General features: G+C 37.4%; 2 long non-coding RNA genes and 1 pseudogene across 2 annotated transcripts; 1 reads left to right on the top strand and 2 right to left on the bottom strand.

The window, feature by feature from the left end:
- The first annotated feature begins 48167 nt into the window (after positions 1 to 48167).
- LOC122235089 lies at positions 48168 to 269793 on the top strand. Its single transcript, XR_006213209.1, has 4 exons — positions 48168 to 48450; positions 82435 to 82560; positions 247652 to 247714; positions 269699 to 269793. It is a non-coding gene; the product is annotated as an uncharacterized LOC122235089 (long non-coding RNA).
- On the bottom strand, positions 101466 to 102045 carry LOC102963014 (annotated as a pseudogene).
- On the bottom strand, positions 261487 to 264330 carry LOC122235091. The gene is made up of 3 exons (XR_006213211.1): positions 264299 to 264330; positions 264113 to 264214; positions 261487 to 261858 (listed from the first exon to the last, which is right to left on the bottom strand). It is a non-coding gene; the product is annotated as an uncharacterized LOC122235091 (long non-coding RNA).
- Positions 269794 to 288358: the final 18565 nt, after the last annotated feature.

Genomic DNA, 288358 nt, shown 5'->3' with positions numbered 1-288358 from the left:
TGGATGCTGTGTATGTCAGAGAATGAATTGGGGCACAGGTCTGGGGTATAACTAAATAGGCCAGAATTAATGAAGAGACACTGTTAGGATGAGCTAAGTAATTAGCCGGTGTTAGAACATGCTTTTGAGCCTGTTTGAATGTGTCGAGTTTAATAAACTCCTGAAATTCTTTTCAAGGTTGCAAATAATTTATGGCACACTAGGACTCTAATTCAGCAGTCCCCAAAGCATGGTTTAGGCATCTCTGGGGGTCCCTGAGACTCTGGGTTTCCCTGAGGCAAAAACAACTGTCATAATAATGCCAAGATATTATGGGACCTTTTCTACTGGGTTGACATTGCACTAATTGTGCAAAAGCAATAGTGGGCAAAACTGTGTGAATCAAGATAGTGGTATCTTACTATTTTTTATTTGTATTCTTCAACACCATACACTGACAGTAAAAAAAAAGAAAAAGAAAAAGAAAATGTTTCACTTAACAATGCCATTAAAGACTCAGAAAAAAGTATTAGTTTTATTAAATCTAGACTTTTGAGTACATGAAACACCAGTTTTACTTAAAAGAATGACTGACAAACTATGGTTACTCAGACTTTGACATTTGGCAGACAATTTCTTAAAAAAAAAAATGAAAGAAAATGAATCTATCACTTGAAGGAAAACGACTCACAGTATTTGTTGCCAGTGGTAAAATTTGAATTTTCAGATGGAAATTAGAAATTTTGAAAACTTGAACCTACCACAGTGGGCGTTAAGGCTTTCTAATACTTAAAGACATTTCTGATGAGGTAGGTGGTGATATCAACAAATAAGATTTTTTGGTATTGTATAATAAAATCTGTGAACATTTGGAAAATTTTCATGACCCAGTGAAGCAATACTTTCTAAATGACCAAAGCATAATGTTAAAATGGGTTCTGACTCCACATTGTAGCTTTTCAATGAGTTTCAGTAAAGCTTCAAAGAGTATTTAAAGTACCTAAAAAGGCTATTAAAATACACCTCCCTTTTCCAGCTACACATCTAGGTAGTATATACACATTTCTGACTCAGGGCCCTTTCTGATCCCTTAAGAAATCTGGCCCGTTCTTAAATTAGCTGCCATGGGGCATAGGAGCAGGTGTGCCCCAGCATACTCTGGGAGGCATTCCGTATGCTTCTCACAGGTGTTGGTGGAGGGAAAGCTTCACTGTCTACAGAGGCAACCTTGGTAATGCATCCTTCTCTTGGCTTTCCCTGCTAGCTGGCCTCTCCCTCACTCTTGCTTCTGGGGATCTCCTCTTAAATAAACTGCCTGCACCCAAGTCATGGCTCCAGGCTCTGAGACAACCTAAATCAACAGGCCTGGTGTGTTTAGATACTGTGCAAATAACTGAGGATGTAATGCGAGACAAAGCCATGTTGTACAAGCAAACGAATCTCTACTATGTTGGTGATATTGTATTGATGAGTGATTTTAGGTAGGATAATACAATGATATTTCTTCATTTTACAATGTATCATCCATTCCAATGGATGTATATGATTTTTATATACAGAGAAATAAACTCACGTACCCTCTACCCACAGAAAGAATTAGAGCATCAGCAGTGCCTCAAAGACCCTTGTGTACCCCTCTCTAGCATGATCAGATTTTAATTTGTAAAAGATCACTGTGATGGCTGCATAACTAACATAAGGGAGGAGGACCGTTGGAACAACAAACACCCACTCATATTTCAAGTCTTGGCCATATCGTCACTTTTCTATAAAGCCTTTCTTGATCTTCAGGGTGAAGTTCCTCCTTAATAATCTCTAGGGACTCCAGAGTTGGCAATTAAAATCCTCTGTGGCACTTATGTGACTCTGCTTTTTTAAAAAACAAAACAAAACCAAGCCATTTTATTGAGATATAATTTACATACTACGCAATTCACCCACTGGAAGTATGCAATTTCAGTGTCTTTCAGTATATTCACAGAGTTGTGCAACCCTCACCACAATCAGTTTTAGAATACGTTCATCACCTTAAAAAGAAGCAGCATGGCCCTTAGCTATTGCCCCCTTCCTATCTCCCTGACCCCATCCTTACTCTCAACCCCGAGCAAGCATTAGTCTACTAGTGCGTATGTCTCTATTGATTTCCCTTTTCTGGACTTTTGTGAAGGAGATCGTATAATGTATGGACTTCTGTGAATGGCTTCTTTCACATGGTATGTATTCAAAGTTCATCCCTGTTATAGCATGTATCACTACTTCCTTTCTTTTAATGGCTGAAAAATATTCCATTGAATGGACATAACACATTCTGTTTGTCCATTAGTTCATCCATGGGCATTTGGGTTGTTTCCACCTTTTGGCTATTATGAATTCTTCTTCCATTTACAGAAGAATTCATGTACAAGTTTTGTGTGGACATGTATTTATTTATTTTGAGAGAGAGAGAGAGAGCACACGCATGCATGAGAGACAGAGAATGAGGGAGGGGCAGGGAGAGAGAGAGAGAGAGAGAGAGAGAGAGAGAGAGAATATCCCAGACAGGCTCCGTGTTGTCAGCACAGAGCCCGACGTGGGCTCGATCTAATGAACAGTGAGATCATGACCTGAGCCAAAATCAAGAATCAGATGCTTAAGCAACTGAGCCATACAAGTGCTCATGAACATGTATTTTTAATTCTCTTGAGCATTCACTTAAGAGTGGAATTGCTGGGTCATATGGTAACTCTATGTTTCATCATTTGAGAAACTTCCAGGCCGTTTTCCAAAGTGGCTGCAGCATTTGAATTCCCACCAGTAGTGTAGAAATCTTCCAATCTCTCTACATCTTTGCTAACACTTGTATAATCTGGCTTTTTGATTCCACTTATCCTGATGGATGTAAGACATACTTAAAAAACAAACAAACAAACTGTGACCTTTTGGAAAACTGGAATAAAATTTTATTCATCTTTACATTTTCAATGGCTAGTATTACGCCTGGGGCATGGTAAGAAGTCCATTTATTTAATGGTTGAGTGAACCGGCAGATGGAATTTGAAGAAGTGAATGAAGGCAATTATAATAGGGGATTAGAGAGCTATTTTTGGGGGGGGGGGAGGAGTAGAAGCAATAGGTTTTAGTGACTGGCAGTGGTAGGGAAAAGGTGAGCATGGCCCAGTTACACTCTCATTTTCTTTAGTGGAGTGACTGGAGGATACTCCCTCCGCCCCACTCCAGTAGACACTCTCTGGTTCTAACAGTGCAGAGACATCTCTCTAATCTGGGGGAATCTGTGTCTCAGTTCCCTCATCTCCAATATTGGCTCGTACAGTTGTGTAACACGCAGTTTACTTCATTGTTCTGTTTTGATTTTGATACGTATATGGTCATGAGACCAGGGTATAATTATCTTCATTTTAGAAAAGAAGAAACTGAAACTCAAAGTCCTCACTCCTAAATGGTGGTAGAGCTACGATTCTATGTGAAGTTTCTTGGCTTCGAGTAATAGGGATTTTCCCCCTCACGCCAGGATGCCTGTGGATGACCTCTCAAGATGGCCTTTTCTAACTCTGTGTAAACTCAGGGCTCTGCAATACCCCCAATAGAAGGCTAAGGAGTAGAAATATAAACAAGGATTCTAGAATTCAGAGGCAAAAATCTCAGCGAGCTGAGAAGTCAGGAAAGGAGTGGGGACATTTTAAATCACGGCCACTAACCTACATGTTGAAGAAGGGGTAAAAGATTACGATAGAGAACAATGAGACGTAAAGGCATTCCATGGTGAAATTGTCGATATGGTGCACTACAAAATGACCAGTTTACCTGTCTCATGAAAAATTGTTGGGTACCAGGGGGATATCAGACTCTAAAAGAAAGACTTCATTTGCTAGTCAATGGAGTCGATGAAAATTGGGAATAAGAGAGTTTGCAAGAGCAGTGTTTTAGGAGAGCTAACAGAGTGGCCACATGTACCCGTCTGGTGAGCAGGATGGGTAACAAAAGAGACAGCCTAGAACTGGGGTGACCAGAACCCTGGGTGTCCCTTTTGGACCAAATTATTCTTGCTTTCTCTCACAGGGAGTTCCTTGAGAACAAGGACAATGATTTATTTAATCATCCTGAATATAATGGCCTATGTACATTAATTGATAAATGTTTAGGAAACTAATCACTAAGTAAGCAAACAAATATGCACATAATTTTAACTATGAATAACCTTTGTAAAAATATCATGAGAAAGCAGTATAGTGTGGTGGGGGCTCCTTCCTTTCCATGGATGACTCCAACCATTAATTAGATATTGGGGAAAGCCATTGCTCATAAGATGAATGGGACAGGAAGGTGGCAGTGACTCAGGACAAGCTCACCCACAGAAACAGAGGAACCAAACATTTTTTTTTTACTGAAAACTTTTCAGGAGCACAATCCTCTCACGTTAGAGAAGCTCATCAAAACCTCACCAGGTTCTCTGTTAGACTATGTTATTCCCTCACTTCCTTTCTTAATAACAGCAGCAGCAGCAACAACCATAAAAGCAATTGAGTGACTTAAAACCTACTTGGTCAAGATCCTTGTGTTCCCTTATAGGAGGCTAGAGGTTAGACGGCATCTTCAGCTGTGGGCCTTTTGTGGAAGGTGGGCCCTCTCACAAAGCCTCGGGGTCTCTCAGGGCCATTGCGGATTATTGCATCTGTCTTCCCACAGAAACCCAAGGTATGCTTAAACAGCAACACTTTGCACTTTATCCTTGTTCTTTGTAGCACTTAATGCCAACCAGACAGACTGTGCTGATGTGGGATTAATGCTAATACAAAGTAGCAAGATATGGTGAGAAAAACTTCTTCAGAGAAATCTCTATGTAAATACAGGCATGTGTTCACTCAAAGGCCTAGGAGGGAGATGTCTGCAAAGAAGAAAGTCATGGGGTGTCAAATTTGGGACTGGAACCATTCTCATACCAGATGATGACAATGATGATGAAGAAGAATTATTTTGTGTGTCAGATAAGGCTTGGGTTTCCCATCCTGCCATGCCTCTTGATGTAAAAATATACTAGTACTTCATTTTACATAATATTCCCAGAAAAGTGAGGACTTTTAACAATTTGTCATTATTTCTAGGTTTAGTCTTTAGTACAAGAAGGGTTGGTCCGAAATCTTTGCTTGCTTGTTTTAGAAATCACTATTCAATCTCAATGTGAAGTTTTTCCTTTAAATGTATTTGGCATTGGGGTCCCTGTGTGGCTCAGTCGGTTGAGCATCTGACCGGCTCGGTCATGATCTCACAGTTCGTGAGTTCGAGCCCCACCTCAGGCTCTGTGCTGACAGCTCAGAGCCTGGAGCCTACTTCAGATTCTGTGACTCTCTCTCTTTGCCCCTTCCCCACTCATGCTCTGTCTCTATCTCTCAAAAATGAATAAATGTTAAAAAAATTTTTTTTAAATGTATTTGGCATGACATACATTAGGCATTTTTTCCTCTCTTTGATAACTTTAGAATGACAGCATAAATATTATGAATATCCCATTTTCTTTCTTTGTAATATTATTAACTAGAGATATTAAAGAAGAGATTGTATCATCTGAGTACATTTTCTCAACCCCTCTTTGTTTATCAATTGGATTGGTCACTAGATGGCGCCAGCAGCTAAGCTGGTGAATTGGGGGAAAAAAAAAAATCTCTTTGTTAAAATCTGCAGTGCCAACCCCTGGCAAGGATTGTCATGATCATTACTTTGATGTTTTTATTTTTCAAGAAAAGCCAATAGGTAGAAAGACAATTTTGCTATCTGAATTTGTCGCAATTATAGGCATATATTTTAAAACAAGATATTGCCCGGTTTTAACATTCATTTCATTTAGGTAGTCTCTATCGCTTTGAGGCAATTTGAAAATGATCAGCTGACTCTCCAGCTATAAAAGACTCTATAATGCCTAAAAAAGTAGTATTTGCAAGTTGCCAAGAGAATTCAAGCCAAAAAGTATTCTTATGTGTTGAATTTGTCAGGTAGCTCAGTCTTTCCCTTCCTCCTGAATGGATTCCTCAATCCTGGAGATTATTTGAATTTTACTTTCTCTGCAATCATCTGGTTGATTGTGGAAGAGGCACTGAAATTGGCAGGCTGTGTTGACATGCACATTTAGATGATAGTACTGTGTGCATATACTGTGACCCTTCTGTTTCCATATAGTCTTTGCTCGCTGTGGACAAAAGGAATCTGATTCATCGAAGAGCCTTAGGCTAGAATTAATTACTTCTAGAAATCTATATAAGGCCAAGTTTTTACATATTCATAAATGAGTTACCATTTCCCCAAGAGTTCCTGTAATTGTCATCTAAGATTTCTCTCTTAGGGAACTGTGTCCATAGGTTAATCACCCATGCACTATTCATACCCAGAGAATATAGTTTACCATTATTTCCCACTAGTGTCCTTTGTGAGCATTTTAATTCAGTTACTCTGATATCCTTGTAATACCATACTCCATCTTTCCTCTTCTCCTTTTGCCTTTGCTTGAGCTCCTCCCTCTACCTGAATACCTCATCTCTTCTCTTCACCAATGCGGCATTGTTTCAGCAGCTATTTCTTCCAGATCTACTTCTTCCATGAGACTTGCTGATATTTTTCCCTTTGTCTTGATTCCCATAGGATGTATATTCTGTAGTAGAATATAAAATCTAGTACTTTGCCCCAAAATTCAACACATTTTACCATACCTACTATTTCTAGGTACCATGCTTAGTTATGAGGACAGAGCAGTTTACAAGAGAAATACCTCCATCCTCGCAAGGCTGAGGGTCTATCTACTGAGAAAACAGATCATAAAACATGTAATTTACATGGAACAGAACAGAAAGGCTAGAAATATCCTACTATAGTCAACTTGTCTTTCACAAGGTGAAAAGGCAATGCAATGGAGCAAAGATCGTCTCTAAAAAATGGGACTGGAAGAACTGAACATCCACATGAAGAACAATGAATCTAGACACAGACCTTAAACACTTCCCAAAAGTCAACACAAATGGATCATAGATTTAATGTAAAACGCAAAACTATAAAACTTTTAGAAGGTAACGCAAGAAAAAACTGTGATGATCTTGTATGGTGATGTCTTTTTAAGAAACAACTTCATGAGTGAAATACAATAGCTGGACTTGATTAAGATAGAAGTTTCCTGCTCTGAGAAAGACAATATCTAGAGAATGAGAAGACAAGCCACAGACTGAAAGAACATATTTGCAAAATACACATTTGAAAAAAGCACTGTTATCTAAAATACATAAAGAACTCTTAAAATTCAACAATAAGAGAGCAAACAACCTGATTAAAAAATGAGCCAAATGAAGGGGCGCCTGGGTGGCGCAGTCGGTTAAGCGTCCGACTTCAGCCAGGTCACGATCTCGCGGTCCGTGAGTTCGAGCCCTGCGTCAGGCTCTGGGCTGATGGCTCGGAGCCTGGAGCCTGTTTCCGATTCTGTGTCTCCCTCTCTCTCTGCCCCTCCCCCGTTCATGCTCTGTCTCTCTGTCTCTCTCTGTCCCAAAAATAAATAAAAACGTTGAAAAAAAAAAATGAGCCAAATGGGGCGCCTGGGTGGCGCAGTCGGTTAAGCGTCCGACTTCAGCCAGGTCACGATCTCGCGGTCCGTGAGTTCGAGCCCGACGCTGGGCTGATGGCTCGGAGCCTGGAGCCTGTTTCTGATTCTGTGTGTCTCTCTCTCTCTGCCCCTCCCCCGCTCATGCTCTGTCTCTCTCTGTCCCAAAAATAAATAAAAAATGTTGAAAAAAAATTAAAAAAAAAAAGAGCCGAAGACCTTAACAGACATCTCACCGAAGAAGATATACAGATAACAAGTAAACAGATGAAAAGATGTTCCATATCATATATCATCTGGGAAATACTGGTTAAAATAACCACTACCCATGTATTAGTGTTGCCAGACTTTATAACACTGGCAACACCGAATGCTGGTGAGGATGTGGAGAAACAGGAACTCTCATTTATTGCTAGTGGCAATGCAAAATGGTGCAGCCACTTTGGAAGACAGCTTGACAGTTTCTTACAAACAAAACTACAATAGTTTTGCCATAGGATCCAGTAATCACACTCCTCAGTATTTACCCAAAGAAGTTGCAAACTTCTGTCTACACAACAGCCTTCACAAAGATGTTTATAGAAGCTGTATTCATAAATGCTAAAATTTGGAAACAACCAAGATGTTCTTCAGAAGGTGAATGGATAAATAGAGTCTGGTACTTTTAGACATTGTAATAGTATTTGGCACAGAAAAGAAATGAGCTATGAAGCCATGAAAAGACATGGAGGAAACTTAAATGCATATTACTAAGTGAAAGAAGTCAATCTGAAAAGGCTACATACTGTATGATTCCAATTATATGACGTTCTGGATAAGGCAAACTGGAGACAATAAAAAGATGAGTGATTGCCAGGGGTGGGGGATGCATGGGCAGATCACAGAGGATTTGTAGGGCAGTGAAAGTACTCTTTATATAATAATAATAATAATAATAATAATGGATACATGTCACTATACTTTTGCCCAAACCCAAACAATGTACAACACCAAGACAGAACCCTAATTTAAACTATGGACTTTGGATGATTATGATGTATCAATGTAGGTTTATTCTTGGTAAGAAATGTACCATGCTGATCAATGATATTGGTAATGGGGGAAGCTGTACAAATGTGGAGGTATGGAATATATGGGAAATCCTTATATCTTCCTCTCAATTTTGTTGTAAACCTATAACTGCTCTAAAAATAAAGTTTTTAAAGTAATCTGCACAAAAGATGTTAGGAGAAATCAAGGCTGCCATAGCTAATCTAGCCTAGAGAATTTAAAAGGCCTCTCTGGGGAAGGCATACTACGGAGGCACTTGAAAGAAGAGGAGAAGGTAGTCAGATGACTGGGAAAAGTAAAGGGAGTTCAAGGGAGAGGAAACTAGGGAGCCGGGATTTGAACCCAGATAATCCCCAGATTCTGCATTGTAACCACCACACTATATAGTATTGTTCAGAGTGGTGCTTGTCAACCCAGTGATACTTGTTACCTAGGCCTGGCATGCTAACCACCATTGTTTCTAGAGTGTACAGGTTCTTCTACTTGGCTTCCTTTGAGATTTATGTTAAAATTTTACCCCAGTTCTCAGACAAGCTTTTGTTCTAGTTCCCTGAGGATACTGGCTTATAATTCATTCATTCATTCATTCATTCATTCATTCAATCAGGCATTCATCCAACAAATATTTATAGAAAGCCTGCTATGTTCCCACCTCTAGGGATCAGATGGCCATTCCAAACAGATAAAATGTTTCCCTCTTAGTATTTTATAGTGTAGGGAGAGAAGCAGACATCAATCACAATAATCTTGTAAATAAATATAAAGTCACAATGTGATGACTGCTATGAAAGAAAAGCACTGTGTTCTCAAAGCCTCTGGCAGGAGGATTGGATTCAGTCTGAGGAAGGGCTACCTGAAAAAAGAGACTTTGAGTTGACTAGTCGCAGATTGGGGAATTGGTATTAACTGGTGAAAGGGAAGAGGGGCCAGAGCCTCCCTGTCAGAGAAAGCAACATTGCAAAGAGTTTATAGCTACCAGAGTGAAAGACAGCCATGGTAGCTCCTTCACTCAGGCAGAGCATGTGGTCCAAGATGGGACTGAACAGCGAGGAGGCAGCCAGCACATTAGTAACGTAGGGCTGAATTAAAGGACAGAAGAGTGAAAAGCAGGGAGACGATAAGATCTGGAGGTCCAGCACCAGACATCCATTTTAAAAGTTCACCGTGCCTGTGTAGGGATGCCTGGTGGCTCAGTCAGTTAAGTATCCAACTCTTGATCTTGGCTCAGGTCATGATCTCATGGTTCATGAGATTGAGCCCCGCGTCGGGCTCTGCACGGACAATGCTTGGGATTCTCTCAGTCCCTCTCTCTCTGGCACTCCCTTGCTCGCACATACTCTCTCTCTCTCTCAAAATAAATAAACTTAAAAAAAAAAACAAACACAACACTTTACCCTGTGTGGAGAATGGATTGAAAGCGGTGCAGAGCCCAGTGAGGAGGCTGTAGCAGTCCACGGTAGATGATGCTAGTGTGAGACAGAGAACTAGGGAGGGAAAGAAAGAAGAAAACAATTTGAGAGATGTCTTAGCATTAGGAGGAGATGGGAAACAATGTAAGGAAATGTGGAGAGTTTTGTGGTAACATTCAGCTTAGTACATATGAATTATCCATTCAAAACCAGGAAGATTTATACAAACTATTCCACCCCGATGATGGATGGCATTCATAGTGGGCATTTTGCCTACGAGTTTGCAGACACATTATGGAATGTTCTTCCATTGGAATGCAGCCATACCCCAGCATTTCCTATGTGGTATAGATGTGTATGATACTAAACAGAATGGAAATCACTACAGCAATAAATTTCCATTTGAGGGATTCTTAAAGGGAAACCCAGTAATTCTTAAATCAGGTTTTGAGAATATTGTTGAATGACTCAGAACTCTGCAATTTGTGGAGTAGTCTAGCTACCAGGGGTCAATTAGCCTTGTGTGAACTAGAATGGGAAAATGACGAATGTGTTACATAAAAATGAATGATTCAGAACTTAAAGACACCTGAACGTAAGGATTCTAGACTCAGTGCTATCTAATAGAACTTTCTCTGAATATGGAAATATTTTATATTGGCATTGTCCAATACAATTGTCACTAGCCTCATATAGCTAAAGAGTAATTTGAAAGTGGCTAGTGTGACCAAGAAACTAGAGTTTAAAATGTTGACTGAATTAATTTAAATTTAAATAACCACAAAGGGCCAGTAATAGTGTTTTGGAGGATACACATCTTAACGAATACCAAAACAAGAAAACTACACAAGGTTCTCTTGGCTAAAACTTTCACCAATGATCCAGTTAACCATCCGGGACTGCACTTTATATTATTTTTTATTTGACGCGTATAATTGTGTTTAAGTTGACTGCTGATAATTTCACATGACTGAAAACTTCTAGCATCTATCATTATACTTACCACATTGTAGTCTTCTGGTAAATGTTAAATTGAATGAATTCTAGCAAATGAAATAGTGCTACAAAGCAATTGTCATGGTTCTTATCACATACTAAGAGTTCAGTAAATATTAGCTATTATTATTGTCATTATTTATAGTGTCCAAGTAAATTTTTAGTCTCTTTTGTGAAGTTGTGAGTTAAGAGCATCTTTTGAAAAAGAGAACTTTGAACTGGCCGTGTAACCTCAACAGCCTCTCTGTGGTAGACTCTGCCTCCTTTCCCTTGAAAAACTCCAAAAAACCTCTGTCTTTTCTCGACATTCCAGTCCTGGGTTCCCACTTAGCTGAGAACAGTTTCACTGATCAGGTGCCTCAATGCCTGCTCTTTTTGCGTTCGCTAATTTAAATAGTATGTTACATGTATAAGAAATACCCCTATGATTTTACTCACCGGAGGAATATAAGAACGATAGCAAGATAAAACTAACCATTAACCCCTGTATTCCATCCATTCAGCATCACATTACCCCAGTAATATAGTATTTGGTGTATGAGAGAGCATTCTGAACAGTGGTCAGGAAGTACTGTTTCATACAGCTTTCTTCTCTGTGCTTCTCGTCTTATTATCTTTCAAGTCATGAAACAAATTCCCCAACTCTGCCCAGTGCCCTCCTGCTATGGCAATGTAGAGGGTTCCAGGCAAGAATGGTGAAGGAGCAGATGTTGTCACCTTTGCTGGGCTGTGTACATTAGACTGGACTTCCCTTAAGCGAGGTCAGTTAGTAAAGGACAGAGAAGAGACCACCACTTCCTAAGCACTGGTCTCCGTGCTCAGAGGGCTACTAGGGGCTAGCAGTTTGCTATATGGCTGGAGAAACTGAGGACTTACCATTCTGAGTTTGAGGAATGAACATGGAAATAGAAGAGGTTCCCTTGAGAAAAATGAGGAAGAGAAGCCAGATTATCCCCCTTCCTTGGTTTAATTCAGGACTTCTCAAGAGTGGCTCTATTACCATTTGGGTTGGATACTCCTTTGTCGTGGGAGGAAAGTGGGAGTGCCACTGTCCCACCCATTGTGGGATGTTTAGCAGCATCCTGTCTCCTTTGCATTAAATTCTTTCTCCAACCAGGACACTCAAATGTTTCCAAACATTACCAAATGTCCCCTGGTGGGGGGGTAGGGGAGGGAGGTAAAATTGCCCCCATTTGGGAATAACTGGCTTCGCTGAAGTGTCACTGGGTACTTGTCATCTTGTGACTTGTCTGGTCCCTTACTGAGCGACCCAGAATAAAAAATAAATAAATAAAATAAAGGCAGTGGTCAAGAGGACTGGTTCTCCTTAGTCCCTACTTGTGATAAAAGAAAAATAAAGACTCAGAGGCATCGTGAATCCTAAACTGTAAAGGACATCTTGGAGACAATTGAAATCATTGGGTATTTCTTCTTTTATATAAATGATGGAGAGAGAACAACCCCAGAGAAGTTTTGCTCTTACACCAAGAGCAGGGCTGGGACTTAAAAGGCAAAAGCCCAGCCCATCGCTAAGACCCACATGTGTTTTATGCTCCCACTTATAAGGTTTATTCTTGAAAGAAAAATAAATCCCTAGAGAATTTATACATAGATACAGTATCGGTTATTGCACAACATTATATCTTATAATATAATGGGCAACCATCCCAAAGCTGTGGCTATTTAGCTCAAAATAAAGCATGAAAAAGCTGTAGGCTTTTTTTTTTTAATCAAAATGTCCAATGACAGGATTTCAAAAGTATTGGGAAGGGATCTACTATATTTTAAAAATGCATATATGTATTTAATTTTACATGCAGTGTTTTTTTTTAATTTTTTTTAACATTTTTATTTATTTTTGAGACAGAGAGAGACAGAGCATGAACGGGGGAGGGTCAGAGAGAGAGGGAGACACAGAATCTGAAACAGGCTCCAGGCTCTGAGCTGTCAGCACAGAGCCCGACGCGGGGCTCGAACTCACGGACCACGAGATCATGACCTGAGCCGAAGTCGGATGCTTAACCGACTGAGCCACCCAGGAGCCCCCCCCCTTTTTTTTTTTTTTAATTTTTTTAACGTTTTTATTTATTTTTGAGACAGAGAGAGACAGACATGCAGTAATGTTTTAACTTAACAAATTACTACTGAAAACACTGGCTACTAACAGATAAAATTATTGTGCCTTTATTTTCCTTTTCTCTATTACTGATCGTGATAATCCTCTCAACATGTCCAGTAAGGAAAAGGCAGTTATAGAGAGCCAGGCATGGAAAGATGAGGAAAACTCTGGCCATTAGACACCTCCACCTGATGGGCAAGTGCTACCAGGCAGGGCTTGGATAGCTGGGTGGCCATACTACTCAGGCATGGAAGAAGAAGCCATATTTTCATTTAGTAATTGCTTCATTTTGAAAAGAATCATGGTTTTTGAATAAATTGAAATCAGAGTTTCAATCGTGTGTCAAAAGTTGTCTGAAAATAACAAATAAGGAAGTGAAAAAAAATATTAATCCCACAGAGAGACATTCTATGATTTCTGTCCCTAAAGGTCTTTAAACGCAGGGCAGATGAGCAGCTTTCAAAGATGATATGAGTGGGGGCCTGCCTGGTGAAAGGGACATTGTCAGGCAGAGCTCTCTGGTTTTAGAAATCCCTGTCTTCCTGGGATGGGAATGAAGAAGGGCAGGGGGAAGAATGCTCAAGGGCAGTAAGCTCCCATCATGTGTGTTCCGAAAAAGAAACAGTAAAGACCTTTAAAATATAAACACATAAAACTGTTCTGAAAATCTATATTTGAATCTTATTTATAGACATAATAGATGCAGGGTATGGGGTTGGGGAAAAAATAAAGATACTTAACAATGGTCTGACCCTATCAAAAAAGATGCTATTTAAAATGCAATAATTTAACTCTAGTCTAATGCCCTTTTAGTAAACCCCTTCTTCTGCCTTCTCTAAATTTAGAATGCCCGAGTATAAACATTTTTCTGTGCTCGTTACACTCAACTTTCACCTCAGGCCTCCAGGTCTCACTGGTTTAGAGCACAGTGAGGCCATTGTTAATGGCAAAGATTTGTCACCTCTTGCTCTTCCAAGAACCTTCTCTCCTTTCACCCCCTCCAGTCTGGTTAAAGGGACTTAACGGGTTTCTTCTACTCTGTCCTCCCACCCCGCTGCAACATTAACAGCATGAAGCTTTCTGCATCTGCCTTATGCAATGTATTATTCTCTCTTTCCCTCCTGATACAATGTTCCCTGCCTTGAGCTTTAACTTGCCTGTTATAAAGCGTTTTAATTTTTTATTTCTTTGACCTAGAGTTTATTAGAGACTCTGATTCTAGATTGAGTGCTATGATCTCAGTTGCCAGATTTAACAAATAAAAATACAGGATGCCCAGTTAAAGGATACATTTCAGATAAACAATGAATAATGTTTATAGTGCAAGTATCCCCCCAAATATTGCATGGGACATAATTTACTAAGAGGTTATTTCTTGTTTATCTGAAATTGAAATGGAGCCGAGCAATCCTGGCCCCAACGCACCAGCTGTTCCCCCAAGGAACATTCTCAACCTGCATTTCTGGGGGAGTATATTCTTATCAGGTGCAGTATTTGTGGGTTAAGGCATGGTCTTCACTCTCATACTGCTTCTGAGGCCTTTGTCATTGGCAAACAGCCTTCCCTGTAAGTATATCAGTCATCTGGCATGGAAGCAGAACCCCAAACGTCCTATTCCTCCTGCCTTTCCAGATAACTTCACCTGTGTTTTAATCCAATGAAACTAATGTTCTTAGTCTGGAATCATCTCTATAGACATAAATTCAAATTCTAAATAGCGTCATGATCTTTAACCTAAAAGTAATAACATCAGAGGACTTAATTCATTATTTCAAAATCCTAACTGCAGGTTCTTACCTAATTCATATCTTAATATGTTGCTTTAAAATTCTCCTTTCAGTTTTAATAGTGGATTAATGGCATAATGAATATAGGATTCTGCAAAGTTATGCCTAGTGAATGACTCTATATTAGGAAAATAGCATAGAGGTAACATACAATTTTATGAAAATTTTCTATTGGCCTAATTACTTTTAACAACTGAAAGAAGGTAAATCCTTTATTCTGTCAGAGTTTGTATATTTGATTAGTCTGCACACTGGTTCTTTTTTCTGTATAATAAAGTATGAAATATCTTATAGGGGGAAGTTTTTGGATGACGATAAACAGACTGAGCTACTTTGGCTCTTTCTAAACATCTGTAGCAGTAGAGTGAAGGGATTTTTAAAAACAAACCCATGAGAATGAGAAAAACAGGAGACAATGCAGTAACAACAAACTATTGGGAGCTAGAAAATAGAAAAGTGGCAACTGACTCAACAGAGACCAGAAAGCTGACTCTGAACCTGACAGTAGAGAAAACTGGGGACCAATGTAATCTGTATCGTAGAATTCTCAAAAGTTGTGAACTTGTCAATTCCAGGTATTTAGAGACAATGAAAGGAGAGGCTTACACAGAAGATGGAGTAAAAGATCAGTAGGTTCCTGAAAGCCCATCCACACTCCAAACCACTGAGAAACTGCTTGTCCTGCATCCCAGCATGTGTTTACAAATTGATTCTGTGGAGCAGTGAAGGGTGGTTGGAGAGGTCACTGCACTTGAGACTTTAGGGCTGCATGCCCTATCAAAAATGAATAAATGGTCATGTATGTATGTCAAACACAAATGTAACCCAACACAAACACAATCCTTTTGCTCCGCTCAGGCACCAGGACACTAGCAGCCTTTTATCTATGCAAGAGATTGAATAACTCTTCTCTGGTCACCAGCCTAAGAAAAAGACCTAAAGCTCTAAAATCAAGAGGTTTTCCAAAAGCAGCCCGCATTGATCATACTGTACCTAACCTCAAAGGAGGCACACTCCTTGTGCTCAGATATTCCAGTCACCTTTTTAATCCCTCACTCATAATAGTGAGCAGACTACCATGGATGACCAGACATTTCAGAAAATCCCTTACACGAAAGAGACCAAGTAACACTGCCTGAAGAAAAACAAAGTGAGATTAATCCAGAAGAAAAAAATTATTTTAGAATAAAAAAGTAAAACTGTTATTATAGAAATATTCATCTACTCTATAGTAAGAGAAAACAGATCAGTGGTTGTCTGAGAGTGGGGGTTGGGTAAGAAATTGACCGAAGTGAAATAAAGCACAAGGGAACTTTTGGAGGATGATAGAATTCTATATTTTGATTATGGTGGTGGTGACACTGGTGTTTACATTCATTTAATGTATACGTAAAATGGGCACATTTACTGTATGTAAATTATACTTCAAAAAAGTTGATTTTCAAAATCTCTGATTAATAACCAACATCCTAAAGAATATGTTATTGCATCCATGAAACAAGAACAAGATACTATATAAAAGTGGAAGAGAGGCACTTAGAGAAAAAAAAAAACCTTTGAAATTAAAAAGTCAAAATGGAAAAATAAAGTTGAAATTTCCCAGAAAATTTGGCAAGAAATAATGGAACAGAAAACAGGAGAGAAAAAAAATTAGATAATTAAAAGGATTTCTAGGAATTCTAATACCCCAATGGTAGGAATCCCAGAAAAATAATATAGAAAACAGAGGGGATAATATCATTAATGATTCAAGAAGACAAGAGACATGAGCTGACATTTTGGAAGGGTCTACCAAGTTCCCACATGAAATGTGAATAAAAATAAACCTACACCAAGGATCGTTATTATGAAATTTCAGAATGCTAAAGGAAAGAAGCAAGTTTATAAGTTTTTAGAGAGAAAAGAAAAACCGTATCTAAAACAAAGGATCTGGGATAAAAATGACCTTGGACTTCTCGACAACATTGGAAGCAAGACAACAATGGAACAATACCTACAGAATTCTGTAGCAGCCTTAATTCCAACCTAGAATCTACACCCAGCTAGACAGTCAGCCTGAAAATAAATTAGAGACATTTTCAACCATGCAAGATCTGATTAAAAACTCCCATCAACCATCTCCCAAAAAACAATTGGAGGATATGTCCCACTAGGTAAGAGAGACATGAAGAAAGGAGGAAGAGGGATACAGAAAACAGGATATTGAAGATATGACTTAGTGGAAAGGCAAACACAAGGAGAATGGAGAAAGGAAGACCCAGGACTTCAGGTGTGCACCAGATAGGGAGAGCCAGACAAGGTGCATGTGAGAACAAGGTCACAAAGTACTCTCTTCTTTAAAAATTTTTTTTTAACATTTATTTATTTTTGAGACAGAGAGAGACAGAGCAGGAACAGGGGAGGGTCAGAGAGAGAGGGAGAACACAGAATCTGAAACAGGCTCTAGGCTCTGAGCTGTCAGCACAGAGCCCGATGCGGGGCTTAGACCCACAAACTACCAGATCATGACCTGCACTGCAATTGGATGCTCAACCGACTGGGCCACCCAGGCGCCCCCAAAGTACTCTCTTCTTATCAAGAGGACGGAATACCTAATGAGCTTGGCCAAGATTGAAACAACAACAAAAAAGTCCTTTGAGCATCTCCTGAGAGATAGGCTCTGGTGAGCGTAGAAACATAAAATACAGAGCTGCTTGTCTTCTCTGACTAGAGGCTTGCCTGATACCTAAATTTGGTCTGCATTTCAGCCCTGCCAGGTATCCCCACTGGGGTGAGCCCTATGTTTCCCAGGATTCAGTTATGACTTGCTCACTGACTTTCTCAGAAGAGGTTCTTACAAACTGTGAAAAACTGAAACCAGATTCACAGACTCAGGACAGTTTCTCATTTTCTGGAAACTTCTTTCTGACACTGGCAATATTTACCTTTTCCTTACACAGCTAGATTTGAGTTTGCTACTCACTTTTTCAAAACCTAACAGTTTATGGCTGTTACATGTGTAACTGGTAGAATTATTAAAATCAATCAGAAAAATGGGTACTGCAAAAGTCAGGATCATGGCTACCTTTGAGAGAAAGGGAAAAGAATGGTAACAGAGGGATATGCAGAATGCTTAAGGTAGGGTGATGTTTTATTACTTAATCTAGATAGGAGATACATAGTAGCACATTTTATATATTGTATAAATTGTACACGTGTGCTCCCTTTACGTATACATTTTACGATTAACAACACACCCTGTGGCAAGTGTATTCTGCTTTGGGAACTAAGATTACAAATGTTCTGGTTCTCATCTTTCCAGATACCCTAGAGGCTTGCATAGATGTTGATGCCGTGATGAGCAGGATCTCTAAAAATCAGGTTTCAGACACTTTGTTCTCAAATACATTGACTTGCAACATTCCAAAGCCCCTGAAGATTTATAATTTGATTTCAAATGATAAATATTCAAGAATACCTTTACTTCTTTCAGAGGCTGTCGGTTATTTTCTGACTATAAACACACAACATGGTAATTTAATCTTAACTGATCAAGCTACTTGATGTTTCAGATGGTAAAACCTCCATTCGTAACTCCCCAGAACGTCTATATTGGTTGGTCAGACTCCGAGGTGTCTCCAGCACTCTTCCCTATATAGTCGGAACTGAAAGAGTCTATCGGGACTGTGGGAGAACCGCGATTAAACTGATGACCTGTGAAGTAGGAAAGACACAAGAGACATGATTAAATGATTAGGTTGAATATTGAAGGGCTAATGTAGCCTGGAGAATTGTGAGAAGATGGGGTTCCACATCTCTGTTGAGAAATCAGGATCTATTGGTCTGCTTGCTGGACTCATTCAAGTCCCGTACTTGTTAAATTAGGAAAATATCTCTCATAGGACTTCAAGAATATTCCAAGGCTAGGGAGTATACATATTTCACAAACTCCCATTTTGATTAAAATGTTTTGCCACATTGCCATAAAGTAACCCCTTACTGAGAGAAAGTGTGTAATAGCATGCTAACTCTGTTTCCTAATCTGGAGGACAGAGAGCCGAAGACAATGTAATATGAGAATAATCTATTCTAACAAAGGTGTTCGTTGTGGACTTCTTGCTGAAAAAGACATTGTTAAGATATTAAGTAATAAAGTTATTTGAAAGCTCATCTCAAGTCCTCCATAGAATTTCTATAATTACAACTCATCAGAAAGGTGACAAGTGTTTCACTCTAAATGAATGCTATAATCTAATATGCCTTAGATTTCTAACAGAGTGTAAGCTGTTACTCATTGCTATTGGTATTTAGATAGACCAAGAGCGAAGCATTCTCCTTGCACTCAAATTAGAAAAATACTCCTCCAGTTAGCTTGGGACCAAAGACTTGTTTTGAAAAGAGAATATAAACAAAAAGCAAAATAAAACTCTGAGCTAATTTTCTTGCCACAATGCATACTGGCATTGAGAAGACTAAAATTAGCTACAGCTAATTTTCATGCAAGAGGAGTGCTTTTCTGTTTCTCTAGACAATTTGGTTTCATGCTTCTTTTTGTGAGCTCCTCCCAAATTTTAAGTTGCCATTGTATGAGAATGTCTAGAGTCAAAGGAAAGGCCATCTCAACAACTGCATGTCTGTGGCCCCCAATCTTCACACTATCTTGTCAAGGGCATTTTCTGGACCCAAATATAAAAGTCAGCTTCTGATTGAATATATTGTTTATTGCAATATGTATTCCATGCTCCTTTACCGAGGTTTCTTTTCTTCTATGGTATGCGACACCCATTGCTGTTTATTTAAAACCTTAGTATCTTTGGTAGATAACTTTTAATGTTGAGAACTCTACCCTTTTAGTGCCTTTTACGTTTAGAATGTTTGTTCAAGGTGCCCAAAGATATACAAAAAGTGAATCCAATGAATGCCAGTGTACCTAACACGTGGCTTAAACAAAAAACATAGTGTTTGTACCCTTTTCTAAATTACATCTCCTTTCCTTCCTTCACTAAAGATGTCCACTCTCCTGAATTGCTTTCTGTAATCCTCATGGATTTATTTATACGTTTACTATGTATTCATAAACAATATAATATAGTGTCACAACGTTTTCACTTTCAAATAAATATTGTATGTGCTCTTCTGCAACTTGCTTTTCACACAGTATTATGTTTTTGAGATGCATGAGTGTTGATATGTGTAGCTATAGTTTATTTGTTTTCAGTATTGTATAAATACTTCACAGTTTATCTGTGCTCCTGCTGATGGACATTTAGGCAATTTCCAACTTTTCTCACACAAACAATGCCATATGAACATTCTTATATATGTTTCTTCATGCACATATGAGAGAATAAGACTTAAGCCTAAAACCATTCACAGGTATGTACATCTTCACCATTATTAGAAATTGGCAGCACGTTCTCTTCAGTGGTTCCAGCAATTTCTATTTCTTAGATTGTGGATTAGCAGTTCTCTTTTCTTAACATTCTTGAAAACATTTTTACTGTAAGACTTAGTAAATTTCACAAATCTGATGGTGAAGGAATCTTACTGTACACATTAGATATTCAAAACATGTGGACTATGTTGTGTGAGAGTCTCCAAGTAATGATAATTTTGGCATATTTGTGATTGTCACACATATTCTCTAACCACGAGTTATCAATATTTCTTTGACACACTAAAGGCTGATCCTAGAGAAACCAAAAAACCTTAAGATAATATATCTGTCATTTTTACAACTCTGTCTCCACCCCCAAGTCCCAGTCCTCAAACCTTGGGAGCAGGGATAGGAGGAGGGGTTGCACGGTCATCCTAGAGCATTCTAGATGATGTTAGACTTACCACACAGTGGTACCAAGGATGTTTGGATGCTGTTACTGCTTCTTTTCCACCTACATTGGGCAAGTCATGTGCCCATTTCTAGTAAGGGTTAGAAGGATGTAAATATATGTTTGCACATTAAATCAGATCCTTTCTTTGAAAGAATAGATGTAAATAGGATTTTTTTTTTGTAATTCGCTGCAACTAAGGCATCTTTAAATATAAGTGTAGCTTTTATTTTAAGTGGGATTAGAGATGTAAAATATGACCTAGTCTGATCAGACATGTATTCAATAAGTTTTTTGAATTAAACCCATACAAGTTACTTGTGGTATTTCCAACCTAGTGGGACAGAGAGATATGCAAACAAATAATTTTGATGCCATAAATCTTTACAAAGGAGATGATGTATAAAAAGAAAGAAAGAAAGAAAGAAAGAAAGAAAGAAAGAAAGAAAAGAAAGAAAGAGAAAGAAAGAAAGAAACTCCAAGATAGACAAAGAAATGGAGAAACAAAATACTGACTGATGCACAAAACGATTTTACACCATGCTCAAATGAAAGATGAAGCGAAGTCAGGAACAAAATAAAAGCCAAGACTGTCCATCAAGTGTAATATCTTGTAGCTAACTAGACGCCTGAGTTTAAATCCCAGCCCCACCATTTACTAGACATGTGACCTTCAACAAGTTAAGTATATTCCCTAAGCCTCAGTTTCCTAGCTAACAAAATAGAGGAAAAAAATACTGTATGTACTTCTTGGGGTTGTTGTAAATAAATATAATATTGATATATATAAAATGCTGGAAGAGTTCATGGGCATTCATGTAGCATTTAATAAATATTAGTTACTAAATAATATTTTATGCAGCAAAGTTTCCCTTCATTTCCAATGTGAGGACTTACCTCTATATTTCCTAATTTGATCTGAATAATCTGGAAACAAATATCACCTACAAAATCGTGGATTCAGTAACTTTCACACTCCATGGGTTTTTTGGGTATCTATTTAAGACTGGCTTCCACTGCATACTTAAATCAGATCTCAAGCCACATTAAACTTCTAATTTTGTTCCTTTTATAGGATGTCAGAACATTTGTCCACTGTGCATCATAGATGCTTTAATCTCTGCTCTACTTTCTGAGGCTTTTATATCTCACTCTGCCTCTGGGAACAGCATTTTCTCTCTTTCCTTTTCAATATCCCTGTTGAAGCTGTGTGTCTAACTGTTCTAAAAACTTAATATCTTCACACTGGCTTCTTTGGTTTGAATGCCATGATTGGGAGGATGAAGGAGATAAATATAGAATCTCCACTTCCCTTTCATGTGGAAGTCTTGAGAACCTCAACCTTGTGGCAGTTGCCAGCAGTAGGCTTTTTGTAAAGCCTTCTCTGTGCTTTTATCAATCCCAGACCATGCTGGCACGTGAGTGAAACGGCCACTGGCAGAGCTTCTGTGCAATCTTTCTGTAATCCTCCCTACTCTTTCCCCTTCCTAGGCATGCCATTTCCCTATGTGAGAGGCTGTTGGGTAAGGGAAGACAACACAAGAATAAACTGTGAAATAAGAAGGGAAAGACTTAGGACGAAGAATGATGGGGAAAGGAAGGACTGAGAGGGGGAAAAAAAACCCAACATTTATTTAGGATTTGTTACATGCCAGGCACTATGATAAATGACTCAGACATCTGATATCATTCATTCCATGAGGGTATGCATGTATGTGTTGGGGAGGAACTGAGCTGCAGCGTGAGTACTCTAGTGACTCTTTTTGGAAAGTAAATAGATATTTTGGAGGTGGGGAAGATTCACTTACACATAGATATTTTGTGACATTGTTTCCAGTTGATGGTAGGAACATTTAATAAAACTCCTGGATCCTGAAATATTTGTTTTCTAATAACAATAACAACAACAATAATAGATATTTGTTTTCAGTTCAGACTGAACCACAAGTAAAAAAGGGACGGAGAGTTGTCCACATTCATCAACTCAGTGTTAGTCTCTGAAAGAATTCAGTGAGTGCTACGGTGTGGGAAGAAGTGTGGTAGACATTGCTGTAGGTACACCCAGTTATGATCTGCGTAAGCGCCAGAATCCGTTTTACTCATCCTAAATTCTGCAGTTCTGAAAGTAAAGTATGTAGTGTGGGAAGTGCAGCATTGAGGAAATGAAATTTGATCTGGGCATTGACGGTAGAATATAGGAAGGCTGAGAAGAGAGAAGAAAGGCATTCCAGGTGGACATAGAAAAAACTCAATATTGAAGTCAGTGGAGCATGCCTTGGAGAGGCTAGTTAGGAATCGCTTGGGAAGGATGGCTCTGTATAATTTAAAAATATATCAGAGCCACCTGGGTGGCTCAGTTGGTTGAGGCTCAGACTGTTGATTTTGGCTCAGGTCATGTTCCCAGGGCTGTAGGATCGAGACCCATGTCGGGCTCTTAACTGAGTGTGGAGCCTGCTTAAGATTCTCTCTCTCTCGGTAATCTCAAAAGATAGGGGAGCAGCATGGAGACCCTGAGCTTGTCTCGTCCCTCAAATGCAGCTAGATCAGCATCAAACCACTTTGAACACCTAAGAAATCGATCTGAAGATTAACACAATAATCTGCATAATTTGAGCCACAGAACTTGGCAGGTACATGGTGCGGGGAGGTGAACTGGGGGAGCAAAAAGCTGTGGAGGGTCAGGAGCTGTTTTTGCAGACAGCAGACAAAAGAAAGAGAAAGGGGGAGGGTGCAGTGCATCAGGATCATGCAAGAAAAGCACTCACCCTAAGGTAGCTGGAGAGAAAGAGAAAGAGTGAAAGCATTCACAGTGAAATATCACCTCATCCTCGTCAGAATGGCTAAAATCAGCAGCACAAAAAACGGCAGCTGTTGGCAAGGATGTGGGAAAAGGGGAACCCTCCTGCACTGTTGGTGAGAATGCAAACTGGTGCAGCCACTGCGTAAAACAGTATGGAGATTCCTCAAAAAGGTAAAAATAGAACTACCCTAGGTCCAGCAATTGCACTACTAGGTATTTACCTAAAGAATACAAAAATATGAATTGAAAGGGATACATGCATTTCCATGTTTATAGCAGCCTTACATGCACTAGCCAAATTATGGATAGCCCAAGTATTCATCAACTGATGAATCGATAAAGAAGATATGGTTTATATATACATACAATGGAATATTACTCAGCAACAAAAAAGACTGAACTCTTGCCATTTGCGATGACATGGATAGAGCTAGAGCTATTATGCTAAGTGAAATAAGTCTGTCAGAGAAAGACAAATACCATATGATTTCATTCATATGTGGAATTTAAGAAACAAAGCAAGTGAGCAAAGGGAGAAAAGACCAAGAGAGAGGCAAACCAAGAAACAGACTCTTAACTATAGGGAACAAACTTACGGTTACCAGAGGAGAGGAGGTTTGGGGATGGGTGAAATAGGTTGATGGGGCTAAGACGTGCAGTGATGCGCACCGGGTGTTGCATGCAAGTGTTGAATCACTATATTGTACACCTGAAACTAATATTACACTAGGTTACAGTATGTTAACTTACTGGAGTTTTTTTTTTAAATGTGTATCTATTTGTGACAGAGAGAGTGTGAGCAGGGGAGGGGCAAAGAGACAGGGGGACAGAGGATCTGAAGCAGGCTCCATGCTGCCAGCAGCAAGCCCAAATGCGGGGCTCGAACTCATGAACCACGAGATCATGACCAGAGCCAAAGTCAGAAGCTCAACCGACTAAGCCAGGGAGGCATCCCAACTAACTGGAATTTAAATAAAAACTTAAAAAAAAATATCAAGTCTCAGACACAGACAGCAACACTTATTATTATTCTCTTAATGTGACTCCATGATAGTGAACCCAGTATATGTAATTTTTTATTTGCTCTTTATAGAAAAAGTACCACTCTAAAGCAGAGGGTAGTAAGCCATGGGTCAAGCTGTGAGCTTCCTGTGAGTAAAGTTGAGTATCACCTTATCCATTAAAACCAAGGGGCATGACTATCGAAAGACAGTGGTTGGGTGTTTATTTTGCTACTGTCTGATGGCTCCACAATGAAATCAAATGAAGACTCTAAGTACTTACTATCTGTTGTTTCTGAGTCTCTCTTTTGCTTCATCTCAGTTTCCTATGACCCAACACTGGTCCTTAAAAAAGCAAAGGAAATCTATGCTCTGGCTGAAAGCTATTCTTATGCTACGTGTTAATATTCCTTCAGGAGAAATATTGAGAGGTTTCTAAAATATAATTGTGTTCCCTGGGTATTGTATGTAAGCGATGAATCATGGGAATGTACCCCCAACACCAAGAGCACGCTGTATACACTGTAGGTTAGCCAACTTGACGATAAATTATATTAAAAAAACAAAAATCAAAAAAGGTAAAAAAATAAAATATAATTGTGCTCCAAAGGAACTCAGTTATATTTTTGAGAACTTCTTATGGAGGTTAGTTTCCGTATCAAACTAGTATCCAGCCTTTGATCAGACCTAAGGGTGATATCTTGCCCCTCAAACACAAAAGCCGTGATGCGAGGACCGATAATAATAGGCCACTTGCTGTTCATTGGCAAGTCGAAGTTCGTGTGCAGCCTGGATACCAGCCAGTGAGAAACTCCAAATTGCATGGTCCCAGGAGAGGAAAGAGCCTTGGGTTTTGCATCAGAAGACCATGGGCCCCAGTTCCAACTCTGCCACTGTCCTGTCCTTAGGCTTCTTACCACTTCTCTGAGACACTGTTTCCTACTTTGTACAATACTTTCCTCACAGCCCTGTTGTGAGGCTTCTAAATCACATGTGTGAAAATGCTGTGGAAACTATTAAGTGCTAGACAATTGAAGTTTAATGTCATTGTGATTAAAAGGGACTCAAGTGACCTGTACTCAACTTAGCACTTACAGCAATCCTGGCAACTATAAAATTTCTAGCCTCTTTAGCCTCTGTTTGATGGACAGACTGCTGAGGGCTGAGTATCTGAAACAGCAGGGTTGAAAACTGTTAATGGATTTTGCTGTTTTGTAGAGTTTTTAAAATGATACTTGTTAGAGGTCACAGCTTATCAATAACTATATCATATCATTATTAATTGATTTGGGAAACATACAGTAGTTATTGATATGAATGATTTTCAGTCTGAGAGATAATATGCTCATACCCACATTGCTTAGACCTTGGGACTACTCAGAGAAAGTGTCACAAAAGCATATGTGAGTTGTCACCAGCTCTTTATGCTTTTGAGCTTTGTGAAAAAGCGATGATTCCAAAAGGCAGAAACATGTAAGAATATACAGTTATCAGTCACTTGGAAGCTGGTTTCCTAGCTGTCGAATTAATTACCATGTATCATTGAATTAAATATGTTAATGGATTTGGATCACTTTCTCCCTTAGTCTCACATCTTAGTGGAAGTAGGAAAATGAAGAGCAGGAAAGATTATTTTATAAAACAATAAAGTATCATTGGGCAGTGGGTTTTTGTTGTTGTTGCTGTTGTATGTGGGAGAATAATGAGAAACGCATACACAACAGAGATTGAACAGCCTTCGGAAGAATCCACAGCTTACTTGGGGCCCATACTCTATGTTGTGTTAATTAACTCGGAGCGATTGCTGAAAATTTTAAATAAAATGCATCTCTTTCGGTAAGAAATTACTGTGTACTAACCCTTTACAACAAAGGCTAATAAACCTTTTCCTGAAACTAGAAGCACATTGTGAGAGTTTGCTATATATAGACATTTTATTATGCATTGCGTGATATAACATTTATACCATGCTTCATAATTAAATGTAAATCAAATGCTAAAGAAGGATATATACCATTCCAACAAGATCCAATTAATCTTAAATATGCTGATCATAGCCTCATTTATTAAGAACATATTCCCACTGCATTAATAAACGCATTGTTAAAGAATGTCTCCCCAGATAGATCAAAAATCATTTATTAAGTTTCATGCACATCTATCTAAATGGAAGCTAATGTACTTGGAGTCAGTGTCAGATTTCCTACCCTTTCTCAGCCTTTTGCGGGTGATAGGTTTCTTTGTGTGCCATCTGAATGTGTTTGAGTTTTTCTTAGTCCTCAGTATAGCTTGCATGTGCTCAGTGTAGCCCAGATACTCTCTCCTGAGGTATTGGTACAGAAGCAGTTTGTAACCAGTTTCCGTATCAGGGTGATTGGTCAGAGAAAACAGGGGAGAAGAAGACCATCACCTCCGTTTTTGACAGCACCCCCGCTTGCTCAGGAAGCACCATAAACTGTATATATGCTATACGTTAGGACTATTAGTTATTTCTCTTTTTACTAACATTGGAGTTTAGAGGTGCTCATATTTTTTTAATATTTATTTATTTTTGAGAGAGAGAGAGAGAGAAAGAGAGAGAGAGAAAGAGGGACAGAGCATGAGTGGGGAGGGGCAGAGAGAGAGAGGGAAACACAGAATCCAAAGCAGGCTCCAGGCTCTGAGCTGTCATCACAGAGCCTGACATGGGGCCCCAACCCACAAACCATGAGATCATCACCTGAGCAGAAGTTGGACAGTTTCACTGACTGAGCCACCCAGACACCCCTAGAGGTGCCTATATTTTTTAGGAGCTGTTTTATTCTTTTCCTCACTGATGCACATTACCAGTTCTCAAATTAACACATGAAAAGTGCAGAATTGCAGGAACCTGGATGCCTTTCAGTGCTTGCCCCCTGGGCCCCCGTGCCCCCCCCTCCCCCGCCACACTGTCCTCTACCAACTGGATCAGAGCTTTGTAGTTTCTCAGAGTACTTAATTGGAGTCTTCCTCACTACTTGAATCTCCACATTGTCATGAAACTACCTTCTTGTGTCACCTATGCTGTAGCTAGAGAAAGTCCAGATATTTCGATGAAGAGTCCTTTCTAATTTGAAGAAGCAGAGACGGTCTCAACAGAGAAGTCACTGACTGGATAAAGTTGGCCCTAAAAGCATTTAAGTCCCTTGCCATCTTTGATCCCATACGTACTTATCTGGTTAGGATTATTGTGTAACATTAGACTAGATTCTTCTCAGCAAGCACACGCTAAGGCAAGGGCTTTTGTAGGCAGTTAACTTATTTTGAGAATAAAAACAGGAAATGAAGTGGAGGTGGGGACAAAAAAGGGAAAGAGAAAATGTCCACCCAACAGTGTGTGTGTGAGATATGATCGTGCCAGAACCCTGTGAAAGAGCTGTGCAAAATGTGGTTGAGTATTATCCATAAAACAGAGAGGCTGCAATGCATGAGTGGTTGGCATATTCCCCTAGGCAAACACAGAGGAATACCTGGAGAGAAATTGATGACCCTCAGTAGCCAGTCTTAGAGCAATGCTGTTTTCCCACATGTAAAGTCAAAATGAAGGGCTTTTCTCAGCAGTTTGTTATACGTATATTAGATTATATCACATTTCTATTGCTATTTATGTTGCTGTTCTTATCGGAACTAATTGAATTCTGGAATAGAGCTTAGATAACTAATTCCATCCTTTCACTTTTCAAACGAGGAAACAAGGAGCCAGAAAGGTAAGATGAATATCTGAAATCACACAGCAATTCAGACAAAGAGCCTACTTTTATGTTAAGAGATTACTTGACTACCCATTTAAGCCTTATCCACCACACCTCACTGCCTTTGAAAATGCAAAAAGCAACTGAACACAGGTTCTATTTCAGCCAAATTAGATTGCTGAATTGTAGGACCCTTAGGGATGTGGTAGTCAGCCACTATATATGAGTGATAGTACGATTTGCAAGAAGTCTTACTTTGGTAGGCATTACTATTCACTAATAATCTGTTATCTTCAAGTTCCAGATACAGAATCCTCTGCATGGCCCTATGACCGGTTCTACCAATAATATGTTAATGGAAGGTATATCTGTGACTTCTGGGTCAAAATATTTGTCTGTACTTGAATCTTTAGACTTCTCTGCCCTCAAAATATTGTTGAGGAAGGTCATGTGTTTGAGATGATGGCATCTTTAGATAGTGAAGTTTCCATCGACTGAACTTCTTGAGACACCAATATGAACAATCTCTTTTACAATCTATGTGGGCATGTAGTATAAGCAATATACCAGTCTTTGTTATTTTGAACTAGTGAGATTTGGGGGTTGTTCATTATAATAGCATAACCTAGGCCATACTAACTAATACATTTGGGGAACAAGGTAATTATTCTATATTTCTTAAATCACCCTCATCTTTTACTGATTGTTGATCCTGTTCATATCCCATCTGGGTTTTCTTTAATGTGATGATAGAAAAATGTTAAATTTCCTAGGAACTGATTCTTTTTTATTAATATTGATTTTTATTAACAATGATTTGCCTCTTCGTGACAGCCAGAAGGATGTACCTCACAGATCTCCAACTACAGGGAATGTAATTAGCAAAAAGCCCCAGACACTGTGCTCTGAAATCCATCATTATGCAGGGGGAGACTGTGTTTCCTATAGACTGCTCTCACTATGGTAAGGATACTAGGGTAGCATGTTCTTGGAAAACCTGGGCTTCCTCTGAGAGCTAACTTTGGCTCAAGGACTTCCTGATGATTCTGCCAAATGTTCCTCAGACTGCATGTTGTTTTAAGACACCGGTACCCCACTTACCCTTCCTCACTCAGGAAGATCAGACCTGTACTGCAGTCTGATAGGTCAACCAGCTTACCTGTTCCCCTCCTGTTTTCTCTCACACAGGCATTTCCCCTAATAAAGACATTGCACACTTAATTCCATCTGGGAATTTGCTTCTTGAAGAACTCAGACTTGCATACTCTCCATGTTATAACTAAGATTTCTCCAAAACACGAATTCTTTCTGGATCTGCTTATCCAGTGATCAGATTCACTATCTTAGAATTATTAGTTTTCTTTCATTTATATATAGCTAGAAAGTTTTGAGCTAGAGAGACACTTGGAGAACTGGTCTAGAGTTTCTCAAAATGTAGCCCAGTTGCATCAGAACCAGCTGCAGTGCTTGTTTAAATGTATCCCAGACTTGGGGTGCCTGGGTGGCTCCATTGGTTAAGCATCTGTCTTCTTCGTTTCAGGTCATGATCTCACAGTTTGTAGGTTTGGCCCTGTGTTGGGCTCTGTGCTGACAGCTCAGAACCTGGAGCCTGCTTCAGATTCTGTGTTTCCCTCTTTCTCTGCCCCTCCCCCAGTGTCACACTTTGTCTCTCTCTCTCTCTCTCTCTCTCTCTCTCTCAAAAATAAAATAAAACATTAAAAAAAGTTTTTAATGTATCCCAGACCTGCTGAAGCTGAATCTCTGAGGATGGGACCTAGAAAACTAAATTTATACTAGCTCCCAAGGTAGTTCTTATTTGCATATTATGGAAAGTCACTGATCAAGTTCACATAAAACCAAGATCCAGTGAAAGAAAGAAATTCAAATTTCTCAACCAATTACAGAAAGCATTCAGTCTAAAATATAGGTCTCCACATTCTAATGTCAGCACATTAATTACTTACATGGTACACCATATTATAGCAACTACATTTCAAAGCTGGAGAATTCGTAACCTCAGATCTTTTGATGAGTTCAGTGATCACAACTTAGAGGAAAATATCTTTGACCCTTTTGGCACACATGATACCTGTCATTATCAAAAAATCTGACAAACATCTGATTTTCAAAGACTTAGACAAGGTGATAGCCAACAGTTTTGAACAACAAATTGGAGAGTTAATCATGACCATTTTTCCTGGAGCCATAAATCTAAAAACTTCACAGCTAATGAGATGGAATAAAGAAGAGTTTAAAAATTACATTCGTGGGAATATTTTGAATGACGAGTTGATTTGATGTTTACTTTAAACATTTGAAATAATGAGTTCATGAAGAAATTGGTCTAGTTATTATGACCAGTTAATAACTAAATTAGATTTGGTGTGCCCTTTTAATCAATGCAATAAAACTGATCAACAATTTGGTTGATTTGAGTTAGATACATTTACAAGCCCTGTAGAAAAACAGCATATAAATTGAAAAGAACCCTGATAATTGAAGAAATAGCTCATTAAAATAAAAGAAAGAAAACAAACAGAAAAAGGAAAAAAATGAACAGGAACAAAGCTACACCTTATCAGAAACATGCATTAGTGACAGATAAGGACCACAGCACAGAGTTCAGACAGACATATATGACAAAAAAATACATGAGAAATCAAAATCTGTGACAAACTGGAAATAAATATAATCAATAAACACACAGGTCAAGTGTGGCTAATAAACCACAAGTATGATAGAAGTTAATAGTTTATCCTCAACATTAGGTCAGCTTATATTAATATTCTGCTCAATTTATCAGCAAATTTGAAAGGGGATAGTAAAAGCATCCATTGTTACCAGTGGAGAGTAAATGTATTTACCAGTGTAAAAATATTGTTTTCATTTATCATGGAAAAGTAAAATACAAATCTGTTTTTATCACGAAGAATAATTGTTGGAATACAAAAGCTTAAAGGGATTTAAATTATAGAGACTACATTGGTTTATGGGAATATAAATTTTAACACTGGACAAAGTTTCTGGATAAGACCATAAGCTCTGTCAGGGTAGACCATATCTGTTTCCCTCCCAATTGGATAGAACACAGACAGCAGGGCCTGGCACGTAGTAAGCATTGAAACAGTGACGAAATGAATGAACACATATGTTTTTATAGTTGGCCATCTAAGAGAGTTTAGGTATTTACCATGACAAGGAGAAGTTAAAGGAAAAATCAGCTAGTCTTTTCATGTGTATGATTCTTTGATATAAATTTGGGTTTTATGTCTATGATTGATGTGTGTGTTCAATGTTATTGGCTTAAAGACTTACTTTGCTGGGTTCTATCAGTCAATTTAGATAAGAGGAAGCAGAGAGAGGAGGGAAGATAATGTAGAAAAATTTTATTTATTGAAAGGGCATTGTAGATTGAGAAAATGATAATTACTGCAGAAAGTTACTGCAATAACAACAGCAGGAGTATGGAGAATAGTTTGAAGAACCAGCCATTTTTTTTTAATGTTTCTTTATTAATAATTATCTTGTATCATGGGGTGGTACCATGTTGATTACCTGATAGTAAGAAGATTACTGCAGGAGAGATGTGTCCAGGCCACAACTAAAATTGATTTTTTTTCCTCAACCATATTTTAAATGTTAGTTGTAATCTCTAACACAGATATTCATAATTACTAGCTTTTCTCTCCATACATATATATGTATATATACACTCAGCCCAACCCTCCTTCTCCAATTCAACTGGCACAACTGCCTGATGTTTACTGGGCATTTATAAATAATTGTGTTTTTTGAATTTAAACATAGGATCAGAATCTCTTTCTTTTAAGTATATTCAGGAATCATATCATAGAATCAGAATCTCTTTCTTTTAGGTATATCATAGAATCAGAATCTATCATAGAATCAGAATCTCTTTTAAGGATATTCACGTTGTAAAAATCATTTATTAAAGAATGGAGGGGTGCCTGGGTGGCTCAGTCAGTTAAGCATCCAGCTTCTGCTCAGGTCATGATCTCATGATTCGTGAGTTCAAACTCCATGTTGGGCTCTGCACTGACAGGTCAGAGCCTGGACCTGCTTGATTCTGTGTCTCCCTCTCTCTCTGCCCCCCCTTCCCCCCTTTCTCTCTCTCTGTCTCAAAAAAAAAAAAAAACTTAAAAAAAAAAAAAGAATGTATCCATGGAGTGCACACAGCCAATCTCTATTTGATTATCTGATATTGTCAGGACAATTAAAATGGACAACCACTGTAGCCTAGTTCTGGGAATTGAGAAAGTAAAGTCAAGACATTCAGGGAAGGGAGAAATTCTTTTGAACTAGAAAATTGACACTGTACTTCCCTGGGCAAGACAACTCCTTTCTCCACTTAATGTTTTTAGAATAGTTCAAACTTTGTAAACTTTGAGTTGACCTTGACCAATGTTCTCAGTATTTAGCAGTCAGCCTGGCACTCACTCCTCATACTAACATCGCCTACTGGGAACTCCTGAGAAGGTTCCAATTCAGTAAGATGTCTGTCTCAATATATGACGACTACTGCTTAGAACATTGATATCAGTAAGGAGCAATTTGCTAAACCAAGTTTCTTTTTCATGTATGTGTGTTTTGTACTTAAATTGACAGAGGAAGATATTTTTGCCCAACATATGCTATAATAATACTATTATTTATACCATGCATACAATTACATTTAAATTAATGTCTTCTTTATAATTAAAAGAGTTTGACCAACAACTAGAAGAGGAGAAACACAATTCTGCTTTTCAATCCATGGGATAAGAGTTAAATAATACAGTAATATTGCTAATTTGATTTCTAATATTTTTAACACAATAAGATCAAAATTACAACACATTCCAATGAAGAAATCTGAGATAATATCCAATAATTCTTCCTAAATAAATATATATCTAAAATAATTTTTTTCCACTAAAATATTAAAAACAAAATTGAAGTCAAATTATTTTTAGTGCTTTCAACATATATCTCAAAGACTTCATTTCTTCCCATTTCACCCTATTTGGCCTTCTGTATCTTCTGTTTCCAATATGGGGCTTTTTTACTTTCCTGGCTATTTGGTCTTCAGTGTAAATATTTGTCCTGCACTTTGCAACTACTGATATTCTGAAAGATAATCAATTCCAATTTCTGGACGTTCCAATTCTATTCCATCTTAAATAAGGCATCATATTTTCAATTCCTACTCAGCCACATTTCTATATTGTACCAGTCTCTTAATAGCAGCTGTTGGAAACTGCAGTGACACCTGAGTCTGAACAGTGGGTAAAAAAATACCAAATTTGCTAATACCTGTTCTTTTTAATCTGAAATCTGTGATTAAGGCTTTGATTTTTGTGGTCAGCAAGTATTAAATTGTATACTAATTTCAGCTAAGAGTGGGTGCAAAAAGGGCACAAGTACTGTTGTGCTTAATTCTTGAATAAAAGTATCAGTAATTTGTTGCTTTTACTATATTAATGCTTTTCATAAATATATCGTTTAGATGAATAGTACGCCTATGGAAGTGAACATTTCCATGGATTCTAAACATCCAGAAGAGGAGTGTTTTAGTTATAATGTTACCCCTTGTAGGCATAAAATATAATGTTACCCTTTGTAGGCATAAAAAACAAGAAGAGGTTAAAAATCCTTACATGCAGATTTGAACAGCAACCATTGGGCAGTGTCTTCTGCACATCTGAAAAGCTCTTTTAGTTGGTTTTCTTGTATTTTTTTTTAATAGAACAAATGGTTTTTAAGGTAGAGAGAAAATGTTTTGATACGTATTATGCATTTTATTTACTTAAAATTTGGTTTTAAACTTATTATAATAACTGTTAGGAATACAGAAAAATTACATCACTGTGTAAGTTCTCTCCTAAGTTAAATATGAATTTATTTAGAAAGAAATGGAAACTAAACAAAAATAAATTTAATATTTAATTTTTTAAAGAATGCTTAGAATGAAAGTATAAAAACTCTAAAAATTTTCTTTATTTTTATTATTATGCCATAAACTTATAAATACATTCTTTGGAGAAATAGCTTCAGAAAACAAATGTACCTGTAGTTTTATGGAATTTTACATAACTGGCCAAATATTTAACTTAGTTTAATATTTAATCAACAGTTTTTCTCTTATAGCAAATTATAAAATTATGTAATTTTTTTAAATTTTGGTTTAATATTGTCAGCAATTTTATAGCTTACAAATTCTTGTAAGAATTTTCACTTAAAGTAGGATTAAATAAGTGATATTGGATATCTATTTCATTCTGACACCATAAAATAAATAGAACTTTATTTTCCAAGATTTATTTAACAACCACATAATTAATAGAAGCATTTTATTACATTAGCACTGATATATTCAACATAGTCTTCATGGCAAAGGTGTGTGTGTGTTTAGAAATAGGCTGTAATTTTGAGATTCACAACATTTAATTAATACAGCTGTACATTTTAAAACTCAATACAAACCCTGTAATACATAAAAATCAAAAAGAATTTTTAACCTTTTAGAAAATGCTCTCCAATTTCATTTGAAAAGAGATTGCTCCATACTGAAAAACTCAATTTTAATTCAGGTATTGCTTCTTTATGAGTTTGCCTGTGCTGCAGCCACATCAGATCGTTTATAGTCAGAGTGCATTCTTTTCTAATGAAATCTTTCTAAGCTAAGCATGGATATACGTTCATTTCAAAAATTTCAAGGGTAAAAAGAATATATATATTAGGGCGAAGCAAAATTTTCAACTTCTTCCTCAAACATAACTCACTTTCTTTTCCTAGACTTAAAGCTCGAGAAAAATCTGGGTTAATTATCGAAATAAAAAAATGATTCTTTACCTCAGTCCTTAGTTTTTAAAAATGTAACAATCTATGATTGATATCTTTAGCTAATTTTTTTATTAGATCTTAGTTATCTAGAGAAACTAGGAAAAGAATTATTTGCCAATATATTCAGCATAAAGATTTTTTAACTCCGAACTGCAATTTCATATTTTCATATAAAATTAGACAAAGTGCAGAAATGTAACTACAGAAATAATTCAACGGACTGAAACTTCATAACATTTGACCTTTCACTACCTTGAAGAAATATAAGAAAATTATTCAAGGAGTTCTCAAAATCAAAATCAGGTGGCCCCTTCAAAAATACAATATGATCAGAGATTTTAAATTTCACAGATTAAATGTTTCTAAGAGCTTAATGTTTTCACTGCTTACCCAGCAACTCAGTGCCATCTGGATTATTTTAGCTAGTGTCTTGCCTCTTTCTGGCAGCAGAGGGCGCTCTGGCATTGTTGACAGCGTATTACTCCCTGGTGCACTGCGCTAGCATCTCCTTCCCAGGAAGAAAACATGCTATTTCCCTGGAGGGTTGTCATTGAGTATTTCAAAGGGTCAAGCTGCTCCCAACTTATTCTAAAAAGCTTTAATTTCAGACCACTAAATGAAAGTTGTGATTGTCAAAGGACCCCCGTGGCACTCCAGGCCGAAATTCTCCAATTGCGAAGCTTAAGTTGTTTTATTGCAAAAAATGCTGAGCACTGAATTTCATAGCAGTCAAATTGGCGATGGACATTAAACCAGATGATTACTTTTAAAAGAAGTAGAAAATAAAATAGACTTAAAAATCTAGAAATATTACGGATCAGTAACCATTCTGGGTTTAATCGCTGTAACCAGAATACTAAATGTTCCCTTATTTAAACAGTATTTTACCTTCTCTCTTTCACACCGTGTTTCTCATCTCTGTTTAGAAAGTAATTTAAAAACTTAGTTTTCTGGAGGATGAATTTAGATTTCCTAAACAGGAAGGATTAGAGTGAGGGGAATTAGGTGGGTTTCTATTATGTAATATGAATTATAACACACCTCAGGCAGAAATATTTTGCAACCTTGGACCCTTGTTGCTTCATGAAATATCCAAGGGAATGTGGGTGCAGATCGGCACAATTGCATGAATCCTGGAATGAAATCAAGCTTCCACGATAACATGTGATGCTTTAAATTCATTTCAATTTCCAATGACTACTCTTAACGGGCATAAGAGGAATGTTTCCAAACATTTTCCTTTTATTATTCAAGTAATCCCCCCCTTTTTTAGTGTGTTTTACCTATTCCCTCTCAAATTATATAAAATGAAATAGAAATTTAAGTCATCAATGGACATGAAAGGCCTAATTCACAGAATTCTAAAATCAGAGGACAAATAAAATCCACCCTGAGAGAAGGCAGTATGACTATCTCCTGAGAATAAGTGCTTTACCACTTTATTTTTGGAATCATTTGATATATCTCCATCATTCAGGTGTAAAAGAATGAATCCGATGAAATGTATGACCCATTTGTGGCCCATTTCTATATCTGGATCAAAATTGGTGTTGCCACCTCTGTTGCCCAGTCTGGATTGTTATCTATTTCTATTTTTATAGATCTATTATTCTATAATCTATTGTTACTATTATCTATTTCTAGTTTTAACATCTTTTATGTTTGTGGATTTATAAACACAAACAAGCATGTAGCAATTTCTTTTGCGACCTCAGGCTGGTTACACATTGGCTGATTTCCTGTTTCTCTATCTCTCTTTGATTATTTAGTTAAGATATTTAAATTCTTATTATTTATATTTAATGTTCTCAATATAAAAGATTTATTGAATGTATGAATACTGACCCATACGCCCCTCGACTCCTAAAGGAAATCTTCATTGCCTGCTATTTGGTAAGCCACCCTGCCCTTTTCCAATCGCAACTGACAGAGCTTTGAGGAGGAAAAGGATGCTGTAAGTTGGTTTTTCCGCAGTGCGGGTTTCACGTTTTCTGGCCTGCAGTGCCTCCCGCCGGCCAGGAAGCGCGGAGCTTGCTCCGCGCATCAGAGAGGTCTGCAGAGCTTGGGGCTCTGGACCCACCTAGGAAGTCTGCCCTTTCTGCCTGAGGGGATGGGGCTGGGTGGACTCCTGCTTGGTCTCATCTAGTGAGTCCCCATCCTGTCCTTTTCTGGTAAGTCTCAAGGCCCACACTCGAGTCCGTTTTGAGTCCCTTTACTGACCACACTAGCACTATTTAGGTATGCAGCTGAAGACCATTAAGTTTGTATGTTTTAAGGAAGATGACTTGAAAGAAAGAAAGAAAGAAAGAAAGAAAGAAAGAAAAAATAGAGCCTTCATTCTCCTCATTCTCCTTGCAAGTCCCGCCCATTGCTAGATTCAGGTTTCAGTCTAAATAAAGTGGAATTGTTTCCCAATGTACATACACTAACTACGTAACTACGCCAAGACTGTAAAGGGCAAGTCAAGTGTGGCAACAGCTAGAGTGGACTATTTTGGTAAAATATTAGGTTTTGCCATGTGCGGCATTTCTCTGCCTTTATTTTTTTTTCTTTCTCAAATTACCTAATATTCTGTTATTCTTCGGGATGGGGGCGGGAGGGTCCTATTGCTTTTTGGTTAAATTACGGAGAGAGAAGAGGGCCGAGGTCAGCACCGTGGACAGCGCCAGGCGCTAAGGGCGCGGCCACTTTGGTGAATCCTCTCAGTTCCTCTCCTTTGTTCCCAGCCCCTGCAGGCCAAGGCAGAACAAAGACATCTATCAAGGCTCGCTTTCTTAATCTGGGTTTGTTTTTGGCTCCAAGGCCGTGGTGCGGAACTACTACCTTAACAAAGTCCACTTCATTGGCTTCCAAATAAATTAATTTGCAGAGTCCTTCTAAAGTTTCAGGCTTGGCCTTTTCCCCTTGTCCTACTCCTTTGACTGATTTGACCATTGAGACTATGTCGATACAAGGAAATTATCTTGGCTTTTCAAAGTCAGGCAAGGCTGACTGGATACTAGGAAGAGAAAGGGAGAAGGGGTGGGGCGGGTAGAGGGCAGTGGTGGTGGTTGTAGAGGGCTTCCCGAAGGAGTTGAGCCATTCGAGGTTTCTTGCGCAATGTGATGAGGGCGCCATTTAGCATTATCATCCTCTCTGTTCTGTTTGTTTCGGCAGCTTGGCCCAGAATCGCAAACAATCACACTACTTGCTCCTTAAAGATCCACTGCTTTCTAAACAGTTCAACTCTAGAATATCTGCACAAACCGGAACTCCTGCTTTCCTGACAGCTGAAGCTCCTGTCACCGGAACTCTCCTAAAATCCGCCAGCAGATTTCCGAGGCTTTTCCCGAAAACTATGACCGGTTTGCTTTGGAAACGCTAGGTTGGTTCTGGAATCAGTTTGAGGGTCCGTATGCGGCAAATGATGGGTTTGTTCTACTACCCCTCAAACCCCCTTGTGATTGCTTTTTCCCTTTTCTCGTCCTGAGACGCTCTGGTGTCCTTCAAGTGCAGCCATAGGCTCCGCTCTTGGCATTCACCGCGTGCCTTAATTGTATGACATTAAATCAAGGTCCGCTGTGAACACGGAGGGCAGAGTCTGATCTTGATCCGGAAAGTAACTGACCCACTGCGAACACATCACTTCTCCTGCCCTTCCCCCTACGCCGAGCTCTGAGTCCCTACAACTCCCCCAGAGTCGTAACTCATAAGCCGGGCTCCTGTCTCAGCTCGCCTCCTGCCACAGCTGCCAGAGCCGCTGCTAATTAGTCTGTTCGGTGGAAGTGTAGACGATGCATGTGTCTGCGTATACATATGCATATATCTGCATGCCATTTACAGCACACCTAAAAACATACATACCCTATAAATCTAGTTTTCAAATGACAGCGTGGATCGAAGTTAATTACCCCCCTGGTACAGATCTAATTTTGTAATCGTGTTATTTTCCTGAAGGCAATTAACCGAGTTGGTTTGCCCTGCATCCCTTCTAAGTCACTTGTAAGGCATGGCAGGTTTTAAGGACCGCACCATTGCATGTTCTGGTGCAGAAAGCTTTGTCAATCACTTCTTGCTGTCGCAAATGAGATCTAGCATATAGAAGGGAAAGTAATCATGCGTGTGTGTGTGTGTGTGTGTGTGTGTGTGTGTGTAAGATAAACACGCAGATATGCCTAGGCTCTGTGTCCTCTGATAACGTCACCGTGGTTTCGGTTGGGAGGTTTGGGGAAGAGATGAGAGGCCAAGGGCGGGCTGGGTCGTCTTTCTTTGTAATGCGGAAAAATTAACTCAACCGCACCTGCCTAGTCCCGAGAGAGCTGGGCGGCCCATCTGGTCTGGCTACAGCTTTGGTGCAGAGAGAAAAGGCAGCTCGCTAAGGCTTCCCCACTGCCTGGGAGCGCGGACCTCGGGTCTGGGCCCGGCTGGGGGTTATGGCTCAGAACAGCGCAGCCGACGCGCTCTCCTCAGACTGCGGCAAGAGTCTGGAGGCTGGAGGAACCTGGGCCGGGCGGAGGGAGGGCGAGCAGGAGAGAGGAAGGGGTGAGGGGAGTTGACCTCTACGGGCGGAGCCCTCTGCGCAGCGGGCAGGAGCTGGCGGGCGCAGCGGCTCTTTTCGCGGCGTCCCCTACAGCGCGGTCGGCCCAAGGGAAAGGCCCGCTCCGACTCCTGCGTCCGAGAAAGCGAGGATCCTCAGCCACCGCAGTCCCTGGGCGGTGTAGATACCGGCTGCGGCTGGAGGGAGCGCTGAGAGCCAGTCCAGCGCAGATTCCCCAGCACGCGCTTCTGAAAAACAGAATCACAGTGCAGCATTAGAGAGGGAGAGAGGTGGGGGGAGGGGGAGTTTGGGGACAGAGGAACAGGAGGCGGGAGGGAGCAGACGAGGGAGGTAAGGTGACGGGGAGACGGGACCCCAGACGGCGGGCTGCGACCTCTGTCCTCAGGCTTCAGCCCGGCGCAGAGGGGCCCGCGGCGCGCGGAGCCCGCGGGGCGCAGCCCGGGGGGCGGCGCGGTGGCGGAGCACGCAGGTCCTGGCTGCGGAAGCCGCGAGGTGGGGGCCAGACGCTGCGGCACCGCAGCTGCGGGAGAAGAGACGTCGGGAGCTGGAACTGTCAATACGCGTCCGCAGAGGATCATCCGGCGCAGTCCAGCAGTTCCCGCATTCTGTGCTCCCTTGCCCCAGCCTCACCCCTTCCCTCAGACCACACTCTACATCCGCACTCTCCAATCCCCACCCCTTCTTGGCTTAGGACCCCGCAAACTGCAAGACCCGCGCGTCCCAGCAAGAAAATCGAAACGATCGATGAAAGAATTACATATACACATAGCCCTAGAAATCCGAAGGAGAAAGACCTACTGGCTCTGATCAAACCTGGAGAGGACCAAAGCGTTTTCAATTGCTGTTGAGCGCCTTCGCGGAGGAAAGAGGAGGCTGAGAGGCTTCCGTGGTATAAGGTGCTTTAGGGTGGGAGGTGGGGGTGGGTGGGGGTGGGTCGGAGCGGTCCGGTCTTTCCCCCTCGCTTGCTGATCCAGAATTAGGGATTAATGGCTCGCTCCAGCCAAACAAATAAGGCATCTGCCTTCAGCACAAGAGGATTACACGGGCTGCTGACGTCACCAGTCAGACAGATGTTGGCTCCCAAAGTCCTGAGCAGCTCGCTGTGTCCTTGAAACCAAAGAGCCGCAGAAGGCGCTCAGCCCCCAAGAACTGCGCCTGGGTACAGCAAAGGGCGAGTGCCCTGCCCTTGCCTATACCCCCCTGTCACCAACACAGAGGTCCAAAGACAGCCCCCTAAGACGTCGCGCCCCCAGTCTCTCCGGCCCTTCCTCACAGCCCTACCGTCAATGCTCAGGCTTGCTCAAGGCAAGCCAAAGTCACCATTTTCGGTTGCCTCTCCCTAAAATGGAGACAAGAGTCGACACCCCCTGGACATCTCATCTAGATCCTTAATTCTAAGCTCTTGGGCTCTTGTTCACTCACACATGGTTGGCCAAGTAACTATAGAATAAGCACCTTAGGCCGGACAGAGCCCACGCTCCAGATGAGGGGCGGCCTTTTAATTATGTGCGCAAGCAACAGAGCAGGGTTTATCCGCATCTCTCCTTCTCGCGCCTAACGCCATCCTTTCCCCAGGCCAAGGTTTAGGTTTATGCTTAATCTTATCACGAGTGCCACCCGGGACGAATGTACCTTTCTAAACAATGACCTGTTCTCAACCGAACTCTGTGTACCAACCGGAGCCCCGAGTCACCTCTCGGTGAGCCACGGGGACCTCACCATGGTCCTGATCATTGCACGTTCTTTGCAAATACTTTGAAAAAGGTTTCCAAAAACAACTAAACAAAAAGGTGTGTGTGTGTGTGTGTGTGTGTGTGTGTGTGTGTGTGTGTAAAACGTTTATATCATCTGATTTTGTACATTCAGGTGACTGCACTTTTATTTTACAGCCAAATCAAAGATCAATAATTAATTCATAGATCCTAAACTCTGTTTAATTTGATATCATTTTAAAATTTAAATTTAAATAGAAACTATTTCCATTTCTCAAACCTGCCTATTATTTCTGCTTATATGATTTCCCAGTCCTTTACAGGTCACACTGAAGTCAGATTATGAAATAAGCCAAAAGATCACATAAAATTGGGAGTTTAAATGAGCAATTTTGAATGTGTTATGTAATTCACGAATGAAATGGTTTCAAGTCAAGTTCAATTTTGTAAAGGAATAAAGGGAATTCAAATACCATATGAAGCAAAGTAAATTGATCTCTGACACAGAGCCTCAGTGAATCAATCCTGTGCCCCCAAATCAAATCAGTATATATATATATATATCTGTATATATATAGATATATATACACAGATACACACACACACACACACACACACACACACACACACACACATGAAATCTGTGACTCTTGGAAAAAAAATGTTTGCCCACAACATTGCCCTGTTGGTTATAGACTACAATGCCTAAACAGGACTAGAAGGTGTAGCTCGATTATATCTCCATTCATATTATTCCTGTCTATCAAAGTGGCATTTAATTTTTCCAATTCTATGCATTTAGAAATTCAGTCACTGATAAAAATCAACTTAATTTGCTTTAGTGTCATTCAGGTAATACCAGCCTAAAATAGTAAAATTTTTCTATACTCACTTTGCTTCAGGGCCTTATAAGAAACAGCCCACATGTTAGAGGGATGGATTTAAATTTGTTATTTACCAGTAACAAAAGGTAGACCTCATCTCATTTTCATTGGGTAAAGAACATACACTATTTGAGACAGCATATATAAATCATTCTTTTCTTGAGACTTGGTAGAAAAAGTTTGAAATTCCAAACTTTAAAAGTCTTAATTCTTTCTAAAAAGAAAAAAAAATTGCTTTTGCCTCCCAACACATTTTGAATATAAACTTCCACTCTGCTCTCACAAAATTTTACTAGAGTCCTTTTTGCTCAGTGATTTAATATTAGTTCGCTGTCCATGGTCTTGATCCACAGGAAGAGAGACGCTAGTGATGCATTTTGAAAAATGTAAATCACAATGCTCCTGCACCAATTTAATGCCATAACATCTTAAGATAATGTCAAAGGGGGAAACATCTCTAGGCTTTGAGTTCTCTTCCCCATTCCAGTTGTTTTAATTTTTCCATATTTGTCACCAAATTGTGAGTACAGGAAACAGATGGGAAGAGTTTGCATTTCATTATTTTTGAGCTGACAAAATCACCACCCCATTTAGGGGTCCAAAGAATTGTAGTGAGTAGAAAACAGTATTTTTTTCAACCTTTTTTTTTTTTTTCTTAAAAGAAAAGTGACATAGACATCCTTGTCTGGGCATCCTCATCTACTTTTACAAATGGCTTAACAAGTGCAGAAATTTTTACAAAATGACAAATTGAGAAGAAAAAAAAAAGAGCCAAAACAAAACCTCAACTCTCTCTTTGTAAATAGCTATAGATATCACACACACACACACACACACACACACACACAGCACTAAGAGCATTAAATTAAATCCCTTATCTAACATGCTATATATATATTTTTTTTTCTAGTGAAGCAAAGAAAGCATACGCTCTAGTAGTTAAATCTATCTAGTAATTCCCTCTGTCCAAAATAACGTTTCACGTTCGTTTGAAAAAACAAAAGATTGACCTGCCAAAGTAACATTTAACCTCCCCTGGGGTTTCTTCCAGGGGGGGTGAAAGGATAATGAAAAAAAAAAACTTTTCCCCCTCTCTCCAAACATTTCATTGTCTTTCGTCTTTTATTTTCCTCTTCAGATTATCAGGAAAAGTATGTTATTTATATACATGTACCTAAACACATAAACACAGACGCTTATCTTCCGAATCCCCAAAATCTGCTGCAATGTTTGAAGGACACCGACCTTCACAAACTGGTCATATTTTTGTTTTGATGCCAGTGACCCAACGGCAAGAAAACAGGCTCTCGCCTAAACTGAGGCCGGTACCCACGCCAGGCCACGGGGCCGAACTTCAGCGATTCACACTTTCACGGGCACGATAAGACCATATACTTTCCGAAGAAGTGTTTAGAACTTGGGAAAATCCTTGTGCCGGAAGAAAATGGCCTAAACACAATAGGACTCGCCATTTTCTCCTTGTGAAGCACAAAGCGCTTGGCGCTGCCCGGCACACAAAGAAAGCGTGGGCCCGCGGAATTCTTGCACATTTTCAAGAGGCCAAAAAAAATACCTCCCCCAGAACCACAATTCCCCCCGCTTGGGCGCCCTGAGACACACTCTGCCACCCTCACTCAGCCCTTGTCACAAGAAGAGCCTTTGTATGAGATGTAGCTACAAGACCCGCCAAAGGCGCGATGCTAGATAGCAGCCAAACCCGGCCAGACTAAGTTCCGCAAGCCGAGGGGCCCAGCCCGCGGCGGCCCAGGACTCCATTCTAGGCCGAGGGTGCTCGCATCCCCTCCCTCCTCCTCAGATTTCTCCTTCCAGTTCCATCCTGTCTCCCATGCACGTCTGGTAATGCTGGAACTTAGGGGTCTCCATGACCTGATTTCCATCCAGTGCCAGGAACCAACCTTGCAGCCCGGAGCCCGGCGGGAGGTTCCCAAGGATGCTCGCAACGCGGGCACCCCTGCGCTCCGCGCCTCCCGACGCCCCCCGCCCGCTGCTCCAAGTCGCCGCATCCAAGACTGCCAGTGCCTTGTTCTGCACGCCCACCACGGGCGAAACGCTTCACCCGCTCACGTGCAGAAAGTGCAAGCTTCGAGGAAGCCCCTGTGAATAAAAACACCAAAACACAACCCGCGCGCTCGGACTCACAAAGCGAACACTCCCGACCCAGCCAGCGACGCAGAGCACGGGCTAACGTAGGAAAAGATAGTACTTACAGCCGGTGCGCGTTTGGGTAATCCGCGTCTCAGCCCGTTTGGTTTGTTTGTTAAAAAATATATACACATCTCTATAGGTTTGATTTTGCACATCTTCCACCGTTGAGAAGGAACGACAACAGAAATCTTGTAGCCTAGCGGGGATGGGGGAGGGGGATGGAGATTTTCATTGTCTAAGCTCTGCACACGCAGCCCAAGGAAAGACGCTCATTGCCGTGTGGGGCTCCTTCTACTTTCTGCTTGAAATTCAGAAGCGTTCAACGCAGTAAAGCGGGGGTTTGGTCGCCCTCCCTGCCTCCCACCCTCTGCGTTCTCTCTTCTCTCTCTCTCTCCCTCCCTCTCCATCCTCTCTCTCTCTCTCTCTCTCTCTCTCTCTCTCTCTCTCTCTCTCCTTCTTTTCTCTCCTGTCCCCTCCCTCTCTCTTCTGCAGCTCGAAGTCTCTCTCTCTCCCTCTCTCTCTCTCTCTCCCTCGCTTTTTTTCAAAAGAGGGCAGGTCGCTTCCTGCATCCCAATGAGTTAAATCAGTCACTTACTTCTCATGCATCAGCAGCCTCTATAACAACCCGAGGGCTGCAGGCACAAAAGAGCATTTAGCTGCCTCCAATTTGTGTAGAAGGCCTGTCCTTAATTTGTTTTTGGAGTATAATTAAATCATGTATTTCACGTAATATGAAAATACCAAGTTCCCAACTTTAGCGAATGAACCGTTAATGGAAACCTTTGAAAATATACTTGCCTTCTTGTGGGTGTCCCGAGAAAGGGCCTAGGACGCCCCAGAAACGGTGAGGCCAAAGGTTTGGGCCCAAATCTACCCGCCCCTCCCCCCTTTACACATCAAGGTCACAGTCATATGATTCCCCCACCCCTTTAAAACGGAGCCCTTTTCTCAACTCTTTGCCTTGGAAAGGAATTAAGCTTTTTTGTGGTATGGGAAGATCTGAAAGATTAAATAAATAAATAAATAAATAAATAAATAAATAACATCCTTAATCTGAAATACACACGTAAGCAGAATCAACCATGATCAGAGGATATGGTGGTAGGGGGTGTGGGAAGGCTGACATACCATGTGAGGGTGTGTGGTTTTCACCTCCTCCCCCCACCCCTTCTTGCCAGGCGAAATCTGAGGTCTCTGGTTTTGCTAGGGTTTCTTCCCGCGGCTGAGTGGGCCTTACTGGGCGACAGAGCTTGCGACTATCTTTTTTTTAAAGCTCTCAGTCTCTGAGGGGTCCAGATCTCCAAGACACCGCCCAATGGTGTGTGTGTGTGTGTGGGGGGGGGGATCCGTGTGTATGGTTCCCCCTCCTCTAAAAGGCCTGGGGCACAAAGAGCAATTCTGCCTTCCTGCAGTTTCTCTTTCAGAAAAAAATCCAGGCCTGGCCATTGTTCTTCCTCAATGAAGGGGGCTAGGGTGATAACAGAAAGACCTCCTCCTCATCACCCACCTCCTCCCTCACCCCACCCAAGACCACTGCTGGGGGGGGGGGTGGATTTGGGAATATTTTCTTGCTTCTGAAACTCCTGCCTGGGAAATCAGGGGACCCAATACCCCATTAATATCTTCAGTATCTTCCTTGTATTTTCATCAGCAATATTCCGTTAAGTCGTCAGCACCCCCACTCCCCATTTTCTGGTTCTAACAGGGCTTGTTCAGAAACACTGCATTCAGATATCAGAGAGGTTAGGACTATAGACAACCACATTTAGCTCTATCGAAAGGGAATGAAACAATATCACTGGCCACCTCCCGTCGCTGAATATTCGCTCTTACACCGTAAAGCACCCTGGGGTTCTGAGTAAGGCCATGTTTCACCTTGAACATTTATCAAACCGGACTCTGCCGCCTCTGCTGCCGCAGGAGGACGAACAGGCCGCCAGCACCCAGCTGACATCTGCTTGAAAAATCCAACAATACCTTCAGTGGGGTCGTTTGCAAAAAGTGAAAACCAAAAATTAAAGAGGGGTTTTTTAAAAAATAAAAGGTATACATACATATGCATACGTGTGCGTGTTCGCCAAAATGCTGGGTTTGGGGTCTCGAATGACTTAAAATAAAACAACAGCTCTGCAGTTACGCCCAGACCGAAGGCCTCACTGAACCGGTGTTTTATTAGCGGCGAGAGAAAACGTTCTGTTAGGAAGCACTAGAAGGAATGCGCATTGTCCCCCTGCCCTTTATCTTTCACCAGATGATGCTCATTCTATCTGTTTCCAGTGTATTGACCTGGGATGTGGGACTGTTAAAGATCGGCAACGTCTTGCCAAAGCCTGAGGGAGGCAGGGTCACGCGGTGCGCACTGGTCGCGCAGCCGGGAAGCTGCGGCTCTGTGCTCTGATTAGCCAGAAGGGTCTGCTCTGTTGGGTGACGACTTCAGACGACCCCAGGTGGGCCCTTAACACAGAAAATTCCCCACCCCCACCCTGGCTCTGGTGATGCCAGCTTTGCCTCTTCTTCCTGGTCCTGGAATTTCAGCCTTAATAATGGGGAGGCCTTAGGAAGAAACCTAGGCGGCGGGTGCCTGTTCTACGTATGGGCCGCTTACTCGCCCGAGGTTTATTCTAGGTCCAAGCTGCAAAGAAAAACGCTAGAGAGGTCAGAGGCGAAAGCTGGAACGTTCTCCTGGGCCTTTTTACCCCTCCCCCCAACCCCCCAACAGATGGCCGGGCCAGGACACCTGCAAGGCAGCCGGCAGCCGCCGCCTCCGCGCAGTTCTCCGGACAGGGGCCACAGTGTCGGATCAAATAAGGTCACCTAACACCCTGGGCCCAGTTCGCTCATTCCCCCGCCCAAAAAAACCTTCCTCTGGACACCTTTCAGTCCTTTCAGAGAACAGAGCTTCCGATCTCCGCCTCCCACCCTTGGCCCAGGCACCCGAGCGGGCGACCGCTTTCCAGCCTCGGGTTTTTTCGGGTTTGCCAAGCGCGCAAATCTCCTGTCCTGCGCACCTCAGCACCCGGGCTTGGAGCTTATGAAAATGTAACCCAACTCATTGCCAGAAGTTGTTGCTAATTAGTGGATAATAAACTTCTGTAGCCAGGGCACAAAAGTCTTTTAAAAGTGCAAAGGTGTTCTTTGTTATGGCATCAGAAAAGGGATTAGCATATCAATTGGACTGGGGGGGACCGGACAATGAGCCCTCCTCCCCCTTCTCTGCCCTTAGTGTGCCGCCCGCCGCCGCCACCTCCTCCTACTCTCTCTGCCCTTCCTCCTCCTCTTCTTCCTCTCCCGGCTCCGAGAGCTGTCAAGGAGCGGTTGGAGACTGCAGGGCGGCGGGCCGGGGCCGCGCGGGCAGGCGCAGTGCAAGCTTCCCGCCGCCCACCAGGCCGCGCGGCCTGCGCGGCGCCCTCGCCCTCGCCCTCGCCCTCGTCCTCGTCCTCGCCCCGCGTCCAGGCGCGCGCTGGGGGAAGGTGGAGGCGCGCGGCAGGGCGTGCGGGGATGCGGAACCCGAGCATCGCGTGACGGGCGGCCTCGAGGGCGGGGACCTGGCCTGTCCGGGGAGGGTGGCCTCGGGCGGCCCCACGCGGCGCCCCGTTCCAGCGCCCGCGGCTCGGGCCCCGCAAAACCGCGCCCTTGGCCCCTCCTGGGCCGTGCGAACCCCCAGCGGATTCTGCACTCTGGCAGTGGGGAGCCGCCGGCTCCCCACCCTGCTCCGGCCTCTCTCGGCCGACCCGCTGACCTCCGACCCTCACGTGCACGCGTCGGGCGGCCAGCAAGCGTTTGGGGGCCAAGCGAGCCCTTGGGTCTCGAGGCAGCCGTGTCCCCGGGGGCGGCGGGTCCGCCGGGCTGGTCCCGGGGCGAGATGCCCACCAACTGCCCGCTCGGTGGTGGCTTCGGCGAGGCGGTCGAGCGGCCCAGGCCTCAGGAGGCCTGGCCACGTCTCCGGCGAGACCTCGCCTGGCCCCGCCGCCCTCGCCCGCCTTCCGCCCGCCCCAAGCTGGCCCCGAGGGAGCCGGCTCCCCGGGCCGACGGAAAAATTGGAAAGCCTTCCCCGCCCGGGTGCAGTAAAGCACAGCAGAAGTAAGTCTCTCGGAGAGGGAGACGCGGCCCAGGCCTGCGGGGCCCTGGCTCCCGCTCCGTCCGCCCCTTCTCCCCCCGCACCCCCCACCCCCCCTCCGCCACCCCGCGCCCGGCTGGGTCGGGCCCGGAGCGCGCCGGGGCCGGGGCGCCGGGGCCTGACGGCCCGCCTCGGGCTTGGGGGAGGAGGCGCAGAGACAGGCGCGGGAAGGAAGGCGAAGGGGGGAAGGCTAGCAGCGACGGCGCGCTTCGCTCGCCCGCGGCCGAGCCGGACCCGCCACTCTCTGGCCGGCCTGGAGGAGCCGCGGGCCGGGCAGCTCGCCCCTCCGCCCCGAAGCCCCCGCGGACCCTGCCACCCCCACGAGGACACGTTTTCTTTTCTTTTTCTTCTCCCCTCCCCCCCTTTCCCCTCTCTCCCTGGAGGCCGCTTCCGTCCTCTAAATGCGTTTCAAAAAAAGGAAATCTCCGGGGCTCTCCTTTTCCCAACGTCTCGCCTCCTTCTATAGCACTGATGTTTGGCGACCAAGCACCAAACTCACACAAGTTTCCCCGAAAACGAACTGCTTTTACTGCCGCGAGGAAAAATGTCGGGGAAAAAAGTGGAGGTCGGTGTTTCCCTAAATGCAAAACATCAGAGAGGAATCTGAAAAGAGCTTTACTTTCCCTGCGAAATCTCCATTGTTGCTTGGCAAACAATGGGAGCCTGGGCGACTGTGGGGCTGAGAGAATGAATAGGCGATCCGCGGGATGTGTGCGGGTCAGTGCTTGGGGTCCCGGGCCTAAAGCCCCTTTCTCAGCTTGCCACAATAAACCAGAGCAAGGTTTAGTCTTTACTGGGTCACCGGCCATCCTCTATTATTCAACACTTCACAACAAAAAACACTTATTAATCAGCGCTGACCAGAGGCCCCTTTTGAAACAAGAGAAGAGGGGAGAGAGGGGGAGAGAGAGAGAGAGAGAGGTGAAAAGAAGATTGAGAAGCCCTGGACAGAGCTTTCTAAAGCCAGAGCAACCATAGGGTACCTTCCTCCAGTGGCCAAAGTTTATTTGACACAACAAAGTTTCTAATCAGGCCACCGGGACCTGGATTTCTCCTCATTTGCCTCACTCCCCTTCTCTTCCTCTGAAGATGTTGGAGACTTTGTTGCGAGGAAGGATGGCTTTAGGTCAAATTGCTAAGGCCTGATCTTAAAGATCTAATTGCTATTGGAAGAGAAGCCTGTTTCCCAGCTGGGCCTCCACTCTGGAAATGGAGCAAGGAAGACTGTGTCCAGTTCTGCTCTGGGCACCCTGCTGATGGATGAGGTGTCAGGCCAGTAGTCATGTGAGGACTGGTTTCCAAATGGTATGAGCAGTAGTCAAATGGGGTACTTCTTGGTGATGCTGAATGCAATCTGTAGATTTTCTACTTCATGATGTTTCAGTCTGGATATATGAAAGGACTAAACTTGTTTGCTAGGACGAAGAGGACGCTGCTGGTTCTTAATGCTTTGACAAGGATTTCAGGAAAAGAATGTGATGAATAGTTTTAGAGAAGAAAGCGGTTCAAAATGTTCCATGCCACTAAAGTCAGTGGGTTCTTTGCTCAACTTTGATAATGTTTAAAGGGCTTATTGGATGCATGGAACCTAATTGTGTTTCTTTCATTTATCTGGTTACATGATAATTATGAACACATGCTCAGACATATATGGACACTCCTATACATCAAAGTGAAATGCTACATATATCAGCTTTATGGATGAGTTTAATCCATTTGGAACTCAGCTAGATATTTTTGATGGCAAAATCTTGTTGCTTTTTGATTTGGGGTTGGGAGCCAATATTTCTTGGTTATTCTGTCTGTTTTACATTACTCAGGTTGTAATTTAGCCAAGTGAGCAAAACTCTTTTGTAATGGCTGATGTGTACAAGTGAACAGAGGCAGCACATATTGAATCTTGGTTGTCAAAAGCTATAAAACAATTATTTTCCTAAAGAAATAGAAGTGAGTGTCAAAGCAGTAGTCTTTTAAGTTTAGAATTTCGTTTGTGTGCACTTTTGGATTCCTGTGTAACGTAACTAACCATTTCCCTTGTTATGATTCAAAGAAGCCTTTTAAGCCCAGAAAACGTATGGATGGTGTATGGATGGGGATTGTGACTTCAGCAAATTGAGCTGTAGAACTAGCTGGCTTGGTAATGAAAGCAAGAAGGCAGAATTACTTGGTAGTAAACTACATTGGTATTTACCAGAGTTTATGTAGGAAATGCAAAAATGGGTTGCATGGTTTGGTCTCAGGAAGTGTTTTACTTAGACGCCTACTATTGCAGAATGGCTTTTTTATGTCGAAAATATTGTGTTACTCAGATTTTGCAGAGCTCAACGCTTCTTGCAATGGAGTAATCAACTGTTATCTGAATTATTTAAAGCCTGGGATTAAAGGCCTTGGAGTTGATGCTGACAAGCTCTCACATGTAGGCAGGGGAAAGTTTAGTATTCTTTTCTTTCTGTATATACTTTGAAAATAATTTGGTCAAGTGTGGTGAATTATTGTTAAAATTTATGCATGGGAACAATGAATAATTCTTTTACAAATCGTTTTCCAAATGAGCAAATAAGATATTCAGGAAAAGAGTAGGAATCTGTTTCATACATTATAGTGTGTCACCTAAACTTCATTGTTTTTAAAGGACTATTCTTTAAAAAAGAAAATGTTTGCTCTAGAAATCCCTACTGTTTCAGAAAAGTGTTTGGGGTGTGGATACACAGAATATTTTCATTCAACAAATCCATTTGTAGGACATGACAATTTTATGTCATGTTTTTCCTTTTAGTATTTTGGTTAGCTTCCTAATTTGCTTAAAGGAAACGATAATCTCTTTGTGTATTTTTACTTGTAAAATGTAGGTATGTACTAAATGGGACTAATCATTCACAGATTATCTTCTGAATTCTACTGAATAAGCAAAGAGTCAAGAAAAGCTTTTATCATAATATATAATACATTGAATGTGTGTATGTATCATCACATAGCACATCATCTTAACACATGTTTATAGACTTCAAATACTTTCTCTTTCTTTCTTTCTTTCTTTCTTTCTTTCTTTCTTTCTTTCTTTCTTTCTCTTTCTTTTTTCCTGAGAAATTAAGTAAATAGCATGGTAATGACATTCCCTTAAACATACCAGTGAATTTGTATGGAAATTGGAATAGCTTTCACATTTGTCAAAGGAGAAAAGAATAATACATAAACATATATTCAGCAAATGTTTAAAATAGAGAAATGCTATTTGTTTATATTATTTACCATGGATGCAATAGTTATTAAATTTGGCATATCTTTATGAAATCATTGTTATTCCAAAGTACATTTATTCCATACTATATACATTGTGTTGCATTTTTAAAAAAGAAAGTACTTACATCTGTAACAAAAACCTAAAAATCACATGATAAATTTAGCATAACATAAAAATTACTTTATAGGTAGCTAGTCCTCTATATCCTGGAGAATTGTTTTTTTCGCCTTAAAAAAATCCATCTGGACAATTTTTTTTAAAATGACACATTTAAATAAATCTCAGTTACAAAAGGAAACAAATATCTTGGTAGACCTTGTGCATCTTTATCCAAATGAAAGTTAGATGGCAAAGCCTCTGGCTATCAAATGAAAAGTATTTGTAGTCTGGTGAGTTTATTTTAAAACATATTTCAATTTTTGCATTTGTTTTTCTTCCTAGCCGATGCATATAATTCAGACATTGTTCCACCTTGACAGAATTTGTCAAATTCAGTTCAAATTTACATCAACGTGATCTGACGAAGTGTAGTATCAATAGGTTATCATGAAGTACAAATGTAAACTCTAGCAAATGTTGCTTTAATACTTGCTACTTTTTCTTTTATCTAAAAATAAATCAATGTAGTTTTTCATAATAGAGAGAAGGTACAAAGGAACTGATAGAAATTTGACTTTGCCCCCTATGATTTACCCTGTTGCCAGAGAATTCTGGTTAGTTGTATAGATCTGAGACTTCTGTGAAGAGACTCAACCTGGTACTTACTTATTTATAAACTTCCGCCTCACTAGAGATTCAAAGTTATATTTAGGAAACTAGAACCTCACACGATATGTGTTTATTTGATTCTTTGATTTAAATACTTCATGAGTACACCAAAAGTAATTTTTAGTGGAAAATTTTCATTAGGATTACATGCATTACATCTAAAGAACCCTGATGTATTTCTATATATACCATGACACAACATCTCAGTTTTTGGAAACAAAAGAAAATGAAGCTTCTGAATGAAACTACTCCCTCCCCAAATTTCCAGAGTTCTTCTTAGTTTACTATTTCCTTCAACTCATTGCATTTTGATAAATATACTGTAAACTCCATTTTGGCTTACACAACAATTTTTCACCCAGAAATCTATCTGCTTATGTAACCATTTGTGAGAGAGCAGAGTGTTCTAGAGAATTTCACAAAAGTCTGGAAAGACATGTCTGTATGTGTATTTAAACGCTTTAAATTTCAGTGGTTTGTGGATATTTATTATAAGTTTAAAAGGAATTATTCAGTAGTCCCTTGCTTTATGGTATTTTTTAAAAATGAAATCTAAGTTTTAGAAATGCTTAAAAAATAAAATATATAAAGTGGAACACTTCTGTATTTGGATTTTTTACTTTGGTAATCAGAGACTGAGTCGATAAAGATGCAGCTTTTTTTTTTTTTCAATTAAAGAGATATTTGGAGGTACTGTAGGAAGTTAGCCATGTCGAAGTTATGGCAAAGAACTAAGGTGTTTTGGTTTGGGTTGGCTTGGTTTTGTGTTTTTATGGAATAGAATGTAGCTAAAAGTTCTTGAACTCCTATAGTGTCCCTTACTCATTTTGTTACTTTTTTGTGGGAATACTACCGGGGCCAGGCGTGTTAGAGAGGAGAAGGGATGGACAGTAGAATCTATGGATCCAATAGAGTTTGTGTGGTAATGCTAATGATGCTGAACCAGTCTCCCTCTGCCAGGAAAGGGTCCATTTTTCAAGCTTTTCATTCTTTGTCATTCTCCTGCCTCTCCACTCAAAGTGAGTAGGCGATCCCATGAAAATTAAACTCTGGTAAAAATCATTTGTTCTGCACCTGATGACAAAGGTATCAAGAGGCAGGAGAATGACTCAGGTTTCACATCAGGATTGGCCCGTTGGAGTTTGAGCTAATCTGCAGCAATATAATGTTACGTTTTATGTATGTGTACAGTGTTTTATTTCCCAGTAGTTACACATACATTGTAGATGCATGGATACCATATTTAAAATTAAAACCCTAAAAATGAGAACATTTACTTGAACATATTTTGTAGGGAAAAGAGCATAGGGGGGAAATGTCTTAGTTATGGGAAAGGAAAAAACACATAGCCATGAAAATATATAATTACATTGTATTGGAGCTAACTTTAATCAGATTCCAGTTTTCTGAAGACCACAGTTAACTGAAGATTATGAATATCCCAAGAGTTTTTCTAGGTACTCTAGTTCTTCCTTCTTTAGGAAAGGGAGCTTTTATAAAACCAGCCGGCTGAGACTCCACTCTATCTCAACTGCTTTTTATCTCAAGGTCATTCAATGACCCCCAGAGACCTAGAAATAAACACGGTTTGTTTGTACATATACATGTCCACAGAGCCTAGTCAGGACAAGTCATTCTGGGGTCACCAGGGAGGAACTGAGGTTGGGGCTATGAGCCTGGTTCGGGAAGACTGTTAACTTTGACATGACAGTTTTCCTGGGATTTTGCGAAGGGCCTTGCACTCAGGAGCAGGGGCACGGTTTCTCCAAGGTGGAAGAGTAATACCATTTCATGCTTTGGTGAGGACCTGGCTTTGTTAGCATCAATCCTAATGATTCCCACAGCTTTGAAGAAAATGAGCTTCATGAGGAAGCTTTCCTTTTCTCTTCCTTTCCCTTGTCTACTTTCTCTACTCTTCCTTCCCCCTTCCCTTCCCTTCCCTTCCCTTCCCTTCCCTTCCCTTCCCTTCCCTTCCCTTCCCTTCCCTTCCCTTCCTTCTCTCCCTCTCTTCTCAGACTACAGTGGCACTGAATCAGTCCCATGGACAGATGTATATTCTACCATGGGTTTGCTTGCTTTGTTAGTTATGCTTTAAAACTGGTCTGGTGAGAGCGTAAATGAAATGTCTGTACTTAATTTTTTTCTCTTTCTTTCTTCTGAGTGTTCCACTCTTCAAAGAAGCTAAATATCTTAGATTAGTGTACTTGCTGAGCATGAGCCTCACTGCAGAGTCTGGAGGTCAGGCCAGAGGTATGGAGAAGAGCAAACTACGGGTGTGGTTTTCTTCTATGGTGGGCTTCAGGTGGCCTGAGGTTTGCAGATCTAAGGCCTATCTCTGAGACTACCCAAGCAGTCTCAAACTTTTAGGAACTCTCCTGGTTTTTGAAGCTCTTCTCGATCTGAAAAAAAAAGGAATGGGTTACCCTTTCTGGATAATTCTATGTTCACATTCCCTCTGGAGTGTGTGTGTGTGTGTGTGTGTGTGTGTGTGTGTGTGTGTGCGTGTGCATGTAAGGAGAAAGAGAGGGGTGACAGCTGATGCTAGGTGTAGTAGTTGAGACATGGGAATGGCCTTAGTTTAAAGTTGGAAAGCAAACGTATATAAACGTGGTTATCAAGGACCTTTTAGAACATCAAAGTAAGTCAAACAAACTAGGACAAATAATTGTACAGTTTTACAGTGTCTCTAGTGTGGAAGAGTACTTCTATAGATCAAAAGATTAAGGGGACTCAAAACTCTGAGCAGCCTGGGAACCAGTAGAATTGCTGGGCTGTAAGAGAAGCTGGCCCTTGTATCCCTGATCTTTAAGTAAGACGGAGGGAATGTGGGAAGAAAAGAGAACTGACATGTGGTTGGGTTTACCAGATGTCAAATGTTCTACCAGCCTCTTTCACAGCATGTTATTTTATGTATTCTCACCAAAACCCTTCAAAGTAAGAATTAATTTTTATTCATTTTAGAGAGGAGAAAACAGAAGCTCTGGAGGGTTATATAACTTGACCAGGGTCACACAGCTAACATGTTTTGGAATCCAGATTAGAATTCAGAGAAGCTTGTCTCTAGAATCCGGATTCTTTTTCTTAAACCAGAAATATCTCACATGATTTATTTTCCTCATAATCATTCATGACAGAAGTAAGTATTTAATCACCACGTATCTTTCCAGACTGATCTTTCTCGATACTCTCCTCCATGTGGTTATATTATACTTCTGTCATAGGGGCAGACGCCTTATGCTTTTCCATACAGCCCTAACCCAAAGTTGTATTCTTGACTCAACCCTGTTCAGTTTGCCTAGAGTGCCTTCACCGGGACATTGATTTGGGCTGTCTTTTGTCCACATAGATGTGTGAACTGATAAATTTGGACTGAACTGATACATATACATAGGTATACATGAATTGGTGTTTTATGTTGCATTATATTGTGAAACAGAAATTCGGCAAAGGCAGTAGCAATGTTGCTTTTCAGAAATTTAATTTTAGGACGTGAGGATTCTTTTTCTTTCTTTTTCCAGTTCTATAATATTTATTTTAAGAAAGGATTTTTCCCGCATTCTATTTCACATCCTAGTGCACAATCTAGCCAATTAAATCATGAGTCAAACTTCGAGGGCTTGAGTTAGTTCTTTATTGAGCTTAGGCATTATTTAGTAGCAAAATTAACTGTTTCAAGCCCTTGGTTGCAGTTCTTTTTGCACTTACTAAATGTTTCATATTGTATTCTTTTTAAGTTTATTTATTTATTTTAAGAGAGAGAGCTTGGGCGTGAGTAGGAGAGGGACAGAAAGAGTGAGAGGGAGAGGGAGAATCCCAAGCAGGCTCCCTACTGGCAGCACAGAGCCCAATATGGGGGACTCAACTGTGAGATCTTAACCTGAGCTGAAACCAAGAGTTGGACACTTAACCGACTAAGCCACCCAGGCACCCCTGATATTTTATTTTCGATTCCCAAAGGAAGGGAATATGAAAATATTGTGTTAGTAATATGCCCATATTGGAAGGAAATATAAAATGTGTTATTAATAATGGGGCGCTTGGGTGGCTCAGTCAGTTAAGTGTCTGACTTCTGCTCAGGTCATGATTTCATGGTTTGTGAGTTTGAACCCCGCTGGGGGCTCTCCACTCTCCATGCAGAGTCCACTTTGATCCTCTGTCTCCCTCTTTCTCTGCCCTTACCCTGCTGTGTCTCTCAATAATAAACATTTTAAAAATGTGTGAGTAATATGCCTATATTGCATGAATTTTTCTAGATATGAGGATACTTTCAGCATATTGAATATCATTCTCTGCCTCAGTTTTCTTATCATGAGAGTAATAATCCCTATTTTAGTGGGAACTTAAAAAATTTATCAATTTTGGCAGAACACCTTAAAAATGATAAATAATATCAAGTTTAAAAGTGACAATATAAGTGCTGCTAGAAAAATTTTAACTTCAAGTTAAATTAATGCTTTTATTTTCTTAGGTTTTTTTTGTTGAAACATTAATTTTCTCTCAAGACTCAAGTGAAAAATCTTTAAAGGACTATTACTTGTCCGTAAAGACTATTTCTGAAAACACAAAAACCCTAACGTAAATAAGAATTCTTTTCATTTGGCTAACAATGCCGGAAAAATTAGGTCAAGAAAGATAGAGTAGTACTTTTTAAATTACAATATTTTGTTGATTAAAATGACAGTAAATAATGATGGAAATATGAAAGATAGCATATTAACATTTAATACAGTGGTTTTTGGATAAGAACTAGACGTTGGAGATCACACCAAGTGTTTGGTTCAAAGATGCGAATCACCTTGAAGTTACGCCTTTGGATATGAAATACTATTTGTCGTAGTACTGCTCAAAATCAAATTTTGACAGTTACTACAGGGAAAGAAGCAGTAAGAGCCCATACTCATTTGGATTCTTTCAGAATAGTACTGCAATGTCAGTGACCAAAATACTGGCCCCCAAATCATTCAATCCTGAGTTTTATTTGGAGTCAAATCTCAGGTGAGCCAGTAGAGCTCTTTGACTTTGATTTAATTTCTTCATCCCCAAAATGGAGATAAAATTGCTTACTTGCCAAAGACAGAGTGAATACTAATTAATTAATGAGTTTGAACATTGCTAATAAATTCCCCTTTCTTAATGCGGTTTCCAAGGCTACAAACTCAGACATGCTGAAGATGCAGAAGTTCTGTGTTCAAATATAATGTAGCTCAATGTTTGGGTTGTTCAAATGTGTACCTGGCAGACTCAAAACACGGATGAGTTTCTTGGAGAACTTAAAGTTGGCTTTAAACGAACCAAATCACAGTGAAACTTTTGGTAGAAAACACCAAATTCTACCGGTTTCACCTATGAAACTTAAGATTTACATGTGTGTCTGTGTGCGTGTGTGTGCGCACGTGCTTTATATATTTAAATATATGCAGTTTCTTTTGCCTTTCAGATGGAAATGTAGAAAAAATGTATTTAGGAAAATAAGCCACCAAATCACAAAGACTCCAAACTAGTGCTTATTTCTAGTTACTAATATGTATGCTGTGTCCAAGGCCTGGCAACATGGGTGTAGGTTGAGCTGTTTGTATCCGACATGCTTAACTTAATTTTAAGGAATTGTTTTATGTTTTCAGGAATTAACCTATCATAATAGTATCATCCATGCAGGGAAGTAAGTTAGACCACATGATGGCCTTCCAGGGTGAATGGGTCTCATGTGTGTGAGATGTCATGGAAAAGTCACTGGACAAGGAGTCAGGATCCCCCATTTCTGATTGGGGGATCCCCCATTTCTAAGCCTGGCTCTACCTCTATCCAACTAATGTGGCAATGAGCCGGTTGCCTCAAATGTGAATGAGTGCACTAGGTTAACCTCATACTCCTCTAGTGCTACAACCCTAATCTCTTGATTCCTACACTGATAGCCTTCCTCTTGTTTTACACTATCTTTCCGAAGAGTGTTTCTGTAGGCTGGGAATCAACTCCAAGCAAACTACATGGCAGGGAGTATTGCCTGCAGAGAGCTGTGCACATATTCAATAAATACATATTGCTTGAAATACTTGATGATTAATTAACCATCTAGGGAAAGCCTGTGATCAATGTTGATGACTAAGCCTTAGTGGCAAAATAGTTAAAATTTATTGAGTACCTCTAATGTGTCAGGCACTCTATTTGCAGTATGCATATGATATCTCATTTAAGCAATCATCCAGGAAACACATCTAAATCTTCCTGGAGAGTTTTGACATTACGGTATTATTGGCCATTCTTTTCGGGAAAAGTCTTTTCTGCTGGACTTGCTTGGAGCCTCCCTCTTGATGTCCTTTGAAGAAATTCAATAAAGGCAAATGGGTTTGCATTGGAAGCAAGCAGGACAAAATATTCATAGAAAACTCAAACTAAGGCGCATCTTGAAAGCTATAGCCAAGATCACGTTCAAGCCAGAATCTTCCTCATCATCCATGGTTCCTCCCATATCCTGAATGTGTAAATAGGCAGGATTTTTAAAATTTTTTTTAACTTTTATTTTACTATGTAAATATCTTAAGAATCCATCTTCTGCTCTTCATCCCTGGGATAGTTGTTTTAGTTCAGACATCGTCATTTCTCCTGTGGAATGTTATGGTAGCCTCCTCACTGGTCTGCCTTCTCACTGTTTTCTAATCTGTTCTCTTGTTGCCCCAGTGTCTCCTAACACTCAGACTTTTCATAGTTTAAGTTCTTCAACAGTTCTTGACATCCTTGCCTCTTTGTTGTCTCTCCAGGAGGAGGGAGCTGCCCCATTCCCTGGGTTTCTGTGCACTTAGATATATACCTCTTTGTGCAAGTATATTTTATGAATGTCTTTCTTGTTGGTTTCTGAGCTTTCTCTAATACAACCTCTTTGACTCACGTCAGAGATTGGCACATTGTTCATAATTGTTGAGGAAATAAAGAATTTGGGGACCTGAGCTATTCCGGGTTCAGTAAAGGAGATATAACGTAACACAGTTCATTAAAATTGTTTTTCTAATTCATTATCTTGTGTGATTCTCACAAAAAACCCAACTCTGTAATCTCTGAAATTTTGATCCATGAAAAGGGCTTGGGTTTGTCGCCTTAGAATTTCTGATGGGCAATCTATTTGGTCATGTAACAAGTGGGCAGGGCCTAGAGATAACTATTTTAGGATTATTTCTCAGAGATCTGATCCTCCTTTCTGATAGTAGGCCCTAAAGTTTTAGGGCCAAGGTTACCTTGATAGCCAAAGCTGAATCCGGTTTCCAAAAAGGAAATGTTTCCAGTTCTTAGCCCAGGAGAGTGTAGGAGGGCTACAGGAAGAGGCAGTAAGGTAGCTAACACATTTTAGAATGACTGGAATGAAGATGAGTGGAGAAGGTTGCAGAGAAGGAACCTTACTTGGGACCCTGCAGAAGTTTAGATCTGTAAAACCCAGCACTCTGCCCTGTTCTGGCAAATGCAGCTCATGGATAGGGTATTCAAGAGCCTTTTATACTTAGGAGAAGAGAGAGTCAAAGAGGATCCCAAGCAGACTCCTCCCTGTCAGCATGGAGCCCGATGTGGGGCTTGATCCCATGAACCATGACATCATGACCTGAGCTGAAAGTAGGAGTCTGTTGCTTAACAGACAGCCACCCGGTCGCCTCAGCCAGAGGCCTTTTAGCATCAAGATATTCAGCTTTCTTGCTAAATTCCTTCACCTTGCCATGCTTCCTGACATCCCATGAAAAAGGGACTTGTCTTTGTTAATAAGCCTCTTTAATAGACAAATGTGCAAAAGGCATCTCATTTTAGAGATGTGACTTACCTGAAAGAAAAAAAAAAAAAAAGACATCTCAAATTTAACATGTCCAAACCAGAGCTCTTTGTTTTCTACCCTCTCCCAAATGTGCTCCCTGTCGGATCTTCCCAGTTTCCCCATTTCAATAAATGACACACCCAAGCAAGGGAAAAACTTCCAGGAAGCATTCTGGATTCCTCTTTCTCGCTCACCACCTACCCATCCGTCAGCAAACCTTACCAGCTCTATCTTCAAATATTTCCGGAGTCTGATCACATTTCTCTGTCTTTACCCCTACCTACTTAACACTGAGCCACCATCACTTCCCTCCTGAGCTACTGCAATAGCTTTCAAACTGGTCTCCCTCCTTTGCTCTTGACCCTCCTGCTCCCCAACCTTAGCCCATCCTCCACAGAACTGCCAGCGTGAGCTATTAAAATGTAAATCAAATCACTTTGCCCCACTGCTCAAAACCACACAAAGCTTTCTGTCACACTCAGAATAAAATCCAGAGTCCTTGCAATGACCCACAAGGCCCAACATTGATCTACCTACCACCTGCCCACTCTAGTTCTTTTCCTTCTATTTTCTCCCCACTCATTACTTTCCAGTCATTCTGGCCTTTTTTTCTCATGGACCTATGTATTATGAAACTAATGGAGTTTCCTTCTTTTAATTGATTTCTAATAGGTTTAGAGCTAAATTTCTGGTCTATCTCTAGTAAGACTATAACAATACACATTAAAAAATATACTACCCTCACTTCTGGCTCAGCTTTACTTTCTTGCTATTATTTTTCTTTCTCTTACCTTTATTAATTAGAAATTAAATATACTACTTACGTATTTCTTATTATAAAATCAACATAGATGTTTACAACAGGAAAATCAGAAAATACAATAAAAAAGTAGAATATTTTTACCATATTGTCTCCAATCCCAATTCTCCAGTGACTTCCCATCACTTTTTTTGTAAAGTTTAAACACCTTAGCATAAGTTAAAAATTCCGGTTTCTCAGCTCTCCCTCTTCACTTGGCTACCTGGTGTTCATTCTTCAGATTTCAGTAGAAATGTCAGAAGGTTTTTCTCAGGTATCTCATTGGTGACCCCTCTGTCCTCACTGAATCCCAGCACTCTATTGTAGGCAATAGCATTGCCCCTATTGGAAGCCAGGGACAGTGTTTTCTTATTCTTTATTGTTTCCACAGCTTTAGCTTACTATCTGGCCCACAGAGAACTCTTTCTTTTAAATTTTAAATTCAAATACAGTTAACTAGAAAATTCCTAACGAATACTGAGGAGTGAGTGAATAAATGAATGATGAGAGGCTCTTGCTGGGAGAAGGTTTTTGAAAGTATCTGTCTGGAGTTTACTTAGTACAACCAATAAATTATGAGAGGTGGGCAGGGAGTATGTGTAAATTATAAAACACTTTGAACAGGTGCACCTTAGGGAATAATATTGTCAGAATACTTTCTCTTGGAGTACACCCAATAAGACTCAAGACTGCCAAAGTTCTTCCTCTTGTAAGGGATCTCCTCAGTCATCTGCCCCTTAGTGCTACTTGCAGAAATGACTGAGTTTGAATGCTGAAACATGATAGAATTAAACAAAAAGTTGGAGAATCAGAATGTGACCTTTGTCTTCATTCTAATTTTATTGACTTGCAGTATTCATTTTATTGATTTATAAGATCGATGGTGTGTGTGTGTGTGTGTGTGTGTGTGTGTGTGTGTTTCTATAGCTGGTAGAAAGCACTGTGAGCTTGCAGCAGATTTGTGGCTATATTTTCAAGCTCAGTCTCTCATCAGGATGGCAGAGATTTGGCTCAAAAGTAATCTATTTTCTGAATTAATGAAATAGCTTTCATTTGGCCCTGCCATCTTTATGGAGCAGTTAAATCTTTGCTCTAGGCAGAAGTGATGGCAGCACCACTATTTACAGAGACACAGCAATGCTCAGGGATGGGAAACGTGGAATGTTCCAGTAAATAGTTTGTCCTAGACTTCCTGGTCTTTAATAACATTGTCCACATTGTCTCTTCATATGCAGATGTTTTTTTATAAAAATGAAAAAGAAAGTAGATAACATTTAGACAAATAACACCCAGGGTATTGGATTTGGAAGTCACTCTGATGAAACTGATGTTAAACGTCATATTTTTCCTCAGTTGGACTTCCTATGGACACAAGTTGAGTATCCCATCCAATAAGTAGTGAATTGCTTTCTTTTTCCTTACTCTGAATAGTTACCATTTATTGAATGCCTACCAGATGTCATATAATCTTGAACCTTCAGCACAACATGATAGTTGGGTGTTTTTACTCACAATTTACTGAGGAGTAAATGAAGGTGCAAGAGTAAATAACTCAACCAAGATTGCAAAGCTGGGGTCCACTTGGATTTCCATGACACAAAAGTCCCTGCACCTACCATGACAAGGATCTTGGAAGAGTGGTAGATTTGTCAGTGTAGGATCTAAAGTATTTTAAAATGCTTAAAGGAAGCAGAGATTTATTTTTTTTCTCTGACATGCAAATTTACATTATAAATCCGTGAATGAGCCTATTGTGAAGGGAGGAGAAAGTTCTCTTGGAAGTGAGGGCAGGTGCTCTAGAAAGAATAAAGTGGGATAAAGTTGTGAAATGGTCATTGACTCTTTGAGCAGAAGTTTGTAACAATAATAAAAAAGGAGTTGGAAGGAAAGAAGTGAGAGTGAACCATAGATCCCTTAAGTCCTATGGTTAATTTAGGAGACAGAGAAGGACAGGAAGCAAAAACTTGTGTATCCTGGAGGACAGAGCCCCCAGACAGGCTTGGAAATAGACCCTAGTGGAACAGTCAAAGGACACAAGATGGAGAAGCAACAAAGAGCACTGAAAGCTTTGATCGGGAGAGTGTGACCCTAAGTCAGAAAACATATGCCAATCATGATGTTTAAGAAGGAGATATGAAGGATGATGCTTACAGAGTGTTTATAGATTCTGCTCCATACCAGAAACAAGAGGCATTTTCCTCCCAAAACCATGGGGCAATAGATAACTGAAGTTTGATCTAGGACTGGTTAGCAGAAGTCAGGTGGGAGACAGAGGCTGGGGCCCCATCTACTGGCCTTGCAATGATGACATTTAGTCTCTTGGAAGGTTTGCTGACCAAATGGCAGACTCCAAGATAAATTGGCTGCAATCTCTGTCCTGGTTTCAAGAAGATTACCCTGTGAGGCGAGATGGAGAAGGGAGAGAAAGAGACAGATGTGTAAGCGGATAAATCAGACAGTAGAGTGGGTTATATAATATCTACATATAAATAGAAGGCACTTTGGAAGTGCAGGAAGAGTCATGACTAACTGAATAAAAACACACAGAAACTATTATGTAAACTCCTAAGTGTTTTAGTGTCATGAGCAAGGTACTGTTTACAAGCACAGTTACAGAAAAATTAATTCTTCCTCAGTGGCTTTAAGGAAAACTTCATTGAACAGGGTATATTTGAGAGATCTGGAAGGATGAGATTTTCTCCAGGCAGAGAATGAAATTAACTGCCAAGAACAAGAAGGAGGTTTCTGTACTCTTGTTCTTTCACAGAAAGATTCTAGGGATAGAACTATAATCTGTTCAATCAACCAGGAAGAGGCACTCAAACTGTAGACTCAACCATATCCTTCTCTTTCAATTATCATTAAAATGATCCAATGTAAGCAGTTGCCTAGCTTCTGTGATGGTTAAGCTGATAAAATGATGAGTTTCTTTGTTGTGGAAGTGTGTTTTGTTGTAGGTGTCTATGTCTGCAGATAAAGCATAGAGGGAGACCACTGGAGTTCTAGCTTCTGCAGTGGCTGTTGGAGAGAATTCTGTATGTCTGTGCAGACGAGAGAGTCAAACATGGTGTGTGTGAACATGTGACTCTGCATAAGGGGTGGCGTGTGTGTAGGAGGCAGACCCTGCACAACTCTCCCTGCATTTGGGCTTCGTTAGCCATCTTCTGTTTGGGTCCCTGTAGGAATGCTGTGCTGTCCTGGCATTTAGCTGATGGCATTTGCAGTGATCTGGCCTCAGCCAGGTCCGCCTCTCATCATTAAAAGACCGTGTTTTGTATGTGCTTCTATTCTGTCTCCCATTGCAAGGAACTAAATGAGACAGTCTCTTCTTCCAGAGATCAGTTTCTAGCCTTCAAATTATTTTCCCTGGTCTTGAGATACAGTGTATAACATGTATAGGTGGTTTACCATTGCTTCTTAACAGCTGCCCTGTGGTGGGAAAAGTCAGGCACAGTGTGTACCCAAAACTGTGGAAATGTCAGCATGTGCTATGCTGATATATTAATTCCAATAGTGGTGATTCAGAAACACATACTGCATATGCACCATATGGGCCTTAAATATTTATGAAACCTAAAAGTCACAAAAACAATTCTTTAATGTAAAAGTTAAAAATTGATTACTATAATTTTTCATGAACTAAATTTTTAGCATTTAATATTTTAATTTACAGATGAACATATTACTGAAAGGATACTAGTGACTTTAAAATATCATTAATTCTTATTGATTTACTGCTCTTCAAAGGACACTATGTTAGGCACTATGGAGGAATAAAAAGAATGCCCAGAATTTGTCCGATTCTTAACTTGTTTTACCTACTTTCTATTTTTACCATCTACTGAGTGATCATTTTGCACTGTAGGAAAACAATTGAAGAAGAGAATATGGAAATCTCCAATCAGTCCACTCTTCGCCTTTTCCAAATGAAGTGGCATATAGGGAAAAGCAGAGCTTGGAAGAGATTGTAAAGCAATAAATGTAAAGAAGGTGTCTTAGAATTATGAAAACAACACCTTTGTTGTTGTTGTTGTTGTTGTTGTTGTTGTTGTTGTTAGCATGTCTTCTAAGGTTGGTGCAGTACTAGAGTGATTTGACATAATTTAATCTAAAAGCTCTAGACTAGTAACCCAGAAACCTGGCTTCTAGCTGTGGCTCTGGTGCTAATTATTTGTACTTTAGTTTCCTAATTTATAAATGAGACACTGATTAGTTTATCCTTAAATTTGATGCTATAAAATATCATCCAGACCTTTACATTTTACAGTGAAGACTTTAGGCTGCTGGGAAATAGAACTATATCTGTTTTGATTACCATGGCATACCATGCACCTAGTACAGTGTTTTTAAGAAATATTTAATATGAAGGAAGGAAGAAGATGATGCGAAAGTGTAATGGAAGCTGCATCTACTGTGCTCTTAGAGCCTGGTCCAATTATGTTGTAGAACTGAAGTCGTGAAATAGACTGTAATTCCTCTGAGTGCACCCCATCCCTCTCACCAGGCTGTAATCAAAATCTAATCTTAATCAAAATTTGCCTGATACCATCATATTCCCTTTTTACTTACTTATTGAAATAGGAAGAGATGTTGCTTTGTCACATAATTTGTATATAAATAACCTTTTACTATATTTTGAACACCTTTTATGCATTTTATTCTCTTCTTTCTATCCTCAGTGTTACTCACTGACCAATTTCTATGACTCTCATTCATCTCAAATAAATTTCAGTTTATTGTTTGCCTTTCTACTTTACCTCCTATGAACGTCCTTCAAAAACTTTACTTAATTATTGAATACTTGATTTTTTTCTTAACTTCGTCATTTCTTCACCTTCACTTTATCAGTATGATTATTCCCATGGGATCTTATCCCACCTAGAGGGGTTTACTTCTAATATGTTAAGGTCAGTTATAAGAATAATTACAGCAGTAACATTTTCAATATTTCCTTTTCTCATCAATCTTTATAAATTGTAACTTGAACATTTCCTCACACCAAACAAATAACCCAATATTTACTTGTTTGTTATTTAAAGCTCCTTTCCCCCAGGGCTATCATTTCACTTTGGAATTATTTTGAATCCCTACCTCCTCTGAGTCCCACGATCAGTGACTAAACCTTGACATTTTGAGAGTGCAATGATCTTGCCTTGTCTTCATCTTACTGTGGATCTGGTGTGTCAATTCTGGGATTGAATGCAACCCAGCTACCTGCATTCCCTGCTTTCAACCTGCCAGTTGTAGAAGGTCATAAAAGCATAACAGCAACTTGTGCTTGACCTTATTGCTGCCTGATCCCTCTAGGAATCTGTTTACATTTAGCAAGTTCAAGTTCCCAGATCTACCACTTTTTGTGTTTTTTGGTCATTTGACTTTGTGGCTCAGTTTTCTCATCTGTAAAATAGAAAATTATAATTTCCAACGGGAGTGCATATGTGTCTTGCCAACCACTTCTTTGTGGTGACATAGCCTTAGCTATTTGCAGTGGAATTGTTATATTTTGCCTCCTAAATCATTAACCTTTGCTCTAAGTAGGACCGGAATAACAGCAGGCAGCATGCTCTAACTGTAGAATGTATAAACATATTTTTGATTAAAAAAATCAGGCTAAAACTAGAGATATGTGGGTATCCCAAGGGGATTTTTCCCCTTAGAATTGTGGAGACTCACTTGTTAAGAAAAATGAGAACATCTGATTTTGAAAATAAAATTAACAGGCAACTTGGGTATTAACATGGCTTTAAGAGCTTAGCTGTTTTACCTACAAAATCGTGAGGTTTGACTGGGTGATCTCTAAGGTTCCTTGCAGCTTCAGGGATCTGTGATATTATGGTCCTGAGCTCTGCTTATGGGTCTGAAATTCATAGACCAAACTCCCGTGTCTCTTGAAATATAAGGCAGCAGCTCGGGGATGGTACTATTTCATCAGACAAAGAAGAATTTCTTGTTGCAAATGATTGTACTATTAGTTTTTGAGAGAAAACTCAATGATCTGCTGAGTGTACAAGGAGCAGTATTGAGTGTTTCCTAGCAGATAGATAGCTGGCAGGCTTAAAATGAGTATTGATGTGTTTATGTGGAGATAAGGATACACGTTAGCTTTTCTCAGAATTCCATTTTCAATTACTCTTGAACTAGTTTGAAAATTCATCGTCTTCACGCCAAATATCTTTTAGTGTGCCATGTATGCTGAGTAGCAGACCTTGACATCTCAACAGGGCTCACATAAGTATATACTCAGGCACAAATTAAGCAGGATCAGGGGAGTGCAGACTTCTCGTGCTGCTCTGATATTCAGGAATCAAAAATCTTTGTCCATTTGATCATATACTTATATCTCTTCTCTCTCTCTTCTTATTTTGCCTCTCACTCTCTTCTTCCTTTTTCTTTTTCTCTCTTCTTTTTGTCTTTTCTTTCCTTTCACATAAAGTCCATTGCCTTTTTAGAAAAGAATGAGCAAATGCATGAATACAGGTCTCTCTACCATAAGCTTCTCCTGCCAGTTAAAAGCAGAGACAGCATCACAGGGACATAGGACTGGAGGGGGTCTTGGAAAGTCACTCAGGCCACTTCTCTCACTTTAGGCCACCCTATACTATACATAGATGACCTTTCTAAATTAGAAGATTCCATCACCTTTCCTAGTCTCTCTTCCAGTATTGACCAACTTTTACTGTCAGAAATGCTGCAGTATTGAACCTGCTGCTAAATTGTCTCTAATGCTGGCAAGAGTGAATATGTTGACAACACACACACACACACACACACACACACAAATAAATAAATAAATAAATAAATAAATAAATAAATAAAAAGAGGGTTTGGGGCAATATTCCAGAAAAGTTCCATGTTTCCTAAATATGATGCTTTACAGGATGGCTGTACATATATGCAACCTAGGATCGAATTGATCCTCTTGAGATATAATAAGCCTATAATTCTCAGCTACTTTAAATCCTGTCTTGGTCCCATATGCAGCCACAGCTGTGAGGTCCTCAGTATGGTTATTTTAAATCAAACAAACTGTTTGTCTAAAGATAGACAATTAATAATGTTAGTAAAATTATAGGATGCAAATCTTTACAAATTGAAATTTTACTTATTTCACAGTATTTCATGGATTGTTGGATTTGGAAAGAGATTTTTCTTCTCCTTCAGATGCTTAAACACCCTTTAGAATATCCAAGTGACCATCTATCCTGTATCTGAATGTATTTTGAAGATTGAATGTACTTATTAAGGCTCTTCCAGTTTTAGAGTACTCAAATTATTAAAAACTTCTTCCTGTTTGAAAAGGTTTGGGCATAATATCAGTATTTTTTTTTATCCATTCCTTCTTAATTCAGAATTTGTAGCTTGCTTGCGATAAACCACTTCCACCTAATCCCAATAAAACAAAGCAAAGCAAAAATCAACCTGAACATAATTTACAAAGCTACATAGATCAGTAAGAAACTACTACACTTATTTAATTATGTAGGCTTTTGGTAGTAATCCGAAGAAGTAATTTGTTACAGCAGGAACACATACAAAAGAGAATACCTAATTATATATATTTTTTCCTTTGGGGAATCCAACCCTTTATTGTCTGAACTATTGATACCTTCAGCTGTTACATTTTTCTAGTAAGAGTTAGGATCTCTCCTTTGGTTTGTAATTGTCAAAAACATGGTCTTAAAAACATATTAGCTTATTTTCATTTCATAAAAGTAAAATCTTTGCTTTTATAAAATTAGCTGAAAGTACAGTTCAAAAGTAAAACATTTTATTAATGAAAAGCTAAAGAGCCAGCTGAACTAAAAATGGAATCTATGAAGAATACTGTATTTTAAAATGACAAATTTATTCCTTTTAGTTTGCTGTTGATATGACAAATGGGCAAGTGCAAAGGAAGAAAGAGCCATTCAAATAAATTATGGGGGATGAGAGGTCAGCATGTTGAAACTCAGAGGTGTGGTGTAGTGAAACATACCGCATTCTGCCTCTGGCCCTTGGTTTCTTCACAACAAAAAATGGAATGGGTAGGTTATAACACCTGATACCGAAGGTTGTTGAAGGGATTAGAAATAAAATACACAAAGTAGCTGATAATCAATTGCCATTTTTATGACTCATATGCCTGATCTCTGGGTTTATAATGAATCTATAGAGAAGGGCCTCAAGGGAGTTTCCAGAGTTAGTGATCAAATTGTTACTCCATGAGTTTGGGAGACAGCTATAGTAGAAAAATCATGGACTTGAGAGTCTGAAAGGCTTCGCTTTGAATTCTGGGTGTGCCACTTGCCAGAAGAATGCACTTAGGCAAGATATTCATCTCCCTGAACCTACATTTCCTTATCATGAGTTCCACATGAATAAAACACATGGCAGGTGTTTAATAAGGGGACGATGCCTTTTTTTTTTTTTTACCCTTTCCCAATATAGCCAATCTATTGTAGACACTCCTATAGAGCCCAGAGTGCTCATAACCATGGGAGGGGTAGGCACTATCCAATTACTTTCAGAGATTTCAGAGCTTCAGATTGGCAGGCAAGTTGTGAAGTCTTGGCATTGTAACATGTTAACAAGGTCCCCACTGCTTGTCAAATGCATATCGTTATTGTTCTGTGTAGATGGATGAGACACTTCCTCCTAGTGCTGGTTGAACATCTCCTATACTGAGATACAGGGTTCCTCCACGCCACTGAAACAATGCTGTTGTCATAAACTCAATGTCATCACTCCAGCCGATGGTCCTGCCAAGTGGTATTTCTCCAAAACTCATATGGCTTCTTCTTCTTCTTTTTTTTTTTAATCTTTCCCTTTTCTCAGGAAAGAGAGTGGTGAAAGTTTCTGAAATACGGGCATTACAGTAGAAGTAAAGACCTGGAATCTGAATACTTGGGTCTGGCTCTTAGCTCTATTACTTATAGGATGTGTGAATTTGGGCAAGTCACATACCTAATTTTAGTCTGAGTTTCCTTCTCTATAACATGAGAATAATAACAATAATAGTAGGTTGATATCCTCACAGAATTGTTTTGAGAAGCAAACGAGATGATACAGTTGTTGAAAGCTGATATGTGCTATATAAATGTGAACCTTATTATCTTATCAGACCTGACTGAGCCAAAGACAACAACACCTTTGAAATCTCCCATAAGACTGAGAGAGGCTGAGATACTGTGCTTCTCTTCACCAGATGATCCTTTTGTAGTCAAAGCCTGGGGAACATGGTGCTGAGGCTATAACTGCAGCAGAGCTCTAAAAAACAAAACAAGATTGGCAATTTAGGCTATACAGAATATATGTTTTAGTATATAAGTTTCAAGGTATAAAGGTCATATAGTTGTATGATTTTGTGTAGTAAGTTTGTAGCAGTATAAGTCAATGGATTAGTGATTGGTGAAATATCTTTGTGAACTCCAGTAAACTAACAAATGGTAGTTATCTTTTGTTGTGACAACTGTTAGATATATAGTCAACTTCATAACTGCCCCCCCCCAAACACCTTATCTCCAAACTAATGGTCAGACTTGCTCCCCTAGATAATTCTAAAGAGGTTTAATTTAAACAAACAATCACACCAAAAAACATGCAAACAAATAGGTTTAATCATAACCTTGGCTCTAATCATTGATCCTATAGCTGGTGTTATATTTTAAACTAATATGTAATTTTTAAAAATGTAAATTAATACAGTAAACACAGTATTTACTCTATCATCGAACACACTGGCATGAGTTACATGTGTGATCCTCCCTCCTCCTGCTTCTCTTCTTGGACACAATTACTATTTGAAATCCTGTGTTTATCATTTGCGCTCTTGCCTATTTTAAAATATAATTTTATTTTACATCTGTATCCCTAAAAACACGCAATTTTAGCTGTTTTTACTTTATAATGAAGTATTATGCTTATCCTTCATGTAACTTTGTACTTTCATTTTTCAGTCAATTATGTATTGCTAAGATTCATTTTTGTTGCTTTAACTAGAGCTTATTTGTTCTGACTTTTGTATCATATTACATTTTGTGAATCTACTATGGTCTTTTTTCATACATTTTCTTGTGGATAAACATTTGTGTAGTTTCTACTTATCGCTCTTATAGTGAACATTCTATACGTGTCTCTCATGTACATGTGCAAAAGTAGAATTACTAGGTTTGGGGCCATGTCTTGCTTAATATTACAAGGCAATGTTTAACTGTTCTGGAAGTAATTATGTCAATTTGTAATTCCACAAGCAATGTCAATGTCAATGTGCTATACCCTGTCAACAGCTGGTAATGTTAGATTTCTTAGTTTTTGGAATTGCTTGGATGTGAAATGATATGTCGTTATGGTTTTGATGTGTCTTTCCCTAATAACCAGTAAGATTGAACATTTCTTTATTGGCTATATGTGTTTTCTCTTTTGTGAAATGTCTGCTTATGTCTTTTGCCCATTTTCTATGAAGTGTTCCCTTCTTACTGATGTGCAAAATTTCTTTATATATTTTTGATGCTAATTATTTGGTGATTATACAGGTTGCACATCTCTCAGTTGTCACTGTCTTGTCTCTTTCCTTAAGGTACCTTTGGTTGAACAGACGTTCTTTAACATCTTATGTACAACTCATTTATATGTACTTGGTATTATTTGATGTTGTTGTAATGGTGTACTCTTCTTTTTTCTTATTTTTAGACTTTGATGCTTTTGGTAGATGCCAGATAAGCATTTGATAAAGTTCAAAATCCATTACTCTTAAAAACATAGAGACTAAAGGATAGCCACAGATCTCCTTGTGATAAAGATCTTCAGTCAGTAGTGACTTCATCCCTAATAGTGAAGCAGCATTTCCCAGAGTATGTTTGAGGAACACAGGAACCTATTTGATATTGTGCAAAAAAGAATTTTGGGGCCAAATAATGTCTAGAAAACACTGCTTTAAGAGACAGTTCCTTTAAAAAAATTTTTTTTTTTTACATTTATTTATTTTTTTGAGAGACGGAGAGAGACAGCATGAGCAGGGGAGGGGCAGAGAGAGAGGGAGACACAGAATCCGAAGCAGGCTCCAGGCTCCACGCTGTCAGCACAGAGCCCAATGTGGGCTCAAACCCACGACCCGTGAGATCATGACCTGAGCCGAAGTCGGATGCTTAACCGACCGAGCCACCCAGGTGCCCCGACAGTTCCTTTAAGTCAGTTGTAAGACCAGCACGTCCTCTCATCATTATTACTTTTGAAATTCAGGCCAATGATTAGGCTAGGAATAAAAGTCCAACAGGAGGTCGCAAAATTCATGTTTAGAAATGGATACAATGGTTATCTTAGGTTTTTAAGGTAGACAAACTGAAAAATTATTAGAGATAGTTAAGACAGTATGGTGGCTAATTGCAAAATAATTATACAAATATCATCATTTTCCTATGTATAAGGGTAACCAGTTGCTGTATTTTATGTTAAGAAATGTAGCCAGGGGCGCCTGGGTGGCTCGGTTTAAGTGTCCGACTCTTGATTTCAGCTCAAGTCATGATCTCAGAGGCATGAGATGGAGCCCTGGGTTGAGACTCTGCGCTGGGTGTGGAGCCTGTTTAGGATTCTTTCTCTTGCTCTTCCTCTGCCCCTCCCCCATTCTCTCTCAAAATTAATCAGTCAATCAATCAGTCACAGAGTTGGTTTAAAAAAAAATGTAGCCAGAAGAGGAACACCTCTACCAGCTGTTTGCTTGCATGAAAATGAACCGGTGGCCTTATTTTCTGTGTTAGGAAAAAGAGTGACATCCAGGCAGTCTGGCTGCTTCCTTTGTCTTCCTGGAGTCCAGAATCCCAGGAAATTTAAGAACAGTGGTATAGGTGGTGTACTGCAGAACATTTTGGATCTCTCCTGGGGTCATGTAGAAGCTATTTCTTGGGGCTAAGTCTCCCATTTAGTTTTTCAGTTATGAATGTGTGATTTGGATTCAGGAGATCTGGATTCTGATTCTGATTGTATTGCTTATAGGCTATGGGGTTTAAGATGAATTACTTAACCTCTTTGAGGCAGAATTTCCTCTTTTGTGAAGGGGAGATAATGCCATCCTCATAGGATTATTCTGAGGTGTTTCTGAGGATGTTTGGAACATATTTGCACACTGTTGTTATTACAAAGCCTAGAAGTCCATTATTTTAAGCTTAGCATGAATCACAGGTGATGAATGCGACTTCTTGAAAAGAGATGGAACTTTCTGCATTCTCTGAGATAGGGACTCCCAGAATTTTCCTTCAGCTTTGCAGCCCCTGCTCTGGAATCCCCAAGACTGTCATGTTGGGTGGGAATGAGGGTGGGTTTCCACAGCCCTGGGTGACAAGAGCCTGGTTGTTGCAAGTAAATCATTTGACTCCTGAGTTCTGGAGGCTAGAAGTCTGAGATCAGGGAGCCAGTAGGGTCAAATTCTGGTGAGAACTCTCTTCCTGGCTTGAGAACTGCTGCCTTCTCATAGTGTCCTAGGTGGACGAGAAAGAACAATGTCTTTTAATTTATGTTTTCTGACTGTATATTGCTGGTATATGGAAATGCAGTTGACTTCTATATTTTGATTTTATATCCAGCCATCTTTTTAAACTATCCCATATTTTAAATAATCAATTTGTACATAAGATTTTTGGGGATTTTCATATAGATAATGCTGTCATATAAATAATAAAAATATGTGTTATCTCCTTTAAGATTTTTATGCCTTTACTTTCTTGTTGTTTTCTTATTGTGCTGGCTGAGACCTTCAGTACAGTATTGTGTAGAAGTGGAGATGGAGGGCATTTTTGTCTCGTTTCTGACATTAACACACATTCTTTTAACTTTTCCTTTTTTGTTGTTGAGAGAGAGAGAGAGAAAGAGAGAGAGCATGAGTGAGAACATGAGAGGGGCAGAGGGAGAGAGAGAGAGAATTTAAAGGAGACTCCACGCCCAGCACAGGCCCTGAAGTGGGAATCGATCTCACTACTGTGAGATCATGACCTGAGCCAAAATCAAGAGTCAGATACTTAACCAATTGAGCCACCCAGGCACCCCTTTAACTTTCCTTCTTGAGGATGATTACCCATTATTGTAGGTTTTGTAGGTTTTTTATTGATACCCTTATCAGGCTAAAGCTATCCTTTCTGTTTCTACTTTACTCAGATTTTTTGTATTCCTATGTTATCTTGATTTTATCAAATGATAACTTTGCATTAATTGTGAAAATCAAATGTTTTTTTTCCCTTTAATCTGTTAATGTGGTGAATTATAGTTCTAGATTTTTAGAGATCTAATCATCTTTGGATGCCTGGGATTTACTGAACTTGGTCCTGTTATATTATCATTTTATATACTCTGTTTTAATTTGCTAATATTTTAGTTAGAGTTTCTACATGTGTTAATGAATGAATGGGCCTATAATTAAAAAAATTCTTTTCCTAGTTTGGAATCAATATTTATTGGTTTTATAAAATTAGTTGGGAAGAATTTTCTCTTTTTCCATTTTCCTGAAAATTTGTATACAGTTGGTATGACATTTTTTTCTTTCAAATGTTGCCAAAATTTGCCCAGCAAACCATTTGGACCTCGCATAGAATTTCTAATTTTATAGTCAACCCTATAGATTTTTTTTTTTACATTTTTTTTCCCAATTGTAAATATAGTATATCTTTTTTGTGGAAAATAAAGAAAAGCATTAAAAAAAAAACAATCACTTATAAATTACCCATTAAAAAAGAAAGAAAGAATGAACCACCGTCAACATTTTACTGATAATTGAAATAGAGCAGTTAGATCCACCAGCCTCCTGAATGGTCAGTTTCTCAGTAAGGCCTACCTTAAGCACCCCTTTTCTGTTGTACCTCCCAAACTCTGTTTCCTGTTACTCTGTTTTTTTCCCCGTAGTATTTATCATAATCTAACATAGTAAATAATTTAATTATTTATTATGTTTCTTGTTTGTCTTCTTCTAATAGAATGTGTGCTCTCAGAGGTTATAAATCCTTATGCTTTCTGTTTTGTTCGCTGTTAGATTGCTAGCACTCGAGCAGTGCCTTACGCAAGGCAGACGCTCGTAACATTTGCTTAATATATGTAATTTTTGTACAGAATTATTTCTGTATTTTTACATAATGGAGTATCTGCCTTTTGTTTGTTTGTTTTGGTTTAACACTGCTTTAGAAAGATTTTCCTGTATCACTAATACTTCTCCCTCCGATCATGTTCAATGTACTGTACTGCAAATATATATGTTGAATTTCTTTACACATAGTATATCTATATATCAGTATACATATATGATACCTATATATCAGTATATAGAGCTATCTCACATCAGAATCTCTTTGTCTATTTATTTATGTATACTTCTTAGTCCAGGCAAATCACACTTTGATATATTACAACCATAGATTAAAATGTTATGCACATATTTAAAAGTGGGATGGATATATATATATATATATATACACACATATATGACTTGGCTGGACCAAGAGGTGTCTTATGCTATCTAATCTTCTGACTTGCTGAAAAACTAAAAGATACTGAAGAACCTATTTTTAGTGATTGCCTTGTCTCAGTCACATCCGTCTTTTACTAATGGCGGGTTAACTTCCCAAGGTATAATGTGGCACCTCCTTGGTCCCCTCTTATTGCCATTTGCTTCCTGATAGCTGTATGGAATGTGTGGGTATAAATGGAGAGGTACTGATGACGGTCAGGGAAGGGGGAAAACAACACTCCGGCTGCTACAAAAGATGGCGGGCATGCAGTTGAAGTCCATCTGCACCATCATTCACCTTTGCAACCAGGGATGGGCAGTGGGATGAGATAGACACCTTCCTAAGCTCTCTCACAGTGGCCCAGCATGGTTTGGCCTATGTTTGTGCTTCTTAGTCAAGTTTCATTGGCCTCCGCATTAATGGTCAGGCCATTGCTCCTAGTTTTCAGAGTTGTTGTAAATTGTATCTGTTCATCGCATCCAAAGTATCTTTCTAAAATGGAAATCAGATTATGTTATTCACTTGATTTAAAAAATTTAAAGACACCCCATTGCTCTCAGGCTAAAAAATATTGGTATTCCTTTATAAGGCCCAAAACGCACTGTACTGTTTTTTTCCTTCATGGCTAGTCAGCCTTATTTCCCTCCATACCCCACCACACATGAATACCCCAACCACAATGAATTTCTTTGTTTAAAAAAAAAAGTCTCCTTCATCTCTTGGAACACGCTAACTCCTCTTCCCCTTTCCTTACCATCTTTGCTCTTTCTTGCTCCTTGTTTACCCAAATAGTTTTTACCCAATTTTTGGATTTCCTCTTATATTGGAATTTCTCCAGGAAGCCTCATACTAGTTTTAGTCTGGGTGACATGTCCTTCCCATTCTACCCCTTTCACAAAATTTGTCTATATTTGTCTCAAGTGGCTTTATTTCCCACTAGAAGATAAGATCCTTAAAGTTAAAGACTTTATGTATCTTGCTCTCCATGATATCGTCAATGTCTAGTATAGTGCCTGTCACTTTATAATTGTAGAATAGACACTTGGTGACTGAAAAAATGATATTTTTTTCTTTTTTTGTGTCCTCAGAGACTTCAAGCATTTGTCATTTTATACCAGCAGAAGCATGAATAATGAAGGGAGTGCATAGTGCAGTGGGAGAAGGTTCAGATTCTGAGCCTACGAGCCAGTGTCTGAAAGCTTGCTCTAACATTTACTAGCTCTATGACTTTGAGCGAGTTATTGAACTTCTCTGCCTCAGTTTTCTGCATCTGTTAAGTGGAGATAATATTATTACATATCTTAAAAGGTTGTTATGAGGATTAAATAAGTTAACCTTTGTAAAGCTTTTAGAATTTACATGGCACATAGTAAACATATATATTGAGTATGGTATTTAAATAAACAAATATTCCCCCCAGTAGCCTTTTGAATTCAGAGTTATAAAATATTTAAAGCATATTTTTGACCGACTTTCAGGTCTATTAGTATACCTCAAAGTGTGGCTGCCTAAGCTAACTTCAACACACACACACACACATATATTATATATATATATATATATATATATATATATATATATATATATATATTGGTGTTTTATTGCATTGGCAATAAGGAACGAGTGGCTCATAGCACTATTTTTATTCATTATAATCAGCTGTAATATTTTTGGAACATCCTTATGTTCTCCAAAAACTTACTTCATGAACTAAACCTCTTTAATATCTGCCAGGCACCATAATGTGAAGATAGTGGTTGTGGTCCTTCGATTTTCTTAGTACTTTTCTCACTGCAAAATTATGGCTGTTGCCTTAGATTATATTCCGACATCATGATCTTGGGTGATTCTTAATAGTAACCTAGACAGGTGTAGTATGGGATGGTACTGCAGAGTAGTTACGTACAGAGAACTTTGGCAGCAACTTTGCCTGTAATATGAGTTGCCAAAGTGGCTCCCTCTATTAGATGTGCTCATACCCCACCAGTTTCCACTGAGGCATGGGCAGAAGCAGAGAGATCAAGGGCTATTGGCACCATCAGAATGATGGGAAGTTTTTATATTCCGTGCATCCCTCAGTACTGAAGTTCTCTAGAGTCTATGAGACCCTAGCGCTACTCTGAAACCGTAAGTTTAAACTGGGACATGTTAGGAGACTCAGGAAGAACAGAGGAAATATTCCATAGAAATATGGAAGTTTGGGATAGTAAACAAAGAATAGGTAAGTTTTAGAATCATGTTGAATGGTAATTGGGAATACTTCAATACATCTTATTTCATTTAATTATCAACCCTGGGGAAGGATGTAAACGGAATATCTAAGCAGTTAAAGAAGTCCTTACATTTGTTCACCAATATGTATTGAATAATTACTACCAGGTTCAGTGGTGAAGTATTCTAGGCTTCATAACAAAGTGTCACTGGTGTGGAGGAGGAGCTTAGTTTCGATTTGTGTTGACCCACTCATGAAGGTGTGGTTTAAGTTGGGTTTGGGGAGAAATCAAATCTAATATAGAATTTAGCTCTAGTGAGGGGAAATGGGAAGTCCAAGGCCTAAAGGGGAAGAGGGTTAGTAGGTTCAGGTGTGATTTGACAGCTCTCTTTACCAAATGAGCTTCTTCATGAAGCAGGAGATAGTGCCTGAGGTGGAGCCTGTTCAGGAGTAAGGCAAGACAGAGTCCATATTATGAAACCTTTTTTAGGCCATCCTGAGTCTTCTAGGGGAATACTTGGGTTTGGGGGGAAAAAACTTGCTGTGCTGGGTTTTACATTTTCCAGTGTTTGTACTGAATACTCAAGAAACCATGTCAGACAGATGACCTTTCCCAAGATGTTCCCAAGATGTATATTCTGTAGATCATCAAAGTATTTAACAGTGGCTAGATGCATGGGTTCTGGTGTCAGACAGCTTTGCTTCTAACACAGACTTCAAGCACATTATGCAACTATAAATGGAAATAAAAATAGTACCTGCTATTTTTTAAAGTTATTTTGAATAAAAATTTGGTTGTTATGAAGATTAAGTTTCAGTGTTTGGTATGGAGTAAGCAGTCAATATTCATTAGTCATTCTCATTTTTATATAGTATGGTAACAGTGATGTGTTGCTGAAAACGTTTGGGCTTTAGCATGCCCAAGTATGAGGTGACTGCATTTGAACCTTCGTTATGCAACTTTATTGCTGAACTTCCCTTTCTCATCCATAAAGTAGGGGTAAAAATTATGTTGTAGGGCTGTAAGCTAAAAATGAGATAATGCATGTGGCTTATAGCAAACTGTTATTGCTGCTTTTGGTTCAATTTCCAAGACGATAAAGCTAGCTGTGAGCATCCAGTATAGATGGTAGGGACAAATTTCCTCCTTTCTGGGATGAGACCTTACTTTGTGGCACTGATGAGAATAACTCTGATTTATGGCTTTCTGCATTGCAAGGCTCATAATCAGTGGGTTACTCTAAGTAATATAAAGTGGCAGAGAAATTCAACGTATGAAAAGAGCATTTATATAATTTGTTACCTTCTATATCAGCCTCTGGGCTGTGATCTCAGCTCTGAGTCTCTACTGTAGGATGTGGTAGGCCAATATACTTGCCTCGGAAAGATGCTTAGGTATATCTGGAATGGGAGAACTTACTTTTACTATAGTTGATTTCTATATTGATTTTACTAGTGGGTAGGTACGAGACATAATCTCTCCTGAGTCTCAAACACTAATTCTGGAGACCTGGAACAGGCTTTCAAGAAACTGTCACTATAAGGTGTGAGGTCAGAACTGGATCTGGGATTTCCATTTCAAGGTCATGGAGATAGCCTGGGGGAATTATCTATATGCTCGGAGATAACTCAGAAAATCATTGGCATACCCATTTCAATTTAGTTGAACTTAGTGAAAATGGGAGGTTTTATATCAGTTTAACATCCTTAGAGTTCTCTCTCTTCATCTCCTCTTCTGTTTGGCAAAGGGATTTCCAGCCTATTTTCAGGAAACTTCTACAATAAGTTTATATATTATATATAATACGTAATTTGTTATATGTAGTATATAGTTAGCCTGAACTAGTACTTATGGGCTTCTTTAAGGATCTGGTATATATAACCTACAGTGAAAGCTGAAAGATGAAAAAACAGAATCTTTTTGAGGGGCTAAAGAAACTCAATTACATGTCTAGGCATAGGATGAAAAAAGTACATGGGGACGGAGAGAATGAAAACACAGTAAAGGGGTGATGGCAGATGGAACAAATCTCAGAGATGGAGAGATGGGCAAAGATAGAGGGCACTGGGGTGGAAGAGTAAACATGTTTCTTTGGGATGGGGACTAGGTAAAATGGATGATGAGGTTATGGGGAACCTTCAATTGGATAATGTCCACCTTTTCAGTAAAGTGACAATGTCACCATCCCAGGAATGGAGTCTTGAAATGATTGGAAAGAGCTTAATACAGCTGTAATGTACTATAAGATAGGGAGACAAAAAGTAAAATGATTTCTGAGCAGAGTGGAGGATGTATGGTTGATGCTAGCTATCATAATTTGTAGTGAGTCCAAGCGGCATGATTTTGTGGCTTTCTCTGGTGATGTTAAGTAGCCTCGGGGTATAAACAAAAAAACGATGGAATTGAATCATAGTACCAGTCTCTCAAGTTAGGAGGACTGTTTTTCCCCAGGGAAAGAAGTTTTCCTTCTTTTGCTTAATCTGATGTGATTCTGTTTCCTTCCAACTCCTTAGCATTCTTTTGTTGGGTACTAACCGCAACGAAGTGCAACAATTGGTCCCATATTCTTTTGCAAAGAATTTTTAACGTAAAATCTTTCGTAAAAATAAATTTACTAATCATACTTTTTAATGGCCACCTACTATATGGAACATGCCTATTCACTTTTTATTTTACTCTAGTCTTTTCAGATAGCTTTTCCTGTATATGTTGCTATAATATTGAAATAGGTCATTTAAAATTTTTCTTCATCTCTTAGGAGACTGATTCTGAACAATAGCTATCCCTTGGCAACATTATATTATACATTGAGTGGTGCTAACCATGTTTTAGAACTTTGGAGTCTATCAAATGATATATTCAATTCTTGGTATCATGCTTAGCTTTAGCAGGAAAAATCTCTCATTTCTAACAGTGAGATATCCGAAGATCTTAGGTTCATTCATCATCTTTTCCAACTTGTTCCAGCAAGACGTGGAATAGTTATTGACCTTTCCAATATTTTGAATTCTATTGGCTTTTCTTCACTACTTTATAAAGGTTCAACATGCTATCTGCTTGGGTGCAATGTCATCATTCATGCTGAACCACTAGCCAGCTGTGAGAGGCAAATTCTTCCATTAAAACATGTGGGCTTAGGGGTAGTTAGGGCTTTGAAACTATTTTGCATGATACTGTAATGGTGGATACATGTCATTATATATTTGTCAAAATTTATGGTATGCACAATAAAAAACATGAACCCTAATTTAAACTATGGATCTTAGTTAAAGATAATGTAACAATATTGGCTTATCAGTTGTAACAAATATGCCACACTCATGCAAGATGTTAATAATAGGAGAAAAGTGTGTGTGGAGGTGGGAAGGGTGAGAAGATATACCGGAACTCTGTACTTCCTGCTCAAATTTCATAAAACTACCCTAAAAAAATAATGCCTATTAATTAAAACATTATGTGGGCTTCCAAAGAGGAGATGAAGATTCACAGCTAAAAGAAACAATCGACATTTACAAAGAATGCTATATCAAGCAATAGAAAGGAACAGAATGTGTTAGAAGTTTATAGGTTACAAGTAAAGCATTCTGGTTACCTGGTTGCACACACATTTCAAACAACATATTTATGCTGACTTAAATATACACATAAAAGTAAATTCCTACATATATATGAACTGCTAGTATCTGCATACTCATAGGCATAAACGGGCATGAGAATTGCAGCACTGGGCCCACGCTATGCTCACCAGTCATGTTTCTAGCAGTAGCATCAGACTATGTTTTGTGGAAAGATGTGGCTGCCTTAATTTTTGAGATCCAAAATTCCTCCAAAGTTTTCTTATTTTACCCTTAACCTGATGTATAATTATCTACTATCTTATCATAGATCTTCTTGAGCCTGTTTATATTTGATTCTTTTCCAAATAGGTAACAAGTTCTAAACATTTACACTTATTAACAGTTTTATGACTTAAAGCTATCCCTTAAAATTTTCCCAGGGATAATCCATTATTCTAGTGGTCTGGCACATTAATGTGTTCTCATTTTTCTCTAATCCTCCCTGATTTTAAAAATTTAAAAAGAGATATCTCAGGTAATATTTTTCCCATGATCACACAATTGTAAGATATTTTCTTATCTTTTGAAAAGAGAACTTTGACATCACATGTTCCTCCAAGGAAGAGTATGAGGCTACCTAAATTATGTGAGTTCAGGAATTTTAATAGTTTACTTCCTTTAGTACCTTGCCAATTAATTGGTTGCTGCCTGAGATTTCACTGTGTTAAAAAAGAGACCACAGACCCAAAATAGACTCACTTGTGCTAAGCCGACATCACCAAACTGAGACTTAATACTTAACCTAATTGTAGTTTCCACCTCTCAATAATATAATCTTAACCAGTCAGATTGGAATTGCCTGGTCAACAGATAGCAAGTTAATCTGCCTGATATCCTCCACTTCACCATTCCCCAAAGGAAGGTGACCTTGCCTGAAACAATCTACTCTTTGCTTCTAACTTCCTTGTCCTACCTTCTGTCTATAAACATCTTCCATTTTGTATAGCTCTTCAGAGCTTCTTTCTGTTTACTGGATTGGATGCTGCCAATTCATGAATTGTTGCATAAAGTTCCCGAGATTTTTAAATTTACTCAGTTAAGGCTTGTTTTTTTAACAGATTTGATGGCTGTGTCCTGATCTGAAGGAAAACTTCTGATGGCTTTGGGGACAACAAGAAGCAGAGACACGATACCTGTGAACTCTTTGAGTGTTCTGTCTTCCTTGCCATTTCTGAAGGCCATGGGTAAGTTCCTCTTAGCTCTGAGCTCTGCTCTTTTCGAGTTGAGCTCCTGATCTAATGTCCATGTTGGAAACTGTGATAGTTCAGACTGCAATTCCCTATGTGATAGGAAAAGCCCTTGGTTCAGTTCCCAGATTCCATGTTGGGAACTGCTGGTGGTTTAGTCCACTGTTTGTCATTAGTTTGGAATCTCAGTCTGTGGTCCCCATTTTTTGGGTCTGTTGTCAGCCCTTTCCATAGTCCCAGAGACAACGTTGGGACTGTTGGTGGTACACACAGGGCCTTCTCTTGGCCAGGCTGCAGTAGCTTTTCTTGGTTACTGCTGGGTGTCAAGGTGCACATGTTTGTTTGCCTTGTTTTGTGTAGATAAAGTTATTGTTAATGGGAATCTTTGAGGCCAAAAGCTGCAAAATTGGTGGATATGGGTCAAGAAGTTAAAAGCTGTTAGAGTGCTCTCCACTTAACTCTGAGATTCCTGTGTCAAGATAAGTTGGTCCTGAAACAGGTTAGATTGATACTGGGTCACCTTCCAACCTCAAGAAAATTTCTGTGCAGTGAGGTACACTGTGAACACCACACAGCCTCTAACTCAGCAGTACATCCTCCTTAGATATTAGTTTAGCTCTGAGATACCCAAAGGCTTAGCTAAAAAAAAGGATGACATCCTTAAATTCCAAAGAGTTGAGTGTGTCACCTTCCAGCACACCCACTTATTTTATGTCTAAGAACTATGGTCCCAGAAGCTATAAATCGCTACAAAAATGACAAAATCTAAATAAAATAAGCTTAGAATTATAATGGCCATTATGGGGAACATTCTAATTAGAAAAGATTGTTCATTTAAGAAATGTATTTGAAAGGAAGTTTCCTGAATTAAACAGGATAGGATACCTATTTTAATTTCATGAAAACACAGTTATTTATTTGCATAAGTTCAATAAGAATCTGTTCTCCTTGTAACAGGATACAAGTGGAAACTTTGGCTATACAGTACCAAGGCTTTGGTCAGAATATCACGTTTGATAGAGATGTATGTAGACTCACATATGACCAGACAGCTTTAAGGAACTGCTTGGAAAAATTGGCCTTGCTTGTATCTTGTTTATAAGGTTCCCAGTAGCCTTACCAGATGAGTAATGAAGGTCACTTCCTGGCATGCCCAGGAAACTCAGGATATTTGGGGGGACTACCAGAAGAGAGAATTCACCCAAACTAGAGGTATTACAGTTAAAATCCAATGATGAGTCCTGGTTTGTCCTCTTGGCCTCTGGGACTTTTAAGAATTCAATCTGAGATTCCTTATGAAGAGTTCTAGCAAAATAGTCTATAAAAAGAGCTCATATGGTCAATCACAATTTTGGCTGCACTTATGTAAATAATTAGGCCAAGTTTAATTCAAAGAATTTAGTTTTAGTGTAATTATCTTGGTTAAAAAAATGGGGGTGATTATAGAGAGAAAAACTATATTGGCACTTTTGTAGACATTAGGTTCTAGTCCTGTTGATTGTTTTTGAGGGGTTTTTACAGACCTATAAAGTAGGATGGATCCTGAATTCTTCTTGTTTTCTCAAGTGTCTGGCTACGTCTCTCCAAACTTTTAGAATTTTCTCCCACCTTTCTGTTTTGGAATCATTAAGAACACGGACTGTCCCCAAATCTCCTTGAAAGGGACTATACTGGGTCCTCCTCACTACCCATATAGCCCACAGACTTCAGAGCCTTGAATGTTGGGACCACATCTACCAATTAAAAAGGGAGTGCCGTCATAGCCTTCAAAATCAAACTGACAAAGAAGAGATGTAGCTGACATCGACGTAGACTGCTTCCTCCCTAGATGTCATATCAAGAACATTTTTCTTTTCATTCTTCCTTCTCTTTATGACCAATCATTTTCCTAATTCTTACACCATGGAAGTCTTTATGCCTCTTTTGTCCATTTTTGCCTCTCTCTGGCCTAGAAAAATAATGATATCTCAAGCCATTGCCAAGGGGATAACCTTTCGGACTGCTGGATTTGTCATCAAAAACTGACCTGTCTGCAATGCTAGAATCCGTTAACAATGCCGCCTTTAGCAGGAGTGGTTTGTGCCATAATAGAATATATGTTTGTCGTGGTGGTTATCATTCTCCTTGGGGCTATGAATGCCTAGTTGGCTGGTGTAAAACTAGACAATGCCTCTTAGGTTATCTAACTTTGTGCCTGTTTGAAAACAAACTGAGATGCCTCAGTGGTCAACTCCCTTGGATTTCTATCACTGAGTTAGAAAGGTCATACCAGGAGATATTTATAATTCAGAATTTACTTCCTTTGGCAAGTCCCTACTTCCCTGTTTGGGGATGAGTACAAATGAGGCTATGATCAGGAATTTCTCCTTAACTCTAGAAAATATGGAAGAATCCTCTACAAAAGAGATAGCTGCCCCAAAAGATTCGTAGGCTTTCTGGCCAAGGTCTGTCTTGATAATAGGTCATCTTTTAGTTGAACAAGGAGGTGTCTATGCTGTGACCAACACCATTTATTGCACCTGAATTAATATTTCTGGAGAAGTGTAAACTCAGCTACATGAGATCGTTGAACAAGCCAAGTGGCTTAAGGAAGTGACTCCTTCAATGCAGTCTTTCTTTGACTGATTTGATTTTGATTGGTTTGGATCTTGGGGACCATGGCTCTGAAGTACACTCCAGACATTGGGAATTACCCTGCTTATAATAATCATGGTAATCTCTCCAATGCACTGTATTTTCTCAAAAGCTTTAAATGCATGTTTGTGGCCACTGACCACCACGCAAATGATCCTGTTAGAACTGGAACATCAAAAAAGGAATGTAGAGAATGACTGACTAAAAAAAAAAAAAAATGTGAACTTGAACTTTTGACCTGTGAATAACACAGAGATTCAACAACCAAAAAATGTTATCTGTGAATACCACACAGAGGATCAAACAAAAAGTTTGAGAACTTCAGAGCAGTATCTGGGAATGATGCTCATGTCTTAAATTTTGATCACATCTCTTGGTTAACTGAGTCTGATCAACAAGGGGATATTGTTAAAAAAGAGACAACAGCCACAAAATGGAGTTACTTGCGCTAAGCCTGCATCACCAAACGGAGACTTAATACCTAACCTAATTGCAATTTCAGTCTCTCTGGGAATGTAATTTTAACCAGTCAGACTGAAATTTCCTGGTCAGCACTAGTGAGGTAATCTGTCTGATAGGCTCCTGCTGTCCCCCAAAGGAAGGTGACCTTGCCCCAAACAATCCACTTTTGTTACTAATTGTCTTGTTGCCTCCTTCTGCTGATAAAAGTCTTCCATTTTGTATAGTTCTTCAAAGCTTCTAATTACTAGACAGATTCATGTATTGTTGAATAAAGCCAATAAAGTGTTTAAATTTACTCAATTGAACTATATTTTCTTAAACACTGTTAAATACTTCCTCCTTTGACATCATTGTTTGACTACTGTTAACATTTTACTACACAGGGAGGTACATACAGAACGAAGAGAGTGAGAATAGAGAAAATAAATGTCCTCAAACTTTGCATCTGTGCTTAGAAGAGCGAGAAATTTGTCAACAGTTTCCATCAGTGGATAATCAAGGGCATGAGATAGTGGTCTATTCCATGGGACACCAGAAACGTTGGCTTTAACAGCATGTTAGGCCAGTACTCAGCAGTTAGGCTACAGTGACTCCAGATACCCTTGTTGGTTTGTAAGTGGTTGCTTGGTGTAGGAACTGACTCTGAAATGGCTGAAGTTGGAATATTTCCTCTTCAGTGATATGATTCTGGAAAGTAGTCTATTATAATGCAAAGAGCATGAGCAGGAGCTAGGTCTAAATCAAATTCCAAACCTGCCAATAAGATATGTGTGACTTTAAGCACATTTCTTATCTTCTCTTTTGCTTCCACCTATTCCTCTGGAAAATGGAGAAATAAACTCATAGGATTGCTTCCATTAATGAGGCAATAAAACTAAAATACAGTTCAGTGTCTGGAACATTGTTGGCACCTAATACTGGGTAACTGTTACTGTGGCCTGAAATGAAGTTTATCTTCCACTGCCTGGTACTTTCAGGATCTGATACTTTAGCCTCACTGTTAGGAAAAGCTGAGTGTCCTCAATTAACAGAGGCTTCCCTATATACTTCTTCTGTCATATCATTTGTAGTCTTGGAATAATAAAATTAGAAAGAGCTTGGAGAGAACCTATTTCCAAAGCTTTATAATGCACACTAAAAAATCTGACACCAAGGGGTTTGGTATGACCAGCTGAGGAACCTACTTGGTACCGATCCCTTCCACATAGTAAGACTAAGCATGACCTTACTTTACTTTAACGGGGAAATAACATGACAATGTAGCAAACATAAAAGGTACAGTTTTTTTGTTTTGTTTTTCTTTTTTTAATATCACCCTTACAAGAATAAAATTTTCTCTATTGGGATGCCTGGGTGGCTCAGTCAGTTAAGCATCTGACTCTTGGTTTTGGATCAGGTCATGATCTCAAGCTTTGTGAGTTCAAGTCCTGCATCTGGCTGTACATTGAGAATGTGGAGTCTGCTTGGGATTCTCTCTCTGTCCCTCCCCTGCTTGCACTCTCCTCTCTCTCAAAATAAATAAATAAACCTTAAAAAAATAAAAATAAATGTGAAGTTCAGGTAAACAATTTTTTAAAAAAATTGTCTAATTCTTGTCCCTATAGAATAAATTACACAGAATTGTAATCATTTAGGTATTATTTTGAATGTTGCTTTTTATAGTTAATCACATGCCTATCATTTTTTTCAGTATTGTTATATAATTTTTAAAATTATACTTTTTAATGGCTGTATAATATTTAACTCGATGGAAGTATTATCTGAAAACATTTGCTGACAATTGAAAATTTTCTGTTGCTACCTATACAGCAATGGATATCAAGGCAAACAGTCTTTTCTTTATCGTTCCATTAGATACATACTGAAATTTCAGATTCTTAGGTCAAAGAGTAAGGAAATTGAATGGATCTTAATATGTATTGCCAAATAACTACCAAAAATATTATGCTAATTTATAATAGCACCAACAATGTACATTAGATTCGCTGTAGCCACACCAATAATGAGTACTGTTTTTAAAATATTTGCTAATTTAATAGGTGTGAAAGGGTACCTCGTCATTTTAATGTAAATTTATTCAATAATTAGTGTGGCTGAACATTTTTTCTATGTGTTTACTTACATGTTAGGTTTTTTCTTGTGTCCATTGACTCTTCCTAGAAATTGTTTATCTATTAAGATTAAAACAGTTACTTTCTAAGAAGTGTTTCCTTCAATGGTTTAATTTATTTTTAACTTTCTATTTTAAAAGGAAATTCACATTTCTGATAAAGAATTCACTGTAAAGTTCCAAGACTATCATAATCATCTGTCACTGTTGTCAAATCAACTTACATAAAAAGAAATACTAGAAAATCCCTTTATGTGTCAAAAGTATGCATATGCACTATATTTATTTCAGGTCCTAAGTATGTGATATGCAAAGAGTCAAGTGAGGTAAAACTACTTTACAGTTGATATTTGTAGTCCTTAGCGTTCTGTCGTCATATTATGAAAGACAATAATACGAGAAACTTTCATAGATTTTATAGAAGAAAGAGCCTTTCATAGATTTTATAAAGCACTTAAGAAGTGATTTTTAAAGTGGCTATTCAAGGAATAGAAAGGCTATTATGTGTATGCTTATTTATATTCAAGGGGCAAGATATTACTTATAAAACAGTATTGTTAAAATTTTTTAAAGTGTGAAGATTGATCTCTCCTCTCTTAGTTGCACTCCCAACTTTCTAAGTTTATTGTCTAGATGAATTCTTTTTACTCTGATGTTGGAGAGTTGAGAAATAGTAGATTTTTAAAAAGCAGTAGTAGACCATACCAACATATGACAAGATTCTATCTACCTTGGGCTTCTGAAGTGCCTTTAGAAACATAAGATTAAAAACAAAATCACCAGCTTGTAAGGCACTATTACTGACCATCTGGTCCAATTTATGTGTCTTTTCTACTACATCTGCTAAAAGTAGTATTTGAAACTATGCTTGAACATTACAGTGAAAGGGAATGTCCTCTTTCAGAGGCATCCAGATCCTAGGACAACTCTGAATGTTAGAAAATTCTTTTCTGCATAGAGTTAAAAGCTGTTTTGGTTTGTTTGTTAGTTTTTTGTTGTTGCTGTTGTTGTTGGTATCACTTAGTCATTAGTCTTGGTTTTACTCTAGAGATTTGTGGAACAAGTTCAGTCTCTCTTCCACATGACAGGCCTTCAAATATTTGAAACCAGCTCATGAACAAAAAACTGCAATGCAAAGCACAGAAGAAATGCCATAATTGTGGTATAGAGATTTATTTCTTGAGGTGCTTCAAAGTATGTAGAGATCAGGGGCGCCTGGGTGGCTCAGTCGGTTAAGCGTCCGACTTCAGCCAGGTCACGATCTCGCGGTCCGTGAGTTCGAGCCCCGCGTCGGGCTCTGGGCTGATGGCTCGGAGCCTGGAGCCTGCTTCTGATTCTGTGTCTCCCTCTCTCTCTGCCCCTCCCCCATTCATGCTCTGCCTGTCTCTGTCTCAAAAATAAATAAAAACGTTAAAAAAAAAATTTAAAGAAAAAGTGTGTAGAGATCAAATCAGTTTAGGGAATTCAAGAGTATGTGACAATTAAGGTAGACTGAAGTGAGTGGTGGATTTTCCAAGGAGAGTGGACTGCAAAAGTGGAAACATGGAGTAAAGCAAGAATATGTCCCAGAAACAGTTCAGTTTGGCTGATGCATAGAAGTGTGAACTCTGAGAAGGAAACTGGGAAAAAGCATTATGAAAAGGCTTGCGCACAAGCAATTATTAAAGGTTTTAGAAGTAGGGGCTGAGCTCTGGGAAAGTCAATTGACCGTAGAACTAACAGGATTGATGGAAATGCAGAAAAATAGGATCAAGGACTATTCTCTTACAAAAGTGTAGTGAGCAGGCTATGAAGGCCTGAATGTGTGACAGAATTTGGAATGGGGAGGAGATGGATATGGAGTACAACGTATAGAACTTTGAAGCAAATTTGAAACTAATTTAGTAGGTTGAGGAGAGGAGGAAAGAAAACAAGGGAAAGCAAGAAAGAAAAGATGACCCTAGTGTTTCACGTTACAGCTCTAGAAGAATGGCCATGCTAGAAACAAAGGTTGCAAAAAAGAGTAGTTTGCTGAGATTGGAGAAAGACAATGAGTTGCTTCGCAACAAGTAACCAAGAGTATGTGTGGGATATATGATCAGCGGGCTTTTGAAAATGCAACTATGAGCCTCTATTTGACTCTGTAAAAGGGCCCCAGTCAGACCCCTGGCTGTCCCCAGGTCCAGCAGACACTGCCAATCAAGCAGGCAAGAGTGGGAGCAGAGAAGGAACCATGTGATATGGAAGAGTGGGGAAAAGGCCCACAAGTGTTGTGCGGAGTCCGCTGGTGTGGAAAGGGCTGAGAAGTGAGCAGTGAACAATCAAACAAAATATCACGTTGGTGAGGATTTAAGTCTATGCGGGTCTACAAAGTCAGAGAGAATTGAGCACATTTAGTCAGGCAGGAACACAGACTGTGCTTGCTTATCTGTGAGAGAAGGATAACACTGTGCCTGCCTTCGTGGATTGTTGTGTCAATGAAAGGAAAATGTACGTAAGAAGCATCACACTGCCTAGAAGAGGTGAGCAAGTCATAAATACTGATTAATACTGTATGATATTATCAGATGACAGATAAACTCATTGTTCCTTATACTATGTAAACATTCAAAACTATCTTCCAAAATAGCTCATCACTTTCCTTGTTAAAATTGTAACCTTCCCAAATCATAATATTGTATAAGACAAAGAACATTTGACCAGGGATAAAGCCTCAGATTCCTAGTGTCAGCTGCTTGTAACCAACTTTGTGATCTTACCAAAGTTCTCTCTCTCTTTTTTAAGTTTATTTATTTATCTTGAGTGAGAGAGCATGAGTGAGGGAAGGGCAGAGAGCGAGGGAGAGAGAGGGGGAGACAGAGAGGGAGAGAGAGAGAATCCCAAGCAGTCTTCATACTGTCAGTGCAGAGCCCCACGCAGGGCTCGAAACCATGAACTGTGAGATCATGCCCTGAGCCAAAGTCAAGAGTCAGATGCTTAACCAACTAGCCACCCAGGCACAGTTCTTTTTTTTTTTTTTTAAGTTTATTTATTTATTGAGAGAGAGAGAGAGAGAGAGAGAGAGAGAGAGAGAGAGAGAGAATTCCAAGCAGGCTCCTGTACTGCCAGAACCCACTTGGGGCTCAAACTCAGGAGCCCTGAGATCCTGACCTGAGCCAAAACCAAGAGCCAGCTGCTTAACTGACTGAGGCAACCAGGCATCCCCTTACTAAAGTTCTTTATCCCCTCTTGATATCTTCATCTTTCTATGAAAGGGGTAGGGCTTCTTGATCTCTAGAATATCTTTCATCTGTGAATGCAGATTCTGAGGTGTGGGTTTGCAAGACTGAATTTCTTACAGCACCACTTTGTGTTCCAGAAGCAAGAGGAAGCTGGAGTTTGGGTTTTCTGTGTTGAGATACCTGCTACCTTGGAGGGAAAAAAGGGGGTTGGATACATGTTTGGCCCTATTAAGGATCTTCCTTTCTTGCTCAGCACTCCCCTCCCCTCCCCTGTCACCACTGGCCACCACCTTGAGAGGATCACAACCAGTTTCACTGTGGACTTCAATCCTGTTTACATAGGTCACTCTAGGAAAATCCAGACTCTGAGGTCATCTGACCCCACAGATCTCATCCCTCATGGGATCACGTCTCTCACTTCTCTATTTCTCTGTGTATCCTCTTTTCTGACTATATCTGTCACCCACCCCCAGTTCCTGAACGCTTTTCAGTGGAACTCACAGTCCATTTTGAGCAACCTCTTTCCTTCACCCCCTTGCTTTGTTTGGCCCTGGCTTCTCCCTCAGACACTGCTTCTTCATGAGCCCTCTCAAGTTTTGGTTATTTTTCTCCTATAACCTCTTACCATGAGGCATGGAGGTAAGGAGAGCATTCTCCTTACTGCTCAATGCCACTTCCAGCCCATTCTCCCTCCCTCCTCCTCCTACTAGCTTCACATCCCATGTCACCAAACCATCCACCAGTCCTTGCCACTGTCATCTGCAAACTCTAAAGTCATCTTTCCTCATTCATTGAAGTGCTTAACTCCAGGTTCACTGACACTATTCCCAACACTATTTCATAATTCTTGGTGATCTTAATAACCCTGTAATGATCCCTCTAATATCCTGGGTTTTGTTTGGTTTTGTTCTTTAGCTCCTTAAGCTTCTTCTCTCCAAGGATTTTGTCCTCCAGCCCATCTCAGTCACTCGCTTACATGGTTATATTCTATACCTTGTATTTGCCAACACCTGGCACCTGTCTATAATCTCAGTTTCAGGAATTCTAATCTGTAAGTCTCAGCTCTAATTTTTAGCTTTCTCCCTCACATACCCAACTCCAACAATTTATTGGTTTTATGGGAACCTATATCATATGATCCTTCTACCCTTTTTTCACAGCTCCCTCCCCTCAGGATCTCACTTTCTTACCCATGATAATTTCTCATAATAATCATTATCATCAGTCCCTTGGGCATTCCCTAAACTCCTTTGCTACCGTCTCACTTTGTGTACTTGCCTGACAAAAGCTCAAATCTAGTTACATCCAAATATCCACCTATCCCATGCTTGTATCCACAAAACTGAATGGGCCAAAGAAAAATGCACAATTAGTGCACTCTAACATCAAATGTGATCCTAGTCCTAATTTTATTTCCTTCCCTTTATCCTCATGTTTCCAAGACATCCTTTTGTATTCTCACTCTTTTTTTAAATTTTTTTTTAACGTTTATTTATTTTTCAGACAGAGAGAGACACAGCATGAACAGGGGAGGGGCAGAGAGAGAGGGAAACACAGAATCGGAAGCAGGCTCCAGGCTCCGAGCCATCAGCCCAGAGCCCGACGCGGGGCTCGAACCCGCGGACCGCGAGATCGTGACCTGAGCCGAAGTCGGCCGCTCAACCGACTGAGCCGCCCAGGCGCCCCATTCTCACTCTTAGCAGTGACTACTCCAATACACTGAGGACATAGTGGCAAATGGAAGAGAATATCCATATTCCTACTACCCATCTTCCCACCTACCCACACCTGTACTCCATATACTCAGCCTTCTAGCTTATTGCTGAAAATGAGCTATTTGTGCTCCAGTTTATAGCCAGTTTATAGCCAAGCCCTCCACCTGTGTACCAGATTTCATCCACTCTTCCTGACTCAGGTTTTTGCTCAAAAGTTACTATCAGTGAGTCCTTCATTGACAGCCTTCTTTAAAATTTCACTCCACTTTATATTATTTAGTCTCCTCCCAAGATTCATTAATTTCTTCATTTTGCTTGCCAGCATTTCACATAGTGTACATTGTGATTATGTATTATGGGTATCACCTTACCACCCCTTGGTAATGGAAGCCCCATGGGCTCAGGGGATCTTGTCTGTTTTATTCACTGATGTATCTCCGGTGTCTAGAAGAGTTCCTAGAACACAGTAAAAATTGTTGTATGGAAGAATGAGGAATGAGTTCTGTTTTGGAGAGTAAGTCAGATGTGGCCATGGGTAAACATGTGGACATTTTCAATGGAAATTATAACGACACTTTAGGGTAACTATGTAGTTTATTTAACACAAAGTTGAAGTCACAAGAACGAATAAGGATGCGAAGAAAACAGATTAGAGAGAGGACACCCATTTGGTGAGATGTTTACATTGAATTATGAAAACACCTGTGTCTAAAATAATAGCCCTGCTCCCATTATGATACTGTATTCAACAGGCTGTGGATATTTTTTTTATTAAACCCTATTAGTATATAAATATAATTCTCTAAGCCCAGAAGTATGCTGATCACTTTTGACACTGAAAAACAGAAAGGTATAGCCAATTTAGGTAGCAAAGGTAAAAACAAGTTAATAGCAAGCTCCACAGAGCCAGTCAGTCTCAAATCCTGCAAGGTCATTTTTGGTGAGACTTTTTACCGTGAAATGGCCTTTTGAACCTTGACCTCCTTAAGGTTAGCATGTTATTGCATTAAGTTATATAAAATGAAACATATTTAATTACCAACGTATTTTAATGTGTACGTAATGCATTATATTGCAATGCACATATGTGTTTGTCCATATTTTAAATAAATTTCAATTAGATTTTATCTCAGAGCCACTGAACCTTTGTATTTGAGCACAAGGCACCATATATTCAACTGGTGGTTTTTGTTTCAGTTGGTGGTACTGACCTGATCGTTTTAATGGCTTTTTAATGAAAGGTTTTCATCAAATCAGTGTATTTTGTTTTTTAATGCTGTGCTTCCTTGAAAATTCCTCTTTAAAAGTATTCTTGCAGGTAGCGTAATTCTGACTTGGCCCCCTTGCATATTGTCTAGGGATTGGTGTGGTGATGGTAACATTATATATCAATGTAAACGAATCCAATCCTGAGTCAATCTGCCATGATGGGCCCCAAATCAGCCAGTCTTTACTGCTCTACCTCCACAATCTCAGAGGAGGCAAAGATTTTGGGTGAGAAGCATAATTTTCTAGTTTTTTGGTTCTAGTTACTCTCAAAAGTAACTAAATTTATTTGGAAAAGTTTCATGAGAGAACAATGTCTGGCTAACTGCTCTTATCTTGACTCTTTTATTGTTTTGATTCAGTTTAAGCCATCACCTTCTCTTAGGGCGAGGGAGAAAGTCCTCAGTGTTCTTGAAGCCCTGTGATGGCTCCTGTGAACATTTTAGGACATAACCATATTGTAGGTTCTAGATATTAACGTCTCGTGCTCTAAAAAATAAAGTAAAACAATATTTTCGTTTTCTAAAATCCAATATAGATATTTGCTTGTGTTTTGGAGATAAATATCAATTTTTAGATTTTGAAGAGGAAAACGAATTACTAATGATAAAATATAAAGTCTTTTGGAGAACCTGGGTGGCTCAGTCGGTTAGGCGCCCGACTTCACCTCAGGTCATAATCTTGGTTTCGTGGTTCGTGGGTTTGAGCCCTGCGTCGGGCTCTGTGCTGACAGCTCAGAGCCTGGAGCCTGCTTCAGATTCTGTGTCTCCCTCTCTCTCTGCCTCTCCCCCGTTCACTCTCTCTCTCTCTCTCTCAAAAATAAACATTAACAAAATTAAAAAAATAAACTTTCTAATCTAGTTCACGATTTTTATCTTTTTCTTAACAAAACAGCAGAAATTCACATTGTACAGCAGAAGATACTGGAATATAAAGAGATGTAAGTTTTACAAACCATAGAAGCCATAGATTCTCGGAAACTTATCCTAATAAGTAAAGCAGAACTTTATTCAGTATTAATCAAAACTTGTTTGCTTTTTGATGTTTAAGAATTAAAATACCAGTTAGCTGATGCCTTTGAATACTTTTTGAAACTCAGTGGTATTGGTACTCTGATATTTTGAGTTGGTACCACAATTTCAACTAAGTTAAATGGATTTTCATTTCATGTAATGTTTTTCAAACTTTAATATGCACATAAACCACTTGGGGATCTTGTCAAATTAAAGATTCTGATTCTGTAGTTCTGTGGTGTGGCCTGAGATTCTAATAGACTACCCAGTGAGAAAAATGCATGGATCATACTTTGAGTAGTAAGGATTTAGGGGACAATTAGGGTAATCTTATTTAGGTTATTCATTTTTACTATTGTTTTATTAAATTAAATTGTTTCATTATTTAATAGCTAATGCTATTTGTGAGTGCTATATGCTTTGTGAAACATAATTTAAATAGTTTATGGCCACAAAATTATTGTCGTCTACAATGCCTCATTATTAAATGTAATTTTTCAGCTACATAACTTGCATCTTTTTTTTTACATTAGTTACAACACAAGGTAATAAGTAATCTAAAGTAAGATTGTCATCTTTATGAGTTTATTTCATCAATGTTTCAGAGAAAAACAAGTTTAATTTCTTCGGTTAAAAAAAAAGTAGCATCGTTATTTTGGTCGAGACTGTCAAAACCTGGTATAACACTTGAGTGGGTAGGTCTATTAAGTTTTTGCATGTTAAATCTCTTCGATGGGATATCAGTGGGAAATGATTAATTAGGGAAAATTAAAAGGAATCAAAATTGAAGATAAAGATACACAGAGTTGAATTTGGAAGTGCTATAGTTGAGCAGAAATATTACTTCTTGACATTATTTTTCTGATACAAAGTTAAAGACTATTTTTAGTCAGGCAAATGTCACAGTATTGTTTGTATCATGCTTAAGAGCCCTGTTTAATCTTGGTGGCACACTTACTACATAAGGTTTTGTTTTCCTATGCACAATACACTAACAACCCAAAGTAGAGGTTTCTTAGGGGATTCCACAGTAAATTGCAAACCAGTGATACAGGTTGACTTGGAGAAAAGCCTGATGTTGTAAATACTTGGATTTGAGAAGGAAAAACTTGAGCTTATTTTATAGAAACTCATATCTATAGATGGACTGTAAAGCACTATAGGTCCTCAAATTTATCAAATCCACATAACCTTTCTTCTCTTGGGATTGATTTTGGCCTGATGGAAGATATATTGTGCTACAAGGCATTGGTGATTAGAGCAAGATGGCAGAGAATGTTATTGAAGAAGAATACACCTGCTGGGAGCAGGAATGAAAAGCACTGAAAGGAATAAGGATACATGTGGTCAACAAGGAAAGCAGTGTGATGTGGACAATGTCAGTGTCAACAGGGTATACACCACCCAAATCAGCTGTTTTGTAAAGTTAATTATAATTGCATAATAGCTTTACAATGTGATCATCAACCAGTTGCAGTATCTTACAGGATGTGAGGAAAAACATGATGGTTACAGTGGGAACAGAGTCAACTCAAAAACCGAATGTATGGTGATTATATTCATAAACTCAGATGTAACATCTGTATGAATCTAAAGTAGATGTATTTTCATTTTCAAGGATGATATTTTTGATTTTTGGCTAAACAAACGCACAAACATCTATAAAAATAGCAACTGAATTATGTGACGGGTATGGTACTGATCCTGGCAATAAGTATATATATAAGTGTTACTATAACTTGGTTAAGATTATAGTCCATAAGTAGGCAGTAGAGCAAAATTGAATATCCCTTACTCCAAAAATTCATTTTTAAACTATAGAATAAAAAAGTGTATAAATTCTTACCATGCACAAAATAGAGGTAAAGGATTCTATCCACTCCATTTGTACATGTTCATAAGAATTTGTTTAAGTTGAAATGAACCTTACTCCTAATAGCTGGTTCAATTATAGCTTGATTCTAGGCTCTAAGTGAGAATATGCATGTTTGAGGTAGAGGAAAAGGAAAAAGAACATTGGGTTGAAATGAACTGAGACATTAGCTTTTATTTAATTCTAGGCTGTCAAGAATTTCTATAAGGCCTTTTTTTTTTTCCCTGAGGGCATTATGTAGGTTCATAGCCAGTAGCCTGCCTTCAGATGAATTTCATATTTATGTTAGGAAAGGGACAGACTTTTTTGGCTGTTTAGTGCTATAGATTGGGAAATAATAGCTGGCTATTTTAGTCTTTACTTATCTCTCAACTCATCCTAAAGATACTAAAATAAATAGCATAGGTATTTCTTTGGTAAGATTTCTTACTGGACAGAAGCCAAAAAGTTCAAGTGGTGGTAAAATTATGAAAATGTACACAATTTATGATGGCTTAATGCTGCTTAAAAGATAGTCAAATGCTAAAGCATTAAGGTTAATCACATCTTCAATGGGAACTATAACCTCAGAAGAACAAATCAAGTGATAATTCCCCTAGAACTAGCACTATTGCTAATGTTTTAGTAGTTTACTATTATATTTTAGAAATTAACTCCAGGGGTGCCTCGGTGGCTCTGTCGGTTGAGCATCCAACTCTTGTTCTCTGCTCAGGTCAGGGTCTCACAGTTTGTGAGTTCTAGCCCCACTTAGGTTTCTGCACTGACACTGCAGAGCTTTCTTGGGGTTCCCTCTCCCCGACTCTTTGCCCCTCTTCTGCTTGCACACTCACTCTCTCTCTCTCATGCTCTCTCAAAATAAATAAATAAACTTAAAAAAATAAGTCCAGTATTTAAAAATATATGACCCAAAATGTTGTCCAGTCTTTAAAAAATAATAGCATTTTGAAAATCATAAGCATCATGTGAGAAGGCAAAATTGACATTAAGACCATAATCTAGAGATAGTCACTATTAATATTTTCTTGTATTTCCATTTTTTTCCTATCAGAGAAATTGAATATTTTAATTGCTTCACTCTTCATTGCAATTTTATTACATATATGGGAATAATTTTTCTCAGAGAACAAACATCCCTGGAAATCAATGGGAAAATACTATTTGCTTTAATGAAAAATTTTCTGGAAGACATTTCTTATGTTGAGTAATGTTTATATATATATATATATTTGGTTCTATCATATGTGACACATGCTGGGGATATATCTTGTATCTGTTCACTTCTTTCCCTCTCCACTAATGTTGTTCTAGTTCAACATTATCTCTTGCCTGAAGTACTGAAATAATTTCCTAACTTTCTTTTTTCTTCAGTCGTTTTTCTTTCAATCTTGTACTTCTGTAATCATTATGCTCACAGCAGTGGTGATATTTAAAAACTGAAATAAGATTGTACCACTGCTCTTTAAAATCTGTCAGTGGCCTTTTAACTGAGAATTAAATCCAAACTCTGACCTTGTCAAACAAAACTACATTACCCGATCCCTATCCTCTTCTCTGACTACATTTGATGCTACTCTCTCCTTTATTCACTGCCCTCAATCCATTCAGATCTCCAACTTCTGTGTCCATTTTTATAATTTGTATATTTCAAGGAATTTTCCCTTTTTATTTTAGTTGTTGAACTTATTGGCATAAAATTCATATTTCCCTACTCTTCCTCAAATGTTTGTAGGATCTGTAGTGATGTGTCCATTTTCATTCCTGGTATCAGTGATTTCTGGTTTTTTTAATCAATGTAATTAGAAATTTATTTTTTTTGTTCCCCCCCCCCAAAACCAGATTTTATTTTATGGATTTTCTCTATTGTGTTTCCATTCCATGTTCCATAGGTTCTTCTCCCACCCCCCCCATTTTTTTTTTAAAGATTCCCTGTTTTATTTTTATTATTTACTTCTTTCTACATATTTTAAGTTTAATTTGCTTTTTCTAATGTTCTTAAAGGGAAATTTATTTTTATTTTATATTTTTTATTTTGAGAGAGAGAGAGACGCAGGCATGTGTGTGAGCAGGAGAAGGGCTGAAAGGATAAAGAGAGAGAGAGAGAGAGAGAGAGAGAGAGAGAGAGAGAGAGAATCCTAAGCCCTAAGCAGACCCCATGATCAGCACAGAGCCCAGTGTGGGGCATGAAAAAGTGGGGGCATGCCCAGTGTGGGGCATGGTGTCTCACCACCATGAGATCACAACCTGAGCCAAAATCAAGAGTCAGATGCTTAACTGACTGAGCCACCCAGGCACCCCTTAAATGGAAATTTAAAGATTTTTTTCTTTTCTAACCTAATTATTGAAAGCTATAACTATCCCTCTAAGCACTACCTTAGCTATATCCCACAAATTTTCACATATTTTGTTTTTGTCATGGTTTATTTTAGTTCAAAATACTTTAAAATATTCTTTTTGATTTCTTCTTTGACTCATGGGTTATTTACAAGTATTTTATTTAATTTCCAAATATTTGTAGGGTTATCCAGATATATTTCCAATATTAATTCTATTTGCAGAGGATACACTATGTATGATTTTAATTTTTTAAAAGAAAAATTTTTTAACATTTATTTATTGTTGAGAAACACAGAGAGACAGAGCACGAGCAGGGGAGGGGCAGAGAGAGAGGGAGACACAGAATCTGAAGCAGGCTCCAGGCTCTGAGCTGTCAGCACAGAATCTGATGCGGGGCTTGAACCCTCAAACCACAAGATCATGACCTGAGCCAAAGTCAGACGCTTAATTGACTGAGCCACCCAGGTGCCCCTGATTTTAACACTTTTAAATTTATTGAGACTTATTTTATGACTCAGCATGTGACTTATCTTGGTAAATGTCCTGTGTGCATCTGAGGAGAATGTGTATTCTGTAGTTTTTGAGTGTGTTGTGCTATAAATGCCAATTAGGTAGTTGGTTGATAATGCTGTTTAAATTTTCCTTATCCTTACTGATTTTCTGTATGCATATTCTATAAGTCATTAAGAGGGGGATTGAAATCTTCACCTATAGGTATGGATTTGTCTTTCTCCTTTAAGTTTTGTCAATTTTACCTTCATGTATTTTAAGGTGTTATTAGTCACATATAAGATTATTATGTATTCTTGGTTAATGGATCCTTTTATCATTATGAAATGTTCTTTATCTCTAATAATATCACTGTCTTAAAGCATGATAATAGTCTTTGTCTGATATTAATATAGCTACTCCAGCTTTTTTATGTTTAGTGTTTACATGGTATATTCTTTCTAGCCTTTTACTTTTAGCCCATCTCTGTCTTTATAATTTAAAATGGCTTTCTTATAGTCAGCATATAGTTGGGTCTTGCTTTTTCACCCAGTCTCAAAATCTGCTTTTCATTATATGTTTAGACTATTTGATAATGTAAGTATTGATATGGTTAGGTTTAAGTCTGCTATCTTATTACTTATTTTCTATTTATTTCACTTGTTCTTTCTTCTTACGTAATTTTGAATTAATGGAGCAATTTTTAGTATTCAATTTTATCCATTGTATTTGTTTATTAGCTATATCCTTTATTCTTTTAGTGGTTGTTCTGTGGTTTACAATACGTGTGTAACCTATTACAGCTTATATTCATCTAATATTATACTACTTCATGTATAATGTTATGATAACATTCATTTTCTACATGTTGACTTTATGTATTTTTTACATATATTTTACTTTGACACATGCTATATACCTAACAGTATATTGTTGCTTTAAATAGTCAATTGTCTTTTAAAGAAATTTTTACAAATAAGAAAAACTTTTTATATCCCAATATATTACCCTTGCTTACGCATTCATTTGTGTCAATTTCCATCTAGTATTATTTTCCTTCATTCCAAACAATTTTTTTTATCATTTATTTTAGAGTGGGTCTGCTAGCTCCAAACTCTCTTAGCTTTTGTTTGTCTGAAAATGTCTTTATTTCCTTTCCATTTTGCAAGATATTTTGGCTAGTTATAGAATTCTAAATTGCCATATTTTCTTGCACATTAAAGATGTCACTGTGTAGTCTTCTTCCTTGAAATGTTTCTTGGTAAAAATTGGCAACTATTCATATCTTTGTTCTCTTCTATGCAGTGTTTACACTTTCTCCACTTGCTTTTAAAATTTTGTTTAATAACGACAAATGTCTTTATGATGTTTTTTTCTTGTGGGTTTCTTTGTGTTATTTTGGAGTTTGATGAGCTTATTGCGTCTGTATTTTTAGTTTTCATCAAATTTAGAAAGTTTTCAACAGATTTTTTATTTTTCTGTTTCCCTCTTTATGTGTCCCTAATCACATAGATTTTTTTTAACTTGGAATTTTAATTGTGCACATAAAAAACAGCATGAGAACAAGGAGTCCTATGGCTGGACATTATCTCTAGATGCAAGGATTTCCAATTAGTCCACTTTTAGTTTGGCATCAGCCAAGATAATTAAGAAGTCTAGTATTGTTTTTCCTGAAGAAGAAAACCAATTTACTACATTCAGTAATGACTTCTATAGCATGTTTTTTTCTGTAGAAATACTGGTTTACTGCATAGAGTTTTCAATGTTTTCCTATAGCAGATTAAAATAAGCAGAGCCTGGAGAATTTTACTTGTTTCCAGGTGAAGTCTTAACATTTACTACCTTTTGAAATTTCTCTTTCCACAAATCTTCTCCAACTATGTATCCTCGTAAACCTCAGTCATATAATTTCTCCCCACTGACTGTACAAATATGATGGCTTATTGTGGATAATAAAGAGAGGCAGTTAATCCCATGAACCCAGGTGGATACACCAGCTTCTTTATTTTTGAATCACTAGCCAAAAGAAGTCCAGCAATGTCAGCAAAACCAATGACAGCAAGTCTTGGAAAAAATCCAGGAGGCAATTTTGGAGATATTCATAACCGTCTAACCCCCATTGGACCAAGTTCTGTATGATGGGCTTAGTTTGTGAATATGTTTTCTGACACCAACTTATATATGGCTTACAATAATGTCAGAGTTATGAGATGCTTTCTTCAAGTTGGGCCCTTGGCTCCTCCACATATTTAGATTGACCCTCAGGAATGGAGTAGAGTGAAAGCTCATTAACCTTCATGGAAGTTTTGTGAGGTGATGCATAGACTTTGAAAGTGAGCAGACTCAGGCTGGCCAGCCCCACAGACCTCTGAATTACCTTGAACATGTTGCTGGCAGAGGTGGCTCCAGTGTAATTACATGAATTTTAGACCATTTGATATTTTCATAGAGATCAATGAGACTTTTACTTTTATTCTCTGGGAATTGTTCTTAGAATTTTATTGCTGTGTGCTTTGGATTTGATAATTTTTAATGTTATGGTTTCAAATGTACTGATCTTTTCTTCTTCAGAGTCTAATGTACCCATCTATTTATTTCAGATAGTGTTTTTCAGTTTTGAAGTTCAAGAATAGTTTATATCCCTCTCCTCACTATGCTTTTCTATTTCTTTAAGATTATAAGCATATTTATAATAGCTGTTTAGAAATTCTTGGTTAGTAAGTCCTTCGTCTATGATATTTGTGGGCCTGCTTCTATTGACTGATTTTTCTTCTGGCTGTGGCTTACAATTTGCTGCTTCTTCATTTATCTTGAGTGCCTGGATATTGTTATTTTTCTTTAACAATTTTCTTTCTTTGCCAGGTAGTTAATTTATTTGCAGTGCAACTTAATCCTTTTGGATCTAAAGAAACCTTTATTCTCGGACTATTTCTAAGGCATCCCTAATTATTAGCCCTATTTCAAATGCATGGCACTTCTCTACTGAACCATTCTGCTGAATGCCCCAGGTATTCAACAAACTCTCTCTGCTTGGCTTGTGGGAATTCAAATGTCTCCCTGCTCTGCATGAACTCTGGAAATCATTGAGCCCCCCCACGCCCACCCCAAGTACTATTGTTTAGCATTTGGGAAGTTTTAATTTGAACATAATGCAATTTTTTATTCAAACAAGGACACAAGGAGGCCCCTCTTCAGGTTTTTGGAGTTCTTTTTACATATAGCTCCATCCTCTCTAGTACTCTTTTATGCCAAGTCCAGCTGCTTCAACCTTGCTTAGCTTTTGTTCTTTCTTTCTCTGAAAAATGGTCTGTAAACTTTAAACAGAAAGCTGTGACAATGGTAGAAATCACTTTATGTGTTTCTCTTCTCTTAGGGGTAACAATCTTGCAGTGCTTGTTTTTAAATGACTGAAAACAAGTTTTTCTCATATATTTTGTCCAATATTCAAATTGTTTACCATGGGAGATCAAGTAGCTTGCTGAAAGCACAAATCAGGAGCAGAATTTTCCATCAGCCATGTTGGCCTTTCTTTTCAGTTCTTTAAAAGAAAACGTAATCAAGTTAGTATTTGCCTTAAAACTATTGCACTTATTCTTTCTGCTTAGAAAAGTCTTCCCAGGCATGTCTACAAGCTACCTTCTTCTCATTCCTTATTTTCCAAAAGAAGCTTTTCTTGACCATACTATTTAAAGGCATTATTTATAATTTTAATTCTTTCCTCTTTTCTTTCATAAAATTTATTGCAGTCTAATTATCTCTTAATTTTTTTTACATGTGTAATGTCACCTCTCCCCTTGCTATGTAAGCTCCACAAGGATTGAAACTTGTACTCCTATATTCCTTAGCTTCTTGAATGGTACTTGGCCCATAGGCAGGAGCCAGGAAACATTTCCTGAATTTAAGTACGAATAAAGGTAGTAGCTAGCCATATACTCTGAAATTGTAAGGTAAGGAGGTGCTAAGCAACATAGTACTGGAGGCCTACACAGTAGAGTAAGTTATGCTTATTTTTCCTGTAAAATCTGCTTTCTCATGAACAGTAAAGAGAATTGAATCCATTATTTTCACAAGAAAAAATGTGACTTTAGATTCTAGATATTTAGCTATGTTTGATACTGGTCTCTCCTCCTTATGAATCTAAATTTGCTATACTCTTATTAGTTACATTATAAGTATGGTCTGTGGCAGTTCTTTGAAATAGAGATGCTTAACTATTTTCTCAAATTAACCTTCTTTATTGAAATATATTGGTATGGTGGCATCTCAGTTTGGGTTGCTATATCCAAAATACCATAGAATGAGTGGCCTTAACAATAAACATTATTTCATATAGTTTCAGAGGATGGGAAATCCAAGATCAAGGTGTCAGCAAATCCAGTGACTGATGAGGATACTTTTGTGGTTCGCAGACAGCCATCTTCTCATCTTCTTGCAGGAGCCTCACAAGGAGGGAGATCCTCTGTCTCATGTCTCTTCATATAAAGATACTAATCCCATTCATGAGGTCTCTATCCTTATAACCTGATTACCTTCCAAAGACTCCAAGTTGAATACCATCACTTTGGGGATTAGTCTTCAATTTATGACTTTTGTGGGGTATACAAACATTCAGTCTACAGCTAGTGGAGAAAATATTGTCTTGTATAATGGTATATATAAATACTATGTGCCAGTTTTAAATTTGCTTGATGATGAAGGGGCTGGCCTGCTTTAATATGAAATAACTGTGGTCATGTTACTGATTTTAATTCTGAAATAGTTAGAAAAATAGCTGACCTAAATAGTCATGTTGTACTTAGTTTTACATTCTCTTAGGTACATGGTTTTTATTAATCATCCAGTTTACTAAAATGTAGGTCTGCATTTTCTTACATTTTAAGAAAGAGAATATTCCCATCCAAGATCTTGGGAGTTGATGTTCTCTTAGTATTATTGGCCTACATGATGGAGGTCTAATCCTCTCCCCAGTTGCAGATTGGTATTTAGGAGCATACGAAACTTGGTGACAGATTTTGGGGCCATACTTATTTATGGGAACTATCTTGGAATCTGCAGGATAGTTTTTTAAAATTTTTATTTGTTTAGTTTTTAATTGTTCCTAGAGCTTTGTTATTGTGATAATGTTTATGGACTGTTCTTCTTCATCAAGTATTTGTAGCTTTCAATATTTCATGTAGAATCATGAATACATTTTGATATAAACTAAGACATTTAACTTTTAAAAGCTATGCCTCCTGTTAATATCTCTTTAAGCATCAAACTTCTTAAATATATCTGTACTATATTGTCATAATTCAGTATAAAATTTCAAACTTAAACAGTAATTTACTCAGTCAAGTAAATCAAAGATACAATTTAGAGTATATACAATTTTTAAGATATTTTTCAAAATATCTAGAGAGCATGACTTCTCTGCCTAAGTGATAATAGTCCAGCATAAACATTTAAAGGCATAAAAAAAATTCTTGGGATGTGGTCAGACACAGGTATTTGTTTATTTAATGTACTTTGCATATAATTTTTTAGATGTGAAAAAGAAGGATCAGCTTTAATCTCCTCAACATTTCCTGAACATTATGACTTTTAGGCTCTTATGTGAATACTGCCAAGGTGATAATGGACACCACTAGTAGCTTTTATGTGGAAATGGAAGTGGCTTTCAAGGTCTCAGGTAACCATGGTCCAAGAGTAACTTATGTTTCAGTCTCTAATTTACTTGGTCCCACTTAGCTTTTTTCATCACTGAGAACATTTTCTCTCAGGCCCACTTTTACCAGAGTCCTAAAGATGTCCAATGATAGATTGGAAGCCTTAGCCTCACAAGTAAGTGAGATCTGGAAATAATTTTGTTGTGCTAAATATGGTGTCTAATGTTTCAGCTTTTTTGCTTGCTAAAGATACCATGCATACCCATCAGTCTTCTTTCCCAGCTTGACTTTCCTAGCGGATTAAGATTTAGTTCTGTTGTTGATAATTCTTTCCTTTTAAATGGTTTGGGCTAAGTTCTCTCTTTTCTCACCAAAACAAAAGAAAACAAGACAAAACAAAAACCAAAAACGACAACAACAAAACAAAAAGAGAGAGAGAGAGATGACAACAACAACAACAAAACAAAAACAGAGAGAGAGAGAGAGAGAGAGAGAGAGAGAGAGAGAGAGATGTTAGTTAACCTCATTTTGGGAGAGAAAATAAATTTTTTTTGAACAGAAAGGAATAATATAATGAATATAATACCCGATCATCTTTTATGGCTATCTCTGTCCTTTTGCATAGTTTCAGTCCATAAATATTTGTTAAATAAATGAGTGCATTAGTGAATAAACCAGCCATATTGAGATATTTTATTTTATTTTAAATGTTTATTTATTTTGAGAGAGAGAGCGAGTGAGTGGGGAGGGGCAGAGAGAGAAGGAGAGAGAGGATCCCAAGCAGGCTCTGTGCTGACAGTACAAAGCCCGATACAGGGTTCAGGCTTATGAATTGCGAGGTTATGACCTGAGCTGAAATTAAGAGTTGGACGCTTAACTGACTGATCCACTGAGGTGCTCCTATATTGAGATATTTTAAAAATTCTTGTAAAAAGAGGAATATTTTTTCTAGGTAGTCCAAATCCCAGTGCCCACAGGAATTAGATGTTTAAATCTATTCTTTCGGTATTATATGTAATAAATATTTAACAAATAATGAAAACTGCTTTTTGTGACTCATGCAGTTCACCCCAACCAATCACTGATGGCTCCACTTTCTTTTCAATAGTCATTGTAAAGGGAGTAGGAAGGTCTCTAGTGAGAGATCCCTGTGTGTCTATATACCTAAAGCTGTAACATTTGTCATTTTATTCTGTGATTTGTAAACTAAAGAAGGTCAGCTTGTTCTTGCCACATTGAAAATAGTTTATTTTTATTTAACAGTTTTTATGTTCAAAAGTTTGGATAGAAATTTGCTGGTAACAAGGCAATTCATAAACATCACCATATCATCTGACCTTTTTACTAGTTGCCTACTTCAGACACCCACTTTCTTGCAAAGTTTCAAATTCACCATTTGCTTTTTTGTACTCAATTTCTTTTTTTTTCCCATGAGTTTAAGATGTTTTTCTAAGAGGGAGAAGTGTATCAATAAGTTCCTCAGCACTGCTAAAATTATCAGTGAACATCTTGTCAGACAGTGATGTGTGAATCTGTTTTGTATGCCTCTATCCAAGGCCAGGTTTGTTGATGGAGGGAAACACTTTCTCATTTTTAATCCTGAATCCCACCCTGTGTAGAACACAGTAGTATCATGCAGAGACTTCCATGGGAGAAGATGCCATTTTAATTTGTTTTCTAGCTTTCTTATTTGTCTGTGTTTTCCTAAACATTAAGTTTAAAACAATGGACTCTTACTATTTCCTCTTCATATTCATTGGTTGCTTTCAGAGATACTTTATTCCCTTTAGTTCAGGCATAATTCCACCCTGGTTCTAAGAATCTGTGAGTTAGGAGTGGAGCATTTTTGTCATATTCTTTAATGTCCTTTGATGCAGGTCCGGCATGCATCAGCTGCTGCAGTGATCTTAGAATAATTTACTTATCCCCTAATGCCATCTATGAAAGAGGAAGTCAACCAGGTTTGTATAAATGCAGGATTCTAATGTGACCACTAACATTAAGTCACTAATGCGACCCTCTCATTAGCCATTACTTTCAATTAGGTGTTCTCAAACAATTAGCTTTCGAGCTACATGATCTTATTTATAGCATATACATTCCCCGGTGAGAGAAGAAATTACTTCTGGGAAAGCTGAGTCTCCAACTTTTAATTTAGGTACTAAATTCAGATACATTACCTCAGTTGGACTTTCTTCTTGTGGAATTACTAAGCTCAGTTCTCTTGATCATGTGATTCTTTAGGCATCATGAGCCTCTTAAGAAGAGAACTACTAAACTCCATGGGTGCTTAGAGCACACAGGAAGATTAATGCAGCAGAGACCTGCTCTTTGCAAATAGCATTAAAACTTTTCAGATTTTCGAAGCATTCTCAGGAAAAAATCCTCACATCTTATTAATAACATTTGGAACCATATATTTTGTAAGTTCCTAGTCTTATGCACAGATTTGTCTGAAGTTTTTGTTGTTGCTTCTTTGACTCTATCTTCTACCATGAAAACTGAAACTCTGGAGTCACTTTAAAGATGCTCTGAAAGAGGCGCCTGGGTGGCTCAGTTGGTTAAGTGTCTGACTCTTGGTTTTGGTTCAGGTCATGATCTCACAGTTTGCGAGATCAAGCCTGTGTTGAGCTCTGTGTTGACGGTGCAGAGCCTGCTTAGGATTGTCTCTCACTCTCTCTCTGCCCCTGCCCATTTGTGCTTTCTAAATAAATAAGTAAATAAGTAAGTAAGTAAATAAATAAATATGATGGTCCTGATGGAGTTTTCAAAATACATAATAACATTTAGTGCAGCAATAGTCACATGGTACTTTCCAGATACCATATCAAATTTTTCCCAAATAAGACATGGTCTTTGCCCAGAAGGAGTTTGCTATGAATGTAAAATCATACAACAAATATTGAATATATATGTGTATATATATATACATGCATATATATATATATGTATATATATATATACACATACATACATACATACATATATATATATATTCATCCATTTTTTTTCAAATCCGTACAGGGTACCTAATATTTTCTAGACTCTGGAGAGATAGTCAGTATATAAGAATATACAAAATCCTCCTCTCAGACCTTCGTTGTATTGTTTGTGGAGGACTGGGATGGAAAAGGACAGATAGTGCCAAGAAAACCAACCAACAAATAAGATAATTACAGATTATAGCAAGTGCAGTGGAGAAAACAAAGTGATAGCTCAGCAGAGGATACTTCTGAGCTCTCAGTAAAGACACAATTTCATCTGAGTTCTGAAGGATGGAAAGGAGCTGGTGATGGAGGAGCACAGAGGCAGAATGAGAGCAGGTGCAAAGGCCCAACAAGCTTGACCCTTTGGGGAAGAGCAAGGTTAGAGTGATTGGAACACAGTGAATGAATGAGAGAGATGTGGAAGGTGAGGTTGGTTTTGAAAACAAGAGTCAGTTTGTGGAGGCCAGGTTGGATTTTATTTTAAAGGCAGTGGAAAGTCATTGAAGCATTTTAGGAAAGATGGTGTCTTATTAGACTTTAAACAAGATGTTTCTACCTGCTGTATGGAGACTAAGTTATAAAGGCAAGAGTTAAAACAAGGAAACACATTAGGAATCTGTTTCAGTGTCCTTAGTATCCACCTAGGAGATGATGGTGGACAGGACTAGATGGGATCAGTAGTGATGGAGATGAATTGTAGATATCTGAGATATATTTGATATATTTTGATGATGGATTGGCTGTACGGGATAAGGGAAATAGAGAAACAAAGGATGATTTATTGATTTTTGGCATGAACAACTGAGTATAATTTGCTGAAAAATAAGGAATAATGGAAATATATAAAGGGAAAGTAAGTGTAGAGGAAGAAAACTTGTGACAAGTCATGGGGTCATGGTGGTTACTTTTTCTTTATGTGTTTTGTGTATGTTGTATTAAACAAATATAATGGATTTGCCCAGTTCTATTAAGTTCTATTGCAAAGTTCTGTTAAGTGCTATATGCTAAAATAGAACAGATAATTTTTGAATCAATCATATTTTATTGAGGCACTGTTCTGTTCTAAACACTATGTTAAGTCCATCGTATTCTTAATTCTTGATCTCCAGGCATGCCAAAAGCAATTAAAACCTGATGTGATGAATGCTGTAATGGAGGCATATATAAAGTATTATGGAAACAGAGAGCGGGAGACATAGTCACCCCTGAAGATGGGGCAAGGGCATCTGGAAACAGTGATTATTCCAGCATTCCTAAATGCGAGGGGCTGAGGCTTGTAGGGGGTCTGGGGATAGGGCAGAGGGCCCTGTGCCCTTGTCTTACTACTGTGTTCAAGAGGGAGGCTGAGGGCGATTTTGGGGACCCCACGTTCTCATGGCATTGTCACTACCTCAAAGACAACATCTATGCTGGCCCTTTAAAGTGAGAGAGAACTTTGTCAAGTACAAATGAGGGAGGGGGGTGTTTTCTAGGGAGAGAAAAAAGCCAAATGTTCAGGAATAGTATGGAGGAATGGTAAGAATTGTGGTTGGAGATGTAGACTGGAAACAGCTGTGAAAACCTTGGAAGCTGAGCTCAGGACACTTATTCTTACCCTCAAGGAGCTTTCCATCCAGAAAAAGAGTTTTACCAGTCATGTGCCTGCCAGTTGACATACTAGCCTTATATTTGATGTGACAGATTGTGAGCATAATTAATTATTAATGAAGCCTTGATGAAGCTGATGTCTTTGCTGAGTTATCATATTAAGGGTGTTGGGATTTGTGTTTACATCGTTCAGAAAGAAATTGTGGTAGGAGCCAGCAGGAGACAGTGTTTGGCCTGACTACTGAGAAGCTTGGAAGTTCATTTTTAGGACTAGCTCCTTTTCTCAAGTTCTATTTTTCTTTTCCATTATAGGCTTTAAGGAGTGAGCCTATGTTCCTTTCCTCTTTCTACTTTATGTCTTGGATTTCTTCTACTACAGAAATGGCTTCTGAATACATGACAATTCTTCCAGTTCCCAGTTTCTGGAACCCACCTGGCAAAAAGGTGCTTATGAGTTTGGCCAGAATGACCAGATTTGAATTTTGATTCTGTGATTTATTATTAGTTCTGTAAACTTGGAGAAGTTTCTTAAGCTCTCTAAACCTGTTTTTCCTTTTTAATTTATAAGCCAAAGATAGTACTACTGCTTACCTCATAGGGCTGTTGTAAAGGACAAATGAAATAATGCATATGAACTTAGTATAACACCCAAAGTACAATGATAAGTTCTTGATATACCTCAATGACTGAAAACAGCTCTTCGGTAGGTACTCTGTAAATGTTGGCTGTTATAATTATCAATCCTCAGCAGGATTAATCAAAACAACAAACCTTAACTAAATCATGTAACCTATGTTTCCAACGGTCATAGCACAGAATCAAAAATAGTCATGTTCAAACAAACTGATTTCTCTGGATCTACCTCCTTTTAATCTGTGAAAACAACATCATTCACCCATTCGCCTCACCTGGCTCGAGAACACCCATTGTGCCCTGGAAGACCAGCCCTCTTGGGCACTGCTTAGTGGCCTACACCCTCTCTGGCTCAGTGTGGGCATAGCTCTTCCCGTGGCTTCTCCTGTACCTGCTGCCATCGTTGCTCCTGATGTCTTGCTCTTACTGGAGCCTGCTGCCTTCCCCAGTAGAGAGAGGGAGGGTTCTGGGATGGTTTGGCTCCTGGTTTCACCACTGTTTCCATTCTGGGCTTAACCTTGGCTACAAATGGAGAAACAGTCCTGTCCCCATTTGTGAGATCCTCTCTGACATAGGCTACTTTGTAATGCTGCCTCATGCTCTTACTGTGTGATTGAGAGCTCATGTAACAAGTATTTGAACTTTTACCAGCTACTTTTCTACATCTGATTCTTCCTCAAGTGCAAACATAATTTCTTGGGGATTAGTTTAGAAAATGTTGAGTGTGTCTTAGCATGCTTGCTGATTTTGACTGTGCTACTGAGATAGTTACTAGAAGCTACTCTAGACTTTTACTTTTTTCTTTCATTCTAAAAAAAAAAAAAAAGAATCTCATATGTCCTTTCACCTTTCCTTAGGAAAAGCCTGTGCTGACTGTGTTTCCCTGGGAAGGCCCTTTCTTTTATCTGCAGAGACTGGGCTTAGCATTGACTTGTCCAATATCAATATTATTGGAGAAGAGGACTTGTTTCCAATCTCCAACAATGATGTAAGGAGGAAACAAATCTGTAAGAAAGCTCTATGATGACAGATATATGTGAAATGAAACAAAATGTTTTGTACATATCCCCAAATTTTAATTTTCTTGTTATATCAATTAATCTTATTTTGAAGGTTAGGGGGAAAATAGGAGGAAAAGGAGGATATTAAGAATGATTAGGGAAGATCACTCAGAGGAATGAAGAAAGATAAGAAAGGAAAGACAAAAGTGCAAATGCACTGAAAGAAAAAGTGATGATATTTTTTTCCTTTCGAGTATTTTGCGCCAGACAAAAAGAAGCCACGACCTCTGGCTTGTCCTCTGCTTTTCTTTAATAGTATTTCTTGCTCTTAATTTAAATATTGTTATTTTTCACATCAAACTCTAACCCGTTACAGAATCTAATAATTCAGAAGTTGGGTAATCCCATTTTTAATGGTTTAAAAAGTAACTACATGATAAAGTAAAAGTAACTTTTTTTGCCTGCTGCTAAAAGCACCATAAGTAATATACTGAATTAAAACTTTCAAATAACTGTGTCACCTTTCTATTGGCAAGTAACTTGGTACCAGATGGGATTCCTTAAATAAATATTCTGGTTTATCGTCTCAAACAAAAATTTTTATTTCAAATAATCAATAAAACATGTAGAAATAAAACAAAAATATAGGCAAAAGGAATTCTTTATTTCATAATGACGAGTTTTAAAACATACCAATTTATTGCCAAGGATTGAATTTTGGAAAGGAATCTCAAGAAAATCCTGTTTAGTGTTCATAGTATCTCAGGGGCAGGTGGCAAAAATTTGGTCACTGGTGAGAAAGTATGATAGATTTATTTGCATTCTATAACTCTTTAAGATAGGAGTTAGAAATAATAGATAGAAGCAGAGTCAGAGATCAGGGCCATGGGTGGTCCACTCAGCTCTGCTGTTCCTTCATTGGAGTACCTATGACCTTGGTCTAGGAACTGACCTCACAAAAGCCCATTCAGTTCTCAGCAAATGGAAACCAGTGCCCCCCATTAGGAATCCAGAGATGGATGGAGGTGGTTGGGGGAAAAACAGTCTCTTTATTTATGTACTAAGAGATATTAAGCTTTACTATCCAATATTGCTATAATACTAAAGTGGAAGCTGTTCCTTCTTTTATCCTTAAACCACATAGACAGAAGTGAGTGTTAGTATTCACTACTTTTTCTTCTGCTGTTTTCACTTGTTAAAACCCATTCAGTTTTGAGATTTTGCCATTTATTTATAGAAAATATTACTTTCTTTTGACTGTTGTCATCTCTAATTTTCTTGACTTGCTACATTTTTGGGGGAGCCCTCCCTGACCTTCATGATTGGAATAGTTCTTCTTATATGTACTATTAGAGTACATACCCAATTTCAACAGATTATAACATTTTTACAGTATTTTTTGGAGTCAATACTCATGCTTAAAAAGGCCAGATAGGTAACATGAGTGTCTGAAGATTTTGGGCTAAGAAAATAAAGATTAAATTGCTTGTATTGCAAAAAAGCTAAATTTATCCCCTGGTTTTAGTGCATTAAGTTCCACAATGATAGGAAGCATTTCTATTTTATTTACTACTGTGTCTCCATGAACAAGGACAGGTGCCAGTACTAAGTAGACTCTCAGTGAGATGGGTCAAATGTTTGAACACATGAGTTTACACATTGTGAGAGTTCCTCTTATCCCTTTGTGAAAGTGTGTGTCTCCTTTTTAGGTGGTCAGTGACCCTTAGAATTGCAAACAGTATAATATCATAAATCCAACACTGTATATTTGGACATTATTACTTAACTTTTTTAAAGGTAATAAAAGTATTTCATTGAAGCACCTGGGTGGCTCAGTCAGTTAAGCATCTGACTCTTGGTTTTGGCTCAGGTCATGATCTCACAGTTTCGTGAGTTCAAGCTCCAAGTTGGGCTCTTCACTGACAGCACGGAGCCTGCTTGGGGTTCTCTCTCTTTCCTCTCTCTCTGCCCCTCCCCCACTCAGTACCAGATGTCTCTCTCTCTCTCAAAATAAATAAATAAATTAAAAAAGTAATTCGTATCCCAATATTTTATTAGAAATTTTTCTTACTTTGACTACCTATTGCCGTTTTTTCCAGTTTTCTTCCCACCTCTGTGGCTGCTCTAGTTAGGTCTCATTTTTCTATATTTTCTCTTCCCACTTATTCCTCTCTTTGGCTTACTTTATTGATTCCCATATGCTCTAAGTACTATCTATTTACCAATTACTCTTAGAATTGTGTTCTCTCAGAACTCACACCTGAATACTAAAACAAAAATTTTAAAAAGAAAATTACCTTATGAGCATTTCCACATGGGTGTTTCACAGATATCTTACACTTGTTTGGTCAAAAACTCTTCCTTCCTACCATGAAACGCCTTTCATATTATTTTTAGAATTCACCACTCCATATTTTGTAGTGTCCTCATAAATGAGTGCTATTGGGTTAAGCAATATGGATAAAGAGTGACCAAAATAGACACATTATTTTGACAGAGACAGGTATTGAGTATGTACTAATCAGAGTAACTATGTAATTTTAGTTGTAGTAAGAACTCTGAAACTAAAGTTGAAGATGTCATGAGAAGATGTTCTCTGGTAACATAATCCAATCTGGAGCCCAGAGACAGTTTTTCTGAGTAAGTAACATTTAGGCTGAGGGGGTGGGTGTGAAGAGGTAGGGAGAGATTGTTCCAAGAAAGACTAATAGGTGTTAGATCCTGGCCTGAGCAGAAATGGGGCGCGTAGTAATGACAGGAACATGATGAAGGAGGAGACTGGTGATGTTGGCAGACATTTTATAGGTCAACATTTAGGACTTAGGCTTTATTCTAATGGCAGCACAACGTCATTAAAGAGTTTTCAGTGGAGGTATCATAAAATCAATTTTCCATTCTAAAAAGATGGTACCATAATCTAGCCAGTCAGCCAAACCAACAAAGTGGGAGTCCTCCTGTACTTCTACATTTCCGTTAGCTTTCACATCTGCCATATCCACCAACTTGCATTTGTCCAAATGGTCAGACTCCTCTCCTCAGTGCCTTTGTGGATGTTGTGCCTGCATTCTGAACACCCTTCCATTCTTTCTCCACTTGGGTAATTTCTACAGGTCCTTTGTGAATCTGAACACCACCTCTAGGAAGTCTTCTAAGATTTTATGTCGTTCCTTGTCTCCATCCTCATTTCCAAGTCATCTGACTGACATTCCCATAGTGTTCTATATGCACCTCCACCTTAATACTTATCAAACTGCATTGAAATTATGTGTTTGTTAGCCTTCTACCCATGTAGACTATGAGCTTTTTGAGTTCTATGACCACTTTCAGTTCTTTATTTCCAGAGACTAGCACAGTGTAATGGTAGCTGCCAAACATACAGGTATTGAATAAAGGACTGTATCAGTAAGGAAGACTCATCTACTATTTTGACAATCCTAGATAATTTATTTTCTAATAAAGATTGTTTATCTATAGTTATTGGATATCCATATGACTATACATAAGTATATTGGATATACACTGGAATCATATGTGTATGTACATAAAACACAGTTTTATGGAAACAGCATGGACAGTACAATCAGAGAGAGCTGGGGTTGCACTTTGGCTTCTGTGACTGTCTAGCCATGTCATTTGTGGGAAGTTCGTTTATTTCTCTAGGCTTCAGTTTCCTTATCTGTAAAATGGAGATAATAAATGCTGATAGCTTTGTGTGTTAATAAAATAACTGAATCAACATACAGCCTGACTTCTGGCAGGCTTTTAATAAATGGCAATTCTTTCCCGTTTCTTTTCTTTTCCCTTTCCTCTCCTTCACTAACATTCTCACGCTGCCTTTTTTCACTTATTCCTACAATTAAGTACTCGAGAAACTTGGCATCAGTGTTTCTGGCAGTTGGTGAGTTCTTTTGAGAAAGGTTGTACAAAGTGATAGAGGACTGTTTATCTCTGATACTAGAATTCAGGAAAGAGTTTCAAATATTTGAAGGTAAGAAGTACAGTCAGGGATTTGTCATTGTCCTTGCATATCATAATTTACTGTATATATCATAGAAAATAATTTACACTAAAATATTTAATGAAGTTTACTTTTTCTATTATTTATGCTATTCTGTGATTTTTTGAAATCAGGTCAGAACTTTTGTGTTTAATGAAGTCCAACATATCATTTGATGGAAAATTCATTGTTAATTAAGTGATATATAGATATATATTTTTATTCATAAATAAAATGCTATATTATTGAAATAGAGAATAACATGTCAGAAATGTTAGATTAGTTATGTATACACGTGTAACCACTTCATTTATATGTATTCATACAGTTAAGTAAAAATTTTTTTTTTAACTTTTTAAAATTTATTTTTGAGATAGAGACAGACAAAGCATGAACGGGGGAGGGTCAGAGAGAGAGGGAGACAGAATCCGAAGCAGGCTCCAGGCTCTGAGCTGTCAGCACAGAGCCTGACGCGGGGCTCGAACTCACGGACCGTGGAATCATGACCTGAGCCAAGGTCGGATGCTTAACCGACTGAGCCACCCAGGTGCCCCAAGTAAAATTGTTTTAAATAGCACTCTTTACCGTGGATGAACAACTATCCCTATTTTAGGACTTGTTATTTTATATTCCTTAAAAATACACAAAATAAAGCACTAAATAATAATTAGGAAGAATTAAATAGGTTTATAAATAGAAAAAGTCAAATATTTGATTTACTTTTTGAACTGTGGACTATACTCAGCAAACTATCATACCTTGTACTTTATTCTCAAGAACTAAATTATACTGACATCTCTTAAAGTTCCTGAAGATATGCTCATTTAAAAGGTTTGGTCTTACATTTTGTGTTAAAATAGGTTACTTAACTCTTGAGGACTGGATAGATACAGGCTCCCAAATTATGTTTTACGTTCATTACAGACTAGAAGGGGCAGACAATGAGTTAGACTTTGGCAGAGTTGCAGGTCTGGGAGAGTATCCATTTTGATGGAAACACCATCTAGAAACACCCTCACAGACATATTTGGAAATAACGTTTAACCAACTATCTGGGCACCCCATGGCCTAGTTGACACATACATTTAACTATCACAGCAAGCTATGAGTCAGACAGACCACAGATTCAAATATCAAAACTGAGACCCAGGGAACAGGTCAGAGAAGCAACAAAGGTAACTTCCCGTTGAAGGTGAAGGCCTGGTTTGGTCTTAGAGACTAGGGACAAGTAGGGGCAAATTGAGTAATAAGACTTATCCTAGAAGCCGGGGGCAAAAGAAAGGCTGCAAGGCCAGATATGCCACAGTTAATGTAAGTCTCTATGTGATTCTGACTTATCAGAGTGAGGCTGATTGCAGAGGACCAGGGCATAATTGATGTCAACTGACTTTTACTGTGACTCACGCATTCAAATTGAAATGTGTATTGAAAATGTCCTTCTGCAAAATTTGAATAGAGATTGAGAGTTTCTCTCATCAGGAATATTCATGGTTTTCTTTTGGTTTCAGAATGTCAGTGTCCTGTCCCAGTTTGGGACTCCTGTGCCAGACAGCCTATGTGATAGTGATGGTTTTACCTGGAGTGCCGTAACTTTACCTTTGGAGTTGGCAGGTGATATGAGGAATTGGAGTAGCTGGAGGAAGGAATTCAAAATGAGTGAGGAGGCTCCAAACAAAAACAGCTTGGATGGGTAAAGAAAAGCCCATGTTGGCTGTGACTATCTGGAAAACTATGGAAGAGGAGAGAATATTGAGTCTGGAAGCATCTGGGCAGAATTTTGGGAAGAAGAAATAGTTACTTGAGTAGAAAATGAGTGGTAGGGAAAGTATCACTAAGTGGGATTGAGTGACAGTGAAAGTCTAATCTGGAGCTAAGATTCTAGGGGAGCTTAAGGGCTTGCAAAGAACACTAACTTTACGAGTAGGGATCAAGTAGTGAGCCAGCTGAATGAAAAATGAAACCTGGATGAATAGCCTTTTTAATGCTTGAATATTATGTCAACCTGCATCAGGTTAACATGAATGTCTTTATAACTATCTGCTCCTGTAAATAACTCTCCAGCCTATGGTTTCAGATAAAAAAAAAAAAAATTCCTGCATGAGAGTACAGTTGTGTGTATTATCTGTATCTGACTAAAGCTTGTGTGGTGTTTTTCAGCAATAATTTTCTGATGTAGCCATTTTTCTAATATGAAAATGTAAAATATATATTTGTTTATAATATATCAAAATATATTCTAGATATCTTATAGTTTTATAGAACAAGTCTGTGGTCAATGAGATCAATTATATACCTCTGTTTCTTAAGGCTTTCTTTCCTCAAACTTTTATATGTCAGTGCTATCATTCTAGTGTGCTGCTTCTGGAGAAATAAATGATGGAATCTATACTTTCTAGGAGACTATGACTAATAGGGTACCAGGCAAGTAAATGCTAAATATCATAAAAGATATAATAGAGGAATGCCATGGAAGCTTGTAAGGGAACACCTAATCTAGACTAAGAAGAATGGATTTCAGTTTAGTAACTATTGAGAGACAATAACCTCTGTTTTGAGTTTTAAAGAAGAAAACTATTAGCCAAGAGAAGAACGCTCCAGAAAGTAACACAAAATCATAAAGCTCTAATACAGAAAGCTGCATTTGACAAATTACAAATAATTCACTACAGAGTACAGGGTTTAGGGGCAAAATGTTGGGGAAAAGAGGAGGTGTAGAGAAAAGTTAGAGAGGCATGTAGTAAATAAGTCACAGAAGAGTTATAGATCACATTAAGGACTTTTGGTTTATCCTGATGTCAGTGATAATCTGAAATCTTTGAAGAATGTTAACATGCAAGTAATATTTCCAGGCTTGTCTTTTAAAAGTATTATCATGACAATAGAGTGGAACATGGTTAGAAGGAGGTGTGCCTGGGAAAGATACATTGCAACCCAACTGGAGCTTTTAAAATAAGGCAATGGCTGTAGAGATAAAGAGATGGAAGCATATTCTAAGGATGTTAAGGAGACAAACTTGGTAAGACTTGGCAAACAACTGGATGTAGTTGGCAACTGAGAGGCATGAGGGTAAAGAATGACTCCTACAGTTTCTGGTAGATAGATTAGATAAATTGTGATGTTATTTACTGGGAATGTGAACTCAGGAAACCTGATATGGAGGCGATAGATAGTGAAGTTTAATTTTGAACATAATGACTAAAGTGTAGGTAATAAAATCCAAGTAGGAATGTTCAGTGGAGATTTAGATAAATGGGTTGGGGGTCAGTAGAGACATTGGGGTGGAGATTTGGATTTGGTAGCAGTCAACAGTTGACATAATGGGAAACAATAAATTAAGTTTGTGTTATGGTTTGAAATGTATTTCTGCCAAATTCACATTTGGAAACCATAACCTCTAATGTATGTGACTGTTTGGAGATAGGGTCTTTAAGGAGTTAAATTGAGGTTAAATGATGTTCTAAAGGAGGAGACTTAATCCAGTAGTACTAGTGTTCTTATAAGAAGAGGAAGAGACACAGAAATGTGTGCAAAGAGGAAAGGTGCATGTTAGGACACAGTGGTAAGGTGTCCATCTAAAAGCCAGGAAGAAAGGCCTTACCAGAAGTTACTGCAAGTACCTTGATCTTAGACTTCCAGCCTCCAGAACTGTGAGAAAATAAATTCGTGTTATGAATCCATCCAGTCTGTGGTATTGTTATAGCAACCTAAGTAGAATAACATAGTCAGGAAGAGTCTATAGGGATAGAAGAAAAGATGAATAAAGACAAAACTCTGGGAAACTAATATCAATTAAAGAAGATAGACTACATTTGAAAAAGGGCAGCCAAGGAAAAGGAGTGAGGACAGAGGGAGATGCTGACAATACAGAGTGAAGAGAAGACAAGTGGAAACATGTTCCTGATGGAGCTGAGAAGTTAGGTTTAAAGGGATGGAAGGAAGAAATTAAAAAGTGGTTATAGATTTAGATAAATTGTAGAGTATAGAGACAGGAAATTAACAAGTTATACTCAAGGCTTTGAGTAAGGTTGTTTTTTGAAACAGGCACTGGAAGGAAGAAGGTGGATAGGAAACTTCAAAATGCTAAAGAGTTAATACATTTATTGTGTACTTCTTCTGATTAAGAAGAGATAATGGGGGGGGGGGTGCCTGGATGGCTCAGTTGGTTAAGCATCTGACTTCGGCTTGGGTCACGATCTTGTGGTTCATGAGCTCGAGCCCCACATAGGGCTCTGTGCTGATTGCTCAGAGCCTGGTGCCTGCTTCAGATTCTGTGTCTCCATCTCTCTCCAGCCCTCCCCTGTCGCACTGTTTCTCTCTCTCTCAAAAATAAATAAACAATAAAAAAAATAAAATAAAAAAAAGAGATAATAGGGACTTGATTGAACTTCTTCTTTTAAAAATTAGAAATTTGGACTAAATATAAGAAATATGGTGTACAGATACTGGATATCAGTTAAGGAAGGATAGTAATCTCTTTCCTGAGAGAGGGGGAAGAATGAGGTGACCCTATGGTTGCCCCAGCTGGCTACCTGGAGATGTTCCAGCCATAGTACAGGAAAGAGGAATCCATATGGATCTTAAAGTCTTTGATTTGAAGAAACAAAAGTGAGACTTCAGGGAGGCCAAAGTAATTTAAGTTTGCAGAGTAGAGAGAGAGAGAGAGAGACAGAGAGACAGAGAGACAAGGATAGAGACAGAGAGAGACAGAGAGACAGAGAGGGAGAGAAAGAGAAAGAGAAAGAAGAAGCTGTGGAGATCCTCAGAGTGCTTTTAGTTCTTCAGCTGGGTACTGATCATCACAATGCATGTGAAGGAACTATCCACTTAAAAGTAACAGAGGGAACAATCACTGCAATTCATCAAGGATCGGGAAAAGTATCTCTTTCTGCAAGCCTTAGTGGAAAAACTTGTAACTGATGGAGCATCAGATACAGTACTCAAAAGGGTGTTGCTATAGTAGTAAGGCAAAATTTACTCTAGACTAAAGGCTGTTCTAGTCTTGCTTAAAATATCAAGCTTCAAAAGGATCATTGTTTTTAACTAACTTGACTAAGGCTCAGAAAAATGTTTAAGACTATTTATAGGGATACAAAAATATTCGGCACTCAGGAACATTTATAGGATTACAAAATATCCTGTACCCAAGAGGGTAAAATTTACAATGTCTGGCATCCAATCAGAAATTGCCAGGCATGCAGAGAGGCAGGAAAATATGACACATAAAGAGGAAAGTCAATCAACAGAAACATACACAGAAATTATACAAATGATAGATTTTCTAGACAAATACATTACAACCCTCATTTTAACTGTTTTCTATATGTTCAAGAAGGTAGAGGAAGGATTGAACATGTTAAGTAGAGACATGGAATATATATATATATATGAAAAAGACTCCATAAAACTTCTAGAGATAAAAGAAAAAAACTGCCTGACATGAAAAACACACTGGATGGTATTAATAACAAGTTAGAAATTACAAAAGAAAAGAACAATGAACTTGAAGACAAAGCAAAATTGACTGTCCAAGATGATACACAAAAAGAAAAATGACTGAAAGATAAATAAATCATTAATTAGAAGTGGAACAATGTAAAAATGCTTAATATATGTGAAATTGGAATTTCTGAAGGAGGGGTTATAAAAATATTTGAAGAATCCATGGCTAAAATTTTTCAAAATTTGAGAAAAATTATATCAATCCAGGTACAAGGCACCTGAAGAAAGCTTCGGCAAAGCACATCATAATAAAGTGTTCAGAAAGTGTTAAAGAAATCAGTGTTAAAGAAAAATCTTGGGGCACCTGGATGGCTCAGGCCATCATGACCTTGATTTAGGCTCAGGTCATGGGATTGAGCCCCATGTCAGGCTTTGTGCTTAGCATGGAGCTTGTTTAAGATTCTCTTTCTCTCCCTTTGCCCCTCTCCCTCACTTATGGTCTCTCTTTCTCTAAAATAAAAAAAAAGAAAAAGAAAAGGAAAAATCTTTAAGGACTTCAGAGAAAAATGACATATTAAGTACAGAAGAACAAAGATAAGAATGACAGACATCTCGCTGAAAACAATGCTGTGGAACATTCCACCGCAAATCAGTGGAACAGCATCTTTAAAGTACTGAAGAAAGAAAGAAAAACCATCACCAAAATATCTTTCAGAATTAAGGTTAAATAAAGCCTTTTTCAGAGAAATAAAAGCTGGAAGAGTTAAGAACCAGTAGACCTGCCTGACAAGAATTGTTAAAAGTCATTCAGTTTGAAGGCAGATGATAGCAGATGGAAATCTAGATTTACACAGAGGAATGTAGAGCAGCAGAAATGGTAAAAACGTGAGTCAATATAAATCTCATTTTAAAAATCTCACTAAAAGACAATTGACTATTGAAAGCAAAAGCAGTGACAAAATAGTGTGAGCTTTTTAACCCACTTAGGAGTGTCTGAAATAATAGCACAGTGGTTGTGAAGGCAGAAATGAAAGTGTATTATTTTAAGGTTCTTCTACCATATGTAAAGTTTTATATTAGTTGAAGGTAGACTGTGATTAGCTAAGGATGTAAACTAAAAACCAAAGCACTTGCTACACACACACACACACACACACACACACAAACTGAATTATAGCCAACAAAGGGAATAAAGTGTAATCAGAAAAATATTGCATTCATCTAAAAGATGCAGAAAAAAAAGAGGAAAAATAAACAAAGAACAGATGAGATAGATTAGAAAACCTGTAACAAGATGGTGTATTTTAACAGCACCATGTCAATAATCACGTTAAATGTAAATTGTTTAAGCACCCCCAACTAAAAGGCAGAGGTTCTCAGACTCGATAAAAAAGAAAGCGTCAACTATAAGCTATCTACAATAAACCCACTTTAAGTGTACAGACATAATAGTTTAAAAATAAAAAAAGATCGAAAAAGATATCCTATGCTAACACTAATCAAAAGGAAGCTGGTGGGAATTTAAAATGATACAACTACTTTGGAAAACAGTTTGACAGTTTCTTAAAAATCTAAATATACACTTACCATATGATCCAGACATTCCACTCCTAGGTATTTATGCAAGAGAATGAAAGCATATGCCTATACAAAGACTTGTACATGAATATTCATAGCAGCTATATTTGCAATAGCCAAAACCTCGAAAAAATCCAAATGTCCATTGGTAGGTTAAGAGATAAATAAGTTGCGGTTTATTCACACAATTAAATACTGCTCAGCAATAAAAGGGAATAAGCCGCTGATACAAAGAACAGCATAATTGAATTTCATAATAATTATGCTGAGTGAAAGAAGCCAGACATAAAAGTATACATACTATATGAATCTCTTTATATAAAATTTGAAAATGTAAAGATATCTGTAATGAAGCAAAGCAGGTCAGTGTTTGCCTGGGGATGACTGGTTAGGAGAGAAGGATGCCAAAGGGTCACAAGGAGACCTTTGGGAGTGCAGGATATGTCCTATATCTTGCTTGTGTTGATGGTTTCATATGTGTTTACATATGTCAAAAGTTATGAGATTCCAAACTTTAAATATGCATCCCTTATTATATGTCTAATAAAAATAGTTATTGTGACGAATGATCAGGAAAGCTGATTAAGCAGGTAGAACTATTATTAGGAAGGGTGGAAACCTGACTGAGGTTGTATACTCTGAATTTTTTTTGTGCACAAATGTATACGACTGCATGATATTTTCCCATCAATGTTAGAAGTTGAGTTATAGGAATGAGAATGTGAAATCTTCAAGGAACTGGGTTAGTTATTTTCCAGAAATCATAACCCACTGCCAAAACAGTAGCATCTACTACAAGGTGAGAGGATTTTAGTCTCTCAGGATGAAGCCAGTTTTATGATGTGTGTTCACTAATGCACGAGGGCTGAGGAAATAACTCACTAAATATTACCATGAAAGGGTTAATGTATTACATCAAGTGTCAAATATTCTCCTGGTGCTTAAGCACTCAAGAGAATCTGACAATGTATTTTCAACTATCTTGATAACATGCTGTATTTAATAAATGTTTCCCAGTATAATATTTGCTCTACCAGCTCATTTCATATCTCCCTTGTACTTTTTAATAATCTGGTTATAGATGAGCTTAAAAGCACTGAATAACAATGGGCAGAAAATTATATATTTAGTACCTTCCTTGACCTACAGCGTTAGAACATAAGCTTTCAAATAAAGATTGCAAAAAAAAATCCTATTTAATTGTTCTTAGTTCTGCTGTTTGCATTGTTCATGTGTATTGCACCTTGCAATCCTAGCATATAGTGTTCTGCAAGGGTAGATTTGCTATGGATTCTGCCGCTCCTGGCAACACTCCTATCGACTATAACTCAAAATACCAGATGGCTGACTGTAATCAAACAATAATGTAACAGAGAAAGATTAATCCTTATTTTTGAATATAATGCTAAGCTTTTGCAAACCTATTTCAGGTTAGGCTCAGGTGATTGATTTATAGTATCATAGATGTATAAAAATGTAGAATATGGGGATACTGGAATTACAGGTCTAGATTTGCCAAGTATTTACTGTTGTAAGGATCTCAGAATAGGATGTCAACTCATCCTTGTGATGTGTCCATATCTATGTGTATAACTAAAAATAAGTAAGTTTAAGCATACATTGCATTTACAACCACAGTGAAAGCCTTCTTGGATTCTATCAATGAGGCAGAGTCAGGCTCTCTTCCTTTGTCCTACTTGTACTTCATTCATAGTGTTATTGCACTTGTTGGAACTCTTGGGTTAGCTTTGTCCCTTCTGTGAGCTTTTTGAGACCAGGAGCTGCTGTGCTTTTCACCTTTGTGTCCCTAGCAACAAGACACACACTTTTCTTTAGTTAATGAATAAATAAAATTGGGATCATGGAATCCAGCAATTATAATGTTCCTCAAGGTCTTCAATATTAACTGGCATCACTAGTGATAGGTCTAATAAATGCTTTTAAAATATAATTTTGTTTCCATAACACTGCCCAGTTTTTTGTTTATTTTACCTTTAACAGTGATAAGCAAGTGCACGAAGGGCCTATGGAAGTGCATTTGATTAACTGGTTCCATGCACCAGTTAAGAGAAAATTGATCCCGGGTTTTTTTTTTTTTTTATTGTCCATTTCCTAAAAAATTGAACTAAATTCTACAGTCATAGAGATGTCATTTATTTAGGTAATGTGTCCCAGAGGCAGTTTTTTACCCTTAAAAATAAATGCCCTTGCACATTTAAAGCTGTTTCCAAGTGAGTAGAGTGTGTGGCATCAGGGATATCTTGGCATCAGCCCTTCCCTCTCTCCTTGAAGCCTCTTGAAGGCCAGGTGCTTGGATGTCTTGTTCCATCGAGACATCGCCGCTCATCACCGTATTTTCTTGCCAAGATCCTAAAAATAAATTGGATAGAGTCACACACAAATTTATGTTCTTAGCCTCACCTGTGCTTTTGACGTTGCTCTAGCTCTCCTGTCTTCCTCCAGTCAGTTCTTACTCATTCTCTGCAAACGTTATTTCAAGCCTCAGCATTTAAAAAAATTTTTCATGCCGCCAAAACCCATGTTCTCGCTCCCTTGCCGTCCCTTGTGTAAGCAGAGGACCCCTGGCTCCCGGTCCATAGAAAGGTTAGAAGTCATTGGGCAGGAAAGCCCCATCTCTCCTGCCCTCATCCTGCTACGGTATAAAAGATTTCTTCTTTGCCTAGAAGAGTTCTTGCATCTTTTCCTGCCTAATAAGAGGATATTTGTAGTACCGACCATCTCTCTCTTCCATCTTCCTTCTGGCCCCTTCCTATCAACAATGAGGCAGACTTAAATTTCATATATATTAAAAAATCATCATATTTCCCTTAACTTAGGCAGTCCTTATCAGAGCTATACATCTTTTAAAATTTACGTACTCCTGTTATTTTTTACATCTTCATCTTCCTTTCACTCCTTCATATGCTGGGTTGGTTTCCAGCCTAACAAACTTTGCCACTGAAACTCCTTCAGGAAAGTCAGAAGTGCTTTTTTTATAGAAAAATTCTGTGAATACCTTTCAGGGTGTATCTTACTGATAAGAGGTGGTTTTCCTTGAAGGTCAGGCTAGAGGCCCATCTTCTATACTGACTGGCACATATACCCTGGGTGGTCTCATTCACTCTTTGGCCCTAAAGTACTGTCTGTTTGGTAATAACTTTCACCTCTGTATCCCAGACCTCTCTCCTGAGCTTCCCTTGGTGCCCACCCAATGATTTTCTAGAGACCTCCACTTAGAGTCTCATATAAACATCCAACTCTACATGTCTCCACAAAAGCTATTATTTTCTCTCCGAATGTGTTTCTTTTCCTATGATTTGTATATAACAGTGATGGGGCAGCGCCCAGTTGCCCAAGCTTGCATGTCTTCCTGGACATCTCTCTCTCTTCCCATGTACGTATTCAGTTAACCACCCCATGTAGTGAATATTATCTCTAAATATCCCTAAGTAGTTTAAATCCTCTCTATGCACACGATCCCTTTCCTACTTCAGTCATCACTCTCTCACTGGGAATACTAATTCATCCAACTGGTTTCTCCACCTCCAGGCTGCCTTGCTGTAATCCCATCTCTACGCTGCAGCCAGAATGATCATTCTTGAGGATCTAACCATATAATACTCGCACTAAAAACTGTTTAGTGACTCCACGTTGCTTCAGCGTAAAGCACAAGCTCCTTAACGTGGCTTACAAGTCCTTCACGATTTGTCCCCTGTTTATCACTCCATTCTCATCCTTCGCCAATTTAAGCTCTCTCTCGAGGCTCCAGCCTTTCAGCAGTACTTCCAAGTGCTCAACATGCCAGGCTCCCTCTCATTTCTGGGACTTCACATATGCTGTTTCCTGTGCCTGGAATAATCTTACCAATTTCTCAACTGGAGCTTTTAGTTTTCAGCTTAGACATTAGTTACTGAAAGTCTTTTCTAATAACTTGAGTCAGGTTTAGGCACCACTTCTACATACTTCCATAATATTCCACACCTTCATCTATCATAGCATCTGTCAGAGCTCATCTTTATTTCCCCCATACTGTAAGTTTTATAAGGAGTGGGCCATACCTGTTTTATAGGTTTAGTTCTAGCAACTGAAATATATTTGTGCTTACTGAAAGTTAAATGAATAAATGAATTCAATTTTTCCTTTTAAATTTATATTGCTTGATTTCATTCATTCTTTTATTAGGGAATTTTCATCAGCTCAGGTGTCTCATCTCCTTAAGATCTATCTATGTAAGATTGGCTTGAGCCCACATTTCTGTGTTTCTAGAAATTCAAAGCTCACCTCCCAACGTTGTCACGTTTCTGATTGGCTTTTGCTGTCGTGAATACTGAATCCTCAAACTCTTGTGACTATGATTTGTTTTCCTCATTGTCAGTCCAGATACGAAGCTCAGGTATTTTCACAATTTTCAAAGAGCCTTACCTATAATAATTTTGAGTGTGGGAAATGTTACTCAAACAAGGGGAGGGATGATAAGAGAGTGCAGGCAGGCAAGTTCAGCACTGCAGGCAACTTCGGATGGATCCTACCACCACCAGGGGTCTCCAACTGGTCCACTTCAGGGATGCCTTTCACTGTCTTTATGTGCTCTTTTTTTTCTTTATTTGTTCTTTCTCAACTCTCTAGCGAAGACCAAATTCTTCATCTTGTGCAAAACAATTTAGCTATTCTATTCCTTTGCACCCTGCATGCTTGCTTTCTAATCCATGCCTTCAGTTCTCATTGTCTACCCCAGATAGCTTATTGAGATACTTTTCTAATCAAAGACAGTTCCTTTTATGAAATAATGCCTTTTTAAATCTTATTATGATTCTTTTATTCACTTTCACTCAGCAAATATTTATTGAGGTGTGTGCTGTGCTAACCTCTAGGCTAGGTATGGTGAACACAGAGGTTAAGAGGATGGGGTCCTTCATCTTAAAGAACTCAGTCTTGTGGGGAAAAAAGAATGTGCCATGTATGGAGATGTGCACAGTACTGAGGGAGCACAGAGATGACATGGCTACTCCAGTCTAGAATTGCAGACTGGCGTCAGACTGAGGGAGCTTGACGAGCGATCGGACCAGAGAATGGGGGTAGTATGCTTGAACTTTGTTTTCCAAATTTTAGTTATAAAAGGCAGGAAGTAGTTGTTGCAGCTCTTGAGTGGGAAGAGGGCTCTGGATGCTATCCACTCACTCATTTTGTAGCCAGTTTAGAGATGTTTCAGAAGAAGCAGGTGCATAACTGAAGACACTGGAATTAAAGAAGCTCTTTTCTGGGGTTGGCCTTTTAGATTTAATGTTCATTTATTTTTGAGAGACCGAGAGAGACAGAGTGTGAGTGGGGGAGGGGCAGAGAGAGAGAGAGAGAAAGACACAGAATCTGAAGAGGCTCCAGGCTCTGAGTTGTCAGCATAGAGCCCGACGCGGGGCTCGAACTCACAAGCTGTGAGATTATGACCTGAGCTGAAGTCGGACGCTCAACCGACTGAGCCACCCAGGTGCCCCTGGGGTTGGCCTTTCAAAAGAAGTAAGGACTGAAATCCCAGCAGTCCAGGTTTGTCAGTCGTAAGTCTACCTCCCCCACTAATTAGAAGGCAAACTTGAGCAGGCTGTATAACTTCTGTGCCTGTCTTTCTTTGCTTTTTAAATAAGGGGGAAAGCACTTATATTCTTTTGCAAGTTATTGTAAGGATCAAGTGAGATAATGTATGTGTGTGTTAGTTAAAAGAAATATTAAAAATACATGAATGTAAGCTATTCATCAAGAGCTAGGATAAAAACTTAATGTTCAGAAATTAAAAGCTGTAGGATTTACAAACAAAAAGTTCTAAGCCTTAAAAAGACTCCATAAATATGGGTACAGTGATTCACAAAGTAGACGAATAAATACAAAAATCTTTTATAGCCAAATTCATTTTATTTTATCTTTACATGCACTTGGCAACATTTCTCAATCAATGATGCAACAGAGAGATGAGCCACAGTAAACCTGACTTGGATTTTTTTTCAAGTTGAGCAGATTGAAGATGATGAGTCCAGGAATTCTTAATACTGATGGTGGTTCCAAGTTTTTGTCCATTCAATCTGATGGTGCATTCTGCCTGGAGAGAGTCCCTCTTTTCATGTGTGTTTAATGACAAAAGAATGCTTTCAAACTGTGAGTCAATTTACTAAACAGCAAACTGTAACATCCCTGAAGGCCACACACACACAAAAAGGCAAACCAAGATCTATAGAAATGATCCTAAACCATTAGCTGGCCCTGGGCTGAAATTGTTTCAGGAAACATTGCCAGAGGTACAGTGTAACTTTAAAACAGAAAAGGCTGCAGGATAAATAATGGGAAAAATTACTATGATTGATATAGATCAGTATATAATTCTCAAAAGAGACATTTTGTAACAATACTTTGGGCTCAGAAATTATTTGCTGATAAGCTTCTTTTCTCAAATATGGAATGAAGTATTATTTGCAATTTAACCTTTCAAGTAATGAAAAAAGAGCAATGTAAAAAAAGAAATCTAAGTTATTATCTCCCGTCCATTTAAAATTAAAAACTTCTAACAAAGTATCTTTTTAATGAGCAAAATCATAGTGAATGGAATTTAATTATTACCATTTCTTTAATTAAATATTTTATATGTCTTATAATCATAACTTAGGAAACAAGGTTGCTTAAAACTGGTTTATTTAGTATGTTTTGATGTGTCTTAACATTCATTTACTTTTTTTAAAGAGTCAAAGCTTAAAATGTAGTGCTTCAGCTCTAGGACAAAAACGAATGGATAAAATCAACAGTAAACCTGATTCAGTCCTCTTTTTGATATTAATCTTAAAAATAGAAAATGAAACTATTTGTCTATTTTAATTCAAAATGAGCCAACGAGTGTAAGTATAAACTATAGTTTCCTCCTGAAAAACAAATACTTGATAGAATTTCAAATCTATTACAGAATAATGCAATAACATCTAGCCTTATCTCTTCAGGACTTGATAACATGTTTGGCTAATTTTGTATAATAATGTTATGTAAAACTTTCATTTGATCAAATGAAATTTTAGTTTTTGATTTCATGCAAATAGAAATTGAAATGTGAACCAATGTTGTATTATTTTGCCCATGTTGAACATAACTAATCATATGTTAGGCCAACTTCATTCAAGATTAGTGCAATTATGAAATTATTAAGTTCTATGAAAGTGGCTTTGGTCACTTGATCTACTATTGATTGACTCGACGCAAAGTAAACTGACCTATTTATAGAAGTTTCTCTCTTCCAGAAGAATATTTTTTGAAAAATTAAAAGTTTCATAATTAAATGTTTCATCTTCAACCTTTAGAAAAGGGAATGCATTCAGATGAGAATTATACCACAACCCTATAGCAATAGGTATTCTCATATAAACACAGTATTCTCCAGAGAGTATGAAAGGAAAGATGTCTTAAAAATTATGGTGATTTAATTTTATTTTGCCCTAGAATGACATTCTCTTGAGTATTTGTGAAAATGAAGATGAATATGCAGGGATACATTCGGTTGATTTTGTGCCAGATGGCCAGTTGCAGAGGCTGAACTAAGCTGAACTGATTGATTCGTTTTTGCCATATTGCATGCTGGCGTTTACCACCGCTCACATCATTCAAGTAGTAACATATTTGGTAGGTTGGGCTTTTTAACCATTTCTAAAAACTTTCTTATGATGACCTCTGGTTTTAAACACATCTTTTTCTTTGCCATGTCAAATGGCCAGCTATGCTAAATTGTTTCTTAAATTTAACTTTCAACATATTCTTTTGTGCTCACTGGATAAATTAGTTATATTGAGTGATAAGCAGTTAGAGTAAATACAAATACTGACCTGTTTAATGTTGAGAATACATCTATAGTGACTAATAATTATGATTCAAATTAGTAAGCCCACAATAACTTTAAAGGAATATGAAGACACAGTTCCTACCTTCAAGGTGCTTGCATACTAACAGGGAGGAGAAGACAAACGTCATATCTATTTTAATATCGATGTTATAAATACTTATGCACCCGTATTATACATAATTATCTAGCTACCTGTAGAAAAGCTAAGGATTAAAAATGAAAATATACATGGCCAGGGTCCATATACACATGACCATGACCATAGGCTATTCCATTGTAACAACACCTTAATAGTCTTTTGGGGTATTTTGACAATTCCTCATTTATTGCGATTATTCTCTGTTTTGTTCATTAATACTCTGCATATCTGAAGGGAAAGGGAGATCTTCAAACACTGGAGTGCAGGAGTGATGCAATCACATATGTGCCAGTCCTCTTTCATTTACTGTTCTCTTCTCTGTAGGCTACTTCCAGGGTCTAGCATGAACACAAGCTGTTGTTTAGTGACTGATAATTTAACAAGCAAATAGTAGCGAAAGCAATCACCAAAACCCTGAAGGAAGAAAAGAATCACTAAAGGACTACTGACCTGGGATGAGTAATTAATGCCATGTATATTTCACTCAAATGCATTAAATTTAAAGGAGAAATTTCATTTTGAAAATTATAGTGTCTCCCATTTTTAAATTATATTACATGGATTACTGTAGAGTGACATAAGTGTTTAAAGACTTGTACATTTAGCATAGTCTTTAAATTTTTTCCAGGGGTACATGTTCTTGGTGCTAACTTCAAAGAAACTAAAAAAGAAAAAAGAAAAAAGAGTCCATCATCATAACCTTAACAAATCACAAAAAGGACTTTGTATCTTTTATTGGCAGAAAATTTCACACTATTAGTGGAGAACTAGAACCTGGAAAACACTTTTCAAAGAAAAAAACAAATTATCTCTGGGCATATAAAGTTTTGAATTTTTAGTTATTCATCCTCCACAGAAATTTTAAAGAAAATTGTAGGAAATCGAAAGGGATTATCTCAAGGTGCATAGGCCAAATTCTAATCTATTTTAGTTCTCATTTATATGTTTATCAAGATTGTGTAATATCTTCTGTGAATGATGGGTGGGTGAAAAATTTAATAAGGAAAGAGATTTTATTGAGAAAAGAGGACTAAAAATGGCATTACCTAGAAATGAAATTTGGCCTTTATTATTTGAGTTGAGAGAGAGAAAAACTTGTCAAATTATTCTGAGACATTAGTGGTTTTTTTCCATCTTCTGAAACTTGAGACTGACTGCATATATATATTTCCACTCTGCCAAAAATTCCCATGACATCCATGTTACCTATAGTGATTTGTTGAGTCAAGCAGAGCAGTCAGCACCACAGACTATAGGATTGAAAGAGATTAAAGCTGTGAACCTACAGTACTTTATTGACCTAGGTCCGCACATTAACCTGATCTGATCCTGTAATTACTATGAATAGAATAGGGCTTACAGTTCTGCTTAATAACACCCCATGCTTTTTTATTCTATAAAGAGATTTTCTATTCATGTTCTTTACTCCTTTTCAGATTTACAGATTTGTAGCAAGAAAGAATGTGTGTGGCTTTGCTAACACACCAGGAGAGAAAGATACCTAATGTTCATGGGCAGTAAGTGACATAGTTCATTATGTCCAAGTTTTTTTTTTTTTTTGTAACTTACTGGAACGTTTTGTGCCATATTTCCAATTAGCCAAATTTTCTCCTACTCCTTAATAAAAATTGAGTTACAAACATTGGCTAATTATGAAGGAATATTTGGCTTTAAACTTAGAGAATGATTAAAATACCATAGTTTCATAGCATTCTTCTCATTTTAACTTTTTAGAGTGCATACATTTAAAATTATTGAATTTTGAAATTCAATATTGATTGAAAACCATCACCTATTTTAACTGGTTCAGAATGATGTATAGTCAGAAAGATCATGTATGTAAGTGATACACAATGGCATAATTAATAATCAGTATTGTCTTCCAATTTAGAAAAACAGCTGCAGCTAGCTGATAAGGTCTATTATGTGAATAAAGTAATACCTGACTATTAATAATTATGATTTAGGGTAATCAAAAATAGTGACGTAATCGTTGCACTCTTAAAGTCTATAGTTGTTGGTTGAGTTAATCGTTAAAATGTAAGCAACAGTCAATATTAGGAGTTGGCAGTTTAGATTATCATGAAGTCTTTTAAAATATAAAGAATTTTACTTCTGCATTGTAGCTTTTAATTTTCATTGCAATTATGCAAAATTTCAAAAGCACATCATCATTCAGAAATGCTAAATGTGCTTGTGAGATCATAAAAACAAAATGGCTGTATGAGTCTAGGTGAGAGAAGTCAACATATTACAGGACTATCTTTGCAAGTGTTACATTCAACACCTCCAGTAAAAATATATTTTGTAAGATTTCTATGAATATTATATTTGTCAAAATAATTACCTTTTAAAAGTGTCAGCATGAGTCACTCTTTCCCACAAGAATAAATAAAATAAGCCCATTAAGGGAATAAATTGTGTTAGTTAAATTTTTTGAACAAATATTTAAAAATCAAGTATGTTCAAGAAAAAATGGGAGCTATAAAATAGAGTAATACTTTGACAGTTATGGGCTATTGGGTGGATGATATAATTTCATTTCTTTTAAAAGTTCCTGTTTAGAGCAATTAATACCACTAGAATATAGCATTTAATATCAGAACTTTGTTTTAAAATCTTTTATCATAATTTTCTCATCCTCCCAAATAGAGGGATTATTATAAGTCAATTTGATTAGTCTGTCAAAAGCCTCTTTCTCTGTTGCACTTTATCAAGTGTATGAATAATCTATATCTTGCTTTCAAGAAGTAAGAATTTGAAATTAGGCAGGTTAAGAGTTTACCAAACAAATGCAGTTTGCTGGTATTTGTTGTGGGAACTATATTGCTTTAAGAGTATCATGTGCATAGAATCTATTTAACAGTGCAATTCTTTGATGACATTTTGGTTTTTTGAAGTTTTACTATTGTGAGAATATTGATAATCTAATGACATTATTAAAATATTTTACGTTTAAAAAATACAAGTTAGCAATTAGTGACTTTAACAAAATATGTGTATATATTTTATACTTTGCAATAGTGTGTACTGGGGAAGAGATTCACAGTGAAATCCCATCTTCTGGGTAGCTATTTTTACCATTAAAATGAAAAAGCATTTGGAAACAGTAGGGTATTTTTTATCTGTAGGATTAAAAAGAATCTGAACAGAAAAATGGATTCATATCATGTTCTTTTTGCGTACTAAACCTAGAGAAATATATAGCAGTTGATTTATTGTAAGTGGGTTGAATTTTCTCTCCTGGTGGGCTTTTCAAACCTTTAGTTGCTGTTCTTATCCTTGCTGTGTGAATATCATTTTTATATCACTTTTTGTTAAAAGGAATTTCCCATGAAAGCCCACAAAAGTAGCCTGGAATGTGATTATCCTCTTTCCATGAAAATTTTGATGGGTTTGGGTCAGTATTACATTTCTGTTCACTGATTTACTTTGCACCAGTCTAATAAGGGAATTGTTCATGAATGAGAGTTGGCATTATAGCCTTTAAGACCAGAGAGGATTTCCTCTGTAAAACACAAAAGCACCAAAATGACAGTAACAGGAAACCATGCAATTAGAAAAGCATATGAGACTTTGGTAAATTTTTGTGGTTATAGTAGATGATAATGTAAACATTTTCCCTCTCCATCTTGGAAAAAATTTGGTTGCTGGAGAGGGTGGAGGAGAAAAAGTGTCTTTTGGGAAAAAAAAACAAAAACCTTTCCAAGTGCTTATTTTAAGCTGTTTGATTTTAAAATTTGTTACATCATTTGAATTATCTCTGGCCCAAACCTATTTGTCCTATTAAGAAAGAAGCTATGATGTGATTGGGGCCTTTAAGTTGAAGACCAGAATAAATAAATAATAATTTTAAAAATGCAATTACTATTGTGTTTCACTGCCATAAGTGTAGATTTGTAAGTAACAAATCATATTGTATATAATTATTCACACTTAATTACAATAATGTTGGGTTGGAATATAGACTGTGAGTCCTGATAAGCTTGCTTAGACCTCAGAGATGACATTGACCGTAGTCAGAGATTTTGCGATTTTGTCTTAGAAAAAAATTGCAGCTTTTGAATGCTTGCTGCTTTACAGCTATAAATAAACATTTATTTTGAGTTAGTAATATAATTTATAACACTATATTTTGTCTCAGAATATAAAACCTTTGTGCTATTATAATTTCATGCTATTGTATATTGGCTTATATTTTCCTATTGCTAAGAATCATACTAACATTATTTAATTTATAACATTGCACTTTTAGCAGTAACTTTAGCAGATCTGACATTGAAGACTGTAAAAGGGGGTATCAGTTGAGTAATTTTCTTTCCAAATATAAACTAAAGCCGTGAGATTCATAAGTTTATATTCAGAGAGCTAAATCTTATAAGTGATTTAGCTTTTTATTAAAGATTATTATATAAGATGAATTTTTGAGTCTTTTCTGTGCAAGAATACTGTACATTTAAATTTTATTATACATTAGTATGGGAATCATGAGAAGACTCACAAATGCCTACAGAGTGTTTTCTTTTGTTTTTGTTTTAAACTAGCTAGCTATGATTTTCTTTCCTTTCTGTTATTTTTAGGACACGTATATTTATTATGCAGGTTGCACTAGGTATAGTTTACATACTCTACTTAGTGCCACTATTTTTATTTATTCCAATGTAGATCTGTTAGGAAGGGAAGCATTTAAACACACTTTTTTCCTCTTTAGTAGAAAATCTTATGGTTTCCACTTAAAAGAGAAATATCAAAACAGATTAGATGGCAAAACAGAATACTGCCTGACTGTTCTGAATGATGCAAATAAAAGTAAAAATTGAATTAAAAGCGAGGATACAGAGCAACAAAGCAAAAACTTCACTGAATTCAACAAAGCCCTTCTGAAACATTAGTATTGGTTGTAGCTTTGCATCACTTATGCAGAATTCATGGTGGGCATTGCTACGTTCTAGATAACTCATCTCTTTTGGTTTGATAAGCATGTTAAAAGCATACATAATACATGTGTTTTTGGGCAAAATTCTTGGCTGTAGGGACATAAGCAGAGCTTCAGTTTTCCAGCTTTCCGGCTTATATTTCTTTTATGGATCATCAAACTCAGGTATGCTGGGATTCTGGAAAACAAGGTATATGGCTATTTTCTCCCCCTGAGGTAGATTACATTCCTTATATCACTGCAGTACTTTAGTTACACCAAATGTTACAGTTGATATAGTGCAATGATGTGAGTGTGAATGTGTGTGTATGTATATGTGCATTTGTGTGTCTAAATTAGCCAGAGATTTCCAGAGAGGAGGACCTTTACCTAAAGAAAGGTGACAGTAAATGTATGTTACATACCTGTTTAAACAAGTCTAACTGTTACTAGTAGTATAGTATATGAAATTAGGGCTATGATCATGATTTTACAAGACTACAAGTAGTTACAATTTACTAAGCACCAACTCCATGTCATGTATTTTTCATAAGTTTACTCCTAAATGGTAGCTATTATCATTCTAATTTTATAAGGAAAATTAAAGATCGGAGAGGTTAAGTGACTTGCCAAATGTGATGCCACCAATACATGTGAGTTTTTATCCTTGTCCATTTGAATCCACTTGGCCTTTTTATCCCAGCATCTGTAAAAGATTTAAAGTTTACAAAGCATCCTGACATAAAGGATTCCAGTCTCACAAGTTCTACTAAAACAAAACAAAACAACTCTAAAATGCTTAAAAGGCAAATGAATTTGGTGGCATTTGGGGAAGCTCCGTAGTTGATAAGTTGACAGGGATAAATATATATGATTTTACATTTCATAGAAAGGCTTGAAAGAGGCTGTAGGATCTACGTACTTTATCCAATATGAGTGGCCTATTGGGCATAAGTGTTTCAAACATAGTCTTCTATTTGCAAGTCAGAACCAAGCACTAGATAATGTGCAAATGGGTTGAATTAGAAAAGAGATATGAAAGATCCCTTCTTGATTTTTTGCTCTAAAAAAATGACAAAACTTTATTTATACATGTTAATTGCCAGGTGGATTGAAAGCAGGCAGATACTGGATGTTGTTGACATTTTTTCAGAGTTCTTTTATATTCTATCTATTTGATAGAAAAGCCCAATTTTTTTTTGGCTTTTTGATACTATTATTAAATTATAGAGTTATTTAAAATTTTTAAATGTGAACAATTATGTTTAGTCTTTTCATATGCTCTCTGGGATAGAGTGGGGAAACAATATTGTTTTTGCAGATAACTTTCATTTTTTGCTGTTTTCCTATGTATCCCAAAGATGTAATGCTGATATAATAAATATATATTTAACAATATTGGGAGAAAAACTCATTGTGCTAGCCTTAGAACACAAAATTGATATGAAACTCCTTTACTTCCAATCTGGTCATTCTATCAGCTGTCAGGAGGTGGGTGGGTTGGGAGAAGGGAATTTAATCACAAAGTGTTCAGGCATCCCAAATTTTCATGATAAGTCACATGAGTAAAGTGGCTGAGGGATTCAGGTCCAAGGCATAATAAACTAAATGATTTTAAATGAATTGTAGGATTTCATATTTTTAGTGACCGTAGCAAATGACTGTGCTTTTTTAGTAATCCATTCAAATTAGTAGTAGAAAAATGAATACACCCAGCATAGGGGTTAGGGATAGTACTTTAACAGCAGGTAATCTTTTTATCCAGACATCACATTACCTTGGTAGCATTTTTGGCCAACACATTTAACCTAAACCTAATTGTTAAAACAAAAAGAATTATGGGACATTTAAATGACTAAAATGGGTTCTTTAAAAATTTTAATGCATGCAAGACAGATGCGGGGGAAATATTCTAAATTAAAGGTGGCTACAGAGACCTAAAACTAAATGCTATCTATCGTCTATAATTCTTGATTGAATTCCAGATTCCTCTCCCCACCACCAAATAAGTTATAAAGGACATTATCCAGAGAACTGGAGAAATTTTACGTATGGATTTTATAATAGATACTACTAGTAACATGTTAAATTGATTAGGTGTGATCATGGTATTGTGGTTTATGTAGCAGAATGCCGTTGCTCTTTGGAGGCATACACTAAAGTGTTTAGAGGAGAAATGTCATGATGTTGGTAGCTAAGTTCAAGTGGTTCAGCATAAGAAGATATGTTTCAGGTTGAAACATGACATTGCCAATATTCAACAACTTTTGACTAAGAGAAAGCAAATATGGCAAAAATGTTAACAATTGTTGAATTAACTAAAGGATATATGGGTATTTGTTATACTATTCAAATCTTCTGTAGCTATAAAACTTTTCATATAAGTTAGAAAAAAAATTACATTTTTGTCTTATTTTAGTGAGCCATAAAAACACAATTTAGTTGAAACTGGCATCCTTTAGTCAATGTACACAGCTAATTCCTATTATTCAAGCCAAATAAAACCTTCCCATCTCAGTCACGAGGAGTAGTATTCAAATTGTCCAAATAATTGCTTCATGGATTCATGTCACTTTTACAGAAAATAGCACTGTATAGCTTGTCCATCAGAAAACCACTCTGAAATGTATTTTGTATCTCCAACTATAGGTGTATCCTTTACTATACTAATTGGGGTGTATTCTATTATTATAAAACTTAAAGACTCCAATATTCTGATTAGTTTAGGGATGGCAAACTTAAATCCTAATCTTAGTTTGGAATTGTGCAAACTAAAATTTTTGTTGCTAAATTGTCTTTGTTATACAGATTGAAATGTAATATCTCACAGATTAATGTAAAATGTGTTGAGAAATGATCAACATTTTTCAAAATTCAATATGATTTTATCTTTCTTACCATCTGATAGACCTGGTTTGATATCCTGGTTGGTAAGTTGGCATTTACTTGAGTGTGAGTTCTCTGCCCTGTATTCTAGCAAAACGCAACCTGTAATGACTAGGCCATAAGTACCGGTCTACAAAACTGCAAAAGATACCCCTTTTGTATGTATCAGGTTGGGGATTTGTTTTGTGGTGATCACCCTCTCTGATTTGAAGATTGCATGACAAGGAACTATGAAAGTAAAGGGCAGAGAATTCAATTTCTTGATGTCGCTTTTCTTGGACAGGCTTTAAAAATAGGTCACTTAATGTTATCTGGATTTGTGTATTACAGCAGCACCTGCTAACACTGCTGTGCTTAAGGGTCTCTCAGTGTTTTCATTTTCAGGGTTTGTAGACTGCATTTTGATTCTCTAAACCTAAATAAACTTCCATCCAAGTGGTAGTGAATAAGGTCTGTGGGAGGATGCATATTTTTATAGTATAGTGCAATTAAAAAACGAATCTTTGCTTTAATATACACTAAGAGATGAAAAATGAAAACATCAGATTAACAAAATCGTCCTAACGCTGGATAACTCAACATTTGGTTCTTTTTTGAAAAGGTCTATGAATTGTGCAATTAGATATCTACTTAAAGATCCATTAAAATGGTAATTATAAGTTTCTGAAATTTGTGTGTGTTATATTTTAATCACGAACATATTAATGTGCTGCCTTTTAGCTATTGTTAAATTTCACCTTTTAAATGTGTCTAAGAAAGCTTTCTAGAATGGGCAATTATGCTTTATTATCATGCACTATTCTACTAATATAAAGATAATGCCACTAATACTTTATATGTACGTATGTATATGTAGGTATATACCTCTATACATACATACATACGGAAGGATTTTTATATACTTCTATTTCGTTCAAGAAATATCTTCTCTGACATGTCTGGGATGTAGGTTTCTAAGTGATATACAATAAAAAATAGTAACGGTTGTTTTCTGCATAAATATTACAACTGGAAAGCTGCCTTTAGTACTTGGTACCACCTATATCTGAAAGTTTTACGAAGGGCTTCATTTTAACACAGCTGCATTTCAGCAATTTATATATAAGGACAGAAATATCTTTGATAAATCTTTTATTTTGTGGATTCATGACTATTTAAAAAAATCCAAAAGCTGAAAATAAAAAGGTGTCCATAATACGTTGTAGAGCAAAAATTCTGTGCTGCCACTAAAATCTAATTAAATACAATAAAAACTACTTACTTTCTTGTCTACTAGTGAGTATTACCTCATGTAAATTAGAAAGCAAATAGTTAAATTGCCCTTAAGTAAAGTATTGATTTTAGTGATAATTCTTAGCTTTCTATGAAGAGACATCGTATCTCCAAATAAGACATTGAAATATTAGAATAAGAGTAGCAAATGATTATTTTTTGGTGTTGCTAAACCTATGGCTGTAAAAATATGGTCAACTAATGCTATGTTGTAAATGATCTCTAAGTTAATAATGTCGTGCTTGTGTCTTGTATGCATAAATTTCTCAGATCCTGTGGTATCAAAGATTCTTGTAATACCCAGGTTTACCAGGGTTAGGTTAAAAATTAGTTTGAAAGAAGTATCAGTGATGGTTTTCCTGCCATCTCTGCCATTGAGTTTTCTTTTTAAGGACTGACACTGGGATCACACGCTGCAATTTTTAAGCCTGATGGGATGGGTTAAGGATGGAGACTTAAGATGGCTTAACTGGCATTTCTGCTTACATTTTAAAGACTCGGATCAGTGTCATCGGAGGCATCTTTGTGGTCTCTCCCTACACAACTGAAAGTATTAGAAATACAAATGGAACTTTGGGACAGAGGCCGTATTTTACATGTTAGGTTAATTTATATTTTGGCCAAGTTGCTTGTTTCATACGAGGGTTCCTATGGGCATTGATTTTTTTTTTTTCCTGTTGACATTAAATGAGAAAGCAAAAAAAATTTTTTTCCAGAAAGCCAACAGTTTTCTACGTAAATGGGTTCAGACTTAATTTTAATGGAAGTGAAACATAGTCAATAGAGGCGAATTAAAACCATATAATTTTGTAATCTTAGTTTAGCTATAATTGCAGCAATAAAACAGTGGAAAGAATAATTGTGGAACATATGTTTGTGAGTGACATTATCTAGGTGACTTCCCCTTTACGGCAATGTGCTGTCCTATTTGTTTCCCCCTCCCTATGTATTGGAATGACAAACCTGCAAGCCTGGAGTTAATGCTGATTGCAGCAGCTGCTTACACATGGAGTCTCCATAGCAACTGTGAAGGTTGCCATGCAACCATATTCTTTTAGGGACAGTGAAAATGCCCAAAGGCTTACTAAAAATACATGGGGAAAAAAATCTGAAATTTTCTTACTACTTTTAGTGGTTATAAAGAACTATGATACAAGTTGAAAGCACAGGTCAAGCAAATAAAAACCCAGCCCTGACCTTTCAAAAATTGCTTGCTGTTGCCTGAAATCTCAAGCTTTATTCACAGAGATGACTTTTGATCGATTGTAAAATTGGTAGCTTATGCTAGGCAGCCCTTGAAGATGGGAAGATTCAGTATGGTGCTATTGGTATTCCTCATGGGGTTAAAGGTCAGTAGAAAGTCATCAATGCAATATTGATTGGTGGGGCTGAAAAATGCCCATGTTTACACCTTCTCACTGCTGAGGGTTGCGCACCAAACCTGAAGTAGACTCATGCAGCCTCTGAGCGTGCTCTGGAACAAACCATTCCGCCAGCAAATGTGACATCATTTCAGTCAGCTCAGCTGTTTCTGCAGCTTTCTATAAATAGCTAGATAAAAAATTGGAGACTAGTTGTGGAGCATTTAGTCAACCAATCTGCTTATCCGAATCATTTAAGATACGTTATGATTCTGGTTTTTAAAATCTTGTTATTGGCCATATTTTTCATTGTAAATTGTTATTTTAATAGCAGAATCTTTTTGGCATACATATAAAATATGCTTGTGCATATATATCTTTATTATAACTTGACTCTTCAAAAAGATGACTTTTAAAAAAAAACGTGGGTAGATATTGGCCAGCATCTAATGGGGTAGGCTATATCCTAACATTTGATCATATACGGTCATGTACATATAGATTTTTTAATTTAACTTATTATTTTATTTACGGAAATTTAGTGAACAAATAATATATCACACAAGATGACTATCATCAAATTATAATATGGTAAGGTTTTTAAAAATCAGCTGAGGGAATAACAAAGAGGTGAATATTTGCAAATGAGAAGGAACTTATATGCATTTTCATTTATCATATTTCATATTAATCAGTCATATTCTAACATTTTTCTGTGCAATTTTCTCAAGATAGTTACATGGCTATATTTTTAAATGAATTAGTTTCTCTGCAAATACTCTGAAATTGCAAACTGTTTGTTATCGGGTTAACATTGCAATGTTTTGTGAAGAGGCAATTCTCAATTTTTCATAGATTTTGCACCAGGAAATGTGATAGCAAGTTACCTGGGTCACAGTAATAGGGAATTTCACTATTTCAAATCGGCAAGACAGACTTCCTTGAAACCTTGTGGAAAGTCTTTGTCCATAGTTTACCAAAATATGTGGTTATCTCCTCAATCTAGTTAAAGGATCAAATGAACACTTTGTTTCCAAGACTTCAAATATCCAGAATGGTCTGAGATATGAATACATAGGTATACCTGAACACCAGAATAAACTTCTGTGAGTTTGGAGCATCCTCGAGAACAATAAAGAACATTCATCTAGAAAGAAAGCTCGATCTGTGCACCAGCTCGTTTCCTACTGTTTTTAGGTTTTTTTCTTTTGCTCTTCTGCCAGCAGTTTGTTTTTATAATACCTTCATCCTCTCCTGTAGAAAAGATTATGGTGGGCAATATAAGTTTTATCCAAATCTACTCTTTTCTTAAAATAATGAACACAGACATCTTAGACTATTAACATGCTTTTTGTGTTCGTATTCCTTTTTAACTGACAATTTGTAAAGGCTATATAACACATGATGTTAAATTAATGACTGAATTGAGATGAGATCTAGATTTTTTACAATAAATATTTACTTTATTATGGAAGCTGATAACACCTAGGACCAGGCATAAAATTAACCTGTAGTACAGTGATCTGAAATGAAAATTGTTTTTTTGGAAATCATTACAAAATTAAACATGTAAAAAATTTAATAACTAGTAGTTGGATACCAAGTTATCTGAACATAGCTGGTACTTGTAAAAATTTGGAAGTAGTTGAATTGACATTACTTAAGCAAACCATAAACGTACACATAAACTATGCAATAAGCTGTATAAATGATCTCAAGAACAGGCTTTCAGGTTTATACCCCACACTGCTGCTATTTCTTAAACTGGATATCTTACGGTATAAAAGGAAATATGACATAGCATGCAAGCTGGAAAAAAAATAAATTAGTTTTATTACATCACTATCTCTCCCATCCTAGTATTTAAAAGCATGAGAGAAAAGTGTGCTCATTTTAAGACCATTTTCTTTCTTACAGGTTTTGTTGTGTATGCCAACTATACATTTATGCTTCATTTTACTCTGGTTTGGCTTTAAATTTGAATCTTTTTCAGGGAGCAGTTTTAATTTTAATTTGCATTTTGCATTCCAATGCCTCGTTTTTTTTTTTCTCAAACAAATTTAAGAATATAGGTGGACTGTTGTCACTTGATTTGATAGACAAACCTCCTTCCAAATATATGCAAATTCCCAAAATGTTCTGGCTTCTTAAGATTATTGTAATTTAAAAATTTTTTTCTAACAGCCATATTAAAACATGAGAAAATTTTGTGTAGATATTATTTGAAAATGTAATTGAGTAAGAATTTATAACTTTGGTTATAATTCTATTTATCTCAAAATACCCCTACCTGTTCATCTATGCCTAAATGTAATACTGGGCCAAAATTACACTTAATTTTTGAGCAACTGTTCTATATGCTCTCAAAATTAAAAAAAATTTTTTTAATGTTTATTTATTTTTGAAGGAGAGACAGAGTGTGAGTGGGGGAAGGGCAGAGAGAGGGGGAGACACAGAATCAGAAGCAGGCTCCAGGCTCTGAGCTGTCAGCACAGAGCCAGATGCAGGGCTCGAACTCACAAGCTGCCAGATCACGACCTGAGCCGAAGTCAGATGCCCAACTGACTGACCCACCCAGGCACCCCTCACAAATACTTTAAGTAAGCATTTAATAGCTTGGAAAGAGAACGTATTAATATCAAAAAGATACTTGTTTATTAAAATATAATCAAATACACTTAACAATAATCATGTGATCCTATTTTAGGTCAGTATGTCTCAGGGCATTACCAACATCCTACACAAAAATCGAAAATGAAGAAAAAATCTTTTTAGCTCTTTTTTATGACAGTGAACCAGTAAATCTCATGAGTAATGTTGAAAAAAAAAAGCTGGATTGTGCGTAGATTGCTCTTTACCCAGGATGCACTTCTGTCTGCAAGATTCTGAATAGAGACACACCTGCTAGCTAGCTGATAACACTCTGGGGTCATTTCATTGAAGAAACCGTCAGCCAGGAGGTACTTAAAATAAAGCCACAGACAAAATCATGACCTGCACTGTTGAGACTAAAAAGGTGTAAAAGCAGAAAGGAAATGTAGATAAATGCACATTCCTTTGTACCACAACAAAACTTTTACATGTAAATTCAACTGAATAGGAAAGAATGGGGAAGAATGTTTCCCTCCACAGTCGAAACAAATTAGATTGTTCAGCTGCACATTTGGCTTTCAGCCAAAGGAGTCGTGTGCCATGCTTGTTTGCCTACCAGTGCTGCTTAGATTGGCAAATGCCCATGCAGTTTGAAGAGGGCAGGCGGAGGACTGGATGCCTGCCAGGAAGTGTGTGGGACTGATGCCACTGCTGGACTCCATAGCCTGGTAGGAATGAGGAGTACAAAGGCATTCAATAATCTGAATGTCCCTTTGCTTCAAGAGAGTGGTGCCAGGCAGCATTTAATGAGAGATTGCTTTGTTACAAAGTCCTCAACATCAAGTGGGCTGGTGAGCTCATTAACCTGACTGCAGCAAATAAAAAAGGCACACTCAGAAGACTCCCATGATAGCCTACTCAATGGTGTAAGAGCCCTTTTGCTTCCTTTATGGTGATCCATTAGCACGCAGCAGTGTAAACACCATAAAGCAAGCCAGGTTTCTGATTGTTCAACTAAAGTCTGTTTCCCCTTGGGGATTATACCACCAGTTGATATAGGATTTTTCCTCTTAAGACTTCTCACTACTATATAATGACCTTCTTTGCAATGAAGGATTTTGGGGTTTGCTCTTAAGAGCATAGCTCCAGTTAAGGAAACATGAATAGTTCAGGTGTCTGAAAGAAGGTAATGATGTAGGACATACAGAGAAACAAACTACAAAGTAGAGTGATCCCAAGGGGAAATCTTGCCGTGCACTTCTGAAGCCCAAAATGGTGAGCACATTACATTACTTTTCTATGTTCCCTTTATTTTTAGCTTTCATGGGGCTTTACACTTATACAGGAGGTAGGCCACCCCTGCAGTTAGGAGACAGTTAGTTCACTGAGCATCTGTCTCTGAGTGCTGCTCTGGCTCTCTAGGGATTGCATTACTCGGCAAAGGCTCTCCTGCAAGGATTCATTTCTCCTCCATTTGAAACATATTTGATGGTCGGTTGTGCAAAAATTCAACTTAGAGCATCTAAACAGAATGCTATAGAATAAACTTTAAAAAAAACAAAAAACAAAACAAAAAAAAAACCCACCTGTCAACTAAAAAGGCAAGGCAAAGGAAGACCAAAATGAAAACACCAAACATTTCAACATTTCATCTTTAACTATCTAAAGGCCATCTGTTGCTTTGTTATGTGTCCAATTACTAATCTGGGGATGTCAGACTAGGGGAAATGTGTGATTTAAGAGATTGGTTTGAGGAGTGGGAAGTAAAAAGCCCATTGCTTTCAGGGTACCAGTTCAAATCCAGGACTAGGCACCAAGGAGTGGCAGGCAATGTCTTTTGGGTGATAACTGGTGGTCAAGATAAAATGAATTGTCTTGGTCTTATTTTTAGTTGACATATGTTATCAGTAATTAAAATTACTATCTATATCTGGACATAGGACATGTTATTTTTGTTTTCTGCATAGTCATTTTGGTAAAAAGGACCAAGTCTAAGTGTGATGGAATCGTGTATGAGACTGTTCTGGCACTTAATTAAGAAAAAATAGAATATATCAAATTGACTTGTGCATATTTCTGAGTGAAATATGATGCAATGACTAGAGAATTCAATGAAAAGTAAAAACACTGAAAATGCCTTATTTGTTAATGACATTGAATCCATTCAGCTGATTATATAAAACAAAAGTACCTGTGTACCTCGGTTTCCCAATTTGTTTAAATAATAAATATTTTTAAAGAAGGTTATTATCTTCAAATATGAATTCCTTGAAAATTAATTAGTTTCTGATGCATGTATCTATATTTACATGTAGGACTTATAGGCATGTAGATATGTATCTATACATTTGGACAAACATAAATGTCTCTGTATCTCTACATAGATATAGGGATAGAAAGGTCAAGTTGGAAATATTGCTGACTTTATTTTGAACTGATGACTTGTTCAGCTTCAAATGGAAAAAGCACATAATGAGAAAAACAGCCTTCATTGGCATATGGGAAATAGATTTTTAAAGGTATGGTTAGACCACTAAAATATCAGAAAGGCTTAATAAATATTGTAGAGGCTTTTTACTGGATGGTGAGCTTTCGGAGGGGAGACACCATAATTCATTTTTGACTTGTCCGTCTTTGTTTTCTTCACTGTATGCCTCATAGTACTTTAAATAAATACATTTAAAAATTATTTAATTTACTGCATAGAGATTTCTCAGTGGGGAGATAGAATTGCCTAGTAGGCAAAGCAGGGGTTTTGAAGTAAGTCCATCCTGAGCTGTAAGTCCAACTTCTCGACTCATGAACTGTGTGTCCTTGGACAGGTTTCTTGACTTCTCTAAGCCTCAGGTACAAAATAGATGAGTTACTGCCTCACAGGAGATTAAAGGACTTAATATTTGAAAAGTAACTTGAACATTGCTGGCATGTAATAGGTGGTATTATTACTGTTATTTCAGTTATATGCTATTTTGTGCTCCTGTTTATTCCTCCATCCTGTATTTATTGCATATCTGCCAACCCAGGCTCATTTTATTAAGCCATGTCCAGTGATCTCCATATGATATCACCAGAGGTAATAGAGTCCTTTAGAATTGTAAAAAAAAAAAAAAAGGCAGCCTTATTTCCCACAAAAACTAACCATAAGACTTGATGTAGACAGCTTATTGATCGACCCTCCCTTGGCAATGGTAAATAACTGAAAATCTAAGAAAAGGGTAAATCCTCTTTTAAGCTCCACAGTGTGCCCTATACAGGGAGATGGATGTCAATATTCTTTTTATTTTCAAAGGAGTTCAAACATAGTATTGACTCATCTGGTATTATGAACTACAGAAGTAGGCCAAGGGCCGATATTCCACTAGGAGGCAGCACAACGTTGTGAGAAGGTCCAGGGCTTTGAGGTCCGTGAAGACCTGGGTTCAAATCGGCTCAGTCATAGACCAGCTGTGTGTGACTTGAAGCAAACCTCTTGCCTTCCCTGGGTCTCCTTGCCTTCACCCAGGCGGCGGGCATAAGGCTATCTTTGGAGAGTTACTGTGAGGATGCGTGAAGTAGCAATGTACAATGCCAGGTGCCCACGAGGCAGTTTACGATTGCTCGTTGCTTGCCACCTGTGTGAGGGCTGCGGGCGAAGCTGAAGCCCCGCGGACCCGCAGCGGAGCTAGAGAGCGCTAGGCGGCTCGGAAAGAGTGTAACGAAATGTCGGTAGAAAATGTGGGCCCACAGAGGGCAACAGACAGGAGTAGTGTGGAGCAGGGAAGGAAACAGATGTTTCTTCTTAATGTTTATTTTTGAAAGAGAGAGAGAGAGAGAGAGAGAGAGAGAGAGAGAGAGAGAGTGTGTGTGTGTGTGTGTGTGTGTGTGTGTGTGTGTGAGTGGGGAGGGGCAGAGAGTGAGAGGGAGACAGAGGGTCGAAAGCGGGCTCCACACTGATGGCAGAGAACCCAGTGTGGGGCTCCAACCCATGAACCCTGAGATCACGACCTGAGCCGAAGTCAGGCACTCAACCCACGGCGACACCCAGGTGCCCTGCAGATGTTTCTTCTTAATCTGGAGCTGAGTCAAGAAGAAATTGTCCCAGTTTTGTTGTGCAGTGGATCAGGACAAAAGAATAAACCTAGAAGTATTTATCATGACATGGAATGACCTAGTCCAAGAAACCATTTTCTCTTGTTTAGGCTGCCACCCCAATCTCTTCCTTCGTCTCCTTTTGTCTACTCTCGCCCTCTCTTAAATCCCTTTTCCATACTGAGGCCCCAATTCTGCGCCCCCCGCCCCCCACGACCCTGGCCCCTTGACTCTCTTATCCTAATTCTCTTTGCCTAGTTTGGACTTCTATGGAGGTATCAGTGGGTAAGGGGAACATTCAAAGGAGAAAATGCCACAATTCCTATAGTCTAAGCCAGTTAACAAAACCCGCCAAGTAAATGAATTCCATTGTCTTCCTGTCTACAGTTTGTTCATTTAGTGAAAATGAACAAGCTGGTGGTCTGAATAAAAAACAAAGTCCTCTACATGTCAGGTTCTGTAGATTCATTTATATTTATCACTCAAATCATTCCCTGTTTTGTAATCTTACTTTTTGTCCTCTCGTAATTCAAAGCCCTTATATCTTAACCCCCTTCCCCCAACAATGTGAATCTCACAAGACCACATGTTACTCTGCCTCTGATTATTAGTTACTACATTTGCATATTGTGTTTGCTCATTATAATGTTATTAGCTCGAGAAGCAGATCTTGCAACAGAAGTTATCAGGAATGACACTATGCAGTTCTTTTTAGTGAGGACCTTTTCTCAACTTGGAGCTGTCATTTCTTTGATTGCAATAAAACACTATCTTCCATTTTAAGAGTATTTTAATAATGCCTTCATGTATTTTATGCACTAAAACATGTTCTCCTAAATGCACTAAATTTGTTACTATAGTTCCATTAACATTATATAAAAATATTGCCAATCATAAAATAAAAACATATAATTGTATCTTACGAACTATTCATCTAAATATATGTAAGCTCAATTTAGTGTCCCAGTTTGTTATAAGGACCTGGCATGCTATAATGCTATTTGTCTCTGAATCTTTTCTTCTAAGAATAAACGATATGCATACCTAGTCATTTATAATATACCAACCATAAGCTGTCTGGATGTAGCTCTTATGCTTTGTGTGCTAGCACAGTCTCTCAGCCAATAAGAGCTAGTGTGACAGTCTGTGCTAGACTTGCCCTCTCAGCCAATGAGTGTCAGTGTACCATAATGCAAGTGCTCTCAATTTCAGTCTCTTTTTGTCATTGTTATATATTCCTGTGAATAATTTTGACTCAGGATGGCTGACAGAAAATGTAATGGACCTGCCCATCCCCCCCAAATCAAGCAGAGAATACATTACCAAACATAAAGATTAATTTTGCAAGTGGCTGAAGGAGCTTAATGAAATGGTACGCAGAGCCAGATAAAGATCACAGGCAATTAGGGACTAGTGCTTTGACTTTATAAAGGGCATCAAAAACATTAGTGCAGCATGGAAGTACTGACCAACCATTGTATGAACTGTGGTTGCAGGCCTATATGGCTAGGTTTCAGGGGATTTGAAGAGGATGAAAGAGGGACTTTATCCCTGTATTCAGATGATGCTGTAAGGGCATCGCCTTGGTAAGGACGGTTGAGCTATTGCTGATTCCATCTTCCTCTTTCTAGAAATGCATCTACTATGTTAAATGGGATGCCCTTTATATGCCAAGTTCTTAGAATAAGAGACTTCTCTGATCCAGGAAAAAGTTTCTTTTTCAGATCAGTACTACACATCACCTTCAATGGTTCCCCAATCCTCCACTGACAGACTTGGGGCTATGTTTGGGCAGTTTGTTTCCTATTTACCTTTCCAGATTTAGCTCTCAATTTTCATCCTCACGTTGTGCCCTTTTGAATGTGCCATTCCTTGCATCTAACATGTTTGTGTCTTCTCACCTCTTTTCGTAGTAAAATATAATCCTTGTTATCTTCACCCTAGCATTCCTCTTCAAGGAAGTCTTCCATGAATCTTCAAGTGGACCAGTCTCCATACCAGATTCCCATCTAATATGCTTCCATCTTGCAAACCTCTCTTTTATTTGCTCATCACAATGTACCATTCTTATTTATTTATGGCGTTATGTTATGAAACAATCACATGAAAGCAGGGATTACGTGTGTACCTTTCTCACCCACCATATACCCCCGGCACCTAACATAGTATGCCTGGCATACTGTAGACACCTAATTATCATTTGTTGAATGACTGGATAGACTCAAAGTCACTTTCCAGTTTCATTTCCCACCATCCTCCCATTTGCCTGTGCTCTTTATTATACAGTTATCTTAATGTCAATATGATACTCCCCAAACACATAATGTGCTTTCACATTTATCTGCCTACATTTATCATCTCTCTCCAGTCAGAAATGCATTTTATGCTTATTGAAATTATGCTCATAGCTTAAATGTCTTGTTCTCAGATATTCATATCCTGGTCCCCGCCCCCCAAATTTCTTTCTTTCTTTTTTTTTTCTCAGCACTTCTACAACATTTAATTACACCTTTAGTACTCTTCTCTTAGTCAATCTGGGCTGCTCTAACAAAACAGCATTGAGTGGGCTGCTTAAACAACAAACATTTATTTCTCATAGTTCTGGAGGCCGGAAGTCTGCAGTCAGGATGCCAGCATGGTTGGGGTCTTGGTGAAGGCCCTCTTCCTGGCTTACAGATGGCTGCTTTTTCACTGTATCTTTACATGTCTGAGACAGAGCTCTAGTGTCTTTCTCTCCTTACAAGGACACTAATTTTACCATAGGGGCTGTACCCTTATGACCTCACATAAATTTATTCACCCAAAGGTCCCACGTCCTAAAACCATCCTATTGGAGGTTAGGGTTTTGACATATGAATTTTGGGGGAACACAATCATGTAGTCCATAATACTTGTAGAGGGCCAAAATTATCCACGTTCTTTTTTCTTCAACTGATTTTTCCTAGCACTTACGCACCAACTTGGAACACAGATTATATGTACTTTATAAATATTTCTTGTTTTTTTAATTAAATTAAAATGTGCCAAAAAGTTTATTTTCCAACTCCTTAGGAGGCTGGTCCTTCACAGGGAAGAGTTAAAGTATAAGACATGGCTCCACTTTGCAGAAGGTAGTACTGGTGGACAGGATCATGTGCAAGGTCATAATGGACAACGAAGAGAGACAAGGCAGTGTTGAGGCTGTGTTGAGAGGGTGTGCTTATGGAGGTAGAGTGACTTCTGTGCAGCCTTTGTGAGGGCTTTTGGGGTTGGACTGAGGAAGCAATCAGAATGTTTGGCTTAGCACAGCTCATTGCGTTATGTAAACCCTGCCTTCCCCTTCAGGAAAATTTACAATAGAGGTCTACATTATTCCTCAGGTTTCTAGAATTGAATTTGTGGGATTTGGGGAGTGGTTGACAGTGGGAAGATATAGGCCCCAAGACAGTCTGTTTCTTGTGGATTATGTAGTATTAAATGCTGACAAGAAGAGGGAAAATAGAGGTTAGGAAGGTGAAGACAGGCTTCATAGGCACAAGGAGAAAAATCTTTTTAACCCTTTTTGTTAAGCAATTACTTTATTTCCCCCCTCCCATCCTTTCGTTATTTTATATTTCTACAATGGTCCTCAAATTATTCAGTCATTAAAAAACTTACCATAACATTTGATGCAGTCACTGGCTCATTAAAGGTCATTTACGGTTTATGGGAAATTACATTGTGTGAAATGACATATGAAGCCCTGATGGGCTAAAGGGAAGGTATCCTGATTTGGGGTTAAGGATGTACTTAGGAAAATGGACGCGATGTGAACGGTTCATGGAATCCTGTAAACTCTCAGAGAATAATATGAAGTTAATTGCTGATGTCAGTTGAATGATACGGAAACAAAGGAAGCCAGCTTATTTACTTGTTTTAAGGAGTCTTACTTATATGCTTTAAAGTGTCTACAGCTCAGTCTTGCTAGAATACAGAATCACAGGATGCTAGGGTTGAAAGGCCAGAAGAAATAATTTATCTCTTCTCAGCAAATCTGGATCTGTCAAAGTGAGTCCCTTTAGCAAAGATCCTGAAGAAAGAAAATATTACAACTTTCACACTGACTTATTTTTTCAAAACAACTCTTATTAGAAAAAAATTGTTACGTATAACATGGATTTATCATCATTCAACTATTCTGAGTTCAATCTGAAGAATTACATGGCAAAGATGAGGAGACATTTTAAAATTCTTTCTCCCATTGAGTTAGGCATGGCAGTCTTCGTTTGCAAGACATTGTTATTCTTCTAAGAGAATTCCTACTGGAGAAAAACAAATCTCTCCCATCTTCTCTTGACCTCCCAGTTAACTTAGACTTAGCTCCATCTCTCATGGTTACATTTGGCTGACTGACGATGTGACGATAAGCAGTACCATACTTTCAGGCTGCTGTGACTATAGTTTTGTGTGTCTCTTCTTTTCTTTAAATAAATGGTAAAAGAAAAAAAAGAAATAAAAATAAAAGAAATGGTGGTATGATGGATACAGTAGTCCAAAATATTTGCATAGTTCTCTCATGGATATTTTGATAAATAGTAATTTCTTGCTTTTTAATAAGTCCATGTTAGAATTCAGTTACACACCTTGTCCCAGGCTCTTCTTTTTCAGACTAAGTAATCTCTAATTTCTACACTTTTTTAATATGTTATATTGCAATGACTTTTTCTAACAATAATCATTCACTTTGAGTCTTTTCCCTCACAATATATTCTTATCAAGTACATTCTAGGTGGGCATAGAGTAGTCAACAAGCGGCCGAGCTTCCTGACTTCCTGGTGCTTGCTTTCCAACAGGGCTTTCACACTACTCAAAGCACTGGGGAACCTAAAAGACGTGTACGACATAATTCCTCCACCTAAGAAATTTCACCTCAACAGAAAGGGAAGGAAAACCTAAGATTAATTTTTGTTAAACTTATGTACCAGGTCCTGTGCAAGGCACTTTCACAAACAAATGTCATTTAATCCTCAAATACCCCTTCAAATTATGTGTCATCTCTTGATTTTTGCAGACAAGGCTGAGGTTCAGTGGAATTAAGTAACTTCCCGATATAACACAGGTAGGTGGAGTTGGAACTGGAACTAGTTTTTTGTGGACTCCAAGGCCCTAAACTTTTTTTTTTTTTTAATTATGTACACAAATAATACAAGGTGCTACTGTAATGGTTGCCACATAGGAGTTGTACTATAACAGCGTCTCTCAAATGTTAGTGTCCTTATGAAGTACCTAGAAATTTTTTTCATTTCTTAAAAATTCAGAATCTGATCAGAAGGTTTGGGATAAGGCCTTCTGGATACTGCAATTCCTTTTTTTTTTCATTCCAAGATTTTATTTAAATTCAAGTTAGTTAGCATATAATGTAGTACTGGTTTCAGGGGCAGAATTTAGACTCATTGCTTACATTTAGCACCCAGTGCTCATTAGAAATGCCCTCCTTAATGCCCATCACCCATTGAGCCCATCCTGCCACCGACCTCCCCTCCAGCAACCCTCAGTTTGTTCTCTGTAGTTAAGAGTCTCTTATGGTTTGCCTCCCTCTCTGTTTTTCTTTTCTTTTCTTTTCTTTTCTTTTCTTTTCTTTTCTTTTCTTTTCTTTTCTTTTCTTTTCTTTTCTTTTCTTTTTCTTTCCCTTCCCTTATATACAATTCTAACAAGCCCCATGGTGATGCTGATGCCACTGGTTGAAGGACCATACTTTGAGTAGCAAGAAGAGATAAGGATGTAAGAGGTGAGAGGAAGAGTCCAGGTGTGGGGAGTACCGTAAAAAAGGTGACATTTTGAAGGGCCCTTGAATAAGAGGAAAGATTTCACAAGGCAGAAATTTCACAAGGCAACCACTTATTTTAACAGGTGAGAGTATGGAGTCAACAACAAATATGAATTTACCATCTATGTTATTAGCAGAATGGTGCTACCATTGACAAACTTAGGACACAGCTGGATTAGTTGGTTAGAGAAAATAATAATATGCCCACGATGTCATTTGTTCCCTAAATCTACTGCCTCTCTTTACTGGGTCCCTTCTTACAGAGACTGACTTTAGTGCCCATCCCCAGTAGGTAGATATTTAGATTGATTCCTGAGTGAGGATTCGTGGCGAATGTGGCAAAATGACATTTGGTGATAAAGATTTTATGATGGAGTGTGATGTCTGTGCTAGATAGGAAAAGACATAAAACTAGAGGTTGAGAAGGGTGAGAGACTGAGAAAAAGATAGAGGATCTAAATTTACTTTATGTCTTAGTGAATTGTGAGCAGATGAAGTGAAAGTGAGGGATTGAGAAAATGGGAAGATATATGTTGTGATCAGAGTGTGGGATATTGGAGTGAAATATTTCAGAGGTGGCACAAACACAAGTGATAAATTCTAAAGTTACCACGGAAGTGTATGGCTGAATTGAGATGGTGGAAGAAGGCCATTTGAGAAATTTTGATCATAGTCTATTGAATATATTATTTGCATAGATGATAAAATCTAGTAGGTTGATATTGGACATAATATATAAAGATGAGCCAGGGGGCACCTGGGTGGCTCAGTTGGTTAAGCATCTCACTTTGGCTTAGGTCATGATCTCACAGTTCCTGAGTTCAAGCCCCATATCAGGCTCTGTACTGACAGTGAGGAGCCTGCTTGGGATTCTCTCACTCCCCACCCCCCACCCCCCCGCCCCTCCCTGATTCATGCTTTCTCTCTCTCTCTCTCAAAATAAATAAATAAACTTAAAAAAAATAAAATCTCTTAAAAAAAAGAACGTGAGCCATTTGAAGATGTGGTTTGGTAATTGGTAGATTATGGTGAGACAGAAGAATAGCATACAGTATAGCAAGATGGCATTAGCCTTAAAAGAGGACAGAATTTGGGTAAGAGTAGAAAAGTAGAAGCCTGAAAATGGAAATGGAATTTGGGAAATTCCAGTATAACTTCCTGTTTCATGTACATGTGTTTACTTACACATTTAAGTATTTATTTATCTTTATTTTTTGGTGGGGGCTGGGGTTGGAAAAATGGTAAAAGAAGGGTTGAATGACAGCTCCATGTCAGAAAGAAATTTAAGAACTAAATGGGGACTGAGATGGAGGTTGGAAAGAAACTAGTTTACAAAACCATGTGTTGGAAACAGTTAACAGATGCACAGAGGCCTACAATGGGTACCAAGACTAAGTGGGGTACAAAGACACAGTAGAATAGTAAGGGAAATAGCCAAAGGAGACAATATGCCACACCCTGGCACCTTGGGCCCTCCCCAGATTTAAAGTTTTTAAATCACCATGTAACAAAATCTATTATAATATCTCATTGATTCTCACCACAATCTTAGGTAACATACACTATTATCTTTATTTTGTAAATGAGGAAAAAGGTCTCAGAGAAGGTGAGCAACAGTTTTAGAGATAAGTAGCCATGGAATTTAGAAGCTATAATGTCTAATATGTCATTGACATAAAGGTTGGGGTTGACCAAGATAAAGACCAGAATTAGAGAAGAGAGAATCCAACCAAAGATCATTCAACTAGTAAGTAACAGAACTCACTACAAAGGTAATGCTTTTGGCTCAGTAAGACATTTTTTTGTGTGTGATGTATGAAGGAAGAGATAATCTGAAACTCATGAAGTAAAAAGGAAGAATGAAGTAGCAAAACAAATAGGAAAGTGCTTCTGAGACAGAATCTTGTCATTGGAGTAATTTGGAAGATTTACCAATCCTGTAATTCCTAAAGTAATGTTGGTGTGTATGTAGTGTCTACACCGGGGGTCAGTAAACTTTTATTATATAAGGCCATCATTGAAAATGCTTTGGAAACTGTACAATCAGTGACAATTGCCCAAAACAACTGCTGTTTTGACTTGAAAGTAACCAAAGACAATACAGAAATAAGTGAGCATGACTGTATTCCAATAAAACTTTATTTACTTACAAAAGAAAGCAGTACAAGGGATTTGGCCTATAGTTTGCCAACCCTTGGTCTAGAATATTTCTCCTTCTAAAGGAGGAGAAACATCTTGATATTAGATAGGCTAACTCTGAGCAAGTGCGATAAGAGAACTACTCAAGGGTTCATTCATTATTCTGATCCTTTAATTTATAATTCTCCAGTGCCATACATGAAGTGCTACCATAATCCTTTCTTGTTTGCTTAAACCTTATGCCCACACTTAGTTCTGTGGCACTGTGTTTGCCTTTTGAGGTTGACTTTCTCCTTTTGCTTTTTTGGTTTTGTTTCTCATTTCTACAAGATGTTGAGATCACTTGAAATGATAATACTGTCTCTGAAAGTTTAGATAGTATGCCCAACTTGGCACCATGAATTTAATGAATGTGCATTTTATTACCAGGGCTCTTGGCTAGAGAACTGTGAAAATATAGGAAATCAAAAGTTTCCTGAAAAATATCGGAAAAATGTTTCTTGATTCAAAAGAGGATTGATCAAAACTCTGATTTAAAAGTTTGATGTAGGGATGGGTGTGGAAATTCCAAATATTTTCATAAAGAATTCCTCTCCAATGGACTCAATACATGTTTCTTCACAACAAAGGATCATGTTGATGTGATACAACATCATATATTTAAATCACACTATTCCTCTGGAGAATGTGTAGCCTAATAGAATGCCTCAGATAAAAACAAAGGTTTGTAATTTGGAGAAACTTTTTGGACAATTCCATTATACTTCATTTTAACAAGATGTGTCACTATAGGGGTGTTAAATATCAATCTGGCATTAAACAAAATAGGCCACCAAGGCATGCTCACCAACTGAGAAATAGAGTTACAATAATTATGAATAACTTTTGTCAATTGTTTTCAGTTACTTAAAGCGAGCTTTGTGCCTTTGTGATGCTCATAATTTTTCTTTTGCTTTTTTCTGCTATAGTGCAAACTAATATATTGCAGTGTGTATTTGAATTCCCTTTGCTACATAATGTTCATTAGGTGTAACATTTCATTTTAATGTTCCCCTATAATTTTGGATTATATAAATCTAGAATTAGAGCTATCACTTATTTTTATTTAAAATTTTTTTTTTCTTGTATTTCACATCATTGTTCTGGCACCGCGTCTAGTGTTTGGAATGTTATGTTGCCATCTTATTTACTTCATCTGTGTATTTCAGAACAAGACCGTCTCAAGGTGAGAGGTGGGTGGCTAAAAGGACAGAATAGTTCTTTTAGCAATCATAGAGCATTTACTTAAAAGATACAGACTGGTTAGATGTAAGTTATAGTTGATTCCAGTTAGGAAAAATGGGTAGGGACAGATAATAAACCACATTTATTTATCTTATTTGTTATTTATATTATTTTAAAGCCTGAGATGTGCTAACTGTGAATAGTATATCTAATTTTCTTTAGGTTGATTTGAATTATGCATTTTTATGACGATGTTCTTGTTCTTTGAAGCATGCAAAAAAAATTTAGGGTGAATTTTTAGTTCCTTGGTAGGTCTTCTTTACTTAGGGAAGTGAAGCTGTTTAGCTTAGACTAATGAGATTCAAGTCCAAGGTCCAATATCTCAGCATGAGTCATATAGCTTTTCTTTATTCTAGGAACACCAAGTGCATCTGTTATGCAGCCAAATACATTACAAAAGTCCATCACTAGGTGAGTCAGGTGATGAAACAGAGATGAGATTGTGCGCATCCATTTTCAAACAGGAAAACAGCAGAATTGTGCATGTTTCAGACAGCAGTTCAGGAAAGTAATCTGTTATAGGAAATCTGAAACATATAATAACGTATAAAGAGAAGTAATTTGGATGAGATCAGGCACGTTCAGGGTGGTATGGCCTTAGATGACAAGACAAGTAATTTGGGAAGTGAGTTTCCTATTTATTTATTATCCTAACAAAGCAAACACAGTAAAATAGTAGATGCTAAATAGTTGTTGAATTAAATCAAACTTCTGGTTAAAAGTTGCCAAATTAGAAGGAAATGTTTAAGATAATGTGTTGATATGTGTACATCTGATATTTGCTTACGTTTTGAGGATGATGATGATTGATACTATTATTTGCTTCCTAAAGATAAATTCTTTCTCTCATTGTAATCCCCATCTCCACTTTCAGCTTGCTTTTCAGACTTCATTTCATTGTTTTCCATTCAATTTGCAATGCAAGCGATTCTCCCAATATTTCTTTTGGAGGCTTTCTTTTTGCTTACCTATTAAATTGAAACTTTGGATCTCATATTCTACATTTGTTGTATTCATTTTTTCTTGTTACCTCTCCTAGGACTTAGAGTGAATCTAAGAATATGTGAAGTTGGTATGATAGGTTTCCATGATGTGTTTTCCATAAATGAGACCCTGGCAATGTATCATAAGGAAGTAGAAGATAGAATCTCTTGGTTATACCCTAGAGATTACAATATTGAAAAAATACCCCGTATCATCACTGCAAACCTTTTCAAAACTCCCTAAAACTTACAAGGCACTGATGTAGGTTCTGTGACTCCAATTGCCGTGGCGACTTAAAAACTGTATTGAAACAGTTTTTCGAATTTTGTCATAAAGTATTTATGAGTACCTGAGGTGTGACTTAACTTTGTCAGTCTCAGTTTCCTCATGTGTAAATTTTGAGGAATGAGCTAAATGTGATACATTTCCAACTTTTTTTTAAAGTAACAAAAACATTTTAGAATTAAAGTGTGTTTTTGGTACCACAATGTATAAAACAGTGAAAAAGAAAGCATCCCCCGCTGGAAAGAGAAGGGAGCTCAGTCAGAACCTTTTTGGCCCCCCTCCCTGTCACTTCTCCGGGGTCTCTTCAGGTACTGTCTTGGAATACAGCTTGAAGCCTGGGGGACTAGATGGTTTCCAAAGTATTTTCCAAATTTCTATTTCTAAACATCAGATGTAGTCCACCATGTTTAGCCCTACAAATAGGAGGTTTTGAATATGTGTTGAATTAAACTAAACAATTGAATTGAATTAAGCTAACACCATTCAGTGTCTCCAGTATTCCTCCTAACTAGCCTCTATAAGAACAGCACGGAATATTCTTTAGTTTCTATGTTCACCTGGCTTCTAGCAGTTTGTAAGACAAAATTCAATTGCTTGTTTGGTCTCATTTGCATGATGTTAGGAGAGGTACATATTTGAGTCCCAGATGACAAGAGGTTTAATTTTTATTTGGCTCTATTTATATACAGATACTTGTTTGATGGTATTTAACAAAAATAAGTATATTAATAAAATATGGGGTAAAGGGTTCTCAGACGTAAAGGAATTTGTCAATAGCTTACTTACACAAGGTCACTGAACAAGTATTTTAAATTCATTTTATTTATTTAATAATGTTTCCTCAAAAATTAATTGTGATATTTTAAGAATTATATAGTATTTCTAGAGATAAAATTGGTAACTGAATAAATTGATTTTTTTTCTGGGCCAAATAAGACTTTAGTAGGTTAACATTTTAACAATTTAGAATAACTAAAGACTGTGGTTACTATACATGAATGAAAAATTATAAGTAGAATGATGGTTGTTGGGGTAAAAAGCATTTCTCGGGGTAATAGAGAGAGTTCTTTCCCCCACTTTATTGTGAGTTGATAGCTGCCAGAATGCCATATTTTAAAAGATATTTACAAAGGTTTTAGAAGGTTACTAACTTTTTTTAAAGTTTAAGTGCTTTTCTCTTCTCCTCCCCCAATTGGAAGAAATGGATAATCAAAGAAAAAAAAATGCGTAGCCTTGGTAACTGAGAGTGGGAAAAGCATGGACAATTAGGTTTTACAACTAATTACTAAGACTCATTTTAAGACAAGTAATTTTAACCTCATCCCGCCCCACCCTGCCACCCCACAATTGAAATCCAGAGCTACTAACCAATCGCAAATCTGACTGGGTTTAATTTCATTTCTATTACTTTTTTTGTGTACCCTCTGAAGTAGTGTCCAAACAAAGAGACAGTAGTCATAAAAAGTCTGTGAAAGAAAAATGGATACATGGAAGAGTGAAGAAACAATTCTTCGGGTTCACAAGGAAGATGGCGGAGATTGATCTTTTCCTATATCTAATTTGACCAGGTTGTTCCCAAATGAATTTTTGTTGGTTTATTTCCCTTCATATCTCAAATGCATGTAACCCTTTCTGCCTTTATCTCACAGAGAAAAATGCCATGTATTAGGTTTAGAGTTAAAACCCCAAGAAATCTGGACCCTTCCAGTTGTGGAATCTGTTTTCCAAGGATTTGTTTTCCTTGAGGACTGGTTGTTGTGTTGATGGTGTGTGTTATGAAAGAATTCAGCAGTCACCATAGCTGTTGAAATAGTCTCCCATTTATAGTGGTCAGACACTATTGTAGGACACTAGAAAGAGTTCTAATGTATCAATTGTTAGTAAGTAAATATTTGTTTTTCATGAAAGCATTTATTTTGAGTCAGTGCCATAGTATGTCACATCCACTTTTTGCTTTTATTTAGTCTTCATGGTCTAGGAATTTGAGAGTCAAAATAACAGCTGGGTTTTATCACCTTTAGTATAAAGTTGACAATCCTACCTGTAAAGGTCTTACATTTGAAATTTTGTTTTGTCATGTGTCGGTTTAATATTAGATCATAAAAGTGCTAAATATATCCAGAAACTGTAATGAGGAGGTCTTTACAAATGTGAACATGAGGAAATATTAATTGACCTTTGAGACAGCCTAGTGAAGGGCTCACTTTTTGAAAATTCTATTTGAGTTTCTACAATCACTCATGCAGAGACTTCTACCTTTTGGAGACCCAATGGGACACCTATACAAGATGCTTCTCTGAACTCAAGTGGTTTCTGGGACCCATGAACTCAGAAAAGCAAGCAGACCCATGTCAGGGATGGGTTACGCACACTGGACACAGGAACACCACATTTTGTTAAGTAAGAAGAGGTTAATGTCAATGCATATTAGCTTTACTGAATCTCTTCATCTTTCGATATTTCCTAGTTCTCAGTACTGGGATTACTGCTTTTTGGGATTTACCTCTAAATCGATTAAAGTGATTGTATCAAATGGTAAGGGAATGTCCACTAATTTATTATTTCTTTAATAAAATAAGAAAGTAAAGTTTAGTTCTTCCTGAGTTTGTAGAAACTGTGGCTAAATACCAATAAAAAAACATGGAATATAGCAAGATTTCATTACAACTTAAATGGCTGAGGGTTATTTGACCACCTCTAGGTTGATGTGGCTGAAATGATCCTAGAGTATTGGTAGGTAATGAAAGAGTGATCCTAGTAATATACTAGCTCTAGGAAAATGATCAAGTATATGATGTAAACCTCCATTATTTGCTTAAATCCTATTTTCCCTGTTACAATGAGGGTTGTGTTCTTAACGGATTTTTTCCCTGTTAAATTCTCAGTAGCCAAAAAGTGCCTGGCACATAGTATGTGCTTTGTAAATATTGGCTGAATTGTATCTATTTAATCTATAGCCCTGTTCCAAGTACAAGTGAGAAATGTAAATGTACTTATTGCTGGCAGTTGGATGGGGGACAGACTTTAATCATGAGACTTTTCTTACGTCTCATCTTCTTTTCTAGGCAGCATAGTGAGGGAAGTAGGGCCCTGTTAGGCTTTCACAAACTCCATTACTGAGTGGCCACCACCAGCATTTCATCAAGGTCAATCTCCATCTTATTTTAGATGAGTTTTTTGGGGGGACACTTGATAAGTTTCAGCTTTATTATAACAGAAAAACAAAATCATGATTTTTTTCCAGATTGAAGCTTGCCGTAACCTTGATACATTAAAGGTTTGGCCTCAGTGTTGATCATCTATTTATAGATATGTACTATTACCTATTACCATAGCCTGTGGTGTACTTTTGTTGAAGCAGCATGAAGAAATATTAACCTTAAGCTTCTTAGACAAGTCTTACAGTATCTTCTTGTAACCCACATCTCAGAGTAAAGATGATCAGCACAGTGTAATTTTGAAATATTTAGAATCACAGATTTGTTTAATGAATTGGATGTCAATCATTGATATGGGTACTAATTAATTACCTTGGTGAATGTAGATAGAGTTACTGAGTTTTTAGAGAGCTTTATATCTATATCTTAAGATAGCATAGCTGTGATCATGTCTTCGTTCATTCAATAACATTTGGTGAGGCTTTTCCAGGAAGCAGTTTCTCTGTTAGGAGATGGTGCTACAATTTCTAATGCAACACATTTACTGCCCTGAGGAGATCTCAGTCTAGGAGTAGAGGAAGGAAATTAGAGAACCTGGATTACTGTGGTAAAATTGTACCTAAAGTGCTATAGAAGCATATAGAAGAAGGGCAGTGAAATAAGGTATTGGAGGGATACCCAGGATGACTTCTCAAGTGAATACATATTGATTAGACATAGAACAGGACAAAGGGACAAATGGATATTTGAAAAAGAATGACATCTTTGGGTAAATCTTTGCAGATGGTAAAGCTAGACAGATCAGTGGGAGGTATCCATTCTGGATCTAAGGTGATAAGCTAAGGATTGTATTCTGAAAGATATGGGAAGCTCCTAATGGGCTTTCAGAAAGGAAATGTCATGATCAGTCTAGTAGTTTTGAAACATCATTTTGAAACATTGTGAGAGGGGAAGGGGCTGAAGATGGACCCTCCAGGTGGCAAATAGTATTGAAGCTTGAATGAGACACTGGAAATTGAATTATTGGAAAAAATACACATAGAGATATGAAATTTTTATTTCTTGCGTTTAAAGGTATTTCAAATTGGAAGTGTGGGGTGAGTTAGAGGGAGGAGCTTATGATAAATACAAGGCTTCTGGAATATAGGAGGGAAAGATGAAAACTATGAATTTCATATATTTGAGATCCTGTGGGGTTTCAAGATGGAGATTTCTAGTAGCTGGGTAGGTGTTTGTATCAGGCATCTAAGAGTATTAAGGTGGAGATACAGATTTAGGAGTCTCAAATAGTTTTTAAAGTAAGAGTCTGCAAGTGAGACAGTGCACTGGGTGATAAAGGGAAATGTTTAAGAATGAATTCATTGGAAGCAACCACAATTCAGAGGAAGGTGGAGTAGGAAGAAAGGAAAACAGGAAGGAATGGCTGTTGATACAACAGGAAAGCCAGCAGAGGATGATGCCACAGAAGTTAAGGAAGCAGAGTTCCACAAAGGAGGGTGTGGTCAACAATGCACAATGCCCCTAGAGAAGTTAGGGATTTAAGAGGGGGGGGGGGGCGGGGAAGATACCCATGGAATTTGGTGAAACTGGGTAATCACTGGTGACCTTGAAGAAATAATTTCAGTGAGGTAATAGGTACTGAATCAAGGTTTTAATGAGACATGGGATGACTGAGAAGGGAGTTAAGTAAGCACAATTACTGATAGTATGCTATGAGTTACATTAACACCTTATAAAGAAGTTCGCCTTATATGGGAATTCAGAAGAATGACTAATGAGCAGAATTAGCATCTAGGAAATAATGAGCATCTAGTTAGATGCTACTAGAAGAGCAAGGAAGATTTCAGGGAGAAGATAACATTTGATTTAAGCTTTGAAATAGAGGAGTAAGATTTTTACAGAAAGGAAAGTAGAGGAGATTTTTCAAGTGGAAAGAAATGACATTAATGTGCATGTGAAAACATAATCTCAAACTTTGGCTTGCAGCCAAATCACCTGGAAATCTTGTTAGAACATAGCCAGCTACCTCAGCAGGTCTGGGGTGGGGCCTCAGAAATTTCATTTCTAACAAGTTTCCAAGGTGATACAGTTGTTGCTGATCTGTAGACCATACTTTGAGAACCACTCTGAATGGAAATGAATTATGCATAAAGGAATAGCAAGAGAAGAAGTTAGAAGAAAGTCTGGGGTCAAATGAAAGAAGAGCTTGAATATTTGACTAAAAGCCAGTTCTGTTTCTCAGAAATTACAAAGTTCTTAGGAAATTTCAAAGTTCCTTTGGACAATAACATGATTCAAGTTTTACTCTTAGGGGCTTCATTTTTTAGTTCTAGGAAGGATTCATTCATTCATGCATGCATTAAATGTAAATACAAATATTTACTGAATCATGTGGAAATCATGGTGCAAGATAGGGAGAATTTTTAGGAGTTTATTACAATAGTTTCTCTCTAGGTCAATGGTAACAGAAACCATAAGAAAATAATAAGATGGGTTCAAGAGTTATTTTTTTAAATAAAAATAATTTATTCAATGGGCTTCTACAGAATAACTAGATATTAGCCATTGCTTCTTTTTTTAGTTTTTATTTTAATTTCAGTATGGTTAACATACAGTGTTATATTAGTTTCAGATGTACAATATAGTGACTCAACAATTCCATACATCACGAGATGCACATCACAACAAGTGCACTCCTTAATCCCCACCATCTATTTCACCCATCCCCCCCCCCACCTACCAAGGGTTATTCTGAAGGAAGAATGGATGAACCAATGATGAATGTAAAGTTTTGTAACTGAGGGAATGGTTATGCCATTAAGAGAAACGTGAACATCACAAGGGGGAGGTGACTTCTGGAGAAAAGTCGTTCTTTGAACTATTATACCACATAGCATTTCATTAGGGACCTGCTAAATTTGAAGTACTTGTGAGGCATCCAGGTTAAAATGTCCCCAAGGCAGTGGAACCAAAGAGAGAAATTAAGCCTGGCTCATAGTTAAAGCCATAGGAATGGTGATGCTCACCAGAACTTGAAGAGCTTAAAGTATTGTGGGCTATGGAGTTAAATACTACACAGCTTAAGATTTCAGGCATAAAGCAGTCTAGGTGTTGACAAGTTCTAGGAGAAGGCCATGGAAGTGTGGAATGGAGGCTGAAATGGAACAAGACAAAAAGACATTTAACTTGAGGAGGTCAAGGAATTCAAATTAGGTTTTTGGGTCATCGAATAGATGCTAAACTTGCCCAGGAAGAGAGCTGAAGAGAGATTCAGTGAATTGTTCAAGAGTTCAGTGAATTCTGGAAAGTGACCAGGAAGACAACATATGATAGTGACATGGAGGAATAGAGCATCATATATTTACAGGAGTGTGGGCATCGCGTAAGGTATAAGTACGTTTAAGAGGGAGGCAGGGCTGAAGGCAACCAGAAAAATTCTGACTATTCCTTCCCAAGCTACCCCTCATTCCGCAAATGCTGTGAAACATGGGGAGCAGGAGAAAAAGTGGCTCTTATTTGAAAGGACCAAATGGGGAGTAAGATTGAGAGTCCATGTGGATGATCCAACAACCTAGGAATGCTGGAAAGGCATTTTGTGAAAAATCCATGGCTAGAGGTTTAGGGGAAGATATCCTGAGACCAGGGTTTCAGTGAAAGGGTGGGCAAAAAGGGTAGGGCTGGGAGCACGAGTTAGGAAGGGTGAATACAGTACTTAAATGAATGATTGGTAGAGAACGGGTGAGTGGAGAGGCATGCATTTTGAGGGTGGCCCAATATAACCTTTCCTGGTAATTCAGACATGGAAATTTATTTATTTATTTACTTATTTATTTATCTAAAAAATTTTTTTTAAACATTTATTTATTTTTGAGAGACAGAGAGAGACAGAGTGCAAGCAGGGGAGGGGCAGAGAGAGAGAGAGACACCGAATCTGAAGCAGGCTCCAGGCACTGAGCTGTCAGCACAGAGCCAAATGCAGGCCGTGAGATCATGACCTGAGCCAAAGTCAGACACTTAACTGACTGAGCCACCAAGGCTCCCCGACATGGGAATTTATTTAAAATCACCTGTCCATTCTATTTTTCTGCTAGATCCACAACATTATTTATTTTGTGTTTTTCAAAGGATACAAGATTACATCATTTTTTAAAAGTGCATATTTAAATTTTCTTTATGATTTTGAGTTTTGTGGAATGTCATTGTCAAATCTGAGAATGTAGTGGATTCAGAGTACTTGTTTGGAACTCAAGAATTTTAAATGTGATCTTAGAGACATGGGATTCTACTCTAACTTGGATGTTTACTTATTTTTCCATTATGAAAAAGAAGCAATTAGAAAGATCCAGTTGGTTAAATGGCTGCTCTGAAAATTTTGCAGGGAAATACACCAATTTCTAAGGTGATTTTATACAATTCATTGAAATGATAGTACATTATTTTAATTTTATTTTCCCTTAGTTTATCAGTATTTATTTATGAATCTTACTCCATTTTTTATCTCATCTCTCAGATCTGTTTTGTGGAGTAGTTGCAACCACAAGTTGAGTTTACAAAACTTCACTGGTTTTAAAGGTCAACATGTAAATGAACTAATTAGGTCAATGCAAATCACTGTAGCACTTTCTGTTACAAACCTCACACCTTTTAAATTCTTTCTGAATTAAATAATGAGCCATATTGTTAACAGAGCTAGCATAACATAAAAAAAAGATATTAAATACTTAAGATTCCTAGATAAACAGAAAACTCATTTGCAGATATTTTACAATGATAAAATAATGCATAAAATTATAAGATTTACACAGTACAATATTTACAAAATGGAAATGTAACCTTAGTGCTGAGGAGAACAGGAAATTATAAATGGAACTGAAAGGACTCAGGGAAATGGAACCAACTCTCCATTTGTCTAAAAAGAATTTCTCTTTCGGCTTTCTAAAAAAAAAAAAAAAATTCTTAAAACAACAAGTACACAGACAACTAAACTTACGCAACCCCAAACAATATAAAAACCTCTATCATCCTGAGTATCTCTATTATTTAGAAATATTGAAGTTTCATTGCATTAATTACTTTTGCTATTAGTTTTGCAGTCCATAAAGCAGATATATAGGGATATATGTGTATATGTAGTACATAAATATATATGTATGTGTATAAATATCTGTATAGATATAGATACAGCTGAGCTATATTTTGGCTGCAGGACAGATAATATAAAAACAACTCATCAACCTTTTGGCTGCAGTATGGGTAACTGTTATAAAGGTAGGCCCCTCTTATCTGTAGTTTTGCTTTCCATGGTTTCAGTTACCTGTGGGCAACCAAGGTCGAGAAGGAGACGATTCAGTGGTAGGCTAACGCTACGTTGCAATGCCTACGGCGTTCCCCTCCCTTCATGTCATCACGTAGGCATTTTATCATCTCGCGTCATCACGCGAGATGTACAATACGGTAAGGAGTGAGTACAATACACAATAAGCTATTTTGAGACAGAGAGAGCACATTCACTTAACCTTTATTACAACACATTGTGATAATTATTCTATATTATTGTGGTTTTTAACCTTTAGTGTCTTATTTATAAATTCAGCTTTATCATAGATATGTACGTACAGGAAAAACGTAGTATGTGTATGGTTCAGTACTCCCTGTGGTTTCCGGCATCTGCTGGGGTTCTTGGAAGGTGTCCCTGGTGGATAAGGGGAGACTACTGTATTCTGCGTCAAGATTCCTAAATTACTTAAGTTCTTAGAGTATTTAAAAGGATGGATATTAAATTTAACTATATGCAACTCATGGGTGGATTAAAAATCAGGTTTAAATTCTGCAAAATAGTTCTTTTCTGTTGAGAAAGTGATTGGAGTCCATAAAATATGTTTTATGGACTACTGAATACATTCCATTCTTAGCCTTGTATCAGAACTAGAAGTAGGAAACCCCTTTTCCTTTCTTTTACTACTTTGAGCATTTCAAAGACACCAGATGCCTCGATTCTGAAAATAATACTTAAATTTTTTATTTTGATATACGAGTGAATTCATCCCTAAAAATATAATGAAATGGACATAATTTTCTTCCTGGTATCTACCAATATATGACTTCTCCATAGAAGTTTCATTTCTTTTAAAATCTTGAGTATTTTTATTTTTAAAATATAGTGGGATTTTAAAAAGAATAACAAATGAGAGAGTAACTTATAATATATTAATTCATGCAACAGCAGCTGCCTCTCTTGCTATTAGAGTGTGCTTATGTTCTCAGTTTGGGTGAGAGAGCTCATGTGAGCACACTTCTCTTGTAAAAGAGACAGCTGCTGCTGCATGTATTAATACATATCAAATGGCTCCAGAGTAAACAAAATGCTATAAATTACTTGAAGCCTTCTGCTGACGTCACCAACACAGAGCCGACAGGAGAGCTGATGAGATTCTTTTCCTGCTGTGTGACATCACTGCAGTTAACAGAGATACGGAATGGATTTCACCACCTTGTTTTTGTTTATTGGCCTAAACGTGTCATCCACAACACTGTTCACATTCTTCTCAGTTGATTCACAGAAAGAGTATAGCTGCCTTATTTTAAAAAGTTCAGTTTGTATATTTTAGCCTTTTTTTTTTTTTTTTGGTCCTTCACGATACATTCCCAGGTCCTGCCTAATGCTGGTAACAGTAGAATTCCCGGTGCTCAATCAGAGCTGGCTCATTCTCTGGGGAACTGTGAAGTGGAAGAGAGACAAAAAACAAACAAATGAAAAAACAAACAAACAAACAAACAAAACAAGAAGCATTTGCATTTGGCCAAGAAGCTGATGCACTTTGGGGAAACCTTTAGGTTAACTTACCTAGATCCTTCTGTGTAAGGCTCTCGATGCAGGCTGGTCGGTGGATGCAGCTAAACATGCCTGTTGCTGCTTGCATCATCTTGCTTGTATGCTTCTGCAGGTGTCTTTGAAAGCATGGTGGGTTTTTAACTATATTAATAACTTATGTTTATATTGTTTGCTGTATGAAAAATGCTATTCTTGACAATTATATTTTTAACTATCTTAATTTTTAAAACTATATTAATAACTTATGTTTATATTGTTTACTGTACGAAATATACTATTTTTGACAAGTATACAAAACAATGCAAGTATATCATAATATTTATATTCACAGATAATTTAAGAACCTCTTTAAACCTTGTAAAAGAACATTTCCCATTTATATTATATTAAGAACAAACACATTAAATCTTAGAGGAACAAAGAAACATTTTTTCAGGTACTTTGCATTTGTATTCTACATTTTGATAAAGGAAAACCTCTTTTTTTCAGTCCTTTTCTTATAGGGATCTTCATAAATTTACTTAGTAAAACAAGTAAATTTATGGTTCTGTAAGAGTAAACACATATATTTGTTAATCTTAAGGTGTTTGTAGAACTAGGTAAAGAAGGCTGTTAGTATCTGACCTCTTTCTCTTAATCAGGATTGGGAGTTCTAATTGGCTTAGAGGAAATTTTGTATCCTGGTAACCTCAGGACATCCTAGATATACTAAAGCTTATGGTTCAAGGAGAAACCATTATTAAAGATAAAAAGGAGTATCTGATTTGAAATAATTCCTAGACCTCTTTACTATCCAAATGACTTTTTCTTTTTCTTTTCTTTCTTTTTCTTTCTTTCTTTCTTTCTTTCTTTCTTTCTTTCTTTCTTTCTTTCTTTCTTTCTTTCTCTCCCTTTCTTTCTTTCTTTCCTTCTTTCTTTGAAAAAGCAATGAATAAATTAGAAACCATATCTTTGTTCTAAGAGCCTAATTCCAAAGACATCCTAATAGAATGTCATAGGTCATGTGTAAGGCATTGTAATGCAGATCTGCAGATCTATATCTCACATAGACGTGAGCCTCCACTGCTACAGATGAGTGCAGGCCCATCCCTTTAATAGCCAGAGAAAGAAACGAATCCCCTACCCCAATTTCCTCTTGGCAATACTCTGCAGAAGCTTCCTTGAAGGTGCAAACTTATCCAAACTCTCCTAAATTGCAAATGTCTTTATAAGTTTATTATACTATCCTTCAAGAGTTGCAAAAGACCATTTCAAATGCTATATTAATTACATAAGGAGATGCATTTCCTTATTCATATTGAGTCAAGGCCAAATAACAAAAGGAATCTTTCTGATGCTTACGATGAGACCTGTCTCCTAATCAGAAATGGATGTTAGAAATCATTTCAGTCAATCTTCTTATTTCTCATATGAGGAAACTGAGGTCCAGCGAGGTGAAATAATTTAATCAGAGGTCAGGCTTTTCTTATTGGATATTCTCTTCATTTGTAGTTTTTCTTGGACTCCCGATACTGTTTTTAGAAAATAAGAATATCAGAAAAAAGGTATAAGAAGCTTTGCCTAGTATTGGTTAAAGAAAGGCTATCATTTTGTGAAAGGTTGTTTTCAGTTTTGTGTTTTTTATCATTGCTATGCAAGAGAACACTTGAAAAGGGATGTCCCCCATCTGCACTGAGACACCCTGCATAAATAAATAACGGCCCTAACTCTAAAGGATAATGCATATATTACAAAGATATATTTAATAGGCACCAATTTCTTAAAATATTTGGCTAGTAAATGATTTACTAGCAAGACCAATGATGAAGTATGACCCTGCCTCATGTTAAATAAGAATGATTCACAAAACTTTGTTTTCAAAAAGTTTTCAATGTTTTGTATTGGAAAATAGAAAAAAGAGAAATTATTTTCAAATGAGCCTCTGTAAGTGGTATCCCTTTTCTTTTTTAATTGATTACTGAATTAATTTAGAAAGCGTCCCCAAAAGAAAAGTATTTGATTTCTTTAAAAGCACATGCTTTTATTCATCATTTTTGTTTTCCAAATTCCATTTTTATCTATCTGGAAATTTTAAGGGAAAGTGAAATGGAGGAAGGGATAGTTAGGAACAGCCTACGGACCCTAGAGAAAGGCCATTAGAAACATCAGGATAGTACATGGCAATTTGGGTGCATAAACTTCAAGTGCTTACATTTCTTTAACAAGGTAGCAGCACAGAATTCCTGGCTCCCATTGGTGCTTATGGTAGGGTAGAAAAGTTCTGTGCCACCAAAGAGGCGGGTATTATGAAGAGGATTAGAAAGGATTTCAAGAAAAGGGTGATGTGGGGGAGGGGAATGTCACCCTGCACAGAAAAAAAAAAAATCAACAAAGGGGAAGAGAGAGCCTGCCAGCTGCCCAGCTCCATTTCATGGAGAGGCTCCACAGCTGTTCCCTGAAGGCTCTGATGAGAATCCCTAGATACTGTTTTGCTCTTTTCCAAGGACCCCCATCACCAAGTGCCTGTTTTCCCCCAGAAGGGATAACAATTAGAAGGAAACTCAGGCAAGAAGACACAGCTTGCACTTCAGGTGGGATTTATGTAGATTCACCGAGATGTTTGGGAGATTGAAATGAACTGAGAACTGTGTGACATACCCAGTGCCCTTGGAAATTCTGTATGTTTGGAAAATTACCTGAATCTCAATCATTTCTCATTATTGTGCATAGTACCGTTTTACAAGAAATATACAAATATTACATTTGAAAATATTCTATTTGAGAATGGAACATTTCTGCTGATAACTCACTTGTCTTGTCATTCAGTAAGCAATGATGATTTGTTAGTATGTAGCCCCAAGTAAAACTAAAATTACTAGATCTAGTAATTTCTAGACTAAAGCAATTGGTGAATATGCCAATGGCGGGGGGGAGGGGCATCAGATAGGAGAAAATCTCCCTTCTTTCCCATAAAAGGACTTGGAAGGATGATAAAGTTAGTTTATTAAAGGTAGATATAGGTACACTGCTCTACTGGGACACCTACACATTAGCAGTCCTTTTGTTAGCTCTGAAATTATTTATTATTGATTCAGTTTCTACAGGAACCAATATTATAAAGTGCTGAGTCTGTCAGAAATTGAATAGTACTTACCATTATTTTTTATACCTTATGTTTAAAGTTGCTTCTATTACAGATTCTAAACTTTGAAACATATCTTTAGGTATGGTATAACATTTGAAGACATAATTATTAGTCAAAGAGTGATAAATGTATACTATTGTTAAAATTTTTATTTTTTTCTTGGTAATTTAACTATATAAAACAAATCATTGTTTTAATTTGAGTTGGAGGAGCAAGCAGCTTAGTCCAGTTGAGAAGTTAGTTATAACACTCTGGAACAGAAAGTCCTTACCAAATTTTAAAATGCTGTCCTTCTCCAATATTAAGGTCATTTTAATTTGCTTTTTGGTGTCTTGTATTTCTCTTCATACTTCTTACAGATATTTATGAAATTTCATGGAGAGAAGCTTCTCTATATTATCTAGTGAAGGTTTGGAGGTCCAAATTTTTCATTTGGTAATTCTCATTTCATAGTTGGGACAACTGGAGCACCCAAAAGTTAAGTGAGTTCATCTAAGACATTCAGTTACTGAACTTGGTAGAGGAGGCCCAGTCTTTAACTCTCCTAAGAATTCTGTAATCTAGCCTTGACAATCCTCAGGGGATTCTTTCCCTTGCTCTAGGAAGACTTAGTTATATACCTTTATTGAAGTCACCCAACTGTGACTTCAGGTTGGCTTTGATTTTGGAGAACTGTGGGTAAGCTTAGAAAGTCACCCCATTAGTTCCCCAAAGAGCCTTATGGAGGGATTTGTTGAAGAGCAGCATGGTAGAGTAGAAAGACCATAGGATTTGGAGTCAGGTTGAGCTGAGTTGGTTAGGATCCTGGTTCTGTGTTTTTATGACTTGCAGCGGCTGAGGAAGAAAGACTGAAATCCACTAAGATTGTTCCCCATAGCCATGTCTAATTTATATCATAAAAGGTACATGATCCACCTGCTATGGTGAATGTTTAATTGAAATGTTTCTTCCCTTCCTGATTGATCTGCTTGGTCGATCCTAAGGTATCCTCTAGGATGTGAGTCATTTGGGGACACAAATGAGAATGTTTACCCCAAATCCCAGGGTAAGTACCATACTCTGGCCTTATTTTAGGCTTCACTCTGCTAGCCTAGCTGGCCTTATGAACTCCTAAATCCTCTCCTGGTGCATTAAGAATATTTGGTGATTAAAACCAGCATCCCAAGATACCTTTCTGCTTGCGCTGTTTCACGGTAATTGCTTATAGTGTCCCAAATAAAGTAGACCAAACCTCAAACAGTAGTCAGATTATGAGTTCCGTGACATGAAGAGTAAGTTGATGGTGAAAATCATAAGAGAATTCTGAAGAGGGTTTTGAATGAGCTGCAGCCATGCTAGCCTATTCTACTCAATCAAGTTCATGAGGTTATGTTTTTTTCAAATTTCTATAGATACTATTGGGCTTAATACATGTAATTAATTTAAAAGTGCTGCTAAATTTACGCAGCATTTTGTCTTTATCTCAACGGATACTAGAAGCACAATTACTGTCATGTGGTGGGTGATCCATGGGACTTTCATGGTTTTGTTATATGGTTTTGCTTCTGCTTCTTTCATTGAAGAAGTGTGGGATCTACTGGTATAGCAGAGAGAACTTTGGCCTAGAATTTTAGAGATGCTGGTTTGAGTCCTGGCCCCGCCACTTCCACACCACATGACCTTCATCAACTTTCTTTTCCTTCCTGTATTTTTTTTTTCCTCATGAGGGAAAATAGATAAATAAAAGCTTTTTATTCATATCATTAGTATTTATAGTATATGAGAATATTTTGTAATAAGCAAGTTATCAAAGCAGTCTGACCCACATAGCTTTATTTGGGACTGAAAATTGAACAAGTTAAGTGAAACTACAAAAATTATTTGTAGTTACTCTTTAACATTTCAAAGACATTTTTATTGAGTACTCAGTGATGAGCTAGGTGGCAGTTAACATCAAAGACTAAATTGTTACTTGAAGAAAATTCTGGTATTTTAAACAAAATTACAAAATAAAATTTTCAATTCAAATTGATTTTTAATGCCTGCATCAAACTTTTCACTAGCCTTGTCCAGAAGAGTCTTGCTATTTTCCATGTGACCATATCATCCATAGATGGTGCCAGACTTTGTAAATGACTAAAATCTTCACATAAATGTCACTCGTTTACATATGTATATGTTCAGTAAATACGATTTTCTAATCCATTTAAAAGTCTTCAAGGCTGAGTATAAGCACGGTAATCTGACAATTCCTGTCTGGAATTCACAGTGCTGGGACAATTTGTGTAAAAATTTGAGAAAATATTACTCCTTTTGCATTCAGATACTGAGGTCTTAAATAACTCAAATGCTCCCAGCACTTAACTTATATTAACACAACTAGAACTCATGAAAACTCAGATAAGGTGGACACTATTATTTTCCCCTATCTTACAGGTGAGAAAACATTACCACACAGAGATTAATAATTTGGTCAAGGCAGCTTCTAAGTGGTACAGGCAGAATTTCGCTGTTTGGTTGCCGAATCTGTTCTCTTAATTTGTAAAAATGTTCTGACTTATTGAATACTTACAATCGGCCAGATCCTGGGGGCTCTAAATTCATTACTGATAAAAAGCCACAATCCCCAAAGTAACCCAGCTGATGAGGGAAAGAGCTGAGTCTAATCAATTCCTGTCTAAGTTCGATTAAGCCTCTGTTTGTGTGTATGTGTTTAATAACAGCTTTATTGAGATATCCTTCACATACCATAAAATCCACCCTTTTATAAATCTACAATTCAGTGATTTTTAGGATATTCACAGTTGTTTAATCATTACAGCAATGTAATTTTAGGGTATTTTTTATCACCCCCAAAAGAACCTTGTACGCATTAGAAGTCACTTCTATTTCTCCCTTCATCCAGCCCCTGGAAAGCACTAATCTACTTTCTGCTTATATGGATTTGCCTATTCTGCAAGTTTCATCTAAATGGAATACAATATGTGGTTTTGTGTGTGTGTGTGCGTGTGACTGGCTACATTCATTTTATTTATTATTATTATTATTATTATTTAAAAATGTTTATTGGTTTTGAGAGAAGAGAGAGAGAATGCGAGCTGGGGGAGGGGCAGAGAGAGAGAGGGGGAGAGAGAGAAATCCCAAGCAGGCTTCACACTGTCAGCTCAGAGCCCCAAACAGGGCTCAAATCCACGAACCATGTGATCATGACCTGAACGAAATCAAGAGTTGGATGCTTAACTGACTGAGCCACCCAGGCGCCCCTGTATTCATTTTAGCAAAATGTATTGAAGGTTGATACATGTAGCAAGCATCAGGACTTCATTCCTTATTATTTGTTAAGTAATATTCCATAATATAGATAAAAAGGATTTTTTTTGTATCCATTCATCAGTTGATGGACATTTAGATTGTTTCCACTTTTTGGCAGTTTGGAGTAATGTGGGTGTGAACATTTGTGTATACATTTTTTTGTGGACACATGTTTTCATTTCTCTTAGTAATATACCTAGAAGTAGAATTTCTAGATCATATGGGTATTCTGTGTTTGACTTTTCAAAAAGTCCACAGAATCTGCACCATTTTGCATTCCCACTAGCAGCGTCTGAGTATTACACTTTCTTTACGTTCTTGCACTTGTCATTTGTCTTTTTGAATTTAGCCAAATGAGTAAAAATGAAGGAGCATTGCAACACATTTCCGTGCACTTTCCTGATACCAAATGATGTTGAGGATCCTATCATGTGCTTATCAGCCATTTGTGTATCTTCTTTGGAGAAGTGTCTATTCACATTTTTTTTTACCCATGTTTTAACTGGGTTATTTGCTTTTTTATTGTTGAGCTGTAAGAATTATTTATATATTCTGGTTACAAGTCCCTTATCACATATATGATTTGTAAATATTTTCTTCCATTCTATGGTCTGGTCTTTTCATTTTTTTAAAAAAATTTTTTTTAATGTTTATTTCTTTTTGAGAGAGACAGAGTGCAAGCAGGGGAGGGGCAGAGAGAGGGAGACAAAGGATCTGAAGGAGGCTCCAGGCTCTGAGCTGTCAGCACAGAGCCGGACGTGGGGCTCAAACACACACACCGCGAGATCATGACCTGAACCTAAGCTGGATGCTTTACTGACTGACCCACCCAGGAGCCCCTGGTCTTCACATTTTCTTAATGGTACCCTTTGACAACTCAAAAGTTTTTAATTTGATGAAGCAAAATTTAGTTTTTTCCTGCTTGTGCTTTTGTTGTCATATCTAAGAAACAGTCACCTAACTGAAGGTCACCAAAATTTTATGTTTTTAAGTTTGTTTGTTGTTTTAGACAATGTTAAGTTTGAAAACTTTTGACAGAAACACAAGTCTTTTAGGTCACTTTCATTCTCAATAATGAGGGGTCAGGATATTGCTAACAACTATTTTTTTCCCTTATTAAAAAATGTTTTTAAAATATTTCTTTTTTTTTTTTTGGGGAGAGAGAGAGAGAGAGAGAGAGAGAGCAAGCAGGGGAAGGCAGAAAGAGAGGGAGACACAGAATCCAAAGCAGGCTCCAGGCTCTGAGCTGTCAGCACGGAGCCCGATGTGGGGCTCCAGCTCACGGACCACAAAATCATGATCTGAGCTGCAGTCAGATGCTTAACTGACTGAGCCACCCAGGCCACATTATTTTTTCCCTTATTAAGGCTTTCTGGGTTATCATAATGTTATTTGGAATGGTGCTTCAAACTTTTATGTTATGCTGAGTATTGTTGCATCCATTTTCCTTCTCTAAAAAGAAGACGGACACAACTAACTGGAGCAAGATCTAAACTTTTGATTGGCTTGTAGCCCTTTTGCATTTTAGGGTCTTTGTTCTGCATCTCCATTTACTCCTCAACGTTGAGTGAGATAAACAGTGGTAGATGTGCCTCTGCTGCCTGGGGCTTGCAATAGACACCGAATGCCACTGGGCTCTCTGTGGTGTACATCAGGATATCTGTCACTGTAAGTTGAGGCAGACAGAAAGGTTAAGATGTTAGAACAGTAATCATTTTCTCATGTGTAAGTTTTTCTGAAAATGTCCTTTAGAGAAGTCCTTACAAATGATCAGCTGTATGAAGTGTCAAATTTCAAAGGATCAAAATGACCCTGTGGATTTATCTATGCATTCTCAGCCTTGTTTATGTATGGATGTATGTATCTCAGCCTACTTTGGTCACATCTTTGTCCATTTGGTATGTGACCTGGGGAAATGGCATAGGAACTGACTGGGTACTTTGTGAACACTGGTTCTTCGATGCAGCTCTGGCTGATCAACTAGTAGTCCTTTGACATCCAAATTTTCCATCTGTAAAACATGATTATTGCTTTTTCCATTCCAACGATGTTATATAGAGAATATACAAATTAAAAATGGCTTCAGTCCTGATGATATTCCTAAAGAATAGCTTCCTTCTTCAAGCAAATCTTGATATCATAGTATTATTCCATTTTGATCCCACTAACCACTTTGAAATTTCTAGAAAATAGTATTTTTTATTTTTATAGTTTTAAAATGGCATTAATTTTGACCCTAAGTAGTGTTCTAGTCTGCATCCCTAAAACATAATTCATTTAGGATCCAGAAAATGGTATTAAATTTGGATTTAGGAAAAATATCACAGAGCACCTTAAAGTACGACAATACACGGATATAGTCTTACATTCTTTCTCACAGAGTTAGCCAAAGATATGTCTTAATATTTTGTTTAGTCTTTTTAAAGCACTTTAAAAATAATAGCCATTTACTTTTCTAAAGTAAGCATTCTGTAGAATAATAGAAGTGAAGGTCAGGGAATTATCAAGCCTGTTATAGCATTCATAATCTACATAAAAATACATATTTGTAGAAAAGGAGTTTTACAAATTTAAGATATGAAGTCTGAAAGTCAAGGATTCTTCTTAATTTTTATAATTATTTCAGAATTCCTTAAATAATAGCTTTCTTCAGTGAGACACAAAAATAATGATATACGTAATATCAAATCAAGTAGTTTTCCTCTTCATCATCATTTCAGAATAAAGATTTCTACTTTTTTCATCTAAAGTCAGAAAATTCAAATGAGCTACATACAACTTGGTTGCCTCATAATTTGCAATGGAAAGCAGGATTATCTTGATATATTTTTAACCAGGGTGGTAGCAGACATATGAATTCCAGTCTAGAAACCTGCTGTACATTCCACTATATTCAGCCCAGAATGTATAAAAATAAGCCTTTTTTTAGTGCGCGCGCACACACACGCGCGCACGCGCACGCGTGCACACACACACACGCACACAATGGTAATTGCAATGTACATAAAACCTGTCAAAGCTCCAATTTCCAATATTCCAATGAATATCAAAAGAGTCCAGTATTTCTGACTTTGACAAATTGCAGATGAGGTTTTATTCATTAAGAGGGGCTGCTAATGTTTATTTAAATGCAATTTACTGTTGCATTATTGATTAGCTACTGCAAAATTATCTTACAAGGAGCACGTGTGGCAAGAAGATTTCAGGTTGAGAGCGGATTTATCTAGGGAAGGCCTGTAGGCTTGATTTAGGCCCCAGGACATGAGAGTTTTAATTTATCTGGAAAGAAAGGCCTGGTGGAAGGTTTGCTTTGTTTGCATTTAGACAGCAGATGAAAGGGGTTTTGATGTTGAGCTGGGAGAAAATGGCTGCCACTCTTGTTATTCACGCAGAGAATTCAGCAAAAGAAAAAAAAAATCTATTACTAGGCAAGATAAAACAAGCCTTTTTTTACCCTCAAATCATTTTTTTTGTATCGAATATGTGGCTCTAGTTATCTTCCAAAGAAGAAATAAAAATTTTAAATGTTGGCTGTTATCTTAAATCTTAAAAAAAATTTCCATATTGCATTTATTACTAAACTTTCACTTTATATTGTTGTTCTATATACTTTGGTGGGATCCTTGTGTCATAAGTGTCTTAAAATGTGAATGTAACAATAAAAGAAGCAATTCTAAACTTAGATATTTTAATAAAAAATGAACAAACAAACCTTTCATCTGCTTCTTTTGAAAAGAGGTAGTAGAACCAGTATTTAGGTAGAAAGTCTGTTAGAAATAGGAATAATGCATTATTGATTCTGCGAGATAGACACATCTGTCCTAAGAAGTAAAGGTTTTTCGTGCTGATTTATTTTAGCTTAATCACTATGAATATATTAACGGTAAGACAAAGCCATAAGGATTGTACTACTAATCTTAATGTAACTAAGAGTATTGTGTTTCTATGCATGTATATGTTAGGATCACAATGGATCAAAAAGTTCTAAAATGAATAAAATGAGTACCAAGAAAATTCATGAAGTCTGTAGAGGAAAATGTTCATCTCATAGTTTGATTGTATATATTAAGAAAATAACATAAACATCTCATATTTCTTGCCCAAATAACTGATGATTTATTTCCAGCAAGTAGTGAGATTTCATTTATTCAACCTTTTCTATACCCAGCGTGGAGAACAAGTTTATAAAGATAATTTGGAGGTTTTTTTTAATCATTTGAATCTGAGAAATACATATGGTGAGAGCTGATGCTTAAAACTCATAACTCCTCTATGCTGGAGGTCAGTTATCAGTCTGCTATTCTTAAGAATCCCATGATGATTATTTTGAATATATGTCAACGAACCACAAGAATTTAGAAAATGTCTCATCTGATCAGTAAAACGTATGAATTGGATTTCAATATGCAATGATGTGGTACCTAAATCTGGACTCTGAAATGTTATCATTCAGAAGACATTTCAGCTGGCTTATTATTCTACAAAAATCAATTTCATAGGCAGCATTCTGCATTGAAAAAGAAGCAGAAAAAAACTTTCTCTGTGTGATTTGGGGCCACAAATGAGAGTGACAGCAACAAGAATTATGTTTCCCTTTGGGGTTTATACCATTGGAGACACAATGATGATGACTGAGTATCAATTCTGACAACCTGAAGGTTAATTACTTACCCCATATTTCGGGTCTGCCAGAATAGGATACTGCTATGCATTTATTTACAGAAGTTTGAAGTATTCGCTGTTTTTTTTAAACGTTGCTCATAGTAATGCAACACCAATGACTTCATAATTGGTTTTTTTCCTATGTAATTCTTACTTTCGATTTCCCTTTTAGTTAATTTTCTCCTCTGTTCTTTCTCAAGGAGGCTCTTGCTATTTTTCCTCTTCACCTTCAGCTCTTGGCAAACAGCATAACACTTCAGAAGAACACTTAGCTCAGAATAAGAGCAATTAAAAAATAAAGCACACTAGATGTTATGTGGTCCACTTCCAGATACACTAGTACATTGCTCCATTAAAAGTATTTAAAAATTGTGATTTGTCTTTCCAAGAAGAAACTTGGTACAGACTTGGCCTACGAAGTAAAACCGTTGGGAACAAGAGATCAAGCAAGGTAATTCTAAAAGAGAGATTTATTTAAGATGCTATTAATGAAACATGATCCATTAAATTATACTAGTTTTATTTTAAGAGAAATGTGGTGGTGGCATGACTATGGTGTTTGGATCTGTATTTAACTTTATTTTTTATTTTTTAAATCTTTTAACGTTTATTTATTATTGAGAGAGAGATAGACACAAAGCATGGACAGGGGAGGGGCACAGAGAGGGGGAGACACAGAATCCAAAGCAGGCTCCAGGCTCCAAGCTGTCAGCACAGAGCCCGATGTGGGGCTCGAACTCACAAACTATGAGATCGTGACCTGAGCCAAAGTTGGTCACTCAACCAACTGAGCCACCAGGCGCCCCTCGATATTTAACTTTTTTAAGCATTCTAAAATTTTATATACCAAAGTGCACTGGGGCGGGGGGGGGGGGTGTGGGTGGGTGGGGAAGGACACTCTAAAACAAGAATTAAGGAAGAAAATTAAGCTTTAAGAAAGATTAGTTTATGTGCTCATGCCCTAAAATAAATAAGTGAATGACAAATAAAAACCAGAAAGAGAACCTGTTAAGAAATAAAAGTTTGGGGGCGCCTGGGTGGCTTGGTCGGTTGAGTGTCCGACTTCGGCTCAGGTCATGATCTCACGGTCCGTGAGTTCGAGCCCTGCCTCGGGCTCTGTGCTGACAGCTCAGAGCCTGGAGCCTGTTTCGGATTCTGTGTCTCCCTCTCTCTGTGACCCTCCCCCATTCATGCTCTGTCTCTCTCTGTCTCAAAAATAAATAAAAACGTTTAAAAAAAAAAAAAAGAAATAAAAGTTTGCTCATTCATTCAACACATGTTTACCACTGAGCACCTAGCACGTGTCAGGACTGCTCTTTATGTGGGTCTCTACAACAAACTTCTATTCTTGTAGGTGAGGAGCTGGGTGATCAGTGGATGTAGGATACTGTTTTTTTTAGGTGACTTTTATAAATCCTGTCCAATGCTGAAATACCGATGATGATTTCCCCTTTGTTTTCTCTCTCTCTCTCTCTTTTTTTTTTTTTTTGGCAGAAGCTCAGCCATCTTCGCCACATTTTTCCATTCATTTGTACTTGGATCTCCTGGCTTTTAGATTGATTGATGACTTTTCATATTCTTAGAACTTGGAGCACCATTGTGCAGTATTATTTTTCTGTCATATAATCCAAGATTTAGAATGGACACTGGAGATGATCAAACAAATTCACACTGAACACAGTCATCCTGTGTTCAAAAAATTGCCTCCTGAATCAAAAATCTATAGGAGAAAGAGCCTTGTTTGTCTGCAAAAGGTAATGGGGATGATAAATAGATAGAAATGGTCACCCTTTCTAAGACAAAAAGAATTTTTGTAGATTGTAAGATTTTGAAAATTTTTGAAAATTTATGACACGGAGCCTGGATTTCTTTTGTAATTCTACTCCACAGTACTTAAGTTAATTGCTCATATTTTTATCCTTTAAAACTGAATACAGAGAGATTTCAATACAATGTCTAATACTCAATAAAACACAGATAATTTTCAGCACTTGTTTTCATATGTAATTATTCAGCTATGTCTGGTTTAATGTTTTTGATAAAAAAGTTTGGAGAGATACCCAGAGAGATGAAAACATTTAGATTTCTCAGGATGATAATACTGTGAGGACTTATTCCTTCTATTATTAGTTTGTCTTATCTCCATATTTCTATTCATTTCCTTAATGTGGTCACTATGTATTTTATATCATACAGAATGATTAAAATGAACTTTCTTTTAATCCTCCATTGAAATATCTCTTTTTGGTTTCCACCATCAGGCCTGTTGCTGTCTTTGCACAGCCCGGAGCAAGGGTACCGATGGAGCCCTGTGTACCATAGGATTTAATGTTTGAAATTTATAAATCAAGCTAATAAACTCTCTGTAATACAAACTTTTTGTCCTACGTTCTGGGAAAATATACCTTCATAGGAACGTAGAAGGTCAGGCTTAAATTTAGAATTTCCAGACTCCCTCAACTCTGTGCACCAAAACATGGAGAAATTGACCCTTAGCTCCCTATAGCCTGACCCCTTAGTATTTTCATTGTGTCTCACATCCAGGTGTGTGTACACACCAGTCTGAACTTCCAAGCTCTGTTCATGCCCACTCTACAGGCCTTTACCAACGGCCATTCCTTGACCATTCCACAGGCTTTTAAGTAGCATGGTTTGCCTTGATTCAGAAAAATACTAGTTCAGGCACTGGAATCAGGCATGGGGATATTGTGGAACATGTCCTGGAACATAATACAGAAATGGAATACATTCTCTAGCTTGATGATTTGTCACCCTGTAAAGACAGTTAGAACGGGGCCTTCTAAAACGTGTCCAGATAGAAGGATGGCACTTGGCGGCATCTAATTTGCATACTGTTCAATGGCATTTTCCAATTTTTAGTTATTTGGTACTATAATATGTGTTGCAATAAACATTCGTGAACATCTGTCTTGATTCTCATGTGCAGGGGTTTATTCCTAACACTGGAATTGCTAAGTCTTAAGGTATGAACATCTTTGGCTTTACCTGATAATGCAAAACTGTTTTCCAGAGTAGATGAACCAATTTATAATGCTACAGTGATGCTCTAATTGTGACATAGCCTCAGGAGGTTGTTCAGGTTGTATGAAATTACACTTACAAAATAGTTAAGTAATGCCTTTACTAATTTGTCCAAATGTGCCAAGAGAACTGCTCACTGGCTGACCAAGATTGTTTATGTAGCCATAGTTCACGTTGTGGCTTATATGTTGACTTTTTTACTTTGTCTTTTTTTTTTTCAATATATGAAATTTATTGTCAAATTGGTTTCCATACAGCACTCAGTGCTCATCCCAAAAGGTGCCCTCCTCAATACCCATCACCCACCCTCCCTTCCCTCCCACCCCCCATCAACCCTCAGTTTGTTCTCAGTTTTTAAGAGTCTCTTATGCTTTGGCTCTCTCCCACTCTAACCTCTTTTTCTTACTTTGTCTTAAAGACGGTAGTTCTCAGTTTTAATGTAGTCAAATTGATTGATCATTCCATTTATGGCTTGTACTTTTTCCTCTTGTTTAAGAAATTCTTCTTTACGGTGAGATCATGAAGTTATTTTCTTATACTATTTTCTATAATTTTTGTTACCTTGTTTATTACATTTAAAACTTTAATTTGTCTGGAATTGCTTTTTGTGTGAGATATGAGCTAAAGGTCAATTTTAATTAAAAAATATTTAAAAAATATTGAGGGGCTCTTGGATGGCTCAGTGGGTTAAGTGTTCAACTCCTGATTTGGGTCAGGTCATGATCTTGTGGTAGTGAGATCAAGCATTGCCTTGGGCTCCACACTGGGCATGGAACTTGCTTAAGATTCTCTCTCTGTCCGTCTCTCACCCTCTTTCTCCATCCATCATCTGGTTGTGCTCTCTCTCTTTCTGTCTCTTTCTCTCTCAAAATACATAAATAAGCATTTAAAAAAAATTATTGAAAGTGGCATTAGATGTATAAACCAATTTAAAGAGAATCCTTAGATTATATAGTCCTCCAATAAATGAACATGATGTATATCATGTATATTTAAGTCTTATTTAAGACTTACACAATATTTTTAAAAATTCTCTAAGAATTTATTACACAGATTTTGTTACATTTATTTCTTGATACTTCATAGTTTGGGTGCAATTGTAACTGATGCATTTTTAAGATTACATTTTCTAACTGTATGATTCTGACATACAGAAATGCAATTGACTTTTGTGTGTTGATTTTCTTTTATTAACCTAGTGAGGCTGATAATCCTTTCCATTGATTCTAAATGTTTACCTAGAGGAGTATATCATCTGTATGTTAAAGAAAAACAGTTTTGATCCTTCCTTTCTAATTCTTATATATTTCTTTTCTTACCTTAACACGCTGTTTAGAAGAGCCAGGATGTTGTTGAATAGAAGTGGTAGAAATGGCAGAGTGGGAATGTTTTACCTGTTCCTAATCTTCACCACTCAAATTTTACAATTAAGTATGATATTTGATGCAAATTTTGGGTAGGTAATATTTATCAAGCTAAGGAAATTTTCTTCTCAAGTATTTTTTGTAAGTGTTTTTATCATGAAATGGATGTTGAATTTTATCAAATGCTTTTTCTGCATCTATTAAGATGAACATATAAATTATTTCTATTAATTGGTTAATAGGATAGACTATCAATTGACATTTCTAATATTAAATAATTTTTGCATTGCTGGATAAACCTAAAATATTAATGATGCATGATCTTTTTTAAAAAGTTCTGCTCTATGCTTGCTTTCCATTTTGTTATTTTTGCATTTATCTGCATTATTCCCTTCCTTTTTTTTCTTTGATTTTATTTGTTTTTTCTTTCTATAACCTGGAGATTTTAGCTCATTTGTTTTCAGTTTTTTAATAAATATTTGAAGGTATAGATCTGCCTTGAGGTACCACTTTTAGTAGTATCCCAGAGGTATTAAGGAGATTTTCATTATCATTTAAAGCAACTTTTAAATTTGTACTTATTTATTTCATCTATTCCTTAATTAGAAATATGTTTCTTAATTTCCAAGCTCTTTAAAAAAACTTTTAATACTTATCTTTTGTTAATTGGTTTCTAGCTTATTTGGCAGTATTAGGAGAAGATGGTTTGTATAATATCTTGGTCATTAGATAAAGATTGTTAATTATTTCATTCAGAACTCCTATATCCTTCTTGATGTTTTCTCCATTCAGTCAATTAGCTATTTATAAACTTGTGTTAAAACCTCTTAATGAGGGGTGCCTGGGTGGCTTAGTCAGTTAGGCAACAGACTCTTGATTTTGCCTCAGATAGTGATGTCACGGTTCGTGGGTTCAAACCCCACCTTGGGCTCTGTGCTGACAGTGTGGAGCCTGCTTGGGATTCTCTCTCTCCCTATCTCTGCCCCTCCCCGACTCGTGCTGTCTCTCTCAAAATAAATAAGTTTAAAAAAAACCTTTCAATATGATGCTGAATTTGTTCACTTCGTGGTTTGTACTTTATTATTTTAGGGTTATTTTAGTAGGGGCATATAAGTTCAGAATTATATTTTCTTATAAAATAAAATTTTTATCCTTACTTATGGATCTTTTTAATCTCTGATAATACTTTCTGATTTTAACCCTATTTCATTGTTACTAAAATAGGCTTACAAGCTTTCTTTTGATAAGTGATTATTTTATCAACAATTTATTTTCCATCTTTCTGCATCCTCGTGTTTTCAGTATATGTCTTGAAAATGACATGTTGCTGGACTCAGTCTGACCATCTTCAGCTTTTTACCAAGATATTTAATTTGTTTTCTTGGATTAATTTATTTGGTTTTATTTCTATCATTTTTTTGCTTTCAATTTGATTCTCCTTTATGTTCCTTTCCCTCTGATTTTGCCTCCTTTTAAATTTATTCCTCATTTCTCATCTAAAATTTCTCCTCTGCTATTAATTCTAATTTATACATTCTATTTGTAGTTTTTAGATATTCCCCTAGGAATTTTACATTTATTATTTTTAAATCAAATTATAAAAATACTGGCTTAACTGTTATCATCACTTTTCTGACATATACTAATGTTTTAATTCTATAATTTTCAATTTCATTTTATTTTCTACAGTTAATATCAGGTTATTATATTTGCAAATTTACCATTTTCTTTGTCTTTTATTCTTTTTTTGTATCTCATAGTGCCATTTGGATCGATCCTTTTCCATCAACAGATGGAAAGTATATCTTTTATAATTTTATTAGCAAGGGATATCTTTTTCTGTTTAAAAATGACTCTTTTGCCCTAATGTTTGAAATATATTTTTGCTGGATGCAGTTTACAGTAATTTTACTGTAGCACATATAAATATCATTTGTATTATTTTTCTATTGTTGTTGTAACAAATTACCACAAACATAGCAGCTTAGACAACACCATTTATTAACTCCTGTTCTGTAAGTCAGAAGTTTGGCATGGTATGGCTGACTCTTCAGTCAGGATATGTAAAGGCTGAAATCAAGGTGTAGACTAGTTTGACTTTTCTTTTGGATGCTCTGGGGAAAATTCTACTTCCAAGCTTATTCTTGCTGTTGGCATAATTCAGTTCCTTGTGGTTGTAGGACTGAAGTTCTCTCTGATTCCTTGTAAGCTGTTAGGGGCTGCTTTCAGTGCTTAGAGGCTGCCCCTGTCAGAACAAATACTCAGCACCCAGGAAGAGACAAACCACACACACTCAGGGAATCAGAAAAGACTGTTTTTTGCACACTGGTGCCAGCCCAGCGGAGTCACCTCTAAAAGCTAAGCCCTGAACCTTGGCATCGGCCTCCTTTTATGGCTAGGAGGGCAGAGGGTTGAAAGACAAAAGAAAAAGGGGAGGGGGCGCTTATCAGTGGTGCTACATGGGTAATTGGTGGAGGCAGGAGGCAAACAAAAGAAAAAAGGGAAGGGGTCCTTATCAGTGGTGCTGTCTGGGCAGTTGGTGGACACAGGAGGCAAACAAGATTATAGAAGCCAAAAGTATGCAAGGGGAGTATCTAGCCTCGGGCATGTGGCTGGCCACTATTATCTTGTTTTTGCTAGCTTTTCTTCTCACTTCCCCCTCTTGATTCTCAAGCTGCTATAGCAGACTTAGAAAAAATCAATTTGTTGGGGGACAGGGAACCCTTTGCTGCCATGGGAAGAGGGGCGAAGACCACTCTGGCTTCTTCCTGCTGGACAGGGATGTCGAAGGGAGGGGTGAGACAGCTAGGGTTCTTTGTCATCCAAAGGAGAGTAGTGACAGCTAGAATGGTCCAACTGGAGCATCATCTGGAATTTTATAGCTTCTAGATGAGAAGAAAAAACCTGGTTAGCATATTAAGAATACAAGGACCAAATAGGAAGGCTATGAAAAGCATTAGGAGAGGACCAGCTAAAGGGAGGAGCTAAGATGCCCAATTCCATAAGTTGCTCCAGGAGTTCCATGAATCTGCTAATTCCTCTCTTCATTTGTTGATTCACTCCCTTAACTGCTGGACCATATCTCGGTCTATCGCTGATTGGTTGGCATAGAAGCTAGGCCATTGTCTGAACCTATGGTTAACAGAATTTCATGTCTGGGAATGATATACCTTAGCAAGGCCTTGGTTACTTCTCTTGCGTCTTTTGGAGTGTGTGGGATAGTCTTCAACCCAGCCCCGAAACATTCTTTATTTAGGAAGAGACATAGTCCTCCCCATTTGGCAGTGAGCAGGTCCAGCCCTACAACAAAGAGTATAGCAACAAGTATGGAAAGAGAAATAGGTAGGGGATGACAATGATATCTGAGAGAGAATGATTTAGTTCATTTAAGTTGCTTGGTGATTTTCCTCAAGCTTCTGGTTACAAAGGGTTCTCAGATATTGGCTGCATGCTGCTTATCATCTGCTATCTTCTTAAGGGTGGTCTGTAGAAGATTATTCTGGTTAGCAGCTCCTTTCCATTTCAAGTGGTTGTCAAGTGACAGGTGGTCTGCCTTTACTGGAGAATGATGGATCCAGACGGTTAGTCCTGCAACCTTGAGAGCTGTGGGTGTGGTTAGCACAACTAAATAAGGTCCCTTCTAGGTAGGTTTAAGTGGTTCCTTTTTCCAATCTTTTATCCAAACCTGATCTCCAGGTTTGTTGGAGTGTACTGTTATTCCTAGGGAAATAGGTATTCTGTCTGTCAGCCATTTATGTATCTCAAATACAGTTTTCCCTAGTCCTTGTAGTTGTTTTTGTATTTCTCAATTTCCTAGCTCTGTCAGGTCCCCCTTGAATTTGACTAGTGGAGGGGATCTTCCATATAGGATCTCGAATGGGGAGAATCCTATTTTTTCCTGGGGTGTACAGTGTGTTTAGAGAAGAGCTAGGGGTATTCTATCTGGACAGAACAAGTTAGTTTCCTAACATAGTTGTGCCATGGCTGATTAAAGGGTCTGGTTCATATGTCCCATTTTCCCTGAACTCTGGTGCTGATAGGCTTCATGTAAGTTCCACTGGATACCTAGGGCTTTGGCTACTTGTTGCACCACCTCGGCCAGAAAAGCTGGGCCATTGTCTGAACCTATGGTTAACAGAATTTCATGTCTGGGAATGATATCCCTTAGCAAGGCCTTGGTTACTTCTCTTGCCTCTTTTGGAGTGTGTGGGATAGGCTTCAACCCAGCCCCAAAACGTGCAGATGAATACCAAAAGGTATATGTGTCTTATACTAGGTCTTATTTTGGTCAAGTCTACCTCTAAATCTTCAAAGGATAACTGACTACAATGTTGGATTCCCATGGGCCCAGTGGGGCCTTGTTTGGCATTATTTTGAGCACAGAGGAGGCAACATTGAGAGATCAAGGCACAGACGGATGGGAGTCTAGCAATTACTAGTAACAGTTTAATAAGGTTTCAAGGGCGGTTTTTCCTAGGTGGGTGAGCTCAGGCTGTTGGAGAACCACCTGGTTGGCTAGCTGCTTTGGTTTATAGACTCTTTGGTCTGAAAGTACCCACCATCCTTTTTTTGTCTGGCCTCCTTTTTCCTGTTGTGTCCATTTTGTTTCTTGGATTGGGTACTTTGGGGAAATTCACAGTTCCAGGGCCAGCATGATTTTTGAGGGTGTTATTTTCCTGCTGCTTGTTTAGCTGTGGTGTCAGCTTGTCGGTTACCTTCTGACACTGAGTCCTTTCCTCTTTGGTGTCCCTTGCAGTGGATGACTGCTACCTCCCTCGGTTCCCAGACTGCTCTTAATAGTTTTAGGATTTCTTCCTGATTTTTTATTTCTCTTCCTCCTGTGTTCAAAAGTCCTCTCTCATTGTATAGAGCCCCATGTATATGTAGAATGGCAAAGGCATAGCATGAATCAGTGTGTATGTTGGCCCATTTGTCTTTACTGAGTTCTAGTGCTCTTATTAAAGGCCCACAGTTCTGCTCTTTGGGCTGACCATCCTTATGGAAGGGCTTTTGATTCTATGACATCAAAATCAGACACTACTGCATAATGAGTATATCTTTTGCCTTCGTTCACTAAGCTGCTTCTGTCGGCGTACAGGACAAGGTCAGGATTTTGTAACAGCCTGTCTGATGGGTTGGGTCAGCTAGAATAGCCTTCATCAAGTACCTGTAGACAATCATGTTCTGGGGGCCCCGCCTCTGTGGGCAAGAAAGTGGCAGGGTTTAGAGTTTTTACAGCTTCCAATCTTATTCGTGGGTTCTCACATAGCAGTCCCTGATATTGTATCATCTGAGCATGCATTAGCCAGTGTTGCCCTCTGGCATCCATCAAAGTAATAACAGAATGGGGAACCTTAACATTTAGGTTTTGCCTCAACATGAGTTTGTCTGCATCCTTGATGAAAAGTGTGGTGGCTGCTAGTGCCCTCAGACAGGGTGGCCATCCTGTCGCAACTGAGTCAATCTGCTTTGAAAGGTATGTCACTGATCTTTGCCAATGTCCAAATTCCTGGGTGAGAACCCCCAGGGCCACCCCTTCTCATGTATGGACAGGTTGAAATCTCCTGATACATCTGAGTCCCAAGGCTGGTGCCTCCATGAGTTTTGTTTTTATAGTTTTGAATGCCTTTTCTTGTTTAGGGCCCCAGAAAAGGGGTGCTCTCTCTTCCCCCTTTGGTTCCTTGTATAATGGTCTGGCCAACTCTGAGAACCCTGGGATCCATATTTGACAGAATCCTGCTGCTCCCAGGAACTCTCAGACCTGCTAGTGGGTAGTGGGAACTGGAATGCCTATTTCCTTTCAGCTCCCATCATCCGTTTGCCTTGGGTAATTTTGAAGTCCAAATATTTAACTTCCTGTTGGCAAATCTGTGCCTTTTTTTTGACACCTGGTATCCTGCTTCTGCTAGTAGCCTGAGTAGGGCCCTGGTTCCCTCTCAGCACTGGATCCTCATGGGACTGGCTAGCAGAAGATCATCCATATATTGGAGGAGGACATATACTAGGTCCTGTCCTGGAAACCTGGCTAAATCAGATGCCAGCACCCCACTGAATAAGGTTGGTGAATTTTTGAATTCACTGCCTTGGGACAGTCTAGTCCAAGTGAACTGATCCTTTGCCCCTTTGGTGGTAGGGTTTTCCCATTCAAAAGCAAATAGGGGTTGGCTATTAGGCACTAGCTGGAGACGGAAAAGGCATCTTTTAAATCTAAGCATTGAACCATCCTACTTCTGAGGGTATGAGTCCTAGTAGAGTGTATGGGTTAGGCAATGCTGAATGCAGCATGATGACTGCTTCATTCATGGCTCTTAGGTCCTGCATAAGGTGGTAATCATTTGTCCCAGGCTTTTTCACGGGCAGCAGGGGAGTATTCCATGGGGACTGGCATCATTTTAGAAGTCCCCATTTGAGTAGCCTGTCCAAGTGTGTCTGAATCCCCAGGCATGCCTCCTGTGGGACCATATATTGGCATGTTTTGACAGGTTGGGGTCCAGGCTTTAGGTCAAATAATATCAGAGTGTGTGTGTGTGTGTGTGTGTGTGTGTGTGTGTGTGTGTGTGTGTTTCCAGGTAGTCGCATAGATACAGCAATTCATGAACTACTTGGTGACCCCCTAGCCGGCACCGTTGGGGACTGCAAAATGATCCTTGGTTTTGCACCCCTGTTGCTCCTATGATGGTGACATCTCAACCAGACAGAGGTGCCACCAGACAGAGTCACCACAGACTGTTTGGACCCAGTGTTGACCATGAAGTCTATTGTTTGGCCCCCCACCTTCATTTTGATCATGGGGGCCTAATTGGATACAGCCCGATCTTTCCTAGTCAGAGTTCACTCCTGCCAGTCTGATCAGGTCAGCCTCAGGTGGTTCTGGCTGGTAGTGGCTGGGTGGAGCAGAGGTTTTTGGTTTCCTTTTTTGGTGATTGGGGCATTCATTTTTCCAGGGTCCAAATTCCTCACAATAGGCACATTGATCCTGTCCCAATGGCGCTTCTCTCTTTTGTTCTTGCATACCTCGTGGTTTCCGTGGGGGCCCTTCTGGAGGGGGTGGTTGCCCCAAGGCAGTGGCCAGGGGAGCTGCCTTTTGTTTCATTCTTGAGTCTGCCTCCTTTCTGGCAGCTTGATCCCAGTTTACAAAAACCTTGTTGGTGACTTCCAATAATTTGGTGGTGTTTTTTCCAGCGAATTCTTCCAATTTTTGGAGCTTCTGTTTAATGTCACTTTGGGCCTGTCCCACAAAGGTAGCATTGACCATTCACTGATTTTGGGGGGCTTCTGGGTTGAATGGAGTGTAAACTCTGAAGGCTTCACATAATCTTTCAAAGGAATCAGCCAGACTCTCTTCTGGCTTTTGTAGAACCTCAGATACCTTTGCCATGTTGGTAGGCTTTTTGTCCCCTGAAGGGAGGTGAGTCATATCTTTCTAACCTGGCCCTTCCCACCTCTGTAGTGGGGTCCCAGCAGGGGTTCTCTTTGGGCATAGCCTCCCATATCTAAGCCTCAACATCTAGATTCCCATCTGGTGTCTGAGTCTGGAGCCAGTTTCTGGCTTTGGTGACAATTCGTTGGCACTTTTCTGTGTTGAAAAAGGTAAGAAGCCTCCTCAGGGAGGGCAGTGGGTCTGGATTATGGATTCTAGGAGATCTATCATCACCTGTGACTTCTCAGAGTAGGGTGGCATGTAGTGTTTCTATTTGAGGAGGTCAGTAGTGGAGAATGGTTGGTAGTAGAAAACTGATTACCCCCTCTTGTAGGGTCCCATTGGGGCCTATTCTTTGGGGACCCCTAGTCTCCCGTAATGGCATCTACATTGCCGTTGGGGGCCTTGGATATTAAGCTGTGGACCTAAGGTGTCTTCCTACTGGTTTCAGGTGTCTCTGGTTGGGGCAGGCTGGCTGCTGGTGGAGGTGAGACTGACGGAGGTGGACTATCAGACAGGCGAGGTTCCCCTCCCTCGATTGATGGGGTGCTAGGGGCATATGGTGGCAGAAATGGAGGGACTTCTTCTGGATTTTCTTGGAGGATGGGGGGCAGTTTTTTCTGCTGTGAAGTCTTCTCAGCCTGTGCCACTAAGACCCTACATTGTCCCTTACTATTAACACAGAACCGGACCCAAGAAGGCTCGATTTGGGCTATTTGTAGCCATTGATTAATGTATAGGAATTGATCTGGGTGGCCAGGGTCTCCACTAACTACTTTATAAACAGCTCAGACTGTGGGAACATCTAGGATGCCCTCAGAGGGCCATCCTACACCAAACGTGGGCCATTCTAATTCACAGAGGGTGTGTAATTTCCTGGGGATCAATAGGACTCCATAGTGACCTGAAAATCCCTCATTAAAATTATTTTCTTTTTAAAATTTTAATGTTTATTTATTTTTGAAAGAGAGGCAGAGTGCAAGCAGGGGAGGGGCAGAGCAAGACGGAGACACAGAATCTGAAATAGGCTCCAGGCTCCGAGCTATTAGCACAGAGACTGATTGAGGGCTTGAACCCACAAACTGCGAGATCATGGCCTGAGCTGAAGTCAGACACTCAACCCACGAGCCACCCAGGTGCCCCCCTCTTTAAAATTCTTAATCACACATTCCAAAACTGTTGGTTTTGAGGAATTTCCCCCCATCTTGGTATCCTAGATCCCTCCCAAGGTATGGTGTCACAGGACAAACACAAGGGAAGAGGTCGCTTCATTCGCCTGGCTGCTCCCCTGGTGGGGACTTAGACACCTCTTAGCATCGGCAGGTCAGTATAAACCCCTGACTTGGTTCAGGCCTCTGCAGACCTAATTCTGCCTTGAGCTATATGAGGTCCTCATGGAATCTCAGGGTAGGACCCACTCAGGCTCTGGAGCCAGACTGTGGAACAGGGGCACTCACGCACACATTTAGACAGATTGCAGATTTCCACCCAGGACTTCCCTCCTATGTGGCGACCGTGTCCCCTGGGAGGTGATCAGACTTCCCTTCCACAGGCCTGAACTCTGTCTTGGGTCCCCACGGACACTTACCCAATCCAATGTCCCGTCCTGGCAGAATTTTCTGATTCCCTCTGGAGTCCATCCGAGCACAGTGGGCACTGACAATTGCCAGGCCCGGTGAGGGTCGGGGTCCAGTGAAATCACCGGTGGCATGCCTTCCTTTCCATCATAGGGTCCTTGAAGAGTGGCCTCTCCACTATCCTCCAACAATGGTGGCTCAAGGGGCCAGCACAGCTGTTGAGTTTCCCAACCAATGCACCAAATGTTATAGCAAATACTCGGCACCCAGGAAGAGACAAGCCACACACACTCAGAGAATCAGAAAAGACTATTTATTTCACACTGGTGCTGGCCCAGTGGAGTCACCTCCAAAGGCTGAGGCCTGAACCCTGACATTGGCCTCCTTTTATGGCTGGGAGGGAAGGGGGCTGAGAGACAAAAGAAAAAGGGGAGGGGGCGCTTATCAGTGGTGCTACATGGGTAGATGGTGGAGGCAGGAGGCAAACAAAAGAAAAAAGGGAGGGGGCCCTTAACCGTGGTGTTGTCTGGGCACTTGGTGGACACAGGAGGCAAACAAGATTATAGAAGCCAAAAGTATGCAAGGGAGTAGCCAGCCTCAGGCATCTGGCTGGCCACTATTATCTTGTTTTTACTAGCTTTCCTTCTCACCCCCAGTCCCTGTGGCCTCCAACATCTTTAAACCAGCTATAGTATGTGGAGTTCCTTGCTTCAAATCTTTAACTTCTCCTCTTTCTGACCTCTATACCACATTTAAAGTCTCATATCATTACATGAGGCAAACCTTAGATAATCTCCCTATCTTAAGGTCCACTGATTTGTGATCTTAGTTACATTTGCAAAATGAAAGTCGCACTTCACAGCAGTGTTTGATTAACTGGGAGAAGGTGTGTTTCTACCTGGGACAGGGAATATTGGAATTCTGGCTACCATATCATTACACAGACTTTTGTCTTCTGATGTGCAGTCCAATTCTTGTTTCTTTGAAGGTGCTCTGTCTTTATTTTCTGACGATTGTTAAGATCTTATTTTTGCTTTGGCATACTCCTTGTCTAGAACTGAGTTTCTTGTCTTATGTACAGTTTAGAATTGGTTGGATTTCCTGGATCTGTAACTTGGTCTTTCCAGCTGTTGAAAATGCTTGGGCATTATCGTTTCAACTATTACCTCTCCCTCATTCCCTTTCCTGTCTTCTTAAATGCATGAAGGATTTAAGACCTATCTCTTTATCCTCCCTGACTCTTAACCTCTCTTTTATATTCTTTATCTCAGAATTTCTCTGTGATTCATTCTAATATTTTCTGCTTTATATTCCAAGAAATATTCCCCTCTTTGCCTATGTCTAATTTGTTATTATAACTTTCCATTGAGTTTCCAATTTCAATTGATAAACTTATTTCTAGGTCTTGTGTGGTGGTTTTTTTTTTTTGTCCGATAAGTCTAAAATTTAAGATATTTATGTGTATAACTCTGCTTTCTCTCTTTTTTCCTTGATGGCTTGTTTCTTTGTGTATTTGTAATTATTATGATTTTTTAAAAAACTAAATGCTCATATTCCAGGATACTGTGAGAATTCTTTGAAACCTGAATTGAAGGTTAGTTTCTTAAAAGAAAGTCTACTTTTTCTCTTACTAGTTATTTGTGGGTACTGTCAGCCCAGCATTGCTTTAAACTTAATTCTTGGCTTGTTGGTTGTTTTGATTTTAATTCGTAATTATTGAGAGATATGATTGCAGAATCAAGATGGCTATTAGTGACTATTAATTCCTGGGGAAATTTTTTTCCCTACACATAGACTGGAGTTTCAACTGTTAAGACATGATTTTCTAGTGGGTGACAGTGGAGGAATATTTCTAGGTTACCTTTATCTTGAGGTTGCAACCTTTGAAGACCAACTTTCAAAAGGAGAAGGAAGTGCTTCCATTTGATTCTGGCACTTGAACAGATCCTGTGCTTTGTTCCCTTTTGCACAAGCCCTGAGAAATACAAACCAAAGTTCACATGCACTAGGTTTTGCAAAACTGTCTTTAGTCTTTGGGCTCCTGCTTTCACTTCTGATTATGCATTATTTTCTTACTAACTCACAAATGCATTCAATGAGTGTTTAAACTACATTCTATTCAGAATTTATTGTTGTTTTTTCCAGTAAAAGAGTTAAACAAATTATTTAATTGATTATACTGCCAGAAATAGAAATTCTTCAAAATGTGGGGTGTGTGTGTGTGTGTGTGTGTGTGTGTGTGTGTGTGCATGCATGTGTGTGCGCATATCTGTGTGTGCTTACTGGTTAAAAACTGGGAGAATAAAAAAATATTGAGTTTTGCTATGTTTCAAGCACTAGGGATACAGTGTTTCTTAAATAAAATAGATATGATTCTTACCCTTACAGATTCATTAACTTTAAAGGTGAGTCCAGCGAGAAAAACAGATCAATCAAACAACCAAACAAATAATTGTCAGTTTGCTTCTCCCCATTTCCACTGGTTATTCTGATAAAACTTCTACATTCCTCTTTGTGTTACAATTACTCTTTTTCATATTTATTCTCCTATCATGTGTATAATTCCATACATTTCCAGAAGTTGGGACAAATAATATCTTATTTTCCACCTACCATGTAGGATCCTTTCCTCCCTTCCCTAAAACAGGAAAAAATAAGCTTTAAGGAGACTCTGGAAATATAAAAGAAGTCCAAGACATAATAGGCCCTTTGGTGGTGAGAGACTGAGTTAAAGTAAGGGAGGTCCTTTTCATCCTAAGAGCTGTGCTCATGAGTTGATTGCAGGGCTGATATTCAGGAGATATGCATTGTATCCTGATACTGTCTTCATAGGTGGTATCCTGTGTCCTTGGAGTATCTGTTCTAATTGGTACATGCCTGTGCTGTTCTAGCTGTTGAGTATTTTGAGTATCATCTCTGACTGATTGTGTGAATCTGAGATCCTTTTGAATGCCTGCTTATACCACACCAGCTACCCTCAGAGCCCCCAATCAGCAGGAGAGAGCACACTCTACTCTTCCCTGCCCAAGTGCAGAGCCTGTATAGCATGTCAACATTTGAGGTGATCATAGTATCTTCCCTTCCCTTTTGGTAAAGAGCAGGATTCACTGATAGGCCTGAAACAGGTTATGCTCAACATCTAGGTTGCTGTAGGAAACGGAGCAGAGAGCCTTATTTACAAGTGTGTCCTTTTGTAAAGCTAGCTTACCTCCAGGCTTCTAAATCTGACTTAGACTGACTGTCAGTCTGGTCCTCTGTGTTTTAATTCATCTCTTGGGATTGACCCACACATGTGCATGATGCGGCTCTCCACTGTTCTTATTCAGGTTCTTCATGGTGACAGTCCCTTAGCCATTGCTCTCCTCACCTTGGAGAGTCAAAAAAAAAAAAAAAAATCCGTACACATCCTTCTGTTTGCAGATTTTGGACTCTGTTTTTTGAAACAATGTGTTTGCTTTGCCCTCCAACTTTGTTTTAAAATGTATGCTTTTATTTAGGTCATCTTTTTTCACCCTGCTCCAGATTTAACTGCTGTATTTATTTCTCTGTTTGTTCATATACTAAGAATTGAAGTGAAAAGATCTGAGTTAAGAATATGTCTAGTTTAGGGAAACCTGTGTGACTTAGTTAAGTGGCCGACTTCGGCTCAGGTCCTGATCTTGCTTTTTGAGGGTTCAAGCCCCACATCAGGTTCTGTGCTGACAGCTCAGAGCCTGGAGCCTGCTTCAGATTCTGTTTCCCTCTCTCTGCCACTCCCCTGCTCATGCTCTGTCTCTCTCTGTCTCTTAAAAATAAACATTAAAAAAAAAAAGAATATGTCTAGTTTAGAATCCAAGTGGACAGATTTTTTTTAAGAGAAAGTCTGTCTTTCAACTTATAGCCCAGTGTTTTATGTACTGCATCAGTGAGATAATTCTTCATTTATCTAAACTTCTCAAAGTTTCTATTTCTTTGTTGAGTATGAGGAACAAAAGGCACAGTTTAAAAAATCCTTCCTAGAAGACAATTTGTCCTGACGAAATCAAGCTTCCAAACTGTAGGTTTATATCTGTTGAGGTTTTTAAATTGTTATCAAGCTCATTTAAGTTGCTCATATGATCAAGAAATCATATTTGGGCATTGAGGGCAACAATTTTTTCACAATTATGTATTTAACAGTTGTTCATTTCTCATAATCAGATATGAGATTTTATGATTAAAATCATAATCATATGATTTTATCTTTAGGTAGTTCTGGAATGCTTTACCCTTTTATCTTATTCTTTTGTGGAAGAATAAACAATTTGGGAAGATATAAAGAATAATGTATAAAAAACATTTAGAAAATTTCAGTGTGGGTAGCAGGGAGGGAAATGTAACACACTGTCAACACACAGTGTTTGCAAAACTGACAAAACTTCAGAGTTGTGCATTCCAGTAAAGTTTCCTTGCACAATAACCCTGTACGTAAACCAGGACTTCCTATCTGTACCTTCTTGCTGTATAGCTACTGACCAAATACAGGATTTGCTGGACTTCTACTCTTACAACACAACAAATTTTTAGTGTTATGCCCTATGTTGAGTCAGAATCAGCCTCCTTGTAACTAATCTACAATTTGACTAAATTTCTTCCTTCTGTTATAAGATTTATTGAGCAGCAACATATATTAGGTTGTATGTTCAGGCATATAGATGCGAAAATGAATAAAACACAGCTCATTTTCTGAAAAATCTCACAGTCTAGATGGGGAGACAGACATATAAACAAATAATTAGAGTAGAGGAAGAAGTGCTAACAGAGGTACTCACAATAGCATTATGTGAGTAGAGTTCTTTGAGCTGTTCATCATATGATGTGGTTTCCAGGCCCTTTATCATCATAATAAAAGACTCTTCAAGCAAAGGTTGAAGAGATCTTACAAATTGCCTTCTTATGTGAGGTGACTGTTCTGAAGCATTCAGTTATAGTAAGTATGGCAATAATTAGGACTCGGCTACAAGGTGGTTTTAGATAGAAATAAGTAGTAAAGTTTCAGTCAATCATGAATTATCCATGCACAAATCAGAATACATATTTGAATGTATAAATGTAATTTGTAAACAGTAATGTGATTCGTTGGCTTTCAGAATTAAGTTAATAATGATGTTTGTCTATTCAATAGAAGAAATTTCCAAATTTTAACTTGTATTAAAATTAATTAATGCATCACTCATGCTCTGATTCAGAATTTTCAAAATGCCTCTAGTTACATTGATTCCTTTTAATTACAATGACTTCTCTTTATTCTTTGATCTTTGATTTCTAGTTCAGAAGTTTACAAGGATTTATACTGTCTGTTTTGTTAAATTTTACTTGTTTTGTTTTATTACATTGATCTGGAATAATCATAGATGTTCCATTATTCCTTTCATTTTAAGTAGGTGGAGGTGACTTAGTATTTGGGACCTAAATCAATGTGACTTTTCGAATGCTGTTTGGTTTATGGTGTGGAGTACCTTATAAACAAAATAAAAAAAGAAAGGACTTCCAATTTGTGCAGATGATTCTATTTTCATAGAGAATTTTTCTTTGTACAATGTTCTTAACTTGATTTTTAAAAAATGTCCTTGGAATTTTTTGTAAAGTCTTGTGTTTATGTGCATGTTATGTGCATTTTTCTGGAAATGTTTATCCAGGGGGTTGATCAAACACTCAAGAGAGGCTATGTACTGTAAATATTTTCAGTGGATCCTTCTGGCTAGATATTCATGCTGCCATACCAAATGACGATCAACATGCTTTATGCCTTATGTCCTTCATTATGACCTGTCATCTTTGCCATAAATAGCATTATATATTACTTTAAAAATGGATTCTCCAAGAAGGGATTAGGTAATAAAGGTTGTGTTTGTGTATCAATTTATGGTTTCAAAATACTTTCAAATGTAATGTATCATTTAATCCTTTATGAAAACATATTATCCCCATTTTACAGAAAAAGGAATGGAGATTCAAATACACAAAGCTCAGAACTCACAGAGCAGGAACTCAGATCAGTTATTCAGAGTGAAATACTCTTTCCACATCAAACATTTATCAAAATTTTCCTTTTGATTAGTTTATGTGTTCTCTATTTAAATAGATAGTGTTTAGGCCTTACGCTTACTCTGTTAAAGGGGATTATCTGCACAGTGAACTATGAACTCAAGGAAACAAGGCCAAGTCTTGGGCCTCAGTTTTCTCAGATGTTACGTGAGGTAATAAACCCAAGCCACATGCAGGTAACTTCCAGCTCCTATATTCCATGTGCCTTTGTCAAAGTTGGGCCCAAAGCTGCTTCTCAGAAGAGCAGGTCTATCCATTATATTTGCATGCCAGGTGAGTTGGCCTGTTGCCCACCAAATGCAAGTGCTTGGGTGACAGTAGCTTCAGGACAAAAGAAATTTATTTAAGAAACAATATCAGAAATTAAATTGATTAAAGTCCCAGATCCTTAGAAGGCTTGAGTCTGAGTATTCTTATTGTCAGATATGTTTTAGAAGCTGCGTATCCTGGTTGAAGATCCATGGGATACATTTGTTGCATGACTGGTCACTCATCTGAGTCTCAGCTTTGCCATTTATCAATGAGAAATTGGATCAGATCATCTCAAAAGAGCTATGCCAACTAGGGAATTGACTGCTGTTTGAATATTTCAATTAATGATCCTTAATAAGCTATTTTTCCCATTCTTCTTATACTTTGTAATATGATTGAATCTTCTGATGTCACTTTAGAACTTTAAATAAGACTTAAAGTTTTAGCTAATAATTATATGATATCAAGTATATGATAAGTATTCCTCTCCACCTTCCCCAACCTGACCTCCAAAAGTTTTTCTCTTGATTTGTTTGACTTTTCATTCTTATTTCTTTTAACTTTGAAATTGGTTGCATAAATGGAGTTGAAACCACAGTATGAGGCCAAAACACAGCGTATCAATATCAGCTCATTTTACCACAGGACTCATGTGTAGACCGGGTAGTTTTCCCAGACTCATAAGTGACTACTTCCTTGATATAAATTCATGGATTGTGTTCAGCATCCCACGCCACCTGAGGCAATAACCACTCCAGAGCTGAAATCATAGGCTAGATTTTTATTATGATGGGATCACCCGCTATTGAAATAGGATTTTGTTGTTCCATTTGTAGTCTGCCACCTGATAAATGCTAGATTATGAGTCAGAATAATAAACACGGAGGTGTTGTAGTAGGCCAGAATGCTTCCCATTGTCTAATGTTACATCTTTCTTTTTAGCAGTATTCTCAAAGGAAAACAAAATTTGAATGTGTGCCTGTATACTAACAGTTTCTGGAAATGGCAGTGCCTATCCATTTTCTTTTTAAATAAAGGCTTTCTGTAAACGGTTCACATAACCAGTTATTTGGCTTGAAATGGCCTCCCCATGAAAATGCCTGCTTTAATGTCAAGTCAGGGAATAGCGAAGCTTTGCTGGAGTCCCAGTGTCTAGCAGATATACTATAAATTTAATTTCATAGCAAAGTGAAGTCTATTACAGAAAATCAGAAAGAACTACCTTCTCAGCAAGGCCATCTCTCTATTTTTATTGAGTCCTTTTTTGTGTAGGTTTTGCAAGCTTTGTCTGCACCTGTCAATAAAAAGGGGCTCTTTGTTTGAGGACAATACTGACAAATTAACCAGAAAACATATTTCCAGTGGTGAGTGGGGCAAAAGTTCAGGAGAAGGCCATGGCTGCTACCTGTTTTATTATACCTGTAATTGAGGATGTCAGACTTGTTAACAATTTGTATTTTACTCCATTTGAATAGTCTTGTTCTCCTGTTGTCTTACATATGTGTCAGTGAAGCCAGGGCATTTTTATAAATTTTGCTGTTACAAGTGTCAGCCGAGGAGAGAGGATGATGAAGTAGATGTTATGATGATGTAGATGTTGTGATAAAGTAGATGTTCCTGATGCCTTATAGGAATCCTGAAATTTCTCAATGACAGGAAAAAACTCCCAAACCATACTCTTCCCTCTTTCTTAATTGGCATTTACTGCTGCTATATGGTGTAACACATTAATTAAAGATTTCCTGGGTACTCTGACAAACAGCTAATGACTTTTAAACGGCTGGCTTGCCCAGTGATCATTCTTCTCACAGGGTCCACATAAAATTTTTTCTTGGACATTTGAAAAAGAATTACATTCACATGTAATGTGAGAGCAATGACCTGGTACCACCATTCTTAAAACCTCTGGACCTGAAGTGTGGAGGGATTTTCTTTTGAAATTACCATGAAGTACAAACACCAGTTTTATGTGGTGTTTGTGGATGTGAATTAGACAGTACATTAAATATAAAAAGAAGGAAATACCAGCTTTGCCACAATGTTCCTGTAACTGGATGCATGAAGTAGAAGTCTCATAGATGTTGCTGCCTTGAAGTCTGGTGGTTCAATTTAAACCCAGATCAATTTTTTACAAATTCTTTAGCAACTAATTTTCTAGGAATACCTAGGTTGCTAGTGGCACTCCTCTAAGTTTGTGAAGGACAGAGATAATAAATATGACCCCTATCCTCAAGGAACTAATGACCCATTCAGCAATCTCTGTAGATTGTTTTTAAAGCAATCAATTTTTCTAGGAGTTTTACATTTTCATGCCTTATGTTTAAATATTTAATCCATTTTGAGTTGCTTTTGTATATGTCTGGTAAGAGATAATGATCAAATTTAATTTTGGATGTGGATATTCAGTTTTCCCAACCCCATTTTTTGAAGAGACTGTTCTTTCCCCATTGCATGGTCTTGGTACCCTTATTAGAGATCATTTGACCATATACAGAAAGGTTTATTCTGGGCTCTCTATTCTGTTCCATTGGTCTCTGTGTGTGTCTTTATGCCAATACTACATTGTCTTAATTACTATAGTTTTGTGATATATTTTTAAATCAAGAAATATCATGCATCCAGTTTTGTTCTTCCTTCTCAAGGTTATTTTGGCTATTTGGAGCTCTTTGTGATATTATACACAAACATCAGCTCAAAATGGATTAAAGACTTCAATGTAAGACTCAAAACTATAAAATTCCTTGAAGAAAACCTAGAAGAAAAGCTTCATGACATTGGTCTTGGCAACGAATTCATGGGTATAACACCAAAGCCATAGGCAACAAAAGCAAAGTAGACAAGTAGAACTACTTCAAACTAAAAACTTTCTGTATAGCAAAGGAAATAATGAACAACCTAAAGACAACCTAAGCAATGGGACAAAGTATTTGCACACCATGTATCAGATAAGGGATAAATTTCGAAAATGCAAACGGAACTCCTACAATTCAGTAGCAAAACCAAAGCCCAAAACAAACAACTCAATTAAAAAATAAATAAAATGCTTGAATAGACTTTTTTCCAAAGAAGATATACAAATGGTGAATAAGTATATTAAAAGGTGCTCAGCATCACTCATCATCAGAGCAATGCATATCAAAACCACAATGAGATATCACCTCAGACCTGTTAGGATGGCTATTATTAGAAGGAAAAAAAAAAAAAAACAAAAAACGACAAGCATCAGCAAGGGTGTAGAGAAATTGAAACCCTTGTACGCTATTGACGGGATTACAAAATGGTGTGACTGCTATAGAAAGCAGTAAGGAGGTTTCTCAAAAAGTTAAAACCAGAACCACCCTATGATCTATGAAACCCACTTCTGGGTATTTTTGCAAAATAATCAAAATCAGGATCTCAAAGATATATCAGCTCTCTCATGTTCACTGTAGCACTATTCACAATAGCCAACATTTGGAGATAATCTAAATGTCCATCAGTGGATTAGTGGGTAAAAAAAAAGTGTCTTTACCACAATAAAATAAAAATTAGGGGTGCCTGGGTGGCTCAGTTGGTTGTATGCGACTTCGGCTCAGGTCATGATCTCGTGGTTTGTGAGTTCAAGCCCCATGTCAGGCTCTGTGCTGACAGCTCAGAGCCTGGAGCCTCTTCAGATTCTGTGTCTCCCCTTCTCTCTGTCCCTCCCATGCTCATTCTCTGTCTCTCTATGTCTCTCAATAATAAATAAACGTTAAAAAAATTTTGTAAACAAAAAAATTAAATTAAATTAAAATAAAAAAATTTCAAATACAGTATATAAATAATAATCACAAGTAACATTTATTGAATGTTTACCAAGTATCAAACATACACTATATGTTGTGCTTTTCATTGGGTGTCTCATATAATCTTATAACAGCGTTCATGGAAGATTTCATGGTATCCAATGAGAAATCTGGCTTTTGGCTATGTAACATGGTCAAGATGGAACAACTAATATTCGTTCCCAAATCTTTTTGACTCTAGAGTCCATGCAGTTGATTACTACTCTATTCTACTTTCTCAGTGAAGATACTATTTGAGATTTAGTGAGTATTTTTCTTCTCAAATATTTTAAGGTCTTCATGTAAAGCTATCCAGGTTATGAACAAACGAAACACATTTTATTTCTGCTAAGGTAGAACCTCCCTCATTTTCTTAATGTACTTAGTAAATATTTATTGAAGGAATTCATGTGGATGCATTTTTTTAATGAAAGGAATTACACTAAAATTTTGAATTTAGAAAATTTTTTCGTGTCATTAAGAGACTGCGAGGAAAAAAACATAATTATGTTCCACCTGCTTTATTAAATTTTGGTAAAATGTACATAACGTAAATTTGCCATTTTGACCATTTTTAAGTATGCAGTTCAATGGTATTAAGTACATTCACACTGTTGTGCAATCATCACCACCATCCATATCTAAAAGTTTATTATCTTCCCAAACTGAAATTCTGTATCCATTTATCTATTTATTTTTAAAGAAAAGCACATTTGGAAGTGTTTAAATTCTGTTTCAGTATTTCCCAGGCAACCATTTAGCATGTCATTACTAACAAATTTGATAGAGTTTGTCTTTTAATAAAAAAGAGGAGAGAAAAAGTTTATTATTGAAATATTATTAACTTTTGGGCCATCTGATAAATTGAACTTAATTCTCAAACTTGGCCTCATTGGAAGTGCAAATTAATCAGTTGAATGAAGTAGCCACAAACTGAAAATTTTCACAATGCTAGATAATGAATGTTGAACATCAGAGTTTGATTTTGTAGGAATAGAAAAAAGTGAGCTGGAGAGACTACCCTAAATTTGATAGTTGAGCAGCACAACTAAAACTCATATCTAGAGCTAGCATGCAAAGCTAAAAAAAAAAAAAAAAAAGGTGGGCACAACTTACAAATTATTGTGTTGGGACAGAACCTGGATGATTGAAAGTGTAAGAAGTGCCTTTACAAAGTAACCTACTCATCAGTGGAACCTGATTCATCTGTGATTTTCTGCATCCTCATATACAAAGATAAAGAAAAATTTAGAGGGCCATTGTCCTGGGAGAAACGTGTACATGTATGTTTGTGTGTTGGTAGTAAACGTTATGGGGCATCCGCTTGTTCAAAATCTGCCTTCAAAAGCCTTCCAGTAGACCACTGGTGTGTGCCTGGGCCTTTTATTTTAGTAACAATAGTATCACTAACAAACACAACTAGTGAGTGTCTCCAGTTGTTGAGCTTTGGAACTAAGGGTCATCAATGAGCATCTAGATAAATTCTATTAGCCAGGATTTGGGGATCTGAAAATTTTGAGGAAGTTGTCATGGAAATAGCATTACTTTGTTGTTGTTGTTGTTGTTTTTAAACTGCTGGGCTTCTCAGTATCTTTCAGGCCAGTATGTACTTGAAACTTTATAACAGACTATAGTAAGAAACATTTGCTAAACGTACATGGCCATGAAGCGAACTTTCTTTGGGAGCATTTTTAGGAACTAATCTTCCAAGGAACACTTTGGGAAACCCTAATCTATTCCAATCGCTATGTCCTAACAGGAGCCATGATGAATTTATTTATTGCACTATCACTTAGTTTTATGTCTCTAACAACTTTAAATACATTAAATATTTAATCCAAGATAAATAGAAATCATTGCTTATCTTGAGACAAAAATAAAGACAGTAATAACAAATAAGATGTTCTTGCTTATTAGAATTGGACATTTTGAGGATCTGGCCCTACGTGCATATTTTGGTTAATAGGTAGGCTACTTTGGCTACTTAGTGTAACAAAATATCTGAATTTCAAGGGACTTAAATAGGAAGGATGTATTACTGTCTGCATTATAAGAAATGGGTTGTGGAGTGGATCGATGGCTCATTGAAGTCAGTGAGGACTAAGGCTGCCGCCATCCTTCAGGCCCACCATCCTCAGTGTGACAGAGATGTTACCACCCAAAGTTGCATCACGTCCTCACAGCCATGTCAAATATGGAGTTAAGCTTCTCTCAGAACTTTGCATTCTATCTCCCAGCCCCTCACCCAGCAGACCTCCCTGCAGATTGTTTGGGCCAGAATGGGCCACATAGCCAGGCCCTAAATGCAAAGTAGACTGAGAAAGTGAGTATCTGGCCTTTCAGTCTCCATCCTTGGTGCCAGAAAGAAAGAGAAAGAAGAAGGTTGTGTTCCACATGTGTTTTTCATATTCATCTTTAACTATTGTTTTCCTGTGGCTATGTGGCTGGGTTTCTACTGCCCCCAAATCTTTGTTCAGTAATTTGAAATGAAATTAAATGCTGAAATACTTTAGAGCAACTCTGTGAATACAGATTTATTTCAGAAAATGTGAGTATTGTAGAAAGAAAGATTCTCTTGGTATGCCTGAATCCTTTAATTATCACTAGAGTTTTCTTTGCTTTTTCCTCACTAGTTTGTTTTAAATTAAAGGGTTTCTAGCACGATTATAGACCCCAATTTCAGAGACTATTGTTTATAGGGGGAAAAAACGAGGATCCATCAAGTACTGGCTTTTTCTTCCCTTGTCCTGTTCCAGTTTATGATTCTCATATCCCTTGCATTTTATATTCCTAGCTAGGATCCTGGATTCTATTATAGTCATGATAGCTCAGAAGATTGTTCCCTTCTCTTCTTCTCAGTCACAGGAGATAAATGGAGACAGGGTGGACTGATCATAGGTGTCAACAGACTGGTTTTCTTGTTGTTTGTTTTCTTGCTTGCTTTTCTTTAGCCCAGCTTGGAATATATAGATGAAAAATGTGGACATTGCAGGATAGCAGACCAGCTCCCTGGTCTCTCCCACTCTCAACCTTATATACTCTTCTTTGTATTTCCTGGCAGGTAAGCCAGAGTGGAAAAGGCAGTGTAGCAAGAAGACAAGATTAAGTGTATTTGGAATGTGATCAGGTTGGTTTGTGAATCTAGTAAGAGGTATAAGCCATGCATATGGCATGTGTGAAGTTGCCCTGGACTAGGTGCCAGGGGAGACTAAGCTATTGGAGGTATCATTGGAAGGAATGCTGATAGTCCCTAAAGACCAACGACTCATTTTCAAGCACCTTAATGAGTAACTTCGAAAGATGGAGAAAGCACATTTGACAGCAAGTGTGTGTAGAATAATATGACGCCTTAACATATGAATGAAATGAAACTTTATTTAAAAATACTATTTATTGAGGCAATATTTATGGAATGTATACTTGTGACAAACATTCCGTTGCAGTGAAATAAGTCAGAGTCCCTGCCCTCTGGTTATTCATGGTATAATGGAGGCATCATATTTGTTAGCAGAGAAATTATAAAGCAGATGGTGAAAATTACTTATTCAGCTGAAATTTATTGACCATCTGCTATGTGTCAGGCACTGGCCTAGGCCTTGAGGATAGAGAAGTGATAAAGATCCTGCTCTCATGAAGCTAATATTCAAGAAGGCTGTATAAGAAATACTAACAAAGAGCTCAAAGGAGAGAGTGACTACAACTACTTGGGGGAATCCAAGCAGGCTACCCATAGATAGAAGATGACATATGACCTGGATCTTAAAGAATTTGAAAGAATTTCCATGTAGAGAAGTGGGGAAGAGTCATTCCAGGTGGGGTAGTAATCATCATGTTTCAAATGGTATGACTTCATTCATTCATTTGTTCATTTTTCAACAACATTTATTGAATATCTACCATATACAAGAATCTGGGAGCTTGGTGATGACTAGAGAACTCAACTATAGTTGAGCAAGATGTAATAGTTACTTTTAGGAGCTTATGGTTTACTAGAGGAGTTCACAGAAGAACTTGGTGTGGCTGGAATATAGAAAATGTGGACCAGATAGATCCTGACCCTTACCTGACAAAGGAATTTGAATTGTATTCTATAGATGTTGTAAGGCTATAGAAGGCTGAATATGGGAACTAAGGCACCAAGATTTACCCTTAGGAAGGTAACTCTGGCAGTACAAAAAGTAAATTGAGGATGGAGGAAAGTCTGGTGGGAGTTAAGGCACTGGCCCAAGGGGAGAGATGAGAGCTTGAGATAGAGCAGTGGTAATACTGATTCCATGCATTTCTTATACCATACACAAAAATAAACTCAAAATGGATGAAAGACCTAAATGTGAGACAGGAACCCATCAAAACCCTAGAGGAGAAAACAGGCAACAACCTCTTTGACCTCAGCTGCAGCAATTTCTTGCTCAACACGTCTCCAAAGGCAAGGAAATTAAAAGCAAAAATGAACTATTTGGGAACTCATTAAGATAAAAAAAACTTCTGAACTGCAAAGGAAAAAATCAACAAAACTAAAAGGCAGCCAACGGAATGGGAAAAGATATTTGCAAATGATATACTGGATGAAGAGTTAGTATCCAAAGTCTCTAAAGAATTTACCAAACTCAATACTCAAAAAACAAATAATCCAGTAAATAAATGAGCAGAAGACATGAATAGACACTTCTCCAAAGAAGACATCCAGATGGCCAACAGACACATGAAAATATACTCAACATCCCTCATCATCAGGGAAATACAAATCAAAACCACACTGAAATATCACCTCAGTCAGAGTGGCCAAAATTAATAACTTGGAAAACAACAAATGTTAGCGAGGATGTGGAGAAACGGGAACTCTCTTGCACTATTTGTGGGAATGCAAACTGGTGCAGCTGCTCTGGAAAACAGTGTGGAATTTCCTCAAAAAATTAAAAATAGAACAACCCTATGACTCAGCAATAGCACGACTAGGAATTTATGCAAAGGATACAGGAGTGCTGATTCCTAAAGGCACATGTACCCCAATGTTTATAACAGCACTTTCAACAGTAGCCAAATTATGGAAAGAGCCTAAATTTTCATCAACTGATGAATTGATAAAGAAGATGTGGTTTATATATACAATGGAATACTATTTGGCAATGAGAAAGAATGAAATCCTGCCATTTGCAGCAGAGTGGATAGAACTGGAGGGTATTGTGCTAAGTGAAATAAGTAAGTCAGAGAAAGACAGATATCATATCTTTTCACTCATACGTGGAACTTGAGAAACTTAACAGAAAACCATGAAGGAAGAAAAGGAAAACTAAGTTACAAACATAGAGGGAGGGAGGCAAACCATAAGAGACTCTTAAATACAGAGAACAAACTGAGGATTGATGGGGGCAAGGGAGAGGGGAAAACGGGTAGTGGGCATTGAGGAGGGCACTTGTGATGAGCACTGGGTGTTGTATGTAAGCAGCAAATCACGGGAATCTACCCCCAAAACGAAGAACACACTGTATACACTGTATGGTAGCCAATTTGACAATACATTATATTTAAAAATTAAAAAAAAAACCTCTTTTCATTCAGCAAATATTTATTCAAGACTTGGCACTCTTCTAGGTAGTGGGAATCTAGCAGTGACTAAAACACATTCCTTGCCCTTCAGGGGCTTACATTCTAGTTGAGAGAGAATAACATAAAGAAATGAGATAAATAAGGAAATGTATAATTTGTCAGACTGTGATAAGAAAGTAATAAAGCAGGATAGGGAGTATAAGGAATATCAGGGCTGGGATAAGGTATTAGTCATTATTTCATAAGAAGAGAAAGGGAAAGTTTACTGATAAGGTGACTTTTTAGCCGAGACCTGAAATAATTTGTAGAGGTATCTGGACTGAGCATGCCAAATAAAGGAAGCATAAAAGGCAAAAGCCATGAAATGGATGTATGCCTGGCAGTTCTGAAGAATAGCAAGTAGATTACTGGGGCTAGGGGGAAGTGAGTGATGGATAGGGTGGTAGTGGAGAGGTAAATTGTGTTTGGCTCACTGTAAGGACTTTGGCTTTTGGTCAGAGTGGGGAAGGAAGCCATTGGAGATATTTTAGCAGATGTCTTAAAACTTTCCTGGATACACAATATACAGTAGAATATAGAAACAGGGAAACAATGAAGAGTCCAGTGCAATCCCAGGGAAAGATGGTGGTGGCTTGGGCCAGGTGGTCAGATTCTGGGTGTAGTCTGATATGACTGGATATAAAGCAGACCCACTGTACTGATGGATTTGATGTGAGTATGAAGGAAACAAAGGAATTAAGGGTAGCTGCAAGGTTTTGGGCCTTGAGAAATTAGAATTTCCATTTGAAGAATGGAATTTCCTTGATGGAGACTATGGAAAAGCAGGTCTACAGCAAAATCAGGAATTCTACTTTAGACATACCAAGTTTGAGACGCCTATTGGATGCCCAAATGGAGATGTTAAATAAGCAGTTGGATATAAAAGTCTGGAGGTGAGGGAAAGGTGAGGAAATGGAAATTTAGAACTCATTAGTATATAGATAGTATTTTAAAAGAGGAGACTAGCTAGTGTTGGGGTGTCTGGGTGGCTCAGTAGGTTAAATGTACAACTCTTGATTTCAGCTCAGGTCATGATCTCATGGTTCTTGAGATCAAGCCCCACATTGGAATCTGCATGACAGTGAGGAGGCTGCTTGGGATTCTCTCTCTCCTTCTCCCTCTGTCTCTCCTAGACTTGTTCTCTCTCTCTTTCAAAAATAAACATTAAAAAAAATTAGATAGTGTTACCTAGTTAGTGGTGTAGGGTGGCAAGAAGGTTCAAAGGCACAGATTTGGAGGAATCAAAGTGTCAGAAATTGGAGAGATTAGTAGTGATGTGTATAGGAGGGATTGAGAAGGAGTGTCCTGAGAGTGTGGTGTCTCAGAAGCCAAGTGCAGACAGTGTTCAGAGAAACAGGGTAATCACTTATGATGAAGCTACATATGGGTTGATAAGGATTAAGACTGAAAACTGGCCATTAGATTTGGTATCAGAAAGGTGACCTCAATAAGAACTGCGTGAGAGCCATTTATTCAAGCCAAATTTGAAGGTTGATAGTGGAGATTGTGATTATCCATGGCATTTTGAGGACATTTATTGTAAAGAGAAGCAGAGATATGGTTTGACAGTTGGAAGGTCAGGGGTGAGGTTTTTTGTTGTTTACTTGCTTGTTTTTTTTTTAAAGACTAGGAATATTCATCCAGAGTAAAGATAAAATAGTGTAGTAAGATTCACAAGTCATTTGAAGATAGACTAATAAGATTTGATGACCTCTTTGCATGTGGATGGGAATAAAGAAGTAATTAAAGAGTATGCCAGTATTTCCAATTTGGGAAACATAAATAGTACCAATTTAAACTTCGCAATTTCAGAAAATATTTTTCTGTTTTGTGCTGAACCTTTAGTTTTTGACAGAAATTTGTGATGGTAAGATTCAATGAGAGTTAAGGATGGCAATAACAGCAGGTATAATAGGGATGATAATGCATTTAACATTCATTGAGTAATTTCAAGGTAGCTTAGATGCCCTCTCCAACAACACAGTCTGTACTATTATTAACCCTATCTTACAGATGGAGAGACTGACACCCAGAAGGAAGAAACAACCAGCCAAAGGTGTCAGAGCTTGCTAATGTCAAATCCAGCTGTACTAATAAGAAAGTACAGTTTATGCAATAAATTATATGAACTCAAGTCAAAATTTGAGGTGGACAGATTTTTACCGAGTACAGAACTGAACCTGGATCTTGGGTCTTAGCAATCACTCTGTGTTTTTCTTCTGTCACTTTTACATCTTCATCAGAAAAATGGCAGTTCTTACTGGGGCTTAACTGGAAATTCTTGAAATGACTTCAAGTCATATTTCCCTCCATCTTACTAGTGAGAAGATACCTGTGTTTCTAACTGGAAAAGAAGGGTAAAATATTAATTTGAGCCTGCACTTTAAAGTATACTTGAATGTGCATGCAAGTGCAACCACACACACCCTTTGCATCACTGGAGCCCATTATGAGCTGAAAATATTTTCCAGGGTACTTATATGCCTCATTCTTTCCAAGTTTCTAACTGTTTAGGTTTGCCAGCTTCCCATTCTCCATATGTTCCCAATTCTCTAACCTAATGTCCTTCCAAAAAGAAGGTGAACCCAGATACTCTGTGGATATTTTAATACATATTTCCCTTCCCTGCTTGTACACCTCAGTTCTATTGCTGGTTTCAGGTATTACACACATGTGTCTGTATTGAGAATTAGATAAGGAGGTAGTTCATACACTTTTCAAGCATGTTTTGTGTATGGATCCCTTCCTTTACCTGGGTCTTTTCATCTTAGGGATGTGGGCACAAACAAATAGCTTGTGCAAGAACTGACAGTACTGGTTAAGGGCATGACTGTTGGTTCTAATTCGAACCCTCCCACTTACTGTCTGTATGGCCTTGACCAAATTATTTAACCTTTCCTGAGTGGAAGCATGCAATTATACTATTGTTTTCCTATACCTGCTGAAATCTTTTGATTTAAAGTTTAAGGATAATGCAGTATATTTTGTCAATTTATTATTTTCATGAATTATTTGTAAGGTGTTAATTACATATGAATACATTGTAAACAGATGCGAAATAGTCTACTCCTGCCCAGCTGTCATTTTTAAGTGATAAGTCATCTGGGATGACATCTGCACTAGCAGGACTTTTTGCAGGAGAATAACAAATAGATCTCAGTGCAAATCTAGTAGAATTAGTATTTTCTCCTACATGTATTTTGCATTTTGTTAATGTTAACTCTTGAGACTAATTATGTGCTTAATGGACATTCAGACTTTCAGCTGCATGTAAATATTTGAAAAGGGAAGAAAGGAAGAAGAGAAGAGAGCTGAGCTGGTAGTCATGTTTGATATATCAGGGTTATCATTCCATTTTGGGGGGATGTAATTATATGGAAAGCCAATAGAGAAGTTGTCAGGAAATGCTAAAAGGCTTTGAAGTTCACATGTACATATATTCATAGTTGTTCATAATCGTCTCATGTATATGAAAGAAAATCCCCACTCCTGCAGCTTTAGGCCCTAAGATACATTTTTTGTGTGTGTGTGATTCTTTCCCCCATCAAGATACTCTTTCAGTTCATTTTGACAAGATTCCATTTGTATAAAAAAGTGTAGCCCTTGGGGAAGGGAAGTAAGGAAAAAAGCAGAGTATGATTTGCTTCATGCGCTACCTACCTATAAGATTACCTTGGTCCACAGCAAATAATTAGCTTCCCCTTGTCTGATTCAGTAGAAAAGAAGTCACGTGCTAAGGTAGTGTCAAATTTTCTTGGAGGCCAGATTAACATAGAACAGCAGTCAGGGAGACTGGGTCTAATTTTTATCCTTTTGCAGTATCCAACATTCTTAATCATGCCTCCTTTTGAAACTTTCTCCTCCTCAGTTATTTCCAGGCCACCCAGTCTGCTCTTTGGGCTTCTTTTCTTGCACTTAACTCTGAATTACATGTTTTACCCAAAAGGACTGTGTCCTCTGGCCATCTGCTCTTTTTACATTCTTTATGCTTTCTCTGGTGACCTTTTCCAAACCCTAGTAAGGTAGGCTATACATCTAGCCCAAATCTCTCTGTTCAGCTAAGATCTATTTATCTATCTACCTGCTTAGTATCCAGAACTTAAAGTTAATTATTTTGCTCCAAAACTTGCTTTTCCTATAAGGCGTCTTTTTGTGGATATCCCCCAACAACTGCCTCATCACTCAAGGTAGAAACCTAGGAGGTATCTTTAACTCTCCCCTCTTCCACATCTGACCAGTCATGGTGTTCTTCAGATTCCACCTTCATAATATCTGCCCCCTTTTATTTTCTATGCCCACCTCCACTGCCTTAGTTCTGGCTCAAATAATTAATTTCTTGCCTAAGTCATTTCACTAGTTTCCTCTGGTACATTCATTATGTTACTGCAAGAGTAATCTTTCTAACATGCAAGATAGTATCATGGTACTCTCTGCTTAAATCCTTCATCTGTTTTCTTGACCATTCACGAAAAAAACAGAAATTAAGACATTTTGGCTTAGAACACTAGATAGTGAATACTCTGTCTTCTGATCTCATTTTCTTTCACCCCCCACACCCTTTCTTTACTTTAGTCTTACCTGTGTATGGACTGTCCTCTGAATGTATCACACCACACTCTCTTCTAGACATGCTTATCCTCTTCCTTTTTTTACTTAACTCTGGATCATATTTAAAATTTCAGTTTATATGATCTTCTTGAAAAGCTCATAACAATTAAAAGAGCTTCTCAAGTTTGGATAGTAAATCCATCAAAGAAGGTAAGCTTGGAAGCCAGTTTCTGATAGTTCAACAAACCCATATCGAGTGGCTATTATGAAGTGTTAAAATTGAATGATATATGCTTCATGCCGTCAAACAATTGACAGTTTAATGAAACATGCAGAAAAAGAAATTCACAAGAGGCATTGTAGTCCAGGGTTTAAGAGCATGGTCTCTGGAGACAGAGGACTTAAGATCAATAGCTGCTGTAATCTTCTAGTTGTGTAGACTTGGAAAAGTCACTTAAATCCTCAAATATGTTTTCTTATGTGTTTATATCAGAATAATAATATGTATCAGAAAGTGCTATTGTGAATATAGAGTAAATGAGATTATGTACTTAACTCATAGTGCATGCTTACGTCATGGTGGTGAGGAGGAAAATGTTGATAATGGCAAAAAACTGTGGTGCTCTGGGCTAAGAGTTTTAACCAAATATGAAGGAGGTGCTATAGGCACCTTACTTCTGAGGGCTAAGGAAAGCTTTTAGTTACTTAAATCTCTTCATTGATAAAAATGGAGATAACAAAAATCTGAGTCATGAGGATTAAGTGAAATAATGTGTGTGAAAGTACCTTCAAAAAACCTAGTACATTTTGTATTCTTAGTGAATATTAATTAAATTTAGAGTCTACATATTGATTTTCTTTCCCTTTTCTTATTGTTCTGTTGGATAACTTGCTGGGATTCCTAATGACAGTCAACTATGGTATAAAGATCACCCATGGAATGTTTACCACTCAAAATTTAGTTAGTATCCAGAAACCCTAGACTGATATGAAATCAAAAAAGTTTCCTCATTCAAAACAATTCATTATGTACATAGCCTACCTATACCACAGCCAAACTTATGAATTCCTTCATGCAGTTAACACTTACACGAGCAAGATGCTGGATATTTGTCACAGGACTGAGGTGTCATCATGGAGAAATATGTCTACAAAGGCCTTGAATGATAACATGTCTGCCTTTGAATTTGTAACTGTTATCTGTCACTGAGAGGAATCTAAGGTATTTACACCAACTTTGAGCAAAATTTCAAGTATTCTTACACTGATGGGCCTGTGGACTGAACAACATTACTGCAGAGGTCCCGAGAAATACTGCAGAGCATGTCACTCCATGGCCCACTGAAAAAATGCAGCCGTTGTAAAGAAAGGGCTGATGTCGAAGTCTTAAGTCTCTGTGCATTAGAGGGGTTTAATATATGTACCCTGAAATTAAGAAAGGAAGCCAATGCTATTTAGGACAATCATCCTTTCTTACTTCCTCCCTTTTTTATTATACTTGAACAACATAATCATAAATTATTGAATCATTGTATAGCAATGGATCACAATTTGGGCATGATATTTACTGTCTCAGATATAACTCCTTTCCAACCACAAAATTTGTTGCACATTATTTAAACACAAGCTTGTTATTAATTGAGCAATTACTTGTGAAGCAGTCATTATATGTCATGTCCTATGTTCAACCTTAGGAATGTATTGATGTGAATACTCTCCCCATTTGTGCTCTCAAGTGGCTCATAGCCTAGTGAAACAATCATGTTGGTAGAAATATTGCAAAATCACATAGTGATCCCAATAATAAAGGGTTAACAAGGTATTAAGGAATCCCAAAGGTTGAAGCCACTAACTTTCCTTAGGGAAAATTCCATGGAGCTTGAGCTGAAGGATTAATGGAAATATTCCATGTAAATATGTGTGATAGGACATTCCAAGCATTGGAAACAAGATATGCCAAGGTTTGAGGTCATAGAGCAGACTGCTGTGTTTGGAGAAGTTGAACTGGGCTGGAGAGTGGGCTGTATCTGGGAGGATGGTGTGAAACGTGAGTCTATAGGTCAGAGGCAAGGGCTAGATTATGAAGAGCTGTGGATACCATTTAGGGTTTGGGTTGTACTCATTCTCTACAGGATGCAGAGGACTAAAACGAGCAGACAGTGGTGACCTATGGTTGTGATCTAAATGGTGTAAGGTAGAGTCTGAATTAGGGAGAGCAGAGAGAGGGGTCTTGGGAGCTATATAACCCAGATTTCATCTGCAGTCCTTTTGCTTAGAGTTTAGTGGAAATTATCTTGTTCCACAACACAGTCCCCTTTTTATCCCTGGTGGAAGGCCATATCCTTCCCCAAGACTTCAATGGGGGGGTGGGGGGGGAGAGATACAAATAGAAAGGAGTCTTATCCTTTCCTTGACTTTCCTACCTATTCATGATCAAATTTTCTTCAGACCAAGTGTTCACAAGTTTCATGAGCCTAATTCAAGTTTTTTAAGGGTGTCATCACTTTGTACCCAGAAATTAACCACTTTACCCATTGCTCTTCTCTCTCTTCTTCCCATTGCCATTTTCATTCCTTACATCCTGATTGTCCAAGAAGTGATGCAAAAATGTCTCACTCTCTTATTCAAAGTCAGTCAGCTCGCTCCAATTACTCAAAATCCTTCCATCAAATATTTGTTGAGCTTCTCTCAGTGCTGTGGCCCAAGATCTGTGTTGGGCAGAGAATATCGAATAAAAGTAAACCCCACCTCTGTCCTTGTGGTGCTTACAATCTATGAAGAGGAGAGTTTAATCAAATAATCACACAGATACATGGATTATTATAAGTGAAAAGCACTGCTAAGGAAAGAGGTGCTGTCCTATGAGCAGCACCAGAGGAAATTTCCCTGGGGACGTTAGAGCTGAAATCTGAGGGGTGAGGGAGGAAACTAGGTAAGGTTTGATTGGACAGGAAGCACCTTTTCAGAGGATGGAGCAGCTACACACAAGTCCTGTGGTAGAAGGTACTTGTTGAAATGGAAGAGGCGAATGCAGAATGAGCACGTACTTGCAAATTACTAACACTCAAACCAAGTTGTTCATTAAACAAGGGCCTTAGCGTGCCCAGCTTTGCAGCTCTTATTGAAAGGTGTGGTATCAATCTCTTCTCAAAAAGATTTCTTAGGCTTCTTAGAAGAAATGGCTTATTCTCCCCCTTAGCAAGGCTGACCTAAAAAGACATACCCAACTCAAAAACATTTTTCAACAAATATTTACTAAGCACCCTTTCTATGCTGAGCCAGCCATTCCAGATGTTGGGGGTGTAGGAGTGAACACAACAGATAAAAATCTTGCCTTTACAGAACTCATGTTCTCCTAGGAAAGAAAGGAAGTAGACAAGACAAATACATTTTAAAAATGTGCAGTTTGCTAGATAGTAGTAAGTGGTAAGGAGAAGAAAGATGCAAGAAAAAGTAAAGTGTTAAAAGTAAAGGGTTAAGTATTACAAAAGGTAGCCAGAAGAGGACTCTTTATAAAGGTAACTTTTGAATAAAGACTTGAAAGAAATGTTGGAGCCAGCCGACCATGTGTCCATCAGAGGAGAAAGCATTTCAGGCAGAGGAAAGGGAGCAGGTGCACAGGCCTGGAGGCAGGAGGGTACCTGTGGTGTCAGAGGAAAAGAAAGTCGCTGAGGGAACTGTAAGGTGTAAGGGAAAGACAAATGAGGGGTGTCAACCATCCACAGTGCCGGGTTTGTTGTCTTACAAACTGTGGCTCTTCTCTGAGAGAGATGGAGATACTGGAAGGTTCTGAGTTGAGGAAGGACTTGATCTGAATTACATTTCAAGAAGACTGCTTTTTCTATGTCCCTCTAGAGGACCACAACTGTACACAGTTGCATAACTGAGAGGGGTCCCTTAAAGTGTACTCCAGTGGGACTTTCTGTCTTTAATTAAAAGAGAACAATTAGATGCCTTCTTACTAAATAACAAGAAAACTCAATCTGTGGAGGGCACCCGGCTCCCTCAGAAATGTGGCAGGAATAAGATGGCCTCTCAGAGCTTTTTGAGGCAGAAACACAGGAAAGACTGTTATTTATAGTAAACTCCTTTCTCAGGGATTGATTTCACAAACACTCATATAAACAGTGAATGAATGAATGAATGAATGAATGAATGAATGTAAAAGTAAAAGAATGAATGAAGATGAAGCATGTGCACTGAACAGGTTTCCCAAAAGCTAAGTGATTTGTCCAAACCTGTAGAAGTTAAGCTAGAAGGAACAAAGTTCCTAGTTCTTTCTCAATTATCAGTCATTTCCCATCCCATTCCATGATGGTTTCTGTGATGAGGCTTGAGCAGTGAATGCTAACCACTAACTCCATAAATCATTAACACTGATAATTTTCTACTTAGCCAATTATCAGTGTTAACGATTCCTTTGCTTCTAAGATGGAGAAAGGGGGAAATATTTTCTGATGAAATACTTATCATGAAGGAAAAATGGCAGAAGGTAGTTTAATAGAGGGAAAGGCTCCATTAAATTTTGGCTCAGAAATCTGCATCCCTGTAAGGCACTATTTCTTGGGTTCACTTGTGGTGTTAAAGGAAAAGATACTCCTAAATTTGTGTCTGATGAATCTTAAATCATTCTAGCTGACTCCATTACAATGGACCTCCTTCTTTTATTCTGACTCTGTCTACCATAGGGCCTCAACACTTTTTGTCCATGTTTTATAATATTTTGAATATGCCTGAAAGTGGGGGATAAATTTGAATACAGACGGTGGATTGAATTTTCAACATAGAAAATTGTCTCCTGAGTTATGTATTATATAATGAAGTGCACTCTTGGTGTAATTAAAGTTCCTTAATTCACAGATATATGTCACTTTTCACGTCATTGAACACTCAAGGGCCTCTAAATGAACTGAAAGTGAGGGGTTGTGATTTTCTTTACAACTGTAGTTTTCATTGGCCTTTATGGGAAAGTTAGTCTGACAAGGTATTCAAAGGACTCCTGCAAATGTTAAAACTTGCCTATTGTTGACAAAGGAATTTCAGAAATCATATTAGGCATGCCATGGGGCTGAAAAAAGGAAAAACAGTATATTAAATCAATGCTTAATAAAATCACCTGCTAATTCAGTTCATAAAACTCTTGACCTTCATAATATAATATAAGAGATAACATTTTTAATCTTCAAAAAGTGAATTAGGTAACCAAAGTTTTAATCCTTCATACTCACATAAAACATGGGCATGTTAATTTTACTATCAAAATGTGCATTCAACATCATAATCACATGTTTGTTTCTAGTTATGTAGTGTATAAATCAGCTTTGTTTGCCTTTTTAATTAATGATTGATTATTTTTATATCAGCATGATTGATTTTTAAAACCACTGTGAATAATAAGGCAGTTTCATGATAAAAATGAAGGTGAAGTATGAAGATAAGAAAAAGTAATTTATCCCAAACAGATACTTATACTTTTAAGCATAGTAATCTTCAAAAAGTGACCATTGTGGTGTCTGATAAGGCTTTGGATCACCAAAGTTCCAATGGATTCTTATCTAACTTTAAATTTTGCTGTAATATTGGAAAACTCTTTTGGTAGAGTTCCCAATTTTCAAATGAATAGCATTATTATCACCTTCCACTGTGTTCTTGTTGTATATAGGGGTGTAAAAAAGATATTTAAATCTTTCAAGATTTAAATCTTAAAATCATGCATTTATTTATTCAAGATTTATGGAACCCCTACTACATGCCAGATGTTGACAGATGCTAGGAGCGTCTAGATAAATATAACTCTGTCATTGCCCCAGTGTGCTCACTATCTAGTTGGAGAGGCAGACAAAAGAACTGTGAAGTGACAGAGGTGACAGTAAGGGAGGAGAGACCAGCTCTACCTGGAATAATGGGGGAGTTCAAAAAGAGCTTCAAGAAGGAGCTGTAAGATGGCTTGAGTTGTCAGACGGCTTGAGTTGTCTTTAAGGGCGTGTAGGAATTAACCGGGCAGTTCAGGTGAAGGAGGGTCAAAGAGGCAAGGGCATTTTGGCTATGGAGAAGAGCCTATTAAAATAGGGCATTGGGTTTTAGACCTGGAAAAAGCCTTACAGATAGTGAGTTCTGTGTTCTCTAATTCACAGATGATGAAACTGACGGTGAGAGAGGCAAAGTGCTCTGCTCCACTTCCTCTCTCCTCTTTCCCCTGGACGACTCCTATTCATTCTTTTGGCCTCAATTTAAATGTCACTTTGCCACTGGCAGCGTTCCAGAATACCTCTAAGCTAAGTAGCTGCCCCTGCTCTGGGCCTGTAGCACCTTTGTCCTTTCCCCTCCATAAGTCCGTCTCCTTCACTGGAATTAATTTTGGGTATGTCAGTTTTTTTGCTCCTCTGAAAGCTCTGTGAAGGCAGAAATATTGCTCACTGTTGTCACTCTAGGACTTAACAGATATTTGCTTCATTAATTAAATAAAATCACACACCAGTGTCTTTTATTTCAACCTTCATCCTGAAAATTCCTTGAATGCTCTTTTTCAGTTTATCACTGAAATGAAATATCTGGAAAAATTGGATTGAGTCACCACCAGGCATGGTTGTACTTTTAAATATATCATAAAGTATCTATCATCATAATTTCTTCAAGTGGTGGGAATAATATGTCTCATTGACATATAATTCCATGTGAGGCAATTTTCATTAACTGAATAGTAGCTTTAATATTGAAGTCAAAATTCTAGGGGATGGAAGAGGGCCTGCTTTATGATTTTGCAGGTCCCTTTCTAAATGCAAGGTCTACAAATTTATTGCAAACTGAGTTTTAATTGTTATGAATCATTCCTCTTACAATAACTTGTGGGTGGCAAAAAGAACTAAAAGCATAAAGAAAATAAATGCAGGATTCCTGGAGTTATGTAAACTGGAAGACTTGTATAGGACCATGTGGGGACTCGTTCCTATATGAATTAAATAAGGCTTCTGTAAGTTATAGACAATTAATAGTCATATTGAAAATAAAGGTAATCAGTAGTTTTTAATCTGTCATAATACAAATGTGATGCCATGAATACACATTTTTTTTGCCATAAATATACATTTAAATAAAATCTGAGGCATAGTATTAACTAATTATGGCACTAGAACAATTTTATTTTAGTAAAATAGACAAGTTTTCTTCTTTTCTTGCCCCTAAAGGATGAATATTTCCTGATGCTCTATCCTTAACATTTCTTCATGAGGTCTTTTTAAAATTTCTATTTAATGATGATCAAAAGCATCTTTGACCCCAATCTCTGAGTTTTCCTGGGTAACTCTTCGATACCTCAAATGCAGCAAGTTCAAAACTGAATTAAAATGTTTAATACTTTTTTCTTAAACAAATATTCTCCCTTTACAAGAAGTTTCTCCTGTTGACATCTCTGCTTTTGTAAATGGAATAATTATTCTCATAGTTGCCAAACTTTGAATTAATTCTGGAACATTTTGTTCTCCTTTCCTCACCTCACCGTATTACCAAGACTTGTTGATTTCTCTCCTGAAACATGTCTTGACCTGTTCCTTCCATTAATGCTTCTACCATTATTTAAAGACTGTTGCTACTAGCTTCCTGGGTTATTGTGCACACCTCTCACCAGGTTTCTTCCCAGCCTGAACAGAAGTGCCACATTAATTCTCTGAAAGTGAAGTTCTGATCATGTCACTCTTTCTTTTTGTGCTGCAACCTTCATTTACTTCTCCTTGCATGGTGGACGTAATAAAATCTCCTCAATGGCATCTTTGGGGACTTTCACAGACTGACCACAATCTACTTTGCAAAGTCATCTGCCACTCTCTGCTTGTACGGAGCTTAAAACACCAGCTAAACTAGCTTCTCCACTGTTTTCACATATGCATGACCCTGCCACCAAGTGCTTGTGAAGTTAGCCCTGTCTACTCTCTAGCTTATCAGAATTGTACTGTGTTCAATATTGTTTTTTTCTGAGATGTTTTTCTTGGATGTCCTTCCTATCCATGGTAACTGCTATTAAATATCAAGTGCCTGCAACATTGAGAATGTGTTTTACCAGAAATTATTTTAATTCTCATAATAATACTGTAATATAGTTTTTACAACTTTGCTAATTTCAGTTTCTTTAGCCAACGGGGAAACATTTGCTGGGTACCAAATATAGGGCACTCACGATATTAGTTACCGGAATAGAAAACTTTTGCAATCATGGTATTTGCCCTAAACTAAAACTCAGAGAGATTGAATGGCTTGGCCAAAATCACCAAGTGTCAGAACTCAGCATTTCTCTACTTGCTTGATCTTCTCTCTCTCTGATTCTGGTACATTTAAAAATGTATGCATGTGGTAGGGGTAGGTGGATGTTGAGGGGTAGTTGGGATGGTTGAAGGAGTTGAAAAGCTTTCCAGGGGCTCCTGGATGACTCAGTCGGTTGAGCATCCAACTCTTGGTTTTGGCTCACATCATGATCTCAAGGTTCGTGAGTTCAAGCCCTATGTCAGGCTCTGTGCTAAGAACACAGAGCCTGCTTGGGATTCTGTCTCTTCTCTCTCTGCCCCTCCCCGACTTGCTCTCTATCTCTCTCTCTCTGAAAATAAATAAAAATAAACTTAAAAAAATCTTCCCAGATGTTTCTTGTAGTTCATTCTCCTAGCTGACAACCACTATATTAAAAATTCATAGTAAAGCTCCCATATTATTCTCTATGTAATTGATTTACATATTTAGTGCATATTACAATGATGGTAGTTTTTTTTTTGCTTCTTTAAGGAGTAAGGAAAGTCACACTGATTGATTGAATACCAATATTCTCTAGGCATTTTATTTATGTTATCTCTCGTTTCTCATGACAGTCACCTGAGAGAGGGGTTTTTATTCTGATTTTACCCACATAAAGCCAGAGACCCAGCTGTCAAGGGACAGATATGGAATCTGAATCCAGTCTGTGTGTTCCCAGAGTCCTTCTGTCTCCAGTGTACCACAGAGCCTCTCTGTCTGTATTAGAACATAGATTCCTTAGGGACAGAGACCTTATTTTTCCTCTTATCCCCTACAGCACTGAACACAATGCCTTACACAGAACATGCTCTCTACATATATTTGTCTAAGGAATGAAGAACCAAAGCAAACCAGGAAACATTTCTTTGTTCAGGGAAATCAAATGAGCATCAATGTATAAAGCCCTTGAAGAATAAATAAGCCATCAGAAATTATAATGTCAGACACATTATTACATTTCACAGTTTTTCACAATTTGCACATTCCTATTGATCCATGAAATAATTTAATTACATAGATTATTGCATTATGATATAGTTTGGTATTGCCATTTTCCCCAGCATGTTGTTGGATGGAGATAAATTCTTTCTCAGAAAGGAAATATATTACAGAAGAGTCTAAATAAAGATGAAAGGACTTACATTCAACTCTTCCATCCCCAGGATAGTAAAGGCTAGTTCCCTCAAGCATATTTTAATGATTTTCCATACCAGTATTCCAGCTGAAGGAGCTTCAATTATTTCCCAAGGAATAGTATGGAGAAATTAAGATATTTTAATGGAAAAACTGTTCTGACTCCTTTTTTTTTTTTTTTTGGAGGTGGAAAGCATATCCTGACAGTTGTCCTCATTGGAACTCTGAAGGAAATCAGAAACTTAAAAATGACTGTCAGATACATTTCATATTATCCTTTTGATAAATGTAAACAGTATAATTCGTTTTTTTTCCTACTCATTCTAAGTCTTTACTAAAGTTAGGTCTCTTTAGACACATACAGTTGTTATATCTCTTTACTATCAAAATACCTTGTTTTGTATAGTTTCTAATATTTTAAAGCATTTTCATATTTTATCTTATCCTCATTTGAGGCTCATAGGGCTGCTTGTCAGTCTTTCTGGTTTCAATTCACAGAAACATGATCAGGTTACTTCAGCTAATGGGAATTATAGGGATCAATAGGGAAATGAAAAAGAAACCATCTTAACAATCTTGTAGACAGAAGTCAGAGACCTTAGATTTCAAAATTTACATAGTTGATTTAACGTATTTTTTACAATACATTAAAAGGAAGGTTTTTTTTTCTGTTTTTTTTTTTTGCCCCTACTTGATAGTAGTGATGGGGGTTAGTAGACATCTATTCATGCTTATCTCAATGTCTCTGCCTCTCAATGTATCCTCTTTTCTGCTTTAAACTTCATGATTCCTGTTGACTCATGATTTTTACTGATCCACGGGTTTTGCTTTCTGGCTTTTCTCTGTGTTTCTGTTAACATCAGTCAGTCCTATTACCTGTGTGTTTCTTTGAGTCCATGAATGTTGGACTAGTCCTAGTCTTTTTGTGTTGATTTCATGTCAGGCATGGATCTCTGACACAGAGACTCAGTGACAAAGAAACTGTTTTCTAGCTCCTTGTGCAGAATGGGGCTGTGGATGTGTCTACCACTGTGTCTACACTTAGAGCATTGCACTCCCCTCCCTCAGTAGAGCCTCGTATTATTTTGATATGACAAGTATAGAAATGAAATCTCAGTAAAGTCGCATGATTAGTTTATATCCATGCTGCTACTGGAGGCAGAGCACAGTTTTCCTGAATCTTACACCCATCCAATGGTCATATAACTACATTACTAAGAAAAATTATCTCATGCAAATTTAGCTTGGTTTAACTTAGTGTCGTAAATAACTTTAAAAAGTTATTCATCTTTATGAACTTCAGTTCCTTTATTTGTAAAATAGAAGCCTCTTAGGGTTGTTACCAGATGAAATGACACAGCGTATGTAAAGCTGTTAGCACACTAGTAAGGGGCTAATGATTTATAAGTATTGTCATTACGGGATGCCTGGGTGGCTCAGTCAGTTGAGCATCCGACTTCGGCTCAGGTCATGATCTCATGGCTCGTGACTTCGAGCCACGCGTCGGGATCTGGGCTGACAGCTCAGAGCCTGGAGCCCTGCTTTGGATTCTGTGTCTCCTTCTCTTTCTGCCCCTAACCCACTGGCATTCGGTCTCTGTCTCTCTCAAAAATAAATAAACATTAAAAAAAAGAAATTATAAGCATTGTTATTAGGTTCTGTGGTATCTGAAGTATTTGAGCATTTGCATCTTATAATTTACTTTATTTTTTGCAAAACTTGTCCCCAATGCTCTTCTTTTTATTTTCTCAATTATTTTCCTTTAAAAACTGTTCTCCCATTTCTAAAACTTTCAGATTATTCACCAATAATGATAAGGATGAAGTTGAGGATGATGATGATAGCTAAGATTTATTGAACAGTAATTTGCTAAGCACCTATATTATATCACTGAATTTTTATAACATCACCTTATGGTACACACGTTTATTACTCTCATTTACAGATGAGGAAACTTAGCCTCAGGAAGACTAGGTCACAAAGCATTGCAAGACCCAGGTCTGTCTGTCTTCCAATCCATAGGTTTAAATCCATAGATTACATTTTATTTATTTAAAAAAATTTTTTTTAATGTTTATTTATTTCTGAGACAGAGAGAGACAGAGCATGAATGACGAAGGGGCAGAGAGAGAGGGAGACACAGAATCAGAAGCAGGCTCCAGGCTCTGAACTGTCAGCACAGAGCCCAATGTGGGGCTTGAACTCACTCACAAATGGTGAGATCATGACCTGAGCCGCAGTCAGCCACTCAACTGACTGAGCCACCCAGGCACCCCAACATTTTATTTATTTTTGAGAGAGAGAGAGAGAGACAGAGCATGAGCATGGGAGGGACAGAGAGAGGGGGAGACACGGAATCTGAAGTAGGCTCCAGGCTCTGAGCTGTCAGTACAGAGCCCAATGTGGGGCTTGAACTCACTCACAAATGGTGAGATCATGACCTGAGCTGAAGTCAGACGCTTAACTGACTGAGTCACCCAGGCGCCCCCCAATCCATAGGTTTTAACCAGAACACTTGCTGAGACACTTCCTTTGCCCTTTTTGTTAATGGAATCTATTCCCCATGAGGCCCATGATCGTTCAATCACTGTATAAACATTGCCACAGCTACAGAGATTATTCCAACAGATGTGTATATGACCTGTGCTCACAAATTAATCATTCTCTTGTTTTATTATTTATTTATTCACTCATTCATTTTTTAACATATATCTAGAAGGCAACAGTCCTTATTTCTCTGTATACTAAGCTTTGAGGATATTGAACCCAAAAGCTGTAAATGGTATGTTTCTAGTATCGAGGATAAACCAGAGAATGAACTGACAGCAGAGGATGTAGAGCAAAGTGAGGAAGGGTGTCCTAATGGTTTCATATACCTGGTTTCTGTTTTTCCTAAGGTAACTGTGTGCACTTGTAACTTACTTTGGGTAAGATTAAATTTGGTTAGACACAGCATTCAGCAGTTTTTAAAAGCTAGTTCAACTTGTTCGCAAAGCATTTTGACTAATAAAATACTCTGCCTGCTAAAGTAAGGACAAGCAGAGTATAAGACTATCTAACTAATAAAATGAGAAAAATAATTATAATAAAAAAGAAACAATGAAAAAGACATTAAAATTAGAGACATAGAAAAGATTTAAAGAAAAATTTTAAACTTTACTGTAGACAATGATTATTAAATAATGATGAATTTTAGGAATTAAAACTGCATGAGTTTTTAAATGGATGTGATTAATTCCTAACAAGGTTATGAGTTCATTTCCTGGTGAATATGCTGATCGTAAGCTTCAAATTTTATTTATTCATTTATTAATTCACACATTCATTTACTTACATTTATTATGTTTATATTCATTTACCAGCTAGTATTTATATGTCATGATATTTTGGTTTTTCTGCTAGAAAATTGAAACACCATGTCAAGTGTTACCATTGTGAGCATGACACGAAAAATACGAATCTTAAATGCAAAGAAGGTTAATTAATTTGACTCTATAAAAATGGAGTTGAAGACAGACAACATTCTGAAAAAAATGTTTACCATGCAAATCGCTAGTTTACATAACATACGAAGAATTCTCATATGCTGATAAGAAACTAACGATAAAATAGGCAAAATGTCTAAATAAGCCTTTCCAAAGAAAAAGAAATATAAATGCCAGTAAACACACTCAAAAAGTCTAATGTTATACATAACAGACAAATACAAATTAAGACAACAATAAATAATTTTCAAATATTAGATTCACAAAGATTAAAAAGATTGATAATAATGTAGAGCACACAGGCAAAAGAAAAAATTAAATTTCCTTACAACTTACAGCCCATTGACAAGTCCTTGAGACAGACACGGTGACTTTCCTCCAGGAACTCAACTGTCTTGATGTTAATACTTTGCTAGAGGCAAAAGGCAACCTTGCTTGACATTAGCCTGACCCCAAGGATCCTATAAAAATCCCTTTGGAAACTTCCTTTATTTCTATCTCCCCTCCCCTCTTCTCCCCCCCCCCCTGCCCCCCCGCCAAGATATATGTTAGCAGTCATCCTCCAAGCATATGACCCACCGATATACATCTAAAGTGTCTCAGGACTAAGGTTTTACTAGACAGTAGTAAATGATTTTATCCTAACAACAGCTAGGCCCTCAAAGGTCCTGGAAACCTTGCTTCCAAATTCCTTAGAGACTTATGCTATTACTAACCCCTTCCCAACTTGAAAGTATATAATCAGTCACTTTCACAACCCCAGTGCAGCTCTTTCTGACCACGGGTCCTGTTTTTGTGCTTTAATAAAACCACTTTTTTTTTTTTTTTTGGCACCTAAGATGTCTTCAAGAATTCTTTCTTGACCATTCATTTCCAAACCACAGCATTTCACATTGATAATACTGATGATGCTCTCTTGGTGAAGATATGAATGTGAAACAGAAAGTTTCATGTAATTTGGGCCATTAATTCAAGCTTATTTGGAGGTTAATTTGGAAAAAAAATATTAAACTTAGAGCTGCAACACAGCAAATATTTTATATTTGACCCAGAATATATTTAAATTCAAAGATGATAATTGCAATGCCATAAGTAATAGTAAATTCTGCAATGCCAGAATTAATAAATGCTGTGTAAAAAGGAGTATATACACACTCACAGGTACGTGGGAATGTTTGCATGAACAACAAATATGTACAGAAATGTTGTTAATGCTGCTTCTTTTCTTTTTTATATTTCTTAAAGTTTATTTATTTTGAAAGAGAGAGAGACAGAGACAGAGAGAGAGAGAAAGGGGAGGTATAGAGAGAAAGAGAGGGAGAGAGAGAATCCCAAGCAGGCTCTGTGCTGTCAGCATGGAGCCTGACATGGGACTCAGTCCCATGAACTGTGAGATCATGACCAAGAGTCTGATGCCTAACCAACTGAGCCACCCAGGCACCTCCTGTTAGGAGCCACTTCTAAGGACTGGTTGGTGATATAGGCAGAATGGAAAATCTTAATTTCTACTTAAACACAGTGGCATATTTTTGTACTGAAAAAGCTATAAAATATCTTAAATAAAAACTCTTCCCAAAAGGATGCAAAATATGATTTTCCATGAAGATGATGTCACTTTGGCTTTCTTACAGCAAAAAACAGTCATTAAATAAAAGAGGAGTCGATCTTGCAAAGTGAATGAGGAGTTGGTTTTAAGATAGAAATGGAGAGATTGTGTCCTGAGAGTGGATGATGAAGAACAAAAACCGCCCAGGAAACAGAAACAAAATACAGGAAAACAATCACCTTAGATCCCAGGGCTTTGAAATTCCATGGTTTAAGCCTTCATCACTTGCAAATCTCTTGTGGTTTTGATCCATGTATTTTTTTTCTAGGATCTATTACACCAAAGATTGTTTTAATATTTAAGCAAATATAATCTTATCTTTATCAAATCTCACATAGAAATTCTTAAGCCTTGATTCTTCTGCACTACAAAGGAGAATGTTTAGAATTACATATAGAACCAATTTACCAATTCATCTAATCATTTTTCTCTTTCCTCTTCTATCCCACAGTCTTTATCATTTGGGGTCCTCTATTTCTAAATAACTTAAACAATGGAGCTCCTATTTCTCTTGAAGGAACAAACTACCAGATAATAGGTCTAATTTTCTGGAAATGTTCATGATGTCTGGCTAAAATTACACAGGTCTGACTCATTCTACTTTTCTTCATAATATTTGTAACTTCTTTGACCATAATTTTGTTCATGCTCTTTGGACATTTTTTGAATGGGTATTTCAGTTTTCTTCTGCTTGTGCCATAATTTCTTGATTTAACTAATGAAGTATTTTTTGCTAATTGAATTGAGACTGTAACATTATGTAAACCATAATAAATTTTTCTAGAAACAATTAAATGCTGAACTAATTAATTTTATTTTGAAAAACAACATCAGACAAAAATGTCTGATTATAAAGCCAGATTTCCAACACCTAGCGTTTTCCCTAGTAATACCTTGCTTTTGTTACAGGGTAGTTGTTGAGAAGGAAAGGGTTCTGTGCATTCTGACACAAGCTTTAAAATTCATGGCCATTTCTCATACCTTAAAAAGCATTTTGTGGGCTGTACAAGAGAGAAGGGGGGATGGGAGGCAGTCTCAATAGGTTCTGCATTAGCTCATTAAATACTAAAATACCATTTCTATTTTACATAATTTAACATGGCAAACTATAAAAAAGGTGAAACTAGCAACCCCTAGGCATGCGTTTTAAAACATCCTCATTTAGATGCTAATTTTGATTCTAAGTGTATGACTGGCTTAAAAAAAGCCATTAACAACGGGCCAGATTACTTAAAAGGGATTATTAGGCAAATATGGGAGGGTGTTCTGATACCAAGTGGCCCCTTTTATGACGGACTACAACTACCCTAAGTAAAAAGGATTAAAGTATTTGTTTTAAAGTAAAAGAGAAAAATCATACAATAGATTTGAAAAAAGAGAAAAGTAGATAATAATCACCCCAAACATAAATCATGCAGCTAAAAAATAAGCTTACCTTTTTCCTAGTGCTAAAGAGACTTGGGTTACGGTAATGTCTATAGCATTTAGAAGCAAGGGTTGACTGGACATAATGATGAAGTGAACTAAAAAAAAAAAAATGTTTAATAACAATATCCTACCCTGCCTTTTGTGTTATTAAAACCCACCATGACAGAAAAGCTGAAACAAGGAAAATAACCGACAAGAGGGAGTGTATGTATCTGTAGCTGAGACTTAACTCATGACTGGCCAAAATGACACAATAATGTATTAACACAAAACCTTTCAGACAAAAGAGATATATGTCAATGTATTATACTGCATAAATCAATGAGTGGTAGAGGATAGGTGGATGGTTCTGTAAGTACATCGTGGCCAAAAAAGGCTGAACCGGCTTTAAATATGGTTCGCTGCCAAACTCGTACACTTTTCTCAGTAAAAGGAGTACAAAGAAAGTCTGACCAGCAGACCTAAAACATGCAAACCTATAGCAATAGTTACATTTCACCTCTGAACTTGTTAGACAATTAGCCTTTTCCATTTCATAATTGGCTTCCTGCTTTCAATCTCTTACATAGCTCAGTTCTTCTCCAAGAGGTTGCCAGATTAATTTTCTTAAATGGTTCCTCTTGTGTTATTACTAATTGTTTAATAGTTTTATAGCTCTTGCAAGAATATAAACACTAAAGGGGCAGAAGTTGTTTCTCACTCGTTTTCTCCAGTAGCTTGTAAGGGGTCTTGCCTGTTGCTGCTTAATAGATTATTGTTGGATGGTGGATGGATGGATGGATGGATGGATGTACAGTTTTAAAGTTTTCTTCATTGCCTACTAAACTTTAAAATAATATTCACTCTGACATCAAAGGGCCCTTTATCTTTCCAAAATTCTTCTCTGTTACTTTAGACTATGCACTATTTTCCAGCCAAAATGGATGGCCCACTGTTTCCTAAATCCACCCCTCCTTTCCCTATTCATCTGTGTGCTTTGGCTCATGCTGTGAATTCCATCTGGAATATCATTTCTACCCTTCTCTTTATCTGCTTCTCAAAATCCTACCTGTTTTCAAGTTCTATCATAAACACCAGCTTCTTTGTTAAACCTTCCTCTTGACTATGTGTGATCTATCTCTTTTTTCAACGTTCATGATGCCTGCAATAGTCTCTTTTTTATAATGTCTCCTTTAATTAAACTCTCAGGCTGCTTCTCTTTCTCTTTTCCTCCTCCTTCTTCTTTTTCTTCTTATCTCTTTTTATTTTTTGTTTTATTTTTGCTATTTGACCATAAGCTCCTTAAGGGCAGGAAATCGAGTATTATTTGTCGTGCTAGCTCTTAATATTGTTTTCAAAAAAAATTTTTTTTAATGTTTATTTATTTCTGAGACAGAGAGAGACAGAGCATGAGTGGGGGAGGGCAGAGAGAGAGGGAGACACAGAATCTGAAGCAGGATCCAGGCTCCAAGCTGTCAGCACAGAGCCCGATGTGGGGCTCAAACCCATGAACTGTGAGATCGTGACCTGAGCCGAAGTCGGAGGCTTAACCGACTGAGCCACCCAGGCGCCCCTCTTAATATTGTTTTCAAACTGCAGATTTCAATACCCTGAGTGGGTTTTTTAATTAATTTAGTGGGTTTATCATTTTTATTAAATAAATTATAACAATAATTTATTAATTAGGACAGAATTAAAATATCAGGATGTATCAGACATATATTGAGGTTAAATATTGTTTCAGAAATATTGTCATATAAATATATTAAGTGTATGCTGTGTCATAATATAAAATGTTTGTTACTATCTCTTACAACCAAAATTTCCCAAATCACTGCCCAACAGCTTTTAGCTCAGTTACTTATACATAATAGGCAATCAATAAGTATTTTCTAATGAAAGAATGGATTTTTTCATGAATTTTTTCATTTGCTTTAAAACACCCCTATGAGCCATTCAGTTATATGTATTTCTGCAGGTAGACTTTAATGTCAAAATAATACCGATTCAGTTCAGGAATGTGGGAAGACTTAACATTGACAATGCGATTTGAGAACAGGAGAGGAACGTTTCTGCTAAAGTGGAAAGTATTGTTACTTTTTAGAAGCACTTAATGCTTAGCTTTTGAGGTTTTTCTACTTGAACAGTGTGGTCCATTTCTATTCATTCCTAATGCTTTTTGTTTCTTAATTCTAGTCTCATGAAAAGGCTCTAAATAAATGTAGATTTCAATTAAAAGAGGCTAGACTGTTATTTATAATTAACCATCCTAATAGTGTGAGATTGTTTACTAGCCAAATGAAATAGAAATGGTGGCTTTTACAACAAATTCCGGGTGGGAGCTTGTTGCAGCACATTTGACTTTCTGTTATGCCAACACAGCTGGAGGCAGATGGCGGAAGTGGTTCCGAGCTGCCTGCCCATGAATAATGGTAGGCGAGGGGAGCCCAGCCCTGCGGGAGGGCTCTGGCTCTGCCACTTTTAGGAGAGACTCGGAAATACCTCTTTGTGTTTAGAGTATTGTTACCTCTGAACAGGCTGGAGACCTCCTGCTAAAGAGCAGGAAATAGGGAGCACTGCGGTTTGAAATTAAAGTGATTACTTCACACACAAACACCCACACCTCTTAGCATGCTGCACATGGGCTGTGGGGTCTGCCTTCTCTTTCTGGTCAGGCTCGCTGGAAGCCCTAAGGTTCTTTTTACCTCAGTGAAGATCATAATCCCTACTATTAATATTGACCTCTATTAATATTCTATCCCTACTATTAATATTGACCTCTCTCCAGCACTGCATAACGAAGTTAAAAGAACAAGCGTGGCAATCTTAGGGCTTAATGTGAACAAACTTCTCTAAGTTGATGAGAAGTTGAAACATTTTATTTCTGATAGAGTTGTCAACACTGCATACACGTTGGTTGTGTTACGCCCACCCGCACCTTTGTTTTGTATACCTTCCCCTGCCCTGTTCCCATTTATCACTTGTATTTTCTCACTTCCTCTCAACATTCTCTGTCCATTCATACAATGGAATTGGCAGGATACTGGTGTAAGTAACACTTGGTCATCCACAACTCTGGCTATCTCTGCCATATCATTGTCATAGGCAACAGCACTCTTCCTTCTCCGTGCCTCCCGTAAGACTGGTGTAGTACAGGAGAAGTTTTCCTTGACCTTTTTATGGTCCCTGACTGGGCTGAAAATTAAACTGACAAGACAGATTAATAGGAGAGAAGCATACACATTTACTTAATATAAGTTTTACATGACATGGGAAACTTCATAAGGAAATGAAAACCCCCCTCTCCCCCCAAATGGTTAAGCTTGTTTTTGTATGAAGCTTGATAAGAGTGAAAAGCCATGAAAGAATGTGATAGTACAAAACGGTATGAGCTATGGGTAGTAAAGTGGGGGGAAAATTGGCAAGTCCTGTTATAGATTCCTCTAGGCATCATTCTGCCTTCAGAGAGATAAGGATGCTTCTTTTCTTCAAGTTTAGGGAAGGCACTTCTCACAGGAAGGTCTTTCCACCTGATTCAGGGGAGTAGAGAGAGATCAGAGCCACTCCCGCACCTGCCATTTTTCAATTCCTTCAGCTTAAAATACAAAGCATGTCAGGGCATCGTATTTTGGGAAAGTATGTTCTAAGCCGCATTACTGACATGACAACCAGATAAGATTCTACTGGCCTTAAGAAATTAAAGAGGTTTGAATGATTTAGCTTGAAGGTTATTGTTAATTAGTTAAAGGCTTGAGTTCAATAAGAATTATTTTTCAGAAGATAGTATTTTTCTTCCAGTCACAACAGAATAAAAATAATTGTGTTAGCATGCTAGCATATGGTTTTCCATTAGGCTTATTCCCAAGTATTTGGTGGGGATGACTGTAGGGTGTTCTTTGGCATCAAGGTATCCCCAAATGTCAGCATGGGAACTAGTACCAATTTTTACCCTATAGCTATTTCATACAAAATAGTAGTTACTGGTCACATGTGGCAATTTTAATCCTAATTTAAATGAATGAAAATAAAATGAATTCAGTTCCTTAATTGAACTAGTCACATGTCAAGTGATCAATATCCACATGTCCTTAGTGTCTACCCTACTGAACAGTGGAGGTATTGAACATTTCCATCATTGCAGAATGTTTTATGGATAGCACTATTTTGGAAACTTCTAATCTTAGCCCCACACTACAGGATTCCAGGATAGCATATAGAATCCCAACAGCTATTTTGAAGAGTTATATACTAGCTGGAGCTATGTTTTGTTTTATTGTCCATTTAATGTTGACATATTTTTCTTTATCTCTTCCTTTTTTTTAAATCAGAGATACCTAGGGGCACTTTGTTGACATTATGAATGGGTTTGGTAGAAATTGACACTTTTTTTCTGTAAATATTTATTGAATATTTACTATATACTATACAATGTCCTAGATACTGCAGTTAGCATTATAAAAAGCTATAAAAAGACAAGATCCCCACCCTCAGGGCAATAAAATTATAATTAGGGAACACAAATAGAAACTAAACACACACACACATCTTAAGTGATAGAATCCCATATCCCTTCCCTTCTCTAACAGAGAATGAATGGGAAAAGTCTGGGAGTGCTAAAGATAAACCAAATAATTTAAACTGGGTAACTAACTTCCTGGTAATTCATTTAGTTTCAGGAGTTTCTAGTAGTTTAGGTCAAAATGAAGATAATCCTTACAATCTAAATACATTTCAGCCTATGGTCAGGGAAAGGAAAGAGTAAGAAAGCATAGATGTAGCCGAGAAAGCGTAGGGAGAGAGAACAACAGGTATGCCCATTTTAGAGTTGACCCTTGAAATGGATCTTGGAAAAGGCATTCAGAACTTTGCCTCATCTCAGAAATATGTGAGTCACGCATACATTCATTCATTTGCTTGTTCGTTTATCTATTTAGCATTTTTTTTGTACTTGGCAATGTGCTAAAAATCCTAGAGTCCAAGAACTTTAGGATCTATTTAATTTCAGCCTGTAGTCAATGATACAGCTAGAATGTACTGGAACTGGGTCCAAAATTTGAATGTACCTCCCACACAGTTAGTGGAAGAGATGGATAATCCCTATTCCATTATGTTTTATGATGCCTATTTAAAGTTTGGAAACCTTGCAAGAAGGCTTGTATGCTCCCAAATGAATTTGGTTTTAGCCTGCTTTGCTTGGTTCAGGCAAGTTTGATTTAACACAGGTGCTTGCTTCACTGTCGAGTGAAGTCGGGGAATAGATTTAAGAGAACATGTTGAGTATCTCCAGGACTTTGACTAAATAGACATTTAGATTGTTAGATTTCTAGGAATTTTTTTTTTTTTTTGGTAACCCAGAGTAAATTGCCCATTTGTGGTCAGATGCAATCAAATGTCAATGATACCTCTTCCTAGATGGCTCCTCAAATAACTTCTAAATGTCTTCTTGAACTTTGGTGTTTCTATCTTCTTGCTAAAATCTATCTCTGTCCAATTACCACATGCTTTATTGGTTTTCTGTGCTTCTAATCCCATTATATTGCATGGCCTTCTTTACAAAATCAATATCTTTCATTAATTTTTGTGACTCATACACAAAGCACGCTTGTTGATTTTAATTATCCTGAGACGATGCTTTAAGTAACAAGGCTCTGACTCATCTAAATAATATTTGGTTATTTACTTGTGTAGTTACTTAAATGCTCAACTCATAAGCTCTATGAGGGCAGGAATTGAATCCGTCTGGTCCAACGCTGGTATCCCATCACCAAGTACATGACTCTATGCCTGGCACATAATTTGTTGCGCCCCCATTCATCACAAACAATTGTTGAAGGGATGAATGTGGATGAGTTTATCAGCATATAATCATGACCTTTTCTTCTACACATAGCTCTTCAGAATTTTAGTAGAAATTGTTGGAAAGGTGCTCTCATGCATATTCCATATTGTGTAGATTGCATTCCTTCTTCCCTGGTATATTTGAGAAGAAATTACTCTGTATTTATTTTCTTTCTCACAAAGGATGTGGATAAGGCTGGTGCCAGATTCTGGACACAGAAACAGGCTAATGGTTTGAGAAATGGGTTGGGATTCTTTTTGGTGGGTGTACAACTGATGGTATGATTCTTGCTAGCAAAGCAGAATATCTAGGTTTAACTGCCGACTCCACTGTTTACTAGTTCTATAGATTTTAGTAAGTTACTTTACTTCTCTGTACCTTGGTCTTCTTATTTGCAAAATGAGAATGATAATTGCACATACCTTACATACATTGCAAAATACTTAAAATTGTGCCTGGGACACTGTCAGTGCTCAATTAATTTTAGCTGTTATGCTTTTATTTCCCTGAGATTGTGAGCCTGTTGCCAAATGTAATAAATGCTTAACATTTAAAGGAATGAGTGCATGGCAAACACTTTCTTCTATGTAGAACAGCATTCTGTGAGATTTATTATTTTTTTACTCCTGTTAAGGACTAGAGAACTGATATATATCTATTCGGCATTCAAGACTCTTTCCTGGTATGGAAGAGCAAGGTGAGATACACATATGAACAGCCTTTTGCTTCTTAAAATGTGTCATTTTACTGTTGTTCATTAACTGATTCCATGCTGTCAGATTTATTTATCATTAGATTGCATAAGATGTATTATTTTTATACTTACTGAATAAAAATTATAGGAATTTGACTGCAAACAGTAGATGGAATGCAAAAGTATATTTTGTTAAAAATTAAAGTAATAATACCAACAATAATATCAATTGGCATTTGTTGAATACTATGTACCTTCATATATTTATAAAAATCATCTCATTTAATCCTCAAAAGACCCCTATGACATAGGAGCCGATGTTAGCCCCATTATGATGAGACCAGTGTTTGGGAAAGTTACGTAATTTGGTTCATGTCACATAATAATTTGGGTCTTGGGATCTAGGTAATCTGATATAAGAACATGGCAGTATAACATGGTACTGTCATACCTTGGGTAAATTTTGTCAGTTACCAATGTTCTAGTGAACCACCTGAAAAGAGAAATGAAAGTCTGAGTTGTGTGTTTGTTGATCTTCATGGTAAAAATACTCCCACTGTGGTTGACTTCAGGGTGCCAATGTGATATCATCCAGTTCGCAGAATACTGAGCACAAGCACAGCACAGCACTGGTGGGGATAACTGTGTCCGGCACAGTGACTGAGGACCTTCCTTCTACAAGATGTTTGTCAGTGGCAGTAATATCAATCAGCAGGTTAGCTTGATGTCCAGCAGGGATAACATTTCACTGCCCTGCACATGAAAGAAAAGAGAAGGAATCTGGACCAAGCAAAGAATGTTTGTGGTCTTAGGAAGGAATAATTTGAATTTAGGATTGTTTGGCGAAGAAATCCAGGAGCCAGCTGCTGGAAAGGATTTGGTCTTGGTGTAGGCTTCATAGTCTATAACCAAACAGCTATTTCCCAAGAAGCTGCAAAGTTCAGCTCAATTGAATTACCTTTTACTGAGTACCTACAGGGTAGTACTACAGTAGCACTACAGTAGTTACTATCAAATACCCTAAATCTAAGGAAGGTGACAAACTTTTGCTGCCCTATTTTAAACCTTCTTAGTATTTATTTATGATAATAATAAAAACAAAAACAAAAAACCTTTCTTGTTAATTAAGGTAAAGATTTGATGACAGAAACACTATTTTCCTTACTTGAGAGAGAAAACAGATAAAAGAATAATCATATTTTCTACTTCTGTGGATTCATAGGAACTTACCTGCAGAAATATGTCTGGGCTTTGTCTGAAGGTGAATTAGACTACGAAAGTAAGAAGAAGAATTCATTGCTCATTTAGCTACCTTAAACCATTTCTAGAATAAGATCTGACATGTGTATATGTATGAATGTAGATAGACATGTATGTGAATTTATATACATATAGAGTTCATCGACATGTGGGTACCTGACAAAGCACCTTTCAATATATTGAAGCATCTAGCTTTACATTTATGAAATGTCTGCTAGCCCATTCTTGCTAATGTTCACCTTCTGGAACTATGCAAGTTGTAAAGTGAATGGAAATTAGTTGTATATGGGTGCTCATCAGATACTGAAGGATACAATTGGGTTGTAGCAGCTGTTTTTTTCTGCCACAGACCAAATCATTTCGAATGCCACCGAATGAGAAGCTTCCTGTCAACTGGTGGCACTTACCACAAGGGAGCAAAGGACTTTTTATACCTGCTTTAATCTGCAACTCTAGGAATTCATTCATTTTTCTCACACAGCAATGTCTGATTTTCTCATTCATAACAAGAAAAATCTATGAACAGACTGACTGTGTTGCTTCTACAGTGTCTGGGGAGACATGAATTTGTATAGAGGGATAGTAGGATGGGGGAGGGATTAATCCCTTTTTAAGATTTTCCTATCATCTTCTGTTTAACGTGAACTAAGCCCTTGGTATATAGAAAAATTATTAGCCTATGCTAGAGGAATTAACATTTCCTACTAGATATCCAGGAATGTGGTCAGACTCCAAGGGATGGTGAAGGAAAGTTCAAAGTTAAAGGAAAAGTACACTTATTTCAATTACTTTGGATCTTATAATGTCAGTTATGATACTCTTTGTTGCTAGAATTGATTTTAAACCCTGTAGAAGAAGATCTTAAAAAATAGTATCACATGGGTTTACATGGGTCTGTTGTCTTTTGATTGCTTTATTTATTCACACACACACACACACACACACACACACACACACACACACACACACTTTTGTTCTCTAATCTAATGATAGTCAAATTCTGCTCTTGGTCTAGTCATTAGAGTTAATGAACTTCCAGAAAAATCAGTGTCTAATTTTATTGTCTTTTCAAGAGTGTCAGTAAATCTGGCTCCTGAATTTATTCCAGTAACTTTATTGTACAGGCTGGGTAGCTTGTCATTCCTTCTGGTGGTAAGAAGAATGCCTATATTAGGCAGAAGTACTGGTATGTATTTATGTATTTACTTTTTCAAAGCACAGTTACCGAAATGGAGGAAGGAGCCAGAAATCTGTCCTGTTCAGAAAATAGCACTTCATAGTCTACAACCAAACAGCTATTTTCCAAGAAGCTACAAAATTCAACTCAACTGAATTACCTTTTACTGAGTACCTACAGGGTAATGTAGCACTATAGTAGTTACTATCAAATACCCTAAATCTAAGGAAGGTGACAAACTATTGCTGCCCTATTTTAAACCTTCTTAGTATTTAGAGTATAAACAGGAGCCTAAAAAATAAAATCAACCCTTTCTTTACAGATTTTTTCATCGTTTTTCTAGCTGCATTATAAGGTACTTAAAATCTCTCTACATTTGTTTGTAAGTGGCTTCTTTAATGAAAATTTAGTTAGCTAATTTGCCATTTTTCCCTTTTTTTCAAATTTATTTATTTTTAACTTACATCCAAGTTAGTTAGCATATAGTGCAATAATGATTTCAGGAGTAGATTCCAGTGATTCATCCCCTATGTATAACATGCAGGGCTTATCCCAACAAGTATATTCCTTAATGCCCCTTACCCCAAATTTGCCATTTTTGAAAGTATTTTTGAGGATACTCACTTTTCCTTTTTTTTGTTTAATAAAATGAGTAGCAACATTCATAAATGATTTTTTAAAGATTTGTGAGTGACCTCAAGTATTAAAATTTGTAAAAAAAAAAAAAAAAGGAACCAATGTCTTCATGCTGTATAAATATAAAAATTGCTGAAAATTTTTATTTTAATTCAAGTGTGAATTTCATGGGTTTTTTTGCATTCAGTTTTGGAACTTAATATTTTTGTCAAAGACCTTAACATGTTCTGTTTTTTATGCAAATAATAAAATAATGAGTGTTATAGACAGACATATCACTAGTGTTTAAAATGCCATTATAATTTAAAAAGGATCGGCAAGATCAATTTTAATATAATCACTTAATTGTTTCACATGTCATTAGTTATTTCTAGTCCTAACAATAATGGAAACTAGTAAAGCAAAATGTGTTCACTTGAGTTGATGTTTAGACAAACTCAAAAGGTTGTGTCCTTCTGACATCCATCCTATTTGACCCAAATACAATAAGAGTGGGGGAAGGGATTCAAGATGGTCTCATTTTGTGACATTTACAAGTCTTCTTGATTGAGTTTGGGGTCTGAAAATAATAGGCCAGATTTATATCCAGGGAAATCATCTCATAGTTATATGATTTAGGGCATAAATACGATGCTTTAAAAAAAATCTATGGAAAATTCAAATTTTTCAGGTGAAGAGCTCCATGAGTTTATTTTCTTGTTGCGTTTTGCATTCGTTACACATGCTGGATTTTAAGTTTAGTTTGAAGCTTAGCTCATTAAAAAGGAAAGCTGCTAATTTATTGGAACTTTATTTTGATGAGTAAAACATCTCCAAATCACTTGTTTTTGTAGTTTTAGGTTTTTAGTTTTCCAGAATATTTTCAAAAGGTTAGTAAGATTTCACTAATAAAAGCTTTTGATTCCAACTTTTACAGTTTGGAGTGACTATATGTATACATTTGTGATCATTTTTTAATATGCATTGCTATTCAAAATTACTCAACTGAAAACTTTTTTTCTATTGAAAATAATATTTCTTTATATTTACATTGGGCTTCCTACATTTACAAAATGCTTTCACATCAATACCTTGAACAATGCCTGTTGGACTTGAATGAAAATATGAATGAATTCATCATCTGATTTTATTCTCACAACTACCCTGAAAAATTCAGTTTTATTATTTTTATATTTCAAAAGGAAATGGAAGTTCAGAAGCCACAGAGCTTTTACTGGCAGAACTGAGTCAAAAAACCAAGATAAACTTATCCCCAAACTAGTCCTATTTGCTCTCCATATTTAATTAGTAAGAGATTATTACACTATTTTGCCTGTTATTTTCTATTCTAAACATTATTGCAAAATCAAGCTCACTGTCAAATATGTTTCAAATTTGTAGAAATACTCATTTGACTAAAACTTAGGTAAATAAACCTTCAATAAACATTTATTTGGTATCTACTTTGTATGAGGCAGGCATAACTTAACAAAACAGGCACAAACTCTGCCCTTTTGAAGCTTATAATGTAGAGGGAGAGAGTGTCAATAAACATGCTAAATCAATGATGCAATATGTTAGCAGGTGTTACGTACTGTGGGGAAGTAAGCAGTAGGGATATAGGAGGGGTGCCCTGGGATAGGCTGCAGAATAAAGAGGGTCATCAAAGAAGGCCTCACTTATAACATGTTGTTTGAATAAAGATTTTTTAAATGTGAAGTTGTTGGCCCAGCTGGCAAGTGGGTTATATAGGTGCTTCAGATAGAGAAGATGACAGGTGAAGCTCTGGGGAAGGAGAAGCATAAGATCAGGATTGAAGTGGATCAGGGTGGGAGGTACATGATCACGTCAGAGGACAGAAGTGGGGGAGTATGGCAAAGATCATGCAGGCCTTATAGGCCTGTTGAATGATCTGTGGCTTTTATGGGCATCGAGGGGGTAAGTCGTTGGAGGGCTTTGAACAGAAGAGTGACACAATTTAACTTATGTTCTAGCAAGATTGGTCTGGTGCTGTGTCAAGGATAGACTTTATGGGATGCGATGGCAACAAAACGATCTATTCAGTAGCCATTGGAATAATCCAAGTGTGAAATGATGGTAGCATGGAAAAGAGTGGTAGCAGTGTAGCTGGTAAGAAATTGATACGTTTTGAATGTGCTGCTGGCACATTGATACGCTTTGAATGTGCTGCTTGCTAATGAATTGGATGTAGTGAACAGGGGAAAACAACACATCTAAGATAACTCTCCAAGATGTCCAGATTTGGCAACTAATAATATTGGATTTCCATCAACTGTTATAGAAAAGACTAGGAAAATCAGGTTTGAGAGTGGAGGGAGTTTGTCTCTAACATGTTTAGTATGAAATGCCATTTAGCCATCAAGAGAAACTATATGAGCAGTTTTGATAGAAGAGTCTAGAATTCAGGGGAGTTTGGACTGGATATATAAATTTGTTAGTTATTAGGGCATTGGATGGGATAAGCTATGGTGTGAGTCTGGATAGAGAAGAAAGAACAACCAAGAATGGTGCCTTGATCCACCCCAATGTCCAGAGTTTGGGAGATGAAGGAATCAGAAAAGGAGGTGGAAAAGAACTGAAAATGAGTTAGGAAGTGAGGTTGGAGCCCAGGAACCCAAGCGAATAAAGTGTTTCAAGGAAGAGAGATCAAATATGGTATCACATTATGGAGCTACAGAAGAGGGTTGGAGACCCTCTTCATGGAGTGGGTTCAAGTGAGAATGGAAAGAGAGGAGATTGTGATGGTTGATATATAAAAATCTCTCAAAGAATTTTACTATTTAGGGGGGTAGAAAAGTAGGTCTTAGGTGTTTGGAGAAATGGGACTAAGTAGGATTTTTGAGAAGGGAAGAAGTGCGGCATATTTATGTGCTGATGGGAATAATTCAGTAGAGAGGGAAAGATGTTAACACGAGAGGGGAGAATTCTGGAACAATGTTCTTGGATAGGCAAAAGAAGTAGGATCTAATTCATGGTGAAGTGGATTGTTCGGCAGTGCAGATAGCTTATCCATAGCAACAGGAAAGAAGGCAGAATTGAGGGTGCAATTATACGTAGATGGAGGATATAAAATGGAAATGTGGAATGCCTCTGTTTTCTCAGTTGAAATAAGGATTAAGGACAGATACTGAGTGTGAGAAGAGTGGAGGCAGTAGCTGCTGAAAATTGGATAGGAGAAAGCATGAAATTAATATCTGGGGGAGCAGGAGAAACTTGGGAAAGAATGTATAATTACTGGCCAGCCATAAGTGTCTATTAAGTTCTCATGGCCATAATAAAAAACAAACCATTAAATCATCCAGTTGAAATTTACTTCTTCTCATGATGCCAGCTACTATCAGACACAAAGAAGTTACAGAATATGGTTCCTGCTTACAGGGAAATGATTATTCATTAGTGAAAATGAGATATGTACAACATCTTAATACTATTTTTATATACAAATTATATGCAATTTATATGCAATTCAACTTTTTTTTTAACATACCTGCTTTTTGACATATAGTAAGTACTGTAAGGGAGCAACAGTTTGTAGTTTCTGTCTTTAGGGTGATGCAAGCTCAGAATTTAATGAAAGAGATAAACACTTCATAATAACTGGGGGAAGTTAAGAAAGCCTCAAGAAAAATCAGGCCCACAAGGATGTGCCGGACTGTAACAAATAGAGCAAATGGATGATAGTAGCAGATTGTGCAGCATGTGAAATGACATATATGGCATATAATCATGTATTAACTTAAGAGCATTCAAAATAAATACAAAAGTCTAGGGGAAATGGATACTTTTGTGTTGTTCATCATCAGAACAGGTAGAAATCAAACCGGGCAAGATACACTGGAGCTTTTTAAAATGAAGCAAATTTTAATTATTCTGGAATTCCAGAATAATAATCCTTTCACCCAAGAGGAGGTCCAACAATAGCAACAGTAAACATTTGTTTATCAGTTAGATGCGCTGTAAAAACTAATTTATATGTAGTATCTCATTTAATGCTTAAGCATGAAGAGAAGGCTTAGAGGAAGTTTCCCAGAGTTGCATGACTCTTTAACTATACAGGACCTGCTGTATCCCTTGGGCTCCAGAAGCAGTTTACTTAGAACGACTCTACATCAAATGACTTATTTGGCCTCATCTATTCTTAAACTGAATTGAATTAAAGAAGAGAGGTTAGGCACTCATATAGCCTGGTTGGATCCCATATCTTGATTGGATCTGCTTCTGACTAGCTATATGGTTACCTTATCTCTTTTAGTTTTCTCAACTGTCAAATGAGAATTATGTTTCAATTTCATAGGACTGAAGCAATGATTAAATGAAAAAATGTAGTATTTGATAGCTTTATCTGGATTAACTATGGTTGCACACCTATAATTAATTGTTAGATGTGTAAAACATAAGACTCAACTTTGATTCAGTATCTCTTTGTGTTTGGGACAATAGTATTTTATGGTCAATTGGCAGCATTGACTGATTTTAAAGGTATTAATGGCTTCAAGTGAAACAGTCCAGTATGGCATGATGATTATACACAATAGATTCATGTATAAAATGAGACATTTCATTTGATTTAAGGGGTTACTTTCAAACAGAATTCTCAGATAGTATGTAATATTTATGACAAGCTTTGCTGGTTATATTTCTATCTTTGGGTCACCAAAATTTATTTACTTTTACTTTTATTCACTTTTATAATAAGGAACTATGACTATTGTATTATGGCTCCATCTATATCTAATGTGTGTGTATAAAAATATATGTATTATTAGTCACAGTGCTACCAATTCCAGAAACATTAATTCTATTAGTTTGGCTTTGTTTTATTTTGTTTTGTTTTGGATGAATCTTAGGATACAATTTACAGAAAAGTTCATTTTATGGTATAAGTAAGAGTCAGGTGTGAAAAAAAAACAAAAAAAATGCGCATTAAAAAGGAAGATTTTAGGGGCACCTGGGTGGTTCAGTCAGTTAAGCAACCCACTCTTGATATTGGCTCGGGCCATGATCTCATGGTTCATGGGACTGAGCCCTGCATCAGGCTGTGCTCTGAAAGTGTGGAGCCTACTTGGGATTCTTTCTTTCTCTCTCTCTCTCTGTCTCTCTCAAATAAATAAACATTAAAAAAGGAAGGTTTTAGTTTTAAAATGTCAGTAATTTTTTGTACTACAAGAAAATCTTATTTATTTTGCCAATATTCGTTATGGCTTTGGTGTAATGAAACATGTGATTTTGCAAAATGTTTCATGGCTCACAGCAGAATGTATACTTTAAATTGTATATGAAAATAGACACACAAAAGTAAATATGGCTTTTTAAAATGCAAAGATGAAATCAATTATCTTTGTGTTGGGACAGTTTGGATAGAAAAAGAGAATTCTTTCTCTCCCTTTTAATACTATAAGTAATGCAAATCATGGTCTTGATTCTATCAGTTCCAACATTTTTTTTTAAACGTTTTAATGTTTATTTATAGACACAGAATCCAAAACAGGCTCCAGGCTCTGAGCTGTCAGCACAGAGCCCAACGTGGGGCTCGAACTCACGAACCATGAGATCGTGACCTGAGCTGAAGTCGGATGCTTAACCGACTGAGCCACCCAGGTGCCCCTCCAGCATTTGTTTTTATTCAATAATGTAAAAGTATGAACAAACTAGATTAGCCTTTACCAAGGTGTGTTCCTTGGAGGATATACATCAGAGGTGTTTATCAGAAAGGGGGTTCTATCGTAGATTATATTGGAAGTACCCTGCATTAAACAATGTTTAATTACTGAGAGCTTTTAATATGTAAACATTGTGCATTGTGAATTTTCTCACATATGTAGTAGCACTTCACAGGTCGCTAAAATTATTTCACAAATAATTCCTAAATTATTAGGAATTCCTAATGTATACCTTAGGAAAGCTGACCTACATCAAATTATCCACTTCTCTTCTAGGGTCCTAGACCCAATTCCAATCTGGGGGGTTCTCAGCCCCCAAACACCCATTACAGGGCACCAGTTTTCAGTTCTGAGAATTGAACTCAATTTTGACACTGTCTTCCAGGAGATAGCATCAAATTCTACAGGTTAAGGGTTCAGTCCTATAAGACTGCCCTCCACCCCTAACTGCAGGTGTCGCTGGCAAGCCCCAGGCTGTGATCTGTGCTTCTGGCCAACTGGCTGCAGATTGGAAGTTCCAATGGGCTCCTCTTTCAGTTTGAGTAATTTGCTAGAGCAGCTCACAGAACTCCGAGAAACCCATTTACCAGTTTATTAAAGGATATAAAGGATACACATCCACAGCCAGATGAAATGATACGCTAAGCAGGTAGGGGAAAGGGCGCAGATCTTCCACATTCTCTCCAGGAGTGCCCCTCCTGCATCTCCTCACATTCACCAAGCTGCAAGTTCCCCTTTTGGGTTTTTACAGAGGTTTTATTACATATGCACAATTGACTGAGTCATGGGCCAAGGACTGATTCAACCTCCAGCATCTCTGTTTCTCCCCAGAGGAGAGGTAGGGGTGGGACTGAAAGTTCCAACCCTCTAATCACGGGGTTGGTCCTCACAGCAAGCAACCCTGCCATTGGTTGGGATCCAAAACCCATCATCATTTACATGACAAAAGACTTCCATCACCCTTATCACAGGAAATCCCAAACGTTTTAGGAGCTGTGAGCCAGGAACATGGGGGCAGACAAAACATATTTGAGGAATATATTTTGGTCATCTGAATGATGACAATATATATTTTTTATAAATCACAGTATTGCAACTTGCAAAATATTAGCACTGTTATTCTTCATTTTTAACTACAGCTTTCCTCAGTAGCAATGCTTTTATTAATCGTAGCAAGGCTAGAGCAGTCCTTCCTGCCTTCTTGGTCCACTTAGTCTGCCTCTGGCACCATCACTTCATCTACAACTAATGACACTGGCTAGAGCTGAGGCTCTGCTGATTCAGAACCTCAGAAACCAACTGATGATTCATTCCTTAGGTAAGCAGCACCTGTCAGCACAAATGGCTTTATTGGATGGTAGGACTGTTCATACAGATGAGTGGGAGAGAAGAGGAAATCTGTAGCTGGTGGATGGCTAAACCAAGAGAGAAAAGAATTGGGTCTGCTTTTGTTCTTGGGAGAGAGAGACCACTAGATCGGTCATGGGGTTTTAGAAACCATAAGGCAAGAATTAGTAAGAAAGGGCAAAGCATTGGGTTCTAGATGCAGCTGACAACATGTGGGACTGAAAATGTATTAGGTATGTTTTAAAAATTTTTTTAAAGTTCATGTTATTATAGCTATTTGATTTCAAAAGAAATATTTCTTTAATTATTCTTAAGGTTGGTAGAAATTCCACATATATACAGATAGGCTGATTGACTATCTTAATCACTTGGAAAATTACTCTAAAGTTATGTCATTTATTGAGAGATATTACAGATTTATAAAAGACTGAGTGAAAGAGATTTCTTTAGTGTAGAATGATTAGGCGAGTGAGATGTCATGGTGATTATTCCCCAGGATAAATCATCTAGTATCCATCGACCTAATTTTCTTTGTTTGTGAATGGGGATGCTGAAGAGGAAGGAAGAGACACAATACACACATACACAGAGAAAGGTTCTTAGGTAATTAACAGCTAGACCCTGCTGGGGCAGAGATGAAAATTAAATGATTCCTCTTCTCAAACATTACAATAAAATAGGAAGAATCAAATGTGACACAAAAGTGAGAATAGCATGCTCTGACAATTCAGAGGAAGGAATGATAGCTCTGTGGAAGAGTTTGGGAAGGCTTCTTGGTGGTAACATGTGCTAAAAGTTATGACTAATAGGCATGATGTCAGTGGCAAGAAATCGGAATGGTTAAAAAAGGAAAAGTTCAGACTAAAGAAGGCAGTATTAACATCTTTCTTCCCACCCAGCTTGAGATCAAAGGAACCTATGAAAGTCCTAGGATGTGATTTGGGGAATTCCCCCAGGTTTCACCCTCCACCCTCCACTTCAGTTTTTCATTCTCTTCTCACCTAATTGCTATCCCATTTGCCTCTATAAGGATTTTCTGTTTCTACCTAAGCCATTTAAATTGATAACAGCTCCTCCAAACTTTTGGTAACCTTTTTTTCTCAAAATGTTGCCTACCCTATTCTGCCCTGCTTCTACCTCTGCTTCTAAATGCCTGAAACATCCGATTTCCCAACTCCCATTTGCCTGGGGGTATAATCAGACAGGTGAGCATCAACTTGAGGAACCAGAAAGAGGCCAGAACATGAGAGCTGTGTTTATAGGAGAACTTCTGTTCCATTTTGGTTGAAAATGATGGTAGGTGAAAAGGAGTAGTGTGAAATAAATCCCTGAAAACAGATGGAAGTCCTCTCATGAAATCCTTGAATGCTCATTTAGCTAAAAATGTCAGGCTAGCTTTTTTGCAAGGAATGGGAAAGTATTTAATATATTTAATCAAGACAGTAACATACTCTAGATTTTTCATTATGAAGGTTAATTTGGTGGCTATGAATCAAATGGGTTGGCTGGGGGAAGGCTCATGTAGGAGTTAATAGAACTTGGTCTGGAGTCATGGTACTTGGAAGGCAAAAGAGAAGGAAATATGAAAGAACGATTTTGAAAGTCAAATCAATAGGATATTACAACTGACTAAAAATAAGGCTGAGGAAAGGGCACCAGTGATGTATCTCCAAGAAGTGCTGGATAACAACAGGTGTCTTTGAAACTTAGCAGATGGGATTATTAACAAGAAACAGGCAAGTGGAGAGAATCTGAGATTAGTATTGGGTTGATCCGTGGGGAGCAAAGGAATGTATGTTTTAAAGAGTTTTCAAGTGTTTCTGATGAGGAGATTCTTTAATAAACATTACACTAAAACTTTACACACATGTTTTATTTTGATCGCTAAGCAGTAGATAGAGTAAGTCCATTATGATTTACTGCTATTGGTTCTTCAATGACTGTCTTCACCAAATATAATATGAAAATATATGAGTAAAAAGTGCTTTGGAAAATCAAAGATGCATATAAAATAACTTTAAACATAATTTTTAGATGCAAAAATGGTTTCTTAAGAAAATGGTAAAAATAAAAACAGTGATTTTTTTTATAACAACAGCTAATATCTATCAAAGCTTTCCATATGTTATTTATATTGTATGTATTATCCTGTCTAATATTTATATTTTATTTTTTCCACCATACAGTTGAAGCTTAGAAAGGTTAAGTATCTTTCCCAGGGTCATAAAGTGGCACAGCCAAATTTCAAACACCACATTTTATGGCCTTATTGAAAAACTAAAGAGTTTTTTTTTCTTTCATACCTAGGATACTCTTCAAGGAAACTTCTGGATGTGGTGCCATAAGAGAGACGTATGTCCGCATTTAAAAGTAAGCACAAATATTTAATCTCATAATGTGTTTTATTCATCATACTCCTATTTGTTTGCACTGTTGTTGCCATAATGTTATCAGGTGTGCATTAAACAATAAATATTTGACTCCAAAGGAGTCATTTTTGTTTTCTTCTGGAAATCTTTCCTAGCACCTTAGCTCTCTAGAGGAGCCTTGTGTTGAAAATTCTAGTATTGAAAATTGAAAAGCCTAGTATTGAAAATTCGGAGGGAAGGTGAATGTAGAGTGAAGACAGGGCAGAGCAGGGCACTAAAGACTCACTTGTCAGTTTCACAGTTTTTTCTTTTTCTGGAGCTCGCTGTGATCAGTCTCTACATATTAGTTCTATGCAAATTACTTCTGAATCTACAAAGAGTTGCTTTCCATATTGAAAACCGTAATAATATATGAATATTTCTCTTTTTATAGTGGCGTGCTTCTTTTCAGTTGTGGGTTCATTAAGGCTTATGCAATTTAGTCACCTGAGTTCTAATTTTTCTAGACTGGAATACTTTTTATGGTGATTATTATCATTGAGGAAAAAAGCGACTCCCAAGCCTCATTTTATTTAGCCAGTGTTTCTCAATCTAGATGCAATCTAAAATCATTTGAAGAAATTCAAGAACTATTGACGCCCAGATTTTATTGGAAACCAATTATAGTTACAGAATCTTTGGCATGGGACCTTAGTATAGTGTATTTTAAAGTTCCCAGATGATTCTGGTGTGCACCAGGGTTGCAAACTATAATTTAATGCCTTGTTTCCAATCAAGCACAAAAATGGAGCCTGTACCACAGTTGTTTAGGAAAAAAAAAAACAAAACAATAATAACAGAAACAAAAGTGAGTGCTTAGGATCTGCAATTATTAAGTATTGACTGTTGAAGGGTAACTGAAAGTTTTGCATAGTTCAACATAATAAATTCATAAAATGTGTATGAGTAGAAGAAGATTTTTAGGTAGAGATGTGAATCATTCTCAGAAAAATAGAAATGGCATCAGATAAACCTTGAAAATCTGAGGATAGCATTATAATTCAAATATCACTTGGGTAAAATTTAGCTTTTTAATATCTTTGTATTAATATGAGTTTATTTTAATCCGGATTCTTAAAGAGTTAAAATTTTACTTAATGTTACAATTTGATCAAAGTTTTACTTACAAACAGAATAATTTCTCTTGACAAAGTTAATGAATTTCCTGAAAAAATAGTGTTCTAGACATTTTTTTCTGAAATAGCAGCATAATTATTGCCCCAAGTCAGTTTCATAACCAAATAAAACTGGAAAATAGAAACAAAAACAATTTTATATTTTTGACTCATTCCTTCAATTCACATTTTCTTTGACATGTGGAATACCGGTTATGACATATTATTTATCTAGCTTTACCTAAAATGAGAATGCTTTGATTTGTCAAGTACAAATTCGTCTATAAATGATAGATTGCTTGTAGACGTTGCTTTTAGAGTCTTGGTTGAGTGTTATTGGGTCCTTTTCCTAAGTCACCAAGGTTTACTTGGATTGAATATAAGTGTACCACCTCTTAGACAGCTGTTTGTGTTGTGAACAGATCTTAACTATCTCAACATGCCAGTGGTAGACCATAATGGCAACTGTCAAGACACACGGCCTGGAATTACTTTGATTATGGGGGTTCTAAGGAGTACCCGTGATTGATTCCCACAAGGCTAAGGGCCGTTTAAACTGCTGAGGGCATTTATTGCAATGTACTCTTTAAGTGGTCTTATCAGGACACCATGAGACTCAAAGTGGAGTTACTTAGACATTCTTTTGCCAAGAGTGATTTCTGGTTTTGATGTCATTATGAAAGCCCTTTACTGTTTCCACTCTCTTTCCTCACATAAATCCTTATCTTTGTGATCTACTTTAGCCTTACTCATTTTCAAGAATAATTGGTTTGGTGCCATTTGATTTCCTAATCACTAAACTGTTTCCTTTTTCGCCATAGGTTAGTTCCTTCCCCTTCCCTAACTCTCCCTTCTCCTCCCCTTCTCCCTCTATCCTTCTCTCCTTCCCTTCCTTGCTTCACCCTTCCTTCCTTCCTTCCTTCCTTCCTTCCTTCCTTCCTTCCTTCCTTCCTTCCTTCCTTTTCCTTTCATTTACTCCCCATTCTTCCATCCCTGTTTCTCTTTCTTCTTAATTATAATTTCTAGTCATAATCACAATATGACTAGGGCGTCTGGGTTGGTTGCAGAGTTAAGCATCCTGCTTCAGCTCAGGTCATGATTTCATGGTTCACAAGTTCGAACTTGGCATTGAGCATGGAGCCTGCTTCAGATCCTGTCTTCCTCTCTCTCTGCCCCTCCCCTGCTCGTGCTCTCACTCTTTCTCTCTAAAAAATAAATAAAAATTTAAAAAATAATCAGGGGCGCCTGGGTGGCTCAGTCGGTTAAGCGTCCAACTTCAGCTGAGGTCATGATCTCGCAATTCATGGGTTTGAGCCCCGTGTTGGGCTCTGTGCTGACAGCTCAGAGCCTGGAGCCTGCTTCAGATTCTGTGTCTCCCTCTCTCTCTACCCTTCCCCTGCTCATGCTCTCTCTCTCAAAAATAAACATCAAAAAAAATTTTTTTAATTAAAAATAATCAGAATATGACTTAGTCAAGAAGTATCTATTGAATGCCATCAGTCCATAGCACTGACAGCTACCAATTGTTAGGGATTGTTTTGAAGGGCATAAATTGAGCTATTAGTTCAGAGTATTTGAGCTTCTTTCCTTTTTTCTAGTGCTTTTATCTAGTTTCTGACTTTTAGATCCCTTTGCATTATTTTGCAAGGATTTTATAAAGTCATCCCTTTGTGAAAATGTACTGCTTTGTTGAATCTCATGGAATTTTTATTGATTTGCAGTGCCTTCATCTTGGGACAAATCTTCACTTACGTTGGATGATATATTTTTGTGTTAGCGTTCCTTTTATTGTTTGCTATCTGTGTTCTCTTTGACGTTTTGATTTTCTAGCCTTCAAGTAAAGGTTTTATCTTGATTGCTCAATGCAGAGTTTCCAACATATTATATTTGAATACTTTTCACTGAGGTTAAATTAAAAAAATAAAATTATTAATAATGGTATTACCCTTTCCTTAATTGGCACTATTTGTAGAGTTTACAAAGCAGGTGACTGGCAGTTGTATTTCTCTTTATATGGCTGATGATCTGGATTTTCTCCTTTCTCTGATACTTTAAACTGTATCTTGACTTCTGAGCTGTTACTGAAGTAAAATGTCTTTTCTATCTATTTCATAAGTTTGTTTTGAGTCTTAACTGGTACAATGTGTGATAACCTTTTGCTAACTGTAAAGGATTGTGCAAAAGTAAAGGGTTACTATTGCCTGAATAAAAAAAGATGTATATCTTAATCAAATTTCAGCTTTTAAAAATATCAAAAAGTTTAGTGATGATAGCATTTGATGGAAAAGGGGGGAAAAGAAGAAGGAAAAAAATCTAAAAACTCCAAATATGGAGGAAAAAAAGGTGAATAGTACAATTTGAGACAGCATCTAGGAAAGAAAAAAGAATTTGGAAGTCACTCAGTTGTACAGTCTGTGATGACAAAATTCATCACAAAAAACAGAGAAGAGATTTATATATGTAATTTTAATGAATATTTCTTAACTATGAAAAGATTGTAGAAGAGATGATAGATGGGGCAGATATGAATAGAGGAGTTAGTAGCAAATTGATGACACATCTAACACACAGGAGAGTAAATAAGCTTTACTCTAAAATGAAAGCTTTAACCTGAACTCTAATTTCATTTTGTTGAAGTTATAGCTCTAGTGCATGTGTGAAATGAGCAAATGCATTGATTAGGGTAAGTGATAATTTCTGAATCCTTCTTAACCATTATTTTCTTCTACTAAACTGTATTTGGGAAAGTTGGTGGATGAGGAGAAAGGTATGAGGGTACGTTGTTGCATTTTAACCTTTCACATGAGTACTTGACGTAGTCAAAGACACTGACTTTAAAAGTTAAAAGTGTGGGTTTTAAAACCCAGCATTTAGGGGGTGCCTGGGTGGCTCAGTGCATTAAATATCCAATTCTTGATGTCAGCTCAGGTCGTGATCTCACCATCACGACATAGAGCCCCACGCTGAGTGCTGCACTGGGCGCGAATCCTCCTTGGGATTCTCTCTCTCCCTCTCCTCTGCTCCTCCTCACCTCATGTATGCTCTCTCTTTCTCTCTCTCTCTCTCTCTAAAAAGAGTGAAAAATAAATAAATAATAAAAATAAATAAAACCTAGCATTTACAGTTTAACAATGAGGAACATTGATTTAGAGCAGAGTTTCTCAGTCTTATATGCATGTGAATCATCCGGAAGTCTTGTTAAAATGCAGATTATGATTCATCAGGTCCAATGAGTGGCCCAGGAGTCTCCTAGTGGTGCTTGGTGTTGCTCTGCCATGGACCACACCTTGATTAGGAAGAATGTTCCATTTATTTGCATTTAATCACACAGTGGACAAGAAGTAGAGTTCAAATTCAGTGTTCTTATCAATGCTCGCAAAGTTGGCATTAGCTAACCATGAAATTCCTTCTGTTTTCCTGAAGCATGGATTTTCAATGACAAAATAAAAATGAACAAGCACTTCTGCATCATTTACATTTCACACATATGCTGAAACTTGATTTATACAGTGCGCATATATGATTTTATCTACTGTAAAGTAGCATATATGCTACACACAAGAAAATGATCCTTTTGCCTTTTGTGCCCCTGCAGTACATTAACATTGACAGTGTTAATTTGACAGAGATGTTGGTAATACCTTCATTGTGTTTTCACTTCCTTTTTTATATTGGGGTAAAATTCACATAACATAAAGTTCATTTTTTCACCATTTAAAAATGTACAATTAAGTGCAGTAACAGTTTTGTGCCACCATCACAACTATCTTATTCCAGAACATTTTTTTAAAAATTTTTTTTTAACGTTTATTTATTTTTGAGACAGAGAGAGACAGAGCATGAACAGGGGAGGAGCAGAGAGAGAGGGAGACACAGAATCTGAAACAGGGTCCAGGCTCTGAGCTGTCAGCACAGAGCCCGACACGGGGCTCGAACTCACGGACTGTGAGATCATGACCTGAGCTGAAGTCGGACGATTAACCAACCAAGCCACCCAGGCGCCCCCTTTTTTTTTTTTTAATTTTTTTTTAACGTTTATTTATTTTTGAGACAGAGAGAGACAGAGCATGAACAGGGGAGGAGCAGAGAGAGAGGGAGACACAGAATCTGAAACAGGCTCCAGGCTCTGAGCTGTCAGCACAGAGCCCGTCCAGAACATTTTTATCACCCCAGAAAGAAATGCTTAGTGTACTCACTAAGCTGTCACTCACCATTCTCTCTTCCCCCAGCCTGTGGCAACCACTAATCTCTTTGTCTTTACTTATTTTCTTATTCTGAGCATTTCATAAAAATAGCATTATATGATATGGAGCCTTGTGTGTTTGGCTTCTTTCACTTAATGTAATATTTTCAAGGTTCATCTGTATTGTAGTGTATATCAGTACATCATTTTTATGGCTGCATAATATTTCATTTTATATATACACCGTGTTTTTTAATCAATTCATCAGTTAATAGACATTTGGGTTGGTCCATTTTTTGGCTATTTGAATAACACATTATAACAGTGGGTGCACGTTTAGTGTGGACATTTTTTTTCATTTCTCTTGGGTATGTTGCGGGGTCATACGGAAATTCCATATTTAACTTTGTGAGTTACCAAAGTAACTGGTTTCCAAATGGTTTCCAAAGTAACTGCCTCATTTATGTTCCCACCAATATTGTATGCAGGTTCTAGTTTCTCTGCATCCTTACCAATACTTGTTTTCTTTAATTTTGTTTGTTTTGTGTTTAATGATAGATATCCTAGGCATGTGCAGTGTTATATCATTGTGGTTTTGATGTGTATTTCCCTAATGACTAATGATGTTGAACAGCCTTTCATTTACTTATTGCTCATTTTACGCCATCTTTGGAATTATATTTATTCAAGTCCTTTGCCCATTTTTAAATTGAGTTGTTTGCAAGGCGCCTGTGTGGCTCACTCGGTTAAGGATCCAACTCTTGATTTTGGCTCAGGTAATAATCTCGTGGTTCATGGCATCAAGCCCCATCTTGGGCTCTGTGCTGACAGCATGGAGCCTACTTGGGATTCTCTCTCTCTCTCTCTCTCTCTCTCTCTCTCTCTCTTTCTCTCTCTCTCTCCCTCTTCCCTTCCCCTACCCCTACGTGTACTCTCTCAAAATAAATAAATGAAATAAAGCTAAAAAAAATACAGTTGTTTGCCTTTTTGTTGAGTATGTAGAGATATTTATATATTCTGAATACTAGATCCTTACCACATACATGAATTAGAAATATGTTTCCCTATTCTGTGGAATGCCTTTTAACTTCCTTGATTGCGTCTTTTGATGTTTTTAATTTTGAGTTTTTGGTTCTGATAGAATATAACTTATCAAACTTTTTATTTCTTGTGCTTTTAATATCAATCCTAAAAATCCATTGCCAGAATCCATAATAAAGATTTGTACCTGTTTTCTTTTAAGAATTTTATAGTTTTAGATCTCATATGTAGGCTTTTGATCTATTTAGAGTTAATTTTTGTATATGGTGTGTCCAGCTTCAATCTTTTGCATGTGGTTATCCCATTGTCCCAGCACCATTTGTTGAAAAGACTATTATTTCCCCATTGAATGGTCTTAGCACCTTTTTTGATAACCAACTATTTGATAACTATTTCCTCCCCTAGGAAATAGAGACAATGTCAGCAACTCCTTCACAAGATTAAGAGAGTGAAATGAGCTAATATGTGTGAAGTACATGCAGCCCAGAAGCATTCTGGGTCATCTAGGGCTGTTATGCCTATCTTTCCCTGCTAGGGAAAGAGGATTTTGTCCATTTTCTTGCCAACCGTATCTCAAGTCCTAGAAAAGGGCCTGCCACAACATGGCCTCTCCATAAATGCTGATTATTGTTGTCATTTTTGAAATTAGATAATTAAAACAATAGGTATATGGGTTTATTTCTGGATTCTGGAATCTATTCTATTGATCTATATGTCTATGTTTATGCCAGTATCTGATTATATTGATATTATAGCTTTATAGTAATTTTTGAAATTGGGAAGTGTGAGTTGCCCAATCTCTTCTTTTTTATGATTGCTTTGGTTCTTTGGAGTTCCTTGAGCTTCTGTATGAATGTGAATAAATTTTTCTATTTCTGCAAAAAAAAAGCCATTGGGATATTGATAAGGATTGAATTGAATTTGTAGATCACTTTGAGTCATATTGCTATGTAAACAACATTAAGACTTTCAATCAATGAAGATGAGATGTCTTTCAATTTAGTTAGGTCTTCTCTAATTTCTTTCAATAACTTTTATAGCTTTCAGTATACAAACGTTACACATCCTTGGCTAAATTTATTCCTAAATATTTTATTCTCTTTGATGCCATCATAAATGGAATCATTTTCTTAATTTCACTGTTAGATTGTTCATTACTATTGTATAGAAATATAATTGATTTTGTATCCTGCCAGATTGATTAATTTTTTTGTTCACTCTAATCATATTTTTGTGAATTCTTTAAGATTTTCTCTAAATAAGATCATGTCATCAGCAAATAAAGATAGTTGTACTTCTGTCTTTCCCACCTGGATGACTTTTATTTCTTTTTCTTGCCTATTTTTCCTGGCTAGTCCTTCCAGTGTACTGTTGAATGGAGGTGGCAAGAAAGGACACACTGTCTTACTCTTGATCAATGAGGGAAAGAATTCAGTCTTTCATCACTAAGTATAATGTTAACTATGGATTTTTCATAGATACTCTTTATCATGTTGAAGAAGTTCCTTTCCATTTCTAGTTTTCTGGGTGTTTCTTTTTTTATTCATGGGAGAGTATTAGATTTTGTCAAATGCTTCTTTTGTGTCATTTGAGATGATTATGCATTTTTTCCTTTGTTGTATTAATGTGGTGTATCACATTGACTGCACATCATTTGTTACTAACTTAATGACTGGTCTTATAAATTTTTCAAAATTAGTGTCATACTTTGTGTTTTCAAACAATATTTTCAAATAATGAACATTATTTTATGTTCCTTTGTGAAAAATTTTATTTACTAGAAGAGTAACAGTGCTTTATATTTATAAATATATATATGTATATATAATTGCATGAAGTGAGCATGTCACTAATTGTCAGTTTTATAACAGACAATGGTCTAGCTACCAAAGGAAAACAATAATTCTCAGGTATTTATTATTTTATTTTCCACACTGCAGTATTATTTTTTTGGGTGCATGTATGAAAAAATCATGTTTTCAGATTCACATTTTATATTTTCCCTGGAATTCTGTTTACTATTATAAACATTAATCTGAGTAACTATATTTGTATTGCTATTTCATCAATACATTTTAATGCTTTGATGATTCAGTTTTGAACCATTAATCTAGTTTAGGGTATCAAGAATTTAAAGAAACTTCATGATAACAAGGAAAATAAAGAGTTAAAAAATATGTCATACAAATGATGAGAATATACATGTTTTTTGAGATAAAAAATACCAGCACAATATTTAGTAGATGATTATTAAATGCTTTTGGCAATTTTTGCAAACATCATAGTTTTACATTTCAGATTTGTTAAATATATGTTACCAAAATTGTTTCATTGTTTCTTGGCCATATACTTGCAAACTACTGGTGGATTCTTTTGTACTCTAGGTGATTGCTAGTGGTCTATGTACTTCACCCTAAGGAATTTTGCACTGAACCACATTTTTAAAATGACTATAATGATATTAATTAAGGGGTAAGCCTCTGCTGCAGAGTTTTGGATACTTACCGGCAGTGCCTTAAGCACTGTGTGTGTGTTTGTGTGTGTGTGTACATATTTTGTTTTACTTTTACTTCAGCTACATTAGAGTAGTACAGATATTAGGGCTGATATTAGAACTAAGATAAAATAAAGTTTTCTTGAGAATGATAAAAATGTCTATCAAATCATCTTTAAGAATCTTCAAGTTTCATACTACAAAGCTTCTCCCCTCCCAGGTTTATAAAGTCTCTAATTATGGAAGTTTATTAATTTGAATTTCTATATTACATATCAAAACAATAGCTACCCGATATTTTGCTGTCTCCTCCCTACAACTTAATTGCCAGTGTTCTCACAGGTTCTGCCTTTGGCCCTGTGCTCCTTTAACTCTCTTTCCCTGGAGAATCTAATATTATAGGGATGTGGACTACAGTCTCTGAATCCCAAATGTGTATTTCTAGTCTTGACTTCTTTCATGAGATTCTAACAACATCTCCTCTTGGACATTTATACATGCCTCAAACTCATCTTATTTCAAAACCAGTTATTTTCACTCCCATCTATTAGTCAGCTTTCTCTAGAGAAACCGAACCAATAGGAGCTTGTGTGTATACATATAAAATGGAGACTGAGAAGTTCCACAATCTGCCATCTGCAAGCTGAAGACCCAAGAAAGCCACTGGTGTAATCCAGACTGAATCTGAAGGGCTGAAAACCAGAGGAGCTGATGGTATAAATCTTAATCCAAGGACAGGAGAAGAGATGAGATGTCCCAGTTATTTCAGTGGAGCAGGAAGAAAGGGGTGAATTCCTTAAATTCCTCCTTCCTCCCCCTTTTGTTCTATCTGTTCTAGAAAGGCCCTCAGTAGATTGGCTGGTGCCCACCACACTGGAGAGGGCAAGCTATTACACAGAGTCCACTGATTCAAATGCTAATCTTGCCCAGTAACACCCTCACAGACACAGAAATAAAGTTTAATCTGGGCACTGTGTCCAGCGCAGTCGAAACATAAAATTAACCATCACACATATCCACCCTCACATGTGTTCGTATTCTCTTTTTTCTTTTCTTTCTACTTCAGTTGGTGGCATTATCCAGTTTTCCATCACTCAAACTAAAAGCCTAGCTACTAGTCATCTGGTGCTTCTAACTCTATATGAGAAATAGCGTTTCAATGTTGTTTTTCCTCTTTACCTATACTGCCTGCCTTAGTTCAGGCCCTTCTTGGTTGTGTCTCCCTGTCCCTCTCTGCTGGCACAGCTCTTTCACTTGATCTCCCAGCTGGCAGTATTTCCATTTCCCTCTCACTCCTCCACAGCCCCCAGAAAAGTCCATAGAAAATGTGAATCTGACCACATCATTCACCTGGGTTTAGAGTCTCCCTGTCCCTGGCAACGTAAAGAATTACTATTCCTTCCATGGACCTATAATCACTTTCCTTCAAATTAAAACTTATTCAGAATTCAAGAGAAAATTGAAATGAGATGCTAGTAAGGAAAACGTCTATGAGCACTACCATCTAGTTCTTAAATATGGAACAGCCTTACATAATGTTTTCATGGCCTAAACTTTTAAAACTTGGATGGAACCTAGAAGGCTATTTTGCACCAGATTTTATTAAAACCTACTGAGTTCTATAGAAGAAGATCATTGTATATTTAATTTTTTCTTATACAATTAGAATCATATGTGATACAGTTATCTAAACAAACTTAGTTTCTATTCCTGGAGATTTATTTTGAACAGTGTGATCTAAAACTGACTTTTCCACAGGAACAAAGTTACATATGGGAATTATGCTTCTGGAAAACCACCAGAAGATTGTGCATATCATGGAACAAAAGAAATAGGGAAGAACGGCTAACATGAGACTTGGACTGAGATAACGTTTATCGAAGACAAACATCAGTGATGCATCTCATTGTTCAAGGACTAGATATTTGCTAAAAACAAAACAAAGCAACAACAAAACCCCATGGGATTTAGGAAGCTGAGTCACTGAGGAATATTTACACTACTTTCCCTAACAATTTTAACACAAATGCTATTCTTTCACCCTTTCCATCAAATCTATTCCTCCTTTGTCCTCTTCATCACAGTAAAATACTCCTATTATCCACCCAAATGCTCAGGACAAAAACCTATGTATAATCTGTGAATATACCCTTTCCTCCATCCCTAATATCAGATCCATCAGCAAGTTCTCAGGGCTCTTCTTCCTAAAGATATCTTAAATCCATCCATTTCTTCTTATCTCTGTCCTTCCTCCCAGTCCATTATCTGTCATCTAGATTCTTTCCATCATTTCCTAACTGTTCTTAGCACTTCCATTTTAGCTTATCTATAATCCATTCTATGCATCAAGAAGAAAGTGATCTTTTAAAGGTAAATATCAGATCATGTCACTCATCTGTTGAAAGCCATCTGAGGTTGCCCCACTTCAATGAGATGCAAACTTCTTGCCATATCCTGCATGGTCCTGCATGATTTGGCCTGCCTCCCAATTGGACTTTGTTACCTAGCTCTCTCCCTTGACCTAATTTTCTCTAGGCACACTGGACTTCTAGGTGGAAGGAAACTCACTTGTGCCTGCAGAGCCTTTGTATACCGCTTGGTGCACTTGCTTTGGAATTCTTTGCCAGGCTGCCTTTGCCTCCTCAATAGCCCATATGTAACTACCTGTCATGTTCTGAATTTTGTTTCCCCCAAGTTCATATGTTGAAGTCCTAACTCCCTGTAGCTTAGAATGTGATCCTATTGGTTTTCTAGGGCTGCCATAACAAAATGCCACAGGCTGAGTGGCTTACACAATGTAGATTTATTTTCTTACAGTTCTGAGAGCTGGAAGTCCAAGATCAAGGTGTCGGTAGGTGTGATTTATCCTAAGGCATCTCTCCTTGGCCTGCACATGGCCATCTTCTTGCTGTGTTTTCACATGTTTCCTCTGTGTGCACCTCCCTAGTGTCCCTTTTCTATTAAGGACACCAATTTTGTTAGATTAGGGCTTCACCCTTTTGATTTCATTTAACCTTGATTATCTCCTTAAAGCCCTATCTCCAAATATAGTTACATTGTGGGTTAGGGCTTCAACATATGAATTTTGAAGGGACACAATTGAATCCTTAACATCGACTGCATTTGTAGATGAGGTCCTTAAAGAGGTAATTAAGTTAAAAGGAGGTGAGAGGGTGGGCACTAATCTAATAGGACTGTTGTTTTTATAAGATGAGAAGATTAGGACACAGACATATACAGAGGGAAGACAATGGAAATGCAAGCCAAGGAGAGAAACCACAAAAGACACCAACTCTGCCAACGTCTTGCTCTTAGACTTCTAGCCTCCAGAATTATGAGAAAATACATTCCTGATATTTTTGCCACCAATCTGTGGTACTTTGGTGTGGTGCCCTAGCAAACTACTAAACCACCTCTACAAGGCCTTTCCTGAGCCCTCAAGCTAGGCAGACCTTTGCTATCTCTATCCTATTTTTGTGTCACTGGAAGGTAACCCATGACAACACAGATCTAGCTGTGTTGTTCTCTGTAGGTCTTTAGCACGAGGAGAGGAGACTGGCTCATTGTATTATGCTCTGTTGATTGATTCAATGTATAGATGAGAGACTACCTGAACAGGTGAGTGGATGGGCCATCTTACAGACAACAAACCCAGAAGAAGTAGGGCATGGATTTAGCCCTAAAAAAAGGAACTTTATAGGGCTTTGCCTAGAAAAGAATAATGAGATTGTAGCAATGGGATGGTTTTAGGTCAAAGGGTTAGTGGAAGCTAGTAGAGAATGCATGGCAGGTGAAGTGGAGACAGAATAGCTACAGTCGCTATGACTATAGAGTTAGAAATACAGTGCAGGTGTCCTCCTGTGAGATAGCAGTGAAAGAGGCAGGCTGTTAGCTTAGGGACTGGGTAGGAAGGGGAAGCAAGGCTGTGCACATCGTGACATATTCATCTATGTAATTCAAGCTTTCTCAGGCAGGTACTACTTCTAAAACTTTTCAATGAATTTTATTTTCTGAAGAGTGATAATGAATGAATAAGTTTTAAGCATTGGCTCATTAAACTTTTACAACTATGTGAAGCACGCATTATTATTATCTTAATTTTACCCATGAGAAAACTCTTTTACTATCCTGCCCTAACTCCTTAAAAAACAAAGTCAGGAATTAGACCCAGGCAGTCCAATTCCAGAAAAGATTTCTTTACTACATATGCTGAATTAGAGAGAAAACTTTTGTCTTCTACTAATTGCATATACAATTTAAAATCATACCTTATTTTCTTTATTTGTAATTTCTTTTATATTTATTTTATTTGTACTTTATTTATAATTATGCATTTTGGTGGCTGTCTTGTATATATATTTATAATCCATGTGCTTTGGGGAAAATTTTATATAGATAGTATCTTCAGCAGAAGCAAAAAAAATGCATACATGTATATGTGTTAATGACATTTGATTGATTGATTGATTGATCGGTATTTACCACATACCTGCTTTGATTTCATGAGTCCAACTTTTCCCTGGTCAGGAGCTTGACAAAGATAAATTGAGAATGGCTTTGAAGTTCCTGCCTTTAATTGCTGCATGTGTAATGAGATGTTATTTGTTTGTAGAGTTGATATTCAGACACAGTTCCATTTCTCTTTTGTTCACATTATTCTGCTTTCCAGCGACCGTCCAAGCCTCATAGTCATGTTTTGATTAAGGGACTAATGCTTTATTAAATTTTGAATAGAGTCTGTTATCAGTGTAGTGTTATTCTTATTGAAATAGCAACATAATATTCTTCAGCTGCTTTGTGAAAGGAGAGCAAAAATGTGATTTCTATCCTTACTCTGATTCCTAGTTGTTTACAGTGGTTTAAATAATTCTTTTTGTGAAAGGCTCCCAATTTTAGTTTGAGATGATACTGGGCTATATCACTGATTCTATTATCAGCCAATACATTGGAGGTGTGGTCCACCTATTCCAATTTTATTACTTCTTGAGAGGTGAGGATACATTTACATGAAATACTGATTTCTACCCAGAATTCTGCTCAGTGACCCTAAGGTAGGCAGTTTATTTCGGAGAGTCTGATGACTTCCAAGTTCTCCTTGTGTTTTCTAATTCTTTAAGTATTACTTAGTCAACAAAACATAAGATCCTTGAAGACTTCTTTTTTGTATACGAGATGCATGAAAAAGACCTGGAGTTTGGAATTCATGACCTTCTCAGATACACAGATCTTCTGAAAATATTCCCTCTCGAAGGCCTTGACCTCACTTACAGCATCTGTGGAAGAAAGAAATGGAATTAGATAATTTTTAATCATTTTAACACAATTTTATGCTGAATGATTTTATTACTTCTGTCTTGTGTTGTAGTAGCTTTTATAAATACGTCAACAACACATTCATGTATCTATTGACTACCTAGTAGGATACAATGGTGGATTGAGTTCATCACATTTTTATGGTAGACATTTCACATGTATAAAATATATTTATTCATTCAACAAATGCTTATTCACTGGCTGTTATGTGCAAAGCACTGTGCTAAGTGGATACATGCAGGAAAAATAACAGACCGTAAGTATCAAGCTGCTTTTTGATTTTTGGGAATTTGGAGAGTCACTTATGTCCGTAGAAACTAGCAGAAACAAATGCTCAGAAGTGAGATTCAAACTTAATGGTCTTAACTTCAGTGTCAAAGGCTGAAATGGGGTGCATTCCTTCCAGAGGTGTGAGAGGAGAATTCATTTCCTTGCCCTTTCCAATTTATAGAAGCTGCTTGAATTTCTTGGCTTGGCTTATGGCCACGTCACTCCACCCTCTGCTTTGTCATCACATCTTCTCTGAGCTTGCCATACCTACCTCCTTCTCATAAGGATCCACGTGATTACATTGGGCTCATCCTGATAAATCCAGGATAATTTCTCCATCTCAAGATCCTTAGCTTAATTGCATCTTCAAAGTCCCTTTGCCATGTGACATAACATATTCACGGGTTCTGGGGATTAGGACATGGACATTTTGGGGAGCCATTATTCTGCCTACCAAAAATTTTTGTGGAAATTTGTAGATTAACAGTAAAAAGGGGCACCTGGGTGGCTCAGTCGGTTAAGCATCCGACTCTTGATCTCAGCTCAGGTCTTGATCTCAGCTCAGGTCTTGATCTCAGTTCAGGTCTTGATCTCAGGTCTTGATCTCAGGGTCATGAGTTCAAGCCCTGCACTGAGCTTAAAAAAAATTTTTTTTAATGTTTATTTTTTTTTTTTGAGAGAGACAGAGATGGAGTGTGAGCAGGGGAGGGGCAGAGAGAAAGGGAGACAGAATCCAGAGCAGCCTCCAGGCTCTGAGCAAGCTGTCAGCACAGAGCCTGATGCGGGGCTTGAACTCACAAACCGTGAGATCATGACCTGAGCCGAAGTCGGACACTTAACCAACTGAGCCACCCACCCTGCCACTCCCCTCACATTGGGCTTTTTTAAAATCAAAAACAAAAACAAAAGAAAACAGAAACAATAACAGCAACAAAACCCAAAACAATAAAAATGCATAGAGAATTTCTACTATGCAGGATGTCCTTAAAACAATACCATAATTTAAAAATAATTATACTAATTAATGTTACAGTTATGATAATATGGCCACCTTGGCTCAAACAATTTCTAAGATGTCTTCTTGGTGACTGCTATTTGAGTCTAGAACATAATCTTGACAGGTCTTCACCTTCTGAAAGTAAAATGTATTTACGTGATATTTATGATATATGGAGCCTAAAACTGATGAATAAAATTGTTGCATCCAGTGGATATTTTGGGTTCTAATCAAACAAAACAAATAACTACTGCTACAAAGAAATGAGGCTGATTTTTATTATGTAATAATAGTAATATGTGTCATTATCACTGTCACTAAGTACAAGGCCATTTCCTAAGGGCCTATATATATATATATATATATATATATATATATATTCATTCCTTTAATTCTTGTAACAACACAATGAGTTAGATGCTATTATTCTCTCCATTTTAAGATGAGGGAACTGAGGCACAGGGGTTAAATAACTTGCTCCAAATCACAGAGCTAGGAAGAGGCAGGGATGGGATTTGAACCCTCTGACTCCAGGGTCCAGGCTTACTCTCTGGGCAGCCCCCCCAAATATTTTAGAGCCAGAGTCCTTTAGGAAGATGCAAATGCATTTATTCTTAATATACAGTTGGAATGATAATGGGACAGAGAGTTGAGGGCACCTGCCAGTGCTTTTATTGTGAAGTGCTCATTCTGAATTTTAAGTGACTTTTCTGTTACCAAGCTTTGTTTTGGGAACAGTCCTTGATTTACTCTTTAGGTATATATCTTTACCCCCTATGTTCTAAAAAAAGTCATTAATCAAATGGAAATGAGTATTTATAATGTTAAACTTTTTTTTCTAGGCTACATTCTTTGTAATCCAACATAACATGGTCACAAGTGTGTCTGCAAGGTAACATGACTGATTTTTAGCAAACATAGTAGAGCTTATCTATTCAAATTAGTACCTTTCCAAGTATGATCACACAGTTTGTTCATTTGCATTGGTTCAGGATGCCATTTAGGTATTATCTTCTCAAATTCAGTTTACCATCAAAAGAAATTACTGTCTATTTAGAGAAGTAAAAAACACACATCAGGGACTATGAAAGCAAATCCAGAAGAGATCTTTAGGCAGTGGCTTGGGCACTCACTGTCCTAGCTCCTCAAAGCAATGCATGTCCTCCCCAGGTGACTACTCTGAAGACAAGTCACACAGCTGCTTGTGTAGTGGGTAGCGTGTTGTCACAATTGGTTTGGCTGTCAGCGCTGCTACTTATTTGATCTCCACACAATGGGTATCAAAATCTTGACTGCTGTGGTCTATTTACAATCTTACCTGGAGGAATTCTTATCTCAATACATTAACAGAATGATTAGTTTTGAATGAGCGTAGCCACAGTCTGCAATGATGACTAAGTACAGTTGATTTAAATATAACGTACAACAAGCCATAAGTGATAGTGAGGGTTCTGAGGTCATTTCCAATATTCCCTCATTAGAAGTTGGTGCAAAATATTCCTCAGCCATGCACAGCTAGGAGAAATATCCCTGCCTGTTTCACACTTCTCTTCTTCAATTGTTTACATCCTGTGAAAAGAGTTGTGGGTGACTGTTTCTAACCATCCTGTTTTGGCCTGCTTCCTTCCTTTCATCACTGAGCTGTTCTTTTCTAATTATGGTCTTCTTCAAAGCTCATCTCAAGTGCAGGATGTCATCAATAGGATTGTTGTGGAGGCTTTGCTTACCTTTACTCCACTCTTCAAAATGCTTGCCCCTGTGTGCCTATTACTGCGCAACGGCTTCTGTTTACATTTGTGTGGCCCTGCAGCTTTAATCTCTGTATCTGTGTTCACCCCTGTGGGCTGTGGTCAGCCTCTGTGATGGTGATGAAAGGAATGTTTTTAATCTACTTCCTTCAGTAGGAAAAGTAAGTTGTTAAATAGAATCTAAGCTGAAAATGGATTTTCCCCATTGGGGAGAATACAGCACACACTCACACACATATGCATGCATGTATACATGTATAAGAGGTTTAATGCCTGCCACCAAACTTTTTGTCTAATACACCAAGCATTCCTCCTGGCTTCCCCTGCTCAGGAACGTTGCTCTTTATCCAATTCATGTCCCGTGTCATCGTGGCTAAATGTGCATTTTAGAGGTTGCCTTCACTATAAATCTTTACTAGAGGACAGTGATGCTTTTCTCCATTGCCTTTAAATCTCTTAAATCACTTAGCTTAGTTTAATGTAAAGTAATGACTTAGGTAGCAATATGACTCAATATTACAATCCAGAAGTCCCTTGGCTTTAATCTGCAATATAGAAACTCTTGTAAATCCAGAGATAGCTATGAAAGTTTGTCAGGAAGCTGAGCCATGCCACCCCCTAGAAGATAAGATTCTGCTTTCTTACAGGGTGCATGGAGGAATTTTCTTTGGGGGGAAAAATGGTTCGACAGCTTTTAAAACAGAAAGTGATGTATATGTAAACATTATATCTTGTAAAGCATTTTACACGAGTGGGTACTTTTGTTTAGTTTTGCATGTAGGTAGTAATAAAGCAAAAAGCTTAGCAAAAGCTAAGAAAATTGAATTAAAAATAAGTTATAGAACCAAAAATATAAAAATTGGTCAGAATGTGTATTTGGAAAACCCAAATAATGTATATCAATAAAAATATGGGTTATTCATTAAACTGACAAATGTTTAAGTTCCTAATAACCCTAAAGGCTATTAAAACATAAATATACTATCTAAATAAAATACATTGATCTTTCAAATATTGAGTGAAAGTCTCTGAATTATTTCATATTATAATAATTATTCCTTATTTGCATGCAGCTAATTTTGTATAACACCCCATTCTTACCATTATTAAACAAAAAAAAACTAAAATAAGGAAGCTTGGTCAATATTCATTAGAATGGACCATAAATGCTCATTTATTAACATTTTAAAATATGCCAGATTCTTTATTTTAGATATTTGTCCTTCTAGAAATGCTGAATATTTTATATATGTCTAAAATATTACTTTAATTTAGTTTAAGCAATTCAAACATCAACTTTTTACCATTCTATAATTATTTTAATCACATGACACAATTACTAATTTTAGACACATGCCTGTGTTAACCAAGGAATAAAAAATATGAAGACATGAGGAATATCATTCTTAGGTATATTTAATAAACCTGGAAAATAAAAATGTGCTGTTAACCCAGAGCCCATAGTATAAGAGCTGCTCAAACATTGCTTTATAACATTAAGCATATAATAAAATTGCTTTAACAATGCACCCAACTTACATTTACATTCTCAAAGAAATAGACCAGCAATTTCTTCGTACATTTTAAATGTACTTAATAAATTCTTGTTGGGTAGACTAAACATGTGTTGACTAGACATTAGCCATTTGAAAGAGATCTAATATGCTGTAATGAAAGACTTTATAACACCTACAGCAGCAATTTTCCCAAGGATCAAGACAATTACTCTGACATTATGTAAAGAGAATGACCAGATCAGTATAGCTGCTTCAGCAGTAAGTTTCCAGATCAAACAGCTGTTTACAAAAGCATTGCAAAACTTTATCAGATGTTTTATTTATATTAGAGGTTAAATGAAACATCTGGCCATACCTGATAGCAAAGTTACAAATGAGCATCACAATTGACCTGATTATGTAATTAAGGCAACAGCTGGGTCTGAGGGGATGCTTGGAAAGGTAGTATTAAGTAGCTCTAACTTTGGCTAATGAGTTATTTCTGTTCAAAAAGCTGCTTTATAATTTGACCTGCACTTATCTCAAACTTGGCCTATGACAGTTCTCTCCCATATATCATAATACGCTCAAAGGGTGCCAGATAAATCCTTTAACTTGAATCAGTGCTAGTAATATTTTGCATTTGCTTGTATGTCTTCCTGGACATTAGCACATTTAATCTGCTCCTTGATTTAAGAAATTGCCAGCAAGAATGCAAAATCTTTAATTTACTAAGCCTCAAAAAGTTATTAAATATATAGAAAGTTTAAAAATTTGAGAAAAATTCCAAACAGATACTAAATCTATGACAAAACTCTTAAGAATGTTACTAAACAATTTAAGTACTGAATGGCAGAAATTGTGTCCTAGGGCCTGGTAAGGTCCAATTTTTAGGTGGTTAATACATTTAAATGTACCACTATTATTTAGAAAGGAGATGGATGGTCAATAACATGTTCCTTGATTTATCGGTCTAACCTGTGATTTTTGTTTTCTTGCTGCCATCTGTGATGTAGAAAATTAGAGGTCCATTGCCAACTTGGAGAGAACAGAGCAAGGGAAGAATGAAAGAGTGGCCTACCTTTGTCTGACTAATAGCCACAGAAAATTCTGAAGCATTGGCCATCAGTTTTGTTTTGTTTGTCTGTTTGTTGTTTTGGTTTTTTAATTTTAGCTTCAATAATGTAGTCCAGTTTAGAGAGAATTCCCAGGGTAGACATGATCTGGGGTGGCTTCAGTTTTAATTCTACCTGTGTCCAAGTTCAATGCATGGACAAAGCTTTTCTGCTAGATCCCAAGGGTGTATCACATGTTCCTTTCAGGGGGTCTTCCTCAGGCCTTCTCTTCTACCTGAGCCCCTTTCATTTCCCTCTGAGTGATTCTAGGCTCTAGCTAGTTGCACTGCTGAATAAGAACAGAAGAGAAGCTTGAAGTCCTGAGGTTGAGGGTCCAGGAAGATGAGCCTTCTCAATCCTGGGAGGGGGTGAGTAAAATAAGCAAGGTTAGGGGATGGTAAAAATAAGCAAGCCGGGGACACCTGGGTGGCTCAGTCAGTCAAGTGACTGACTCTTGATTTTGGCTCAGGTCAAGATCTCAGGATTTGTGAGATCAAGTGCCTGGTCAGGCTCTGTGCTGACAGAGCAGAATCTGCTTGGGATCCTCTATCCCTCTCTTTGTCCCTCCCCATCCTGTCAAAATAAATAAACATTTAAAAAAATAAGAAAAAAAAAAAGCAAACCTAGCAAACTTCAGTTATCCTTCTGAGAGTAAAGTTCCTCTACCTGATTAGGGTAAAGATTCTCTATCTCCTTCCCAGTGTAGAATTTTATTACATACGGGTCCTTTGTGTTGCATCAGCCCCAAAAAGTATGAACGTGTTTGTGTGTGCTTTCATGGGGGAGGTGGCTGTGGTGAGGGGTGAGGATTGAGAAGGAAAACTCATGCCAATATGAAACCATATAAATTACATGAAGAGAACAAAACTCCAAATAATCTTGTTCAGTTTTTTTATTAATAATGTTTATTTATTTGTTTATTTTATAATTTTTTAATGTTTATTTATTTTTGAGACAGAGAGAGACAGAGTGTAAGTGGGGGAAGGGCAGAGAGAGAGGGAGACACAGAATCTGAAGCAGGCTCCAGGCTCCGAGCCATCAGCGCAGAGCCTGGATGCAGGGCTTGAACCCACAAGCTGTGAGATCGTGAGCTGAGCTAAATTTGGATGCTCAACCAACTGAGCCACCCAGGCACCCCAATCTTGTTCAGTTTTGATTCATGAAGAAGTCATTGTTCATTATGAGTTGCCATGTCTTTATATGAAATATTTTTTGTACTAGGGAAAGTACTGTACAATGTAATTTTGGGGATCATTTGCAACTCACTTAATAAAGACACTGATCCCTTTTCACTCACTCAGTAATACATACCAGGAAGCCATGCTTCTTGATAAACTGGATACTATTTCCTCATCAGAATGTTGTAAGCATAGCTTTAATCCCTAATCAAGCTCTCAGCACCAAACAAATCATAGATTTTATATATAATATGTCATAAAAGCAACTGTAAAACAACTATAAACATCTATACTAATGTAATCATAAAATGAACTACTAGTTCTATAAAAAGAGCATAAATATCCAGTACACATTATTTATAAAATGGGCCCCAATGTCCAATAAAATGTATGTATGAGATTTTAAAAAATGAAAAACTCTAGTGTTTGATAATTTGACCCATAACTAATAATATTGATAAAATAACTAGTAAACATATTAATAAACAGAAACAACAGAATATAGCCATTTTGCTTATCTTAAAATTTGGAAGATACTTTAGGAAATAGTTTTAATATTTATCCAAATTTCTTTAAAAATCTGTTAATGGATGTTTGAGTGGATTTTTCCTTTTTTTTTTTTAACTCATATCTTAGAAGCTAGAAAAACATTTCAAATTATTTTAATTTTAGAATTGTTGAAAAGCAACATAGTGAGTATGTTATATTTGATAATTTTAGGAGCTTATTCTTCTTAGAATATTATATTGAGCCAGTAATTGAGCCATCAATAATAATCATGGATACCATTTACTGTGGAACTTCCATTGTGCCAGGTACAGAGTTATTCAGAGTTATTTGTGTTCTCTATTACCTCACTTGACATTTTCATTGTCTTCTAAATTTGCAAATTACTTGTGACCAAATAATTTTGGATCACATCAGAACGCCTAAGAATATAAGTGGTAGCTGTAACGACTTCATTTTTAAGAACAAGAAAATATTTCTGGTCATCAGGAAACTTGACAGTTCCCAAGCCTCCCCTGCTGTAAAGTCAGGCATCAGACAGAACCTGGACTCCACGTGTGTATTAGAAGTCTCGTTGAAGCCATCCACGGAAAAGGAAAGTATTAGTTCATTTGGAAGTGAGCTTTGGTAGGTTTTAAAGCGCTCCCGGTCACATAGTCTCTACGCATAATAAATAATCTATCAAAACAACACTTAAATGCACCACCATTTACTAGAACCCTGCTATACTGAGGGAATTGTACCTTACCGAAAATATTTAGTAGTAAACATAAGTATCTCTTATTTTATCTATTTGTCACATAGTGAGTTATTTACTTAAGCAAAGGCCGTCATCCTTCTGACAAAGGCAATCCCCTACCCATTTCACTGTCTCTACTAACATTAGACTAATTTATTTTACTAAATTGGAAAAATTGATTTCCACTAGAATTTATGTTTACTATATTAGAATATGTTGCATGAACAGTGATGACTGGTATGCTTTCTATCAGCTCTTAAATAAAAGAAAACCTTCAAATACCCTTACCGATGTCTAGTACCTGTACCTTCCTGCTAAAGGAAGTGTTTTCATATAAATTTCCTCCACTTGGAGACAAGTTCTTGTGGGGTTTCAAGAGCGTCTTGACTCTTGAATATTTGTTTTTGTTTTTCCTCAGATGGAGGCCATCTGTGAGTCCTAAATATTCAGAATTATAAATTGGTGAGAAATCAAGATGAAAAATTAAAGCTGATATATCTAGTGAGCAAACTATTCTCTGAAAACGAGTCTTTCAGAAAGCATGTGATCTTCACCTCCATTATGCTATGTAAATAGTATTTTAAAACAATAAAATGAAATAGATGTTTTATCTTTTTTTATCTTTTTCAATTTTAGCATTACACTCGTATAGCTGCAGGTTGTTTGGGGGTATTTTTTTTTTCTTAAAGCTGGGAAATCAGTTTAGATGTTATTGTCCCTTGTTTTTCCTTCCATCTTGTTTTATAAGTGTTTACATACTTATAAAGAAATATATACTAGAAGTACATATGTAGTACATATTTATAGTATACATACTTAGAAATATATATACATATATATTTTTTATGTAATCTTCACAAATATGGTTCATATATAGAAATAGGTATTTCCATGACAGCTTTAATAGTAATAGTTTTGTTGATGTGAGTTTATGTAGAAAAACGATGTTTTACAGTTTGGTAAGTGGCACCAAAATATGTAGAATAGCTAACACAGAGTAGTGAGTCAATCAAACTTGATGAATTGATCAGGGAGCAAAGACCAAAGACCAGTGTTATGCAGAGGGCACCACACACAAGCACCGGATATTACAGATGTTTTTACTAAGTGAATATTTATTATGAGCTTTATCTATTTTGTCTATTAATGACCAATTCTACTATTTTATACAGTTATCTATCATACTTTGAAATAAAACAAATATTAGGTGTTAGTAAGTCAATAAAAGTATTTAAGCTATGTCAAAAGTGTTGTAAGCCATGTAAAACTTACAGATTCAGGTCTCAAGGGATTCCTGTAATTACAATAATATAATAATGCTATGTGTTACTAACATTAATATAATAATTATTATACTTGTGAACACTAACCAATTATGTGCTATATTAAACACTTTACACATGTTGTCTTAATCCGCCAACAAGCCTATTATATCTCTATTATATATGAGGAAAGTAGTGTAGTTATATGATTTACCCAAGGGTCACATAATTAGGATAATATAAAAAAACTTAAATTATGTAATATAAAGTACAAAATACTTTAGATTCGTATTTTGTTTTAGAATAATTTTATGATATTACTCTTGGTGATGTGCAAAAACATTGCCAATTCATTAGGAAAAACACATTTATTGAATGACAGCTAAAAACTATTTGTAGATCACCCATTTGATTTTCAAAACCAGTGTGTAAATAGAAATCCCATTTTGCAGGTGAGAAAACTGACATTTAAGAGATTGTGATTTGTCCCAAGTTACAGGGCCAGGGACTCAAGTACTCCGATTTCTAATTTAGTGCTTCCATTACACATTACTCTTTTCAGGAATCCGCAAAATGATTGTTAAGATAATAGATAAATAAATTAAACATACAATAAATTGAACACTGGTATGAATGGATTGTGATTGTTGTAAGTAACACAGAAATTGAGGGTCTGGGAAGACAATGTAGAATTATAATAACCAATAATTTGTTCCTTGCTCTTGGCTTCTTGAATCATGTTAATCTTAATATTCTTCCATTTTTAGATATTTTTCCAATTTGATCTTCTGTAAATCTTCTAGATTAAAGATGATCTCAATCCAGTAAAGAATACTTCATATGCTTCATTAATCAACCATTTAATCAATTAACTCTTTTTTCTTCCAGTTAGTAATTGAGTAGTCTATATGACAAGTACAGAGGATATACAGATAAATAAAGTAGTCTTCAAAAGTTGTGCAGACACCAAAAGAATTGGTTATAAACAAGTAATTAAAGTGTTATTCTAGAGTATAAATGAGACTTATATAGCAATAGTACAAGCAAGGACATGATCAGGATAGTCCAGGAAGTCCAAATGTCTCATTGAGGGGAAGACTCTTCTCTGAATTATTGACGATGAGTAGCAGTTTGCTGGTTGGTCTGGGGAAGAGGTCATCTGTGAAGGGCAACCTTATGTTCTGTGGATCAGCATGACAATTTAGGAGAACTGCAGGTGGTTGGGTTTGTCTTTCTAGAGTATTGGCTGTTTGCCTATGTTTGGCAGAAAATGACATTGGAGAGTCAAGCAGGGATCCTACTGGCTTGTGTGTCATGCCAGATACTCTGAATGTTATACAGTAAACAATATGAGAAGCGTTTTGAGCCCAGGAGAGAATTTATCAGGAAAATAAGGCCTGTAAGCACTATGGATAAGCTCTTAGGGGTAGGATGAAAATCAGGGAGTTTCTTCGGGAGTCCTATTTGTCTGCTTTGTCTGACATAACAGAAGAGCACAGACTGGGTAGCTTAAACAACATATATTGAGTTTTTCATAGTTCTAGAAGTGGGAAGTCCAAGATCAAGATGTCAGCAGGTTTGGTTTCTGTTGAGGCCTTTCTCCGTGGTTTGCAGATGGCTGTCTTCACTCTGTGCCTTCACGTGGCTTTTTTATTGTGCATGCACATTCCTGTCTCTTCCTCTTCTTATTATGACATCAATCCTATTGGATTAGGGCCCCACCCTCGTGATCTCATGTAAACTTACTTATCTCTTTAAAGACCCTATCTCCAAATATGGTCACATTGGGGATTAGGCCTTCAACATATGAGTTGTGGACAGATACAATTCATTCCATAACATTCCACTCTGTGGATCTCCAAATTAATGTCTTTCTCCCATGCAAAATATACTCACCCTGTCCCAAACATATCCAAAGTCTTAACTCATTTCAGCATCAACTCTAAGTCCAAACACTTATCTAAATCTCATCTGAATCAGGTATGGAAGAGCCTTGAGGTATGATTACTCCTAAAGCAAAATTCCTCTTCAGCTGTAAGCCTATGAAATCAAATTTATGTGCTTCAAAAAATACAATGGTGGGGAAGGTATAGGATAGTCATTTCTTGCAAATGGAGAAATTAGAAAGAGATGATGGGATCTAAGCAACTCCAAAACCTAGTATGGCAAAATCCATTAGATTTTAAGTTTTTAGAATTTTCTGCTTGATGTTCTGTTCTCTTGACATACTAGGGAAGCAGTGATGCCTCCACAGTCCCAGAAAGTGGCCCTGCTTCAATGGCTGTGAGTGGCAGCCCTGTTTCTGAGGCTTAGGGCAGCTGCATCCTGGCCCCTTGAAATGTGGGGAAAGATAGCCTTGCCTGTAGGCATGGGCACCCTCAGGGTCATTCTTTCCTTTTCTTGAAGGATAAGAAATGTTTGCGTCTGGATAACTCTAATGTCCTGTCTTCAATAACCTTAGAAGTCTAAAAGCCTTCCTTTATTTTGTTTCATCTCTGCCTCCTTTAGTCCAGACTAGAAATGTCTTTTCTTGTATAATTCTATCTCTAGTCCTAGCTTCTGCTGAGACACTTGCTTAAGTCCATGGGTAATCTCTTTATGGGGTGATTATACAACCATACCCTTGGCATTCTCTTTGGAACACACTTCCTCATTTTTTGCAAGATAGATAGGCTGAGACTATTATAGATCTTCAAATTCTGGTTCCTTTTTGCTTAACAATTTCTTCAACTAATCTCACCTCTAGTGTTTTACTATTTGCAGCAAGGAGAAACAAAGCCATGCCTTTTAACATTTTGCTAGAAATCTCCTCAACTAAACATCCAAATTCATCACTTTTTTTTTAACTCGGTGAATATTAACAAAATTGTTTATTTTATTTTTTAAATTCAAGTATAAATAACATATAGTAATAGTTTCAGATGTACAATGTAACGATTCAGCAATTTTATACATTTCTCAGTGCTCATCAAGATAAATGTACTCTTAATCCCCTTGATCTATGTAACCCCCACACCCCAACATACCTTCCCTCTGGCAACCACCAGTTTCTTTTTTGTATTTAAGAGTCTTTTTTTGTCACTTCTTTTTCATTGTTTTCTCATTTGTTTTGTTTCTTAAATTCCACATATAAGTGAAATCATACGGCATTTGTCTCTCTCTGACTGACTTAGTTGACTTAGCATTATACCCTTTTGGTTCATTCATGTCATTGCAAATGGCAACATTTCATTCTTTTTAATGGCTGAATAACATTTACTAATAATTATATATCTATAATAGGATAGTCATTTCTTGAAAATGGAGAAATTTATATATAATGTATGTATGCTGCATCTTTATCAGCTCATCTATTGATGGATACGTGGATTACTTCCACATCTTGGCTATTGTAAATAATGCTGCCAATAAACATAGGGGATGCATATATCTTTTTGAATTAGTGTTTTCTTTGGGTAAATACCCAGTAGTGGAATTACTGGATCATATAGTAATTCTATTTTTTTAATTTTATTTATTTATTTTGAGATAGATAGAGAGAGTGCATGCAAGCATGGGGGAGGGGCAGAGAGAGAGAGAGAGAGAGAGAGAGAGAGAGAGAGAATCTCAGGCAGGCTCCACACCATCAGCACAGAACCTGATGTGGGACTCAGTCTCACGAATTGTGTGATTATTACCTGGGCCAAAAATCAAGAGTCAGATGCTTAACCAACTAAGCCACCTAGGCACCCCTGGTAATTCTATTTTTAAATTTTTGAGGAACTTCCACACTCCAAGTTCATCACTTTTAACTTCTCTTTCCACAAAACACTGGATAATACCTAAGTCAAAAATTTTTTGACTTCATAATATTAAGTATCTTTATAATCAAGATCAGCTTTCCTCCAATGTCCAACTGCTTATTCCTCATTTCTGTCTGAAATCTCACCAGAATCAACTTTATGTCCAATGCCTACCAATAGTCTCTTCAAGGCAATCTAAATATTTTTTTTTACATGTTTTCCCAAACTCATCCAGCCTCTACTCAATATCTAATTACAAAGCTGCTTCTACATTTTCAGATATTTGTTACTGCAGCACTTTGTTTTTTGGTACTAAAATCTATGTTAGTCAGGGCTTTTCAGAGAAATAGAACCAACTATATGGATAGTTTTGAGAGAGAGAAAGAGAGGGAGAGAGATGATAAGGAATTGGTTCATGTGATTATGGAAGTTGGCAAGTCCAAATCTATGGTATGGACCAGCAGTTTTCAAGACTCAGGACTGATGATGCAGATGAAATCCAAAGGCAACCTGCTAGTCTTTTGTCCTACTCAGGACTTCTACTAATTAGGTGAGGCCCATTCACATTATGGAGAGCAATCTGCTTTACTCAAAGTTCACCTATTTGAATGTTCATCTCATCTAAAAACACCCTTCAGGTTGACACATAAAATTAACCACCCCAGGAATGTGTTGATTAATCTGATTAAGAGATTGTTAATATTTGAACTACAGCAGTACTATGAATGTGGAGTCAACAATAACTTTTAGTTTTCAGGTGAGGGTAACTGAGTAGTTGCTGCTATCACAAACTAAAGATGACCATGCTTAAAGAAGAAAAGCTTTGTGAATTCAGTTGTGAACATATTGGGTAGGATGTGCCTGTGGATTGAGAGTCCAGGATCTACTTCAGGGAGAAGAGACTATGATGGACAGAGAGATTTGGGAGTTCTCAGTTTATAGATAACAGTAAGATCTGTGTGGACATGGACAAAACTTTACTGAAAGAGAGTGAGATAGGAACAAAGACGGACCTTTGATATGGTAGTGTTCTTTTGGTTTTAGGCAATGAAAACTTATTAGAATAAGCTTAAGTAAAAAGAGGGGGATTTATTTTAAGGTTATATGTTTTCCATGAAGCCAAGGGTTCTAGGTCAGCAATGAACTAAATGCAGGTTTATTTGTTTTTGTTTTTGTTTTTTTCATTTACGTTATTTTTCAAGATAAGAAATATGTGAAGTTTTATATGTTTATATGAAGTTAAGAAGGAGCCAGTGAAAGGAAAGTTTGAATATAAGTTAATACATAATTAATGGAGAAAGATCCATGAGAAGAATGGGGTAAAGAACAGTGCTTCTCAGAATTTAATGTGCATAGGAATTACCTGAGGATTTCTAAAATTTGGATTCTGATTCGTTAGAACAAGGAGGAACCTGAGATTCTGCACTTCTAACAAGAGCTCAGGTATTGGTAGTGCTCTTGTCACAAGGATTAGGTCACTGTTGCAGGGCTTTTCAGCGGAATATGTACATCTCTTTCTCTAAAATGTGAAGGCATTTCTTCAAGCAAGAATCATGCTTAAAATATCGTCAAATTCACTCTCAATTTCATGGTAAATAAGATTCAAAGGTACTTCTAGTTGGAAAATGAATTGCTATTTTTAAAACATGTTTTAATATGAAAATGTTCAAACTTATTGATGAAACCCTCATCAGCCAATTTGGATAATTACCACCAGCCCTCACTTTGCCTCTACCACTGGAGTATTTTAAAGAAAATCTCATGTATCTATCATTTTGTTCATAAATATTTCAATGTGTATCTCTAACAACTAAGAATTAAAACCAAAGAATGCCATGATTCAAGTCAGAATTGTTGATTGTCTCAAAATGTATTTTCATAGTCAATTCTTTTGAATTACGATCCCACAAGGTTCTTACATTCATTTTTCTAGACTTATCTCTTATGTATATTTTAATATAGAACAGCTACTCCTTCCCCTTAATCTTTTAAGGCATTTATTTGTTGATTAAACTGGATTATTTTATTTTCTGTATCATCGCCCATATTCTAGACATGCTCATGGCATCTTCATATGATGTTATTTAACATGCTCCACTATCCGTCTTATTTCCTGTAAAATGATAGTGGATCTAGAGACCTGATTCAATCTGTTTAATTATTTACTGACTAGAATGCTTCATGGATGGTGCTGTGTAATTCTTTGCATCATATCACAGGGCATGAAATTTCTTGTCCTAGTTTGGTGATGTTAATATTAATTGTGGGTTCAGGTGTTGCCAGCCTCTTCTATCCATTTAAAGTTCCCTATTAACTTCTCATGTAATGATTTTAACAGCATTGATGATTACAATTTAGATACATTATCCCAACAGTGGTTAAAAATGGCGTTTTTTTCCCCTGACATTTCTTTTGTATTTATTAACTGCAATTCTTCCATACAGAAGAATTTTTTGTGATCAGATGTTTCATGCCAGAAAGGCAAGACAAATAGATGATTTTCATACTTACTAACCATTTTCAGAATAGTGATTGGTACCCTAGCAATTTCCAAGAGTGACCACAGAGATTCAATTACCAAATTCAGATTATGGGGAAAATCTGTAGAATGAAATTCTCAGTTTCTGCAACTTCAAATTGAAAGAGGTAAAGATAAGAAGATAGAGGAGTAATGAACCTATAGATTAAAAGAATCTAGGTGCTTACCTACCACATTCAGTGTGGTGATTTCTATTTGGCCCTTTTTAAAATAAGTTTTAAATATGACATCTAAAAATCAATTTAATATGGATCCTGATGAAATATCTGATATTAATACAGTATTGCTAATTTTAAGCATGAATAATTTGTGCTTATCTTTAAAGATACATACTAAATATTTATGAATGGAATAATATGGTTTAATAATATAAAATAATATGGGATAACATGAAAGAGGATATGAATAAACAAGATTGTCCATGAGCTGATAATTGGTTAAGGTGGTGGTGTAAACATGTGAATCCGTTATACTCTTCTGTCTTTTTTGTATATGTATGAAATTTATCATAATGATAATTTTGACAGCCTACCCAGGACAGGAAAACTAAAGTAGCAGGCAAATTAAAGTCACGGGGTACATTTTCTTTTTAATTTGAGAGCCTTAAACATTTTCATATATTATCTTGATATTCAGAAATAGCTCTTATCATATACTTAATTCTATCTGTTTAGTCGTTTCATTATTTAGCTATTTAGTGACAAGAAGGCAGATACTTTTTTGTTGTTGTTTTATATTTTCAGCATCTAGCAAAATTTCTGATACATAGAGTTCTTACCAAATGTTTGTTTGGAGAAACGGCTAATGTTTTCGTTACCAGCCTCATATGTAATCAGAATTCTAATAGAGAATTTGCCATTTGAAAGACCACATGCATACGGTCAAAATGATCATCAAAAAGGCTAAAGCAAAAGAAAATTAGGTAATATCGTAAATTCTAAAATTTAGATGTATTTAAAATTTCTGGAGCTATTGTAACTGTCCCACAGGACAACTTTATCTGTTCTATCATCTTTTTCTTTGGGACTCGTTCATATGAAATTTTATGTTTTCAAATTGTGATGGAAAGTGATTGCATTTTATTAAGAAATCATTGGGTTCTTGCAATAATCAGAAGTTGAAAATGAGGACTGATTATTAGTTTCTCTAATGCTCAACTTACTCCATATTTGTTCTCTCTCCAATGCGACTCTCAGGGCAGATTGGGACTCTAATTAGGGGTCTAGTTTCCCTTTGATGTTGACGGCAACTCTTATTAGTATTAATGTATATGGAAGAGAGAATAGATCTTTAAATAATTTAAAAACAGCTTTGTGTATTATGAATACAGACATATAAAAGATTTAATGATCTGACTTTTACATATTTATACTATGGTGCACATAAACACACACTCCGTGTATTGTATATAACTATGTCTTGGGGACTAAATGAAGTTCATAAAATCTTCCCATTAATTATGTTGACGGAGAGAATATCCTTTTGTGTTTATTCATTCATTCCTAGAAATGGCTGGAGCTTCTCTTAACAATGATCTAAGTTTTAAAGCTCAGTCTCTTAATAGAGAGCCCTTGCTTAGATTTCCCTAAATTGAGGAACACATATTTTACAGGAGTGGGAAATTAACAAAAAGGGAAGGCTCAGCTTTCTGTCTTTATATGTCAGGCATATGAGAGTATACATTTCTCAGTAAAAATGTTTTACAATAGTTGACATTTTCTCTTTTTTTCGTGCATTTCTTTCGTAAATATTGTGAGCTACAGCTGTAATCCTTCTTTGGGCACAAGTGACCTACAGTGTGATTGTACCGTATTGTATTTATAAGTCATAAGTGGTGCTTGACATGGCAGTAAGAATAGCTTGTCTGTGACTTCCACTGTGAGAGGCGTTGGGGTTTTGTTGGTCAGAGGGTGTATTTTTCAGTTATTATGACGCAGCTTCTGTATTTGAATGGTCTAGTTACGTTTAACCTACACACTCTGGCTGTATATATGGATTACTTAACATCTAAATTGTATCTTTAAGAAATTTTCAAAAGCAGAAAGGGGAAAAAAATAATGCCAAGTAGGTTTTCCTTCAGGGATCACAGAAACAAAGCTGGAACAAACTTCTAGGGTTTATTCTACTGGCTTAGATATAAGACCGGAGCATCTCAAATTTCCTATATGCATAATAATTTTTTTCTTTTGAAAACCTTGCCCCTGAAAAGAAGCCCTGAAATGGTCACAGTAAAGCCCCTTTTGAAGGACTCTCAGCACCGGTCAAGGAACAAACAATGCCAAGGGGCAAGGTCTTTGTTATGCAGGAGGCTGCTGGCCATTTCAGAGCAGCTCTGGGTGTCAGGGAACCCGGCTGATGACAGATGGTGTGACTGTCCTTGCAAATTTTTCACCTTAAAATGACAGCCTATGTGGAAATACCCTGTAATCATTGGGGAAGGATACTCTAAAAGCCTCTTGAAAATTACATAAAGGGAAACAATTTTTATTTCAGATACAGTTCCGGGTTTTTGATATTTAAGAAAGCTTAGATGTGTATGATGAAGAAAAAAGAAAGAAGGTAAGTGTGTCAGTTCAAAGGGCCGTTCCTCTACACACAAAGTAATAAATGGCAAAAAGAAAAATAAAATATAATCAATACCTTTTCAGATTCGACCTTTTAAGTGCATACATTGTTTGGTTTGGTATACTAAGTCGGTTAACCATATAGTCTCCATTTTGGATGAAAGACAGTCTTTAGGGAGATTTCCCAGTTACATCCCAGGCCAGATGTATAGTACAAAATTAAGCAATAAACTGCTTCAAGCAGCTTGCTTCAAAAGTTATTATCAGTATATGGTTGGAAGATTAAAAAAATCTTTCTCCTTTCTCCTTTTGTTCTCACTACCTCTACAAAGGAAGATGAAAATGGGGAAATAATTCTATAACTTTAGCAGCAGTTTTGTAGTTCCTGTACATCTTTTAAATTTTTTAAATTATGTGTGTTTGTTCAAAATCATCAAGGAAATATTGCTAAAATTCTGAATGACAGTGAGGGCTTTCTAGCTTATACACTCTATAGATTTCCAATGATGCACAGCATCACAAAATTAAGATATATTAAAAAGGCTTGGTTAATTCTGAATGCAAACATTGTTTTAGGTTGGTTTTAATGAAAAAAATCATAGCTGTCATCTCTGCTTCACCTTCTCCTTCATGTACCATAATTTGTTCACATAATACCAGGAGATCTCAAAGTCTATGTGAAGGAGCAGAACAAGTTCACAACAAAAAATCAATAGTTCATTATTTTTTGACTTAATTATTTGTGTGTTCCTTTAGCAACTTTGTTAAAATTAGAAGACTGAAAATTAAAACAATATTGAGATCAATTCATTAAATTGTTGGTTTATGTTCTTAAATGAGATTTTGCTTTAAGCTTTGTGTAAGGAAGGTATTGGTTTTCTTTCTATAAAATATGAGACAGTAGCAGTTACTAAGGGAGGTGCATTGTTAATGGGGGTGAGTGCCTTCCCCACATATCCCAGACTGGCCAATTTTATAAAATACATTCTTTGTCCATCAGTTACTTCTGCTGTAAATCCCCATGATAACTGAAGCCTCCTGTGGTTCACTATCAGGATTATGATTCTTGAGGTATGGATGGAGTTTAGCTGTATTTTGTAGTTTACTATCTTATTTTTAGGGAATGTAAACATGACTAAATTTGGGGGACTTGCCTTTGACTGACAGCTATGTTATGAAAATGTAAGGAAAGGCAAGGAAATAGGAAAAAAAGAAAGAAGAAGAGAGGGATGAGAGGAAAGGGAAGAAAAGGAAGAAATTCAAAGGCTTCCATACAGATATGGCCAGTACCACTTTAATTTTTTAAACAATGTTTGAAGCTATTTATTTACTGATTTTAAGAGATAAAGAGCACATGAGCATGTGGGAGTGGCAGAGAGAGAGAAGGAAAGAGAGAGAGAATCCCAAGCAGTCTCAGCACTATCAGCATGGAGCCCGATGCAAGGCTTGATGTGGGGCTCAAACTCAGCAGTGGTGAGATCATGACCTGAACCAAAAACAAGAGTCGGATGCTTTACTGACTGAGCCACCCAGGAGTCCTGAATTCCACTTTAACATATAGGAATTCTAAATTAGCCATTCTCCTCTATATCTAGTGTGGCCACTTGCAATATATATAAAAATTGTGAAACTGTCTCCCAAAAAGCCTAAAAATTGTCTTCAGAAATGGTCACCTCATGTCTTTTCCCTACATGGAGACGTGTGCTCAGGTGACAAAAAAGGACTGGGAGCTCAAAGCTCTGCTAAAGCTCACCTTACTGTCTGTAGCTCACTCCCATCCCATTTTCAGTGGTCTTGCTATCTTTCTCATCATTGTCCAACCTTCTCTATCCAAAACGTAGTACATTGTTCCATATGCCATCAGTTTTAATATGTTAAAACTGTTATGAAATTGGCTAAAGTTGAAGTGTGCTACTTAGATAAATTTAAATAGGTTTCTCACATACGATACTTCTCAGAACTCTTATGTGTTGAAGTAGATTGTGAATGGCAAAACTGAGGCTATACTCTGTAGAGTGTTTCCAACTTAATTGGCCATCGAGAGATACTTGACCCCATTCTGGAAACAGCTCACTGGAGTTCTGGTCCAAGGATACTTTGGGGGAAATTCTGACTTGTGTCATAGTGCCCTGAAGTTATACAACAGAAGTGCCTGAATAAGGGAGGGGAGCTTAAAAGAGAAGGGTGGAGACAAGCTTCATCTCAGTCCTGGTCTGAAAACCTAGTCTGACTGCGTTCGCTAAAGGAACATCATGCACACAGAGTCAACGTGTGTTTGTCAGATAAGAAGCCCCAAAGTAGGTACCCACTTAATACCTAGTCACTTAAGCAGTCTTAGCTGTGAGATCAGCTAACTCTGTCAGGCTTTATTTACAGTTATAAAGAGTAAATTATGTTCACACAAACACTGTAAAAAATAGCAAAGCACTAATACCAATTTAAATTATTATTGCTGGATGCAGTCATAGAGTGAAAAAAAGCACAGGATTTAACTTCGTAAGTTTGTGTTCCAGTTTTGCAGTTATCAACAGGTGTAAACTTGGGCAAGTTGTATGATCTCTTTGAGTCTAAATTTCATCATCCATAAAATGGGCATAATCATGTCTCCATCAGAAGCTGTTGAGAGAGCCAGATGAACATTATGTTTCAAAGCTAACATCATGCAAATGTGATACACACAATTCTATTAAGGTTTCTTGCTGAGAAATATTCTTTTGGGTCTGACAACTCCTAGGACCCTCCGAGAAGATGCTTAAAGTTCCTTCTTATCAGGCTTCGAGACTTTAGCCCTACTGCATTTATGAAAGAACATTCAAAAAAGGAATAGGGCCTGAATAAGGAACTAAGATTTTAGAAGTAAGGAAATAAAGAAGTAGCATAAATGGGAGTCATCAAAATAACCTTAAACGCTATTAACCACCTGGTAAAATGCTGTGAAAATGGCCAAATATTCCTATCTGAGATGATTTAAGTCTTATGCAATTATTTGAGAGAAAAGCTCTATCCCATTCATTCTTTCAAAGTTCCCTGTGTTGCTTGTATGACTTCACCAAAAGACTAAGGAAGATGAATAAATGCTATTTAAATCAATCACTTAGGTATCATGTGATACCATGTACTATGTGCTTTTATATTTAGACTTGATTGTATTTGTTTCCCATTGGTCTATGGGGAAACACAGCATGCACCCTTCATTAGTAATATTTGTTGTAAACTGTGAAGGGAAGAGCCTCCTTTGCTGCTCCAGATTCCCATCTTTCTTCACACTCCCATGAATAGGGAGATGCAAACTTGGCTCCAAGGACATAAAATGCACATGGGAGAGAGAATGTGAGACTTGTTAACAGTCCCATAGAAGCGGATTCTCAGTTTTATTTTTTCATTTAGATGTCATACACAAGTTAAAAATGTATATCTTCACAAGAGTAGATTAAACATCCATACAATTAGAAATGGACAATGTTATCAGACTTTTCCTCCTCAGAGCCTATATGTTTGTTCCCATTCCTGAGAACACTGATCTCTCCCCTGGAGGCTTTCCCTGCTCCTTTTTTAGTCTTGGCTCAAATGTCAACACTTCAGAAGGGGTTTCCTTGACTACCCTCTCTATTCTGCTCCCCACCACCTGATCCCTTCTAGGCTTTACTTACTGATTACATGTTTACTTATTGATTATTTGTTTGTTTGTTTCCATACCAAACACTCTTTTCTTCCCCTGGAAACTAGGTAGGTATTTAAAAAAATTGTTGAGGGGCACCTGGGTGACTCGGTTAAGCATGTGGCGCTTGATTTCAGCTCAGGTCATGATCTCAAGGTTTGTGGGTTTGAGCCCCGCGTCAGGCTGTGCTGACAGTGTGGGGCCTGCTTGGGATTCTCTCTCTCTCTCTCTCTGCCCCTCTCCTGTTTGCATTTTTTTTTCTCTCTCTTTCACAAAGTAAAGAAATAAACTTGAAAAAAAATTGTTTTAAATTGTTGAATAAAAATGTGTACAGATTTAGACTAACAAACATTTTTTTAATATTTTGCTATATGATAATAATTGCTGAATATGCATTGCAGTAAAACCTTGGTTTGTGAGCATAATTTGTTCCTGAAATATGCTTGTAATCCAAAGCACTTGTATATCAAAGCAAATTTCAAGAACCATTGACTCAGTTGTGATCATGTGATGTTTGTCATCATGTGCTACTCGTGTGGCAAGGCATCACTCCTTTATCAAGTCAGAATTTATTAAAAATGTTTGCTTATCTTGCAGAATACTCACAGAACAAATTACTCTCAATCTAAGGTTTTACTGTATATGTATTAAGTATTATGTGTTCGACATTGTTCTGAGCCTTTTGTTATGTACAATTTCATTTAATTGTAAGAACAACCCTATTTGTAGATACCACTGTTAACCCCACTTTAAATCTGCATTTTTATTACAGAAAAAGAACTCTAGAAGGTTCAAAACATTGAATAATGATTTTTCCACTGAATAGTAGTATAATCTTGGACAAGCAACTTAATTTTACTATCTTAGTTTCTTCATCTGTAAAAATAAAAAATTAATACCTCCCACTTGGGGCTTTCCTGAAGATTGGCTAGACAGGGGCACAGGACTTCATCATCAAGGACAAATTGCTGTGCAGACAAAAATGGGTATTCTTCCAATGTTTTGATTCCTCTACTTTTCACCCTGTTCCCTTCATGATATCATTGGAATTTGCTCAGTTTCCAGACAGCTCACTCCTGGTTACAATCCTATTATAAAACCCAGCTAAGATGGTAGGAAAGATTCATCTGGGTTAGATATTTCTAAATATAAAGAACTGCAAGCTCTGAATGAGTCCTACCTGGAGTTGACCATTCATGAGAAAAATAGGGAGTTAAGACAAGGTGAAAGCTTCCCACCATGGAGAGATTTCCTTGAGAATAGAACTTCTAGACTCTGTGCATGACTGGTATCCATGAACTGGTAGACAGCATACATGAAAGGTCAGAGGGAGCCAGGCAGCAATAGACAAGAATGAGGCCCTTAGAGCCTCTTGCCTCTGGCTCAGATTTCCTAATGTCTTATGTATTGAGATTATGGCTATAAATTTAGCAACTGAGCAATAGTGCAGAACTCAGAAAGTTAAACTGAGACATTAGAGCTCAGTTGGTGATAAAATGTATACAGCTTAAACATATTTATATATCTGAATAAATATGTATATATATGTATGATATTATATATGTATGTGTGTGTGTGTGTGTGTATATATATATATATATATATATATATATATATATATATGCATGTACATATCAGCATACATGTGCCCACATATTTAGAAAAAATAGAATTAAGAGAAAAAAAATGAACTTTCCCAGGATCATAAAGTTAGTTTGTGGCAGGCATGGGATTGTAATCTGTGTCTGTCTGCCTCTAATGCTTGTTCTAGAATATTATACTACCATTTGTAGTTTATAATTCCACATATACATAGAGTTATAGTCACTCTTTTTTCAGCATTTTCTCATTGTCATGTGCTTATGCTGTGTCATATAAGCCTTCTAATTAGTTTACAATATAGGTATTTTGAGGGTCACTTTACAAATGAAAAAATGACTTTGAAAAGTTTATCCAAGATTGCATAGCTGGTAAAAATCACACCCTCAGAGCCAAACCATGTTCTTTCTTATCCCAAGTCTTAACCAGACTTTCTTTTTCATTTTTTTTCCCTTTCCACTATGCTGCTGCTCCTAATTTACTAACTGTAGTGTAGATCTGAACTGAAAACATGTTTTTTTTCTTAATGCTCCTTCCAACATGATGGAGCCTACTTACTAGTATTAATCACTCATGTTGTTTTCTTTCTAACCACATACAGGTATTTGATTTAATGGTATAGTGGGGAAATGTTAAAAGGAAAAAAAAAAACAGAGGTCAAGCAGTTTCTATATAAACTCCACTGTCTCTTCACTATTTGGCTGCTTTATAGTAAATCAAATCCATTTTATATAATGAAGCCTGTCTTTATTATCCCATTATAGCTGCCTTAGAAAAGAAATCATGTGTATGCTTCAGTTTGGGGTCATTTGTAATTATAAAAAGATATACAGGAAAGCTATGTACTCCTCGGATGCTTTTAAAATCTTCTCCTTTGGTTGTTCTGCACGTTTTTACTGTTTTATAAAGAAAGTGTTGGAAAGCTGTGTTTTTATTGCCTTGATGCCTTTAATAGTACATACTGTGAAACTAAGCTGGATACCTGATTGATGCCATTCCTACCTGTCTAGGAAGATAATGATCAAACATCGAGGGGTCTGTTCTCCAGGTGATGTGTGCATGGAACTCCCATTAATGTTAATGGGAGTCCTGCAGCTAAGCACAGTGACTGGAGACAAGAGGCTGAAGGTGTGGTAGGTCCATTAATACTTCTTTCGTTCATAGCAGCTGGTTGGAATATAAGTGGTAGGCAGTCCTTTTGGAGCTAACGATCAGCCATATTTAAAAAGTGCTGCTTGTGCAAGATACACAAATGTATTGTCAATAAACTCTTTGTATGGAGGTATACTTATGCTAAATTTTACTATACAAAAAGTGTTCATATGACATGCTTGCTTTTTTAGGTAATGATTTCATACTTCATCTTCCTCAAATGGCTGACTGTAAGTTTATAAAGAATGTTGATAATTAGTGCTTAATTGAAAGATACCAATAAAAAATTTAAGAGCCCAAAAAAAGGTAGTTTAAAAAGTTGATGACATATGATGATTAAAATCTAGACAAGAAAAGTATAATGCACAGAAAATATGAAATTTCATGCTTAGGCTGAATTATTTAAAACTATGACTTTTTAGGGTACCCAGATGACTCAGTTTGGTAAGCATCCAACTTCGGCTCAGGTCATGATCTCACGGTTCATGAGTGCAAGCCCCCATCGGGCCCTGCACTGACTATGCAGAGCCTGCTTGGGATTCTCTCTCTCTCCCTCTCTCTGCCCCTCCCTCGTACTCTCTCTCTCTTTTGTTCTCTCTCTCTCTCTCAAAATAAAAAAAAAATGACTTAAAAAATGTAACTTTTTATATGCTCGTTGTAAAATTCATTTTAATGGTTGTATAACGTTATATCGGGTAAATCTTTCAAAATGTGTGCTTACTACTTACATTCCTACACATTCATAATTGTTATGCTTTTCAGATGCATTATTCTAGTTAGTAGTGACTCTTTTAATCCCTAATAAATGTCTTTTGCATTTAAGTCTACTTTATTTGATATGTATATGTAAATACACATGAGCTTTCTCTTGGTAGTAATTGCCAACTATGCTGTTTTCATCCTTTCACTCAGAAATTCCTGATGACAATATGCTTTTGGTTCATCTTTTTGTATATAAAACTAGATGTTGTTAGTTGAATGTGAAAATATCTTTTAAATAAACATATTATATAATACTTGATAAATGCAGAATAATATATTTAATATCTATTCATGTTTATATAGATTTGTGTTATATATATATATATATATTTATATAGGCATACTTTTCCAAGAATAATACTATAATGAATACTTGTGAATTCAGGTATTACCAATTCATAATAAATGAATAAGTAAATAAATAAATAGCAAGTGGAGAGTCTATATCCATGGAGGGAATGATGGAGAGGGAGTATTGGAGGTCAAGTCTCAAAAGATACTTTGACATCTGGTTGTCAGAGGCACTGAATACTATGCAAGGAATGTGGGCTCAACATTAAAAGCATTGAGAAACCATTACAGTTGGAAACAGAGACAATGCAATCAGATTAGTATATTTCAGCTGATATTCTGATGTTTGTATGAGATGGACTGAATTGAAAGATGGTTGTCAGTCATCAATTTTGATATATAAGTGATATTTGAGGTAGGAGATAATAAGGCTGGAAAAGGTAGGAATTGGAGTGAAGACAAATTTTAATTGAGAAATATTTGAAAGTGGATTTATAGGCATTGGTGGCCACTTAAATGGAGAGGGAGGAAGATTTAAGAAAAGTTTTAAGAGAGAATGGCATCTTGTGAGTTGTCAAAACCCAACGGGTAGGTGAAGTACCACAGAAAAAGTGAAGATATCTGAGGACAGGGTGTGGAGGAAAACAGATTGTGAGGCTACTGAGAAAGAAAAAAGGGCATGTGAAAATGGATGAGGAAGAGTCGGTATCTGAGGTCTTTTGATTGCTTATTTCCTATGATGAAAACATTTATTTCTTATGGATCTTAAAAGTAATGGTTAAAACAGAGATTACACTCTAT

The sequence above is a fragment of the Panthera tigris genome, chromosome F2 (assembly GCF_018350195.1).
Source record: "Panthera tigris isolate Pti1 chromosome F2, P.tigris_Pti1_mat1.1, whole genome shotgun sequence".
NCBI lineage: Eukaryota > Metazoa > Chordata > Mammalia > Carnivora > Felidae > Panthera > Panthera tigris.
The sequence above is the reverse complement of the archived record's forward strand: the minus strand, read 5'-3'. Positions and strand labels throughout refer to the sequence as shown.